At 47.9% G+C, this 277190-nt stretch overlaps 14 protein-coding genes and 3 long non-coding RNA genes across 41 annotated transcripts in view; 10 read left to right on the top strand and 7 right to left on the bottom strand.

Annotated features, from left to right (window-relative positions):
• The first annotated feature begins 1726 nt into the window (after positions 1-1726).
• Positions 1727-7740, top strand: PGAM1 (phosphoglycerate mutase 1). The gene is made up of 4 exons (XM_058697372.1): positions 1727-1985; positions 5389-5663; positions 6449-6629; positions 7104-7740. The coding sequence occupies exons 1-4, from the start codon at positions 1847-1849 to the stop codon at positions 7271-7273; spliced, it is 765 nt and encodes a 254-aa protein (XP_058553355.1). The 5' UTR covers positions 1727-1846; the 3' UTR covers positions 7274-7740.
• On the bottom strand, positions 1985-19996 carry EXOSC1 (exosome component 1). 3 transcript variants are annotated; one of them, XM_058697377.1, is made up of 8 exons: positions 19862-19996; positions 19641-19756; positions 17141-17215; positions 15839-15927; positions 14228-14261; positions 13656-13706; positions 13442-13526; positions 1985-3286 (listed from the first exon to the last, which is right to left on the bottom strand). In XM_058697377.1, exons 1-8 carry the CDS (start codon positions 19926-19928, stop codon positions 3027-3029), a joined length of 777 nt encoding a protein of 258 aa, XP_058553360.1. In that variant the 5' UTR covers positions 19929-19996; the 3' UTR covers positions 1985-3026. The 3 variants fall into 3 exon arrangements, with proteins under 3 accessions (XP_058553360.1, XP_058553361.1, XP_058553362.1); XM_058697378.1 differs by lacking the exon at positions 1985-3286 and adding an exon at positions 11192-13112 and having other exon boundaries at positions 19862-19995; XM_058697379.1 differs by lacking the exons at positions 1985-3286; positions 19862-19996 and adding an exon at positions 11192-13112 and having other exon boundaries at positions 14221-14261; positions 19641-19703.
• Positions 19997-20107: 111 nt separating this feature from the next.
• Positions 20108-29787, top strand: ZDHHC16 (zinc finger DHHC-type palmitoyltransferase 16). Of its 4 annotated transcripts, XM_058697363.1 has the most exons (11): positions 20109-20264; positions 24400-24647; positions 24826-25020; positions 25170-25258; positions 25644-25672; positions 26248-26381; positions 26516-26563; positions 27419-27504; positions 28147-28270; positions 28472-28542; positions 29336-29787. In XM_058697363.1, the coding sequence occupies exons 2-11, from the start codon at positions 24405-24407 to the stop codon at positions 29448-29450; spliced, it is 1134 nt and encodes a 377-aa protein (XP_058553346.1). In that variant the 5' UTR covers positions 20109-20264; positions 24400-24404; the 3' UTR covers positions 29451-29787. The 4 variants fall into 4 exon arrangements, with proteins under 4 accessions (XP_058553348.1, XP_058553349.1, XP_058553346.1 ...); XM_058697365.1 differs by lacking the exon at positions 25644-25672 and having other exon boundaries at positions 20108-20264; positions 26336-26381; XM_058697364.1 differs by lacking the exon at positions 26516-26563.
• A 366-nt stretch (positions 29788-30153) lies between these two features.
• On the bottom strand, positions 30154-62621 carry MMS19 (MMS19 homolog, cytosolic iron-sulfur assembly component). 5 transcript variants are annotated; one of them, XM_058697348.1, is made up of 31 exons: positions 62358-62621; positions 49790-49838; positions 47877-47977; positions 46873-46958; positions 46416-46490; positions 45945-46014; positions 45040-45168; positions 44888-44949; positions 40015-40101; positions 39497-39571; positions 39019-39096; positions 38348-38486; positions 37941-38095; positions 37611-37689; positions 37200-37325; positions 36924-37005; positions 36537-36637; positions 36283-36432; positions 35263-35403; positions 34321-34420; positions 33742-33844; positions 33536-33604; positions 32978-33104; positions 32370-32470; positions 32166-32222; positions 31837-32023; positions 31447-31529; positions 31154-31318; positions 31007-31066; positions 30619-30719; positions 30154-30539 (listed from the first exon to the last, which is right to left on the bottom strand). In XM_058697348.1, the coding sequence occupies exons 1-31, from the start codon at positions 62467-62469 to the stop codon at positions 30512-30514; spliced, it is 3078 nt and encodes a 1025-aa protein (XP_058553331.1). In that variant the 5' UTR covers positions 62470-62621; the 3' UTR covers positions 30154-30511. The 5 variants fall into 5 exon arrangements, with proteins under 5 accessions (XP_058553331.1, XP_058553330.1, XP_058553329.1 ...); XM_058697347.1 differs by having other exon boundaries at positions 35263-35418; positions 36537-36634; positions 62358-62620; XM_058697346.1 differs by having other exon boundaries at positions 35263-35418; positions 62358-62618.
• UBTD1 (ubiquitin domain containing 1) lies at positions 61938-115723 on the top strand. Of its 2 annotated transcripts, none has more exons than XM_058697380.1 (3): positions 61938-62036; positions 113043-113270; positions 114615-115723. In XM_058697380.1, exons 1-3 carry the CDS (start codon positions 61958-61960, stop codon positions 114998-115000), a joined length of 693 nt encoding a protein of 230 aa, XP_058553363.1. In that variant the 5' UTR covers positions 61938-61957; the 3' UTR covers positions 115001-115723. The 2 variants fall into 2 exon arrangements, with proteins under 2 accessions (XP_058553363.1, XP_058553364.1); XM_058697381.1 differs by lacking the exon at positions 61938-62036 and adding an exon at positions 62774-63399.
• LOC131493182 (uncharacterized) lies at positions 63899-66593 on the bottom strand. Of its 2 annotated transcripts, XR_009252497.1 has the most exons (3): positions 65064-66593; positions 64265-64572; positions 63899-64188 (listed from the first exon to the last, which is right to left on the bottom strand). It is a non-coding gene; the product is annotated as an uncharacterized LOC131493182 (long non-coding RNA). The 2 variants fall into 2 exon arrangements; XR_009252496.1 differs by lacking the exon at positions 65064-66593 and having other exon boundaries at positions 64265-64826.
• Positions 115724-117220: 1497 nt separating the features above from the next.
• On the top strand, positions 117221-127062 carry ANKRD2 (ankyrin repeat domain 2). Its single transcript, XM_058697367.1, is given in 10 exon segments — positions 117221-117313; positions 117315-117416; positions 120909-121010; positions 121836-121994; positions 122109-122216; positions 123953-124051; positions 124382-124480; positions 125670-125768; positions 125875-125973; positions 126784-127062. Coding segments are annotated over 10 exon segments (1095 nt in total). The 5' UTR covers positions 117221-117235; the 3' UTR covers positions 126934-127062.
• On the bottom strand, positions 119207-127435 carry LOC131493183 (uncharacterized). 2 transcript variants are annotated; one of them, XR_009252499.1, is made up of 2 exons: positions 127327-127435; positions 119207-120224 (listed from the first exon to the last, which is right to left on the bottom strand). It is a non-coding gene; the product is annotated as an uncharacterized LOC131493183 (long non-coding RNA). The 2 variants fall into 2 exon arrangements; XR_009252498.1 differs by having other exon boundaries at positions 119207-120082; positions 127327-127423.
• Positions 127436-127547: 112 nt separating this feature from the next.
• Positions 127548-151272, top strand: HOGA1 (4-hydroxy-2-oxoglutarate aldolase 1). 3 transcript variants are annotated; one of them, XM_058697368.1, is made up of 7 exons: positions 127556-128037; positions 139005-139133; positions 139338-139465; positions 139975-140109; positions 140361-140457; positions 142113-142246; positions 148640-149311. In XM_058697368.1, the coding sequence occupies exons 1-7, from the start codon at positions 127827-127829 to the stop codon at positions 148847-148849; spliced, it is 1044 nt and encodes a 347-aa protein (XP_058553351.1). In that variant the 5' UTR covers positions 127556-127826; the 3' UTR covers positions 148850-149311. The 3 variants fall into 3 exon arrangements, with proteins under 3 accessions (XP_058553354.1, XP_058553351.1, XP_058553352.1); XM_058697369.1 differs by lacking the exon at positions 148640-149311 and adding an exon at positions 150339-151272 and having other exon boundaries at positions 127567-128037; XM_058697371.1 differs by lacking the exon at positions 139005-139133 and having other exon boundaries at positions 127548-128037.
• C13H10orf62 (chromosome 13 C10orf62 homolog) lies at positions 131864-133033 on the top strand. Its single transcript, XM_058697373.1, has one exon. The coding sequence runs from the start codon at positions 132109-132111 to the stop codon at positions 132793-132795; it is 687 nt and encodes a 228-aa protein (XP_058553356.1). The 5' UTR covers positions 131864-132108; the 3' UTR covers positions 132796-133033.
• Positions 151273-152702: 1430 nt separating the features above from the next.
• Positions 152703-164303, bottom strand: MORN4 (MORN repeat containing 4). Of its 4 annotated transcripts, XM_058697391.1 has the most exons (6): positions 164168-164303; positions 163160-163252; positions 156650-156747; positions 155051-155165; positions 154333-154442; positions 152703-154084 (listed from the first exon to the last, which is right to left on the bottom strand). In XM_058697391.1, exons 3-6 carry the CDS (start codon positions 156714-156716, stop codon positions 153936-153938), a joined length of 441 nt encoding a protein of 146 aa, XP_058553374.1. In that variant the 5' UTR covers positions 156717-156747; positions 163160-163252; positions 164168-164303; the 3' UTR covers positions 152703-153935. The 4 variants fall into 4 exon arrangements, with proteins under 4 accessions (XP_058553374.1, XP_058553371.1, XP_058553373.1 ...); XM_058697388.1 differs by lacking the exons at positions 155051-155165; positions 156650-156747 and adding an exon at positions 160215-160553; XM_058697390.1 differs by lacking the exons at positions 155051-155165; positions 156650-156747; positions 164168-164303 and adding exons at positions 160215-160553; positions 164044-164124.
• A 4603-nt stretch (positions 164304-168906) lies between these two features.
• PI4K2A (phosphatidylinositol 4-kinase type 2 alpha) lies at positions 168907-203389 on the top strand. Its single transcript, XM_058697358.1, has 9 exons — positions 168907-169430; positions 177852-178052; positions 182276-182407; positions 182758-182911; positions 190150-190211; positions 192240-192339; positions 193068-193201; positions 193702-193761; positions 200911-203389. The coding sequence occupies exons 1-9, from the start codon at positions 168996-168998 to the stop codon at positions 201070-201072; spliced, it is 1440 nt and encodes a 479-aa protein (XP_058553341.1). The 5' UTR covers positions 168907-168995; the 3' UTR covers positions 201073-203389.
• Positions 203390-204438: 1049 nt separating this feature from the next.
• On the bottom strand, positions 204439-212497 carry AVPI1 (arginine vasopressin induced 1). 2 transcript variants are annotated; one of them, XM_058697375.1, is made up of 3 exons: positions 212389-212497; positions 206022-206318; positions 204439-205020 (listed from the first exon to the last, which is right to left on the bottom strand). In XM_058697375.1, the coding sequence occupies exons 2-3, from the start codon at positions 206306-206308 to the stop codon at positions 204861-204863; spliced, it is 447 nt and encodes a 148-aa protein (XP_058553358.1). In that variant the 5' UTR covers positions 206309-206318; positions 212389-212497; the 3' UTR covers positions 204439-204860. The 2 variants fall into 2 exon arrangements, with proteins under 2 accessions (XP_058553358.1, XP_058553359.1); XM_058697376.1 differs by lacking the exon at positions 212389-212497 and adding an exon at positions 212026-212358.
• Positions 212498-224174: 11677 nt separating this feature from the next.
• On the top strand, positions 224175-226072 carry LOC131493184 (uncharacterized). The gene is made up of 3 exons (XR_009252500.1): positions 224175-224492; positions 224898-224999; positions 225660-226072. It is a non-coding gene; the product is annotated as an uncharacterized LOC131493184 (long non-coding RNA).
• Positions 226073-229982: 3910 nt separating this feature from the next.
• MARVELD1 (MARVEL domain containing 1) lies at positions 229983-234162 on the top strand. Of its 3 annotated transcripts, XM_058697386.1 has the most exons (3): positions 229983-232195; positions 233206-233421; positions 233563-234162. In XM_058697386.1, exon 1 carries the CDS (start codon positions 230155-230157, stop codon positions 230674-230676), a length of 522 nt encoding a protein of 173 aa, XP_058553369.1. In that variant the 5' UTR covers positions 229983-230154; the 3' UTR covers positions 230677-232195; positions 233206-233421; positions 233563-234162. The 3 variants fall into 3 exon arrangements, with proteins under 3 accessions (XP_058553369.1, XP_058553368.1, XP_058553370.1); XM_058697385.1 differs by having other exon boundaries at positions 233206-234162; XM_058697387.1 differs by lacking the exon at positions 233206-233421.
• An 11034-nt stretch (positions 234163-245196) lies between these two features.
• Positions 245197-266842, top strand: ZFYVE27 (zinc finger FYVE-type containing 27). 5 transcript variants are annotated; one of them, XM_058697359.1, is made up of 13 exons: positions 245197-245382; positions 246615-246812; positions 251051-251121; positions 252712-252898; positions 255732-255827; positions 256173-256285; positions 257017-257156; positions 257741-257812; positions 259402-259422; positions 259584-259728; positions 263781-263827; positions 264135-264216; positions 264631-264925. In XM_058697359.1, the coding sequence occupies exons 2-13, from the start codon at positions 246616-246618 to the stop codon at positions 264822-264824; spliced, it is 1365 nt and encodes a 454-aa protein (XP_058553342.1). In that variant the 5' UTR covers positions 245197-245382; position 246615; the 3' UTR covers positions 264825-264925. The 5 variants fall into 5 exon arrangements, 4 of the variants coding, with proteins under 4 accessions (XP_058553342.1, XP_058553343.1, XP_058553344.1 ...); XR_009252495.1 differs by lacking the exon at positions 264631-264925 and adding an exon at positions 265217-265236 and having other exon boundaries at positions 245198-245382; positions 263633-263827; XM_058697361.1 differs by lacking the exon at positions 264631-264925 and adding an exon at positions 265217-266842 and having other exon boundaries at positions 245199-245382.
• Positions 266843-272541: 5699 nt separating this feature from the next.
• SFRP5 (secreted frizzled related protein 5) overlaps positions 272542-277190 on the bottom strand; it is a 6305-nt gene continuing 1656 nt past the window's right edge. Inside the window, exons 2-3 of the mRNA XM_058697374.1 lie at positions 276007-276084; positions 272542-274308 (exon numbers count right to left, since the gene is read on the bottom strand). Coding sequence (XP_058553357.1) covers positions 273962-274308; positions 276007-276084 — 425 coding nt within the window. The 3' untranslated portion in view covers positions 272542-273961. The remainder of the gene's footprint in view (positions 274309-276006; positions 276085-277190) is intronic.

Below are 277190 nucleotides of genomic sequence, written 5' to 3' on the forward strand. Positions count from 1 at the left end.
GTTTCTTCCCATTTATCTCCTACTCATTGCATAAATATGAGACCTCAACTACACAAAAGCACAGAAATCTTGAAGCAGAGAACAGGGGGAAGAGAAAGGGACATGGCAGGAGCCATGACTGGGAGTATGGATTAGGGCCAAGGCAGAGGGACAAAAAGTACAGTCTGAAAAGCCAAGGTTAAGGCTGGAAAAGCTCTCCCTGAGAGGGGCTGGGTGTCAGGATTGGGATGACCAAGAAGTAGGATCAGGCAGAGGGAGAACCTCCAAAGAGGGAGTCTTTCAAGGATCCCCATGTGGGCCATGCTGGGAGCTTGAACAGGAGGCCTTCAAAGGCAGTTCTCACTTTGCAGCCCTGAGATTCTGTGAACTCTGGGTGTAGCTTTTAGAGCTGGACCTCACCCCAGTCATCTCTCTGGTCACTGAATTCCATCTTCTCCCTGCTACAGAGGAGGGAGGCAAGAGCATTGTGATTAGAGTGCACCCAAGGCCATTGGACTGCTTGGGTTTGAATCCTGGTTTCTCCTCTACTTCCGAGCTGTGATTTTGGACAATTTATTTTTCTGGGTCTGAGCACACATTGATTTGGGAGCAAGCCTCAGCTTGAATCCTAACTCCTGTAACCTTGGGCAATTTACCTCATGGCTTATTTCCTCATCAGTAAATAAAAAAAATATAATAATACTTGCCTCATAGGATCATTATAAGGATAGGAGGATTAAATGTTTATGTTTGTAAAGCATTTATAACACTGGCACGTTTTTGTTTTTTTATTTTTATTTTTGACTGCATGTTAAAAACTTGTCTAGAATCCGTTAAATGTAGCACACAGCACAATTTCATTGTTAGCTGTTTACATGTGGGTCTTCTTTGCGCTCCACTTGCTGCGAAGGGCAGAAAACAGATTCAATCCATCTTTGGCCATAGCCCACTGACTGATTCCTGTTTGGTGCTCAATAAAGTGACCAGTTTGAAGTAAACCAGGAGACAGTAGCATGGGCAGCAGAGAGCTGCTCAGATAAGTAGATCTTAAACTACTGATTGAGTGTAGGGGAGGAACAAGCAGTGATTCTCCTCTTTCTGGAATATTTGAAGGGGCTCAGATACTGACTAGAGAGAGGCTATGAGACCCTCGAAGAGGTGGGACAAACAGCCCAGTGTTTATGTAAAGAGCAGGGATTTGGAACCAGTGATCAGAGCCAGTTCTCTTACGTGTAAAATAGATCAGTATCCAATAAAATGAGGTAACAATAGTAACGACTATTTACTGAGCACATTCCAAGTGGACAGGCACCAGCTAAGTATTTGTCATGTCCATTCACAAATGAGGCTGGGTGAGGTTAAGCGACCTGCCCAAAGACACAAAGCAATAAAATGGAAGAGTGAAGACTCGAACCGAGGTGTGACCTGGCGCACCTAAGCGCGATCCAAACAATAAGAGCCACTTTAAGACAATCGGCTTATGAATAGCGGCAACACAAGGAAAACAGGGCTGCTCTTCAACGCCACCACCAGCACGCACGCCCCGGCGCGAGGTGAAAGTTCCGCCGCCTTTCGGAGCTTACGTGCGCTCCGTGACCGCCGCGGCTGACGACGAGCCGGCGGACGAGACCGCATGCGCTCTGGCGCCCTCGAGCGCGCCCCTCCCCCACGGCGGCTGCAGCGCTGGCACGGGGCGCATGCGCACACCCGGCGGGCGGAGGATGGCCCAGAGCGAGTGGAAAGATTTGGAAGAGCAAGTGCGCGGGAGCTGGGCGGTGGAGTGCGAGCGCGCAGGCGCGGCTGGGGCCGGACAGCGACTCCGGAATCTCAGCGAGTCCCACTCTGCGTCGCACCCCGAGCCGCCACCATGGCCGCCTATAAGCTGGTGCTGATCAGGCACGGCGAGAGCGCTTGGAACCTGGAGAACCGCTTCAGCGGCTGGTACGACGCCGACTTGAGCCCTGCCGGGCACGAGGAGGCGAAGCGCGGCGGGCAGGCGCTGCGAGGTGAGGAACGGACCGGGGCGGGCTGTGGGTGGGGGCTGCGGAGGCTCGGGCGGGCGCCCCTGGTTGAGGGCCGCCTGGCTCGCCCCCGTACCCTCGCGGAGAGAGCGGACCTTGGGCTTCAGCTCTCCTGCAGTTTATTTTGCGGTTGGCAAAATGGTTTCAGGGTGTGTGTGCGGGGGGGGGGGGGTGGGGGCTGTCGACTTGCTCAAGGTCACCCAGTGGTGTGATGGGCCACGCCGGGAAGAGGACTGGGGGCGGTCGCCCCGCAACCCACTGCATTCTCCACGACACCGCCTTGGCGAAATTCTCCTATTTACTAATCTGAGCATTCAGTAACTCGGGGACGGGTTATTAAATTGGATGGCCGGTGTCTTCCGGGAGCTGTAACCAAGCCTTTTCAAGAGGCTGCTGCGGATCCTCGTGAAGCGTCAGACCACACGCTTGTCCCCGGCTGTGGGGGAGTAACGCGGCGCTGGGCGGACAACAGGCCTCACGAAACCCACGTGCTTACGTAGGCCTTTGCTGTTCAGCAGCATCCCACGAATCTTGTGCCCCAAATGCATCCACAAATGTAATTGAGTGAATGAATGAATAATTTGAGTTGTCCTCTGCACGATTCCATGAAGCAGATTATTATCCCCTTCCTTTCTTTCCCTCGCTGGCCCTCTTCTATAGCTGGGAAAAGTGAGGATTGCATAGATGACTTGTTCAAGGTCGTATCTCCTTATTCCTAGTCCATCCTGCTCGCTCTAATTCTGGGTTGAGTAACAGGTAGACGCTGGGCAAAGGTGGAAGTGGCAGTGAGATAAACTCGCCTACCCAGGCTTGCCCCCTGCGGCGAACAGCTCTTTGTGGTTTTGGAATGCTTTTTATAAGGAAGCATTCTCAGCTGCCAGCAACTCAGAGAATCCCTCTGTACTGAGGAGGTGCTTCCACTGATGTAATTAGGGCAGATCTTGCCCTGCGCTCTTCTAACCTCTGGACGTTGAAGCAGCCATTTGAAAGGGTCATTGATGCCTGATGTGGAACAGGTATTTGGCCTCAGGTTACTCTTTCTAGCTTCTTGCCTTCACCGTAGATCCTTTTGAATTGAAGCAAAGGTTTGGAAAGTGTAGGAAATGTAATCCTGCTGGCTGTGTGTCTGCTTTGAGATGGCTTGGTGTGACTTACATTTAGGAGAGGCTGGGAAAGGGAAAGAGCTGGGAAAGGAGGCCATTTTCTCTGTTTGGCAGGAAGAACTGTATGGGTCTGTGGTGGTTTGCTGATGACTAGCCCAGGACAAAGATAATTGCAGCCGTACCCTAAAAGAGTGGTCAAATGGTTAAACTTGTAATCTCTTTAAAGTAGCAGACCCTATTTCAAGATTTTGTTGTTGTTGACTTATTTTTAGTAATCTCTACATCCAACGTGGGGCTGCAAGTCAAGGACCCCGAGATCAAGAGTTGCATGCTCCACCGACTGATGAGCCAGGCACCCCCTATGTCACTTTCTAAGTAAATGTTGGTAGCGTTAGTTTAAAAAAAAAATCCTATTTAAAAGATTAGTATCTGTTATGGGCATCACAAATGATTATATTAAACAAGACTAAAAACAGAAATCTGAATCGTGAAGACCATTGTGAATAATATAAAAAACCTAAATATATTAAATTCTTCAGAGCTTTAAATGATAGTAGGGTTTATAAACTCTTGAATCGTTTCAGGAGGGAGCTAGTGAGAACTGAGTTTCTCCATGCAGTCTTACTCCTGGGAGAGGATGAAGTCCACACCACATATCACACCATCCATCCCACACTTGGGAATATCCTAGGCTATGCTTTTATTTAATGGGGAAATTCTCCTGAGTGGAACTGCTTTTCTTCTTGGGGACCTATTTGTGTATCCAACAGGAGGCACTCCATCACAAGGGGAAATAATAATTGCAGTGAAACAGCCAGTAGCTTTTCAGCATGGGAGATGAGGCTTGCACTTGCCAGTGACTCAGCCTTTTATTGGGGAGCCATTCCTCCCCTTATAGTTAGGGAGGAGATGGTAATGGAGTCTACTAGGACTTGTCCTGAGGTTCAGTGATGAGATTTGATGAGATTTGTCATCTTTTCCCCTGTGGGTAGTGATGGGTTTCCTGGTGATTAATCCTCCCCTCCCCCATCAGCGTAGTTCTTATTGGCCTCATTCTCAGTTGAATGACTGGCAGAATTCACTTCACATTGCATTAATTACTGTTGGCAACCTCAGTATGAGGCAATACCCAGGAAAGTTTGTGCTGAATTTCAAAGAGGGCCTTGTAGCCTCATGGAGGAAAACACCACATAAAGGGCCATCTCCCTTTTAAAGTGGGAAGGGGGGATAATCTTCCACGAACTAAGAAGATTAATTGTTGGGGTGGTTGGGGCAACATAACTTGATTATTACGCCTTAATAACTACTGTGGACGAGGAGAGATTCGTGTCTAAATGAGTCAGACTGCACAGCATTTGCTCTTTCTGCTTTCTCCAGGGAGTGGCTTCTCCTGAACTTGGTCTAACAGTTGACCTAAGTGTGTACAGGTTGGCACTTGACTATAGCAGAAAGGCAGTGTGGATTAAGAGACTGATGTGATTTCCACTACATAGTGAAAATACAATTTCATGCAATGTACTGAAGTTTTAATCAGCATCCTCTAAGAGCTCTTGCTGTGTCCTGATTGTTGGGTTTCAAATTGTTTTCCCGTAGACAAGAGGTTAGGTCTGAAATATATTTACTAGTATTGGGCAGAAGTGACTGTTTTAACTAAAATACAAACAGATCCTTAGGGTTTAGAATAATATGGAGGTAGCTAGAGATGGAGGTTATGAGTTGGATTTTGGAGTCACACAGCTTGGGTTTTAATCTCTCATTTAAAGCTGTGACCTTGGATGATTTGCTTAATCCCTCTAGTCTTTATTTTCCTCATCTGGTAAAATGGGTTGTAAGGATTATAATCTCAGGATTGTCATGAAGACTAAATAAAACGTATACAAAATAATTTGTATAGTGCTTGACAGATGGTAAGCCCTCCATAAATATTGGTGATTATTTAGTAAGAGATTCCAAGTTTTTAAGGATCCTTTTCTTGAAAGAATTGAAGCAGAAATAAATTCTTAAAATGGGTTTAACACAGCGTTCTGGGGTTTAGGATAAGCAGCACAGATGGCATAGGTTAGCTCCCTGACAATACATTTAGGTATTGGGTTAGATGAATTATTGGGGAACCACTGGAAAGTCCATTGTCAACTATAACATAAATCAACATATTTTGTCTTCTGTGAAGGTGGAATATTGTCTTTTTTTTCTAGGGTATACAAACTAGTTAAATTCAGATGTGAGAAAACTCTGGTTCCATAGTGGACCCGATTGGCTTATCACTTTGAATTTATGATTCCCAGATGCTGGCTATGAGTTTGACATCTGCTTCACCTCCGTGCAGAAGAGAGCAATTCGGACTCTCTGGACAGTGCTGGATGCCATTGACCAAATGTGGCTGCCTGTAGTGAGGACTTGGCGCCTCAATGAGCGGCACTATGGGGGTCTGACTGGTCTTAATAAAGCAGAAACTGCTGCCAAACATGGTGAGGCCCAAGTAAAGATCTGGAGGCGCTCCTATGATGTCCCGCCACCTCCGATGGAACCCGACCATCCCTTCTACAGCAACATCAGTAAGGTATGGACAAATGGGGGTTTGGCTCATTCTGCCTAGGACCAGGGTGTTAGAACCTGGGCCTCACTCTTTTTTAGCTTTTAGTAGTGTCTGCTTGGTCCTATTGAGTTTTTTAATTTATGCTAGTTAATTGTTATTCTCCTTCTCCAAGGAATGGCCTTCACTTGTTAAAAAGATTTAGTTGATACTTGTTTACCTAAAAAGAAAGTATAGCTTCTTTTTTGTATCTCCATTGTGATACCTTATAAAACCCATCCATAGTCGTAGGGCATTTAAAAAAAATTTTTTTTTAATGTTTATTTACTTTTGAGAGAGGGTAGGAGGGAGAGGGGGAGGGGCAGAGGGAGGGAGACAGAGAAATCAAGAGCATGCTCCAGGCTCTGGTCTGACAGCACAGAGCCCACATGGGGCTCGAACCCCACAAATTGTGAGATCGTGGCCTGAGCTGAAGTTGGACACTTAACTGACTGAGCCACCCAGGCGCCCCTTAGAGTTGTAGGGCCTTCTTATGCCAACTATTAAGATTAAGTGAATTGGGAAGAGCTTTATACCTACCTTTTTTCTTCTAAGTTCTGTTTCATTTGAACTGTTCATTTTCCCAATAGCGGGTAATGGTGGTAGGACGAGCAGCAAAATAATTCTTCTCCCTGTGACCAAACTCTCAGCTCCGTTCTGTGTCCTGGTGAAAGACCTTCACCTATCACTTTGATTCATACCTTAGGGGATGAGGAATGGGCAGAACAGATACAACTACTACTAATTGGTGAGCATGGATTTGTATTGTTTAGGATCGCAGGTATGCAGACCTCACTGAAGATCAGCTACCCTCCTGTGAGAGTCTGAAGGACACAATTGCCAGAGCTCTGCCCTTTTGGAATGAAGAAATAGTTCCCCAGATCAAGGAGGGGAAACGGGTCCTGATTGCAGCCCACGGCAACAGCCTTCGGGGCATTGTCAAGCATCTGGAGGGTATGTACATTTTTCAGGGGAGCCCTCCAGGAGGGACACAGCAAAACTGCCACAAATCGGATTTATTTCATGCAAAAGAGATCTTCAGGGAAAGGCTGGACACATTGATAGTCCTTCAGTTTGCATCTTAAATTGGTTCACCTGAGGGCCTAGAGGCCTAGATGTGCTGATTTTTGTCAGACTGGATGGACTACACAGGACATTTGAGATGTGTATAGTCCTGCTTCACTGTGGGTTTCCAAACCCCACTTTGGGAGAGATATCTGCAGTATACCACCTTACATACTTTTTTTCTTTTCAGTGTTTTCAGTGGAGGCATTCTTTGGGTGATTGATCTATAATACAGATTGTTACTGTTACTATAAATATCAGAAGGGGTGTCTTGTTTTAATTCCTACCAAAGTCCTTTGTCACCTGCAGGGGGGACATGGATTCGTGTCTAGCTTGGCTTATCATGCTGTGTATTTCCTTCAGGTCTTTCTGAAGAGGCTATCATGGAGCTGAACCTGCCAACAGGTATTCCCATGGTCTATGAATTGGACAAGAACTTGAAGCCCATCAAGCCCATGCAGTTCCTGGGGGATGAAGAGACCGTGCGTAAAGCCATGGAAGCTGTGGCTGCCCAGGGCAAGGCCAAAAAGTGAAGGCGAGCAGGCAGACTACTTTTCCAAGGACACCCTCCCTACCCATCCCGTTCCTCCACATTTCTTCCCTGCACATGTCACACTGACCACATCTGTAGGCATCTTAAGTTTTAGCTGCAGATGGGGACCAGTGGCTCCTAATTTTGTTTAGCCATTTGTCTCTTGCACCCACTCTCTTCATATAGTCTAGTCAGAATGGCACTTCTGGGGCATGAGTCTTCAGTCCCAAGCTGAGGGAAGACTTTTACCCAAAAGTAGAGAGTTAGTAACTCTGGTGTTTTTGCTACTGTTTATTGAGTTGGGGATAGGAAGGAACCATGCTAAGATGTGACCAATGAGAAGTAAGAGAGCCTATTTGTATTCCCAGGAGCCAGTCCTGTACTATTCTGTAGTCAGGTGACTGTCTAGGGGGGCTCCAGTCATTCCAGTGAAAGAATCATTTCCCCTCTGACCCCAGAAGAGTTGGCTCCAGAAGACTGGGATCAATTTAAATGTTTTGTGTTGCATCTACTTTTACAAAAAGAAAAAAAAAAGTATATATATATATATACATATATATATATATATATATATATATATATACATACATACATACATACATATACATATATAAAATAATACAAACCAAAAACCCTTCTGGGGTTTCTAGTTGCGGTTAAAATATTCCCACATGCAGTCATCCCAAAATAAGCCATTCCTCACACCAACGTGGGAGAAGCCCCTTGACTTCTGAGGCCTAGGAGTTTATCCTGCTGTGTGTTTTAGAATCCCTTCCCTGCCTTAATGTTTTATGGCAGTGAAATGCCTCTTGATCACGTCCAAGCGTGTCTTTTACTGTATACGTTTCTGATCATGTTCCAGTTGCTTGGTCCTGCCACCTGGGCCCAGTACTCATTTTGAGCGTAACTATACTAAATCTTTTTTCCAGATCAGTATAATAAAGGAGTGATGTGCAATATCTTCTGTGTGATGTAGTAATCTCTCATTTGAGAAGATCAGCTTGAACATTAAACTGGGTGTATCTTACTAGGGTTTTCCACCTTAGGTTGGGGAGCTGAAGTATGGGGGTGGGCAGGTCTTCCTGGCTGAGCCCTCCATTCCTGTTGCCTCTATAGCACTTGCTCAGTGTGCTGGCTGAATACTCCTTGAGTGGTCAAATTCTCAAACTCCATTATGCCTTCTTTTGAGTAAGGTAAAGGCTTGTTTACCTTAAAAAAGCTAGCCTTTTTCTATTAGAAATCTGTAAACTTGGTGCCTGGGTGGCTCAGTTAAGCATCTGACTTCAGCTCAGGTCATGATTTTGAGGTTTGTGAGTTTGAGCCCCACATCAGGCTCACTGCTGTCAGCCTGATTCAGATCCTTTGTCCTCCTCTCTTTGCCCCTCCCCCTGCTTGTGCTCTCTCTCAAAAATTAAAATCTGTAAACTTGATTCACGCTTCATCCTCAAAAACGGCACATAACTGTATAATAAAATGATGCAGAAGAAAAGGACTATTACATTGTATACGTAATTGGGAAGGGACATTGCTTACATTTTCCTTCTCTTTAAAGCTTTTCAAAAGATAATGAACATGAAAGCCTACAAGGCAAGAGAAAGCCCATAATACCTTTCTTCTAGTAGGAGCAAGTAACACCCTCTGTCTGTTAAGCTCTCATGAAGCTCCTCTATGCCAGCTACATAACCTCTAATCTTGACAACCTCTGAAACGGCTGTTATTCCGAATTTACAGAAGAAATAGACTGAAAGAGATGTAGAAACTTGCCAAATATATACTACTAAGTACTGGAACCCAGATGAAAGATGTTGAACAGAAGTCCTTATCCTAAAATGTAAATACTAATCATCTTGGTTTTCAGGTTTAGTTTTTCACTTGATCTATAACCCTAGGATGACCTTTAGTAATTTAAGTCTCCAACAGTCTGGTGGAATGTTAAGTTTACTTGGCCTATAAAGAATCTTAAACCAAAAGTTGATAATTTTCTTTGATCGAGGCTCTTCGCCCAAGTCAGACTGGAGCAGCTTAGATCAGAGTCCCTCTATATCCTGACATAGCAGTCTTCATTGACTAGAACTCTTGTGGCAGGAAAGTAACAGAAAACCAGCATTATTTATCATTACTACCAGAAGGTCAGCAACCACTGTACCTCTAAGACTGCTTGCCCAGGGTAGCACATCATAATCACCCATGGAGCTGAAAGAAAAACCCAAACATCTGTTGTGGGTTCACCTCATGAGATTCCAAAGCAGAGCTAGGGCTCTGTTGTTTTTTAAAGCTTTATAGGCAATTAAAATATTTTAATTTTTTTTTAATGTATGTCTATTTTTGAGAGCAAGAGAGCGAGCGAATGGGCAAGGGGCAGAGGGACAGGGAGACACAAAATCCAAAGCAGGCTCCAAGCTCTGAGCTGTCAGCACGGAGCCCGACGCGGGGCTCAAACTCATGAACCATGAGATCATGGCCTGACCTAACCGACAGAGCCACCCAGGTGCCTGCCCCACTTCATAGACAATTCTGAGGTTCATCTAACCCAGGCTGAGAACCACTATTCCGACACAGAGAAATTCTTGTCTCTAGAACCAATTTTAGATTAGTGAATATCACTAAACATCACTATTTGGGCATAGCTGTCAGCTATGAGAACACTCAAAAAAAATTTTTATGGTGCTTTTGCTATGTGTTAGTCACAATTACCAGGTACTGAAGACTCAAAGACAGAATCCTGCCCTAAAACCTCAGGCTAGAAGAGAAGACAGGCTCATAAACTTAGCTGTGATACAATACAGTGGTCAACAGTGAGAAAACCTAACCTGCTCTGCAGCAGGTCAGAGGAGGCTATTACCCAACTGTTTCAAATGCTCTTCTTTAGGACACTATTACAGCATTTCTTTGTTTACTTATCACCTGTCTTCCCCCATTAGAATTTTTTTTTTTTTTTTAATGTTTACTTATTTTTGAGAGGGAGAAAGAGAAAGCATAAGCAGGGGAGGGGCAGAGAGAGAATTCAAAGCAGGCTCCAGGCTTAACTGTCAGCATACTGCCCAACGCGGGGCTCATTCCACGAACCACGAGATCATAACCTGAGCTGAAGACACTTAACTGACTGAGACATCTAGGCGCCCCCTGCCCACGTCTAGAACCTAAGCTCTACAAGGAAAGGATTCTATCATGTTCACTGTTTTACCTCCTACTTCCTGAAACACTGGTGGGCAGAATAATTGCCTAACATATTTGAACGAATGATGTCCAACAAGCACTCATAATTAATGAACCAATGTCAATTTGGAGAGCCTCTAATCGCATGTGCAAGATCCTATTCAATATTTGGTAAAAGGAGGCATCAAGGTACAGGACAAAGATTAATGCTCTGCCACTTGGATGTCTGCGTGACTTAAGGCAAGTTAACTGATTTTTCTAAATCTTAGTTTACTTTTCTGTAAAGTGTGGACATAGTACATGCCCGGGCTACTGGGAAGTTCAGAGATAAGTACAATGGCTAACACTGTAGAGAGAATCAACTGGTAGCATCTACCTGCAAGGTAACGTGGGTGAATCTAACCAAGATTTAAAATGTGTACATTCTTTGACCCAGCACGCTCCACTTTTAGGAATCTCTGTTGCCACAGAATCTTAGGCATGCACAAGGATGTATGGTATAGGGATTTTCTCTGCAACACTGCAAAAAAATCTATAAAGCTTAAAATATCCATCAGTAAGGGGACTAAACTATATCAAAATGTCTAGCATAAGGCCTAGAACTTAACAGATACTTTAGAAGGCGATCAAATCTATAATAGTAATAACAACAATAGTGCCATGTACTGGAACTTCCGCATTTCTTCCTCACAATAACCCTATGAGATCATACCATTCCAGACAAGGAAACAGACTTTTAAAAGAAAGTAAACTTGCACTACTATCAATGTCAACATGCTGATTATTTTAGTATACTGTAATTTGCATAATGTCACCATTAGGGGAAAATGGTGCTAAGTGTACAAGGGATCTATCTGAATTGTTTCTTAAAACTGCATGTGGAGCTACATTGATCTCAATACTCTTTTCTAATTTAAAAAAACCGAACAGGGTCACTTGGGTAGCTCGGTTGGTTGGGTGTCTGACTCTTGGTTTTGGCTCAGGTCATGAACTCACTCACGTTCGTGAGTTCGAGCCCTGCATCAGGCTCTGGGCTGGTGGTGCAGAGCCTGCTTGGGAATTCTCTGTCTCTCCCTCTCTCAAAAACAAACATTTAAAAAAACCCAAAAACCAACGAAACAAACAACCTAACCTATTCCGGCTGGCAGCTGGAGGATACAAACCCAGTCGGGTTGATTCCAGAGTTCACCTGTAACCACTGTCACTACACACATAAGATGTGTGCAGTGACAGATGCTCCTTGAAGAACATCTCAAGAACTGACATATCTTGAGATGCCTGGGTGGCTCAGTTGAGCATCTGACTCTTGGTTTCGGCTCAGGTCACGATCTCATGGTTTGTGAGATTGAGCCTCACAGTGGGCTCTGTGCTGACAGCTCAGAGTCTGCTTGCGAATCTCATTCTCTCTCTGCCCCTCCCCTGTTCGTGCTCTCTCAAACTAAATAAACTTAAAAAATATATAGATTAAAAAAAATTGACATCTCTTCTTTCCTTCTATTCTCTCTGCAGCTTTGCCATGCTTAAACCCTCATCTCTTCCTCATCCCCAAACCTGCATGTTCATTCCTGCTTTTGCCCTCTGCTTAAGTTTTTCTGTCTGCCTTGAGTATCTTCATGTCACTACCTCAGTTCTTCAATTCCTTTTACTTCACATTACAGATCTTTCCCTGGTCACCTCACGAAACAGTGCTCTGACCCTCTTTTCAATTCAGATTTAACGTTTCCTGGAGTACCCACTAATCAGTAATACTATATTCACCTAATTACTTTCAGAACTACTCACATGCACCCTGCATCACCACGTGTTCTATCATTTTCACTAAACCATAATCTCTCTAAACGAGGGGATGTTTATAAAGTGCTTGACCCGGTGCCTGGCACATAGGAAGTACTCAATAAGCAGAAGTGCTTAAAAGGAACATAAAAAACGCAAAAATGACCGGAGGTGAGGTTTTTCCAGAGTAAGCAAGCACTTGACACGTGTCAGTTAACAGTACGAGGCAAATCTCTGCTCTAAATGTCATGATGATTTTTATTTATTTAAAACTTTTTTTTTTTTTTTTTTTTTAATTTGAGAGCAAGAATCTCAAGCAGGCTCTGAGCTGTCAGCACAGAGCTCAATGCAGGGCTCGAACTGACAAACTGGGAGACTATGACCTGAGTTGAAACCACGAGTCAGATGCTTAACCGCCTGGGCCACCCAGGTGCCCCATGTCATGATGCTTTTTAGATTCCTTTCCCTACTCAAGACAACAGAAACCATAAAATCCTTTTAGTAAAAATGTTTTGTCACAGCAATAAATATGTATTTGTAAGACTGTCAGAAGAAACAGATTACTTCCAACATTATACAGTTCATTTGCTGGCACCTCCAAAAGAGAATCACTCAAGAGAATGAAATCCATTGCAAGGTTCATAAGAAAAATATTCTGACAGTAAAAGTTGCTGGCAGATTTTTCTACAGGTGGTTGTTGGTCAACCTGAGGTGTGTGAATAAAAACAATGGCATCCTGATGTTGGGTTCATACATGTACTCTTAGAAACAGCTTACCCCTTCCGTGGGGTAAAATGTAGCTTCTTAGGTCTGCAAGAATTCAGGCTGTACTCGAGCCACTTTCCGGAATTCTTTAGTGTGAGTCTTAGGGCACTGCATCTCACACCAGCTAATGGGAACCATCTGGACACCTGGAAGGGAAGAGCTGGTGTTGGAGCTGGGACCCCTAATGTTTGCTTAAGACCCTTCCCTTTTCAGCTGGGTATGAACGGAAGTGTCACCAAGCTACCTAGTGAACCTCACCTCATACAGAATAAAGCCTGGTTTATTCCACTAAGGCAGTGAGTCCCCCCTCAGACCTTTCAATTATACAAGAATCATTCCAATCTCTGAGTAGTATCAACACTCATACTGCTGCCTAGATAATTAAAAAACAAGGGTAATGAAAGAAAACAGTGGACTGATCCCAAACCATTGCTCTTAGGGAAAGGTAAGCATGTGGAAGAATGGACCAACTCACCCGATTCACTGTGGGCCACCACTACCCCAAGCTCATTTTCAGCAGTGGTCAGGAGGTAATTGGACTGTGCGTCACCCAGGGAGATCTAGTCATGTAACACTGGTTAAGGAAAATGACAGGTTTTAAGTCTTCCCTCCCACAGCCACTTGAGCTACTTTCCACTTCTACTTCTTGTTTGACAAAGGACCACAAGACTGCTAGGAATAAAGGATACCACTTTGGCTAGGACAATGTCACCTGGGCGGAAACTCTTATAAATCTCAACCTGTAAAGAAAGAACAGGAATGTTAAATGAAAGCTCTATATCAGATCCACATGAAACTATTAATCCCTCTAGTAAAGCCAGTCTACTTTTTAACCCCACAGGGTGGAAGTCATCATTAGTCAAGTCAATCAACGACTTTTATTGCTTCTACAGCATCATCACATAAATGAAAGATTTTTAATTCAGTAACCTGAGCAGGAATCTGACTAGGACAAAAGGTACTATAGCTGGCTCTGAAAGGATCCAGATTAAGTCTGAGAGAATAACAATGAATAAACACCTGGCTTCAAAGGCAAGGAGTAAACTAGTCCCTTCTGGTCAATAGAGCAAACAAAAATCCTAGGGAGAGGAAAGGGACAGTGAATTCCACACTTTCCAGTAGGAAATAAATTCCCTGCATCTTTGGATCCACATTCCCACAGATGTTTGAAATTCACTAGAATAATTTAAGGACTGATATTCCTCAGACCATCAGAGAGGAAAAAAAAAAACCAAACAAACAAACAGAACCAACCAACAACCTTGTCTTTTTCAGTAGCTCGGACATCTTCCTTGCTGTAAAAAAGAATTAACAGAAAGATTAATTATCTATGAGAAAGATAAGAGAAAGAATTATCCTGCAAAATCCTAGTAGACAAAGAGCTACAAGAGTAGAGAACAAGTCATAACTGGAACCCAAATGCCACCAAGAGAAGCAAGGTAGAAGCATTCCCAGTCCTCACCCAGAGGAGAAAACCACATTCCCATTCTTGGGTCACACAGAGCAGCTGTAGCAATACCTCTGACTAGAGAAAAGCAGATTAGATTTGGCAGGAAAGGATAAGGAACTTTGCTGCCTTAGGGGAGCTTGGACAGAAGCACTATAGAACCACATGGAATTCTGAGGGTGGAAAGAGCCTGAGAAGTTAAATTATCTAGCTCACAAGTATTGTTTGCCCTTTCTCAAAAAACCTGTAGGAAAAAAAACTACTATTTCACCCACTAACCATTTCTTTTTAAAAAAAATTTTTTTTAAGTGGGGGCGCCTGGGTGGCTCAGTTAGTTAAGTGGCCAACTTCAGCTCAGGTCATGATCTCACAGTTCATGTGTTCGGGCCCTGCATCGGGCTCTGTGCTGACAGCTCAGAGCCTGGAGCCTGCTTCAGATTCTCTATCTCCCTCTCTGCCCCTCCCCCACTCCTGTTCTTTCTCTCTGTCTCTCTCTCTCAAAATTAAACAAACATTAAAAAAAAAGAAAAAGATTTTATTTTTAAGTAATCTCTACACCCAGCATGGGGCTGAAACTCACAATGCTGAGATGAAGACTTGCATGCTTTACTGAGCCAGCCACGTACCCCTTACCCACTAAGCTTTTTCATGTCTTACAATCCTTTAAAATGTATTAAATTTAAGAAAGGAAGGAAGAGATTTCCTAAAATGACTTCTACTTAGTTTCAATGTTTGTTTATTTTTTGAGAGACAGAGTGAGCAGGGGAGGGGCAGAGAGAGGGGGAGACACAGAATCTGAAGCAGGCTTCAGGCTCTGAGCTGTCAGCACAGAGCCTGATGTGGGGCTTGAAACCACAAACAGCAAGATCATATCCTGAGCCAAAGTTGGATGCTTAACCAATTGAGCCACCCAGGTACCCCCCTTCTACTTTGTTTCATATGAGTCATCCTGTACCACTAGTCTCTAGCTTAGCTCAATTCTTTTCATTTTAAAGCTCGATCTTGTGAGGGCACCTGGGTGGCTCAGTCGGTTAAGCATCTGACTTGTCCCAGGTCATGATCTTGTGGTTGGTGGGTTCGAGCCCTGCGTTGGGCTCTGTGCTGACAGCTCAGAGCCTGGAGCCTGCTTCAAATTCTGTGTATCCCTCTTTCTCCCTCTCTGCCCCTCTCTGCTCATGCTCTTTCTCTCTCTCTAAAATAAATAAACATTAAAAAAAAATTTAAAGCCCGATCTTGTTCGTATTTTCCTTTGTTTCCTAGTTCATACATTATAACATTTTCTTTGGACACTACCTGGAGAGAATCAAAGCACAAAGAGAGAGGCAGGTATAGAAACCATAATGGTTTCTAAAAATTCCAGTCTCCTGTTCTATCCTACTTCATTCCAGGTGCTGTGGCAAATGTGAAGACACAAATACTTCTTACCGGATAGTTCCTCGAAAAGAGTTCTTAAGTGGTGTGGACCCCACATATAGGATGTGCACTTTGGCAAAGCGCGAATTGATGCTAGAGACCTGTGGAACAGAGAAAAGATCAGCATTAGGGTCTGTGCAGTTGTCAACTCAAGGAGGCAGCATGAAAGTAGGAATTAGGGTGATTTTAATCCAAGCAACCTTACTAATTACAGAATTTAAGATAAGTTGATTCTTACTTAACTCTGCATAAATGATACATATCTAGTGGAATGAGAGTCACTCTGGCCACCTAATAGAGTTACTGAGGGTCCAGTGAAATGTGGAATAGGTCTTGAAAAACACAGAAGACTAACAAATAGACACAGGGCATTATAGCAAATCTAGACCTTTAACAGATCTAATTAAGAGTCCTGTAGAGTGGACAGAAGTTAAGTGTACATTTCAGCTACAGCACAATATTTGGATCACTGCCTCTCCAGTTATTTTCAGAATAACACACAAATTTTCTGCTGGAGAAATTTACAAGGAGTGCGACTAAGAGCTACAAGTTAACCTGCAGAAAGTGGGGATGGGCAGGGTGTATTGATGTATTTCAGTTACTGATCAGTACAGCATCAATTTTACTTCCCCTGAAATACTTTAAAAGACCTGAAATTTAACAGGAATGAGAGAGGATAAGGCCTTTTGCTTTGCTGCAGGAAAAGATCTCAGCTTCCAGATGTTAAAAAATAGGCCTCCTAGGGGCACCTGGGTGGCCAAGTCGGTTAAGCATCTGACTTCGGCTCAGGTCGTGATCTTGTGGTTTGTGAGTTTGAGCACCGCGTTGGGCTCTGGGCTGACAGCTCAGAGCCTGGAGCCTGCTTCAGATTGTGTCTCCCCCTCTCTCTTCCCCTCCCATGCTCATGCTCTGTCTCTGTTTCTCAATAATAAATACACATTAAAAAAAATTAATAAAAATAAAAGGCCTCCTTATTACCTTTTGGCACCTGTTTCCCAAACTGCATACTCAGGGAATCAGCTCAGTGAAAGAAGTATGCGTGCCTGAACTTGGCTGCCTTGATTATTATTCCAGAACTTTCTAGGCCAGTACAGTCCAGTAACACTGTGATGATAGTAGTGTTCTGTACTGGCCAATAGGGCAACTGCTAACTATATGCAGCTAGTGAGACTGAGGAAATGTATTTTTAATTTTAATTCATTTCAATTTAAGTGGCCATATATGGCTAGTGGCTACCTTATTAGATAGTGCAGTTCTACAAAGATCATGATTTTACCACAGGTTTCCTAAGCAGGGAGGTTAAGACCAACTTACCTTACAGGTTACAATAGCCCCCACATCTGGTAGTAATTGGGATTCTGTTTCTCTCATCACAGAAATGACAGGAAGCTATAGAGAGAAGAATAAAATATGAGTATCCTGACTAGGCCTTGCATAAAGGTATTTGTGGCTTAAGAGTAATGTAGCAATGCCTTGGTCCACAGCTGAGGTCACGAGGGCAGGTGGACTACAGACTTATTTGTGCCCAGAACAGAGAGCCTTAGAAATTTTAGGGAATAGGAAGGTCAAGGGACCATTCTTCAAGGGAAGAATGCTGTTAGAGTGTATAGTCTAATAATTTCAGATCAATTCTAACAAGCTTTTGGGTGATTTTCTTGGAATATAACCAATTGTCTGGAATCATGGATAACTGGATTCTTTCCTCCAAAGTTATACTACTTCCTTCTCTTTCTCATTTTATGGTACTGGCTAGAATTTCCAAATAAATGTTATATAATAATGGCCATACTTGATTAATGCTATTTTAAGGAAATACTTGTAGTTTTCTCCTTGAGCATGGTATTGGCTGTTGCTGTAAGACAGATATTTTGAGCCTTATCTTTTATTAATCTCTCCCTTGTTCACTACGCTTCAGTTCCCTGGCCTTCTTTCAGTTTCACTAACTCATTAAATACCTTCTCATGTCAGGATTTCTATTCAACCTGTTTTTTTTTTCTATCAAGACTGTGCTCTACCCACCCACCCAACTCTTTATTTATCCTTTAGATTCAGTTTAAACGTCACTTCTGCTGATTACGATGGATCTATTACATATTTTCATGATAACCTGTAATATTCTTTCATTGATTTTTTTTTTCTTAACGTTTATTTATTTTTGAAAGACTGAGAGAGAACATGAGCAGGGGAGGGGCAGAGAGAGAGGGAAACACAGAACCTCAAGCAGGCTCCAGGCTCTGAGCTGTCAGCACAGAGCCCGACGCGGGGCGCGAACCCACCAACCATGGGATCATGACTCGAGCTGAAGTCGGACGCTCAATCGACTGAGCCACCCAGGAGCTCCTGTAATATTCTTTCAAAGCAGTCATCACCTATGTAGCCATACACTCATTTGAACATTTACTTGTTTACAATTTGTGTCTGTGCCCCTTGATAGCAGGGACCATGTGTATTTGGCTCATTACCATTTCTCTAGAGGTCAACACTGTGCCTGGCACATAAAAATGCTCAATAGATATCTATTCCTATGAAATGAACAAACTTGGAAATGTTAAAGGGGTGCCTGGGTGGCTGAGCCGGTTAAGGGTCTGACCCTTGATCTTGGCTCCCTCTCTCTCTGTCCCTCTCCCACTGACCTCTCTCTCTCAGAAATAAACATTAAAAAAATGTTAAAGACATTCTCAAAATTGATTGAATAAAAAGTCTCTCATTTTACATATGAGGAAGAATCTAAAAACCAGAGAGTTCAAGTTTCTAACCTAAAGCAGAACCAAGGTCTAGATAGTCAGTACCTAAGTGTTCTAATTCTGAATCCTCTTTCTACTATGCTACTGGTCTTTTTCTTTTAATGTTTATTTATTGATTTTTTGAGAGAGAGCGTGTATGAGCCGGGGGAGGGGCAGAGAGAGAGGGAGAGAGAGAAATCCCAGCCAGGCTCTGTGCTGAGCCCGATGGGGGGCTTGAACCCAGGAAATGTGAGATCATGACCTGAGCGGAAATCAAGGATTGATGCTCAACCAACTGAACCACCCAGGCGCCCCTGCTATGCTACCTGTCTTTAAGCTGCTCCCTCAAAGACTGTTTATCTGATGCTGGGCTAATCCTGGACGAGCCTCTGGAGCTAGGCAGGAGAGTATCAGGCATTCAACAAACATTACTGAGCATTTACCTTGTGCTAGGCACTAAACGTATGGTAGTGAGGCTTGCTTTCATGCAACTTAGGGTCTAGTGGGGAACATGTAACTGGGTGTTTAATTATATGTAAAGATTAAGGCACGGAAGGACAGAAATTTAGTTCTTTGTTAAAGAGTTTAACAAAACAAAACAAAAGCTCACAAAACTCTTATCCTTGACTAGTGGGTCTAGGAGAGTTTCCCTGATAAAATGATGCTAGAGAGGCTATCTGAAGGATAGGTAGAAACAAAATAGGCTGAGATGTGCGTGTTCCAAACAGATGGCGTGCGTACAAAGGCTCTGTGGCAGGACACAGCTTAGCCCATTAGTGACAGTGAAAGAAGCCAGTGTGACTAGACTGCAGAGAGTGAGGTAGGGATAAAGCGAAACGCAGCCGGAGAGGTAGGCGACCTTCGGACAAGATTCAGCTCACTGCGGGGCTGAGCGTGCCTCTGCTCGTCCCCTAAAACTTCCTTCCGTGAGTGTCAGCACTATAACCAAGCGAGACCAAGTGCCCAGCAGTGGAGACCTCAGCTTCAAGAGACCAGCTGTTCTACTGCCGGGGCACTAAAAACGCGCCCGCAAATCAAAAGAAGCCTAAAAGAAAGGAAGAGAAGGAGGAAATGGGAAGTTGCCCCTTTACCGCTCCGTTCTCGCTGCTCTTCGTCAGGCAGCCAGCAAGCGACGAAAAGATGTAGCCGTGTCGCGTGTAAGTGCCGCTGCCTGGGCTGCCCTCCTCCAAGTTACACAGACGTTCGCCTGAAGAAAAATGCTGCATCAGTGACGGGTGCCCAGAAGGTGTTAGCCATCCAGCCTTCCAGCCTCTGTCTCATCCAGAATTCGCTCTGGGCCCCGTACACTTACCCGGAATGCAGTACCTCACGGGTGGCGCCATGACTGCCACAGGAGGGAAACGAAGTCGACTTCTCATTGGCTAAAGTACAGGAATAGTTCTGCAGTAAAAAACGCGTCAATTGGTATGATTTGTCACGTGATCATCGGAGCCTCCGGGAAACTTTATTTCCCAGGTTACCCCGGGACGAGTCCGGGGGCGGGGCTCCGGCACGCCTGCGCTTGCGCTTGCGCCTGTGGTCCAGGATGGGCTGGCGGCGGGTCCCAGTCTGCAGGCTGGTGCTGGGGTTGGCAGAGGATGGTTGGTTGGACTGAGTCGGGCCCGGCCGGGTTGCGGAGCTGGAGGGGGTGACAGTGAACGGCGGCGGAGGCTGCGGGGTTCCATTTGGTTGACTGGGGAGTCGGCAGGCGGCAGGTAAGAGCGGAGCCGCGGACTTTGCTCCCCAGTCTTGCCCTTTTTTCTAGGGTCGGGCCCTGTTCGGGGCCTTTTTGCGAGTCCGGGTTCCTGTTCTCTCCTTGCTCCGCCCAGAACGGCAGTGCCCTGCCTGGCGGAGTGCACCCTCCGGGCAGCTGTAAAGCGTGGAGCATGGAAGGAGGCCAACCCAACTTGCCCATTTCACAGATTTGGAAACTCAGATCCAGAGATAGGATTTAACTTGTTCAGGATCCTCGAAGATAGTTCAAGGTAGAGCCCAAACCGGAACCCAAGGTTTTTTTACTTCCAGTCTTTCGCACTTTGACCACGCCTCCCTCGTTCAGAAATAAAGACTTTTTGTGACTGCAGCTTCAGATCTTGCAGTCGGATCCTCGCAAACGGAGCTCAGGTCATGTGGGCCCATCCTTAACTTTTTCAAGCATATGTTAGTTCGGAACGAAAGTCTGCACATGAGTAGAATGCTACTCTTACTGATGATTGACAACTATTGCTTAAGACAGCAAACATCCTGAGAGCAGCATCTTTGTCCACTTGAGATTTGCTATGACTTTCATTTCAGTTTCCCTTGCCTTTTGGTTGCTTTGGAACCTAACCTGTGCAAACGCTCCAGCCCCCACCAATCCAGTTTCCCCTTGGAAAACAGATGGTGACTTAGAGCCTTGGAAAGAGGGGAGTGCTATGGCCTTCAATCCCCTCTAATCTGGTGCCAGAAGTCACTATGGTCTGTGGTTACTACTGAGGGATCAGAGTGCTAAGGGCTTGTGCTTGGGGTGGTAGTGAAGCTCTGCTTTGCTCTGTTTTCTCCCATGTTCACGCTCTTGCCACAACACACACAAAATCACAATTTTTTGAATTCTGCTGTGGTTCAATTTCCTGAGAAATGAGCTCTAGCTCTGTATGTTCAAGTGTGGCCCCATCACATATCTCTTCCCTGGCATCTCCATACCCCCTAAACCCCACTAGCTAAAATGAGCGGCAGGGGGTTGGCTTCAGACTCTTGACTCAAATCTGACCTGTAGCTCTACAGACTTTCAGTTCACATGTTTGGGTTCATTTCTGGTTGGATTTGTTTTATAAAATCCCTTTAAGCTCTTAAGTGCTGTGATTCTAATGGTTTCTATTGCTTTTTACTGATCATGAAGAATGATAGTAGCAGATACTTATTTACTGTTACCACATTGGCAGGAGTGCACTTGCTGCTGTTTGTAAGCACAGATAGACATCTCATCAACCTCACCATTTCTGCATCCTCCGTTCATTCAATAAGTACTTATTGAGTATTTCTGTGAGCCAGGTATTGTGCTAAGCATTTGTAACTATTTCATTTATACCTTAACCCAGTGTATATATAGAATCTTAAAGGATTAGAGCTGGACAGGACCTTAGCATTTAACTCTACCCTGTCACTGAATGGAAACACAAGGAAATTGAGTTCTAGCAGGGTTGGGTGATTTGCCCAAGGTCACAGAACTACTTAAGGGCAGAATTGAACCCTAAGTAATGATGTTATGGGATAGATGAGAGTTGGTAAGTCTAGTCCTTAAGGCAGGCATTTCCTATACAGTCAGGAATTCCAGAGGTGGTTGAGAACAATATGGGAGGTGGAGAATCTGAAAAGGAATGTTTCTTGTTTTTGGAGACAGGAGAGATGGCATATAATTCATTTTATTAAACGTGAGGAATGCATCTTATTTGCAAGTTATTGCTATAAAGAGTATTTTAGCAAATAGGAAACTTTCCATTAGCCACCATAAGGGAATGAACAATGGTGTGGACAGTCTACGTCACTTGGATTTGTTGTGAGGTGAAATTTTTGGCTCACTCTTACATTTGACTCTGGCTGTACACTATTTTGAAAAATCATGCTTCAAGGGGTGCCTGGGTGGCTTAGTTGGCTAAGTGTCCAACTCTTCTTTTTAAAAAGTTTTTATTGGGGCGCCTGGGTGGCGCAGTCGGTTAAGCGTCCGACTTCAGCCAGGTCACGATCTCGCGGTCCGTGAGTTCGAGCCCCGCGTCAGGCTCTGGGCTGATGGCTCGGAGGCTGGAGCCTGTTTCCGATTCTGTGTCTCCCTCTCTCTCTGCCCCTCCCCCGTTCATGCTCTGTCTCTCTCTGTCCCAAAAATAATAAATAAAAAACGTTGGGAAAAAAAAAAAAGTTTTTATTAACATTTATTCATTTTTGAGAGTGAGAGAGACACAGAGCGTGAGCAGGGAAGGGGCAGAGAGAGGGAGACACAGAATCTGAAGCAGGCTCCAGGCTCAGCTGTCGGCACAGAGCCCAATGCAGGGCTTGAACTCACGGGCTGTGAGATCATGACCTGAGTTGAAGTCGGACGCTTAACCGACTGAGTCACCCAGGTGCCCCGCTAAGCATCCAACTCTTGATTTCAGCTCAGGTCATAAGCTAAGCTCATGGTTCGTGAGTTTGAGCCCCATGTCAGTCTCTTTGCTGACTGTGTGGAGCCTGCTTGGGGATTCTGTCTCTCCCTCTCTCTGCCCCTCCCTCCTCAAAATAAATAAATTAAACTTAAAAGGAAAAAGAAAATTCATGCTTCAGGTCATATCATGGTGCTAAGAAACAGAACTCCAACTCGGGAAGTAGGAAGGCTGAGTTTTTACTTTCTCCCTTTCTACACTGCTCCTTAATTCTCTTAGCTCCTAGGAGGTGATGGGAATGGCCAGTTTCTTTATCCTGATGCAGAGAGTAGGTCCTTACTGAATCATCATCTCTCTTTCTCTGTTAGCCTTGTCTGCTGGATTCCTCTTTGCCTTAGGTCATTTACAGAACTTGTAGAAGGAGGTTACAAAGTGTTTTCTTTGAAAGGCCTCTTGTGATAAGCCAGTGTGCAAGGAGAGTACCTTGCTCCAGTTACTGAACGGAAACCATCCCTACAGTGGAGCAGCCTCCTCCAGTTTCTGTTGGGTTTTGAGCTGCCTTTTAAATAAGTCAGTGGAGTTGCTGAGGACACAGTAGCCCTAGGGGGAAATCAGATAATTTCTTTTCTGGTAAGGGCTTTAATCTGCAGAATTGATGACACTATCATCAACAGAATCCATGACTTCAGTTCTGGACATTACCTGGGCAGCTGACCTCCCATGGCTATTGGGTGAGGTAGAAATCACATAGAGGAGAAGAAGGCACTTGCAGAGCTCGGAAGGCTGGTTGGGTAGCTTGGGGCCAAGGGCAGCAGCTGCAGAGAAGACTTGTGAGTATCAAAGTAGAATTGGGCCAAGGAGACTCATCACTGAGAGGATAGGCTCTGCGGTCTCCATGAGCCACAGCAGGAAGGCCCCCCTCCCACTGCCAGTGTTTCTTGCCTGTGGTGTTATTCTGCCGTAAAAACTGACGTTTTCTTGGCTTTTGTATCCTTGGGGTGGGGCTGGGACTGGAATTGGAGACAGAGCATCTTATGTCATGCAGAGGGTAGCTGAGGTGTCCTGACAGAAGACAGGGACTCTCATGCTACCAGGTTGGGTCTGGTGGCCTGTAACATCAGCTCAGAAGAAGTAAGAAAGAGGAATATCTTTTGCTAAGACTCAGCACCAGGGAAGATCTAGATGTAGGATCAACATATGATGTACTCACTCCCCCATTGGCCATTCCTTGGTGAAGAGCAATTGTTAGGAGGTGGGTCATTGGTCTAGAGCAGGCGGGATACCCTGAGAATCCTCTGCTGTGGTGGCCGTGCCCACAGAGGCGTGGTGGCAGCTTTGTGCATGTCAGCTGTGCTCCACCTAATGGTCTGTCTACAAAGAGAACTCCAAAAAACCCCGCTTTGGCTTGGAGCTGCCTGCCTTTCCCTCAGCCTTTTACTGTGGGTGGCCCCTTACTCTAGGTGTGCATCATTTTGGATTTGGTGTGCGCCCAGTGGTGTAATGTAAGTAGGATTTCTGCACGCTCAGAACCTCCAGGCCCTACCCCATGTAATCTGGTTGGGGCATTGGCACCACCCATTCCCTTGAGAAGTGGAGTGACTTCCTATGTCTCACAGCTGGTGACTGGCCCAGCTGGGCCTTAGGTCTTTGCCTTTAAGCTGGTGCTCTGGACCGCCTCCCTGGTGGGGTAGGGAGGGACAGGACCAGAGTGGCTTCTCACAATGGTATGCTCTCCTAGGAGCCATGCGGGGCCAGCGGAGCCTGCTGCTGGGCCCCGCCCGCCTCTGCCTGCGCCTGCTTCTGCTCCTGGGCTACAGGCGCCGCTGCCCACCTCTGCTCCGGGGCCTGGTACAGCGCTGGCGCTATGGCAAGGTCTGCCTGCGCTCCCTGCTCTACAACTCCTTTGGTGGCAGTGACACCGCTGTCGATGCTGCCTTTGAGCCTATCTACTGGCTGGTGGACAACGTGATCCGTTGGTGTGGGGTGGTGAGTGATGCCCAGGGAGCAGGAAAAGGGACGTGTTGGGGTAGCAGAAGGACACGTGTCTGATGGACCCACACTGGGTTTGGGACCCATACCAGCCCCCTACCCCGGGGAAATTCCCGAGTCTACTCTTGGTGTTGGCAAACTCTCACTGCCTACCTGACCTCACTGGTGCTGGCAGGTGTTCGTGGTGTTGGTGATCGTGCTGACCAGCTCCATTGTGGCCATCGCCTACCTGTGTGTCCTGCCTCTCATCCTCCGAACATACTCAGTGCCACGGCTCTGCTGGCACTTCTTCTACAGCCACTGGAATCTGATCCTCATCGTCTTCCATTACTACCAGGCCATCACCACTCCACCTGGATACCCACCCCAGGTGGGTCCCCACAGGAGCATACCGGAAGGAGACAGCTGCAGGCTGCGAGAGCCAGTCCTAGGCGTGGGGGAGTGAGAGGGCCTTGGTATCTTTTAGGGTACCCAGCTTCGCTGCCACGGTTGTCACGATGCTTTTCTCCCTTTGCACAGGGTAGGAATGATATCGCAACGGTCTCCATCTGTAAGAAGTGTATTTACCCCAAGCCAGCCCGAACACACCACTGCAGCATCTGCAATAGGTGGGTCTTGGCTTTGCTTGCTGTGAACCCCAGCTTTGACCCTTTTGCTGAAGCCCTAGGGCAGAATGTAGGCCTGGAGTCCGAGAAGATGTTTATGAAGTCTTCTCACCAGGCAGTGCACCCTCATGTCATGACGCCTGGTCCTCAGAATGGTCCTGTGAGTTAGGTATTGTCATCGCTTGTGGAAACTGAGAGAGAGGAGCTAACCTTGTCCAAGCTACCAGTTCACGTAGCTAGTGAAACAGGGTTTAAAGCAAGGCCTGGCTGTCTTCAAAGTCTGTGCCCTTTCCACCTCAGCAGGATGCTGGTCCTTGTAGGAAAGGATTGGCACTGACATCTCGAGAACCTTGGCCACCGTAACAGAGCCTGTGTCCCTCCCTCACAGGTGTGTGCTGAAGATGGATCATCACTGCCGTATCCTTTTATTATCTCTTCTGCATGAGGCCTCCTTTAGCTCCAGCCACCTGCACTGGGCGAAGGGCCACAACCACGGCTTCTAGCATCCCTCAAAGAACACTGGGCTCATGAAAAGTTAGGAGAGGAGTGGTGGGGCTGGCCATCTCCGAGGGAAGCAGGAGGCTTACAGGTTCTATGGGACCATCTTGGAGCGAGGCATCTATTCTAACCACGTTAACGTTTGTGGGATGGAAAGAGATGTTTGGGCTTCAGGTTGTCCACTGGGCATGCCAGATAGAACCAACGGTCCCCTTCTGCTGTCCCAGACAGATGGCTGGTTGACACCAGCTAGGTTGAAGTGTTGGCAGATTCATTTTGCTTAAGGATTTCAGTTTTCATGATTTCCCGGTGGGCCTTGTGAGGGCTCTGAAAAGCTTTAACATCTGGAAATAGTCCCATATTTTCCTGCCTTCGGGAAATAGTTCTTGGTGACTGGAGGCCCTGTGCTTGGATGATGCCATCATGAAGCAAGAATGAACCAGAGAGACCTGAAGCTGTGTGTTTGATCTTGTCCTTAATCCTTCCCCCACCAGCCTGGCTAAACAACTGTGTAGGCCACTATAACCATCGGTACTTCTTCTCTTTCTGCTTTTTCATGACTCTGGGCTGTGTCTACTGCAGCTACGGAAGTTGGGACCTTTTCCGGGAAGCTTATGCTGCCATTGAGGTGAGCCCATAGCTAGGAGCAGGGCAGCTCAGTAGAATTTTGGGGTGCGGAATCTGTCCCTAAGGAGTGGGGCTGGTAGCACCCCTACCCTAGAGGCCTGAGTGTATAACCAGCACTGTTTTCCATCCCCTTAGAAAATGAAACAGCTCGACAAGAACAAACTACAGGCGGTTGCCAACCAGGTGGGCCGTCCCCACGCCACTGCCTCCTGCTGCTCAGGCCAGGGGGTAGAGTTGCTGAGGCAGCGGGGGCCCACCTGCTAGTGGAGTTGTAGAGGCTGGCTGAGGGGCCTCTTGAGACTGGATCCAGGGGTATTCTGGGAGGCTGTGGGCCATGGGCGGACTAAGTGGCCTGGGGACAAGCTGGAAGTCCCTGGCTTGTGATAGTTTTGGGCTCTCTATCCCATCATCACCTTCTTTGGGCTGAGCAGGGACTCTGCCTTGGAGACGGCCTGAGCAGCAAGGAGTCTGTGTTAGTCTGTGTAATGGGGTTCCAGGGGACAGGGACCAGGCTGGGCCAGTCTGATCACTCTTTGCTCCTGGTCTTTCGGCATCCATGCCAGGCCTTCCCCCAGGCCTGTGAGGACCCCTTATTTGGAGACGTCTTGGGCTCACGATTATACCACTTAACCTCTGCTGTCCTTTTAGTCCTTAGTGGAACTCAGTTTTCCTTGCTTGTTCTTGCATTCCGGGCCTGGGCCCAGCCCCCTCTTGAGGATCGCAGCCACACACTGAGGGAGTTCTAGCCGGGGAGCAGAGCGGCTTCCCCTGGAGCCCCATTTGTGTTGTCAAACCTGAAGGCCCAGGGTCAGCTCCTCCTATGCTTTGCCATCCTGTCCAGACCCGCTCTGCCCAGTGTTTGTCCACATGGTGATGCCTCCGGGCTTGGCCCACCCCTCTGGCTGCTGCCCTGACTCCTCTGTGGCTTAACTCCCTATTTTCTCATCCTGGGTTTGGGTCACTTCCCTGCCTGCAGGTGCTGGGGGCTGTGCTGGAGATCAACAGCAAATGAGCCACCTTGCTCTTCTCTTTTCCTAGACGTATCACCAGACTCCACCACCCACCTTCTCCTTCCGAGAAAGGGTGACTCACAAGAGTCTTGTCTACCTCTGGTTCCTGTGCAGGTATTTAACACTCATTTTTGATGGTTTAAATGGGGGACAGCTTCAGAAAAACCTTTTCCAGTGCCCATGTGTAGGCAGGGTCCCATGCCTGTGTCATCTGCTGCTGTTCTTAGTGTAACTTAGCTTGGCAAAGAGTCAGTGCTTCATTTTCTTCAGCCTTTTGGGGCAGGGAACACTAAGGATGCTAGCATGGAGTGTTATGTGCCAAGGTAAGTTAAACTGCTTCCAGGTAGGGCACTGCATTTTCCAGGTGAGGAAAACTGAAGAGGAGAGGTGAAGTGAGTTGCTGTGTGATACACAGTTGGGAACGGGAGAACTGTGATCTGAATTGCATGCTGCCCGTTCTAACCTGGCTGTTTTCACTACCCGCTGCAGTTTCCTAAGCACAGGTATTGTAAGGAGTATGGAACATTGTTATTAGTAACACAGACTTAATTTCCCCACCTTTCTTTCCACCTAATTTATTCTTAGCTCATGTTGATGCATTTTCATTGATGCTTTCTATAGATGTAGTGAAGTAAGAACTCACCTAGGATGTAGGCTGGGACTTCAGCAGAGAGGTCTCTAGCTGATCGTTATAGCTCAGTTCAATTTCATACCTACTTGTAACCTCCCCACCAACCTTGGCCCCTCTTTTCTTAGTTCTGTAGCACTTGCTTTGGGTGCCCTAACTGTATGGCATGCTGTTCTCATCAGTCGAGGGGAGACTAGTATCGAAAGGCACATCAACAAGAAGGAGAGACGTCGGCTGCAGGCCAAGGGCAGAGTGAGTAGGGGGCTTGGGGTGGAGGGTAACTGATCCCGCTGTCCTGAAAACAGAGGTCACAGTCTAGGGCCAACAAGGGCAGGCATCATAAAAGGTCAGAACTCACCTGGCTGAGCTTTAGCTAGCCAATTTAGGCTTGAAAATTAGGAGGGGGAGTGAATAAAAGAGGTTTGTAGAAACCTGTATTTCTCTTGGCTCTAGGTTTTCAGGAATCATTACAACTACGGCTGCTTGGATAACTGGAAGGTATTCCTGGGTGTGGACACAGGAAGGTAAAGTAGAACATCTAGACTAGTGCTGTCCAACAGAACTCTCTATGGTTAGAGAAAAAATGTTCTTTTCCTGTGCTGTGTAAGACGTTAGCCACCAGCCACATATGGTTGCTGAACACCTGAAATGTGGCTAATGCACCCGTAAATCGACATTTTATTTTTACTAGTTTAAATAGGCACGTGTGGCTAGTGGCTACCCTACAGGACAATACAAATCCAGACTCTGGGAGTAGAGATCATTGTTCATTTGAACCAAAGGGGCTAGGGGCCACAACTGCGGTATACGCGCACGAGGCTTTCAGATGACACAACAGAATCCTGAGAAAGCAATGAGTGGTCAGTAAGGGACCTCTAGGTAGGATATGGTGACCACCCATCTCCTCGCATTGGTATGGTAGTGTCTGGAGTTCAAACCAACAACGTGTGGGATTGCAGCAGTCTATTGTTAACAGAGGTCCTAAGACCAAAAAAATGAAGTTAGCTCCCTTAGCCCAAGAGATCAGGGTAAATCACTTTTCAGATTGCAACTCCAAGGCAGTAATAACTAGGTGACCAGAAGTACCTGCCTTCCCCCCTTTCCTGTCCTTATTACATTCCTGCCTGTCATTCCTTGCGGTGATCCCTTAGAGGTTTATTTTGAAACCTCTAAAGGCACCAAAGGGCACATTGGACACACTAGAACTTTGGTTACTGTTGGGGTTAATGCCAAAGTTGACTCCTTGCTGAGGAATGAGGATCAGGAAGGAAGACCAAGAACTCTTGGAACTCAGGGACATTCTATCTTCTCTTGTAGGCACTGGCTTACTCGGGTGCTGTTGCCTTCCAGTCACCTGCCCCATGGGAATGGAATGACTTGGGACCCCCCTCCCTGGGTGACTGCTCACTCAGCCTCTGTGATGGCAGTGTGAGCTGGATTGTGTCTGTCACAACCTGCGTGCCACTCTGCTTCCTGCATTGTCTCAAGGGCTTCCAAGGACAGCTTCTTGGAATCCTTGGGCAAAAAGAATCAGTGGGCCTGCCTTAGAGTACCATGCAGGGACAACCCAAGGACCAATCTGCTGGCCACTGCGGGAACCAGGCACGATGTGGAGAAATCCTAGGACCGATGTCCCTTTACTCAGCTCAGGCAAACTGAAGTTCCAGCCCCAGACTGGAGATTAGGCAGCTAGCAACCTTGCCGGGTGCTGACCCCGACCTCCTCCAGGTTCCAGCACTGGGGTTGGCCACCATCTCTTCCACGTACTGTCTGAGAAAACACCTGAATGGTAGAGTGGAGATCCTGGCTCCTCAACAGGGCAAAGACACCAGGCCTACTGCTGAGGTCACTGCCACTTCTCACATGCTGCTGAAGGTGAAAAATAAAGGTATTTGATTTTTAAAGATATATAGCTTTTCATTGCCTTTACTTTAGGGCGAGGAAGGGAAAAGTCAGGGTCAAGACCTAGTGAGTGGGTGTTCTGGTCATGCTTCCTATGCTCTACTTGGAGGGGTGGATACCCTGAAAATTCTTGGCCAGTCTCTGTCATTAGTGTTCCTACAGCTTATGCACTGGTGCTCTGGTTATGTGCCACTGAGGCATGAATGGGGAGGGGGAAACATCTGACAGCCCCATTACCAAAAGAAATCTTTATTTTCCAGCAGGTACACACACATCCATCATCTCTGGTCCTCAGGGCCACATTCGTGTGCATTCATTCACCCCTCAGCAGCATATCTCCCTTTTTCTGACAAATAAATGGAAGAGCCCTAAGACCAAGATCTTTCCTCAAACACAAGTAGTCTCACACTCAGTTACTTCACAAATCCATTAGAAGTCAGGATTCCTACGTTTCCTATACAGCCATGCAACAGAGGCCTGGGGAGAGGCAATCAGAGGCCAGTGGTCTCCCTGCCTTGGGCAACATGGCTTGATAGTTAGTAATTCCAGGTTAGATTGTCTGTCAGAACAGCGTAGGCCAGGACCGAGGGCTCAGCTGCCAGGGCTCCCCAGCAGAAACCTGTAGGCAAAAAGAAGGTTGGCGGCATCAGTGATGAGGCTCATTTCAATCCCATCTCATCCATGACTTGGAAACTCACCATTCTCCCCTGGCTGACACTGCCTCCTTGCGCACCAGTCTCTTCTTGTCATCTAGGGGCTTGGCTAAGGCTCGGATCACCTGTGGTTTATACGGCAGCAGCTGTGGAGTTAGAAGAACCACAGCCTTGTTCAGCCAAGGCAACCGAAAGGGCTGCGTCTCTGACTCAACAACCAACGTTCTTCCTATTCTCCTTTAGTGATTCCAGAGTGTGCTATGTGGCAGGATGGCCGTTCTACTATAGGTACATCCATGTCTGTGCGTACCTCGCAGTTTGCACCTCAATCACACAGCAGGGTGGTCAGTCCCATTTGACTAAGGCAAAAAAGGTGCTTGTCTGGCTCTTTTCAGAAGTGTCCAGGCCAGAAAGAGCCATCTCAGGTACTCACCACAGGGGTGGGCAGGCGAGTGAGAGCGTGCATGCACTGCAATGCGGCAATCCGGACAGCCTGGAACACAACCATAAGGGGCAGGGGTGAGGGGAGACCCGTGAAGGAGAGACGTAGGTGCCAAAGAGTTGCTGGGGCTCAACGCACCATGGAGGGACTAGAGCTGAGGTTCAGAAACTTGGTGACAAGGGTGTCAACGTGGAGACTCATGACCTGGGGTGCTTCCAGTAGAAGAGGCTGAAGGCAGCTGAGGGTGGAGAGCTGAACTACACAGTCGGAGCAAGACAGGGCCTCCAGCAGCAAGGAGAGCAGCTAAGGGGCCAGAAGAAAGGCAGTATGTGGTGAGCCTGCTACTCCTCCACCTCCCTGTCCCCCTGTTTCTAGCACCAGCTGGGGGCAGTGACTTAGTCCCCATTTGAGGCTCTGACTGCAGGGCTCACCGTAGGCAACTCTGGTAGGAGTACAGGCTTAGGCAGCCTATTAAGTACGTGAGACAGGCCCTTCAGGTAATTTGGCTTCACATCTGTAAAAACATGGAAAAGCTTAGGAAGAAACTGGTCTCAGACATATAGAGTTGAACATTCAACTCCAATCTCTGATGAAGCTGGGACATCAGCCGAGAAAGAGGTTCAAACAAACAAAAACCTCAAGCTAAGAAAAAGCAAGATTTATCAAAGGAAAAAAGTGGGACAAGATTCTGGAAGTTTAGCCTTTTAGGTACAGATCACACTGTAGCTCTAAAGAAGCACTCACGTCTTAAATTATTTTAGGGAATGTGACCTGAGTAAAGAAAAGGTGTGTATATTTAGGGCCTTTTAGACCCTTCTCACCTTGGGAAGCAGCATGGAAACCCTGGACCAAAGCAGGCACGTTATCTGTGAAGAACCGCTGGCGGAACATGATACGCACTTCAGCATGGCCAGCACGGGTCAACACGTCCGTGCAGTCAGACATGAGCAGAGAGAAGCCATCAGCTGCTGCTGGGCCTAGTTCTGGATCACCCAGGAGGCCCATGAGCTGGAGAAAAGAGGTGCATCAGGAGAGAAGAATGAATCTTCAATACCCATGAGGAGGATGGCAGTGGTTTCTGGGAGGAAAAGGATCAACAAGGAAGTTACTATTTAGGTCTTTGGCTCTCCTGGCTCCAGAAAAGACTTACCCGGTCTGTAAGGCATGAGCTGAGAGGATGATATCTAAGCACTAAGGCCTTTGTTACCTGTAATCAGAGAACAGTCTGACAGGGGCATGCATGACATTCAAACCCCAAAGCCTCAAGAAGCATGTTTAGGGTTCAAGGTCAAATGGAGAGACTTTTATTTAACCAGACAGAACTGTCTAACTAGAATCCATTCTGGGACCTTACCCAGAGAAGCAGTGTGAAGGCCTGACTACGATAGGGGCCAGGGCTCAGGCCAGCCTCCACTTTGTCCACTGCCAGCTGCAGGAATTCATCTAGCTGTTGCCCTAAAAATAAGAGAGGAAACACTGATGCAGAGGCTACAGATTTCTTCTTTACCAACAAATGATGTAAATCATTTAAATACAAAGCTCCCTGAGAGGCCATCAGAAAGGAACAGTATCATTCTGGCTGTGACTCTGCCCACTCAGCTCTAGGATGCTAGCATGAGAGGCTAGTATCTCATAACGCAGGGGTGCTGGTATTCGGAAAGAGCGGTCTGCTTCTAGTAAAAAATGATCTCTAAGAGCTCCCTGTAGGGAGTAGGGTGACAGACCTAGACAGAGCACTCTGCTTGAACCTTCTTATCTTCTTATGTCCTGTAATGCTTTGCCCAGCTCTGGTCTTGACTCTTGTCCCAAGGGCTGTCCCCTAGGAGGCCCTATTATATTATTAGCAGCTCCTTTTTTAAAGGGCAGGAGGACTGAGCTTCCAAGATTTCATCAGTAATTAATTCCAGGAGGCTCCCTACGCACCCCCCCCACCCCCTCCCCGCCCCAGCCTTATTTCAGTACCTGCAGGGAGCTTGTTGAGGAGTCCTGCAAAGCACTTGGCAGCAGCGGTGGAGGAGGAGGGGCAGCTGGGGCAGCAGCTCATCTCTACAAGCTCCCGCATGAGTTGGTTCAGTTGAGGGATTTCCACCTACATAAAACCTGACCATGTAACGCACGCAGAGAACACTTGAACTCCGAGAGATACGCAGTAGAAAGTGGCAGCAGGGGGGTGCGCCTGGGTGGCTCAGTCGGTTAAGCATCCGACTCTTGATTTCGGCTCAGGTCATGATCTCACGGTTCGTGGGATCGAGCCCCGCGTTGGGCTCTCTGCTGACAGTGTGGAGCCTGCTTGGAACTCTCTCTGCCTCTCTCTCTCTCTCAAAATAAATAAATAAACTTAAGGAGAAAAAAAAAGAAGAAGAAAAAGTGGCAGCAGGGGTCAAGATGGATGAGAGCTAAACTCTCCAGTGAGTAAAACAGAAGATCAGCTTAGCCTATGACAAATTTCTGCCCAGAAGTCACTTGGGATCTACCTCCCCTCCTCAGGGTTAAACTACGGTACTCCCCAAATGTACTCACATTTCGAGGCAAGGAGCAGACAAAGGCCATAAGCAATGCAACCAGCCGCCTCTGCCCTGAGGAGCCATCCTGTAAAGGGAGAAAAACCCTAGCAAGCCTGTCCTGCCAGCAAGAGGCTTTTCTGCCCCAAACCCATCCCAGATTAGCCCTAAAGATTTGAAGGAAAGTCCCAAGATTCTCCCCATTCTGGTCCATCAGACCCTCACCTGGAATGGCTGGAATCTGCAAGGGAAGCTGTTTTCAGGCAGAAAGGAGACGTTGCCATCCAAGAAAAGGGGCACAATGTGGGCAACACTCTGGGCAGCTAAGCTGGGGGTAGAGGACTAGGTATCACCAAGAAGCCAGGGTTCTGAAGTACCCTGGGTTCACATTAGAGTCACTGAGTCAATGGGCCCGAAGATGATCATTCATGCATCCAACAAATGCTAATTCAGCATATATTATGTGCCAAGAACCATTCCCATTTTAGGCCCTGATGATTTAGCAGTGAATCCGATTACATCCCTGTTCTGAAGCTTACAATCTGGTGAGAGAATGCAACATATATTTCAAAAATAGTCCACAGGTGATTCTTCTGCACATCTGTAGCTGAGAACCATTAGCCCGTGCCTCCCCTACCCCCTAATCCATGGTGCTAAAAAGCCACTTCCTCTTACTTTGCCAGCAAAACAACTCCCTCCACATTTGATTCTGGGTAAAAGATAGCTCAGGAGGCAGCTATCTGCTGCTTCTTCCTAAGACTGCTATCCTGCCTATGGTCAAGCCACATCAATGATTATACTCACTCAGGGCTCAAGTGGGTGGTGGCAGTGCCAATGACAGACACCATGGAGGCCAAGACCTCATCCTCCAACAGTACTTTTCTCAGAACTGAGTGCTCCTTCTCTGAAAAATACACACACACACACACACACACACACAATCACCAGGCCACGACTGTGGTTCAGATGATTAGATCCTGTCATCATCATGACTCTAGTTACAATGGCATCAGTTTTAAACCTGTCTCCTAGCGCTGCTGTGGCCCTGAGCGTGAGCACGGCACTAGAAACAGGAATGGTTAACATGGGCTACGGAGAGCTCTTGAGAACTTTGTGCAGTCCTCAGACTCGGCAACGTGGAAAATAAATCTCGTTGTTATGATCTTCTGAACTTCAGAAATAGTTATTTTAGTTTTTTCCAAAATTTAAAGATAACACCGATGTATTGTCAGGGGTCATTATTATTATAACAGCTACATACGTGGAGCTGCCATACATACATACTATGTACTCTGTTGCCAAGCACCACATGTTTTTTTTTTAATCCTTACTAACTACCCCGTGATACAGATTTTATGCTATTTCTTCCCCTTTTAAGCGAGGAAACAGGCTTACAAGGCTAAATATCTTCACTTAACAAGTGGTGGAGTTGAAGATGAAACCCAACCAGGTCAGCTTGATTCCAGAGCCCAATTCTACCTAATTACATAGCAATTATTGAGAAAAATAGGTGTGGATCCTGCTGAGTTTCGCTAACACGAGTAGATTTTGATTCTTGCCACTGGTCAGGTTGACATCCTTTGCTTGAAGTGAAATTTCACTTTGGAGACAAAGGATTCAAAAGAAGCCTCTGCTGGGACAAAATGTAATGTCAGTGGTAGCCTCCAAGTGGCAGTGCTGCTCACCAGTAGTGGAAGGCTGAAGCCCAGAGGAGGGACAGAGAAGGTGCAGGGTGGAGAAAGTTACCTGGCATGGAAGCCTGCACAGCCAGGGCGAGCAGGCAAGGTACAGCTGTCTGATGGAAATACCAGCAGCTCTCAAGGTCCCGCTGGCATTTTTCTGCCACCTGCTGGAGGCTCTGACAGACAGCAATAACTTCACTGGTTCCTGCAACCATATACCCTGTGTAGTAACAAAGTATTCTCTGTAAAGTTTTCTTGAAAGCACTTCCAGATCTTTCAGATACAGAATATGGGAAAAATAATCAAAGATGAGTGACTAAAGAGTCCAAGAGTGGCTGATAAAGAGCCAAGAAATGTCATTCTTTTGGCTGTTTCTTTTTACCTACTCAGATTTTGGAGCAGAACTGGCTGTGTCAGCTCTGCAACAGAAGCACTCATACGTATTTTCTCAGTTTTCACAACCCTAGAAGTATCATTTTCCCTATTTTATAGAGGAGGATGTGGAGGCTAAATAAAACCACCAGTGGCTTTCCAGGGTTATAGTAAGTGCAAAGTCAGGAGTCAAACTCCAGCCACACTCTGAGATGTATCAGGTGCTGGAACATCCATTGGATCTTCTGCAGGGCTGGGCACTGCAGAGCTGGGAGCTGAGGAAGTTATAGTGAGAGCCCTGGTGGGGCATGCACAGGCTCACAGTAGCAGTGACTGTTGTCACTTATGCCTTGAAACAGTGGTGTGTAGGAGTTACCTGGAAATCTTGTTTAAAGCAGATTCTAATCAGTAGGGCCTGAAATTCTGCACTTCAAACGAGTTCCCAGACAATGCCCAAGCTGCTGGTTGATGGACATTTTCAGTAACCATGGCCCTAGAGTGGTGCTTTTTCATTCTGATTTCGTATCAAATTCACTTGGGCACTCAATTACAGTTGTTCGAGTCCCATGCAGCAACATTTTTTAAAGGTTCCCATGTGATTCTACCGATGTATAGTCACCAAATGGAACCACTGCCTTAGAGACATCAACTCTGAATGTGCCTACGGTTCCCCATTCAGCCTAGCTCCTTGATGATTATTCCTGGTAGTTACCTTTATTCATCTGGCAGAGATGCTGTAGCAGCAGAGGCAGGGTCTCCTTGACAATACTGGGATGTGTTGATATAGCTGATAAGGCTTGTAGACAGCGCAGATGCCGGGAGCATTTGGCAGGCTCATCCCCTCTAGCCAAATCTAACTCCCCTGCAAGCAACCCAGGAGACAGGATTTCACTGTGTGATGGCATGCATGAAGGCCCCCAAACATCCCTGGGAAGTGGCGAGCCACTGAAGATTAGAGGCACATACCTCTGCCCAGCTCCTCAGCAAGCTTGGGCACTAGGTGGCTGCTGAAGGCTACAGGGTAGAGAGTGGCCAGGGCTCCCGATGCTTCCAGTGCTGCCACCCTGCTGGGGACACAAGGCAGATGAGCAATAGCTAAGCCCTGGCCCACTGTTCTCTTGCCTAGGCCAGCCATCGGGCAGATTCAGGGGCGTGGGCTGCCAAGCTTGCCTTGCTGAAGAGCAGGACTCAAGTATCTACACCACTAAGTTGGACAGGGCTTCGTAATGTCCCCCAAAAAAGAGAAGTCTGAAATCTCTGGCTCTGACTACCAAGCACAGGCCCACTCCCTTAGGGAGAGCCAAGGGTCAGAAGCAGAGAGCCCTGCGACAGCTTGCTGCTTTCAATTCTCACCAACTCTGGGAGTCCTCCTCCAGGAAGCTCAGTCTGTACAGGTGACCCACTGCCAGCTCCAAGTCCCCAGAAGAGAGAAGATCTGTGTTAAAAGGAAACACAAACCTCATCTTTCTTCCTCTGTAGCCACCAAAACCCTTCCAAAAGTCGTATTAGAAATCCCAAATCATCCAGACTTACAGTGAGAACCAGGGAATTAGGATTGCTCTTCTCTTAAGACAGAAAATAGCAAGGAAGGAACCAATACCCTTTCTTTTCTCTTTCTCCTAAGTGTACCTGGCTGGGCACCCAAGACTGTGAGTGTACGGATGCCAACAAGCTGAAGCTGGGCGCTGGGATCTGTCAGAGCCATGAACACCAGTGAGCACAGCTGGTCCTTGAAGCCATTCAGCGGCCTTTCATCTAGGACAGACGGAGTCCAGGTTAGAGAGAAGCCCTGACTCAGCAGTGATGCAAAGACAACTTGGGGCAAGATTCAAAGAGCTTAATCCATTGGGTGTCCAGGAAGTAGTCTAGGAAAAAATAAACAGGCCTCATCTGGTAAGTGTGCTCTGGTGTTACAACCTCAGAACAACAGGAATGCTGTTGTTCTAGAGTACCTCTCTGTAGCATTCCTTGCCTGCCATCCTTGATAGGAATACAGTGCTCAGCAGCCCCCAGAACACCACACCTGGAAGGTGACCTCACCCTTGTCTTCATAGCTCCATTTCTGGTGTAGCTTCAAGAAACCCAGGATCATTTCAAGGATTGTCCGCCGCTGGTTGCTCTGTAATGTTTTAAGGGGTACTGCGGTCAAGAATATTTTAAAAGATTTCAGTCCTGCTCCTCTGGAAGTGAGGAAAATTATCCTTTTATGTAAGAGTGTCAGAAAGAGTGAACAAGGGAACCAGAAGAAGCTGACGGGAGAAAAGCCCAAGATGTATTATGTGGGATAAGCTCAATGCTTAGCTCTCTCTCTCTGTGAAAGGGATCCTAGCAAGGGTCCCACCATTTCCTCAAAAGATTCCATTTCCTTACCTGACTGTGCTTGTGGAACTGTTCCAGCAGTAAAGGCAGTACGTTGCTGGTGATATGGTCACAGGCCCGAGCAGATGCACCTGCAGCTGCCTGCAACAGTTTGGCACTAGGCCACACCAGTTTCATGTCCGGTTCACACAGATGGTGCCTGCAGTCTAGAGGGGCAGCACATCACAGACCTGGGGAGTAGGCTGAATGCTGCCCGATTCCCCTGCAGTCCACAGGAGCTGGAGACTGAGACTTGGGACAGTTTGCTAGCAGTTACCACTCAAATTGTTTTCAAATCAAAGTACAGCTCCAGCACCCAAGTCACTGAACACGGGGGGCTACTCATGAAAGGTCACTGGCCTTAAGAAACTCCTTTCTATTGTACTCAACCCCTTTTCTGGCTGCCATGGTCCCATTACCCTGTAGAATGTTGCTAAGGAAGGAGTCAAGGAGGTCCTCGGCATCAGCCCTCAGCACAGAGCGAGACAAACACGCAGTCAGGGAGTGGAGGGCTGCCAGGCCATCTGCCTCCACCCGCTCACTTGCCGTCTGGAACACCTGTCAGGGAGGGATCCCATGGCTACTGAGGTGAGCCTGCACCAGGTGAGAGCCCACCCACCCACTGCCTATTTCCTTTGGGGAGTGGGGTTTGAGAACCTTTAGGGTACAGCCATAGAAATTAACCCTTCAAGTGAGTTTCTTCTCAATGGGTGTATTCTCACCAAGTCCTTGGTCCCACTAGAATTGATACACATACTTTTTGAGAAACAGGATACCAACTTTGAGCAGGGGCTGTTGGGATCCCCTTTCCCGAGTCTCTTCTTCTCCCATCTTATTCAGTATGGTGCCAGATGCACCATGACCTGTGCTCCTTACCATGGAAGGACAGGAAGTGGGCACTATGCAAAGGTGATCATGTGCCATCATCAAACAGCTGACCCTTTCCCTTGTCATTCAACCAGAAGTATGCCCACTTACTGGCTTGCTGAATAACCAGGCCAACAACAGGGAAAAGGACAGCCTGTGTTATTTCCCGTCACGTCCGGCAACTGGGAGTTAACAGTAGTGAGTTTATCTAATAAACACTCACCTCTCTGCGGATAGAAGCCCAAAGGCTGGGGAGGAAGTCTTTCAGTTCCTTCTGTCCGTACACAGCACAGCAAGCATTCTGCCAAGGAAAGCGCAGGCATCAGCTATCTACACAATCAGACTTCCGAGGACATGCAGGCACCTCAGTAGAATGGCACCTGAAGGAGCATGGCTCTCAGCAATAGAACCAGCAGGATTTCACAAAAGTCGTATCCAGGTCACAGAAAAATGGAAGTTCATCCCGACTGATGGAAAACAAGCATAGAGTTCAGCCTTTCCTCAGCTGCCACTCAGTTACTATGGGACCAGACAGTTATGTAGCTGGTGCGGGGGATTGCTTTAGGCCAACATATAAGCCCAGATTCTGGTTATCCCTCTCATGAAGGCCACTGGATTATGTTCCCTGGCTCTCTGCTATATTCATTAGCGCCCCTGAATTGTCTAGACAGCTGGACCCTGGGAAGAAAGAAACCACTCACCAGAGTCTGCAGAGAATCCAGCTTGGCACTCAGAATCTCAGAATCTACTTTCTCAATCAGCAGGGGCAGCAGGAACTGTGGGAGAGAAGGAAGAAGTGAAGTCTGAGATGGGTAGTGTTGTAGCAATGCCAAGGCCAACTATGTCTTTACTGCCACCAGTCCCCAGGGTAGGACCTACATCAGAGAATTACAGTTGAATCAGGAGTTGTGACTGTAAACCAACCTTCCTGCCAACCTGTGGCCAGACTCCCGATTAACCTGAAAAGTGGGCTAGTTGGCAACACTACAAGATTTCAAAAGAGAGCACCATATAGGGACTGGATTATTTTAAACAAAGAGATGGTAAAGTTTTCTACTCTGAAGGTCTGAAGATACTTGCCACACAAGCCTTAAGACATTTGCAGAAATGCCATACCCTAAAATGTATACTGGATCTTTCTTTTTCCCATACTCTTACTATTCTTTCTTCAGAGCCTTCTTTGGGCTGAGGCTACATACCTAACCTTGGCTAGACCCACCTCAGCAAATCGCGGTGTAGAAGCCAGCACAGCTCGAAGACTCAGGATGAGGTCTTCTCTCTGGATACCGTGGGGATCATTAGGTGGCTGGAAAAGGGAAAAGGGCCATGGGTTTGCATAGCTCTTCAGACCACCCTTGGACACAGGCTTCAACCTGGCAACCCTACAGAATAGGGTGGTATTTATACCCAATCCGGCAGAATAGTGTGATAGAAGGCCCCAGCAGAAAGACATGCTTACTCTCACATGTTCCTCCTTGGGAATTTCTATCTGTTGAGCATTTATGTTCTATCTGATCTGTCATCTCATCATTTGAGAGACAAACACCTCAACTTTCTGGTATGTTACTTTCTTCTTTGTATATATCCTATGACTGTATGTTAGAAGACATTGTTTTCCCTTTAAGATATATATACTTTTAAAACTGTAATTGTTTTGAAGATAGGGTTTATGTTTTTTAATTTTTTAATGTTTATTTATTTTTGACAGACAGAGCATGAGCAGGAGAGGGGTAGAGAGAGAGTAAGACACAGAATCCAAAGCAGGTTCCAGGCTCTAAGCTGTCAGCACAGAGCCCAACATGGGGCTCGAACCCTCGAACCAGGAGACCATGACCTAAACCAAAGTCAGTCACTTAACTGACTGAGCCACCCAGGGGCCCCAGATTTATGATCTTTTTTTTCCTGCTTAATAAGGTACATTTTTCTGTGGTATTATTCTTTCATAACATTAGGTTTTGTGACTGTTACTATTTCATTGTGTAGTTGAGCCACAATTTATTTAAATAATTCCCCTTTGATGGACATTTCTATTTTTTCATTCTTATAAAAAAGGTATAATTCTCTCAACATAAAAAGCATTGATGGTTTCTCTGTCAAAAAGCCAGTCTGAAGACGTGTATCAGATTTTCTTTTTCCTCTTTAGAAACAAACACCAAAAATACAGCAAAAGGATTTTAAGACATAAAGCTATAGGTGCCTGGGTAGCTCAGTCAGTTAAGCATCCGACTTTGGCTCAGGTCATGATCTTGCAGTTTGTGGGTTTGAGCCCCGTGTCAGGCTCTGCACTGACAGCTCAGAGACTGGAGCCTGCTTCAGATTCTGTGTCTCCCTCTCTTTCTGCCCCTCCTGCGCTTGTGTGTGTGCTCACGCTCTAAGATAAATACATAAACATTAAAAAAAAAAAGGGGGGGCGCCTGGGTGGCTCAGTCGGTTGGGCGACCGACTTCGGCTCAGGTCATGATCTCGTGGTCCGTGAGTTCGAGCCCCGCGTCGGGCTCTGTGCTGAGAGCTCAGAGCCTGGAGCCTGTTTCGGATTCTGTGTCTCCCTCTCTCTCTGACCTTCCTCCATTCATGCTCTGTCTCTGTGTCTAAAATGAATAAACATTAAAAAAAAAAACAAAAAAACAAAAACAAAAGACATAAAGCTAGAGGCACCTGTCTGGCTCAGTTGGTACAGCATGTGACTCTTGGATCTTAGGGTCGTAAGTTCAAGCCCCATGCTGGGTGTAGAGATTATTTAAAAATAATAATAATTAAAAATTAAAAATAATTAAAACAACAAGACATAAAGCTAAAGGTTGAGGAAAATAGGTTGAGATGTTAGCAATAAAATTTCAGAAGCTAAAAAGAAGAAGGATAAGAAAATGACTTAACAGGGCCAAGACAACAGTCTGAATCCTCAGTAGTCTTGGGAAAAGCCTACTCAAAAAGCTTTGCAACTGGCAGTACCAGGTGCCTTTGGAATTGGGAGTGGGGTTAGAGAACCACCTAGATTGCTTCCTAGCTCCTCCCTTTCTTCAGCAGAATCCGGATGTTTAATTCTCTGGAGAGGGTAAGACAGGGGTCCCTAATCTTGGAGATGTAGGTGCAGTAGTGGGCCTGGGAAAATAGGGTACCTGATCCAAGAGGAAGGATAAAGGAATCCTGAGGATGATGGTAAAGGAAGATTCAATATCTACTTTGCATAACGAGTAGGAAGCAACCAGTTGAGACTATATGGATGGCCAAGTTAAGAATGGTTTTTATGGGTGCCTGGGTGGCTCAGTCGGTTAAGCGGCCGACTTCGGCTCAGGTCACGATCTCGCGGTCCATGAGTTCGAGCCCCGCGTCGGGCTCTGTGCTGACGGCTCGGAGCATGGAGCCTGTTTCAGATTCTCTTCTCTGACCCTCCCCTGTTCATGCTCTCTCTCTGTCTCAAAAATAAATAAATGTTAAAAAAAAAAAAAGAATGGTTTTTACATTTTTTTCCTTTTAATTCCAATGTGGTTAACATACAATGTTAAATTAGTTTCAAGTGTACAATATAGTGATACAACAATTCTATATAATACTCAGTGCTCATCAAGATAAGTGTACTCTTAATCCCCTGGTTTTTACATTTTTAAATAGTTGGGGGAAAAAAAAACCCAAAAGAATAATATCTTGTGACATATGAAAACTAGATGAAATTTAAATTTCCATGTCTATAAAGTTTTATTGCTATACACTGTACCACACTCCAGTGTCTACGGCCATTTTTGTTAGAACAGCAGCACTGAACAGTTGTGACAGAAATGATAGTCTGGAAAGCCTAAAATAGTCACTATCTGGTCCTTTACAAAAAAAAAAAAGTTTGCCCAGCCCTGCTTCTAGAGTGAGTGTACATGCATAGTGAAAATCAAGGGAACCATCACTTATGCTGACGTGATCCACTATGATGATGCAAAGACCATAAAGCATATTTCTGATACAATAAACTAAAATAAACAGATTTAAAAAACAACAAAAAGAATATTTCTTAAAAAAAATTTTTTTTAATGTTTATTCATTTTTTGAAAGACAGAGGGAGACAGAGCACAAGCAGGGGTGGGGCGGAAAGAGAGGGGGACATAGAATCCAAAGCAGGCTCCAGGCTCTGAGCTGTCAGCACAGAGCCCGACACAGGGCTCGAACTCACCAATGGCGAGATCATGACCCAAGCCGAAGCCAGACGCTCAACCAACTTAGCCACCCCAGGTGCCCCCCACCCCGAAAATATTTCTGATAGAAATAGTTACCCTAAAGCCAGGTGTCTCTCATTTTAATTGACAAGAGCTTTCTGCTTCCCATACAGACCGTAGTGCAGAAGAACATACAAAATTCTGCTTGAGGAGCACCTGGCTAGCTTAGTAGGTAGAGTATGTGACTCTTAATCTTGGGGTTGTGAATTCAAGCCCCACGTTGGGTGTAAAGCTTCTTAAAAAAAAAATCTACACAAACGAGAAATTCTATCATTATAACTTTTTTTTGTGTGTAGAATATCCGAGAAAATACATAAGCAGTTGGAGCAGTTGGGGGCAATGATCATCTTTAAAAGGAAAATGGGTGGTTGGCAGCAAAGGGGCTTCACTCTCTATCTTTTAAATACTGAATCATGTTCACTCTATTACATTTTAGAAAAATGAATGACATACTCTTTCCTGCCCCCAAATTATAAATGTATATATTCCAGCAATTCCACTTTTAGGAATTTATGCTACTGTTCTACCCACATATATATGTGAAATGATACATGTACGGGATATGTAAGTTGCAGCGTTGTCTGTAACAATGTAAGATTAGCAAGAACCTTTATCCTATAGAGGACCAGTGAAATTAATTAGGTATTTCCATTGAAAGGAATACTACACACCCATAAAAAATAAAGAGCTAACTTATATACTGTTATGGAACACTCTCCAGGATATACTAAGTGAAAAAGGCCAAGTACAGGAAAAGTGCATACATACACTGCCATCGGTGGGGGGAGGGGAGCATTTGCTTACATTATGGATGAAAAAGTTCTGTAAGATACAGACCTAATTGATAAAATGGTTGACAACAAAGAAAGAAATGGTGGTTGATAGATTTTTCACCCTTTTGCACCTTTTAGGTTTTGGATAATATGAATGTATAATTTTTTCAAAACAAACACAAAATAAAGCAAAAAAAGAGAAACCTGGTGGCCTAACAAAGAGCTTTCAAGATTTCAAAGGCATAACAAGTTCTTGTGAGTTAGAAAGTGACACTGATTACAAAAGAGATGAAGAGAAATTCAGGAGAGGTGGTCCTAAGGACCATGGTGTCAACTGGAATAAGCTGGTAAGCAATTCCCCACAGCAAAGATGGCTGTGTAACTTTAAAGGCAGTAAGAGTCAGTACTCAGATGTTAGTTGGTATGCTGTCATAGAACTTTCATTTCTTCAAAACCACTAATGCTTGCAGTACACATATGCATGCATACCCATACAATGAGGAGATCCTGAATTTTTGGAAATAGAAGGGAAATCAAGATGCAGAGCAGGAGGAAGGTCCAAGGGGGTCATGGTCAGAGCATGCTGTGTATACTACACTGAACTGTGTGTCTTCTTTGTTTTGTCAATTTTGTTTCTTTTGCCTGAGATCACCCCTCAGACTCCAGGATCAGATCCTCATTCCTTAGAAACCAACTGAAATCTCATCTCATCTGTGAAGTCATTTCCTGCCTATTCTAGCTCATAATGAACTCAGTCTTCTCTGAACAATTAGAACGCCACTTGTTTTGGTCCATAATCTCATATTGTTACTTAAATGTTTTAGCCTTCAAGGGCAGGAGCCATGTTTTACAATCCTGTAGCCCTTGGCACTACGTACATTGTTAAGGAGCTTAAGGAGCCCTCAAATACCCGCTGAATTGACTCCCTCCTCTGATGGCCAATGCTTCTTCATTCCCAATTTACTAAAATGTAAGTTCACAAAGGCACAGATTGTCTCCTTTGTTCACTGCTGCGTCCTCAGTGCCTAGAACTGGACCTGACTCACAGGAGGTACTCAATGAATATTTGAATGAATCAATGAATGAACAAATGAACAAATGAATAAAAGGTGCTACTTACAGGGGTAAAATCAATAGGGAAGTAACAAGACGTCACTTCAAACAACTCCTCCACAAAGGGTCCTAAGGTAACAGAGAGACAATGAGGTCAACTTACAATTTTCACTCATCTGACAAGCCCCAACCAGCTAATTCAAGTTTACAAGGGCGTACCCAGACTATAGTCCCTAGAGATGAGGTCATGGACGATGCGGAAAGCCACCAGAAGATTTCGCGGATCCTTTTCCCCATCCATCACCTGGATGAAGCCAAAGGTGAAGTCAGCTCCTAGGCCCTTCAGCTCTGGGGAGGAGAGAACAGGTCACTATCCTCCCTCAAGACAGAAAGCTGGGCTTTCTTCTGGCTTGTGTTTTCCCTCTACTATCATTGTCCCACCTTTGCTGCTTCCCAGAGCAGACTCTTTTTGTTTTCCTATTCTGAGAGAGTGCATAGTGAAGAAGAGATACGCAATATATAACCATTAGAGGTAAGAGGTTTTTTTGGTTAAGTTTAGTTTTTTTTTTTCAACGTTTATTTATTTTTGGGACAGAGAGAGACAGACAGAGCATGAACGGGGGAGGGACAGAGAGAGAGGGAGACACAGAATCGGAAACAGGCTCCAGGCTCTGAGCCATCAGCCCAGAGCCTGACGCGGGGCTCGAACTCACGGACCGTGAGATCGCGACCTGGCTGAAGTCGGACGCTCAACCGACTGCGCCACCCAGGCGCCCCTGGTTAAGTTTATTTTGAGAGAGAGAGCATGAGTGGGGAAGGGGCAGAGAGAGAGGGAGAGAGAGAATCCCAAGCAAGTTCCTCTAACAGCGTGAAGCCTCAGCAGGCTCCATCTCAGGAAGCTAAAATCAAGAGTCCACACTTAACCTACTGAGCCACCCAGGCGCCCCCTTGAGGTAAGAATTTAAAACATCGGTCCATACCCTATCCTTCCCTCCCAGTTTTCCTTCATTCTTTTCAGAGTATGGGCTCTCCTATATGACTACCAAGCTAAACACGAGTCCTGGTAATGGGGGGAAAAGGGATGTGCTCGCTTTTCACACTTGCCAAAGAACCCTGCCTTTTACCTTCTTCCCGGGTTCGCATGAAGTTGGTGATGATACTGTAGACTGTGTGTCGGTCCACCTGAGGCAGGGACTTGGGGTGAGAGAGACCAGAAGTAAAGAAAGTACTCAAAGAATACCTAAGCTGACAAAATTACTTCCTGCTTCACAATCTCTAGGTGGACAGTGCTCTTTATACTAGCATAAGAACCTAAGAAGAAATGCAGAGAAAGGCTATGGCTATTGGACTACCAGTTATAACAGGGGAGCCAATAACCAAAACCTGTCTGCTTTACTTTCTTTAGGTTTAAGAGGATGCAGGTCAGACATAATAGCATGGCTCCTTCTCCTTATATAGTAGCAAGGACTAGCATTTAAACATGGTCAGGGATCTGAAAAAGTTCAGGACTTAGAAGGCAGTATTTTTTGCTACCTAATCCTAGTTATGTCAAGGCTGAGAGACAGCAGAATACGAAAGTGACCGTTATCACTCACCTGGACGTGGACCTCCTGGAAGATGGCTTTAAGTACAGAGACAGCCAGCCCTGGGGGCAGGGCCACACACAGACTCTGGGGGAGAAGAGGAAATGTGTGAGTACTGAGGGAATTCTAGCCTTCAAGATAGAATCCCCAAAACAGGCCTAATTAGCTACAGTGGGAATCACAACATCCAGGTTCAGGAAAAAGCGCTAAGAGTGAGAAACATGGTCCCTTTTCTCGAGTTGATTAGTTCTCTACAGCTCTTTCCACTCTGGTTCTGAATTCCAGTCCCCCCAAAATACCTGTAATCTCTAGACTAAAAACAGAAGTGAAACTGGCTGACACTAGTTTATTCCCCACTTGGGCATCTGCTCCTCATGATGTGGGAGTCTCATGCCCAAAACACAAGGACAGAATTCACTGGAAAAGGGCTCCTGCAAACACAGTATGTAATGAAAAAAGGAGAACTCACAAGTGCCCTCAAACCTTGCAGGACAGATGGGATCACAAAATGATGATCCTTCAGCCGGTTCTCATAGAATAGGATCAGGTGGACCACTGCACAAACCAGAAATGCAGCCATTATTTTACACAGGCTCCTTCCCAAACTTTGTAAAGGCTGTTCCTGTTTGGGCTTTACTACAAATTTTCTCCTCCACTAAGAGATATGTCCCATGCCCTCCCATTTGAGGGTGCCTTGATCAGTCAGGAAAATAGGTGAACACCTTTTATTATCAATTCTCACATAGGTCCGCATTTGAACCCACTTACAACCCCAGAACTTCCTTTCTATAGAACCAGAATGGGCAAACTTTCTCAAAGGGCCAGATAGTAAATATTTTAGGCTTGTAGGACATAGTATTGGTCACAACTACTCCACTCTGCTCAACTTGGCCGCTGTAACACAAAAGCAGCATAAACAAGGTAAATAAATGGTTGTGGCTATACGCTAACAAAACATTATTAATAAAAACAGGCTGTAGTTTGCCCACTACTATGCTATAAAGGATAAAAAATGTCTAAGGAGGGGCGTCTGGTAGCTCAGTCAGTTAAAAGTGTCTGATTCTTGATTTCGGTGCAGATCATGATCTCACAGTTACTGGGATCAAGACTGCCTCCGGCTCTGAGCTGACAGCATGGAGCCTGCTTGGGATTCTCTCTCTGCCTTTCTCTCTCTGCCCTTCCCCCGCTCACGCTCTCTCTTTCTCTCAAAATAGACAAACGGTAATAAATAAACTTTAAGATAAATAAATGAATAATGTCTAAGGCTACATTTTAAATCCCCGTGTCTTCAGCCTCAATACTTATCTCTCTGCCACATATACCAGTGAAGAATGAAGATACTGAATTAGTGGTTCACAGATTCCTTATGCCCTCCCTTTTCTCTTCCCTCCCTATAAAGTTGGCTTGAATAGACAAGGAAGGAAGCCTTGGCTCAGCAATCTGGGAAGATACTCCTACTAGTGATGCCAGTACCTTCCTTCTCCAGGAGCAAGGAGTGACACTGGAGTAGCACCTGTGACAGAAGCTGGATTCCTCGTGCCCGAGTTCGGGGTTCTGGATTCTCTAGAGATGACCTGGGGAAAGTAGGATATAGAGAGCTTGACATAACCCTGTTGAAACTTTTGAAGGCATAAATATTTTGAAAGTAGTCACACTCACCCCCTGGGCATGGAATCCAGCCCAGGAAAGGTGTTCTGTAGGTACTTAGCATTACAGATAACAGTAAAGCCAGAGTCTAAACAGCCAATTCCCAGATTGATTTGGCGTTCATTAGAGGCTCATCTGACACCACCACCAACAGAAGTATCCATCTCCAGGCGCTGATTAGGCATTTGGCTTATTCTTATATGATAGTGACCTTCCTCTGAAACAGAGCTTAGCAGCTACCCACAGGGCTCAACAGATCACGGGCAGCTGCAACTTCTACCCAAACAGGAGAATAAATATATTACTGCTAAGAAAAAAAATGCTGAGAGCAACCAAGATCTTAGGCCGGGGTGGGTGGGTGGCGGGAATCTTTATAACTGCAAGTTTACAAAGTAAGATGGTCAGAATAAATGTTTTAACTATTTAGGATTACTGAATTGGAAAACCTGGACTGAGGCAATAAGGTAACTTATCTTCAGATTAGGTCTTATAGAGATTACATTTAAACATACTTGAAGAAATCTAAGCAAGTTAATGGAGGAAGTAGAAGATTTCTGAAGGATAAATGACTAGGACATTTGACTGAAATCTCAAGGATAAGGGTGTCTATACCTAGGGGTAAAGGGAAAAAATAAAATCACTCTTGACAGGAATAGAATAGGATCTTGTCGAAAGGCCCTGTTAAGAAGTGGAAAACTTGGTGTTTAAAATTAGACCAAGGCACACAAGTGTTCATATCAGCATTATTTAGAATACCCCAAATTTGGAAACAACCCTGATATCCACCACCTGATGAATGGTTAAACAAAATGTGAGATATTCATGTAACAGATTATTCTTCAGCAAAAACTGAAACACTATCGAAAGCCATAACAGGGATAAACTGAAAACATATACTAATGGGCATCAGGTTTCTGAGGTAATGAAAATGTTCAAAAATTGATTGAGGGTTGTATAAATCTGTGAATACACAAAAAGTGATGAACTTTGCGACATATGAATTACATCTCAATAAAGTCATTTTTTTTTTTAAATGGACCAAGGCCACACATGAGTAGAAAGGTCAAATGGTCTCTCATGTGGGAGAGAGACATAATAGCGACCTACATTCCACCTCACCCTCCCAGTTTTCTAGTTTTCTGCTTCAGAAAACAAGCTGGCGAGACAGTTAACCTTTGCAAATAAAACGTCAATTTAGATGGTCTACCAAGTATGAAATAGGAGAAAAGCAGCAACAGACAAGCACATACTCCCTCTGGTGCCTGGATATCTGGTTTTAACACTGATCTTCCAGCTGTTTCCTCAGACCTTTTCCTATAGTGAGGATCTGGTGCAGGGTCAGCTTCCTGGCAAATCCCCAGGCAGGGCCCACGACAGGTCTGAGTCAGATCCACACTGACTAGAATCCCATGGGGCAGGTCTTTAAGAGGCACAGGAGGAATCCCAGCTCTAATTAAATAACAGTTGATGGCCTTCAACCACCCATCTCACTCCAAACTTGTGGACTGATCCAGGAACTTCCAACCCTTCCTCCCTTAGGAACTTAAGTCAGGTGGCATCAAACTTGTTTCAGGAGAAACACAGGCTTACACTGAGGCAGAGAGGAAAGGAGGGTACTGGGCTACAGCAGGAGAAATTCAGGACCAGTCAGGTCCAGGAAAGCAGCAGTGTACAACACAACCTTTTCAGAGTGCACAGGCAGGGCTGGGAGAAGGGAGCTCTATGGCACAGGCTCTTACCCAAGGGCTTCCACCACTTGTAACACTGTATAGCTCCCAGATTTCACATCTAGAGGAAACAAAAGAAAAAAATATAAACCCAGTCCCAGTATTGAAAGGATCTAATTACCAATGTTTCCTGCCTACCCTAGGGTTTGTACCTTGGGGCACCCTAGAGCCCCTTCTACGTAAGAGGTATTACTGTAACACTTCAAACATGCAGCTTCAATTATAGAAATTGAAAAGGAAATAAACATATCGTTTGTAGATAATGACTGTATACCTAGAAAATCCAGAAGAAATAACTGAAGAAATATTACAAATAAAATAATTCACAGGACTCCTGGGTGTCTCAGTCAGTTAAGTGTCTAACTTCAGCTCAGGTCACGATCTCACGGTTCATGGGTTCGAGCCCCATGGTTCATGGGTTCAAGCCCCACATTGGGCTCTGTGCTGACAGCTCAGAGCCTGGAGCCTGCTTTGGATTCTGTGTCTCCCTCTCCCTCTGCTCCTCTCCCACTCATGCTCTGTTTCTCTCTCAAAAATAAACATTAAAAAAATAATTAAAAAAAAAGACAAACTAGAAAAACATATTTGTAATTCTTACAACATAGGGCTTTTTTTAACCAACACATAAAGCTCCTACAAATCAATGAGAAAAAGATCAACAACCGATTTAAAAATGGGCAATACCTTGGGGCACTTGGGTGGCTCAGTCGATTAAGCATCCGACTTTGCCTTAGGCCATTATCTCAGTTTGAGAGTTCTAACCCCCTTGTCAGGCTTTGTGCTGACAGCTCAGAGCCTGGAGCCTGTTTCAGATTCTGTGTCTCCTTCTCTCTCTGCCCCTCCCCCACTCCTGCTCTGTCCCTCTCCCTCAACAATAAATAAATGCACATTAAACAAAATTTTTTTTAACATGGGCAAAACCAAAAGAATGAACAGGCATTCTACAGAAGATACTCATATTCACAACAGAAATACAAATTAAACTATATGAAAGTCTTATTTTTAACATACTAGATTGGTAAAAATAAAAAATAACTTTGTAACACACCTATGTTTGGTGATGGTATGCAGAAATAGGCACTCTTACACATTACAAGTGGAGTATAAATTGGTACAACCCCTTTATGGAAGGCAATTTGACAATACGTTTAATAAAAATTACAAGTGTATATATGTTTTAATTCGGTGAATCTTCTCAAAATTTATCCTATATCCTTGTAAAAGTAAAAAATAGTGCATACTACACACATACACACACACACACACGCTGATAATGGGACATGATCTAAAATCCAGACAATGTACAAAAATAATATATACAATACTAAGTGCACAGCATTGTTTTTAAGGGGAAGGAAGGTTGTTTCTATTTGCATTTATTTATTTCTCCAGAAGATAAAAGGAACTAATATTGGTTGTCTCCAAGGAAGGACACTGGATGGCTAGGGGGTTGAGAGGTAGACTTAAAAAAAAAAAAAAAAAAAAAAAAAAAAGATGTTTTATTGTGAAATAATTTTAGAGTTAGAGATTAGCATTAATGTATTACTATTAAACTCTAGACTGTATTTAGATTTTACCAGTTTTTCCACTAATGTCATTTTTCTGTTTCAGGATCCAATTAAGGATACCACATTGCAATTAGCCATCATGAATCCTTGGTCTCCTCTGGTCTGTGAAAGTTTCTCAGTCTTGTCCTTAAGGACCTCGATATCCTAAAGCACTTTATAGAATGTCCCCCAATTTGGGGTTTGATGTTTTCCTATTGTTTAGACTGGGGTCATGGGTTTTGAGAAGAATAGCACAGAGGCGAAGTATCCTTCTCATCATATCATATCAATCATACCAGGGGCACAAGGTATCAATATGACTTATTTATTATTGGTGATTTTATTTTATTTCATTATTATTCTTTTTTAATGTTTATTTATTTTTGAGGGAGACAGAGCGAGCAGGGGAGGGACAGAGAGAGAGGGAGACACAGAATCCAAAGCAGGTTCCAGGCTCCAAGCTGTCAGTGCAGAGCTTGACGTCACAAACTGTGAGATCACAACCTGAGCCGAAGTTGGATGCTCAAATTACTTGGCGAAGGTAATATCAGCCAGTTCTGTGAACTACGGAAGTACTATTTTTCCTTTCCCATACTATCTTCTTTAGAAGATTCAAGGGGGAGGCAGAGATTAACCTCCACTTCCTAGAAAGGAATATATCTATCGACCTATCTATATTATATGGAATTGTTCTGTAAGGAAGATTCATTTCTTCTTCCCCCTTTATTTATTCAGTCATTTATTTTACAGCAGCATAGACTCATGTACATTTATTTTACACTTCAGGTTATAATCCAATACTAGGTTATTTTGCTGTTCAAGTTGTTCTATCTTTGGCTGCAGGGAGCTTTTTTAGATTGGCTCCTGTCTTTTTGACTTGTCCCATCCATCCATCCATCCATCCATTTATTTTTTATTATTTTTTTAACGTTTATTTATTTTTGAGACAGAGAGAGACAGAGCATGAACGGGGGAAGGTCAGAGAGAGAGGGAGACACGGAATCCGAAACAGGCTCCAGGCTCTGAGCTGTTGGCACGGAGCCCGACGTGGGGCTCCAACTCACAGATGGTGAGATCATGACCTGAGCTGAAGTCGGACGCCCAACCGAGCCACCCAGGCGCCCCCATCCATTTATTTTTTAAAGTTTATTTAGTTATTTTGAGCCGGGGGAGGGAGGGCATGAACAGGAGAGGGGCAGAGAGGGAGAATCCCAAGCAGGCTCTGCGCTGTCAGCATAGAGCCAGATGTGGGGCTCTATCTTATCAATCGTGAGGGCATGACCTGAAGGGAGATCAAGAGTGGATACTTAACCAACTGACTGAGCCACCCAGGCACCCCATTTATTTATTTTTTATAAAGTTTTATTAGAACACAGCCAGCTCATTATTGGTTTTTAAATTTTATTTATTTATTTGTTTATTTAATATATTTATTTCTGAGAGAGAGAGAGAGAGAGAGAGAGAGAGAGAGAGAGAGAGAGCACAAGCAGGGGAGGGGCAGAGAGAGCAGGAGAGAATCCTAAGCAGGCTCTGCACCTTCAGCGCAGAGCCTTAAACTGTTAGATCATGACCTGAGCCAACACCAAGAGTCAGATGCTTAGCCAACTGACCCATGCAGGCACCCCTTAACGATTTTAAGAAATCTCTACACCCAGCGTGGGGTATGAACTCACAACTCCAAGAGCAAGAGTTTCACACCTCACCGACTAAGCCATCAGGTGCCCCTGTTTTAAGTCATCTCTATACCTAGTGTGGGGCTTGAACTCATGACCTCAAGATCAAGAGTCACATGCTCCTGGGGGTGCCTGGGTGGCTCAGTTGGTTAAGTATCCAATTCTTGATACTCAGGCCAGCTTAGGTCATGACCTCATGGTTGGTGAGTTAGAGCCCCACATCAGGCTCTGTTCTGACAGCACAGAGCCTGCTTCAGATCCTGTCTTCCTCTCCCTCTGCCCCTCCTCTGCATTCTCTCTCTCTGTCGTTCAAAAATAAATAAACATTAAAAAAAAGGGTGGGGGGCGCCTGGGTGGCTCAGTCAGTAGAGCGTCCAACTTTGTCTCAGGTCATGAACTTGCGATTTTTAAGTTTGAGCCCTGCATCGGACTCTGTGCTGACAGCTCAGAGCCTGGAGCCTGCTTCAGATTCTGTGTCTCCCTCTCTCTCTCTCTGTTCCTCCCTGATACACTCTGTCTCTCTCTCAAAAATAAATAAGGAATAAAAATAAATTAAAAAAAAAAAGTCATATGCTTTACCAACTGAGCCAGCCAGGCACCACATCGTTTCACTTTTTAAGTACTTTCTTTTTTAGCACTACAAAATACTATAGGCTCATCCTGTAATTTCTCTATCCGAGCCCTAGAATCAGCCTTTTCTCCGAGAAACCCTGATTCTTTTTACTGGAGAATGCTATCCAACCAAGATCTGGGTATAGCTGTGCTTGCTGCTGTTGGGATACCACTGCTCCTAGGCCCCACTTAGCTGGGAGACACAGATGTCCCAAGGAGAGCTGGGAAACACATATGTACGTATTAACCCATATATGTATGTACATGTATATCTTTAATTATTTTTCTATCTGTATATATCAAACTAAACATGGGGCACCTGGGTGGCTTAGTCAGTTAAGCCTCTACTGTTGGTTTTGGCTCAGATTATGATTTCATGGTTCATGAGTTCGAGCCCCACATCAGGCTCTGCACTGATGGTGTGGAGCCTGCTTGGGAGTCTCTCTCTCTCCTTCTCCCTGCCCCTCCCCCATTGTGCTGTCTCGGTCTCTCTCAAAATAAATAAACAAACTTAAAAAGAAAAACACCTAAATATAAGGTCATGTTAAAGTCTCCAGCTATAATCCAGGACCACAGGGTCCATTCTAGCCTCTCTCCTTGTTGTTTGTAATTTGTTTCTCTGACAGTGAGAAATCTGGTTCCCATTATCTACCATTTATTATTTTTTCAATCCTAGTATAGCTATAAATTACTTTCCAAATTGTCAACTTCTGTGAGAAACAGATTTATAAAAGCCAAGTGTGTTTATGTACAGTTTTGTCTTTTTTTTTTTTTTAAGTTTATTTATTTATTTTGAGAGAGAACGTGAGCAGGAGAGGGGCAGATATAAAGAATCCCAAGCAGGCTCCACACTGTCAGCCCAGAGCCTGACACAGGTCTTGAACCCACAAACCATGAGATCATGACCTGAACCAAAACCAAGAGTTGGATACTTAACCAACTGAGCCACCCAGGCACCCCTGGACAATTCTGTCTTTAGTCTCCAGACAAAATACTGTTTTACCAAATCACTTAGATCAGCTCCCTCCTCCCTTTAGTGAGGACACATCATATACTAGTAATACAGTAGATTCATTTGTCACTGTCTACATTCTTTTTTTTTTATTTAAAAAAAAATTTTTTTTTAATGTTTATTTATTATTGAGACAGAGAGAGACACAGCATGAGCAGGGAGAGAGAGGGAGACACAGAATGTGAAGCAGGCTCCAGGCTCTGAGCTGTCAACACAGAGCCCGACGCGGGGCTCGAACTCACAAACTGTGAGATCATGACCTGAGCCAAAGTCGGACGCTTAACCAACTGAGCCACCCAGGCACCCCTCACTGTCTACATTCTATCTTGAGATGGAAGGGAGGTTTTTCTCCATGTATCCTTTTGTACCTTTTAAATGTTGTACCATGTCAATATATTACTTATTTTAAAAATACATTTCTAACAGCACAATAGTAATTCACACAGATCTACCAGAAGCTTCTTAGGATATATTCTCAAGGAAGAAACAGAGAGTAAAATCTTAGCAATCTTCCTAAGGGTTTGGTTACCACAGAGGAGTTCTAGCTCCATCAGGAAATTACTTGCAGCAGCCTGTTCTGGGTCTCCAACCCACCTACCTCTAAATGTCAGACCTAATAGGTTAGCATTCACCAACACTAGACTTTAGCTAGAGTGAAAAAGCAGCTTGAGTAAACTCCTAAACTTCCAGTTCCCCTTAAATTTGTGGTCTCAGCAACAGGGGTGAGTAGAACTAGATAAAGGCTCACTCTGGTCCTAGAGTAAGAAGTCCAAAATGCCTGAGAAAAGGAGCCCTCTAGTCAGGATTCATAGCTCGTGACTGGCACCAATTTAGACATCAGGCACTCTTAGCCCTACTCGTGCCAGGATGTGGAAGGCCCAGCTGCTGCCCCTGTTCCTGAGAAAGAGCCAAGTGAAAAAATGTCCAGGCTGTAGGGTGGGGGAAGGGACAGCAGCCAGACTAACAGGACAGACCAAGGAACTGACAGTTAGGCTCTGTACCTCATTCCTTAATGGCAACACTGAAGTGAACAGAGATACTCATTTCTGGGTTATACACTATAAAAGAGTATTACACAGTTTGGGAAGGTGGAAAAGAGTACCTTTTTGGAACCTCTTGGTCAAAGACCAGGTAACTCTGCTAAAAACCCCATCTAAACACTAATTTCAGTGGTGGCCACAGAGGGAGCATTTGTGCACAGGAAGCTCTAGAGGACTGATTACTGTTACTAGTAAAGACCATCACTGAACCATCATTCTTCTTCAGCAAGAAAATCAAAGTCCCCTGGGAATGCTGGGCTATGGTCTAACGTTGGAAATACCTGAAGTGCTATAAGACAGAGACCTGCCTAATAAGCCCCATTCAGTTGCCTCTAATTTTTTTCATTTAAAAAAAGGGTTTAATTTATATACAGCAAAATGTACAGATATTAACAGTATAATTTGATGAGTTTAAGCAAAAGTATACCTTGAGTAACCAACATCCCAATCAAGATGTGGAATATTTCCAGCAATGGACAAAGTTCCCTCATGCCCCTTACCAGTCAATTCCCTCTCCTATACGTTGCCTCAAGTTTCATAAATAAAAAAGACTTCTTCACCATGAGTATACAGCATTATGAAACTGGCTGTTTTACAATTACAAATAGACACCCATTGGCATGTGATTCCTTGAATTCCAGTTATGGGTGAACTCTCCTGGCAGAGCCCTTTGGTCTTCATACTTTTCACAAGGATCTTATCTTGAATTAATGCAGCACAAACATAAAGAAACGTGAAGTATAAAACTAATACAAAATTAGAAAAAATGAAAAGATGTTACTTATATAAGCTTTACAGCTATTATACAATAAGAAATAAGAGTAAGGAAAATGGTGAGTACAGTGGCAAAAAGCTAGAATCAGTATTTTGAGGGTGTTTTCACAAACATAACTAAACCTAACATTTTATTCTAGTTTTGTCGAGTCTACCTCAGAAATGTCTTTTAAATAAGACTCTTCCTTTCCATTCCTTCAACCAGACTATATAGAGACAACCTTCAAAACAGTCCTCCACTTTTTGGTGTGCTGAAAATGTTCTAGAATTTTTAGATAGTTGCAATGATTGCAGAACATTGTGAATGTACTAAAAGTCAATTAATTGTACACTTAAAATGGTTAAAGAGGTTACCTCAATTTTCTTAAAAGCCCTTTCCTAAGGGCACCTGGGTGGCTCAGTCGGTTAAGTGTCAACTCCTGGTTTCAGCTCAGGTCATGATCTCCCGGTTCATGGGTTCAAGTGCCACACTGGGCTCTGAGCTGGCAGCCTGGAGCCTGCTTGGGATTCTCTCTCTTTCTCTCTCTGCCCCTTACCACTTGCACGCTCTCTCTCTCAGAATGAGTAAACTTTAAAAAAATAAAAAGCCTGGGGCGCCTGGGTGGCGCAGTCGGTTAAGCGTCCGACTTCAGCCAGGTCACGATCTCGCGGTCCGTGAGTTCGAGCCCCGCGTCAGGCTCTGGGCCGATGGCTCGGAGCCTGGAGCCTGTTTCCGATTCTGTGTCTCCCTCTCTCTCTGCCCCTCCCCCGTTCATGCTCTGTCTCTCTCTGTCCCAAAAATAAATAAAAAACGTTGAAAAAAAAATTTTTAAAAAAAAAAAATAAAAAAAAAATAAAAAGCCTTACAAAAATGTTTACGTACTTATTTTGAGAGAGAGAGTGCTAGCAGGGGACGGGGGCGGGGGGGGGGGGGGCAGGAGCAGAGAAAGGTAAAGAGAGAATCCCAAGCAGGCTCCATGCTGTCAGGACAGAGCCAGACATGGGCTTGATTACATGAACCCAGAGATCAGGACCTGAGCCGAAACTAGAGTCAGACACTTAACCGACTGAGCAACCCAGGTGCCCCTTAAAAAAAGCCATTTAATCCATCCACACTCTATCTAGAATTACCTCCCTAAAATGCAGAATTACTTCCCTGCCCACCAGTCTCTTTTGCTCCTTACTGCCTAAGACCTGACTCCTTGGCTTGATGTCCTTCACACTTTAGCCCTCAAAGCCCCTCTAGCCTCACCTTTAATCATGACTCCTATCATTCACTCACATGTCCCAATTTATCAAGCTCTTCCATATCCTTAATCCTGTAAATATTCCCTTGGTTTGAAATGCCTCCTTCCTGTCAAAATTCAACCCTTCAAGATCCAGCTCAAATTACTCCCTTTCATGTTTCTCCACAATTCTTTAACAAAATTGTCATGTGTGCTTGTTTTATTTATTCAATATTTATTAAGCACCTATTACAAATCAGGTACTGGGGTTAGGGCTGGAGACAGAAAAAGAGACAGGGAGCTTTTAAGGAGTCCACAGTCTTGTTGGGGCAGAAAGACCTTTAAAACAATCACAGTGAGGGGCGCCTGGGTGGCTCGGTCGGTTGGGCGTCCAACTTTGGCTCAGGTCATGATCTCACGTCCGTGGGTTCAGGCTCCGCGTCGGGCTCTGTGCTGACAGCTCGGAGCCTGGAGCCTGTTTCGGATTCTGTGTCTCCCTCTCTCTCTGACCCTCCCCCGTTCATGCTCTGTCTCTCTCTGTCTTGGAGGTAGATGAACGTTAAAAAAAAAAAAAAAAAAAAAAAGAATTAAAAAAAAAAACAATCACAGTGTAACACGCTCAGTGTTGCCATAGTGATATAAACAGAGACTGAGTTAGCATGAGAAAGGAGTAAAATTCCTGGGTTTATGAACCCATCACTAATGTTTTAACATTGTAAGTTTTCCCAAACGAACACTACCTGAATCCGGAAGTATCATTAATCATGCACTCGGACTCCTGGGATAAAAGAAAAGCTATTAAGGGGCTAATTTTCCTAAAGGTAGTCTCACTGGCATTAAGGAAAAACAAATGTTAAGTTCTTTTCCCTACATTAAGTAGGCTTAAGTTTTTCCAATGTGTCCAAGACTTACTCTCTAAAAATGGACCTACTAGCACCTCCCAACTACCCACACTTCCCTCAGCAGGGCACCAGTTCATATGGAGCACTGAGCAGTCATCAAAGGAGTATTTATATGAGACTGACAGAATGTACAATCAGACCTCTGTCTGATGGAGTTGCAGCCTCTTGAGAATCTGGAGGAGCAACCAATGGAGGAAGGGGGAAGGATGTGAAGGAGCAGTAGAGAAAAAAATCCCAATCAGGACTCAGTTTCAATCAAGCTGAGGATGCCATAGACATTTCTCAGAACTGTTTTACTGTTGTTTAACAATCTTTTGGTTTCAGGAATAGTGGTCTCCCACAAAAGTGGGAAAATACAATACAAAAAGACTGAAAAGAAAGAAAATCCAAATAACTGAAAGGAAGAAAATTTATATCCATAACACACTTCAAAATCAGCTTCCTTTCCAACCTCCAGTTTTTTTTTTTTTTTTTTTTTTTTTTTTTTTTTAAATTTTTTTTTCAACGTTTTTTATTTATTTTTGGGACAGAGAGAGACAGAGCATGAACGGGGAAGGGGCAGAGAGAGAGGGAGACACACAGAATTGGAAACAGGCTCCAGGCTCCGAGCCATCAGCCCAGAGCCTGACGCGGGGCTCGAACTCACAGACCGCGAGATCGTGACCTGGCTGAAGTCGGACGCTTAACCGACTGCGCCACCCAGGCGCCCCACCAACCTCCAGTTTTGAACAAAGGACTTCTCATTTGTTCATCCTCAGGCTCAAAAGCTTGGGGTCATCATAGAGTCCTCACTCTCCTTCAACTGTAACTAGTTAGGCCTCAAATTCCAGATTCTTCCTTCAACATCTCTCATTCCATTCACTTACACAGTTTTTTACTGCATACTTATGCTAGTCTCCAGGAGACTTGGGTGGTAGGTATAGGATAGGACGTGGAAATATATACAGAAACAGCTACTACACAAGTCTGCTAATAACTGCTAATAAATGTCTGAGAAATAAATACCACAAAGATTTTGAAATGTGAGATGATGTCTGGCTGGAGTAATCAGGAAATGCTTGGGGGGCAGGCAGTAAGCACTCAAGCCGACCTTGAATCCGAGGTCTAACTTTGATCAGATGGAGCTAGTGAAAGGAACTGGGAAGGAAAGCATTCAGGGAATAGCAAATCCAGGTGGCTGCCAGGCACCAAAGGTCCAGGAGGAGTGGTAAGAGTAAGGGCTGGGGCCAAGTAGTGCAACCTTTGAATGCTAGCATAAGAAGTCTTTAAGCCTTAACCTACCGGTTCATTTCTCTGCCACCTACTTTCATCAGGAACTTCACTGCAAAGGTGCAAAACAAAGTTGGTGGTAGCTGTCTTTGTGATCATAGGGTGTCATGGAACAGGCTGCTGCTGTGAGTGGCTGAACAGAAAGCTGGTCTCTTTAGTGCTAAGAAAACTAGACTCAGGCTGGATTAGAAAGCACATCTAATTTTGGGAAGGTTTCAAAACTCTGTCAGCCTTCAACAACATTAACCAGGGCTGTGATCTCAGATTGAGAATACCAATTTAATCCTTCTCAAATTTGCCTTCATTATATGACTCCCCTGCTCAAGGATCTACGATGAGTTGTATTACCTACAATAGGTCATTCAAATCCCTCTGCCTGGAATCCAAGGTTATGCATAATCCAACCCCACCAAACCTTTTCAAACTTATCTGTTACTATCAACCTCCTTTCCTAGTCAGTAGGGCTAAATTACAACAGGGCTAGTGTTACAGTCTTAGTAGAGCTGAGTTACATTTAAAGTACATAATAGTTAAGGCCATTTTTTTAAAGCATAAAAAATATAAATTTTAGGGGCATCTGGGTGGCTCAATCGGTTGAGCATCCAACTCTTAATTTCAGCTCAGGTCATGATCCCAGGGTAGTGGCATCAAGCCCGGTGTCAGGCCCCATGCCAAGTGTGGAGCCCGCTTAAGACTCTCGCTCCCTCTGCCTTTCTCTCTTGCTCGTGTGCTCTCTCTCTTTATACATATATATACGTATATATATATATATACATATATATATATATACGTATATATATATATACATACATATATATATATACACACATAAATACATATATACACATATAAAATATAAAAACTTGGCAGTCCTTATTCATGCTGTATTCTCAAGTGTGTTCTGAACTTGAAAAGTCCAAGTTATTGTGTTCATACGGTATAAATGTGAAAGAATAGTCACAAATGACACTGATGTAACAGTAGGGGGAGGGTGTATGCATTATCAGTGAATGTTAAACACTTAAGATTTTACAGTTCACTGGAGATAAATTGTACACCAAAATAAACTGTAAACAAACTCTAGTTAATAATATGCCTACCAAAGTATTTAGGAGGAAGTATTTAGAAGGATATCTGCAATTTAAATAGACGGAAAGATGTGTGACAAAGCAAGTTATATTAAAATGTTAATGGTAGTTGAGGTGTTGCGTGTAGGTGTGTCTGTTATGAAATTCTCTGCTGTATGTTTGAAATATTTCATACTAAAACACAGGGGGAAATGGCATTGATAACACACTATGCTTCGTGAAGCTGTAAGAAGTTAAAATTGTTGGAATGGAAGCATCAAGCATTTGCTCCTTGATGCTTCCTTGCTGGCATGTACATAACCCACTAAGCCCTTATTTTCTGGTGTGGTATACTCTCTGTTTGCATGGTTATCTCTCCTACCACAGTATAAGTTCCTGGTGGGCACAGAACCAGTCTAATCTGGATTTACATACCTTTGTATCGTGTTTGGAGAATAGTATGTGTTCAATAATGGTGGGATGACTGAATGAAAGTGTAACTGCTAAGGACCAAAGTAATATACTCTCTCACAATTCACTTTTTTCATTTCTCACATACGCTAAAAGTACGTTCCGTGTTCAAGAGAAATGTTGTCTTTTATTTTTCCCCAAGCACGCAAAATTTCTAAAAGTAAGACAAAACTCATCTGTGTTCAGATTACTTTGTATTCTATTACTTAAACAAGTCTGAAGATCTCCTGACACTCAACAACTCTTTAGGTTTTTTTTTTTTTCCTTTTTCTGAAAGTGAAGTCTCCGACTTCCAAGGACATCTGGAATTTGTTTTAAGCAAATCTTAGATATGTTGTGAGAACTAAGAGGTTCCTGAACTGGCCAAAAGCAGGAAACCGGAGATCTGGGGAAAAGATAAAAACAAACACTACATAAAAAACTCACGAAGCAAATTAATCAAGAACTTTCCCAAGAAACGGAGGGAAAGTCTTAAGGAGGCTTCGCGGAACATCTCAAACTCCCCCCAGAGCGGCTTCTCCCCTCCTCTCTCCTATCACAGCCAGTCAGAGATAGCGCCGCGCGGCCACTCCCAACATGCCACGCGACTGGAGCTGGTGCCGCGGAAGATGCTGCTTCTCACGTCAACCTCCGCGAAACAACGTGCTTTCGCGGCGGGAGCAGCAGATTCTGAACTGGAAAACCTAGGTCTGAGTCCCTGCTGCCCCACCCGCCTGATGTGCCAGTCTCTTGTCCTCTCTGTGCTTCAGTTCCCTCATCTGTGAATCGGTAATGACTCTGTAACCCCAGTTCGCGCACAGGGTGATTACTAAGATGAGGGGCGTAAAGGCGCTTTAAAGAAGACTCTCAATTTGTTACGGTTCTTAAACACGCGGTGCTTACAACCAGCCCCAGACCAATCTCTCAAAGTCACCGCTGTCCCTCACTCCCTTCCCGCCCGGCGCCTATGCTGAGGCCGCTCCCTCCTGTCGGCCCCATGCGGGAGCCGCGCGGCGCCGTCTGCCGTACCTGCAGCTACTTGGTCAGCCGGGCCCTCCTGCTGACCCATGACGAAGTCTTGCACGAGGCCCCACAGGGCGCCCGTAGGCGCCACCGCCTCCAGAGCGGCGGCGGCGGCCATGACGCGAACCAGAGACCGTGGGAGGGGAAGTGGGCGGTGGCACGGGATGGGCCTCTGAGCGCACGCGCCTCCTGAGCCAATCGCCTTTGGAAGGTTAAAGAGGCGGGGCGCTCCCTGGATCACGTGCCTGCCGGCTCCTGGCCAGGCAGTTCCAGGGAGGGATGGGACGGTTCCTCCCCGAGGGGCGGGGCTTGGAGACGGGGCGCTGGCGCGGGGAGGGAAGGCGGCTGCTGGGCACGCAGCCGGGGGCCATTGAGGGCGAATAATTCCCGGCCCGGCTCCCGGGGAGACGGGCGGCGGGGCGGGCACCTGGCTGGGTGGGGCCGAGGGGCGGTACACACCCTGGGGGAAGCCAATGAGAAAATCAGGCCCCGTCCGAGGGGGCGGTGCCGTCGGTCACATGCACACCTGGGGCGGGCGGCGGCGGAGGCGCGGGCACCGCGAGCGGGCGGCAGGGAGCGGGGCCGGGCTAGGGCGGGGTTAGGCAGGTGAGTGACAGGCTCCGGGGGGCCGGCCCCTACTGGGAGCTCCGAGCGAGCAGGGAGTAGCTGCGGCGGTGCCCGCCCCCTCTCTCCACCCCTCCATCGGAGCTGGTCTCCGGCCGGGCACCGTCGCGGGCCCCCCTGGCCCGGCCACCTGGGACTGTGCTGGGGAATCGGCCACCTCCCTCTCTCCCGTCGCCCGCAAAGTTTGTGGCGAAGCCGGCGCCCGGGCAGAGCGCGCCCCCGGGGGGAGATCGGGGAGCGCCCGATGCCGGGAGGCAGGAGCCGTTGACCCGGGACGCCGCCGTCCGGGCAGGATCGCAGAGCAGCAGACAAGTCCGCCGCCTCCGGTGCATGGGGCCCGGCTGAAGAGCCAGCATGGGCAACTGCGTGGGGAGACAGCGCCGGGAGAGGCCGGCCGCCCCGGGACACCCCCGCAAGCGAGCAGGTAACGACGAGGAAAGGAGCAGGGCCACGGGCGCCTCGCCAGTTGTCCCCCTCCTCGCTCGAGTTCTGGGCTTCCTAAACGACCTCCCACGGCTCCTGACGCCTGGGTTTCCCCGATGTCTGCTCCGGAGCCAGAGGGGAGCCCCCTCCCCAGCCCTGGTAGCCGGGGGAGCCGAGTTGGGGCAACTGCGAGTGCTGACCCGGCTGCGAGCCCAACTCGCTCCAACTGGGAAGCTCCGAGTGAGGGTGGGGGCGGGGGCAGGAAATGTTTGCAGACCGCAGCGGGGCCGCGGAGGGGAGGGGGACCCTGGACGGGGGCGCCGCTGGCCTGGCAGCTGGGTCGGGGTCGGAGGCTGGCCCGTCGGGGCACGGCGCGGGCGGCCAGTCGTCCCCAGAACTCGGAGCGAGCGAGAACTGTCGCTCTTCCAAAGACTGTCTGTGTCATTATCGGGCTGCAAATCGTGTCTGCCGGAATCCAACTGGCAAAAGCAGCGCAGGACTCTGGGAAAGAAATCTTTATTTTTCCCGCAGGGCTTTTTAGAGCTTCCCGGCTGTCTGGGAGTCTAGAAAAGGTGGGGTGTGGGGTGAGAATTGCGCTCGGGTTTGTTGGGATCCTTCCCAGCCTTGGGGATGGGATCTGCTCCCTGGTGATCCGCGAGGGCTGGGCAGCGCCTTCTCACTTTCTTGGTACACTCCTCCTATCCTGGCTCTTCGCCCTGGGAAGAGGTCTGGCGTTCGTTTCCCCGGGTCTTGTACTCACTTCCTTCTCTGAGAGTGTTGCAAGGACCTTCTGAGAATGATAAAAATCGTATACTTTAGAGTTGAAAGGGACTTTCAAAACTTGTCTGAAGTCCAGGTAGACTTACCTCCTCCTGTCTGTGTAGAAGCCCTGATCCAGAGAGGTTGAAGAACTGGTCCAAAGTCCCACAGCTAGTTAGCAGTGCAGCTGGGGCTAGAAAGCAGTCGCCTGTTCCACCCAGTTGCCACATATCCCTTTTTGTAAGAGGAGCCACAGGCATAGTATAGTCATTAATGAAGTGGAAACTCTAGTTGGAATTTCCTGTCTCCTTTGACACGGAAGGTGTGTTGCTTGGGTTGTGGGAACTGGGAAGGAAGATGAGGGGAAACGTGGGGGAAGCAGAGAAGGATGTCTGTGTGGTGGACAGGATGACTTCTGGAAGAAGAAACGTGTTTTTATGGGGGTGGGGGTCATAGGGTAAAATCTAACATTGAAATCCTGTTGGCAGCCTTGTCCATTCTGATTGAGAAAAATTGATTCTCAAACCCAAGGGCTGGCTGGCTTTCTTTCTTTCTTCCTTCCTTTCTTTCTCTCTTTCACTTATTCAGCGAATATTTATTATTTATGTGCTCAGGCCACATAATTGATTTTGTAGCATTTTTCACTGGTGACATCCCTCTCATACTTGAAACTACCCCCCCCCCTTCCCTTCTTGGCATTAGACTATCCTGGTTTTTTTCTCTGATCACTCCTGCTCACCATCACATCACCTCCTAGGTGTGGGTGCACCACGGTGCAGTTTGGCATTCTGTTCTTTCTCTCATACTCCCTCCCAGAGAAATTGTACACAGTCCCACAACTCTTTCCACTGGGAAGACCCCTACACTGTATCTTCAACTATTATCTGTCAAACTCCAGATTCATACCTGTAAATGCCCACTGGACACACTGATGTAGTTATCCTTTGGATTCAACACTTCCAAAACCAAGCTCTGCATCTCTCCCTTCAGCAAGCTTCCCTTTACTCTTCCATTCTTGCGGTTGTCCAACTTCATACTTTGGAGATGTCTCTGCTGACTTTCTCTGCCTCCTAGTCAGTCATCCGCTGGAACCTGCTGGTTCTTCCTTGGCAAGTCATTCTAACCTGTCCCTTCCACTCTGCTTCACTCTCTTCTCATCTGAAGTCCAACCCACCTCCCAGGCTGAAGTTAGTTCCCCACCAAGGGCAAGTTAATCTTCAGTCATTCATCCCATGCCTGCACACTGTGGTCCCTCCCAGAAGATGTTTGTTAAATTAACCTGTTCTGAACCCTATAATTCTATGTTTAGAAAAAATTTTTTTAACAGAAACTATTTTTTAAAATAAATCCTACGTCCAACGTGGGACTCAAACTCACAAGCCCAAGATCAAGAGTTGCATGCTCTACTGACTGAGTCAGCCAGGCACCCCTGTTTAGTAGTCTTTTTGCATCTTTCCACTTCTGTAAGAACTTTAACTTTCAAGGCTTTTCAGTTTGATCTGGTCCTTTCTTTTAAGGTGTGATTTCTTTGTCTTCCCCAGACATTAAAGCCACGCTGTTTGCTCATTGCCATTTCTCCCTTCTTATCAAGAACCTTTCTTCCTTTTGAGGTTTGCCTCAAATCCCCTATCTTTCTAGAAGCACCTTGCCTGACAATTCTAACCCCCCCTTCTGAGAACTCCTGCAGACACATTATGCCACTTAACAATTACCTACTCCATATTATTAGTCATTTCTTTGATGTTTATAGTCTTATATCAGAAACTACATTGCAAGCCTTGAAGACCTGGGTTCTGTCTTATCCTTGTGTGTCTGTCTCTCACACTCACTCATGTAGCCATATACATACACACATGCACACACACTCAGCACCCAGCACAGTGACTTGTACAGAGGAGCCACTCAAATATTTGTTGACTTTAGAATGTTAACCCGACTGTATCCTGTCATCTAGATTTTTCATGTAAACATTTTACTGAAGTATCTATCTGCATTTTTTTTTTTTACCTGCTAGTGTATCATTTTTTTCGATTCTGCAGGTCTCTCTGTGAATAAAGCTATTCATAAAGTCCAAAGCCAAGGGGAACTCTGTAGGATGACAAGTTTGGTATGAGGGAAGGAATCCTTCTTAACTTCACAGCATGCACCTGGCATTCCTGTAACATCTGCAGCTTACCCTTTGACAAAGACATAGTTTGATGTTGTAACACTAATGCCTAAAACTCCTTAACTCCCTTGGTGACTCTTACCTTTCCTTTGCCACTGGTGTAATGGGGAAAAATCATCAACAGAGAGCTACAACCTGAGTTCTAGTCCTAGGCCTGGAGCTGGGTGATACTGGGCAAGTCATCAGACCTCTCTCAGGTCACACTTTCAATGTCTCAGAAAGGAGCAAGGTTGTACAAAATCATTAGAGCTGTTTCAACATCTTCATAAAGGCACCTGTTCAAAACTGCAAAGTTATTGGGTTGAAATTTCAGGCCTTGTTATGTCATCCTTTGGCCTTAGTTCTGGCTTCCTTGTCACTTGTTAGGTAGAACAGAGACATAATGCCCATTGGTCAGGCCATCTTGCATTAGCTATTTAGTTTTTAACTGTTACTCATAATGCATCCCCCGAAAGTCTAGGTTCCCCCTCCAGGTGCTGGGTGGTCCTTGCACTCTTCAGAGAATACTTGAAGACTTACTCATGTGGGGTGCTCCCACCACCACATATATATACCCAGGGTAGATCAATATCTCTGCCCCTGAAGTGGGTAAGGCAGCCCCTCCCCCAGCCACCCCAGGGAGAAATAGAGGTGGTAGAACAGGCAAGTCTCTTGCCCAGTTCTACCCTTTGAGAATGTGGCAGGGCTGAAACCCAAATATCTGACTCTGTGATGTGCCAGGCATATCCGCTTACATTCTGGAATCTCAAGCCCGGTGTGGACAGACCCAGGGCCCTGTTTTGAGCTGGTTGGGCTTGGCACTGTGGTTGCAAGAGAGTCTGCTTCTCATTGTGTGGGCTGCTGTGGCTATTCTTGAGGGAGTAATTGGGCAACTTCTCCATTTGCTCAGTAAATATTTACTGAGTGCCAGGCACCTTGCTGGCTGTGAACAGACATGGTTTTTGGCCACATGAAGCTTACAGTTTAGGGGTGGAGGGAGAAAATAAACCTATAGTCATACAAATTCCATGTGATCATACATGGAAATCCTGTATGATAATACATACGGTTATGTATTACTATATATGCTGGTGACTCACACATTTATAATTTCAGCCCGTCCTCTTCAACTCTAGCCTTGTATATTTTGCTGGTGGTCAACACATTGGATGTCCGACAGGCTTCTCAGTTTAACACGTCGGAGACAAAATGAACCCGCACCCCCCACTCCTGCTCTTCCCAAAGTCTTCCCAGCTCAGCTCATGGTGATTTATTTCATCCTTCCGTTGCCCAGGCCCCCAAAACACTACCCCAAAAACACACCCCTGACTCCTCCCCTTTGCCTCAGCCCCACATCCATTTAATCAATAGGTCCTGTTGACTTTGCCTTAAATATACCCAGAACCTGAGTCCCATCATCCGCACACTTTGGCCCTGCTCTAAGCTCCCGTCAGTCTCTTAACTGACCTTCCTGCTTCCTCCCTTGTCTCCTGACAGACCGTTTTCATCGCAGCAGCGAGAGTGGTGCTGCAAAACCGTAAGTCAGCTTTTGTTGCTCCTGTGCTCCCCGTTTCATCCCCAGCCCTTGTGTTGGCCTACAAAACACGATACAGTTTTCACCAGCTTACCTTTCCTAAGCCATCTCTTGCTCTTCAGCCCCTGTTCCACACCCCCTGGTACCTGAACGGGGCCCTCCCTCCCTCACCTCCTCCACATTCTTCCTCAGTCAAGCCCTCTCAGGCCAGCCTTTTATAAATCGATCCCCTTCCCTGTACTACCTGCTGTCAGCATTATCCCCCCCCCCGCCGCCCCCTTCCCTGTTTTATTTTTCTCCATGGCAGTTATCATCATCTGACATTGGCTGCCTCTCCTACCACATGTGGTCAGGGATTTTTATTTGTTTGCCCCCTGATACATAGAGCAGTGCCTGGCATACAGAGGTGCCTGATAAATCTTTGTCGAATGAAACCAGTGTATCCCTAACAGTGTTGGGAAGGTCTGTAGAAAAGCAGGAATGAGCAGACCTGACTGCTCTCTCATCTCGTAGGTGTTAGGGCATGCATCTAATAAGGGGACTTAGGCTGCAGCCTCACAGTGCTATTCTGTTCCTGGGACTGGCTTCTCTGTCATCCCAGGCCTGGGTAAGGTCTCAAATACCTGGCACATAATTCCCTGTGATTTGGGAGCCTCTTGCTAGGAGATACAGGGGCTATGGCAGCAGAGCAGAGTGAAGTCCCCTATTAGGGTCCTAACCAGGCAGTGTCACTTTCTTGACATTTTATGTCATTTAATGCATCTGACTGTGGACCCCTCTCTCAGATACACATGGTATTTGTAGTCATTAACTCAAAGGGCAGGGATGGGGTGGTCTAACAGACTGGGAAGCAGGAAGGCGGGTGATGTGGATTCCAGGCCTCTCTCTGCCAAGTAACTTGCTGAGGAATTTTTAGAATCATAGAATTTTAGAGCTGAAAGGAACTTAAAGTTTTCTTTAACCTCTTTTTCTTTTCCAGCTATTAAAAAGAGAATAAAGGTATATCTGCTCCCTGCCGAGTTCACAGAAACGTGGTGCAGGCTATATAAAAACTGCATGGGCTCCTTTAAGTTTTCAGTGTGTTGGGGTCAAGGCATTGTAGGGAAGTGCTCAAGGTCAAGTGTATTCAAAAGGGAGGAAGTCTAATCTGGCCCTTTCTTAAGTGGTGATCTTGGGCAAGTCATTTGTTTTGTGCTCAGTTGATCTTCTATTTTAAAAAATGATAATTATTTGCAGTTTACTTCAGAAAGATGTTATGGGGATAAAATAAACGAACACTGTTTTGAAAATTGGTTTCATGACTGCATGGTCTACTCAAATATGAGATCCCAACCCAGATCCTCATCTGGCATTGATGGGAAATAAAGTGTTGGTTCTCTGCTTCTTCCTAATTATGTGTGCGGCTTTGATCTCTCTGAGCCTTAGTTTCCCCATTTGTACAATGGGATGACTGCTACCCTACCCACCTCCCAGAGAGGTTTTAAGAATCAAGTGAGATCCTGGATAAAAAGAGGTTTCGTGAACTCATAAAGTTTCTATTATCCTAGCCACAGGATTTTTACACACAAAAACCATGGCCAGTGATTTTCCCCACCAGATCATTGAAGCTTACTCTTTTTTCAAAGAGCAAAACTATAAAAGAAATGTTTAAAAACTATTTTTGGATGGAAATCTTTCTGAAATGGATGATAGGCTTCCAAGCAAAATACACTGAGCATGAATAACCTCCTCTTTGCGACTCAGGGGTGTTGAGTTCATACCTGTATGTACAAAGCACCTGCTTGGTGGAGGTGGGAACCACAAAAGCTTCTTTCTGTCAAAAGCCTTTATCTCTGAAAGAAGAGGGGTGAACTGGTGACAGGCAGAAGGAAATTGCTAAGGGAGAGCCTGGCCTTCCTCAGGGTCCCAAGCACCATTGGTGCAGGGAGGCTCTTGATTCCTCTTCTGGGCTCTGAGTGAGAACAATGTCCTGCCTGATCAGTGTGAGGCCTCTGGGCTTCTGAGACTAGAGGGCAGTGGGCCCCAAACTAAATGGTGTCCAGCCACTGTCCTTTTGGGGTTCATGTTTCCACCTATAATCTGTCTTCTCCCTGGCAGCAGTCACTCCTTTTTTTCATTTCCCCATATAAAATGTGCTTAAATATACGTAACATAAAATTTACCATGTTAACTACTTTCTAGTAGATGGTTCTGTACATTAAGAACATTTGCATTGTTATACATCCATCACCACCATTCAGCTCGACAACTTTTTCATCTTCCCCAGCTGAAACTCTGTACCCATTAAACACAAACGCCTCATTCTTCTCTCCCCCGTCCCCTGGCAGCTGCCACTCCGCCCTCTGTCTCTTAGGAATTTGACTACTCTAAGTACCTCGTAGAAGTAGAATGATGCAGTATTTGAATTTTTGGGTTAGGCTTATTTCACTTAGCACAATATCTTCAAGGTTCTTCTATGTTGTACCATGTGTCAGAATTCCCTTCCTTTTTAAGGCTGAATGATTTTCCAGTGTATGTCGGTACCACATTTTGTTCACTCATCTGTCAGTGACACTTGGGCTGCTTCTACCTTTTGGCTACTGTGAGTAACGCTCCTGGGAACATGGGTGTACAATTCTGTTGGGAGTCCCTGCTTTCAGTTCTTTTGTGTATATATCCAGAAGCGGAATCGCTGGATCATATATGAATTCTACGTATAATTTTTTGAGGAATTGCCGTGCTGTTTTCCTTAGTGACTGTATCATGGTACATTTCCACTAGCAGTGGACAAGGGTTCCAACTTCTCACATCCTCACCAATAAACTTGTTATCTTCTGGTTTTTATTTTGTTTGGTTTGCTTTTGATAATAGCCATCCTTATGGGTGTGAAGTGACACCTGATCATAGTGGTCACTTGAGATTCCATCTATTGGGCTCAAACATCAGCCTGTCCGATTTCCTGAGGAAACAGATGACCGGGATTGTTAGAATTGTGCCCAGAGAAAGATCAGATGGCTCACAGTGAAGCCTGAGGGACCCTCCAGAGAGGGAAGTATAGGAGGTTGGCTGGGTGGATTCTGCGACATCTTATCTGGTCAGTCAGAATTTGGCTTGCTTCTGGGTTTCTAACTAGGCGGTTGATGGCTGGGAAAGAAGGCTGGATGGATGGATGGATGGATGGATGAATGGATGGATGGATGGATGGATGGGGCTTCAAGTGAAGCAAGGCAGCTCTGTGTTGTTATAACTCATCTGGCTCCCAGAGAATGTTAACTCTGTCTTAACTTGGGGTGAGTGGGGTAGGCACCAATTTCCTTTTTAGCTTTTGCATGTGAGAGATGCAGGACTGTGGTTCAGATGGGAGCATGTAGGCTTGAGTCAAAGGCAAGTAGTGACAGTGACATGGTGAGTTTGCTGCTCAAAACCACATGCTTCTCTCTGTTGGGGACAAGGTCCTGCCCCTTGCTTTCTGAGCTCACAAGGAAGAAGGACCAAGCACAGTGTGCACCCATACCTCTGACCATGCCAGCCCCTCAACTAGTGTCCCTTATTGTCAGGAAAGGGGCTGGAGCACCTTCTGCAGGGTGTGGGGTGGGGGGGACGAGGACGGCTCCGCATTTGTACCTGTGTCCTCAGGGAGGCTGGCACCAGAGCCCAAGCCCAGGCAGCCAGCCAGTCACCCAGCAGCCTAGATCTTAGAGGACTCAGAGTTTCGTTGTTTTTAGGGCTGGAAGAGATACAGTTGGCAGTAGCTCACCTTTACTTGGTGTTCACCATGTGCCGGGAGCATCACGTGCAGGATCTTGGCTAATCCTCACGACCATCCTATGGGTGGACACTATTATCACCTTTTTACAGATGAAGAAACTGAGCCCTAGAAAGGTAATGTCTCCTGCCTAAGGCCATGTAGCTTGTAAACAACAGAGCCAGGACTGGAACCCAAGTGTCTGATCTCAGAACCTGAGCTTTTGGGCCCTTGGACAGTTTATCTTCACCAGACAGGAAGAAGAGAACCCATGGTTTTCATTTTTAAAATGAGTTTATTATTGAGCGTCTTTAGGCACCTTGCTAGACCCAGTCCTCTCATTCGATTGTCCTTGTTTTACCTATGGGAACATTTCTAGCCATTTTACATATGGGAAAGTTGACGGGGAGGAAAGTAAATTGATTGCTGGGGGTTATGAGGCTGAGGAGAGGTGGAACTAGAGCTCAGATTAAGCACTTTGACTCAAATTGCAGTGCTCAGAGCTCATTCTTCTGTGCTGCCCTCCCTCACTTCTCTGAAAAGAAGCGGGAAGTCTGATGTAAAACCTGCAAAGCTCCAAGGACTGTAGCCACTCTGTTCCCTTTTCGTTGCTGTTCCTTCCTCCTTTAATTTCCCAACCCCCAAACTACAGCCTCTACCCTAGGAGCCACGTGAATCCATGGTCTTGGATCACGTGCTTGGCACTTTGTAGATGCTCAATAAATATGTGTTGAATGTTGTTTGAGGGTTGAGTGTGCTGGAATCTCAGCCAGGATTGTGTTCCTGAAGAGAAATACAAGTAGAATGCAAACATCTTTGTTTTCTCCCTCTTCTCCCAGAGTGAACTGCCACTTTCCAACTCTCAGATGCCTGGGACTTGGAGAAAAGAGTGCCCTGGCTGCAGACTTTGAATTATTCCCAAATTCCCAGGAGAAAAGAGGCAACAAAGTCATATTAGCAAAGTGCTTGCTGGATCAGGTGTCACTGTTTGTAATTAATAAGACTAATGATTTCTTACTTTGCTCAGCATTTTGCAGTTTTTAAAGTGCTTTCACCAGTACTATACGTGATTTGTTCTCCACAGCCATCCTGTTAGGTAGGCAGGGCAGGAATCATTTTCCCCATTTTATGGGTGAGGATATTGAGATTTATTGAGGTTGCCAAGGTGCCCAACATTACTGACAAGTAAGTGGTAGAGAGGCAGAAGCCACAGGAGCAGTGGCTCTACTGCTTTCTCCCTATGGTGGGAAAGCCTCAGTTTCCATATCTGTAAAATGGGGACAAGAGTCGGGCCACTTAAGGGAGTCAAGGACTACATTACACAAGTGGTGATGTGTGTGAAGTGATCGGCACAGTGCCCAAACACAGCAAATGCTTAGTGAATAATGGCAATGGGTTGTTAATGGCAATAATCAAAGCTAAGTTCATTGTTCCTTTGGGAACTTGTATTCTACTGACTCTTGGTCAGCCCAGAGTATTGGGAAGAGCAGAATGTAGCCTCCCCTGGGTTCCCCTGGGAAATCTGCTTCTGCCCACCCTTTGGCCCTTCCCTTGAGGTCAGAGTGTATAGCGAGGGCTGACCGTGAATTTCTTTTGATTTGCAAAATCTAGAGTCTTTGAAATAGGACATTTATAAGATACCATTTTTCCTTTTGGTGGCAGATAATTATGACAGTATTACACTTATTCTGTTCATTTAGTATTCATTTGCATTTTATTCCAACTCCTTTACTTCATTAGCTATGTAGCCTTGGCAAGTTGTTTTGGATTGGGGGGCCTCACTCTGCTCACCTGTAAAATGAAAGTAACAGTACCTACTCTGTAGGATTGTCATGAGGATTAAATGAGTCAATGCACATTAAGTCTCCTTAGAATGGTGCCTGGGAAATATTAAAATACTTGGTAAATTGTACTTACTATTGTCACCGTGTTTGGCACTTATTATTTAAGCCAGCTGTCCCCAGCCTACCTCTTCCCCACCCCCCCCCCCCCCCCCCCCCCGCCCAAGTTGAGATACAAGGCCAGTGAAGTTCATACACAAGACCGAGCTTCTGCTCTATACCCTGGTTATCTACCATTCTTGTGATTCCTCTCATTTATTCAGGAAGGCCAATTGGAAGCAAATTGCACAAGAGTGATATTATTATAGACATAGCCTTGAATCTAGCCTCATTCTAAAAAATATGAACCTTTCACAAAAACTTGAGAACCCTTGTTAGTTACAAATCTCTTGCAACAGCCCCCACCCCCTCAGCTCTTGCTGATTTCAGCAACACCCAGTGGCTACTTTTCTGGGCTGTCTCAAAACAGATGTAAACATTTCTTGCTTGGTAGGTCAAGGCTGGGAAGTGCCCTCAGTTTGCTGTGGCTCATCTTCAGCTTGGCAGAACATCTCTGGGTCCTCTGGGGCTTCCTTCCTGGAGCCTGGCACATTTTCTCTAATACACTTTGTCAACTGAAGACACCTCCTTCCTGAACTTTCTTGGAAAGTGATCAATATCCGCAGCAGAGCCACTTTACCACAGTTGATACACAGCCCCTACAACTAGATTAAGAAACAGTTGTTCTATAGTTATCATATACTGCTATTAATTAAGCACCAACTCTGTGGCAGGAACTGCAGTAGGTACTTTACCCACATGTCATCTAGTCCTCCTGATAATTCACTGAGGGTAAGACTGTCCTCATTTTAGGGGAGAGGCTCAGTGATACTATTGTGTGCAGGGTCACACAGTGAGAAATGGAGGGTTTTGGATTCCAGACCACTGTTTTAGATTTCCAGACCGGCATTCCTTCCATGCAATACCTACCCCCTTGTCAATTTCAGCTGAGGGCTCACTGGGCCCTAAACAGGTATGGCTGGTTTACTGACTGACGTCATTGCCACCCATGACTAGCAAATAGTCTACTTCTGCCAGTTCTTGCACTACACATCCTAACTGTGCCGGAAAGTGCATTTTGTTGTCCCGTGAAAGGACAACAAAACCTTCATGGATTTGTTCTGCCTTCCTCCCCTCTCCCCAGCCCCATGCAGTGTCTGCAAAATAAACCATACTGTCCTCTATAATATGGGATATTGCACATGGCATTGATTTTTTTACTTAACGAATGCACTGTTTCCCCCAAAATAGACTGTCACAGGACACAGGCATTTCATTTCTCAAGACCTCACAGCTATACATACATAGCATATACCTCACTATAATACATAGTACCATGTATTATAATCATTGAAATCAGTACCCATTTATTAACCTACCATGGGTGCGTTAAATACCCTACTAGGTGTTTGACATTGGTGTCTTCAATTTTCATATCAGCCCTATAAGGTAGGCATAATTACTTGCATTTTCCAGAGGAGGAAACTGAGGCTCAAAGAGGTTAAGACCCACGAAAGTGGAGGAACTGCTATTTGAACCCTAGTAGTTGTAAATTGGGAACCGATATCTTAACCACTATGGGAAACTGCCTCTAAAAATTCCGTACATCTGCCTTGTCCCAGGCACTGCGTTAGGTGTCAGGCACAGCAGGAAGAGTTGATTCCTTTCCTCAAGGAACTCACGGTGTGATGGACTAAATGAATACTGGAGCTTCTGTGATTGGGTTTTATTTTTTCCATCTGGCCACGCCCTAGTGGGCAGATCCATGGCACACAGTGTCCGGGCTCCTCAGGGAGCTGCACAGCCAGGTTTACATCCCTGATGGCTCTGTTTGCTCTTTGCCCTTCTTCCCTCTGGGTCGCGCATCAGGTTCACAGATTCCTGTTTGTGGTCTGGCCTGGGTCTGGCCTGGGACTGGCTGCTGAGGAGAAAGGGAGCATGATTTGGCTGGGGACTTACTGCTACTATGGCTTTTATAAGGCCCCAGATGATTGTTTTGAAAACATCCACATGCTGTATGCACTGTTATCTGGGGCCTCTCCCTCAGGAACAGGACGGGCTAGTCTTTGGAGTCAAAAGGCAGAAGGAGAGCTACACTGGGCCCTTTAATCTGCAGCCGACCCCTCCTGTTTGAAGCTGAGCCCAGCTCTGTCCTGCTGTGACATGTGTCCCATGGAAGATCCAGGGGCTGGATGTCTGACTTATTGCTGACCATCATGTACTTTTACTGCAGCCTTAAGGCAGCCTTAGGCCTGCCACTTGTGACTGCACCACCCCTTGGGCACTTGTCTGTGCCCTGGCCCACAGGAAGTGTCATGGGAGAGATTTCAGCCTCCTGGCCCTGTTGTCCATGGTCCAGTGCTAGTCTAGGTATGGATGGACGGGGACCTCTTTTATAAGCTGGGTCTGGGGCCTCTCAGCTTTCGAGGGGAAATGGTCCCTTTTTCCGAAAGCTGTGGGGTTGGCAGACTTGCTCAGAGTCTTTCCTAACTTTTAGGAGAAGAGAATTGGCACCGATAAAGATTTCAGCTGGAGGAACTGGCTCATAGAGGTCAAGCCACTGCCCTGTAGTCTATCCTGCGCAGTCAGAGATAGAGCTGGTGTCAGACCCAGGAACTCTGACTCCATTTCTCATGTCTTTTTCTATCGGTCTTGCTTCAAACCTGTGTACACGTTGTACATGTATGTCTCGTCATTGATGATGGCTCATGGCTGATCTGGGGAGGGAACAAAGACAAAGATATGATACCATTTTAAGCAAGATGTTGTATAGACCAGTGCTAAATCATGCAGTGTAGACAAGCAGAGACAAAGGCAATGTATAGACACTTTAGAAAGAGTTGAGATGGGATAAGGCGGTTATTAAAGATAAGTGAGGAGAGTTGCAGAAGGGTTAGTGATTTGAGTAAGGGGTGCAGGCTGGAGAGAAGCAAGTAGTGTGATTTTCTGTGTTGCAGAAGTAGTAGATGTTTATATAAAAAGTGTGAACAACACCAGAAAGCCCAAAGAAGAAAATCTCCTGCACACTCCCACCACCCCATGAGAGTCCCTACTCCTAGTTCGTGTTTATCTTCTAGCCTTCTTTTCTTTTTTTCGGCAGCAGAATCAAATTGGCTGTGTACACCAAGGTTAAGGAAGGTCTCGAATAGTAAACGGGGAGTTTGAATCAGAGGGAGCCTCTGCTGGTCCCTGCACGTGGGGTGCAGATAAACGAAGGGCTTCGGGTGCCAACCATCTGTGAGCAGGCAGGACTGAAGCCTCTGATGAAGCAGGGGCTCCCCTACCCCAGACTTTCATCATGCACTGCACAGGAGACTCACGTTTGCTCGTGGGGGTCAAGGGAAAGAATTTCTCCTGAGTTGTCTGGAAACCTAACCTGCATTCCCACCGCCCCCCAGGCCACAGGCCCCTTTCTTTCCTCTTTCCCATCCAGTTTCTTCAACAGAGCTCTCTTCCCTGGAGTTGGGGATGCATAGCCAGTTTTGCCATGCCACAAAGCCTTGCTGCTGCGTGAGGTCATTTCAGGGGAGAGACTATATATAGCGGAGGACTCGCATCAGGACAGCTCCATATTGTTCGGGCTGTTTGCATTGCCCTTCCGCCGATGTAGCCAGGGTGACCTCACACTCCATACCAACTAGTGGGCACCACATTGTGTCTTCATTGCTCCCTCTGTGTTCTCCGGCCAGTGCTCACCCACACAGGAATGAGTTCTGACCCTGCCCAGGCCCAGGAGCCTTTAAAGAAGCAGCCTTGGGAGAGAGGCAATGGGGAGAGTCCAGGGACCAGAGTTCCCTTCCAGCTCCGCCACTTTGTGCTTAGCTTGGTATGTGTAACAAATTAGGTGCTGCCCTGATTGACGCCGGGGAGACTGGGGACCCAGAGGTTCCACTGAAGTTGTTGCTACGGGGCACACAGTTGGAAAACCACTACGGAAGACAACCCTCTGAGGTTTCTTCCAGCCTTAGGATTCATGGGTCTGGCCTTGTGATGGTCTGTGGCCTAAATGACCCCTCAGGAGGGGTGCAAACTTTGTAACGTCTTGGAGATTTTGATGGTTGTCTTGGGTAGACTGGAGATACGGTATAGGGAGAGAAATCTCAGGAGAGTTTTTGCAGTGGGACAGGTGGGGATAGCACAGAGTTGGCGGGTCCAGTATGACTTGCTAGGCTCTATAGCCATAGGCTGTTTTCTCTGGCTGACTCCCACCTGCCTTTCCTTTCAGTGCTCATTTGTCCCAGAGAAGAGATGAAAATGAGGTTATAATGCACTTCAGGCAAGGAAAGTGCATTTAATTTAAGTTGCCTGGAGCTGAATTTCCCATTTTATATGTGGAGTATTTGTAGAGCACGGAGGTGCCTTTGGCAGAAATCGAAAAGTCAGGATCTGGGGCCAGTTTCCTTCATTGAGCAAGTTTGTTTGCCGAGCACCTACTTTGTATTCCTAGAGAAGCATACGGGAGATCCCAGCTGTGTTAGGACCCCTTTACAAGTAACAGGAACCCACTAACTCCAGCTTAAACAAAAAAGGTGATTTGTTATAGGGTTTCAGGGGGTGCTCAGGACCCCACAGCAAGACTGCTGCCTGGCCTTAAGCAGGAACTGGAAAAACCTCATCAGAATCTCCCCTTTTCCCTCAACTCTGCTTCTCCTTGGGCTCCCCCGACCCCCTGTTTCCACAGCCCAAACAGTCTCAAGTATTCCTGCAAGAGCTCAGCTATCCCAGCCTCAAGTGCAGATTCCCCGGGGGAGCATATCCAGTTCGCCCAGCTTGGTCCACTCAGCTCCAGCCAGGGGATGGGTGTCACTTGCAACAAAGCCTGTATGGGAGGGGCCGTTCCTGACCGTGTGTAGACTGGGGACAGCTCCAGAGGAGGGGGACTTGTGAGCTGCATCCATAGCTCCGAAGCTGTCACCTCTTCTAGGCCTTAGTGAGAAGCTCTAGTCCTAGGGAGGGACTCGGGTGTAGGTGAAACACCTACTAGCCATCCAGGAGACAAAGAGGTGACCCTTGGGCAGAGCCTGCTTGTTCTGAGTATATGGCTCATCCAGTTGGGGCTGTCAGGAGGGGACAGGCCTCCCCAAGCTGGTATGGACAGTGTTCCACACACAGCAGAGGGCCCTCCAGTTTAGCTCAGGGGAAAAGGGTTTACCAGCAGGATCACATGGAGGCAGCCGGCCTCATAGGAGCTGGGGCTGGAGAGCAGCCAGGAATGGAGGCGGCTCTGCCTCTTGGGGGCTGGTGGCCTCTCTGCTTCCATCTGAGCGTCTGCTCTTAGCTTCCCTCTCTATGGACCCAGCCTTCTCCTCTCGGCTCATCGGCTTGTTCCAAGACGGAGCACACCAATGCTGAGTTCTGGCAACCTGTGTTTTGACTTCTCTGGGTCACGGGACCACCCAGATACAAGCTACTAGTGCAGAGCCTGATCACACAGGATTTGAGGCTGCCCCTTTCGGGGCTTTAGGTGGGACAGGCATTAAGAGACAGTCTCCTGCACTCAGAGGATGCTTTTGGACACTGGAGGGTAGAGGCTTGAAGATGGAAGAGAAGAGGGCTTGGGAAGGCAGACCAGCCTGAGCTAACGCAAAGATGCAAGGAGGTGTGTGTTTCGGGGAGGGGGCAGTAAGGCCTGAAAGACCCCTTTGAAGCTAGGCTGGGGGACAGGAGATGATGCTGGGGACTTGAGAGGGTGCTCCAGACTCAAAGGGCAAAGAGAACAGCTAGGGAGGGGCTGGGGCAGCACAGAAGACGGAAGCCACTTAGGAGGCCGGGCCGGCAGTGCTCCGGCAGCGCTCCGGCAGCGGGGGAAGGGTCTGCACTGACATGTCGGCAGTGGAAGTGCCAGGGGTACAGAAGCCCTTTTGAAGAAAGAGTTTATGGGTGACAGTTTGGCTGAAGCAGAGGGAGGGTCCAAGATGTGGCAGGCAGCGGGTGGGAGCATTGGGCAGGGCTTGGCAACACTGGGGACGGGGGAAGGGCAGCTCTTTGAAGGAGAGGTCGTTAGTCTCACGCAGCAGCATGGCCAGAGTACGTGTTGTTTAGGTTGGGAGAACTGAGGATATTTAAAGCAGAAAGGGAAGTCCCAGGGTAAAGGAGGAGACTTCTGGAGAATGGGTCCCAGGCCTACCAGCTCTGCTTCTCAGGAACTAAGGCCCTGCACACGTTGCCTTAGCTTCCTCATCTTCAGAATGGGAACAATATCTGCCCAGTCCCCTCCTAGAGTTGTAGGTCAAAGGTTATGTACATGACAATGTTTTGTGCTCAGAAAAGGCTCACACAGATGCAGGCAGCCTTGTTACTATTGCTGCTTGTGTGACAGCCTGCATGGTGACCCCCCCCCCCCCCGGGAGGTCAGGCAGCCTTCCTTCCTGGACCTGGGATGACATGACCTGATGCGAACTCCCCGCAGCCAACCCAGACTCCCTGACTTCAAATCACCTGGGGTAGTGTTGAGAGGAGCGCCTATCTGGAACCTGAGTCTGGGGGTCCCTGAGTGACTGATTAGAGCTAGGATGAGTTCACCCCCACTGACTTCCAGCATTCCCCTGATTGGTCCTGTGTGTGTGTGTGTAGAGAGCCCAGCGGGCAGGCTGGAGGCTGAACCCTCCTTTAGATAGAGAGAGGAGAGAGGGAGGGAGCGTGGAAGGAAAGAGACAGTTGGGGAAGGGGGTGGCTATGGGCAGGCTTAACCCATGCACATTTCGGAGTGGAACTGGAAGGGGGGTTCTCCCCTGTGTGAGCCTTGTGGGCCTCTTCCCCACAGGGAAATCCACAGAGCACTTGTTTCAAAGTTCCCAGGAAAGGGGGAAATGAAACATACATCCTGTTTTGCCGCCAGCCTAGGGAAGAGGACCCAGATGGCGACAGTAGATGGTGGTAGTAACCTAATATTGGTTGAAATCCTGGGACCCCTGGAGTTGGGGGAACGGAGAGAGCTTGAGGAGGGGACCCGAGGAGAGAGCCTGTGGCCTCCCTTCCTATTCTGTTCCATCCTTTCTTCATTCACGCAGTAGGGCCCAGCCGCCTGGTGCTTTGTTCCCAGCTGCCTCTCCCTCAGGATTGGCCCAGCTTTCCCTACTGCCCACAGTCCTGTCCTCCTGGCTTCCTTCTGGCTCACCTGTAGCTTCCTCTCTCCAGGAAGGGAGCTTCCTGTGCCCACCTTTCTCCCCTGCTTTCTCTGCCTTCCCCCCTCCCTCACCAGGGCCTTTGGCTATTTCCAGTCATTTCTCTCCCACAGAGCCTCTGCTGGAGTCACCTGCTCCCCCACCCCCACCCCAAGCCAGACTTTGTGTTCTCCTGCCAGCTCAGTTCCAACCCCAGCCCCTTGGAGTATTACTTTTCCTAAAGCGCAGCAGCTGTGTCTTTTGCTGGTCTACCCAGCTGTTCTTGTCCTTGACCACAGAGGTCATGTCACTTGTGACAATAAATAGGAAATGAGAATGAGAGGGTTGCCAGGTGCCTCTGGGCTGCCCTTCCAGCTGCCTGCATTCCTGCTGGGAAACAATAATTGTAATACAAAACATTTATAAACATGTTCTATGTTCACTTACCATTTCCCAGACACTGTGCTTAATATTTTACCCATATTATCTCATTTAATCTTCATAATGACCCGGTGAGGGAAGTTGAATTGTCATCCTCTTATAGTTAAGGGAAATGTGACATTACTGACAAGTAAGTGGCAGAACAAGACTGGAATTGCAGCGGGTCTGACTCCCATGCCCATTTCTTTTCTTTTTAAGTTTTTTTAAAAAAAATTTTTTTTTCAACGTTTTATTTATTTTTGGGACAGAGAGAGACAGAGCATGAACGGGGGAGGGGCAGAGAGAGGGAGACACAGAATCGGAAACAGGCTCCAGGCTCTGAGCCATCAGCCCAGAGCCTGACGCGGGGCTCGAACTCACGGACCGCGAGATCGTGACCTGGCTGAAGTCGGACGCCCAACCGACTGCGCCACCCAGGCGCCCCTCTTTTTAAGTTTTTTTTAATGTTTATTTGTCTTTGAGAGAGAGAGGGGGACAGAGAGAGAGAGAGAGAGAGAGAGAGAGAGAGAGAGAGAGAGAATGAGCGGGGGAGGGGCAGAGAAAGAGGGAGACACAGAATCTGAAGCAGGCTCCAGGCTCTGAGCTGTCAGCACAGAGCCCGATGCGGGGCTCGAACCCATGAACTGCGAGATCATGACCTGAGCCAAAGTCGGATGCCCAACTGACTGAGCCACCCAGGCAACCACCCAATGCCCATTTCTTAACTGTGGCCATGTCCTGCCTCCCATTGCCACGGGGCCAGGGACCCCCCACAGCCCACTTAAACTTCAAGTTCTTCTTTCTTCCAGTTGACTATTGCAACTAGTAACTCGTCCACATAAGGAACCCTTGTGGTGTCTTTTTCAGAGCTGTGCTTTTTTCTCTCTTCTCCATATCCCAAACAATGAAAAGACCTTCAGGTGGTAGGGGTCCTAGTATTTCTCTTTGCTGTGGACTCCCCCACACCAGTGTCCCATTTTATAGCTGTCCCAGTTTATGGCGGCAAATTCCTAGTCTTAGCATAATTTGACATTATCCTGACAAAGGAGCTTCAAAACTAGAAGTAAATAAGAGCCTGATCTCTCGATTCCATCTGATGCTCTTCCCACTTAGACCCTGATGCCATTCTATTCTGAGAGTGCTAGAAATATGCCCCAAAGGTTCCTCTTCTACACATTCTGTATTGACTGGGAACATTTCTACTGTTTGCAGTAGGCCTTTTGTGTTCTATTCTTGTCTGTGAGTGGTGATTGTCAATGAGAAAGAGAGAAAAAGAATAAAAATCTCTGGGGATTAGGGTATATATGAAGTTTGAAAAAGCATATTCCGTATCATAATCACATTTTAGGTTTGGAGAAGTATATTGTTTTTAAAACATAAGCTATTAAAAATGGAGTTTGACAAAACTCTTGCCTGATGTTCTAGTAATTCTCAAGTGGGGCATAGCACAATTTGGGTGCCACAAATTGGGTGGGGGTGTGTATGTGAAGTCTGTGTATCAAAAAGGGGAGTGTGTTTAAAAACACTGAGAGGGGCGCCTGGGTGGCTCAGTCGGTTAAGTGTCCGACTTCAGCTCAGGTCACGATCTCGCGGTCCGTGAGTTCGAGCCCCGCATCAAGCTCTGGGCTAATGGCTCAGAGCCTGGAGCCTGCTTCCGATTCTGTGTTTCCCTCTCTCTCTGCCCCTCCCCCGTTCATGCTCTGTCTCCCTCTGTCTCAAAAATAAATAAACGTTAAAAAAAAAATTAAAAAAAAAAAAAAAGGCTGAGAAACACAATCTTCCAGTAGGAGATTGTCAAATCCTGTCTTTCTGGGTCCTACAGTCCTCTAGGTATCTACTAGAGGGCTGGCAGGATGGTGTGCATGGTATGGGGGCATCCTGCCCGTCTTGTCTCAGTTGGACCAAAGCCTCTTGGGGCTCTGGGTGGCCTACCCAATGGCTTTGCCACTCACTTCCTGCAGTATGCCAGATGAAGGTAATATTAGTATAGATGCCTAGTCCTGGAGAGTTCAAGACTAATCTGAAGCACATACTGCCATAAAGCTCAGACGTGCATTGAGTTTCTACATGCCAGGACCCATGCTTGGCCCAGGGTGTGCAGCTGAACAAAACAGATACAGCCCTGTGCTCATAGAACTCTCAGAGTAGTGGGCAATTAGATTGTGCTCAAATAATAAAAATGTAACACATGCTATGAAGGAGAGAAGAGGGTGTTGGGAGAGAATTATGAGGTAGGAGGAATGGATTATTTGGCGGTACTGGATCAAAAAGATGGCCCTGAGAAAGATGGCTACGCAGCACCTGAACGCTGAGCCTGACGTAGCCATGTTGGTCTCCTATGACCTTACCTCTAGCTGGGGCTGTTTGCTGGTCCATGTGATACCTTTAGGCGAATCAGAATAAAAGGTGTCTGCTCTAGGCAGAGGCAGCCCTGCCAGGACCCGTGGCTGGTGAGTGAACATGAGCTAGGCTTCAACCTCCACTGGCCCCTGGTCCTGGCGCTGGGCACAACCCAAGGTTGGGGGCCTTATCCAGGCTGGGTAAAGGGAACCGTACATGTGAAGGCCCTGGGACAGAAAAGAGCTTGATGTCTTCCAAGAAAGAAGCCACTGAAAGAAGCAAGTGGCCACCTCAGCTTTTCTTCCCCTGGTGAGGAGGCAGCTTCCTTTCAAGGAGAAAGGAGAGGGAGGCCATGTCTGGAGCACAGTCTGGAGCTGCTGGGCTGGCCAGCAAGCACTCGTAGTCTGGCTTCGTCAGCGCCGTAGTTGGTGAGTTCTGCTCTGGCCTTCTTTCCATAACACATGTCCCTTCCACAATGCCCCAGGAAAGGAGAAGGACCATTAGGAGGGGGTTCTGGGGAAGCTGGGCCAGAGATCAAGGCCCAGGTCCTGCCAGCTTCTGTTCAGCTTTTCCAAGACAAGTCCCTACTTTGTGCCCAGTTCTGTGCTAATCTTGTAAATTTGAAACTTCACGGACTTTTAACCTTTTTCTTTGTCTTCTCACCTGAGACACACAACCTTTCATTCCACAGGTAGGGATAATGGACTCACATGCAAATGACGGTGGTAAAGAGAGGCTCTGGTGGGTGGGGAGGGGAGGGTAGCGGGGCATGCTCAAGGAAGTGGCATTCAAGTTCAGTTCTAGATGCATGTAGACTATTAATATGTAGAGTAGGCTAACCTATGAGCTCTTGGAGGGAGGGATTGTATCTCCTTTGAGCGGTAAGTCTGCAGTGCTTAGCCTAATGCCTAAGTCATCATAGATGCTCAGCCCGATTTGGAGACGGAATAGTCCCCTCCAGCATCTCTTCAGGAAGGCTGTCTGAATTCTAACCCAGGTTTTCTGCCCCATTGCCCAGGGCCTACCATTGTGTCACAGCTGCCTAGTGACAGAGCAACGAAGGGATGTTTGGGGAACTTGAAATCATGTCTTGAGGAGCTGGGACTACTTAGCAAGAAAACACAAAGCAGAGGAAGATGGGGAAGGCGGTCTTTAAATCCCCCAAGGAACTGTTGTCATGGTACTGTTACCATTCATTGAGTCTTTCCTGCATGCCAGGTATATGGTAGGGGCTTCACATGTCTGATCTCATTTAATCCTCATAATAATCCGAAGGGGAGAATATTATCGTCTCTATTTAATAAAGGAGGGCACTGGGATTTAGATCAGATGATCTACTCGAGATCACCTGCCTGGGACTTGGAATGGGTCGGTCTGGCTCCCAAACTCATAACTGCTGAGAGATTTTAACTACCACACAGTATTACCTGGAGATTTTGTCGTGTAATTGAGAAAACAGAGCGGGCACTCATGGGGAGAAGTTCCAAGAAGGTAGTTTTTCTGTTCCCCACAGGGTGATTTCTCTTCCTAAAGGAGAATAGTCTGAAATTAGAAGGGCTGCCCTCGGAGAGTCCACCTTCTACTGCAGGACCTCCTTGCTCCAGTGGGATCTGCTTGTGCTAAAGTCGAAGCAGCCTGGTAGGGCCTTTTTCTGAATGGAGCTGTGAGGTCCACCCTCACACAGGCACAAGCAGCAGCACCCAGATTTCCCGGATCATCCTGGCCCAGCTCTCTTGTTTCCTGTTCCATTGTTCTCCCTGAAGCCCCAGCGACAGGGTCCGGGTCCAAGGAGCTGGATAGCAACAGCATGTGCCTGGCCCCCTGTGGGACGGGCCACACAACACCTGGTCTCTGGACCCTGGCACGGAGGCTGGCACTCGGATGAATTTCAGGGGAGGGCAGACCGGGGTGGGTGCACTTCCTGTGGGCTCCTGGGGCTACAGAGGTTTGCAAAACTGCACTGATTGTCCTTTGATTTGATTTTTCTTTTGCCCCACTGACTTCCTGTGGCCATGCGGCTGCCTCTAGGATGCAGAGGGGTGCCATATGGTTCTAGAGCCCCTGTCATGACATCAAGTGAGTTGATGTGGGTGGGAGCCCCTTTGTAAACCACAGAAGGCTGTAAACTGCCTGACAGCTGACTGAAGTTGAGCCCTGCAAGACATTGATGAGCTGGCCTCTTTAGTGCCAGAGCGTGTGGCAGGACATTAGAGCTGGAAGAGCCCGTAAAGGTGATGTGGTCCGCTGCCTACTCAGTGTGGGGTTTGCTCCACTCAGCACCCTGCAGGCAATCAGCCAGGCTTTCCTTGAGCAAAGCTAGCTTTTGATGGCTCTCATGAGGAGACCGTCCTTCCTTGCGTTGGCCTAGCCCTCTACAGAGCGTGTCCCGGTGTGCTGCCTTTGCTGCCCCTCACTGTGGCCTTGTGAGAGGCGTCTGCACTCCGTGAGCTTGGGTGAGGCCAAGCTCCCACCTGCTGGTTCTGCAGGAGCAGGTCTGCTTTCTTTTTGTGAAGTTTTCCTGTTTCTGTTCCTGGGATTTGAGTCCATGGTGAGCATTCGTGACCCTTCTTACAGTGTGGTGAATGTCAAAGAGAGAGCATTTGCCTTGTCCACGTCGTCCCAAATGTGTGGCCGGGCAGGAAACACAACCCCGGAGATGCTCAGTCTTGTCCTTCACTGCTTAGGTACATTCTGCCTCCTTCCTGACTCTAAGCACGCATTACAAGATTCTGAAAGCCCTTTCCAAACAGCAAGGTCAAAGCTTTTGGCTTCCTTCTTTAGAATGTACCTGGCTGGTAGGGTGAGGGTGGGGATGGACACATAGGAGCCATATGGTGCCAGGAATGGGACATAGCAGCTCGGAGGAGGGATCTGGAGGGGGGCCAGGGTACGACAGCAAAGTGTCTCTGCTGCCAGGGGCTGGGGCCACCCTGGTGACTCCTTCCTAATTCTCCTTTCGAGGGCTTTCATCTCCCAGTCTCTTCTTTTTCTGCTTTTCCTGTTTTACTTCTTGTGAGGCACCCCTGAGCTGTTCCACCTTCCAGCTCTGCCCGCCTGGAGATTCCCAGCTCTTACGCTTTAGCGTCCTTAACATATCATCTTTCTCTATAACATCTTCTCCTTCAGGGCTCGGCAACCATCCCCCCCCACTTCAGAGCAGCTCCTGTCTGCACCTGGGAGCTTTAACATCAGAGCCTCCACCAGACACTCTGGATGCCTGCCTGCTAGCCTGCCCAGAACATTTAATTGGCCCTTGCAGTAGGTGACATGTTATGGCACAGGGACATTTCACGACAGTGCCTTCATCCTGAAGGACGAGTCCGGCAACAGGAATTTTATGGATCGAGGCAGGCCAACAAGGAGGAGGACGTGTGGGGGTAATGGAAGGGAATTAGCATTTGTGGAGCATCTTCTCTCCTACATATGTACTGTAGTTTATCGTTGCAGTGGCCCTGTGAGGTGGCATCATCTCTCTCTTGTAGATTTGAGAACTAAAGCTTGCTCAGAGTCACAGGGCGGGTTAATAGGCAGGGTCAGCATGCGAATCTTCTGCTTGGCTCCAGAGCCCAAGCTCCTCCCCCTGATCTGTACCTCCCCTCTGCAGGGCCTCTGTCTTCTTCACTGTTTCTTCACTAGTGATGGTTCCAGAAGCTGGGCTAGAGCTGTCAGGGGCTTGACGAGCCCAGCGGAGCTGGGATGGCTGGGCTGATGATTCAGGGACCTGGGGGCTGCGGGAAGGCAGTAGCTGTCTTCTACCTTTGTACCTTCTGGTCAGGAGAGACTTGGTGGGTGTCCAGAGCGGGATGAAGGAGAGATGGCACTAGGTGCAGCAGACCCAGAATTAGGGCAGGACTGTTGCTCTCTGGGGGCCCGCGTGACTGACAAAGACACAGCTTCCCTGGTTCCTTGGTTCCTTCGTGGGAGGTGGTGTCAGTGAGATGATGCCTCCACCTCCTGGGCCGACTCCTTCCCCATTTCTCTTATTCTCCTCTTCCACCCGGTGACAGCCAGCCGGATGAGTGTGAGGAAATCCACAGAGGGGCTAGAATAAATGTTTGTGTGCATTTGGTTCTTCTTCCCGTAAATCCTTTCTTACCCACAGGACTCAGGCTTTTAAACCTTGAGGACCAGTTTTGTCTTTCTGGTCCCTCTCGTGGGTTCTGCTGCTGCCTTCTCCTCATTCTCGTCATGGTGCTCTTCCACCCGTTTGTGCCTCTTTACGTGTTCTTCCAGAACTTTTGCTCTGACTTGTACAGCTGCTTCGTGTCGCCTCTTCTCCTGACCCTGCTGGATCTTAGTGGGTTGTCCAGAGGTCAGGACTCCCCATTCCCCCATAGGCACTGAGAAAGGTGTTTGAGGATGATGCAGACTTACATCCCATTGCTGTAACAGGAGTGCATTCACTAACGTAAGGCTGTTTTTGTTTTTGTTTTTTCTGTAAAAGGGGGGCCTAATGATGCAGTGGCTTAAGGAATGAGAAATTAAGTTTTCTGTCTCACATAATGGCCCTGACGTCCCCGACATGAGCAGACCAGGTGAGGGGGCAGCTCTGCTGTTTGTGGTCATTCTGGTATCCAGTCCCTTTGGGTTGTCGCCACATCACAGGACATCTCCTCGTGGTTGAAGCTGGGTTACCAGCCCACTTGGGTTCCAGCAGACCAGCAGAAGGGAAAAGAGAAGGTGGAGGAGGCATGCCCACTGTCCTTGGGACCAGGTCCTCTACAGCTCGTGTCCCTACGGCTCACATTCTGTTGGCAAGAATGTAGTCACATGGCCACCCTGACTGCAAGGGAGTCTGGGAAACGTAGTCCAGCTGGACCGCCTCTTTCCAAGGAGGAGGTGAGGATGTACTTGGATAGACCACTAAAAATCTTGCCTCAAAGGTGGAGAGTATTTTCATTTGTGTGTGCTGAGAGAAAAATGTCTCCCTGCCAGTAATTGCCCTCTCTCTTCGATAACTTGCACACAACACTTCCCTCTTTGGCAAACATCTGTACACCAGATTTTAGGCTGTACAAACTGGGTGCATCAGAAGCTGAGGAAGGCAGTTCCTGCCTTTTAGCAGCTCAGTGTGGTCTGGAGGGCAAGTGTGGAGACCAGACTGGGTTTAAGTGCCAACGTAGAGCTTCCTCGTTCTTGTGTGTGAGGCATGGCAGATACAGAGCTAAAAGGCCTTGCGTGGCCTTAAGATGCAGGCAGCTGTACAGACCAGGAGATGGAAGTGGAGTGCTGTGAGCAGGTTTGGCTTGTGGAGACAGGAGGGCTTCACAGAAGCGGTGACGTTCAAGCTGGGCACAGAAGTGTTTCCCCTTCAATAGGGCCAGGAGGGGAATCTTCAGGAGAGAAGGCTGAGGGCAAAGACATGGAGACTTGGAAGTCCATGCAAGGTTGGTGGCTCAGGTGTGGGCTGAGTGTAGTGGGAGAGATCTTCATGGCTCAGTCCTGTCTCCATCTTGGCCTCTGCACCTGTCTCCTGGCACCTGCCTTCCCTGGCCACCCTTTCTACAATTGTGCGTTCCTCATCACTTCATTTTCCTGCTTTATTTAGCATAACATATAAATACCTGGTGCATCTATATTGACCTGTGCATTGTCTGTCTCTCCCACTGGAGTGGAGGCTCCCTGAGAGCAAGGTCTTTTTGTATACTACCTGGTAAATAGCAAGCACTCAAATATTTGCTGAAGGAATAAGTGAGTAAATAGAAATCTGTACTGCAGATCCTATTTTGGGGAAACCTTGATTTCTACACTAGGGAGTTTGGCTTTTATTTTGTAGGCAGTGGGGAGCTTTGGAAAGTTCTTGAGCAGAGGGAACGACATGATCTCTGCTGAGAGAATTACTGGCAACATCAGGAAGATAGGTTGGAGCAGGGAGAGAGTGCCCCTCTCCTGGCCCTAGCCTATCTCCAGAGCAACATACCCTTCAGCCCAGTGTCCTGTGTGTGCATTCTTAAAGCCTATTCCTGGACATAGTCGTTTTGTTTGGGTCAAGCAGAGGATTCACTCTGTAGCGATGGGGTGGATGTGAGCTTACCTCTGCCTTTCTTTGAGGGGGGGGGATGCTGAGAGGGTCTAATAGGCACTCTTGTGCATTGCTGGAGGAAATGAAAATTGATACGGTCTTTCTGGAAAGCAATTTGGCAAAGGGCACCAAGAACCTTAAAAATATCCCTACCTTTGACCTAGAAATTCTGCCACGAGGACTGTGTCATAGGGAAATAAGCTGAAGCATGTGCAAAGCTATATGTATGCAGTGTGAAAAATTAGAAATCATCTAAATGTGCAGTTCAAGTACCTCTCAGATCCATCCCTTATCTCCATCCCCGCTAAAACTCTGCCTGCTGCATAAGAGCCACTCAACGGAATCTGAGTGCAGGCCCTCACCATGTCTCCTGTGCTAATGCAGCACCCTCCTAAGTGGTCTTCCTGCCTCCAGTCCAGGCCCCTGAAGCCCACCCTATACTTGGATTCCAGAGTGAGCTGTCACAAACATACGACCTTCTTCTGCTTCACCTTTTGACAGGTCTCCCATCTTTTAGGGAGTAATGTCCACCCTGTTTCACTGGCCTAACAGCCCTTCGTGACCTGGCCACTTGCTACCTTGCATGGTACATTCCAACAGCACTGTTTATGCTTCCCGGACCTTGATCACCTCTGCACCCTTGCTCATATTGTTTCCTCTGCCTGGCTAACCCCTGCTCGTGCCTTAGATTCAGAGCAGACTTCAGGACCTGCCACAGGCTGGGTGAGATCCCATCTCCTGTGTCCCCATGATTCTGTGTATTTCACAGCACATGCATTTGTGCATTGGTTTCTATTATCTCCTTACATGGCTCTCTCTATTAGTACCTCTGACCTTGAGAGCCCATCTCATTAAAATTGTGTCCCTGTTCCCCATATTGGAGTCTGGTACATAGGAGAAGCTCAACTCATGTTTCTTGAATGAATGAATGAATGAATGAATGATGCAAGCTTTCTGTTATGAAGAAATGTATCCTGTACAGGGCCCAGCAGATAGTGAGTGCTCAATAAATATTTATTCAGTGATTCTACAAAATCAGCAGAATTTTAAAAACCATCTTATTTACTCTGGATTTCCTTTATTTCCTGAGTTGATCTCTAGGGGTGGAACCCAAACATCTGCATTTTCATGGAATTTCTGCAGGTAAATCTGTTCAGCAGCAGGGGATGCAAATCACTGGAATGGCAGCTGGCATCAGATTAAAATAAAAATAGTATTGAGGACATACCATAAAAATAAAAACAGTATTGGATTATACACCCCATGTGGTCCCTGCAATGAGTGTATGCATTGAGAAAAACAGAAGAAAATCCCTCGACATGCTATTGCCAGTTTTTGTTAAGTGCTAGGATTTCGGTGACTTAAACCTTTTTCTTTTTATGTTTCTACTGCATACTTTTTCTCCATTTAGCTTATGCCACCTTTTAAACCACATAAGAAATAAAAAGGAGGGCAGTTGGACAGAGGAGCCCTGACTGTGTGCAGTGCTATGAGTCCTGGGGCCAGGCCCTGGGCTGCAGACTTCAGCTGGCTTCTGGGGCTGATTTCGCATCAAGTCCAGAAGTTGACCCTTAGACCCGTTCTGCACACCAGTATTCTGGTGCTCCAAGAAACTGCCCAGTGATTGGGGATCTCAGAAACTGCCGCGGGCTATTCCTAGGCACGAAGCAGGCTGCCTTGTGGTTTCCAGGACCCCAGGTTAGAAATGTGATGGGATTTTGGTAAGGATTTGCCACCACAAGGTAGTCTCCAGATGGGTCCAGAGCAGAAAAGCTGAGCTGAGGTGGGGACAAGGCCACAAGGGGCATTGTGATATTAGTGACTGGGTAGTCAGCCACCTGGCAGGCAAGAGGTGAGGCAGGGCAGCCAAGTGGGACACCAAGGGTTGGGGAGCAGGTCGTAGGGGGACTGACTGGGTCAGGGAAAGCAGCTAGCCAGAAGGAGCACCCCAAACCAACGCGCTCTAAATTTGCGGTCTCTTGGCTCTGGACCTAACCAAGCAGCTGGAGTCGTCCACAAGAGGGTACGTGTTTGCTTGTTTGTTTGATGCTGTCTTTTTCCCTTTATGTTCCCTGTCAAGGTGAGCTCTCCTTTAAAGCCATGTCAGTCCTTGTTCATGCCTCTTGTGGCCTTCATCACTTTCTGATTTTGTGTTCTTGTTTCTGGGTGTGTCTTGGGCCCTCCCGAGAGCAAGACAGAGTCCTGTGCATCTTTGCAGTCTGCATGGGCCATGGTCAGGTCCAGAGAAGGCAGTGGACTCCTTCACATCAGCTGTCCCAGCTAGAAAGGTCAAGGCCAGTGTTAGAGCCTGGAGAGCTCCGCTCCGGCCTTGTGGCTGGCTGCTGGCTGGTGCTGCCCTGGGTCACCACGGCGACGACGAGATGCTCACTTGCAAGCAAATAGCATCCCCAGCAGGGCTGCCAGCCTCAGCAGTTCTTGACCTCCAGCTGAGTTGAAACCGAGAGGCTGCCTTTTCCAGCAGCCCAGCAGCAGGAGCTGAGCCCGCGGGGCTCCCTCCCTGTCCCTTTGGTGGCCTTGCTGAAAACAGATACCTCCTGCTGCCCGGGGTTTGCCGCCTCCGCCTCCGCCTCCCCACCCTGCTGCCGGGATCCATGCCTGTCTGCGTGGACCCATGGTGGGGAGGAGGCTTGGGGCAAAACAGGTGGTCTCCTCCTAACACATTTACCAGCTGTCTCCTGTCTGCAAGGGAGCCTTCCCAGGGCCTTGCTTTCTCCTGGGTTTTGTCAACTTGGGAGCCTACCTTTCTCTCAAGCCCTGGGAGTAGAGGGGGAGGATGAGGAGGCTGCTTCTGCCCAACCTCCCTGGTGGAGCACACCTGAGAGAATGAGGCCTGACCTGTCTTCCCTGCCCTCTTCTAGTCCTTCCCCCCACCCCTCCCCTGAAGCCTGACTCAGCTCTTGCTTGACACAGATCTTAAACCCTAGTCAGACTGGTCTCGGGGAGGGCAGGTGATGTGGGCCATGGCTCAGCTGTCCCAGATGGGGCAGGCCTGCGGCCTTCTACTCTGGGAAACTCTGCAGGCAGGGCCTTTCCTGGCCACCCAGCTGTCTGCCTTTCCCTGAGACAAAGACCTAAGCACAGCTCCACCCGGAAGTCCGCCGTTTTCTGCCTTTGGCAGGTTCTTTCTGTTGCCTCCTTTCCCGTCTCACCTTCACCTCTTCCCAGGAGCCCTGTTCTCTCATCACCCCACAGGTGACCCGTTCCTGTGTAATCCATTCCCTGGTCCGTGTCTCAGCCTTTATTGAGCACCTGTTGTGTGCCAGACACTGGCTTGAGCCCTGGGGCTCTCGAGATGCCTTAGGCCAGCCCTGCCCTTATAGCTTATTTGCAGTGCAATTCATTCAAAGTGGCTTAAATAGGAGCTTTATTGGATCCAGGACAGCTAGAAAGAGTCTTTCTTTAGAGGTGCCTTGTGGGTAGAAGACACCCACGGTCCTGGCTGAGCCATTTCAGCCTTGTCATGACAAGGATCTTTTATTGCTTTTCCCCGTAAGGCTCATAAAGTTTTCTACCAAACCATGTTGAAACAAAGCTTAAGGAACACACAGAATATTCTGGTTTAAAGTTAATACACACACACACGTATTGTTCTAGATAGTTTTGACATAGACATCTTTGCTGTGAGCATTTTTGCCACACTTTCGTTACATAGCTAATTGACTGTAAGGCAGTTTTGCCATAAAAGATAAAATAACTGACAGTTTGTTTTCATTTCTCCATTGGCAAAGCTCTTAGTTTTATATTATGTAAACCTCAGCTAGCCCTCATAATGGTCTATATAAACCTCAGCTAGCCCTCATAGTGGTCTATGCCATGACAAGTAGATGGATGGTCTTAAAGTAGGGGGTGATTACAACTCCGTACACAGACTTGATAGAAAATACAGTGATAAACCTCACTGGAAGTGTGGAGTAGAATGTGAAGCCAGACTGCGCACCAGGCTGTACTAGACAACGGTAACATGTCAGTCATAATGGCCAAAGCTCAGTTACAAACGCATTACCTCCGTATTTCCCATAGAACTTTGGAACGTCTATCAGCAGACGTGGGACAATCTGCCAAGAACAAACAACAGTGTAGAAGACTTTCACAACATAATACAAAGCTCTGTAACAAATATGCATCCTAGTATGTTGACCCTTGAACATCGTGGGGGTTAGGGGCACTGACCCCCTACGTAGTCAGGAATCCGTGTATAACTCTTGACTCTCCAAAAACTTATCCACTAATACAGCCTGCTGTTGTTCACCAGAAACCTTACCGACAACATAAGCAAGTTGATTAACACATATTTTGTATATTATGTGTATTATGTATTGTGTTCTTATGATAAAATAAATTAGAGAAAAGAAAGTGTTAAGAAAATCTTAAGGAAGAGCACAGGGTGATATATGGAAGTGTTGAATCGCTATATTCTACACCTGAAACTAATGTAACACTGTATGTCAACTAACTGGAATTGAAATAAAAACTTTAAAAAAAAAAGAAAATCTTAAGAGAAAATCCATTTATAATACTGTACTGTGTTTATTGAAAAAAAATATGCATGTAAGTGTACCTGTGCAGTTTAAACCCATGTTGTTCAAGGGTGAATTGTATTTGGACCTTGATACCTCTTTAATGAAGGAAGGAACTTTAAAAAAAAAAAAAGCATAATACTGTGAACAGAGACTTTGAAGACAAGTGCTTAGGTACAATCCATAATATATATTTGCTTAGTATTGCCATGAATCTACACACATTTTAAATGTATTAAAATATTTTATATTTCGCAGTAAAGTCTTTTTAATTTTGTTATCCATTTTCCACGTCCTGTTATGTCCTTTTTAATGAATGTCCTTTTTATTTTTCATGACTTGATATTTTATGGCACAATTGCCTTATGGCAATTTTATTAATTTTTTCATGTTTAATTGTGCCCTTTTTAATGTTCCTCTTTTATTCTTCATTCTTTTATGTTATATGGCAGAATTGCCTTACAGCCAGTTAGTTATGTGGTGAAAATGTTTGCGGTGGAAACACCGCAAAGATATCTACAGCAAAGGTGCTCAGCAAGAATGCCAGACACACAGATACCTACCCTCGAAAGTAAAAGGCCCATCACCCCATCCCTCCAGTGGAAAGGCTGGTGTGTGTTACCCTGGATTTTTCTTTGCAGATGTTAATGCAGCCTGTTATAAATTTGGGCTTATTTCCAGCTGCCGGCTTTCCTGGGAAGCACACAGCCTCCAGGGGCCACCGCCTGACCCCTGGCAGTTTCTCGAGATCTAGACTGCTGCCCAAAGCAGAAGTGGTGGTAAGCTCCCAGTCCTCCTTGGCAGCTCCCCCGCCCCCACCAGGTTGTTCCACCAAGGCAACATCTAAAACACTGTACTGAAAGCCTCGATTGGCCAGGATTGCCACTGCCCCGCTCCACCCCCACCACTCGCGGGCTCCTCTTCCCTTAAGGAAGGAAGACTGTGTGCAGTGTAGGAAATCTCACCTGGATCTACAGATTGGGGGACTCTGGGTTTTCCCACTCAGTCTTCTTCCCTCTGGCCATATCTCTTACCTCTGTTCTTGCCCCATCTCCTGACCTTGAGAAACTGAGTCACAGAGAATTCATAACCTTCCAGGTTGAGCAAAAAACGCCTTTTCTGGCATTCTGTCAGCTCAGTGTGAACCTCTAGTTTTTGTATGCTGACCAGAGGCTTAAATGGACAGATACGGCTTGAGCATTTCCATTTTTAAAAAAATAATCTAAATGTAGTTAAAAATTCTTTTGAGACCTGGGATTGGGGAGTGGTAATCAATGGTCTTTGTCATCACAAGGTTAGGAGTCGCCCTTCAGTCCCCTAGCAGGGGACTGTGCCTGGTGGTGGCACAGATGTTTAGAACCAGAGCCAGTCAGCCAGGGGCAAAGGAAACCAGAAAAGAAGAAAGCAGGCAGGCCGGTGGGTGCCACAGATAACATTTGATTTAGGAATGACCCCTGCTCACCATGCTGCAGAGTTGTGCTCAGATGTTTATGTAGTCCTGGCTTTATCAGCAAAGAGTGCACACCAGTGTTTAGTAAGAGGCCAGTGGGGCAAGGAGCAGGGCACGTCTCAGGGTCCAGGCAGACTCACCGGGCCTCAGCCCACCTTGCTGGCCTGCTCTTGTTATCCCGTCCCGACTCCAGGTCTGTGCTACTTCTGTACCTTCCGCCTGGAACCCCTTCTCCTCCACCCTCCTTGCAGGCCAAGCTCCCGATATCTGTCGTACCTCCTCCACGGAGCCTCAGAGATGTGCCCATTCCCTTCTTTGCTTCCCCACAGCCCTCTGAATCGTTTTTTATGTCACTTCCTGCTTGTCCGGTGGTATAGTCACTCATATATTCATTCATTCGTTCACTCACCTAATACTGAGGACCTACTCGGTAAGCGAAGTGCTGCGTGCCACTGTGGAGGAGAGCAGGGCCCGGCCTTTGAGCAGCTGTCATACTGCTCACTGGGGAGATGGAGAAACGAGTAAGCAAACCCCAGCAGAATTGGGATGGACACTGCTTAGGAGAAAGGAGGCTGGGGTGGAGAATAGGGGAGCCATTAGTTAGATTGTCCGGGAAGGCCTCTCTGAGGAGGTGCTCTTTAAACCTTGAGACGCACTTAAGGTAATTAAAATGTCATCATTTCCTCAGGTCCCTCGGGTGCCTGGCAGGATCTTGAACACAGTGGGTGCTGAGGAATTGTGTTGAAATGAATCTGGGCCATGACCCTTTTGTCTGGGCCTTACCACCCTGCGAGCCAGTTATCACTGCCCTTCCCGCCTCGGGCTCCCTGGCCCCACCTCCAGCTGTCATTTGACCGGGAAGAATTGGGTTACCTTGGGGGTGGGGTGGCAGGGTCCCGTGTACTTGGGTGCCGGCCAGCAGGGCTGCTCCCAGGCCAGACCTATCAGCATCAGGGGCAGGAGAGAGAGAGAGAGAGAGAATGGGGGCTGGGGACTGACTCCACAGACAGCCGATAGGCTCTGCGTGTGACTAGTCCTCTTGTATCTGGACCCTCCATCAGGGATGCTTCACCTCCTCTGCCACCACCATTACCCCAGAGGGAAACTGAGGCCCAGAGCTTGGAAGCTGCCTCTTCTTCTCGCAGCAGCAGAGGCCAAAGTGGGACAGTTCACTGTATGCAGAGGGTGGAGGTGGGAAGTCAGAAATGCGGCAGTGAGGGTGAGGCTTGCCCCCGCCCTGCCCTCAGCCAGCTGGAGCCTGCTTATTTCCAGAGTCCTTGTCACACATGGTCAGAGCTGGAAGCCGTGGAGAGGATGTAGCCCAGCTCCCGCCCACCCCTTTGGCAAATGCTTAAGAGGCCCCATCGGTCAGGGTGTGGGCTCCCAATATGTTCTCCACATACCTCTGCTCTAGTGTGTAGCAGTTTGCCTGCTTGGGGGTGGGGGTGGGGGTGAGGGTGGGGGTGTTCTTTGAACAAAATTTGCATGTATCATTTATTTATTATGCATTTGTTTATTTTTTTAATGTGCCACAGAGTAACACATTACAAAGGTTTCCTAAATTACACATTCAAGTATTTTCAAAACAGTGAGCATGACACATAATGTAGCACAAAACCAAAACGGATTGTCGTGCATCATTGGTGTGATTCCATCCCTGCCCAGATGATGACAGGAGCCTGTCCGGTCAGGGACTTGTCATGCCCGTCTGCATGTCCGCAGTGCCTGGCACTGGTAGGTGACTGTGGAAGAGACTGAGCAGTTTCTACTTCAGCAGGGTCCCCTTGGGTTTTTGAGAGTCTCCCCTCTGACCCTTGCAGCATTTTTTACAAAGAATCTTGTACGTCTTTCGTGTGTGTGTGTGTGTGTGCTCACGCACACGTGCACTTGCACTTCGCATCATCACACACATGGTTTGCCTTGCAGTTTTCTGCAGGGACTGTGAGTTTTTGGAGGGCAGGCGTCGTGCCTTAGCTAGCTGTCTTTGTGTCCCTCAGGAGCCCCATGCAGGCCTTTCCTCGGGGTGGATTTGAATGGAGTCTTAGAGCTAGAAGGCGTCCTGAATCCATTAGTCCCACCTGCTCATTTAATGGGTAGGGTCCCCGGTGAGAGGGGCTGTCCCAGGTCACAGGGGCTGAGGTATGCAACCTTCATAGCTGCATGAACAGAGCTGCCCTGGAGCCACGCCTGAAGGGTTCCTGTCCCTGAGAGGCCTGGTGGACAGTGCAGTTGGGAGCCTGGGGTTTCCTGGAGGTGTCAGGGAAGTGCCGGGAGGGAAGGGCCCATGGGTGTTACCCCCAAGCCCCCACACCAGATCTACTCTATCAGCCTCACATGGTAAGTGGGCTTCTCTGAAAGCCATTCACAGTTTTCTTTGAAATAGGGGTTTTGCTGCTTAGAAAAGCGCTCCCTTGCGGCTGGCTGAGGAGACCCTCTCCTTGTGTATTTTGGGAACCTGCCCTTGGGGACTGGAGGCAGGGTGGTGCTGTGTGGGAGAACTGAGAGGCTCTGCCTCCCCCTGCCCCTCCATAGGGATGCCAGGGCCGGCTCCTAGAGGCTGATCAGCCACTGTGAGCTCCCTGCCCTCCCATCGGGGCACCTCTCAGGCGTTGCCAAAACAAACAGCTGTGGATGAGGTACCTGGGCAGCCCTGAGGGCTTTCCACACAACTACCCCTGGAAGGCCAGGCACGGCAAGCACCTTTGGCCATTTCCTCCCCCTCTACTCCTGAGGACCTGGCGCCTCCTGACTGGAACCTTCCCTGAGGAAGGGGGAGGGGCATGGAACTGACAGGGTTGGGATCACTGCCTCTCGCTCCAGCAATCTGGATCTCGTTACCCTCCTGTAGAGGGGTGAGGAGGCCTTGCTTTATAATTTTTTTTATTTGTTCCTTTTATACTTTATATTTCACAGAACTTCAGATAACTCAGGCTGTACGCAGACGAGGACTCGATAATAAATGCTTGTGGATGGAAATGAAATTAGACTGAAAGAGGTTCATTCATTGATTCATCTTAGAAATGCTTCCTAAGCATCTGCTAGACTAGCTTCTAAGTACTGAGCACTTAAGTCATACCAGGCACCTGACACTCAGGAGGGAGGTGGTGGTATGTCGTGGGGGTTTCAGAACCAGCCCGCCACCTAGCCGTATGACCTTTGGGTTGGGCGATTTGATTCATAGAAGGGGCTTAGGACAGTGTCTGGCATAAGAACTTAATACATAGTAGTCGTGATTGTTAGTACCATAGTTACAACTGGTTATTAGCACAGTTATCACCATAGTTCTCATCGTGACTTGAAGGTAGCGACTGTTATTAGCCCCATTTTCCAGACGAGGAAACTGAGGTTCTCAGAGGTAAAGAACAGGCCCAAGTCATACAAGTAAGTGGCATTGCATCTCAGGTTTGGAATCTGAGGCTTTTGGCAGCTCGGCTGTACTGCTTCTCTGGCTCTAGGCTAGGGGCCGGGCATTCGGATGCCAGCGCTAACAAGACCAGGTGCTGCCTTGAGGAGCTCACAGCCTGGGGTGGAGGCTGACACACACACAGGCATTAGCGAGTGAATTTCCGGAGGCACCACGTGGGCTTGAGTCGAGCCAGGCCGGGTGGGAGGCAGGGCAGGACTGGCATCAATGCCATACTGGATGCAGGACTGGTCAGTAGTGTTGCCAGCTAGGCCTTCCCACCTGGGCTGGAGGCAGAGCTGGTGCTGTGCCTGTCAGCCGTGTGCATGTTGACACAGCCAGGGGCTTCTTCTCGTTGCCCTGGGACGTGGCATGTGGGACAGGGTCTGAGACCAGCACTGGGCTGGGAATGGGGATATGAAACCTCTCACTGGATTCTTCACATTGCCCCAGGGTCCCCGAACCTCAGTGTCTCATCTGGAAAACGAGAGTAGTAATGTTTGCCATACAGGGTTGTTGTAAAGATTGAGTGAAATGATGTAAAAAGCAATCTCTTTATAATCCTAAATCTAGCATTTATACGCCTAGTAAAAACTACCATTTTTGAGCTCCTACTTTGTGCCTCACGCAGTACTAGGAGATTACATGTAATGTCTTATTTAATCCTCAAAAGTCCTTTAAGAATTATTGTTCCCATTTTATGGATGTGGAAACTGAGGTCAAGAGGCTCAGCTGCCTGTGATCACACCTGTGAGAGGGCGAAGTTAAGAGTCAGGCCCAGGTCTTCTCTGATTCCAGAATCACCTCTCTGTGTTCCCAGCCTCAGTTCTCTACTCTTCCCAGCCCCGCCCCTTGGTAGTAAGTTACTAAACCAACCACAAGAGGGTGTGGCTGTGGGGGGACCAAGCTGAGCCAGGCACTCCTGCCAGGCCAGCCACCCAGGCCTGGAGCTGGTGGTGAGCGGGGATGGAAGGATGGGCTTTACCTGCCCATGGCCCCCGCTTGTGGTGGGAGCAGCAGGCTCTCCTCCCTGCCAGTCTGGCAAGTAAGTTTTGTCTGCCTGTGAGTCACACAGCACTGATGAGTCAGATTTTTCCTTTCTTCTTGCCTAGAGCAGCTGGGGAGGGGGTGGGAGATTTTCTTAGGAAATAGGACCTCCCTCCCTCTGCTCTCCTACCGTCCCCCTTGCCTTGGAGCTGCACATTTTCTCTCCAGAAGTTTGTGGCTCAGCTCTGGAAGAAGAATCTTGTGTCTACAGAAGAGGGTGTCTGGGTGCTGGCCACACGTGGGAGGCATGAGAGATGAGGCTCCGGGCTGAGTAGAGTCAGGAGGGGAAGGACCCTCCTTGCTAGTAAGGAGAGTAGGTAGCTAGTCCAAGCTGTCTGACTCCAAAGCCTCTTGTTTTGGCTTACTCTGTCCCTTCTGCAAGCAGAGGCTTAGGCCATATCCTCTGGACAGTGCAGCTGGGTTTCCCCAGGCACAGGGTCCCCAGAGCTATCCACTTTTTTACCTGATGACCAGTCTGACTTCAAGCCTTGAAAAGACTGTCCAGATGGTCAGCCTCAGGCAGGCCTGGGGTTCTCCCTGAGCACCCTCCCTGCCAGGCCCCCTCAGAGGCCTAATTAAACAGTCGGAGCGGCCAGCCAGGGTGGGCAGCCTGGTTCCAGATCAGTGCTTTTCAGCCCCGGCCATATATCAGAATCACTGGGAGAGCTTTTAAACCCTTCTGATGCTCAGGCCATATCCCATAGCAGTGAAATCAGAGTCCCTGGGGGTGAGTCCCAGGCAACCATGTTTTTGATACACCACGCTGTATTGCCTCTCGAGAGCCTGCCCTCCAGGAGCTGACAGTCAAGTTTCAGGGGCAGCACTGTGCGCAGGGAACATGCCTGTGAGGCAGTGTGTGATTCAGGGCTGGTGTGGAATGCTCACGCGCCACGGGGTCAGGGGAGGGGAGCCTGTGGGTCCGGTGGGAAGAGGGCTTGCATCCTGCATCCTGAGGGACGGAGGTCGCGACCAGGCAACACATGGGAAGGAAACAGGGAGGACACTGGCCTGACAGGGCTGGTGATTCACAGGCTGTAGATGAAGAAGGGGAAAGAATGAGTCAGGCACAGCTGCATGCAAGGCCTGAGCCTGGCTTGGGAGAGCGAACGTGCTCAAACGAGTTCTCTGTTGGTCCACAAACAGAAGGTTGTGGGTCTTGAGCTGAGCCACATGAGGAAGCGAATGAGCCTTAAAAAGACGGGGTTCCAGATCTCAGGGATGTCAGGCATCTGTTGTGTGCATGTCGCTCTCGACCACATCACTTCGCACAGAAACTCTGGAGCATTTCAGTGTTTCTGTAAGGCGCAAAGGAGAGAGGCATTCGCGTTTGGCAGATGTCCCTGGAGAGGTTAAGTGCCTTGCCCTGGGTCACACAGCATGGATCACAGTAGAAAAGGACCCAGGTCTGCTGACTCCAGGTTCACCCCACTCAAGACACAGACCTAAAAGACAGACGGTAACTTGGGGCTGGCTCCCAGGAGGAGCCAGGCTGTGAGCGAGCCCTGGGATTGAGAGAATGTAGAGCCACAGCCGGTGGGGTGGGGTTGGGGATTATGGGGTCTTTTCCAGCTCCAGCTTCAGCAGTTCTGGACAGACTTGTTGTGTTCGTTGTGGAGGCAGAGGGGTCAGTGCTCAGATCGAGGAAGGTACGAGCCCAGAGCGCCGTGGTACTGGGCAGCCCTCACCTGGGCCGGTCGGTGAGTTAGCTTAGTGCAGGGGAGGGTGAACAGGATGGCAAAGAACCCGGAGAAACCGTAGAGGAGGAAAAAGTGGGCTTCCGTCTGGAGAGGAGGAAAATGTCAACCCCGTCAGAGAGGTTGTGACTTGTTCTGTGTTGTTCCAGAGAACGGAGCCAATGGATGTTAGGTCAAAATAATAATGTTAATAATAACAATGGCAAAAACAATTTCAGTGGCCGCAATAAGAGCCTAATCTGTAGCAAGTATGGTGCGGGTGTGTGTTTGCCTTCAGTTGAGGAAGCAAGAGCCTGGCCTGGCTGGGTGTTAGGGAGACCACCCCGGAAGTGTTAGGTTAGTTGATTTATTATATATAATTTTCTTGACTGTATTAGTTAATTTTTTTTTAATGTAATATATATGTATATATCTTTCCTCTTCCCAACCTCCCTAAGAAGTGGGCTGTTACTACCTTCTACTTCCTAGAAGACTAGAAAGCTGAAGTCATTTACTCAAAGTCACGTAGCTAATTTACGATGGCGTCGATGTTCAAACCCAGGTCCCTCTGACTCCAAACTATGGACCTTCAGCCCCTGTGTTTCTCTGTTGTGTTGCCTGCTGCATAGCAGGTGCTCAGTGAAGGGTGACGGTGAGACTGTTGACTTTCTCACCTCTTGGCCCATCCAACGTGATAGGCTTCCTCTTGGTGCAGTCACTGCCTCATCTCTAGAAGTGCCTCCGGCAGGAGCGTTGTGTGGGGTAGGAACTCTGTCTCCATCACCAGGCCCCAAACCAGCCACGCGGAATTAGTCTGTTTCTGTCAGGCTCACAGAGGCCTGGGCGCATAGTTAGGCCGCAGTGTGCTGGGAGGGCCCAGCTCTCAGATTCCATTCGTCTCTAGTGAGTACAGGAGGGTCAGGCAGACTCGAAACTCCTCCACGCTGATGCTCACTCTGATGCGCGTTCTGCTTGCTGCTTTCCCATTGGTGCATCTGTCACCTCTCACACTCCTGACATTTTAGTAAGCTAGCTATAATTCAGCTTCCACTGGCAGCAGAGCGGTTTGATAGGAAGAATTTACCTCCCATCCCCACTTCACACACACACACACACACACACACACACACACACACACGGGCAAAAGCTGTGGATTTGGGACAGTTCACATCACCTCTCAGAGCCTCGGTTTCCTTGTCTATAAAATGAAGGGGTTAGGCTAACAGACTTTAAGGTCACTTCTGGCTTCAGGATTCTGCCATGCTCTGGGGCACCTGCCTGGGGGAGTGGCGCATGTCCGAGTAAAGCCCTTGAGGCTGTGCCTTTCGGCCTCCATGCACCTGGCCACCAGGCCCCCAAGCCCATAGGGACCCTCCTTGACAGCGGGGCTGTAGAAAGCACAGTGGCAGAGATGACCTCTCTTCCCTGGAGTCCTGAGGTAGCAAGGGGAGCTGGCCAGATACCAGAGACCTTTCTAGCAACCTCTGGGGAGTTCCTGTTTTATTTATTAGCCGCCATCCTCCCTCTTCTGCCCCAGGAAAAGTGCTGACCCCCTGCTGTGCAGCCGCACAGGGAAGCAGGCATACATCAAGCCCACTCTTTGTCCCTGTCAAACTTAACCTCATTTAACCCCTACATCCTCCTGCACTGTGATCTGGAGACTAAGAGTTCACTACAGCAGGAGTTTTTCAAAGTTTTCAAAATCACAGCAACTTTTTGGGGGAAAAAAGGATAGGAACCTTTCATTCTCTTAATTGCATAGTGATAATAAGCACTATTGACTTGGCATGATTGCTAATTACAATAGTACTGCCTTTTAAGCATTGGGTAGAGTGGTCTCTATGATCCTTACAGCAGTCCCATGAGATGGAGGTTATGTCCGCTTTACAGATGGGAACACCGAGGTTAGAACGGTGAAGTTGTCTGCCCGTGCTTACACGGGTGGTCAGTAGCCGAAGCAACACCCCCCCCTTCCATGTCTGAAGCCATATGTAAGTGGGTAGCCACATTGGAGAGAGAAGGTTTGCTAGTGTCTCTTAACTCATAATTACCTATAATCTAAGTTGCCAGAAAACATGTAATCAAGGTTCCTTCTAGAGCTGGTACCACTTTCACACTCCGGCCAGGACTTTGGTGCACCTGGAACAAACATCAGTATGTGATGAAGATAGGAAGGAAGATACTGGGGCACTGGGGTGGCTCAGTCAGTTAAGTGTCCAGCTTCAGCTCAGGTCCTGGTCTCACAGTTCATGAGTTCCAGCCCTACATCGGACTCTGTGCTGACAGCTCAGAGCCTAGAGCCTGCTTCAGATTCTGTGTCTCTCCCTCTCTCTCTGTTCCTCCTCTGCTTATGTTCTTTCTCTCTCTCAAAAATAAATAAACATTTTTTTTAAAAAAAGGATAGGAATATATTCACTACAAGAAAGGAACTGGCTGGGGTGTTTTGTTGTTGTTGTCATTGTTGTTTTGGTGGTTGTTATTTTAAATTTATATGAACCTGAGACAAGGAGAAGTGCAGTGATTTCCCAAATACACAATGTTTTAACTCAGGAAGTACAGTATTTGGTAGCCTCAGAAAAGGAGCTGTTGGTTGTATGTCAGGTTAGATCCCAGAATCGTCCCTGAGGATTTGGGTGTTCTGTTTGTAGTTGAGATCAGACAGCCCAGTTTTCCACCAGGGAATGGGACAGAGGGATGGCTGGGGGAAGTCAGCTCCGGGCAGGGGAAGAGTTCAGTCAGTGCCTGGCCCAGGAATGCCACCTTTTGTCCTGTCTGGCCACTTACAGCCTCCTGGCCGGGGGGCCAGGGAGCCCTGGGCTGGAAGGATAAGGCAGAGAGTAGATGAAGGCCCTGCTCCCCCTAAACTCACCCCAGTAAATGTGTCCGTTGTGCGCTAGTGCAGTGAAAGCGTGTACTGTCTCTGCAGTTATGTGTGCCCCCTTGTCCACACCCACTGCCCAAGCAGGGGGCCTCTGAGCAGGTTTATTTTTCTTGGCTGCACTCTCTCCAGTTGCCAAGAAGATTCCAGGCCCTCACTGGGCATGGTTTCTGACATCCAGCCCTTCTTCCTCCAGTGGGTTTCCTCCCTGTATACCTCAGGAACTGGTTTGTTCCCTTCTGGACTCCCTCCTCTACCGCCCCCTTTCTTCCTAACTAACTCTCTTGCTTACAGGGATTCCTTCCAGACAGCTCCATCTGCTCGCCCAACTTTGATCTTGCCTCTCCCCTCTCCAGCTCTCCCCACTTTTCCTAAAGTGCCTGTTCACTTCATTCACTCACTCACTGAGTAAACAGTTACTGAGACCTGCTGCATGCCAGACCCTGGGCCTGCCCTGTGACCCCAAAGATGAACTGGAGATGGGCCCAGCCCCAGGGGGGACAACCAGCCTCATCACAGAGAACTGCAATTGCCTTGGGCTGCGAGCATTGCCACTGAGCCTGGTACAGGGCTCCCAGAGGAGCCTTGGTTCCTTCAGCCCTGCCCAGGACCACCTGGGACCTGCAGGGCCCGGGTGGTGATACAGTTTAGGAAGCCTGGCTTGTCGCTTAGCAACTGGCTCCACCCCTTTCCCTCCCTGAACCCTGGAGCTGGGCCCAGGGGGAATGAATGGGGAAGAAGGGCCCGTGCTGAGGAGGCCCCAGCTAGCAGAGCTGCTGGCAGCACTTTCCCTTTGAAGGTTACCCCAGCTCTGAGGGTCATCCTGGGCTAAGTCTAACTATAAATACCGCGCTTCCTGAGGGGATTACCTGGGCTCCCCTTCCCCTGTCTGCACCCTTCCCTGGCTGGGGCTGATCCTTCTTCTGGGGCCTGCTGTCCTTTCTGACCTATTAACCCCTCCGCCAGGTGCCATACTTGAGCCCCATCTTACCAGTCCCCAGCTTCCCAGCTGTGACTACCAGGATGGGAGAGGAAAAGGAGAGATTCAAGTCTGCATCCTGGCCAAAGGGCCTTTGCAGCCCAAGATGTTGGGACAGGGAGATCCTTGTCCCTGCCTTCTCCTTCTGCCTGGAGCCTCATCTCTCACACCAGCCAGAGCAAGCCCAGACTTGTCACGTAATCAGTACTCCTGGGGAGGACACTGTTGGCCTCATCCCTGGAGTTCGGGGCCTGGGGATGGAGCTTGGTAACCGAGTGTGGAAATAGAGCTTGGGGATTGTCGAAGGTATAAATAGGGCCGTCTCCTGGCTTGGGCGGACTGACTGTCCTGGGAAATCTCTGGTTCCCTTGGCTGGCCTCAGACTTGGTGTCACATCCCAGTGGCTCTGTTGTACCAATCCCCAAGGCCACAATAAGGACCTCTTGAGGTATGATATCAAGAAGCAAAGGGCCTAGCTTCTCCTGAAAGCAGACCTTTCCCCTGCTTCCCCTGCCTGCCCACAGCTGCTCTCAGCCGTGATTCCTCCGTCAGGCTCCCCACCCTGTTCACTGGGTGTTCATCAGCTCCCATTTTCAACTCGGCAGACACTTGCTGAGACCCTGCACCAGGCCAGGCATGCTGTGAGGCCCTGGGGTGTTCAGAGGGAAGCAGCCGGGGCCTGTCCTCCTTCTGTAGGTTCTTGAGAATCCCCTCTTTGGCGTCGTCCTTCTGAATTCAGCAGGGCAAAGCAGGTGGTGGGCGTGCACAAACGCTCATGAGCTCAGAGACACAGCAGCTCCAGGCAAACTGGAAAGGACCTTTAGTGTTCTCTCCCACTCTTTTCAGTGCCCTCTCTTGGGGGTGGTATCGCCAGACACCATTCATTATCCAGGCCAGACCACAGCGTCCACCGTCATTATCCTCCTCCGACCCAGACATTGTGCCCTGCTGCTCTCCTCCCTCTTTGCTCCAAACCGGCCCTCAGCAGCAGCTTCGGGGGTGATCCGCTGAACTAACTTATGTGATGGTGCCATTCCCACTCCTGTTTTGCTGTGTTTACAAGTGGAATCAAGTAGGTGCTTGATACCCAACCGCTCTGATTGTGATTCAGTGGGTCTGAGGTTGGGCCTTGGAGTCTGCCTTTCTAACCAGCACCTGAGAAGATCCTAACACAGGTGGTACGTTGGACAGTCCTTTGAGATTCCAGCTTTGCCTCTGTACGCAGCAACCCACGCTCTCTGCTCAGTCACAGATACGTTCTGCTGTTGCTGTGCACGGTAATCACAGAAACCCACAGCTTTCACGGGCGTTTGGACCTCCCCGTGCAGGTGTGCACCTATACTACAGAATGGTCTTTTGTTGTTTCTTAAATCTCCCTTCTGTCCACTTCATTAAGGATAAGGACCGTTTCTTTGACTCCGTCTTTGATCTGGAGCTTATTTAGGACAGGTAGAGACAGAAGTACAAGCCACCAGATGGTCCCATTGCGGAAACCAGCAGCTCCCGCCCGGCCCCTAGACAGAATTGCCCAGAGTCACCAATAACGGAAATCCTAGAGGCTGTGGCCCTTGGGCTTTCCAGCTTCTCACCCACCACCCCCCCCCCCCGCCCCCGCCAAAACCCCTCACTCAACTTCCCAGACTCTTCCTACTTTTCTGTGGCTGCTCCCTGGAACTTTACATACCCTTTTTCTTTGTTAACACCTTCCACTGTATTATTATTACCAAACTCATAAATGCCTGTTGTGGAAAACTTGGAAGATAGAAGCAAAAAAAATTTCTTTTTCACTATGCCAATCAGCTAGAACTACTGTTAACATTTTGGTGTAAATCCTTCCATTCTTTTTAATATACATAATTTCTCATACTCTTTTTTAGAAGCAAAAGCTGGAGCATAGAGCACTTGCTGTTCTGTAAACTTTTTTTGATGTTTTATGGACACTTCTCCACATTACTCAGCATCACAGAGTGGCTGCTTACAGAATGCGCAGGTTTTCTTTAGTCTTTCTCCTGCTGGTGTGCATTGAGCTTGTTTTGAACTTTCCCTGTTTAAAACTGTGTCGAGTGAAACGGCTCCGTGGATAAACCTTCGCCACACACTTGTAATTATTTTCTTAGCATACATTCTTAGAAACCAAATATCTGAGCCAAAAGGATGCACATTTTTGAGTTTTTTGGTACCATACCAAATGCCCTCCAGAAAGTTGATACCAATTTGTGTAGCATATGAGAGTGTTCACACCCTGTCTACTGCCCAATGTTTTTGACTCAACTGTAAAACATCGTGTTTTTTTTTAAGTAACTGAAATTAAAAATATTCATCATCAATTTGCTTTTATGTTTGGGTTAAAAGCTTCCTTTTAGGTTTTTGTCTGTATCTTTGCCTAAATTTATAAGCATCAGATTGTAGGGATCCAGACATTTTGGCATGTCTCTTACCCATGCTTGCCTTGGGCCTGGAGAATTTTGCTGGGTATTTTTATGCTGTATTTGACTCACTGTTGAAGGGAGCCAGCACCTGGCCCAGAGGTGCTGTGGCTGCCCCCTACTGGCTCCAAAGTGCCATGACAGATGCAAAGGCAACTATTGGCTCCTGCTGTCCTTTCCTTACATCAACGCTCCCTGTTCCCACCATCACCCCCTACCCCATTCTCATATTTTCTAGTGTTTTCAGCCTGAAAGAACCAACGTACAAGGTGAGGAATTTTTAAATCGTTGCAGCCCAGATGACTGCAGGTGCTATTAACAGTTGCAGATGCGCACTTGCGTCGTGTCCATCTGCGGGTGGGTCTGTGATAGTTGGAAAGCATTCTGCTGCCTGTGTGCAGGGAAGGGGACTCTGAAAGCCAAGTATGTGAGCAAAGCATCCCTCAGGTGACGACTTTGAAAGGGGACGCCACGGGGCGCCTGGGTGGCTCAGTCGGTTGGGCGGCCGACTTCAGCTCAGGTCATGATCTCGCGGTCCGTGAGTTCGAGCCCCACGTCGGGCTCTGTGCTGACAGCTCAGAGCCTGGAGCCTGTTTCAGATTCTGTGTCTCCCTCTCTCTGACCCTCCCCCATTCATGCTCTGTCTCTCTCTGTCTCAAAAATAAATAAACGTTAAAAAAAATTTTTTTTAATAAATAAAAAATAAATAAAAAATAAAAATAAAAATTAAAAAAAAAAGAAAGGGGACGCCACGGGACTATTTTTATTTTAAGGAGACAGTGAGAGGCATGTGTACACGGTAATACTTCAGGTGCCCTGGTATCACCAGTCCAGCAAACTCAGTTGTCGGGAAAAGAGCAAAACCTGACCATTTGGTGGGGGGGGGGGGGGGGGGGGGGGGGGGGGGCGGGGAGGGGGGAAGGGCATCTGAGCAGGAACAACAGATGTCCTGGAGCCTAGTCACTTTCTTCTTTAGGAAGCCTCTTTCTTAGAACCAGATGCTCTCGATTTTGAAAGTACTGAAAAGCTTTTTCAACCCTTGGCAGATTAGGAGCTCATTAGCTGGACCTGACCTGGACCCATAGGAGCCACAGGTAGATGGAGACCAGTAAGGAGTGACATCTGGCAAAGAGGAAGGAGATAGGAAAATTGTAAAAATTGGCTCAAGAAGTTTAAAAGACAATCATGTCACCAAGTAGAGGGTCAGAAGTCCCACACCCCAGAGGTCCCACACCCCAGGGTGTCACTGCATGACTGTGAATCCTGGTTGATCAAAGTTCTTGCTAAAGGACTAGAGAGAGAAAGGGTCAGAAATCATGAAGCAGAGCTATTTCTTTGATCCAGGTTAAAACAATTCTGGGCCAAACTTCCACAAATAATGTTTGGACAAAACTGTAACCTGTCTCTCCAGTGCCTCCTTTCTCTTTCACACTTAAGGCTCTGATTGATCCGGTTTTGATGTCTGTGGCTGGTGTGAGGTAGGGATTCTGTCTCATGGTTTCCTGTATGGAGAACCTGTAGTCCTAACACCGTCTATCAGTAGTTCATTGTAAAGAAAAATCACCTGCGTTTCTCCTCTACTCACGTAGAGTACTTCTGATGCCAGTTTTGTGGGTGTTTTTCCCACACCAAGAAATTCTCCAGTTCTCTGTGGACACCAACTCACATCCTACTGTTCTATTCAATTGTGACACTACCCAGAGTTGGTGCAGACCTCACAGGATGAGGGATCAATCCACAAGACTGCCCCCAGCTTCAGTAAGTAGTGGGTCCCCAGGTTACTTATGCCCAACTTGACTGCAAATCAGAGGTTCCCATGACCCTCTCCCTGTGTTCAAGAATTTGCTAGAGCGGCTCACAGAACCCAGGAAAACAGTTTACTTAGTACTGCTGATTTATTACAAAGGACATTTTAAAGGATACAACTGAATAAACAGATAGAGATACATGAGGGGAGGTCAGGAAATGCCCTGAGCATAGGAACTTTTGTTCCAGACTTGGGGTCTACCATGCCTCCAGCACATGGGTGTGTTTACCAGTCTGGAAGCTCTCTAAACCCCATACTTTTGGGGGTTTTGTGGAGGCTTCATCACAGGTGTGGCCAATTATTAACTCAATTTATAGCCCCTCTCCCCTCACCAGAGAATGTGGAAGCAGGGCTTCAAGTTCCAAGCTTTTCATGAAGCTTACCAAGAGCTGCCTCATTAGAACAAAAGACACTTGTATTACCCAGGAAATTCTAAGGGATTTAGGAGCTCTATATCAGACATTCCTATCACTCAGGACATTATAAAGGTTTTGGAGCTGTATATTAGGAGCCAGGTGAAAGACCAAATATTATCAGAAACCAGGAGCAGAAAGCAATATATAGATTTATTTCACATCCATCTTACACACACACCCCATCTGCAATGTTCCTTCTCATTTTAATCATGTTTCTGTATATGCCTGGGTCTATTTCTGGGCGCTCTGTTCTATCCTGTTGGCCCATTTGTCTGTCCCTGTTCCAGTCCTGCACCCACTATAGTTTTATAATTAGTGTTGGTAATGGTAGTGCAGGTTCTCACCTCAGTCTACTCTAGCGGTGGCTTTGTTTTTCTATATAAACTTTAGAATCAGCTTGCCAAGTTCCTTTGGGGCGGGGAGGGGGGGGTGGTGGGGGAACCCCTCCCAGTTAGGAATTCCCAGTTAGGAATTTCCTCCAGTTTAGAGGAAAATGGACATTTTTATGATCTCTTTGAATATTGTTTCATCCCCATTCTTCCTGTTGTATCCTTCTGGAAATTCTGATTTAAAGTATTAGACCATGGGGGCGTGTGTGTGGCTCAGTCAGTTAAGTATCTGACTTTGGCTCAGGTCATGATCTCACAGTCCATGAGTTCAAGCCCAGCATCCAGCCCTGTGCTGACAGTTCGGAGCCTGGAGCCTGCATTGGATTCTGTGTCTCCCTCTCTCTCTGCCCTTCCCTCACTCATGCTCTATTTCTCTCTCAAAAATAAGTGGACCTTAAAAAAATTTTTTTTTATATTTAAAAATAAATGTTAGACCATGTAAATTTCAAGTATTATGTTTTTCAGTTCTAGAAGTCCTGTATGGTTCTTTTAATTTCCTCTTGGTCATTCTTTATAATCTCTTTTTCCCTGTTCATATTTTTAAGACTCACTTATTTTTTTTTATTTATTTTGAGAGAGACGGGGAGCATGAGTTGGGGGACAGGGTCGGGGGAGGGGGGAGCAGGCAGAGAGAGAGGCAGAATCCCAAGCAGTTTTCCCACGGTCAGTGCAGAGCTGAAGCAGGGCTCGAACTCTTGGAACTGTGAGATCATGACCTGAGCCGAAATCAAGAGTCAGACGCTTAACCAACTGAGTCACCCATGCGCCTCAAGACTCACTTATTTCTTAAACTTGGTATTTCATAGTCTGTGTCTGATAAATCCCATATCTGAAATCTTTGTCCGTCTGATTCTTCCATCTACTGTTTGTGCTAACAAGGCTAATATTGCCTTGTTGTCTTGTATGTTGTGAGTTTTAAAAATGACACAACAAAAACAACTATGACCTTGTCATTTATTTTCCTTGGACCTTTATCCTGGGAATTCTTTGAGGCCTGGCTTAAAGTTGTTTTCCCACAAAGGATTTGCGTTTCCTTCTGCTAACCCAGGAGCACTTTAAAGTAAATGTCTGGCTTTCAGAGTTTTCTGTCTGTGCTGGTAGCTGGTAGCCGGCAAACCCGCAGGAGGGCCGTTTGTGGATTCAGTCTGACCTGAGGTGGAATCCTCACTCTGTCACTTACTGTGTGACCTCAGGCAAGTCATTTGATCTCTCTGCCTGTCCCATCATCTGTAAAATAGCTATGAACACCTAGCGCCTAAGGCTATTGTGAAGCTGAACCAGGATAATATATATAAATACAGTGCTCGCATGGGGTTCTTTCACACAATTGGTAGGGAGTGGATTGCATGGTCTTCCCCCTGAGGAGCCCTCTCTTGCCCCAGCCCGAGGGGGTGGCCTGGGGGCAGACCCCACCTCTGGTTCTGTGCCTCGCCTGTAGGATCTGAGTTTTATCGAGGGAGCTGAGTGATTGAGACCTTCTTCCTGTGGATTATTCTGCCTTCAGCTTTGAGATGACTGAGCCTCCCAAAGCCTCTGAGAGATGGTTCTGCCCACAGTCTTGACTTGTCTTGGAAGTCACTTGGGGCTAGGTAACAAGAAAAATGACACTTAACAGAATTGTTTTCTTCTTCAGATGCTGCAGGGGGATTTTTGGTTGGTTGGTTATGGTTTTTAAAAAAAAAAAAAAAACGCTTTTTGTAACTGTATGCTAGAACATTAATAACAAGACATTGAAGTTTATCATTTTTAATCATGGGAGTATATGTTGACAGTATTTAAGTGTAATGTAAAGTATATTGGCATAAACAACTGTTAGGTCCTTTGCGTAACAACAAATATAAAAACGAAATTTAATAATATGCACGCAACTGTGTTGAGAAAAATGGGGAAAAGGAAATACGTTTAGGTGTCCACAGTGGTTATTTCTGAATAGTGGAAGTCTTGAGTAATTTTTTTCCCCAGCGGCAGCAGGGTACAGACGGCAGTGAGAGGGTGGCCTCGGCAATCAGAAAGCCTTGTGTTGGCCGCCTGGGTGACTCAGTTGGTTAAGTGTCCGACTCTTAATTTCAGCTCAGGTCCTGATCTCACGGTTGTGGGATAGAGCCCCACGTAAGGCTCCATGGAGCCTGTGTGGGATTCTCTCTCTCTCTCCCTCTCCCCTCCCCCTCCCTATTTGTGTGCACACACACGTGTGCTCTCTCTCTCCAAAAAATTAAAAAAATAAATTTTAAAAAAAACGAAAGTTTTGTGTTAAATCGGTATTTGTGTGGCCTCAGGCAGACGATAGCCTCTCTGGGTCTTTTCCCCCTCTGCTGGGTTTTGAGGATCAGATGAACAGTGGGACTAAAGGGCCTGCCCTGTGATCTGGCACAAACTGGCTCCATAAATGAGAGCAGTTTTTATTATCACACATCAACATTCTTTACAGATTTTTTAAAATTCCAAACATGTACTCCTTTGTAATCAAAGGGTACAGTTACTGAAAACAACAATAGCAGGCACTATATGTTCTGCTGACAAAAATAGTTTACATCCCCAGGTTGGGCGTGTGCAGTTTCGAGAGTCTTCCCTGATGGTGGGAAACGGCCCTGGTACTCAGGAGCCACTGCTGGGGAGGGTTGGGAGATTGCTGACGGGTGAGGGGTGGGCGAGAGGGCTGGCCGCAGCCTGGCTTTGGAGGTGCTCAGCCTGTCCCTTCTGTCCTGCCCAGGGCGCAACGAGCCCCTGAAGAAAGAGCGGCTGAAGTGGAAGAGTGACTACCCCATGACCGACGGGCAGCTGCGGAGCAAACGGGACGAGTTCTGGGACACAGCACCTGCCTTCGAGGGCCGCAAGGAGATCTGGGACGCCCTCAAGGCCGCCGCCTATGCAGCCGAGGCCAATGACCATGAGCTGGCTCAGGCCATCCTGGACGGAGCCAGCATCACCCTGCCTCATGGTGAGCGAGCAGGGCCGGGCTTTATCCCCGCTGGAGTGGGGGCCACCAGGCTGCTCAGGGTGGAGGAGAGCCGGTGGCCAGCCACACATCGGGAGTTTTTCTCCGAGCTTCCAGGTGGCCGGGGTGGCTATTTGCTTGTCCATTCAGGCACCCCTTACTGAGCATGGGCCAGGAGTGGGGACGCAAGGAAAAATGAGACACGGTCCCTGTTTGTCTAATGAAGAGGTAGAAAGGCACCAACAAACCTCAAAGCAGTGTGATGGGAGCAAGCTAGAGTTGCTCAGGTACTTCGGGATTGCAGAACATCTGAGGTACTAACCTTCTGCGTTGGGCATTATTATGTGCTCGGTACTGAGCGAGAAGCTTCTACTGTATTATCTCATTTAAGTTCCTAACAGTCTTATGGAGCCGTGTAAAGTAGAGGGTACCAGTGGAACTCTAGAGTCACAGACGTGGGTTTTAACAAATGTCTCTGTTTCTAGTAGTGTGCTCCTGAGAAGGGAGCTTCTCAAATTTAAAGTCTCAGGAACTTATAACTATGAAGGGGGATACCCACCTAATAGAATGGTTGTTAGGACTCAGAGAGATACACGGAACATCCTTAGTCCAGTCCCAGCACTCATTAGGTGCTCAAGGCACGGTAAATATATTACTACGTGCAATACATAGTCCAGGAAGGAAACTGGGGCCCACCAAGGTATAAGCCATGAAGAGCAGACCTGTGCTTTTTCATTCCCCCTTGTAACCCCGGCACCCAGCACATACTCAGGGGAGAGTTGTTGAATGAGAACATGGAAAGTGATGCAGTTGGCCAGAATTGAACAAGCTAGCACCTGGTAGAGCCCGAAGGCCAGCCCACATCTTCCCGAGTGTACCTTGAACTCCTCCCATCTGTATGTCCAAGGGACACTTGGCTGTAGGGGAGGGTTCGGGGACTGTGGGGTGGCCATGACAGGTGTACTAGTTTGCTCGGGCTGCTACCGCAGAATACCACAGGTTGGATAGCTTATTAAGCAGCAGAAATTTATGTCTCACCGTTCTGGAGGCCAGGAAGCCCAAGATCTAGGTGCCAGCTGATGTGAGTTTTGGTGAGGGCCTTCTTCTTGGCTTGTAGATGGCCATCTGCTTGCTATGTCCTCACGTGGTGGGGAGAGAGCATGCCTGAGTGTCTCTTATAAAGCTACTAATCCTGTTGGATCAGTGCGCCACTGTATGACTTCGTTCAACCTTAATTACTCCCAGATAGGCTCCCATCCTCAAATACAGTAGCATTGGGGGTTAGGGCTTCGACATAGGAATTTTGGGGTTCCCCAGCAGACTCTGATTGCCCTGCTTTTCCCACAGGCACCCTCTGTGAATGCTACGACGAGCTGGGCAATCGCTACCAGCTGCCCATCTACTGCCTGTCACCACCTGTGAACCTGCTGCTGGAGCACACTGAGGAGGAGAGCCTGGAGCCCCCCGAGCCCACGCCCAGCGTGCGCCGCGAGTTCCCATTAAAGGTGCGCCTCTCCACAGGCAAGGACGTGAGGCTCAGCGCCAGCCTGCCCGACACGGTGGGGCAGCTCAAGAGGCAACTGCACACCCAGGAGGGCATCGAGCCGTCCTGGCAGCGGTGGTTCTTCTCGGGGAAGCTGCTCACAGACCGCACGCGACTCCAGGAAACCAAGATCCAGAAAGATTTTGTCATCCAGGTCATCATCAACCAGCCCCCACCACCCCAGGACTGATGAGCCCACGGACCCTGGGAGGAGAGGCCGAGGAGGCCTCCGCGGGGCTGAGAGGCCTCCCGGCTGGGCACCAGGTCCCCCCACCCTGCTGCTGCCTCCAAGTGCTGTTACTTTCCTCAAGGGCGCCTCCCGCCGGATGGCTGCTGGGCAAGCCGTGAAGGGACCCTGCCTCCCAGGGGCACCGTGGGCCACCAGCGCCCCACACCCAGGAAGCAGTGCTGCCTCACACAGGCTTTGCCAACCTTGTCAGAGGAAGGGCAAACTGGGGTGTTCCACCCTGCCTCTCTCCCGCAGCAGGTTCGAGCCACAAGGGCCGGCCCGGAGGCGCCTGGAGCCCAGATCTGTCGTCTGGTGCTGCCGGCTGTGCTCACTCCGGTTTTCTGCTCAGGGTCTGAAGCAGCTGCTGTCCCCTTCCCCTGCCCCCACTCCCTGACTCTGCCCTGGGCCCGGTGCCAATCCCCTGGAGGGGAGGGGATGGCTTGTGAGCCCCAGGGGCAGGGAGCCCGAGGCCGGCCTCTGCCTCTCCCTGCCCCCCCAGCACAATTGGCAGAGATGGGGCAGGCTGGTGGCCGGAAGGCTGTGCTGTCGTGGCAGGGGTCTGCACAGGGCCATCTCCCGGCTGTAACCCAAGCGGTGGGGGGTCTGCAGCCTGGTCATGGCCCATAACAGGTCCCTGTGTACAGACATATCTGCATATTTATCAATAAAGCCTTTTGCTCCTTCCTTCTCTCTTGCCTAGCTTTGACTCCGGCTGTCTGGCAGCTCCGTGGAGCCCCGGAGCCAGTTCTGGTGTGGGAGCAGCTGGGTGTAAGAACCCCGGCTGCTCTGTCCACAGCAGAGACTGCAGGAGCCTCGAATCACTAGTGTTCCAGGCCCTGTGTTCACACAGGTCCTTGGGAAAAACCACTTCACTGCCGAGCCCACTCTGCTTATCTTTAAAGTAGAGACGATGCCGCCTGCCTCGCCTCTTCTTCAGTTGCTGGGAGGATTAAAGGGGATAATGGATGTGAAAGTGCTTTGGAAGCAGAGGCAGCATCTCAGGAAGGTGGCGTTAGTAATCCTCGGGTCTGCTCCCGTGACACACGGGAGGGTGCTGGCTGCCCGCCCCAGCGCCTCGGCCAGCCCCCCAGGACTGAGGTGTGTGCGAAAATCCTAGGGCTGCTGCACTGCGCCCTCGGCAATGGAAAAGAAAAATCTCTGACCAATTTAGGTTATGAGCATGTGTCAGCTTGCCAGCAAGGGAACCAGAGAGGAAAAGCAGCCAGTGCCTGTCCTTCCTTCAGGAAAAGTGTGCGTCTAGTCAGAGGGGGACCTTTGATCAGGTGGCTTAGCTAAGGGCAGGCCGCTTGAGCGTTACAGAACCTGTGGCGTCTGTGGCTCACTGGCAGGTTAATCCTGGGTCAGGACGACCCGGGGCTCACTCCCACAGTTCTAGGTATGGAGCTGAGCAAGTTCAGGTTCTGCTTTTTCTCCACTGACAGTTTTCCTTTTCAGCGAGCATGGCTGGACCTCGGTCAGGGTGGCCTGATGAAACCGGGAGGAAATGGTGTCCTCGTCAACTGGGCTTGGCACTGTACTCTGGCCCTTTTCGGGTGGCTTCCTGAAACCCCTCTTGAAGCAAGACTTTTTCAGTTTTACAGAGGCCTCCTGAGACAGATGGGTCAAGGTTTGTCCGAAGCTAATGGACATGCAGCCACGTACAGATGTCTCGCTAGGGGGCGCTGTGGGGCCCCAAAGAGGCAAAGGCCTGCTTGAGCGGCAGGCGAAGCGGGAGGCATCTGCTCTCACTCCTGCCCATCGCCTTGACACTCCAGCCCAGACATAACAGAGTTTGCCTCACCCCAGGGCAAGCAGGGCCTGTTCCCGGGACAGCTGGGGACACAGCCCTGTATTGGGTCCGCACCTTTGGCTTTCAGTTGCCCTCACTGGTACTGGCTGGGCAGTTTCCAGGCATCCAGCAGGTGGCACTGCCATCAAGGTTAGGGGCAAGCCAGCGGGTTCTTTTTGCCTCCCAGCTGTCCTGGCTAAGGCTCAGCTCTACCCAAGCACTTAGGACAGAGGCTGGGCAGGCTCCTTCCTGCAGCCCCGCTCTTGGGGTGCTGGGCCCTTCAGCTCTAATAGGCAAGGGGGTGGGGGGGGTGGGCAAACTGTCCCTGCCTCCCCCAGCTCCCTGGGGCTGCCCGGGGTGAAGGTGACAGGTGGGGGAGGCAGGTGGAGAATTGGGCCGGTGAGCTCATGGCAAAGGCGCCCAGCGGGGTGGGGGTGGGTACCCTGGCTTATAAAGCCCCTGAGGCCCTGTGGCTTGCAGAGGCTGGTTATGGACGGCACCATGGAGGGCTCTGAGGAGGGCTCTGAGGCGGTGAAGAGGGCCACAGCGCTTATCGAGGAGCGGCTGGCACAGGAGGAGGAGAATGAGGTACGGGCACAGGTGTGGGGACCCAAGGGGTTCTAAGGAGATCCAGCTGTACTGTCAAGGGCCACCACATCTGTAGTGGGAAGGAGGGCAGGTGTCCCCAGCAACCCAATGGCTCCACTCCAGCCACAGTGGGCTCCTGGTGGAGGAGGTTGCTAGCCGTGGGTGACTGAGGCTTCAACCCCAAGAACTGAGAGACCGCAGGGTGGGCGAGCCATGCGGGGTTCCCGAGACCCTGCCACACACCTAGGCCTCGAGGAGGTGGTCCGGGCTGCACAGAGCGGGACAGCTGAGATGCTGTCTGGGAATGTGGGAGTGTGGGGCCCGGAGATCTCCCACAGCTGCTGGGTGGGAGGCTGGGATGGGAGAGACTCCAGCGTTTGGTCCCTACAGAATAGAGACTGGGAGCAGAGCGAGGAAGGGTGCTGGGAAAGGAAGCACGGGTTTTCCCAGGAGTACCAGCCCCACCTGGGGAGGCCTGTGGAGCATGTGGCTCTGGGCAATTCCATTTTCTCTGGGATAAAGAAGTTGGGGGGGGGGGGCAGGGAGGAGGGTGCAGGCTTGTCTCCTCTTCATTCTATTTAAACTAATTCTCGACTTAAGAGTGCTCTGCCAAGTGCCAGGTGCTGGGAGGAATAAGAGAATCAGTGAGGCCAGCCTCTGCCTCCTTACCAAGCCCACATTCATTTTAGCCAACATCCATCAGGCGCACAGTCCACTAAGAAACAGGCAGTTAGGGCGCCTGAGTGGGTCATGTTGCTTAGGTGTCCGACTTGATCCCAGCTCGGGTCTTGATTTCAGGGGTGTGAGTTCAAGCCCCATGTTGAGCTCCATGCTAGGCAGGGAGCCTACTTAAAAAAAAAAAAAAAAGAAACAGGCAGAGTGTAGACACGGCGAAATAGGGGTGTTCAGTCAGAAGTGAAAGAGCACAAAGGGTGGGTGAGTCGTTCTGACCATGGGTGCTCAAGAACTCTTAGGGGCAGGATGGCATTTGAGTGGGGCCTTCAAGGCTCATGAGCAGAGATCAGGAGGGGAGGAAATTCAGGCTTAAGAAAAGACAGGCACTGAAGCTCAGGTGAGTGACAGTGGGACTGTCCTGAGAAAGTCTGGTAGTAGGAAGGGGTTAAGGCTGGGCACAAACCAGAGGGGGCCCTGGGAAAGATATTTATTCTTTGGGCAGTGGGGAGCCACTAAGTGTTGCTGAGGGAGGGCAAGTGGCACCATCTGACCTATTTTAGGAAGCTCTGACAGCCTGAGAAGGACATGTTGGAGGGGAAAGACTGGCCCTAACAGGAATGGGAGGGAGGAGACCAATCAGTTCGGAGGTAGGCTTGGTTCAAAACAGGAGCGACCGAAGGGGGGTGAGGAAGAGGGAAGGACCAGGACTCTGCTGGAAGAAGAGATGAGATGAGGGGCAAGGGTGGCAAGTTTGTGGGGGAAGGGCTTGGGCTAAACCCGCTGCCAAGTCCTGGCTGGGGCACCCCTGGATCTCCAGGAATGCCGCTTCTCCCCCGGCGCCAGTCAGGTGAGTCATGCCATTTCTGGAGGGCTGCCGCTGGACACAGAGACCTTCAGCAAGGGGACACAGAGCAGCCTTCGTCCATTCATTCACCTAACAAATATAGCAGCAGGCTGTCAGGACATTGGGCACCCACAGAGCCCACCTTCCCACCAAGTGCCTCCTACGTGCCAGGCACCATGCTGAGCGCTGTCCAGGCTTTCTTTCATTTGATCTGTAAAACCCTCTATGAAGTAAGGTAGGACTTTGTTCTGTTGTATTTCACCAACCAGCATCTAATTCAATAAACATTTATTGAGCACTTACTGTATGTCAGCCCACAAAGACATCTGAAGCAAGGGACTGTAGAGTCTGGGTAAGGCAAGGGTGAGCATGGGAGTCCGTTGTTGTTCCTGCCAGGCCCCAGCCCAGCAAGGTCCTCAGAGGGGAGCCTCTGTGCAGTCTGCACCCCTTTTTTGGTGTGGGAGGGGAAGGAGAGCCCGGGAGGCCGCGGCTGGGGCTCTGTTGTGGGGAGCATATCAGGTCAGGTCATCACTGAGGACTTCGGGGTGGACAGAGTTGCTGAGCCCACCTGTCATCATCCATTCGCTTATTCATTCATTTATCCTCCAAACATTCACCGACTACCTGCTCTATGCTAGGCCCTGTCACAGGGGCTAGGGTTACCAAGATGATTCAGACCCAAGCCCACCCTCTTGACGGTGGGACCCGGCCAGACCCCACCAGTAGTAGCCGCAGCCCGAGGTCATTCCTCGTTCCTGGAAGAAGACGCAGTGTTTCAGGTGAGGCCGGCACCGGGACACCTCAAACTATGTAAAGCCAATGCGGAAAGGAGAAGCCAGGGGGCACCAGGACCTCCCCAGTGAAGACCTGGGAAATCGGCGCCCAAAACCGCTCTTGAGGAGTACAATACCAGAGCTCAGTGGCAAATGCAAAAGGCAGCTGAGAGCTCTGTGAGGGTGGCCATTCCTCCCCATCTGGACTCAGCATTCTCCAACCTGGGCGAATGTTCCCGGCACACAGGCCTTCAGAGATAGCGTACAGCACTTCACAAAAAGTGGTTTCCTTGAAAACAGGAGGAGGCCATGAGGACGTGGTCCAGGCAAGTCAAAGATACAAATGGTGAGGAGACTTGGCAGGAGTTTCCCCCCTATAATTACAATGAGAATAAGGTTAATGCTAAGAGTCCCTTTAAAGTGAAAGCTAGTGAAAAGTGAAGGTGCAACTCCCATCCCTCAGACTCCCTGAGAACAGCAGGTTTCCAGCTCCAGGATATCATGAAGTGGTAAAATCTGAGGAAAAAAAAAAAAAAAGTTGGTATCTAACAGAGAGTTGCCAAAATTTTTTATTGGTATGTGAATCTATTTAAAAAATAACTATCAACTCTTACCACAATTATTTCATCAATGTGAAAATTTTAATTTTTTAATGTTTATTTTTAAGAGAGAGAGCGAGCGTCTGTGGGGGAGGGGCAGACGGAGCCGGGTACAGAGGATCCGAAGCGGGCTCTGTGCTGGCAGCAGAGAGCCCCAGGTGGGGCTCAAACTAAAAAACCATGAGATCACCACCTGAGCTAAAGTCAGATGCTCAATCAACTGAGCCACCCAGGCACCCCCAAAGTGAATTTTTAATGCCAGCAAAGTAAAATCACCATCATCTCAGTGCTTTAAAAAGTGAATATATTTAATTTCATGAAAACTCATTCCAGTAATCCTTAAACTTGTTTTGCTGAGGACCCACAACCATCAGTAGACAGGTGTTTGAGCTGAGGTTGGGGTCAGGGTTGGGTTGGGGAATTATGGGGAGCCCTGCTCTGGCCTGCGGCTCTCCAGTCAGGAGTGGGGCATGGAAGGGATCTGGGGTCACACAGGAGGAGGTCCGTAGGGCGCCCTTGGAGTGGGTTGGGAGAGAGGCTCCCTGCCTCCCTGGCCTGCTGAGGGCAGGTCCTGGAGCATGTCCTCTCTTTGGCTCACCAGAAACTCCTAGGAACGGCCCAGCAGAAGCTGCCCATGGACATGCTGGTGTTGGAGGATGAGAAGCACCACGGGGCTCCGAGTCTGGCCTTACAAAAGGTTAAGGTAAGTGTCAGGAGAACCCAACCTCTGTGCTTAGGGGACCAGACAGGCAGTTAGGGCTTTGTTGCTCCTAGTGTGGATGAGAACCAGCATCTCAGCACCCCTGGGAGCGTGTTAGCAATGAAGAATCTTAGCCCCACCCCAGACCTGGTGAGTCAGAATCTGCATGTGTACAAGATCCCAGGGAATTTATTTTGGAAGCCCCAAGTTATTGAGTGGCCCTACCGCAGGCACCATGCAGGTGTTAAGGGGCTCAGGGAGACTGTGTGTGCGGATTGGAGAGATCTCCATGCTCGTAAGAGAAAAACAGTTTCCCAAGCACTATTGTGGAGGATGATCCCATAGGATGCTTGTCTGAAGGACATCAACCAAGCCATACTAGAATTTACCTCTGGGAGAGAAGGGCTTTCTCTTCATACCTCTTATGTTTCTGTATTTATTCTTAATATTAATCATGTATTACTTTTATCATCACACACACACACACACACACACACACACACACACACACACACACACAAATGAAACTGCAGGGAAGGAAAGCTGAGGATTCATACTCCGCTCGGAAGGCCTGGGCTAAGGATTGCCTCTGAGATTCCCTCATCCTACCCTTCACCTACGTGAAGCCTTGAAGCTGGTAGCTCTTACGCAGTCCCCTCAAGTCTCCCCTTGTCCCCTGATCTGAGCCATCTGTGTCCCTGTCTCATCTGCTTCTTCTAGTCCTGGATTCTTTCTCCCTTGAGAAGCTCTCCCTTATCCTCCTCCCTCAGCTTAGCTCAGGGTCCCCAAGCCCCCAGCATGGGGGTTGATGAACCCCCCTCTATGCAGGGTCAAGAGCGTGTGCGCAAGACATCACTAGACCTTCGGCGGGAGATCATCGATGTGGGTGGGATCCAGAACCTCATCGAGCTGCGGAAAAAACGCAAGCAGAAAAAGCGGGAAGCACTGACTGCCCCCCAGGAGCCACCTCCAGAGCCTGAGGAGATCGTAAGGGTCCTGGGACGGGGGAAACACCTGTGTTGTCAGGGGCGGGGTGGGGGTAGGCAGGGGGCCTCTGATCACTACAGAGCAGCCCTCCATGACTAGATTCATGCCTTCCAGACAGGACCTGTGGACGAGGAGACATTCCTGAAAGCAGCAGTGGAGGGGAAAATGAAGGTCATTGAGAAATTCCTGGCCGATGGGGGTTCCCCGGACACCTGTGATCAGGTGATATTCCTACCTGCGCCTGTGCCTGCCTCCCTTTCAGAGTTGCCACCCCCACCCCTCCCACTTGTGGACCTGTTTGAGAACAGGCATTGGGTGTCCTTTAGGAAGGGGTCTTTAGAAGATTTGGGATGTCCTCTTGCCCGTGCGGGAACTTATCTAAATCTTTAGGCCCTTTTCAAGTTGAACCACCTCCAAGGAAACAAATGTCAGGTGGTCCTTTAGGGAAGGAAGAGGAATAGAGTTAAATTTAAAAAGACAAAACGAAGAATTTGAGGCTCAAATCCCATCTGTACGGGACCTTAGCTATGAGACCATTGCTAGGTTCATTACCTCTCCATGCCTAAGTTTCCTTCTCTGTAAAATGGCCTATTTCCCTCAGAACATGTCATGGGGATCAAACAGAATATTAATGCCTTAATAAGTCATTATTGAATGAAGGAAAAAACTATAAAGCACATACTAGGAAATGATATTATTTTTGTGTTGCATTATGTAATATGCTTCCCTTTAAAAATTATTTTTATTTTATTGTGGTGGAATACATATAGCATGAAATGGCCATTTTAATTTTTTTTAATGTTTATTTTTGAGAGAGAGAGAGACAGAGCATGCACGGGGGAAGGGCAGAGAGAGAGAGAGGGAGACACAGAATCTGAAGTAGGCTACAGACTCGGAGCTGTCAGCACAGAGCCCGACACAGGGCTCGAACTCACAAGACGTGAGATCATGACCTGAGCCAAAGTCAGACGCTTAACTGACTGAGTCACCCAAGCGCCCCCATTTTAGCCATTTTAAGTGCACAATTCAGTGGCATTAATTACATCCACCATGTCGTGCAATCATCACAACAATTTTCAAAACATTTCCATCATCCATCACACTTCGTTTTGTTTTCCCTGAAAACTGCCTCTTTCACACTTGGTACGGTGTTCTTTCACACTCATATCCCAGGATTAAGCAAATTTATGGTCACTCCCTTCAGCCTGTATCATTGTGGGCTTAGAGTGCATGGCCTTTCCATTCTTTAGACTCTGGAATCTGAATCCTCTCGGTCTATCCAAGCACCTCCTGTCCCTGAGCACTGTACCAGGCGCTGGGGCGGGGGGAGGGGGGTGTGCAAAAAAGGGAAGACCAGGGTTGAGGGTGGAGGGAGACTGGTGTATAGCCAGATCTTTAGACTATGGAAAGATATGCCCCATGGCTTGAGTGTTTCAAAAGATCAAAGCAAAATGCTGAAACTCGTTCCTTCTTCGGATCAGTCATTTGTGTGCACCTGCTCATTCTGGCCCTGGGCTAGGCACTGAGGAGAAGCAGAGTCTAGTAAGGCTTGGCTTGCCTTTCAACACCCTCTCACCATGGAAGGTTCTCTGGGTTACCCAAGGCACAGCTCTGGCCCAGAGGTTTCAAGATGATGGCACTTGAGTTGCCTTGCCTCTTGAAGGAGTAGCAAGAATTCATCAAGCACTCACAGGAAGTGAGGGCAAAATAGGCATTCCTGGCAGAGGGAACAGCCTGTGCCAAGGCCCAGCGTGACATGCTTGGGAGAGGGCACATGGAGAAGGTCAGAGTTCCCAGGGCATTAGAGGGCTCCACAGCTGGTCTAGATAGAACATAAAAGAGCTGGCAGAGCATGGAAGATAGGGGGACCGAGCATAGGGGTCAGAATCAAACTGGGTTAAGTCCTGGGTCTTAGCCTGGGGCCAGAGATCAGGCCCTGACAGTCTCTCTGGGGACAGTTCCGCCGGACAGCATTGCATCGAGCTTCCCTGGAAGGCCACATGGAGATCCTGGAGAAGCTTCTGGAGAGTGGGGCTACTGTGGACTTCCAGGATCGGGTGAGCTATAGAGCAGGTATTGGGCGGGAGGTAGGAGGTAGGCCCAGCACCAACAGACCCCCTCTTCCTGTAAACCTGTGCCAACCTGGAAGACACTCATGTTTCCTCAGGGGCCAGGCCTCATCTCTAGCAGATTGTATGAGCTGGGGCCACCCTTCGTTAATTTGGCATGGACCTGAGGGTTCTCCTGCTCTGCTTGGTCCATAGCCCAGGCATAGGCATGCCCCAGCCCCTTCCCTGCCCTCTTTCCCTCGATTCCTCCCACCCTCTTGGCTGGGGTCCTTTCCCCTAGGCTCCTTTCTTCCCTAAAGCCCCATCTTTCCCTTCTAGCTGGACTGCACGGCCATGCATTGGGCCTGCCGTGGGGGCCACTTGGAGGTGGTAAAACTCCTGCAAAGCCGAGGAGGAAACACCAACATAAGAGATAAGGTGGGGCAATAATGCTCACAGATATTAGGGTAGCTGGAGGGGGAGGGCAAGAAGCAGAGAACAGAAAAGCCCAGTAGGGCAGGAGGGTAGTGAGCTAGTCTGGTTTCTAGAGTGGCTGCAGAGCCCAGGGAGGGGTCCTTGCCATCAACTGTAGGTCCTTGGGGACCACCATCTGGGGATGGGAGCAGAAGGGCAGGAGAGAAGAGAAGAAATCCACTATCGGGGGGCTTTGGGATCACTCAAAAGATGCAGGATGTGTTCATCCATGCAATTCTTTATCATCCTTTATTTATCTGTCCATCCATCCATTCATTTATTCATCTGTTCACCCACCATTTTTCTGTTTATTCATTCCTTTGTGTATATCCTTGAACAAGTGACAGATAGGTTCAAGACAGCCTCTGAGCCTATGTTATTATCTGTCAAATGTTTTACAGAATTATTATATAATTAGACGTGAAAGTGTATGTAAATTATTTATTCAGCATAAGGCTGATGTTTTGTAAGCTTCTGCCATGCCTAATACATGGTCATCCTTCAGTAAATGGCATCTAGTATAATTATTTATTTTTTTTAACAATTTGGAGCATCTTTTTTTTTTTTTTTTTAAGTTTATTTATTTTGAGAGAGAGAGCCAGGAAGGGGCAGAGAGAGAGAGGGAGAGAGAGAGATTCCCAAGCAGACTCCACACCATCAGGACAGAGCCCAACACAGGGCTCCATCCCACAAACCACGAGATCATGACCTGAGCTGAAATCAAGAGTCAGATGCTCAACCCGCTGAGCCACCCAGGTGACCCTAAGATTTTTTTAAAGTAATCTCTGTACTCAACATTGGGCTCAAACCTACAACCCCAAGATTAGGAGTTGCATGCTCTACCGACTGAGCCACCCAGGTACCCCACATCTATTACAATTATTAAAAGAAGGGCAGAGGAGTAAGAAGTTGCTCACAGCTGGATTAGAGAGGAACCATAGAAGGCTTCCCAGAGAAGGCGGCATGAAATACTTCAGAGTTAAACCACTGGATAAGATGGTGGAAACTGTAGCATTCCCAGCCCCTCCAGGGCTCAGGCCTTGACACTACTACTCAGGGAAGGGACGAGGCTGGAATTAGGACAGCCTCCCTTCCCGGAGGCACCACAGTCCAGGCTCCTTCAGCTAGCAGTTCCTGTTTCCTCCCCACCCAGCTGCTGAGTACCCCCCTGCATGTGGCAGTCCGGACGGGGCAGGTGGAGATTGTGCAGCACTTTCTGTCCCTGGGCATGGACATCAATGCCAAAGACAGAGTGAGTGTCCAGCTTCCCTTCTGCTCAGCCACCCCAAGGGGGTGCAGGCAGCCTGAGGGCTCCCACACGCCCCCATGGGCCATACTGAGTATCACACTGGCTCTAGGAAGGGGACAGTGCCCTGCACGATGCTGTGAGGCTCAACCGCTACAAAATCATCAAATTGCTGCTTCTGCATGGGGCTGACATGATGACCAAGAACCTGGTAAGTTCATTCCTTCCCAGATTCAGTAATCAGTGTGCATGACTCCCCCAGGCTCTGTGCCAAGAACCTGGAGGAAATACAGAGCCAAGCAAGACTCAGCCTGCCCTTGGAGCACCCTCACAATGGAAGGTCTCTTTGGGCCCCTGGAGATTTGGGGACCACCCACCTTCCCAACTCGCTCTTATGCTTGTCTCTGTCTAGAGTGCAAGTGCAGAGAAACGGCCAGGAGGGGCAGTAAGAGGACTTCCCAAAGCCCCCTCCCAAAAGATGCAAGGAAGTCCTAATGTCCAGGCCCAGGGAGGCCAGAATCATGGAGAGACAGCTAGAAGGAACCTAACTAAGCACTTGGTTGGCACAACCACTGCTAGCACATTGTGTTGGCCTGGCGGGCCTGGAGTTCTCCGAGGGTCCTATATCCCCTAGCCCAAGCTCTTCTTTGGGGCCCAGTGCAATAGCAAAAGAGGGGGTAATGGGAAGGTCCCCCTGCCTCAAGAAAGGCTAAGGGGATAATGGGAAAGTCAGGACGATGTGGGGAGGAAGTAGATGAGGGCTTCTCAACCACAACATTATTGGTAAGTGGGGCTGGATAATTCCTTGTTGTGGGGACTGTCCTGTGTACTGGAGCCTTTTAAAGCAGCATCCCTGACCTCTGTGCACCATATGCCAGTAGTTTCCGCTTCCCTGATGGTGACAACCAAAGGCACCTCTAGACACGGCCAAGTGCGTCCAGTTGGAAGCCCTGGTTCAGATGAAGGCGCCTTCTGGTACAAACTTCTGAACAGTGACGGCATCTCCTCTTGGTTCCCCCAGGCAGGAAAGACCCCCACGGACCTGGTGCAACTGTGGCAGGCTGACACCCGGCAGGCTCTGGAGCACCCAGAGCCAGGGGCAGAGCAGAACGGGTTGGAGGGTCCTGCTGAGAGTGTGCAGGAGACCCCCCAGCCTGTGCCAGCCCAGTAAACACCTGCCCCTGGCACCCAGGCTGTCCCTTGGGTACAGCCAGAGGATCACAGTAATGGCCCCCAGAGCTGACAACCCTGCCATTCTTCTGCATATGACCCGGGCATCCACAAGCTACCGCAATTAAAAAAAAAAAAAAAAAAAAAAAAAAAGTGTCGTTTTTGCTATTTGTGACGTTTGTTTCTATTTGTGTCTGAAATGTTTAGGAATGAAGGAAAACTTTGGAGCAAGGGCAGGCTCGGGGAAGAGGGGAACTTAGAGCCTTTCGGCCCCGGCCCTGTTGCTTTTCCTACAGGGGTGTCTTCTTGCTTCTTTCCTGCCAGCCCTCCTCCCACATCCCCAGCGCGGACCAGCTTCCCCGCGCACCCATCCCGCCCCTCCCCCGTTCCGTACCGGTGACCGCCGTCCTATGGGGCTATGTGGCCAGCACAGCCTTGTCACGTGGCAGCCCGCACAGGAGGAGCCTGGCGGGGGTTCAGGGGCTCGGAGAGCAGCGCCGCGCTGCTGCCTGCAGTTTTTCCCCAGCCGCGCCTCCCGCAGGGCCGGGCCTGCTCAGCCAATCAGCTGGCTTTGGGGCTGGGGATTGTGGGAGGAGGGCCCAAGCCCCGCTGGAGAAGCCGTTTAGGGTCGGTACTCCAGGAACCCGCCCTCTGGCCAGAGGGACGCTGGGTTGTGGCATTTCTCCAGCTGCTCCCTACAGAGAGAGAACCCATGGGGCCTAAAGTCTTGACCTCTGACCCTGGGGACGCCCAGCCCAGGCCTGCCCCAACACCAACAGTCAGAGGGCAGCAAATTTTTAACTAGACACACTGATCATTAACAGGGTAGGAAGGAGTCCAAACTCAGCCTCGCGCAGGGGCAGAGACCAGCTGGGCTTCAGGCCTCTTGCAGAGATGCTGGGCCGTGGAGTCTGGTCTTCCCTGAGGCAGGGGCTGAGCAGGGGCTTGTCCAGGAAGGTGGGGGGCTGGGCCTCAGGAGAGGGAAGGAAGATGGACATTGCAGGCATCTACCCCCCTGTGACCACCCCCTTCACTGCCACCGCGGAGGTAGACTATGGGAAACTGGAGGAGAATCTGCACAAATTGGGTGCCTTCCCCTTTCGAGGTAAGTGGGGCCTGTCCTCTGGGGGACTTGGGGGGAGATGTGGATGACCCCAATCTCCTCAGCCAGTGAGCTACTCAGAGACAGTTGGGTACCCCGGTGGTCCTTTATGGGAAAGGAGCAGGGGGCACTGGTCTGGAGTCAAGAGACAGGCCAGAAGCTCCTTGCTGCTTGGCAACCTTGACTGAATCTCACTGCCAAAGTGCCTTCTTAGCGCAGCATGATTGTGGGGATCAAACTAGATAATGGGTATAAAAGTCCTTGTCAACCAAACACTGTGCAGTTGGGAAGGCAACTGGGGGTGTCACGTGGCAACTCAGCCAGTGGGTTCGTCCCCCTAAAAGCCGTGTTAGCCCACTCTCTTCTGGGCCAAGCCTCCCTTGGCAGAATTCCTGTTCTGGATCCTCTGACTCATGTCTCTCTTTACACGTGGATCTCCCCTCTCTGAGGCCTGGGACCAGACGTCTGTGACAGTCAACACACGACACAGCCACAGGCACAATAAATGAAGGAAAGAAGTGGTCAGTTCCTCCCATCCTGCCCTGCTCACCCTCATCTATCACCCATGACGAGTCCCTGAGACAGTCATCTCATTAGCCCCATTTCACAGATGGGAAGCTGGGGCTCAGAATGACACAATCACTTGCCCAAGTTCCCCAGGTCTGACTGCAGGACCATACTTGGTTTCACTCCACTGCACTAACCACTGAATCACTAGACCAGATTGTTTCAACAAATAAAGTATGGTTGGCACCAGCTTTGGGAATGGAGAGGTTCTGACTGAGGCAGGGCAGGGGGGAAGGGAGTCTAGATTTAAATCACAGCTCCGCCGCTGACTTAGCTTTGAGATAATCTTTCTAAACCCCACTCTCCCCATCTGACACGGGAGTAATAAGGTGTACATCATAGGATGGCGGGGAGAAAAATCCAAGAGAGTGCAAATGAAAGCATGCTATAAATAGTTAAAGGGTGATATACATTAGAAGGTATTGATCCAGTGATAACAATTGCTAGAATGACAGCACCATTGGCATTGTGGGAAAAGCTGCTTTATGACAGTGACTGCTGGCCTGACTGAAACCCCATCCCAGTGCTGAGGTGATGCGATGCTTCCCTAGGGCACAATGAATGCCCTGTGGATGCCCACATTGAGCAGTGACACAAACTCTAAGTAAATTTCTACTTGGGCTCAGTTCACTGGGGCCTGAAAGTCTGGACCGAGGCCTGGGTCTTTTGAAGCAAACTGAGAATTTTGAATCTTTTATTCATTAAAAAAATTTTTTTAAGTAATCTGTACACCCAATATGGAGTTTAAACTCAGGACCCCAAGATCAAGAGTTGTATGCTCCACTGACTGAGCCAGCCAGGCACCCCTAGCTCCTTGAATCTTAAGAGGAGGGAAGACAAGACTCTTCTTCACCTTCCAGGTTCAAGGACACCCGAGTGCAAGGGGTGGGGAGGGTGAACTTTGCATCCAGTGTCTGCCTGCTACCCAGAGAATCCACGGATACCCACAGGCTCTTCTCTGGACCCTTCCCTTCCTTCTGCCCACTCACCCACTCCTGCAGAGGGCATGGAGGTGCCCAGGAGCACAGGCTGCAGTGGATTTGGCAGGCCGCGGGCCACAGGTGCCCACTAACCTGTCTCCCGTGCAACCCATACAGGCTCCTGTTTCCGCCTCATCTCTCTCTTACCCACACGCCAGGGAGGCAGTGGGCTGTGTAGAAGGAGCTCAGCATCGAGAGTGAGAAGGCCTGGATAAAAGTCCTGGTGTTGCTGGTTATGACGACCTTGGAGAAATCACTGAACCTCTCTAGTCTGATTTCCTCATTTTAGAATGGAAACTGAGCCACCGGGTTAATGCATTCCTCTCAAGGAGCTCAAAGTGGGAGGCCCTGGCACAAGGAATAGAGCCATAGGGTCCTGTCACTGCTCCCAGGACACAGCCAGAATGCCCAGGGAAGGAGCTGTGAGCAACTTTAGCTGTACAAACAATGTTTCTCTGGCCCTATCCGGGCCCCCAGGGCTGGCTCTGCAGCCCAACACTCAGGGGCAGAGGAAGAAGCCATCGCATACCACATTGCCAGGGCCTCCTGTGATAAGTTAAAGGTCCTCCAAAGAGGAGGTGGGAACCTACTCTTGATGAATCAGTGAACAGTTAAGAGATTCTTCTGGAAGGTATTGCCAAAACTGTGTAGCTCTCTATTTCTACTTGTTTTTGCATTGTTAAATGTTCCTGATTATATGAATAAAGAGTATCATTCTTAAATGAAAGTTATAACTAGAGACTGGAAGGTAAGATTGTTGCAGAGCGGCCATTTGGCTCTGAACTCACTCTCGCAAACAACCTCAGAGATGAACTTTGAATTGTTATTTCCACATGAGGTTAGTGGATGACCACAGAGCTACTTCAGCAGGACTAGAGAGATGTTACCCATAAAACTATGAGCTTGTATCTTATTCCCTTAGTATGTAGACTGGGGATATTATGGTATATATTGAAGCCGTTACTTTGTTAAATAAAATATTTTGCTTAAAAAAAAAAAAAAACCCACAGGGTAGGGGAACCTGGCTGGCTTAGTCAGAGGAGCACGTGACTCTTGATCTTGGGGTCATCAGTACACTCATGTGTACACTCCACATTGAGTGTAGAGATAACTATATAAACAAACTTTTAAAAAAAATCACAATTTCTACAACCCTGTTTTGGTATTTCTTCACTTTAAAAAAGTGAAATATACTGAGGCACCCGGATGGCTCAGTTGGCAGAGCATCTGACTTTGGCTCAGGTCATGATCTCACGGTTCGCAGGTTCGAGCCCCGTGTCGGGCTCTGTGCTGACAGCTCAGAGCCTGGAGCCTGCTTCAGATTCTCTCTCTCTCTCTCTCTCTCTCTCTCTCTCTGCCCCTCTCCCTCTCATGCTCTGCCCCTCTTTCTCAAAAAAATGAATATTCAACAAAATTTTTAAGTGAAAATTATTTTTAAGGAAAAAAAAATTTTTTTAGTAAAAAATATATTTTTTTAAATGTGTTATGTGCCTCTGGAAGAAAAATAGAGTGGCCCAGGCCTGTTTCTCCCCCCGAGACGCTCTGATATAATTTCGGATTGTGGGCCAGGCTTTCCATTGTCTGTACCCACAGAGAGCCTGGCCAGGTGGTCCACCTGGTCACAGTCTAAACTGTGCCCTTTAACCAGGGCACATGGGGGAGGGGGGCACATTCTGGGTTTGCAGATGCCTCACTAAGACAAGAGGTAGCAGCCCCCATCCTGGAATGGCCTCTGAGATCTGGGATCTGGTGAATCCCTCTGTCCTGTCTGCTCTGCCTTCTCAACCCACTGCTTGTCTCCCCCCAGTTATGACCTCATGTTATTCTAGAATGAGCTCTTTCCTGGACCCCTTTCCTTCTGGACTCTGCTTAGTTAAGGCGGTTGGGGCTGCAAATGGGGATGGGATGTGCTAAGCTGCCAGCAGGGGTGGACCTTGAATGGAAGGAGACACCTGTGTCAGGCAGCCAGGGATGGATGCCAGCCTGGCCAAGGGGGTCCTTCAGCCATGGTCAGTGGCTCCTGCCTCCCCCCACCCCCGGGGAGGGGGCACAGGAATAGAGAGGGAGAGAAACCAGAGATTGGAAAATAAGAAGGCTTGAGTTGCAGAATGCGTCTTAAGCAGAAGGTGGAAGAAACTCAGAATTGGGGAAGCTGCTTTTCCACTCACCTTGGGACTAGCTGTCAGGTGGGAGACAGGACTTGGGCCTCAGGAAATGCCTACCAGGTTGGACATGAGGGATGCTGTGGCCTCTGCCCCCCCCCCAACCACCTTCCTCACAATGGGGTTCATTGCTGAGGTGGGAGGGGCATCCTAGGAAGGGTACAGCTGGGGCCCTACCTGCCAGACAGCCTCTGGGAACCTACCCTTTCAAGCATGAACCATACCATCCGGGCTCCTCCACTCCCAGTGTGCTCTTAGCTCTGCCCGCCCAGCCTAGGGTCCTGGAGGCCTTCTTGGAGCTCATCCAGCAACCATCATGCAAGGTGGTGCTGGGGACTGCCCTCTTACTCGGAGGGGGAGGCCTCATGCTGTGGATTCAGAGGAAGAGGAGAAGGAAGGCATCCGCCGCGTCAGCACAAAATGTGCAGGAGCCACCGGAATGTCACAAAGCAAAGAATGAGAACTGGATTAAATCTCACTTCAGTCGCCTCTCTGAAGAGAAGCTGGCCGCCTGCAGCAACACGGCCGCCCCACCACCCGAGAGCGGCAGCAGAGAAGCCAGCACCACCATTCACATGGAGACTCTCACCACAAGGCAAAGAGAGGCGGGCACAACTCTGCACCGGGAGTCCTTCACCAGCAAGCAGAGGACGTCTGGGGCCTCAGTGACCAAAGAGACCCACAAGGAGTCTGCAAAATCCTCGTCCACGGACGAGCCCACATGGGCCACTGTGGCTGCCTGTACCAAGGAGATTGACACCCTAGGACAGCAGCTGGCTAATTCCATGTTGCAGCGTGCCATAGCTTACCAGAACTCAGGCCACCTGGAGTCCAGAGACGTCAACCAGGAGGAGCTGAAGGCCCTCGAGGAGGTGGAGTTGAAGCTGAAAGGGAATTTCCTCACCCAGCAGGAAACCACCGTAGCTGGCGCGAACCACACACACGCCATCCATGGCCACGGTCACTATGGACACCAGGGTCATCTGAACCACCAGAGCCATAGCCTGCCCAACCGCAGCCACCAGACCTACCACCCCTTTGAAGCCACCTAACCACGGATGGAGACACCCCTTTCCCCCAACAGGGCTGGCACACAATTGCAGGCCTGTTTTCTCTCCTGTGGCGAGATGGTGCCACCCAAATCCCTTCTTCCTGAAGGGCAGGCCCTGGGCCCCTTTGGCTCTGTGAGTACGGTCTGCCACAGAGGATGGCCCCCGATGGAGGGGGCGGGGGTGGAAGGAAGAGAAGCAGCTGAGACAGACTCGCAGGCCCCTGAAGACCCACCAGGAGCAGCTGAGAGCCCCACACTGATGCCGAATGCCTGGAACTGAGCCAATAAAGCCTTGTATACGCTCACTCTGGGTCTGGGGGCTCTGTGGCCAGCCTCAGCACTGGGAAGGGATATGGGGAGAGGCTTCCTGCCCCCAAAGTCCTCTTTGTGTAGGCCTTTATGCTAGGCTGATTCAAGACTCCGTAAATCAGAAAAAAAAAAAAAAAAGTCCATAAATCTTCTCCGGGTCTCAGGTTCTGGGGGTTGGGCTGTCTCCAGGGAGCTCAGCACCCACCAACCTGCTATTGCCAGGGAAGGAGGAAGCAGCCAGGTGTGGGTGGTGGGGGGATAGACAGGCTTTCAGAAGCTCGTAAGCAAACTGGGATGTGGGTCTCCTGTCCTTTTTGGGGTCCTCTTCACCCTGCCTGCTGCTTTTCAAGTCGTGTGGCATCCTGCACTGCAGTGCCCTCCCCCGGCCCCCCCTGCTTCCCCCAGCCCACTGAGACCTGCGTTAGTGCCTCCCACCACCTGCCTACAGAGCCCCTGTGCCCCATACTCTCCCTTCTTGTTTATGTTCTTAATGCCGGGGCTGCCGCTGATGCTAGTGCTACTAATTAGTAGTATTACTAGTAATTTTTTTTTCTTTTCCTGTTCAGACTTTAGTCTACGCCATGCTGTGTGTTGTTACAGCAAGGCCCCATAAGGAAGGATTTGCAGTGTCCCCGTTTTGCAGATGAGACATCTGAAGCTCAGAGGTGTCATTCGCCTGATAGGGCATAGACACTATGCGATGTTGTTGGAGGTGGAGCCCAGCTCTGCCCGACTCCAAAGCTCAGACCCCAAATCCCTTCCCTGTGCTGCCCCTTAGGCCAGTGCCCCGCCATCCCCACACGGGTCTCCCTCACTCATGCTTATCCCTGCCCTCTTCCCCCGTGTCCTGACACTCTCTGTGCCCTCCCACAAGCCTGGGACTCTCCCTGCCTCCTCTTCCTGGGTCTAAAGAAGCCGTTTCTGGGGCAAGGGATGATCTCCAGTGAGGCAGCTATCTCTCCGGTGAAACTTGAGAGAGGTCAGCTCTACAGCACTGTCTAACCCCCCAATGACTCCTTTACATAGAAGTGTCCCATTTGCATTGATTGTGAACTTACCAGTGTTTCCCAGCCTGTTGGCCTCAACCTGTGGGAAGAAGGTCCCCCGAATCCTTGCAAAGGATGGAAAAATCTACAAACACCCTAAGTGTGGTCAATTGATTTTATGGGACATAATTGGAAGCATTTGAATATTTTTATTTTTATTTATTTTTAAGATTTTATTTAAAATTTTATTTTATTTTATTTTATTTTAGAGAGAAAGCACAAGAAGGAGAGAGGGGCAGAGAGAGAGGGAGAGAAACTCTTAGGCAGGCTCCACGGTGAACCGACATGGGGCTCTATCCCGTGACCATGGGATCAAGACATGAGCCAAAATCAAGTGTCGGGACATTCAACCGAGTGAGTTACCCAAGCACCTCTGAAGATTTTATTTTAAGTAATCTCCATACCCAGCGTGGGGCTCGAACTCACAACCTGAGATCAAGCGTCACACGCTCCAGGTGTGTCTGGGTGGCTCCATCAGTTAAGTGTCTGACTTTGGCCCAGGTAATGATCTCATGGTCTGTGAGCTCGAGCCCTGAATGGAGCCCCACGCCGGGCTCCACTCAGAGGAGCAGAGCCTGCTTGGAATTCTCTCACTCTCCCTGTCTCTGCCCCTTCCCCTCACTGTCTCTCAAAATAACAACAACAACAAAAAAGAGTCACGTGCTCCAGTGACTGAGCCAGCCAGGTGCCCCAGTATTTGAATATTTTTAACATTATTAATAGTGACTTTATATAAATACTAATATACATATGCTTTAAAAAATTTTTTTTAACGTTTATTTATTTTTGAGACAGAGACAGAGCATGAACGGGGGAGGGTCAAAGAGAGAGAGGGAGACACAGAATCTGAAACAGGCTCCAGGTTCTGAGCTGTCAGCACAGAGCCCAACGTGGGGCTTGAACTCACAAACCCCGAGATCATGACCTGAGCCAAAGTCGGACGCTTAACCGACTGAGCCACCCAGGCGCCCCTATAATATGCTTTAAATTTAAAATACTTCATAACTTCATAACAGGGGTGCCTGGCTGGCTCAGTTGGTAGAGTGCACAACTCTTGATCTCAGGGTTGTGAGTTTAAGCCCCATGTTGGATGTAGAGATTACTTTAAAAAAATAAATAAGGGGAGCCTGGTGGCCTCAGTCCGTAGAGCATATGACTCTTAATCTCAGATCACGGTCATGAGTTCAAGCCCCAACATTGGGTGTGGAGCCTACTTTAAAAATACAGTAATTAGATAAAAAATAAAAAGGTAAAATACTTTATGACAAAAATATTAATGGGAAAAAATGGGGTCTGTCATACTAGAAAATGTTGGAGGCTGCTAAATTAGACAAAAAGCAAGGGTGGTGAGGTGTGACTTCTGAAAGTGATTGTAAAAATGCATAAAATGCATGTGTTTATTTGGAAGATCTTAAATCCCTTATTAAAAGTTTATTGCATACAATTTCAGATTGGCTAATTAGGAATTTGGAATCTTTAAAGAAGTTTAAAACTGGCAAAATTCAACTAAAGTCTGCAAGTTAGTACCTTACCAGCGCTATTCTCTGGTTCTGATCATTGTACTAAATAAATAGTAAGATCTTATCATTGGTGGAGGTTGGGTGAGGGAGGTGTGGAAATCCCCTGCACTATTTCTGCAACTTTTCTATTAATTTAAAAGTAGTTCAAAATGTCAAGGTTTTATTACAGTTGTGCCATAGGGAAAATGGCCACTAAGCCACCAACTCAAGTATATTCTCTTGGTAAGGAGATATGCATCCCCAGCCCCAAACACTCACTCCTCTTCCCAGGCCGCTCTGGCTCCCTGGAGTGGCCAGCCTGACCATGGGGCCAAGAGAGAGTAGCGTCTGTGATGAGCCCCTTTCTCTTGCAGCTGGAGGGGACGGGAGAGGTTCCTGAGTGCGGCCTCCCCTCCACACCAGCCATCCTCCTCCACCTCAGATGGAAAGCTGCCACCCTTCTCATTTAAGGCTTGTGCACTTTCTCCTGACTCCATAGTAATCACAGCTAACACGGCCGGCAGGCCGGGTTCTCATCCAAGCACTTTATACATAGTATCTCATTTGAGCCTCACAACAATGCTTTAAGGAGAGCACTGATACTCTCCCCATGTTTCATGTGAGGAAGCTGAGGTTTGGTTAAGCCGCGTACCCAAGATCTCATAGCTGATCAGGGGCTGCACTGAGAGCTACACCCAGGTTCCTCTGAGTTCAGAACCGCTCCCTGTCTTCACTCCCCGACCCATCCGGGACCCTGGCCCTTCCACTCCTCCAGTCCCCTTGCTGCACCAGCAGAGAGAGGCACATCGGGCCCGAAACTGGGCATCCCTCCAAGGAGAAGGAGGGGGCTCTTGGCAGCATCAGTTCACAGATTTCAGGGTGCTTTCTCTTACCTTTTCTTGTTTGGGCCTTTAACATAGCCTTATAAGGTAGGATCAAAATGATTTTATTACCATCCCAGAGAAAAGGAAACAGGGACTCAGAGACCTGATATAACTAACTTCCTCAAAAGCCAGAGGGGAGGGGCGCCTGGGTGGCGCAGTCGGTTAAGCGTCCGACTTCAACCAGGTCACGATCTCGCGGTCCGTGAGTTCGAGCCCCGCGTCGGGCTCTGGGCTGATGGCTCGGAGCCTGGAGCCTGTTTCCGGTTCTGTGTCTCCCTCTCTCTGCCCCTCCCCCGTTCATGCTCTGTCTCTCTCTGTCCCAAAAATAAATGAAAAACGTTGAAAAAAAATTAAAAAAAAAAAAAGCCAGAGGGGAGTTGGGTCCAGTGCGTCCCCGACTCTGTGATACTCCCTCTTCCCTAGTCTGGCCTGGCCTCCTCCTCGGGAGTCAGGCCTGGGTCAGATGCTCCTTTACAGGAGACAAGGGAAAGGCCACCGGGAGTCTTGACCACAGGGGCCTGCTTCCTCTCTGAGAGCGCAAGACCCAGCGGTCTTAACTGCTCAGGGGCCCGTGGCACTGGCCGCCAGAATGAAGCAGGACTTGGGAGTGAGTGGACATGGCTGAAGAAGCAGCTGGAGTAAGAACTGGCCTGGGCGGTGGGGGCAAGGTGGGGGCAAGCAGGCAGGGTTGGGGAGGGAGGGAGATGTCTTTGGCATTTGCACAGAGGGACTGGTGAAAGCCTGACCTCAGAATCCTAGTCAGAGGGTGCTGGTCCAGTCCTCTCCAGGGTTGGCAACTCAAGAGTGGGGGTGACCCACTGGGAAAGCACTAACACCATTTGTACCGAGACAGAAGGAGGCTCCCGGCCTGACACGGAGAAATGGATCCTGAGGAGGCAGCACAACAGAAGCCAAAAACTATTTGCCTCAAGATGCTCCCTACAATATCACCAAGACAAAAAAGCTGGCAGGGGGTGGGATTGCTAAGTATCCAGTGAGCCATTCTGGCAGTCCACTGAGTGGAATCTAATGGTGTAGCGAACAGCATGGAAAAAGGTTTGTGGTGAAAAGTTGACTCTACATCACATTGTGTCCCTTAAGGATGACTCACGGGAACAGTCTCTCTTGGTCCCGATGCCAGGAAACTGTGTGTTTCCCCCGGGCAGCTGCTTTGCTTTTATCTGGAGTTCTGCATATCTGTCAGCTGATCACATTTCCCTTTTAGCTTGGACTGTCAGGAAGCTCCAAATCAAAATGATGGCCCATCTTCCTCAACGGTGCAGCGGGGATTTTGTATTGTAGATCAGTATTGCCTCCAGCTTTCTTTTCATTCCTTTCTCCCAAGCAGTCTCCTGTTTATTAATAGTCTCGCCGTGCCGTATGCTGTATTTGTCACCTATTTAAGAACAGTGTTTTGAGGATGGACTGGAGTAGAGAGGAGGAAGAAGAGGGTAGAGAGAGTTAAATGAAAAAGCGGAGAGGAGGACGGTTTTACTAACCTTCCCTTCAGATTCAGTCAAACAGCATCAAATCTCCTGGTCTCTCATGGATTTATATAAAAGAGTTGACACCTTACCTGGTGATGTTAGAAACTTCTCACATGATCAATAAAACAGGAAAATGTGAAGTAAAATAATGAGGTATCACTTTTCACCCAGAAAACTGGCAAATATTAATTCTGACAATACCCGGTGTTGACACGGATGAACACTAACGGACTCTTCTATGTGCTGATGGGGTATGAACTGGCTATTGAGAGAGATGTTTGGCACGTGAAAATGCACATACGTGTGACGCAGCAATTACAAACCTAAAGAAACCGTGGAGAAGCTCAGACATGGGCACAGAAGACTGTAGAACATGGTTGTTTCGGCATTGTTTGTAATAGCAAAACTAAGGAAACATTCTGAGTGTCCTCGAAGGGAAAATGAAAAGTAAATTGTAGTCTGACTTCAAATAGAATATTCTGTAGCCGTTAAAATGAATGAATCAGACCTGTGCGCTGCTAGGGACAAAGCTCACAGCATAATCTTGAGCAAAAATAGCAGACTGCAGAAGGTTGTATGATCTTGATTCCATTTCTATACAGTTTAAAATGGCCACACTGTTATATGTCGTTTATGGGTCCATATGTATGTCTTAGGGTATAAGACTTGAGTGGGAACAATAGCACCTGAGTCAGGACGGTTAGAGGAGGAAGAAAAACGTGATAGGGGAGGGTTGCCATGACTGTTGGGTACACACCTGTGGGTTACATTATCATCGATTCTTTGGGGTATAGCTGAACCCCAAAGAATGTTAATGAACATTTCATTAACACAAAGAAAAACGGTGTGGACACTGTGACCGCAACTGGGTGAAACATTCTGCCTGCCTCAGGACAAAGATGAGAAGGAGATATGCGCAAAGCTATGGTGTTGGGGAGGTAGGAACCTGTGTGAGTGTAACACCAATATCCTGGTTGTTCATCAGGCTTCGTGGTGCAGGGCTCCAATGGCGAGTTCCCCTTCCTGACCAGCAGCGAGAGGCTGGAGGTGGTGAGCCGAGTCCGCCAGGCCGTGCCCAAGGACAAACTGCTGCTAGCTGGCTCTGGCTGCGAGTGTGAGGCCACAATGCTCTGGGCCCTAGGGGTACTTGGGGGTGCCTGGGGTGGGAAGCCAGGCTCCTTGGCCCTGGGGTTGGTTCAGCCTGCTGGTTCCTTCCCTTCTGCCCCCCTTGCTTGCCCCAGGGTCCTAGCCCTGCCCTTCTGCCTCCTGCTCTCACCCTCCATGGCCTACAGGGAAGACTCCCTCTTTCCTCCTGCAGCCACTCAAGCCACAGTGGAGATGACTGTGAGCATGGCCCAGGTTGGGGCTGACGCTGCCATCGTGGTGACCCCTTGCTTCTATCGTGGCCGCATGAGCAGCGCTGCCCTCATTCACCACTACACCAAGGTAGGGTGTGAGGGTTGGGCATGGGTTTGGGGCCTGGGACCAAGGGAAAGCTGGACGAGGAGAGGAGACTGCCTGGGGAGAGGAGACAGAGAGGCCAGGGGCCAAGGGGCGAGCCTACTTCCATGAATGACACCTGTGGGACAGGAGGGATGCCCCCAGGCGCTAGCCGCCACCTGGTGCCGGGCCACTGGCCCGGCCACACTGTGTTGCTGTTTCCTCCCCTCTCAGATGGTCAGAATGATGGTGTCTTCCTCACAGGGTTGTTGTGAGGACTAAGCTCCATCAGAAAATAGAGGACTTAGAACTGAGCTTGGCACACAGAAAGCACTCATGAAATATTACTCATCAATTGCTTACAAGCAGGGCACGTGGCACTGTGACTTCTAGTCCAGGAGGTAGGCCTGTCCAGGGGCCCCGTAGCGCCCCAGGCCCGGAGCTGGTGGTGGTGGGCTCGTGGCGGGCCTGGGGCAGCTGCCCTCTGCCTCTCTCCTCTTCTCTGCCTCTCACAGGTCGCTGACCTCTCTCCGATTCCTGTGGTGCTCTACAGTGTCCCAGCCAACACGGGGCTGGACCTGCCGGTGGATGCGGTGGTCACGCTTTCCCAGCACCCAAACATCGTGGGCATCAAGGACAGTGGTGGCGATGTGAGTGGCAGCAGCTCCTGGCTGGGGCTCCTTTCTCTTCTCCTGTGCTAGCGACTTCAGGGCAGCTCTGGAACCCACTCCAGTCCTGGGCTCCTGTTTGGGTTCTTTCCATCGTGTGGGCTCTCTGGGGCTTTGTCTGAGTTCTGGGGCGGCTCTCTGGGGCCTGGGCTCTCCTCCCACCCTCGCTCGGCCCCCTTCTCCGTTGGTGTTGAGGCTCTGGGTGCAGCTCTCACCTGGGTTTGCTGTTGCAGGTGACCAGGATGGGGCTGATTGTTCACAAGACCGGGAGGCAGGATTTCCAGGTGTTGGCTGGATCGGCTGGCTTCCTGCTGGCCAGCTATGCCGTGGGTAGGCCTCCCGCCGCTCTCACACCGTCATGGGTGGTATACCCAGGACCCCTGCCCACCCGCCCCCACCGCCCTGGGTGTGCTGGGAGAAACCATGCAGGCTGCGTCTGGGTCTGCAGGGGGCCCTTTGCCAGCCTGTCTGCTTGGAAACCTCAGAAGTCTCAATATTGGGTGCTTACGAGTGACCTTGGGCAGAAGAGGGTGGCTCTGTACCATCCTTGGTCTGTAGCAGGGATGCCTGCTGTTCTAAGTCCTGAGCTCGGTGCTTCGGTAACAGACTTAGCTCCTCTGATGTCACCTTGTAAATCATTCTCTGAGGACACAGGCCTTAGGGCCTCTCCTCTCATCCAGGAGTCTGGCTTCCTCTCACCTGGGTGCTAGGCCGGAAGGAATTGTCAGACCTGTAGGAATGGGCCAGGGACCTTCAGCTGCCTGATTCTGTTCCAGTTCAAGGTCCTGGGAATGTCACCATTGGACCAAATGAGCTTGTCTGTTGTGGGTCAAGGTGCTTGGGTTCGGGTTGGTTTTAAGCCCTCAAGGGGGAGGAGAAGAAGCATTTTCTCCCTTTGGCTGAAGCCCCAGCAAGCGCAGATCTGAGTTACTTTTCTGGTGCTGCAGAGGGCAATGCCCATTCCTTTTTCCTGGTCTCCACAGACTTTGGCTTATTGTCTAGGACCTTGCACGTCTCTCCTCTGCCACGTCACAGTCTCTAAAGAGCCATGGCAGAAGAGGGGACCAATTGAAGCCTCGTTCCTGAGGGGGGCAGCTGGAAAGAGCACAGGCTCTGGAGGCTCGGGGATGTGAGCTGGAATCTCAGCTCTGCCATGTACTGAGTACCGCCCGGCAAGGTGTTCAACCTCTCTGGGCCTGAACTTCTACCCTCTAAAGCAGGGGGGTGTTACGAGAATTTGAGAGCATTGGCCCCGTGTCTGCATAGTGCCTGGCACAGAGTGGGGATCAGTAAATGGCAGCTATATAAGCTCATTCCAAATTTCTCACTCTCCAGCCTTGAGGCCACTCCTAACTAGACGTAGAATCACATCCCGGGCTGGCAGAGTGGCAGGGCCTCCTGAGATCACAGCCAGCCCGTTTTCACTGCCCAGATAAGAACAAAGAGGACCCGGAGGTCTATGACTTGTGCAAGTTCATGCAACCAATGGGAGGAAATGCCTGGTCTCCTGACTGTGTCCCGAGCTCTTTCCACTGACCCCCACCCCCAGCACTGTCCCAGGCTGAATTCACTGGGGGGAATAAGATTTCAGAAGAGCAAAGGCTTCCTGTCCACTCCACCCCCTTCCCGCACGGATGAGTCAGGGGGCTATTAGAGGATCATGGAGGTGTCAAGTGGCAGGTGGGACTTTACTCTGGGAGGTGTATTGGGTGGGGGGAGGTGCACGGAAGGAACTGTTCTCAGGTTAGCCTCAGGCTCTGTTCCCTGACCTTCAGCCTGTGGGATTCTACTTCAAATATGCTGGCAGCTTTTCTCTCTGGAAATCTGTTCTCTGTGGACTCACAGAGCATGCCTTTGACATGGCCGGCCAGTGGCACAGAAATCCACATCCTCTCTCCCCAGAATAAGGGGTGCTGGGGACCAGGGTCTGACATTGTCTGTGAGAAGAGGCCCTGACTGATGTTCTGCATCTTACTCTGGGGCAGGAGCTGTGGGGGGCGTGTGTGCCTTGGCCAATGTCCTGGGGGCTCAGGTGTGCCAGCTGGAGCGACTCTGCCTCACAGGGCAATGGGAAGATGCCCAGAAGCTGCAGCACCGCCTCATTGAGCCAAACACTGCGGTGAGTTCCCAGCCAGTGGCCCCAAGGCACGGGGTGGGGTGGGGGTGGGGGGGGGGTGTCTGTGTCCTCACTGGAGCAGGAGCCAAGGCAGGCACAGTGGTCCCCACTTAGCCTCTTCCCTTTCAGAAAGTCCTTTTAGAGAATATCCCAGTGTGGGAACTCCTTGTGCCTCTCCAGAAAATCATGACTTCAGACAAAGTTGAGCCCTATTGGTTGCATTGGAATTCATCTAGGGTGCTAGTTAAAATTCTAATCCTGTAGGCCCAGGAATAAGCCTTGAAACAAACATCTTGGCTGATTGTGGTGACATAAGTAATCCCGGGACCTTGCTTAGAGATGCACTGCCTAGAAAGAGTGAGCCGTGGGCCTTTTCATCAGCTTTATAAAGGGCCAAATCCTGGAAAACAGAATGATTGGGAATAAAGGAATTGGAAGGCTGGAGGCATTCAGAGCCCAGATTTCCCAGGAGAGTTTTGTCTTCAAATAGTCTATTTCTGAGGCATCTGGGTGGCTTAGTCAGTTAAGCATCCGACTCTTGATTTCAGCTCAGGTCATGATCTCATGGTTCGTGAGTTTGAGCCCTGCATCAGGCCTTACCCTGAAAGCATGGAGCCTGCTTGGGATTCTCTCTCTCTCCCTCTCTCTCTGTGGCCCTCCGCTGCTCACACTTGCTCATGCTCTCACTCTCTTTCTCTCTCTCTCTCCAAATAAATACATAAACATTTAAAAAAATCTATTCTGCAGTCAGACGGTGTACTTGCCAGACGGCAAGTCAAGGAGAAGAGCCAAGGTGGAATGCCTGTCAAGAGCCAGGCAGTGCTGTTCAGAGCCACACTGGAGTCTGAGGCAGGAAGGAAAATGTGTGTTCCTATAGACACGTTTATATATATTTTTTATTTTATTTATTTTCTTTTTTTATTTTTTAAATGTTTTATTTTATTTTTGACAGAGAGAGAGTGAGACAGAGACAGAGACAGAGACAGAGCATGAGTGGGGGAGGGGCACAGAGAGAGGGAGACACAGCATCTGAAGCAGGCTCCAGGCCCTGAGCTGTCAGCACAGAGCCCAACACGGGCCTCAAACTCACAGACCGAGAGATCATGACCTGAGCTGAAGTCGGACGCTCAACCGACTGAGCCACCCAGGCGCCCCTCTATATTTTAAATTAAACTTTTAATTATGAAATAACTGTAGATTCAGATGAAGTTGTAAGAAATAATACAAGAGAGTCCATGTGCCTGGCCTCTAGTTTCCCTCAATGGAACATCTCACACAATTAAAGTACAATATCACAACCAGGATTTTGACATTGATATAGTCAAGATACAGAGTATTTTTTTTTTTTTAATTTTTTTTTCAACGTTTTTTATTTATTTTTGGGACAGAGAGAGACAGAGCATGAACGGGGGAGGGGCAGAGAGAGAGGGAGACACAGAATCGGAAACAGGCTCCAGGCTCCGAGCCATCAGCCCAGAGCCCAACGTGGGGCTCGAACTCACGGACCGCGAGATCGTGACCTGGCTGAAGTCGGACGCTTAACCGACTGCGCCACCCAGGCGCCCCAAGATACAGAGTATTTTTATCACCAGAAGGATCTCTCATGTTATGTTTTGATGGTTACATCTACTCCTACCTCCATCCTGTCCTTAACTCCTGGCAACCACAAATACGTTCACTGTTTTTATTGTTTTGTCAGCTCAAGACTGCTACGTGAATGGAATCAGAGTATATAACCTTTTTTTTAAAAAAAATATTTATTTATTTTTGAGAAAGAGAGAGCATAACGGAGGAGGGGCAGAGAGAGGGAGACAGAATACCAAGCAGGCTCTGAGCGGTCAGCACAGAGCCCTACGTGGGGCTCAAACCCATAAACCGCGAGATCATGAGCTGAACTGAAGTTGGATGCTTAACCAGCCACCCAGGCGCCCCAGAGTATATAACCTTTTGCAATTGGCTTTCCTCACTCAGCATAATTCCGTGCAGATTCAAAGTTGTTGCCTGGGGCAATAGCCCATTCCTTTTTATTGATGAATAGTGTTTCATGGTACAGCCATACCATAGCTTGTGTAACCATTCACTTGTTGAAGGACAACTAGATTGTTTCCAGTTTGGGACTGTTTTTTTCTATTTTATTTTTTTTTATGTTTGTTTATTTTTGAGAGATACAGAGTGCAAATGGGGGAGGGGCAGAGAGAAACACAGAATCTGAAGCAGGCCCCAGGCTCTGAGTTGTCAGCACAGGGCCAGACTCAGAGGTCGAATCACAACTGTGAGATCATGACCTGAGCCGAAGTCAGACACTTAACTGACTGAGCCACCCAGGTGCCCCAGTTAGGGCCTATTAAAAGTTGCTATGAACATTCATGTACAAGCTTTTGCGCGACCATAAAATTTCATTTTTCTGGGATAAATACACAATTGGTAGGTCATATGATGATTGCATGTTTAGTTTTTTAAGAAACTACCAAAATGTTTTTCGGAGTGTTTTACATTTACATCAGTGTAAATGTATGACTGACTCATTTTCTCTGCGTCTTTACCAGCTTTAGGCACTGTGACTACTGTTTATTTTAGCCATTCTGATAGGTGTGTTGTAACACTTCATTGTGCTTTCAATTTGCATTTCTCTGATAGCTAATGCTATTGAACATCTTTTCATGTATTTATTTGCCACCTCTATATCTTCTTTTTGTCCTGTCCCACCATCTGTATATCTTCTTTAAAAAACTTTTTTTTCAATATTTATTTTTTGAGAGAGAGAGAGAGAGAGAGCGAGCAGGGTGGGGCAGAGAGAGAGGGAGACACAGAATCTGAAGCAGGCTCCAGGCTCTGAGCTGTCAGCACAGAGCCCAACATGGGGCTCAAACTTACAAACCACGAGATTATGACCTGAGCCGAAATCAGACACTTAACCGACTGAGCCCCGCCTGAGCCCCAGGCACCCCTATATCTTCTTAAATTAAATGTCTGTTTATGTCTCTTGCCTATTTTATGATTGGATTTTTTTTTTTTTTACTGTTGAATTTTGGAAGTTCTTTCTTTATATCTTTTAGATACCAGTCCTCTGCGAGGTATGTGGTTTGCAAATATTTTCTCTGAGTCAGTAGCTTGTCTTGTCATTCCTTTTTTTTTTTTTTTAAGTTTATTTGTTTATTTTGAGAGAGAGAGAGAGAGAGAGAGGATCCCAAGCAGGCCCTGCACTGTCAGCAAAGAGCCTAACATGGAGCTCAAACTCACGAACCATGAGATCATGACCTAAACCAAAACGAAGAGTCAGACACTTAACCTCCTGAGCCACCCATATGTCCCTTGTCATTCTCTTAACAGGTTTTTTGCGGGACAAAAGTTTTTAATTTTGATGAAGTCCAATTTATCAATATTTTTATTTGTATTTATGCTTTTAGTGTCAACCCTAAGAAGACTTTTCCTAGCACTAGATGGTGAAGATTTTCTCCTGTTTTTCCTAAAAGTTTTATAGTTTTACAAGTCCATGACCCATTTTGAGTTAATTTTTGTATGATGTGTGAGACTTAGATGGAGGGTTTTGTTTTGTTTTGTTTTGTTTTGTTTTTCTTTTCGCTTCTGGATATTCACTTGCTCCAATACCATTTATTGAAAAGATGATCTTTCTTCCATTGAATTACTTTTGCACCTTTGTCAGAACTCAGTTGGGCATATTTGTGTGGTTCCATTTCTGGGTTCTCTGTTGCTTCCATTATCTATGTCTATCTATTCCTCTGTAAAACCATACAAAATTATTCTAAAGTTTATATGCAAAGGCCAAGGAATTAAAAACTAGCTAAAACAATTTTGGGAAAAAATAACAAAGTGGGAAGAATTAGTCTACTGATTTTAAGATTAAAAAAAAATTATTTTATGTTTATTTTTGAGAAAGAGTGTGTCAGAGTGTGAGCAGGGGAAGGGCAGAGAGAGGGTGACCCAGAATCTGAAGCAGGGTCCGAGCTGTCAGCACAGAACCCGACGTGGAGCTCGAACCCACGAACCATGAGATCATGACCTGAGCTGGAGTCAGACGCTTAACCGACTGAGCCACCCAGGCGCCCTTGATTTTAAGATTTATTATATACCTACAGTAATCAAGTCTGTGTGGTTTTGCAGAAGGTATTGAATTTTGTCAGATGCTTTTTCTTCATTGATTGATATGATCATGTGATTGTTTTTCCTCTTTAGCCTGCTGATACGGTGAGTTACATGGATAATTTTCTAATATTGAACCAGACTTGCATTCCTAGAATAAACCCCACATAGTCATGGTGTGTAACTTGTTCATATGTTGCTGAGTTACATTTGCTAATTCTTAGTTTAAGATTTTTCTGTCTATGCATAGGAGATATTGGTATGTAGTTTTCCCCCTTTTTTGGCACTGTCTTTGTCTGATTTTGGTATCAGGGTAATAATAGCTTCATCAGTTGACTGGGAAGTATTCCCTGCTCTTCTGTTTTCTGGAAGGGACTGTGTAGAATTGGTGTTAAATCTTCTTTAAACATTTTTTAGAATTCTCCAGTGAGGCCATCTGGACCTGGAAATTTCTTTTGAGGGGAGGTTTTTAAAAGTACAGCTCTGCCCTTGGCCTCCACTGACACCTCCCTGACCTGAAGGGGTAGGAATGCTTCCTTACTGCTTCCCACCTGGCCTCCACTGACTTTGCAAATATGTCTGGGGGGAGTAGCTTCCTTAAGTGTGGGCGGTGGTGTGAAAAGTTCTGACTTTCCTCTCTGGGCCTCTGCTGAAAACATCTGTTGTGGAGGGGGTAAAGTGGGGGGTAGAAGTTCTGGCTCCCAATTCAACCTTTGCTGGCCTGGGTGGGGGTAGGGCTATAGTTTTTTTCTGGGGTGCTTGGCTGGAGCAGAGTGGTGATGGCCTAAAAGTTTTCCATCTTGCTGGGCTGCAACTTCTTGGTCCTTGGCTTGAGTGAACAGGCTTTTTTGGGAGCTTTTATTATCTGTACCCATTGAATGCATTTCAGCATCGCCGGCTGCTTCAGCTTCAAGTGGAGGCCGGGGAACTTACTGCTGTGTTCCTTGGGTCCTGAAGTCCCTAGTCATTCTTCTTTCCCTCTGCCTTTTGGAGTCTCATGTTTGTTTCTATGTAATGTCCAAGGTTTTTTAGTTATATTTGTTGGGAGGAATAGGGCAAAGTACATTTATTCCCTCTTCCTGAAAGTGGAAACTCTAAGTTTCTTTCTCTTTCTTTCTTTCTTTCTTTCTCCCTTCCTTTCCTTCCTTCCTTCCTTCCTTCCTTCCTTCCTTCCTTCCTTCCTTCCTTCCTTCCTTCTTTCCTTTCCTTCCTTCCTTCCTTCCTTCTTCCCCTTCCTTCCTTCCTTCCTTCCTTCCTTCCTTCCTTCCCTTCCCTTCCCTTCTCCTTCCTTCCTTCCTTCCTTCCTTCCTTCCTTCCTTCCTTCCTTCCTTCCTTCCTTCCTTCCTTTTCTCCAGCCCTGAGATCAAGAGTTGTAGGCTCTGAGCCAGCCCTCTAAGTATTTTTCTAAATGGTAATCCCTCCCCGTAGAACATTAAACTATTTGGAAAAAAATTTGAAAAATTAAAAAGTAAGTATATTAAAACATCCTTCTTCTAGTTTTAAGTATTATATATATTAAAAACATAATTTATTATAATTTTGCTTTCCCAGCTTGAATAGAAACAACGTCATCAAAAATTTGTTTTTCTGCATCTACTCCTAGAAAAAAAAAATGAACCAATGAAAAATGCATAACACATGTATAGAAGGGCCCGCGTTTGCTTTTGCCTCAGGTTACATGTGGCAGGGCATGGGTCTGTTGGATCTGGTCTTTGTTTAAAACATTGACACTTTGTTCATTTATGGATTTTTTTTCTTGCATCGGTTTTGATTTTTTTAAAAATATGGCACTAAATATTACTTACCTTGATGACTGATTTCTTTGGCATTCCCTTAAGTTTTGCATCTGAGCTGGTAGTCCCAGGCTAAGCGGGTAATGTTTTGTTTGGGTAAAGTGGGGGGTGGGCTCTAGATCTCCCTCACAGCTTATAGGTTTACCTCCAAGGGGCAGATTCACTCAGAGTTAGAGAAGGGACAGCTGGGGAGGCAAGCACGAGTCTCCTGGATGTGACGGTCCTCCTGGGATAGGATAGTCTATTCAGAGGGTGGAAGAACTGCAGAAGTGAGGCCCATCAGGGAACACACTGTCCTTTGTGTACTGGACATGCCACTGGGGTGGGACCTCTGCTCTCCACTCCCACCCACCTGCAGGAGAGTCGGTCCCAGAAGCTGCATTCCCCCAGTACAGGAAAAGGGGTAACTTTTAGGTCTCCTGGGATCGGGTCTCACAGTGGCATTTTTCTCGTATGACTCTTGTGACGTGGGGTCGGTGTTGTCCTCTCCCTCGTTCTACAGATGAAGCAGCGGGCGGCCCCTTGGGAAGAGAGGATGTGTGCTGCCGTCCTAGCTCTCTGCATGCCATCCTGCCTTACTCTCCACTCTGTGCCTCCTCCTGTGCCAACTCTGGGCACACACTCAGGAATGCCTGGAACACCTTTCTGCTGCCTGGGCTGTGGGCTCAGCCACCCCAGGAGCGGCTTGATGTCACCCTATTGCCCTGCTTGAACACAATGTCCTTCCTCCGCCTTCCCACCCAGCCGGCCTCCTGCCCTGGCTATATTTAGGACTTTCCATGCTCTTTACACACCAAAGCATTCAATTCTTTCTGGGTCTGAGGAGGGGGCAACTCTGAGATCTTATACAACTATGGTGGACGAAGACTTTTCTCTAGGTACTTCTTGTTTCTATCCTCTCTCCTAGGTCTTTCCCACCCCGCTCAGGTTTTGGGTGAAAAGCCCAGGTTATTAGAACATCATGGCTGAGGCCAGGCTTAGGAGGAGGGTGGCTTGTCACTCATTCCAAGAAAAAACTCCCTGGCGTCGAGTGGTAAATAGTTACTAGTCAGTCATTCATCAGTGGCTCTCAACTTTTTTACCCCAAGAAACCCCTTTTATTATTTTACCCTTCGTGAAGCCCACCCTTCTAAGGTTTTAACTTCCCTTCAAATAAAACTTTATTAAGTAATGATTACATTCTTAGTTTTTGGGTAGTCAAAGAGTCTTCTAACACTTCTGATCAGCATGAAATAACCAGTTGCTATGCCAAAAGCCAAGAAGCTCGATAATTCATTTTCTGTAAGACCCCATGCATGATTTTAAGTTATGACAATAGCTTTAGGTCCCTCATGACAATGGGTAACACTTTAGAGATCATGTCGTCCAGCCCCCTCATTTTTTTAGACAGAATTTGCTCAGATACAGTAAGTTCGTGATATAAGGTTACACAGTGAAACTTGTCAGGGCAACTGATGCGTTGTTTTTCAGAGTTGGGGTCAGCGAGGGACTATGGGTGGGTGGGGGTCCCTGCTGCAGGGCCAAAGTCTGGACTATGCCTAAAGTTCTCACACACCCTTCCCCTTCCTGACTCCCAGGGCACACCAGGCCTGGGAACTGGTTCCTGGAACCTGGGCTGCAGACCTGTGATGATCTAGTGCCCAGGCCCAAAGTATTGCTATCTTCTTGCATCCCAGCTTGATGACCAAATGCCACTGTTCTCCCCAGTGGGGTGGTTTTACCCCTAAAACCAGAGGAGGTGACTTCCTTCCTTAATCTGAATTTTTGGCATCGTGTTCTCTACTGCTGACCTGCCTTCTGGTCTCTCAATCCGGATTTCCAATCTACCCTGGTGTCACAGATTTGATAAAGTTACTTTACAAAGGCGGGGCGCCTGAGTGGCTCAGTTGGTTAAGCGACAGACTTCGGCTCAGGTCATGATCTCTCAGTTTGTGAGTTCGAGCCCTGCATTGGGTTCTGTGCTGACAGCTCAGAGCCTGGAGCCTACTTCAGATTCTAAGTCTCCCCCTCTCTCTACCCCTCCCCTGCTCACCCTCTGCGTCTCTCTGTCTCTCAATAATAAATAAACGTTAAAAAAAAAAAGTTACTTTACGAGGGGAGGAGGGTGGGAACCTTAACTTTCTGAGAGTGACACGTGTCTGGATCCCAGACATGTGTGGGCAGGGATTCCCCAGTTTCTTCTAACAGGCCCTGCTTCACAGGTGACCCGGCGCTTTGGGATCCCCGGGCTGAAGAAAACCATGGACTGGTTTGGCTACTACGGAGGCCCCTGCCGCGCCCCCTTACAGGAGCTAAGCCCCACGGATGAGGAGGCGCTGCGTATGGATTTCACCAGTAATGGCTGGCTCTGAGAGCAAGGAGAGGACATGCCTGGCTTGAGCCCATCTCGTCTTCCTGCCTTGTACCTGGAGCTGAAGAGGCACATGGGCCTGTTTCCCTAGTTCAGCCTTGCAGGTGGCCTCTGACCAGGCTCTGCTGTGCACACCCACTTCCTATTTTCATAGTCCTATGACTGCTGGCATTTGTATCCTGAACTCTGGCTCTCTAGAGACCTTCAGTCTGGGAAGGAGCAAGTGCTTTCCTGTGCCCCAGGACATGTGACTAGGAGCCAGAGGGGAAGAACAGGGCGGGCAACCAGGTGCAAGGAAGGTCATGTATCTTACTGATGGGAAGACCGCTGAGACTTGGGGTATACACCTGAGCCCAGCACATGCAGCACAGAGCCCGGGCTATTCTTAAGAACCCAAGTTCTTACTCCTTCCAGGGAAAGTGGTCAGTTAGGAAACCTGATCAGAAAAGCATCACTAGCCTTTGAAATCCAACCCCACCCCCACCCCTTCTGCATTCCAGACACAGCGCTCTTTCCTAAATCCATTTTGATCATCTCATATTCTTATCTCTAGCCTTGATCTTAACTAGAGAGCACAGACCCGGCCCAGTGACTTACCAGAATTGGTAAATAATGACACCTGGTGGATAAATGTTACATTCTAGGAGACTTCTAGCTAACCTAGGTCTGAAACATTAGGGAAGAAGACTTGGCCTGAGACCTGGCCATCCTCTTGCCTGTAGGCACTGTGCTTTTATTGTTAAAAATAATATTTTGTTCTTGCAATAAAGTTGAGTAAGTTAAAACAGTGTGGCTATGTAAAAATTGACACTTCACTGCTAAGCAAGCCTTAGGTTTCCTGCCTAGATGTCAAGAACCTTCCTAGAGGCAATTTAACTTTTTTTAAGTTTATTTATTTTTGAGAGGAGAGGAAGCGTGTGGTGGGGAGGGACAGAGAGGGGGGAGGGACACAGAGGGGGGAGGGACAGAGGATCTGAAGCAGGCTCTGCACTGACAGCAGAGAGCCCAGATGTGGGGCTTGAACTCAGGAACCATGAGCCAAACTCAGGAACCTGAGATGAACTCTGACACTTAACTGACTGAGCCACCCAGACGCCCTGAGGCAATTAAACTTGTCAAGGCCTTCTCAGCTTTGAGAGAGGCCTTAACAATACTCAGCAAACATAGGTATTAGATTAGCAGTGGCCTAGAGGAAAGGCTTAGTTGAAGTTTTGAGTGGGAGGCAGGAGGCAAAAAAGTTCAACTAAGATATTTAGAAACATGTAGCCCATTAATCAGAAAGGTTGCTTTCTCCAAAAATGTTTAACTTTTAGTGATACTTGACTAGTGGCAGTAAACCAGGGATGAATTTTTTAAAAATTACTCTGGCTGAAAAGAAAGGTAAACAGATTCTTGTTTAGGACAGAGGCTAGAGGGAAGGTGTGAATCTTCAACAGAAATCCACCATCTGGATGGTACTGAGGCTTGGGGCTTAGCACTTGGGTTCTTCTCACAGGCAAAGTCTGGCAGATCTGGGCTCGGCGGAGAATCTAGCTTAAGGAATGGGGCAAAAAATTAGGGCTCGGGAGGCTGGCTAGTACACTGGGAAAGCACTCAACCTCTGGGCTTAAATTAAGCAGGCCTGCTTATAAGTTCTTAGACCTGCCACTTATGGTCTGGGGACCTTGGACAGCTACTTCGCTGCCCAATCTGATCTGTAATTTGGGGATAGTAACAGTCCCTTTCTCTCCGGGCTATGTAAGATCGTGTGTGTAAAAGGGGTTAGCATGGCAGGTGAATGTTGCACATTAGCTCAGCTGGGGAAGGATTACTCTACTTGTTGCAGGAAAAGGGAAACCCCAGCAGGAGTGGAGGTCAGTTACCAGTTAAGGTCAGTTACCAGTTGACCTGGTAACCCAGCAGGTGTGACAATAACTGGTCTCAGGACGTGGGTACTCTTGATGCTCCGGGCAAGAGATACAGTAGAAAGTGATTTGGAAATCAGAAAGACTGAGAGACAAATCCCACTCAGTGCTGCCACTTCCTAGTTTGGGCAACCTGAGTCTGTCTGATTAAAAAAAAAAAATGCCCCTACCCTGCAGAGGTCTTGAGAATTAGGTACTCTGTAGTAAAGCGTGCAATGTCGGTACTAAGCCCCCATCTGTGATTAACTTTTAGAAACAGCAAATGGGTTGATTCATGAGGATGCAGAGCAAGAGTAAAGTGATGAAGTATAGGCAGTTCTGGTGATTTGTTTATTCCTCATAAACACTCGTTTCTACAGTACAACTCAGAGAATACACGGAGGCACACGGCTATAATTTCCACCACAGTCTGCTGTTGAAGAGACATTCAGTGTGAGGATAAGGGGCTGGGAGTGGGCTGGGCGTGTCTGGGTCACAGGATAATTGGGGGGCCTCCATGATGAACTACATAGGGATCCTATCGGTCAAGATCTGACCTCCCAGGCCTGATGGCCAAGCTCATGGTGGAAGAGTAAACAGTGGACCAAATGCAGGGAGCCAAATTCTCTTTTGGTTCACTGCAGTCCTAGAATGGGTCCAATTCTACCAAAACCCCAAGGGGTTGAGGTGGGTCTGACCTCCTAGTCCACTGGGAAGGGGCTGTGTCAGCCCAAGCCATCCCTAAGGATTCAATTACTCTGTGATAGGGCCTGAAATGGGCCAGGGATGTCTGCCCTTCACCCTGGAGTAACTAACAAGTACAAGTCCTAAAGTGACTCTTTACATCAGTGTCTTGACTATCCCCAAAAGGGATCCTGTCCCGTCTAAGAAAGGAGAGGCACAAATAGGGCACAGATTAGCTGCTGGAACTCAGGTAAGGAAGACAGCCTATAAAGTCAAGGGACAGGGAAACAGCACTCTTACCAAACCCTTCACAGGGGGAATAACCAGACACAAATAGCAGTCTGGAAAGACAAAAGGGGAGGCCTGGAGCCATGAAGTTGACCAGCAGCAAATGGGGAGGCGGCGGGGGGACACGCAGAAAAGCTCTGGCTGTGGCTTTCACAGGACTGCTGAACTGCCTAAGCCACCCCTGCCTCTCTCCCTGTTTCTCCGGGGGGGGGGGGGGGGGCCACAAAGCACTAGCCCTAATTTGGGGCTGGGATCAACTGCCCCAAATACAGGCGGAACGAAGAGGCTCTGCCCCACTTGGCAGGAAATCAAGGAGAGGCAGGTCTGCACTGGGCAACCCAAGGTGTTAGGGACATAGAATACCAACAAGTGAGAGAAGGAAAGAGAACTGGTCACCCTGCTGTGGGCAGCGGGGCTCGAGTCCTCAGAATTCTGTGATGGAATCCCTGCCTGGCGGGTGTGGGGGCGTCCCAAGGCTTCTGCTCTCTGCGGGCATCCTCATGTCCTCTCACAGCCGGTACATCTGTTCACCTTGAGTGAGTAACGGGGCCTTTGCTTTACCCAGTACTTGTCAGCTGGCGCACGACGCCCCGTCAGGCAGTGAGATTTCTGGCAGACTTGGAGGCGCTCTGGGCCCGCTGCACGACTGCGGAACACTTCTCACGCCGTAGCAGCTTGTTGTTCTCAAACAGGCCTTCATTGCGAGGTATTCCATGCGAACCATCGGGGAAAGTCAGCAGGCCTTGGAGGGGGACAGAGAAAATTCGGGATGGACGAGGGCGTTAGTGACTCAGGGAGCGGCCTGATGCCAAGCCGTGAGGAGGACTCACAGGTCTGCTCTGGAGCGCAGTCCGCGGGCTCGATGAATAGGAGTGAGGGCCCGGTCACTCTGGATCGCTGGACACCCATAAAAGCATTACAGCTGACAAGGTGTACCTCTGCCCGTATGATGCTCCCCCCAGTCACCCATCCTGGTGGGCTATGACTTACCAAAACCATCCACTCTGCCATTTTTAAATTCCCCTTCAAATGTCATGTTGTCATGTCGAATGAAGACTCCAACGCCGTTAAACTTGCCCTGGGCGAACTCCCCCTCGTACCTGCAGAAACACGACACGTTAGCCTTTAGAGGGGTAGTGGGCAGTCCAGGTTAACTGCATGAAGCAGCTACCAATAAGTGTTGTTTATTTATTTATTTTGAGAGAGAGAGAGAGAGAGAGAGAGAGAGAGAGAATGAGCAAGGGTGGGACAGAGAGAGGGAGAAAGACAATTCTCAAGCAGGCTCCATGCTGTCAGTGTGGAGCCCGCTGTGGGACCCAATCTCATGAACCATGAGATCATGACCTGAGCCAAAACCAAGAGTCAGACACTCAACCAGCTGAGCCACCCAGGCGCCCAGTAAGTGTTCCTTATTAATGCCAAGGAGCAAGCTCCACCCTGCCCCCACTCGCCCCACTCCCAACCGGCAGAGACGGGCCAGAGAGCGAGTGTGATGCGAGGCTCTAATTTCAAGGAGATAACAGAAGAGAATGGCAGTGGGGTGGAAGGTCGCTCAGCGACGCGCCATTTCAAATTTTAGATCTATTTATAAAGTAACTAATAAAAGAACTGCTTCCTCCTTGCCTGTTTTCAGAGGACCTGGGACATCTCAGGTCTGACCAGCTATTTATCACTATCAAAGCTGAGAAAGGAATGACCCAGTACTCGCCTTGAGCCGTCTGAGAAGGTCAGTACCCCGAAGCCATTGAAGAGCCCATTCTCGAAATGACCCAGGTAGGTGCCGCCATCTGCAAACATCAGTTGACCAAAACCATGTCTGCGGCCTGAGCAAAGAGAAAGACAGTCGTCAGGCTGGGATGGGGCAGCTTCAGGGACCCCCCTCGCTGCCTAACATCTCTTGCCTTTTGTCACCCCACCCACAAAGGAAAGAAGAGAAGCAGTGACGCTGGCAGGGCAGAGAGCTACTACCCAGAGTCAGGCAGGAAAATCTGGCTCCCGGGACCTTCCCATCTTGTCACAAATATCAGATTGGCAGCAGGTCTCTGTAGGTATGAATGATAAGAGGCCCTCTACTGTGTGTCACACACTCTTCTGAGCTCTTTGTGCTTATCATCTTATTTAATCCTCACGGCGTTAGGAGATGGGCACAGTACTATTATTGTTCCCATTTCACAGATGCAGAAACCAAGGCTAGGGAGAAGCCAAATCGCTTACTCGAGATCACAGAGCGGGTAAGTAGCAGAGCAAGAGAGCAAATGCGGCAGGCATCCTGGCCGGAGAGCCCTCAACACCTACTTATGCTGCCCTCTGAGGAAAACAAGTGCCCCTCTGCACCTCGAAGCCAGGGGGCCAACCTACCAGCCAGACTGGCGACGCTGGTTTGGGCTTGGTCAGGTCAGCGGGGCTGTGCTTACCCACTGACCTGACCAGAAAACAGCAAGATGCTGGAGGAGTAATCCTGTCCTCTAACAGAGTACGACGGAGCCCTTCTGGGGGACAGAGGGTGGCCGCTCTAAATGGCTGGAGCCGAGGGGACAGCAGGTGCTGGGGAGGCAGGGGAGAGGCACGGGGGTGTACTGAGACAAGGTCACACCCAGTTGCACAGTTTCTCCTCTCGAGGCTCAAGGATTCATCAGCTGCAGGGATTTAGCGTGAAAAGACGTGGGTGCGTGTCTGGAAACAGCCTGAATGTCTCTTCACTGACTGTGGGAAGTGAAGGCTCCTCTCCTCGGGGTGGTTCCTGGCTTGATGGGACTGGACCCATGAGGCTTTTAAGTGGCCAGACTGTGTTTCTCAGGCTCTGAAGAATTTCACCATTCCTATGAATAGTTACTTCCGAATGTAATGAGCTGTCACAGGAAATTCAAGGCAATGGATGTCATTTGCTCTCAAGCGTCTGTGCTAATTTCTAGATCTTCCTTAACTTTTTAAGATGCACTAGAACCAAGTCATTACAATCAATTCTGCACTTTCTAATTTATGGGCACTTAAAATAATTCATTGTACTCTGCCTGGTACATAAGCATTTATAAAAACAATTCCCACATAATAACATTAAAGGGTAAAAGGATACTAAAACACTTTATATTCAGAACTGGAAAGATTTAACTCGTTGCTGGAGGCTGGGCAAACAGCAGCATTTTATAATTCCTTTACTTAAGCCTAAAATCAAATAAAGGAAAGGCGCTCTTCAGATTAAATCCTGGACTTAGACATGAAGACTCATCCAGCTGGCTTCTATAGCTTTATGTATTTGTCCTTTAGTCATATGAAGTATTCATCACTTGACCCCTAGGGGCCCTCTCACCTTCCTTCCACTCGCCACGATATTCCTCCCCACTAGAGTAGGTGAAGGAACCTTTTGTGAGGGTCATGATGCCAGCTTATGGAAGAAAAGTATGAAAACTGCAGGGAACAAGCAGAGGAGAATCGGAGTCACAGGATGGCTGGAGGAAAGGCCAGCAAAGCAATTTTACAGATATATTCTATATACTTACCACCCTGGTAAGTATATAGATATTACTGTAGATACATTTAACAAATATACCCACCTTTCCAAACCCCCCCCCCCCCCCCACAACCATCTCCTCTGTTCAAGCAGTCTTATCCTCCTACTGATCTTAAAAGTTATCAGCCAGGGGGCACCTGGGTGGCTCAGTCAGTTAAGCCTCCGACTTCGGCTCGGGTCATGATCTTGCAGTTCATGAGTTCGAGCTTCACGTCGGGCTCTGTGCTGACAGCTCAGAGCCTGGAGCCTGCTTCGGATTCTGTGTCTCCCTCTCCCTCTCTGACCCTCCCGTGCTCTCTCTGTCAGGAACTGAATAAATATAAAAAAAAAAAAAAAATTAAAAAAAAAAGTTATCAGCCAGTTCCAATTTTCTATGACCTGGGATAGAAACTGAGGATTAATCTACAAATATTGGCTTGATACCTACTATGTGTTTAGTTGATGTATAAAATATAGTCTCTTCCCTCAATGAGTTTGCAATCTAGTTGCTAAGGCTAATAACCGAACCACTGAACAAGACGAGAGATCATGTAATTAAGCATCAGACTGGATGGCAGAGATGAACAAAGACAAGATGGCATGGACCACAAACAAGCAGCGAAGAGGGCAAAGGGCAGCTGCAGATAGAGAAAAGCTGGGCAATGAACGCACAAGGAGCAATGATGCCTGTATGTTCGGTGGAAAAATATTAATGTGGGTTTTACTGCAGTTGAAGGTTTATTTAAGGAGTAACAGGAAACAAGTTTGTCTTAGGTACTCAGCCGAAATCTGAAATCTGAAAAAAACCTTTCAGATTTCATCCAAACGCCCTCATTTTATAGATGGAGACACAGAAGCCCAGAGAAGTTATAAGCCAGTCTGTGCTCTGGAACAAGTGCCCTGGCTTCCCCTGACTGCTGCTGGTTCTTTCTCTCTTGTATTGCAGGCTCTGCTTTCAGGGCCAGGCTACCTTAAGGAGACCTTTGAAAGCTAGGCAGAAGAGTCCACAGCTAATAAGACAGGGGAAAGGGGAAGGTTCTGGGGGTTTGTGAACAGGGATGTTAATATGAAAGCGGTGCTCATGGAAAATGAATGTGGCAGCAGGAAGCAGGATGCTTTGGAGCAGCAAAAGCCTACAGCCAGAAAAGCTTGCAAGGCGGGAGATGTGCTAATTCAGTAGACTGTGAACATGAGCACAAATTACTCCCCCTCTGCTCATGCCCTTGTGATGTGACATGGCAGCACCTCCATTAACAGGCAGTTTGTTCCTCCACGCACTGGGTCTGGGTGGGTTCTATGACTTGCTCTGGCTAATGGAACGCGGACAAACGTGATACAGAAGAGGTCTGCAAAGCGCCTATACACTGGGCTTGCCTTCTCACTGCACTTGGAACTGTTCTGCCCCCATGTGGACAAGCCCGGGCTAGCCGGCCGGTGACAAGGGATCACGTGGAGCTGTTGTACCAATTGACCACAGATGCAGGGTGAGCTCGGGCATGACCAGTGGAGCTGCTCTTGAGCCCAGCTCCAAATTAATGACCCACAGAATCATGGACAAAATACATGGCTGTTATTTTAAGCCATGGTGTGTTATTACCCAGAAAAAGCTAACTGATACACCCAGGTACAAGATCATAAGACCTGAACTAAGGGGATAACAGCATAATGGGAGCAGAAGGAAGGAATAACTAGGACAGAGAGGCTGGCTAGGTATGGCTTCACAGGTGTAGTAAAAGAATGCTTGTATTCGATTCAAAGATATCCAATAAGAAGGGGGTTAAGGCAAACCATAAGAGACTCTTAAATACAGAGAACAAACCGAGGGTTGCTGGAGGAGTACTAGGTGGGGGATGGGCTAAATGGGTGATGGGCATTAAAGAGAGCACTTGTTGGGATGAGCACTGGGTGTTATATGTAAGTGATGAATCACTAAATTCTACTCCTGAAATCATTATTACACTCTGTGTTAACTAACTTGGATTTAAACAAAATTTAAAAATTAAAAAAAAAAAAAGAAGGGGGTTAAGATAACCCAAAATATCATTAAATGCATAGACAAACAGAATCATCTGACATATTTTTTAAAAATGCAATCCCTAGTCCTTTTATAATTTCCTAGGTCTTTTTACTCACCTCATCTTTTCCAGATCTAAGCAATAAAACATTTTTGCAAGTGACTGTGACAATGCAGAGTCCTAGGCCCACTACCAGATCTACTGAATCAGATTTTGTAAGTGAGAGCCTGGGAATCTGCAGTTTCAACAAGCACATCGTTAGACTGTTAAACATTTGAAAGCATGGGAACTACTACTCTAATAAACAGCTATACTATGTGCGAAAGTTCCCTGACCTAGAAATCATCATTGAAAGGTCCCCTGTTATTAACAGTGAAGCTAGAGTCTGACCCTCAAGCATCTGATTGAGTTACGACAGGACAAGTGCACCCCTTCTTCACAACATGGGGGCCAGACCTGGAGGACCAAACAGGAGTGAGATTTTAAATCCCTACAGGCCTGGCGCCAATGGCTAGCTTCTTTCAAGTCCCAGAAAAGCTCAAATCACACACAACATTAAGGGTTGTATTGCTGTCTCCATTATGGAACATCAAGATGGGGTCGCCAAAAGTAGGTTCCACAGTACAAGAGGGATCTGGCATGTTTGATACTAAAATGCTTTAAATGTTCAACTTGGAGGGGCACCTGAGTAGCTCAGTTGGTTAAGCGTCTGACTTTGGCTCAGGTCATGATCTCGCGGTTTGTGACTTTGAGCCTTGCATTGGGCTCTGTGCTGACAGCTCAGAGTCTGGAGCCTGCTTCGGATTCTGTGTCTCCCTCTCTCTCTCTGCCCCTCCCCTGCTCAGGCTCTGTCTCTCTCTCTCTCTCTCTCTCTCTCTCTCTCTCCCTCAAAAAATAAATAAACATTAAAGAAATTTTTTTGAAGATAAAAAATAAAAAAACAAACCAGACACCTAAACTCACACATTCACATCGACTGTAATGGAAATTTCTTTAAAGTCTCATTATAAAAATGCTACCAACGTGATTCAAATAACATTTTGGAAAAAAAAAATCAGCCAATGTTGACTAATGAGGTGAAAACTCTAAGGTGAGGAAAAGTAAACTACAATTGCCACTCGTGTATTCTTTATCACCACCCTATGGGATATTTTAATTTTGGCCTCTGTCATGGTGCTTTTTGATACAGATGCCGCAAGCCCAGAAATGGTGTGATGTGCAAACAGCTGGGCCTGAACAGAGTGGGGCTCAGTGACATCTTCTGGGCCCTGGCCCTGTCTCAAAGCTCGCGTTTCTTCCCAGCTATGAGGACAGATGAGTTTTGAGAATCCCTTGCTCTCACCCAAACATGGAGCCGCATTTGTTTCTACCTCCTTAATGAGGCCAGCTTCGGAAGCTCTTCCAGTGATGTCTGGGAGCCCCTTCCACAGCGTCCCCAGGGATTTTCTCGCTGTTGCGGCGACTTGGGAGCTCCATGTCCAGGGTCTCTCACACAGCAGAAGATATCCCGAGACAGGGGCCATTTTCTTCGTGTGTTAAAGCCCCTCAAAACCTCTGGGGCTATCTTCTCTGAGAGATGACGCTGGTTCCTGGTGTGCCATCTCTGTCCCATCAACGTTCCACAAGGTCAGCATCCAATTTCAGGTCCACAAGCCTCTTGTTGTCAGCCCGGCATCAGTGTGCCTGGGGTAGAGGCCAGCATGACTGTGCTGCAAATACAACATTAATGAGAGGAAGAGAAGCAGTTTCCCACTGAAACTGCCAGAGGAAAACTTTCCAGTCCAGACAGGCTTTGATAACTACAGGCCGTCTTCAGCTCTTCCCAGAACTAGTGAGGTCAGCACGTTGAAAACGTAGCTTATGGCACAAAGCTGAAATATTTCATTCCTTCAAAACAAGTCAGAATCTTAAGGGCCACATCTTATAATAAATCTTATAACTAAACCACCGTTCCAAAACATAAAACACAAAATCATTATTCAGGCAGTAAGATGATAAGATAAAGGCATGTCCTTTTGATGTTTGGCAGCTGTTAACTTGTCTTCACTCAGAGGTCTGGAAGGAGTTCTTGTGGTGTCATGTGAGGAGTCAGTTTGACTGCCCAATGGCTCATGGGGAGAGAGAATCCCAAGCCAGCTCTGCGCTGACAGCACACAGCCCGGCGCGGAGCTCAAACCCACGAACTGGGAGATCATGACCCGAGCCAAAGTCAGATGCCTAACTGACTGAGCCATCCAGATGCCCCTATTTTTTTTTTTTTTTTTTTTAAGTAGGCTCCATGCCCAACGTGGGGCTTGAACTCAAGACCCTGAGATTAAGAGTTGCATGCTCTACCAACCGAGCCAGCCAGGCACCCCTGTTTGCTTTTTCTCAAGGCTACATGAAATTTCCACATAGTGGCATCCCACTCCTTTCAGATGGACCAGTAGAAGGTCCCTGAAAGAAAGTGAACAGTGTTTCTCCAGTTTGAAGAGTATCTTTGGACAAAGTATTAGCCGGCCACTCAAACTGTAAACTTTGCCACTCTTTTGGTATGCTGTTAGCTCTTAGGGAATAAAATTTTCCAGTGAAACTTGAGATCATCCTCTACCCAATGGGACAGGTTGTATTTTCCAAAGACGTTTGCAATCATATCTCCTGTATTACACGTTCTACAATTTGACCTTGCCACTGTTCCATGATAAAGATGGAGTGTAACTCTTCTTCTCTGAATCTGGGCAGGCTTATGAATGCTTCAACTGACAGAACACGATGGAAGCAATGGTGTGTTCTAAGGTCAGATCAGAAAAGGTGATGCATCGGGCGCCTGGGTGGCTCAATGGGTTAAGCGTCTGACTCTTGTTCGTAGCTCACGTCAAGATCTCATGGTTTGTGGGATCAAGCCCTGAGTTGGGCTCTGCACAGACAGTTTGGAGCCTGCTTGGGATTCTCTCTCTCCCTCTCCCCCAATTTGTGCACGCTCACTCTCTCTCTCAAAATAAAGAAAGAAAAGGTGATACATCTACCCTCTTCCTCAATGGGACACTTATGCTTAGAGACCCGAGCCACCACATGAGAAGTCTGACTACCTGGAGGCTAATGTGCTGTGAGGAAGCTAAGCCACAAAGAGCCACGTGTTGGTGCTCTAGTTGGCTGTTCTCAACTTTGAATCAGCCCAGCCCAGGCGCCAGCTGTGAGCAAAGGAGCCTTCAGATGATTCTAGCTCCAGGCCATTAAGTCAGCGTCCCATCTAAGGCATCATGGAGAGAAGGAGGTCATCCCCATGATGCCCTGTACAAATTCCTGACTCACAGAACCTGTGAACATCATATGGTTGTTTTAAGCAGCTAGATTTGGGGTAATATATTATATGGCTATATAGTAAGTGGAACATCATCTCTCCACGTAACCCTGCCACCATCATCTGTCATTTGTTTTTCAAAAATACATTTCCATTCCTTTTTTTACCTAGGGAGACAGAGCAAACTCCCTTCAACAGCTGGTCAAAATGATGCCCATCCCCAAGAACATAATCAGAAGTGCTAATTAAGGAAACACATGTAGACTCTATGGCCTCAGGCCATGGTTGAACACATTTGACTAGAAACTTCTACCTAGTCCAAATAATTGATACTGTCACCACCTGGGACAGTGTCGGGATCATTTATAACTTCTGTAACTAGCCATGCTAAGTAATAGTCACTTTGCACATCCAACGACCCAAAAAGAAATCATGGTCATTGAGACAAATCTAGTTCAATACAGTATAGCCAGTGCTAATGAAGACTGAAAACCCAACACTTTAATAAGCATGTAAACCAGTATTTGTGTCAGTTACCATAAAAAAGTCTTTTTAAAGAGAACAGGTGGCCTAGGAGTTTAGGCTTCAGCTATGCATATGGAATCTAGTCACAAAAGCAAGAAGATTCATGCCTCTAAACAGATACCCACCCTTTCTGCTCTTTTGATAGATGGGTTGCAAAGGATCAATCCAAACATTTATCTAAAAGAAAAGAACTATTTTGTCCCTGAAATGAATACACGATTGGTCTGCACAACAGACTACCTCCCTGCTATCTTTACTTTCTCTTGACCCTGACATTTCCAAATAGAACTTGGAGACAGGAATGTAACTTTTATTTGTATTCCATTTGTCTTTTTTCAGATTTTAGAAATCAAACTTGTTAAAAAAATACTTATGCATTCACAATAACTTGTGTCCAAATTCAGAGGATTAAAAACTAACTAACTAACTAACTAACTAACTAACATAAAAAGGAACAGATTTTCAGTTTAAGAATACTGTTTTGAGGCAGCCAGCTTTTCCCACATATACCTTTACATGGTTCCTCCAAAGCCTCCCCAGAATATGAACGTCTTGTCAAAGTTTTCTTAATTATAAAGGAAGCAGTCTTAGGCTTTCAGAATCCTAAAGAAAAGAAGAGGAAGAGCTTGATGAACAAAACTTAGGCTGGTAAGAAACCTAGAACAAAAAGTCAAACATTCTTTTTTAAATGTTTTAAATGAGCTTGAAAAAACTGTTTTTTTCTTATAAGTCTGCAAGTCTTTTTACTATAAATCTCCCTTGAACTCGAGAAGTAAAAAAAAAAAAAAAAAAAAAAAAAAATTAATAAAAATGTGTTGCTACTAGATAAAGGTCTTATTTCGGAAGACCGGTGTGGCGATTAGTTGGAGAAGAAAGTGGGAAGAACTGAAGATAGTAAAAAACGAAACAAAACAAAACAAAACAACCTGGGGGTGATAGGGACGGCCACGATACTATTCTGTTTTATGGAAAAGAAAATGCCTGGACCGGGTTTTAATAAAGCCGAGTTACGCCCGCGGATATCTAAGCAGTTTGGAGGTGCCACCCAGCAGGGGTGCCACCATGAATTGAGGCATCTCATTCCCCAAGCCTCGTTGTGTGGGACGTCTCTCCACCAGAATGTGAGAGGCGGACCCAGGGCAAACAAAGCCCTAGACCCAACTAACAACACTTCCTAGTCGATTTCCCACCCCGTTCTTGCATCCCAGCACCGATCCTTCCCTCTACCCGAGCTCTGCTCTCCCGCCTGGGCCAGGTCTCTGCTCACACTGGTCTGCCACCCACTCCGGACGCAGCCCCCACCCACCCGCTAAGCCGGGTACCGTGGGCTCTCTCGGACCTCGGCCCCAGCGGTAGAGACTGGAGGTCTGGGTTTGGCACCCTATGGACCCCACCCTCTGGTCAGCGCGTCCTGGGTGGAGTCACGATCCCCAGCCGGTTATCTCGGGATGGTCTTCTCAGTCCCTTCCTCACCGACCACATTCTCCTGGCCCCCTCCCTCCTGCGCTGCCAGCCAACCTGAGCTCCGCCTTTCGGGATGACAGTCACGCCCTGACGCGGGGATCCAGCTGCCGGGACCGCCGCTCCGCCGGGATCGCCTCTGCCACCTGCCTCTCCACCACCTCCACCAGCGCCTGCCCCACTTGACGCCGCCATCCCCGGCGGCCGCACTGGGCGCAATTCCCGCTGCCCATTGGCTGTTACCTAGGCAACCGGGAGCAACGCCACTCTCCATTGGCCCGGCTCGAACTCTGCGCCATCTTTGTGCGGGGCGAAGTGTCTCTGGATCTCTGGACAAACATCCGAGAGAGGGGTGGGGCTGAACCCATGATCCCACCTTGGCCACCCTGGTGAAGACCTCAGGTCTTACCTACCCAGAGACAGCCTAGCCGAAATGTCACACACACAACAAAACAAAACAAAACCTGAGTCAGAAGCAACAGTGACCACCCTCTCAAGGGGCTCCGATCCTGTGCGGACCTTCAGAGTTGTAAATGGCCCCTCCCTGGAGTTTAAGGGCAGAACCCAAATCTGGCTTTTGAGGTTCAGTTTTGTAAATGGTAACATGCTAGACTAGGCAACTGCAGTTGAATGAGCTTCAACCCTGTGCCAGCATTGTAATATCGGGACACTTCTGCATTCATTCGTTGTTAGGATTTGTGTTGTCATTACTCAGATCCTTTGTATTTAAAATATAGTGTTGGGGTGTCTGGGTGGCTCAGTCCTTAAGCTCAGACTCTTGATTTCGGCTTCAGGTCAGGATCTCAGACGATGAGATGGAGTCCCGCCTGTGACTCTGCACTGAGAGCACGGATCCTGCTTGGAATTCTCCCCCCACCCCCCGGCTCTCTCTCTGTGCCCCACCCTCAAAAAATAAACATTAAAAAAAAAATAAGTATAGTGTCAATATTGGAGCAAATCCTCCAAATACCGTGCACACCAATCCGTTTATCCGTATACAGTATTTATTTACTGAACAAAGTGAATGCAGCTAGAAAAGACACAGATCGTTGCCCTCCTGGAACTTACTGCCTCCATGTGGAGAAGAAAAGATTCATGTACATGTAAAATTCAAGATTATATTTAATTATTAAAAGAAGGCAAACGCATGAAGAGAATAAGCAAACTGCTTCTCTGAATTGGGGTTTTCCTCATCTGTGGAATAGAAAATGAAAATGATAATAATAATGATAAAGACTCCCCAGGACTTATATGACAGTACAGTGTATAAGTGCTCAATAAACAACATTTTTACATTATTTTAAAAGACTTGGATTCTGTGTTCAAATCCCATGCCTGCCACCAAATGTGTGGGGCTTCAAACAAGTTATTAAGCTCTCCAGCCTGTAAAATGAGATTGGACTAGCAGGCCTATAAGATTCAACCAGCTCTAACATTCAATGGTTAAACATGCTAAACTGTGTGGTAATGAATATAGATATAATTAGTTGTTGAGAGAATGGAGTGTCAGGAAAATAGATCTTATTACATTGAAGTATATATATCAAAATTTGATGAAATAAGGATGGATTGTGGTTAAACTATGGAGAAAAATTAGGGGGAAGATATGTTTTGCAAAATGTAGTGTTTTGAATAGGAAAATTCATAGATACACAAAGTAGAATAGAGGTTACCAGGAACTAGAGGAGGAGGGAGTTACTGTTCAATGGATATGGAGTTTTTGTTGGGATGATGAAAAAGTTTTGGGTATAGGCAGTGGTGATGGTTACACAACATTGTGAATGTATTTAATGTTAACGAACTGTACACTTGTGAAATGGTTAAAATGATAAATATTATGCATATTTTACTGCAATGAAAATGTTTCCTTTTCAAGAGACCTCATGATCAGGGGAGAGGAGCAAAGGGAGAGAGAGAGAGACGGAGAAAGAGAGAGAGAGAGAGAGAGAGAGAGAGAGAGAGAATCCTAAGTAGGTTCCAAGCTCATCTCAGAGCTTGATTTGGGGCTTGATTCCATGACCTTGGGATCATGGCCTGAGCAGAAATCAAGAATCCGATGCTCAACTGACCGAGCCACCCAGATGTCCCAAAAATGTAGTTTCTTTTTTCCCCCCAAAAAATGTAGTTTCTTGATCAGAGCAGTGACACAAGGAAACCAGTGTTGTTGTTATTTTTAATCTTTTAGCTCAGTCTCCTCATTTTTCCTGTTTATTTATTTTTGAGAGAGAGAGAATGGGGGAGGGGCAGAAAGAGAGGGAGACAGAGGATCCGAAGTGTGCTCTGTGCTGACAGCAGAGAGCCCTATGCAGGGCTTGAACTCATAAATCGTGAGACCCTGACCTGGGCTGAAGTTGGATGCTTAACCAACTGAGCCACCCGGGAGCCCAAAGGAAACCAGTGTTTTAAGAAAATTAATCTGGTAGTGATACTCAGAGATAATCAGAGAGATTGGAAGCAGAGAAACAAATTCATAAGCTATTTTAATAATATAGCTAAGACATCTTGAGAGTCTCAAAAGTAATGTGGCATCCATGAAAATGGACAGAAAGGGGGTTCATATGAGACACATCCCATAGAGATATTTAATAAGAAGCAATATAGTGTTAAAAGCATTGAGTTGGTGTGCCTGGGTTTGGATCCAGCTCTGCCACAGACCAGCTGCATACATTACTCAGTTTCTAACATCATAGGAGCTGTAATGCCAGTTACATGTAGTCCATTTACATCCATGGAATATACAAAAAATAATGCCTGGCACGTGCGTAGCATTTGGTGAGTGCTAGCTCTTCATAGGTAATAGGGAATGTATTGATCCCCCCTCCTTTTTTTTCAGTAAAAGGAAAATCAAGTTCTAAGGGGTAGATTCAGAAATAAATTCTGAGAGTTTTCCATAGAGAAGACCCAGAATTCAAAGGAGAACTCTAAATCTTGCAGCTTTCCTTGACAATTTGAAGCTTAGGGGCTAAATGAGATCAATACCAAGAGATCATCTCTGTGACTATGATCCCTCGGCAAGTACAAGGGCAAGTACTACTGAATCATTTGATAATCTGTATCGGGAAGGGAAATATATGTCTTGTAACTGAAAGGGGAAACTGTATGGACCTTTGCCTAAAATGGGTTACATGCCAAAAAAACATTAAGACACTGTCATACATGTAATTAAATAATAAGTTGTTTTGGGGTGGCCGTGTGGCTTACTTGGTTGAGCATTTGACTCTTGGTTTTGGCTCAGGTCACAATCTCAAGGTTTGTGGCTCATCAGGGGCTGAGCTGGCAGTGTGGAGCCTGCTTGGGATTCTCTCACTCCTCTCTCTGCCCCTTCCCCACCTCAAAATAAATAAATAAACTTAATAAAACAAAAAACAAAAACAAAATAAACAATAAGTTGTTTTGATTCAGTACTTTTACTAGCTGTGGCAATAATTTGATTCAAGAAAGAATGATTATGAAATATTGGTTACTATTTGGCTGGTCATCTCTTGTGAAAACCCATAGTCTAGTCTGCTGGTTATTTTAAGCACAAAACAAAAACAGCATCAACAATAAAAAAGCTACCATTTGTTGAGTGTACTAACCACTATGCTAAGTGTTTTACATACCTTCTCTTAATTTTTATTTAATTGAGGAAGGGATAATTCCCATTTTACAGATGAGAAAACACATTCTTAAGTGTTCAGATGGGGTTCAAACTCAAATGACTCTCATTCTCTTTTTTCTTTTTTCCTCCAGTAATATAATTACATTATTCCTTCATAGCACACACCCCCTTTAAGGCGTTTGCTGAAGGCCTACCCCCAAATCGTTGAACTTCTATTATGGAGTTTTCAGTTTTCATTGTTGGCTCCTTTTCTGCTGCCTCAGAGGGCTGTGTGTCTTCAGCTTGATCTTCCTTCTCTTTTCCACTACTAAAAATATACTGAGTCCCTATTGTGTCTAGACACTGAGGTTTTACAGCGGTGAATAAAACGGTCATGGACTTTTGCCTCATGGAACTTTTTAGTCTAAGACCATATCTTCCATCAATTAATAAATAAGCATTAAGCATCCGGGCCAGACACTGTGTAAATTGCATTAGGGCTGTGATTTTTTTTTTTTTTAACGTTTATTTATTTTTGAGACAGAGAGAGACAGAGCATGAACGGGGGAGGGTCACAGAGAGAGGGAGACACAGAATCTGAAACAGGCTCCAGGCTCTGAGCTGTCAGCACAGAGCCTGACGCGGGGCTCGAACCCACGGACCGTGAGATCATGATCTGAGCCGAAGTCGGACGCTTAACCTACCGAGCCACCCAGGCGCCCCAGGGCTGTGATTTTTAAAAACCTTTTTATTTAGGCAGATTAGGTATTTTTCTTTGCTTCATTTTTGTCTCGCTAGCACTTTAGAACATAGTAGGTACTCAATAAATATTTTATGAATGAGTGCATGATTGAATGAATGCATATACAAAGACTAGATCTCTCCAGTTTCACAGCTGGTTGGTTCATAGCAGGCACTCAACAAATGACTGATTAGGTAGGCTACTTTATTGAAAGCTCCCAGAGACAGGTCAGCAACAGGAAGCTAGGGGCGGGGCGGGGCTAGTAAGAGCAAGGGGCGTGTCTGACCTGGGTCTGGCTCCTGGAGCATGCGCGGTCTTCATCGACGGTGACGGGCGAAAAATGCGGAGGGCGCGATTACGTAGACAGTGGTTCTGATTGGCTACCGTTCGCGCGCGAGGGGTCGTGCCTACGCGTCGCCAAGTAAACAGGCTAGGTAGGGGCGGGGCCAGCAAGGCGCCGCGACCTGGTTGGTCAGGCGGGGGTTGGGGGTGTCTCCGATTGGTCCCCGCCCGGGGCTCAGCTGTGTGGAGCGCACCGGGACCCGGAGCCGGCGGCCTGAGGGATGGACGAAACGAGCCCACTGGTGTCCCCCGAGCGGGCCCAACCTCCAGACTACACCTTCCCGTCCGGCTCGGGCGCTCACTTTCCGCAGGTGCCGGGGGGCGCGGTCCGAGTGGCGGCGGCGGCCGGCCCGGCCCCCTCTCCGCCGGGCTCGCCAGGCCACGACCGGGAGCGGCAGCCACTGCTGGATCGGGCTCGGGGCGCGGCGGCCCAGGGCCAGACCCAAACCGTGGCGGCGCAGGCCCAAGCCCTAGCCGCTCAGGCGGCGGCGGCGGCGCACGCCGCGCAGGCCCACCGCGAGCGGAATGAGTTTCCGGAGGACCCCGAGTTCGAGACGGTGGTGCGGCAGGCGGAGCTGGCCATCGAACGCGGCATCTTCCCCGAGCGCATCTACCAGGGCTCCAGCGGAAGCTACTTCGTCAAGGACCCTCAGGGGGTGAGAGCGGGGTGGGGGCTGCCGCCGCTGCCTTCGGGGAGGGTGGGCCTGTCCGGGGGAATTAGCAGCTTCGCACAGCCACGGGGAAAAGGGGGGTTGAAAGGCTGCAAAAGGGAGAAACTTCACAGTGCAGAGCCCCTTGGCAAGATTTTGGAATGCCCCTGAGGACTGGAGATGGAGAAGCTCTGCGGAATGAAGAAATAAATCAGAACCTATTTGGTGGGGGAGGAGTGAGCGGAGAATGAAAAGAGAAATTGACCAGATACAGGCGAGGGGCCCAGCGGTGTGGTGGGACAATCGGCTTCTCGACAGAGACGCGCGGGGAGATGCTGCTTTCTAGTAGGTTCCTTAGCTTTAAACTACAGAGACTGCTATTCGGCCATTGTCCTACAGATTTGAGCTTTGGTCTATTTTCTCTTTTTGGACTGAACCAGCGTTGTCCATTGTACTACAGATTTGAGATTTGGGCCCATTTCCTTTTTTTGGACCGAACCAGCGTTGTCGCTGTTTATTGAGAAGGACGGGTGACCCATCAGGGCCGCTGAGGGTTCAGTTCCAGCCTTCTGTGTCGTGGGGATGTCTACCACTGCCCCAGGCCTCTTACTGGCAAACGTCGGTGATGAAGTGGGTGGACTTACCAGTTTCATCTGCCTTGATTATTGCTCACTTCTGGGAAATTGTTCAAATTCTTTTTCATGTCTTCTCAGTAAAGAATGTGGAGTTTTAGAAACACAGGACTACCTTCTACATTTTACTTTCATTTCTCTCCTAGGACTATCAGCAGTTCGCTTTTTAGCTAAGGCAAAGTGTTTGCTGGCCTTTATTTTGTCCCCTGCATGTGTATAAATAGGGGGATGGGGATGAGATGGGTTGGGATGGGACATGGGGTGACCAGGGCAGCTGAGCGGTGACCTTTATTCTTTTTTTTTTTTTAATTTTTTTAATTTTTTTAACGTTTTATTTATTTTTGAGACAGGGAGAGACAGAGCATGAACAGGGGAGGGTCAGAGAGAGGGAGACACAGAATCGGAAACAGGCTCCAGGCTCTGAGCAGTCAGCACAGAGCCCGACGCGGGGCTCGAACTCACGAACTGCAAGATCATGACCTGAGCCGAAGTCGGCTGCTTAATCGACTGAGCCACCCAGGCGCCCCTGACCTTTATTCTTTTGATAGCTGCAGAAGAATTTAAGGCATTTATATAAGACCAGAGGGATCAGTGGAATATCAGTGGGTCAAAAAGTATTAACTTTTCCCTGTCAAGAGTTCTTGGATAGATCAGAATGGTTTCTTGGAAAAATGTATTATTGTTATACTTATTAAAATGATGATTGTCAAATCTCCCACAGATTTTCCCTGCATCTCTCCTGTGTGAACTCTTTACATGGCTGGCGTGCTGTTCTGATAGGAGTGCCGAGTGGCCAGGATGGACTGACTTGTAGCTCTTGGTTAGGTTCATTTAATGATCTGGTCATTCTTCCAGATGTTGTCCCTGAATTATCAAGAACCAGAAAGCAATATACCATCAACTCAGTTACCATAAACTGAGCTGGGGAAAAGGTGGGGAAAACTTTGAGAATAGTAAGTCTTTGCAAGTCCCTCAAGTAAGGGGAGGAGTGAGTTAAACTGAAAGCTCAAAGGGGAACCATTACTTCTAGAAAAAAAGTGGGTCTCCTGAGGTCTAAATGCTAGCAAGATGCTTTCATCTTTTATATAAGTGGTTTTTATTTTTTGTTTATTTTACTTTTCTTTTTTTTAGCTTGTTGGCTGATGTAAGGAGGAGCTGAGTATCTTTGATAGGTATAGGAGCAGTAGGAAGGTTTTTATTTTTCTTTCATGACATTGTTACAGTTTTTTTGGAAGTGTGTCAGGTCAGCTGAGAAGTGACCTGGTGCTCTGACAGATGGGAGTAATAAGATCTTTCACTTCTCCCTGGCAGGTAAAGTATTACCGCCTCTGTGCATGGGCCACAGAGAATAACAGACTGTGGGTATGTTTTTTGGTGATTTGCAGGATCCCAAGGTCTAAAATTTCCTGGCCACTGTCCTTTCGTAGAGAGGAAGTCAAAACACATATGCCCTGGCAAAACTTATTAATATAACCATCTTAGTCCCACTGAGTAAAATATGGTTCAGAGCAGAGGATCACTTCCTCAACGCTGTGGTGGGTCAGGTTAGGGACCACAGACTCACTGTAGTTGTTCGTGTGGTCTTTGGCCCTGTTCCAAATTAGTTTATTTTATTGAACAAATACATAGGTAGCACTTACTATACGCTAGATACTGTTTTAAATGATTTACAAATAATAATTCACTTAGTACTTATAACACCTTTGAAGGTAGGTACTATTATTATTATTCCAACAGGTGACACTGAGACACACAGTATAACTAATTTTCTTCGGGTCCTAACAGCTAGTGAGTGGGAGGCAGGATTCAGGCCTACTGAGTCCAGAATTCATGCTCCTAACCTCTATGCTCTGCTGCCTCGAAGTCAGTCATCTGAATTTTTGGTTTCTTTTTGTTTACCATATTGGTTAGGATTAAATTGGGCTATGTGTGACAAAATTTAAAACAACAATGCCTTGAATAAAAGTACGCCTAACTCTCATAGAAGGAGTCTATAGGCTGCTTAGGGCTGGCATGGCAATATGAACAATGTGCCTCCTTCCATCCAGCTGATGGGCCATCCCTAGAATGTGGCTTCCACTACATAATCCAAGATGGCTACTCAGACTGCACACAACTGGTCTGTTTTTCAGCCAGTTGGAAGGAAAGGACGAGGGAGAGTATGCCCTCTTCCTTCAAGACGTTTCATAGAAGTTGCACCAGACTCTTTTTACATCCCATTGTCCAGAACTTAACCGCAGTAGTGGCTGGGAAGTATAGTCTTTATTTTGCCCCACTAAAAATCAGGAGTCCTATGTCCAAGGAAGAAGGGGGAACAGAGTTTGGGGAAACCCGCTGTTTCTGCCAGAGCTGCTTTTGGAGCTAGAGAGACTAGAAGGTTCTTGGAGATAATAACCCTGATTCCCTTTCCCAATTTAGGATGGTTTCTCCCTCAGGGCGAGCAAATGGGGACCTAGAACAGTAAGATGGAAACGGCTAGATCAGAAGGCCTGATAGAGAACGCTCATATTACCCTCCTCACTTGTATTATTGTGCTTCTGGTCTTAAGCTCAATCACCTATGAAAATATTTTTAAAGCTTTTTTTATTTTGCGAGGCTAGTAATATTAGATGTTCATATTCCACGAATCATAGAATAGCATGTGATTCACGAGTTTACTAAGAAGATTAAATGCGATATCCCACATGAAAGCCCCTGGCGTGGTTCCTGTTGCTTAGCAGGGGTTCAGAGTGTTTTGGTTTTTATTAAGTTGTATGCCCACTGACCCCTGGATTAGGCTTTGTTGGACACATGGCATGGAATAAAGCAAAAGTAGCATAATTTTGAGAAGATTTTATGACCACTGAGAATAGTAATTTATTAGCTAACGCTAATTTGTATTTGCTTCAGAATTTTACAGATACTGATCACATGTGCTAGGACCTAGGCCTTGTATCAGTAATATTCAATCTTTTAAACAAACTTATCGACCAAGAGTTTGTCATAAAATGATACAGGTTTTTCTTTTTTCATTTTTCAAATATAAAATTATGTTATAATATTGAATGTGCTTCTTCCAACTACCTGTGCCGTCCCAAGAAATTCTGATGTCCTTACACGTGGTTGAGAGTAACACTGATAGCCTGATAAAGAATAAAGATCTCAAACAGAATAATTAATGCTTTTTACCTAAATGTTAAGAGGCAGTCAAGTTTGTATGTCATCTTTAGATGTAGTTCCTGAGATTTTTTTTTTAATGTTTATTTTTGAGAGAGACAGACAGAGCACGAGTTGGGGAGGGGTGGAGAGGGAGGGAGACACTGAATCCGAAGCAGGCTCCAGGCTCTGAGCTGCCGGACGTGAGGCTAGAACTCGTGAACCGGGAAATCATGACCTGAGCTGAAGTCAGATGCTCAACTGACTGAGCCACCCAGGCGCCCCTGAGATTTTGAAGCATCATTACTGTCTGTTCTAGGGACCTGTCCCAGACCACAAGTTGTAATGGATGAGGAAGGTTGGGTCAATGGCAGTGGATAGGAAAATAAATACAGGCTAAATCTCTTCTATTGCCTTCTATTTGGATCCCATCTTCTTTTAGGGTCTCATACATTTAGAGTAGCCCATCCCTCTCTTTTCTGAGAGTTAGCATGTAAATAAGGCTTCTTTGCCTAAATAGCCAAGTCAGGCAGTGCTATTTCTATCCAACTGCTAATACAGAATGCAGCAGTTCTCAGAGTGGGGCCAAAGGACCTATAGGAATCCTATTAGATGTCCACAGGTCAAAATTATTTTTAATACAATTTTAAGACTATTTGCCATTTTCATTCTCACTTCTGTATAAGTGTACAGTGGAGATTTCCAGAGGCTACATGATGTGTGATATTGAAACAGACTGAATATTAAGGAAGATGTAAGAATACAGTGGCCTTTTATTAAGCCAGACACTAGAGAGATTTGCAAAAATGTAAAACAGTGCCTGCCTTCTCACTAAAAATTGTTTCTGAAAATAGTTATTTTTCATAAAAACATATCACTTAGGTTAACATGTAACAGGTCTATTTTTATTATTAAGTTGAATTAACAGTCATAACATTTCAGTTTTAATTTCTAATACAGCAAATGTAGATTTTACATTACCCCCAAAAGTTTTGGGAGTCTTTACTAATTTTTAAGAGTTTAGAGGGATCTTGAGACCAAAATTGTTTGAGAACCATCAGCTTCATGTTTAACAAATTAAACAAAAACTTTTAAAAGTTGTGTTTGTATATTTCACGGTGCAACAGTGAGTGATATGCTTAAACTATCTTTTCTTTTTTTTTAATGTTTATTTATTTTTGAGACAGAGACAACATGAACAGGGGAGGGGCAGAGAGAGAGGGAGACACAGAATCCGAAGCAGGCTCCAGGCTCTGAGCTGTTAGCACAGAGCTTGACGCAGGGCTGGAACTCATCAACCATAAGATCATGACCTGAGCCAAAGTCAGATGCTCAACTGACTGAGCCACGCAGGCGCCCCAAAACTATCTTAAATGTTAGCACAGTATAATACCCTCCTTTTTAGGGCTGCTGGACAGATAGGAGAAACCTGTGAGTTCCAGGTCTCTTAGTATTTGTTGTGGGTTCTGACACTAGCCGGTGAGTGGTCTCTTCCTGTGCAGTTCTGTTTTTATCCCTAGCCTCACTGACTGCTATTGCTTAAACTACCTGTACCTCACCTTCTTTATTAAAGAGGGTTAGTAAGGGGATGTTAAGGAAAGCCTTTTTAAAAATAATGGCATCGGGGTGCCTGGGTGGCTCAGTCAGTTAAGTATCTGACTTTGGCTCAGGTCATGATCTCAGTTCGTGAGTTCGAGCCCCGCGTCGGGCTCTGTGCTGACAGCTCAGAGCCTGGAGCCTGCTCCGGATTCTGTGTCTCCCTTTCTCTCTCTCTCTCTGCCCCTCCCCTGCTAGTACTCTGTCTGTCTCTCTCTCAAAAATAAATAAAACATCAAAAAAATATATATTGGCATCAGGAGCTCCTGGGTGGCTGAGTTGGTTGAGCATCCCCGACTCTTGATTTTGGCTCAGGTCATGATCCCAAGGTTGTGGAATCGAGCCCTGTGTCAGGCTCTGTGCTGAGCGTGTATCCTGCTTAAGATTCTCTCTCTCCCCCCACCTCTGCCCCTCTCCTGCTCGCTCTCTCTCTCTCTCTCTCTCTCTCTCTCTGTCTTTCTAAAGATAAGATAAAATTACAATAAAATAAAATGAAATAAAATAAAATAAAATAAAAATAGCATCAAACCAAAGCTTACTACTAAATGTAATAAAGAAATTGAAGTTATAGTAGGGAAGAGAGAAGACAGAAAAATTAGGCAGTAGTCATTTTCTTTCTCAACCAAATAATGGTGGGTATCTTTCTAATTTGAATGGTTCTAGAGTTTGTTTTCTGTGAATAGGAGAGTATCCTTGAGTATTCAGGAACACAGTTGAAAATGTGAAGTTCGGGGCGCCTGGGTGGCTCAGTCGGTTGAGTGTCCGACTTCAGCTCAGGTCACGATCTCGCGGTCCGCGAGTTCGAGCCCCGCGTCGGGCTCTGGGCTGATGGCTCAGAGCCTGGAGCTTGCTTCCGATTCTGTGTCTCCCTCTCTCTCTGCCCCTCCCCCGTTCATGCTGTGTCTCTCTCTGTCTCAAAAATAAATAAACGTTAAAAAAAAAAAATTTAAAAAAAAAAAAAAGAAAATGTGAAGTTCACATTAGCTTTGGAAATTGGGCCCAATGTTGTTATGTATCATTTGGCAAGCCTGTAGTGCTCACACAAATGAGGTACTGAGCAAATGTTAACAGAATTGAATTGAACTGAGGCCACACTTAGTCCTGAAAGGCACTTGTCTTCCTTTCTGCCTAATGTCCTTTGGTTCCTCCATCCTTCCCACCCACCATTCCCCTTTATCCAGTCCACACAGCTTTATTTAATGAAACCTGTGTGATTCCTGATGATAACTGATGCTTTTAGAGTTGTTGAAATGCTTTCTGATTCTCTTTATGTTGGAAGGAAATTGAGAAGTTTGAGAGGTCAGTCTGTAAATGATGCTTTGGCTGCAATCTTGGCCTTTGAGTTCTGCTTTGTTTTTTGTTTTTTTAATTTACATTATTTCCTTTATTTTTTTATTTTTGAGAGAGAGAGAGAGAGAGAGAGAGCGAGAGAGGGGAACAGAGGATCTGAATCAGGCTCTGCACTGACAGCAGTGAGCCTGACACAGGGCTCAAACTCACGAACCTTGAGATGATGACCTGAAGTCATGACACTCAACTGACTGAGCCATCCAGGCACCCCAGAGTTCTGTTTTATTTAATGGAAGTATTTAAGCCTCAGTCTGGGTAGCTGAAAAATACTACTAGAAAGAATGTCTCAGTCTTCCTTCCACTGGAGACCAGGTTGCTGAACTCCACATTGTACCTCAGTCGAACTGACTGTTGAGTTGTAGGGCATGCCTCAAGTTGTCCTATGGTTTTACTGCCCAGTTCCAGAGAGTTACAATGGACTCATGAGTCATTCTGTGAGTGACAGGAGCCCCTTGCTATTGCTGCTGTCTGGTTCCGAGCCCAGGGTTCCAGGGGGTACAGAGACAAGAAGATTGCTGTCCCTTAGGCCTTTTGCTAGCCATTTTGGATAAGAATGTAATCCTGAAGACTTAGGATATGAATATATGCACTTGACTTTTCCCACTGAATATGTAAGGTTGTTTGTGTTTAAGAATAAATTGATTTCCTTTGAAGGGAGGAGACTTCTGTGTTTTTCTTGCTCTCAAATTCTTGCAAGGCTTCTTGAAAGAACTAGCCTCCAGATGGACCAATTATTGTTGGAGACACGCACCCAGCCAATTCCTAATATGAGTACATACTTAATGCAGGCAGATGGGTGTATGTTTTTTGCTGTGACCTGCCTGTCAGGAAGTGACACCCACAGGAAAATGTCTTATGACCCACACTAGCTTGAGTTGGCTGTGGGGTGAGGGGAGAGGGAGAGTCATATGATATGAAGATGAATCACTGAGATGGCATATTTACTTTTCTTCCTCTTCTTCATATTTACCAGGTTGGGGACTGGGGGGAATGAGGTAAATGTGAAATAACCTTGGAGGGCTCCCTGGCCTGGGGAAGAAAACCTCAGGAGGGAGGTCCATAGTGTATAGATTGCTTCACTGTCCCATATTCCAAGGACCTCTGAGGATTAAGTTACCACCTGCAAGAGAAGGTGGATTTTAATCTTTGGGGACTCTCATGTCCTGATCTCTTGCTTACCAGAGTTACTTAAAAGAACCCCATTCTAACCAGGTAGCAGATTCTTTTTCCTGTTGTGATTTTTCCCTTCCATTGCTCTCTTGGTTTGTCTTTCCTAAGCTTTTTAAGGTTTTGTTAATACCCTGCGAGTGGAATAGTAAGGCTGCTAGAGGAAATCAGCCATTGATGGAGTTTCCTTAATCTCATTCCATAATACTTTACTAATTTCCTCTCAACTGATACTTTTTTGAGTCTTTACCTGATTGATGCAGAACAACAGTTTGTATGAATGTACCTTGGAAGTTGGGCTTTGAGTCCGTTTTACCATGTATACTAGACTTGGCATCTTCTTTGGCCACAGCCCTTTCTGGCACTGGGTCTCTTAGCTGCACACATGAGCTGTATCTTCCCCTTACAAGCTGGGGAGAAGCTAGTGTCTGTCTATAGCTATTGTCTGCCTGTGCCTTCTCATTTCTTTCTAGAGTCTTGCTGACCTGGTCTATGAGCTACTTGAATCAATTGCCTTTAACATCCTATTTTTCTTTTCTTTGTGTAGAAGATCATTGCTGTCTTCAAACCCAAGAATGAAGAGCCATATGGGCACCTTAATCCTAAGTGGACCAAGTGGCTGCAGAAGCTATGCTGTCCCTGCTGCTTTGGCCGTGACTGCCTTGTCCTCAACCAGGGCTATCTGTCAGAGGCAGGGGCCAGTCTGGTGGACCAAAAACTGGAACTCAACATTGTACCCCGTACAAAGGTCAGTAACCTTACTGCCTATCCAGAGTTTTCCTGGGCCTAAGTCCTGCTACATGTTAATGGGGCTTAGGTCCAGGGAGGGCTGTTTATGTCCTGAGTCTAGGGTTCTCAGCCTTTTTGGGGGGGCAGGTAGTAGATTTAGGCTCATGAGTTGATCATCTGATGGAAGCCATCCTGAGAAGGATATGCATTAAATTTTTGCACACAATTTCAGGAAATTCACCGACCCTCTGATGCACACTTATGGGTTCCCTGTGTTTTTCAATTCCTGGTAACTGTAAACTGGTTAGAAACCTAGCTACTTTTATAGCTCATTCTTTTAGATTTCTGAGCTATTCCATGATTTAGAGATAATCTAGAATGGACTAGCTTATGTCAGCTAATCACTTATACAAGGTCTGGCAAGGAGGAATCTAGGATGGGATGAGAGTCTGGCTTGAGCCTGTGCAGGGAACTGACCTGGAATTCTCATCCATCTTTTTGCTGTGAAATTCTTGTACTTATCTGAACATAGTAAAATCAGGGTCCCAGATCCAGGCAAATCCACACTTAGAATGGATTTGCACATCCCCTATGTTTGTTATAGACTTAGCTGAGGTTCTAAGGGAATAATGATTCCCTCCCCCTCCCCCAATATGCTGAAATACAGAATTGTTTGCTTGCATTTTCAGGACATTTACTGATGCCAGGCTAAGAATCCCTGTACTGCGGGGTGTTACATGAAACTTTCCAAGAGTTATGAGGGGAAGGAATCTGCTGGTCAGCATATGAACATTCAAGGACACATCATCACCCATTTAGTATGTGGCTACCTCAGGTTTAGTAACAAGCTGGAGCTCTGATCTGATATGCCCTGAGGCTGCAGGAGCATCTTTGTAGCTATGGGCTTTAATCCTCTGAGAATCTGATGAAAGCTATACATCTTGTTCCCAGAAAAAAAATCATATATTTGCAGTTGTTGTTTGCATAGAATTTCAGGGGGATGGTTCATGGACCAGTTGCAATCTACTCATTTACCTTGTAAGGACCATGCCTCTAGCTTAAAAACCCCTGCTTAAGATTTTCTTTGAAGGTTTAGATAGTAGACTGTGGGCAGAGACTGATCAGCAGATAGAAGCTTTCCTTCAAACCTGTTTTTTTTCTGTTTCCCAGGGTGTTTTAGAAGAAATTGTGATTGTTGTGGTTGTTTAACTGTCTGCTCCTTTGCCACCGAACTCCAAACCATAAGCCAGCTGGTTTGTAAGTTTGTAGAGGTCAGGGACCATTTCTTGAAATTTCTTCTTATATTCAGCACCTAAGCAAAGTGCTGTTTTTATAGGAAGTATTCCATAAGTGCCAGTTGAATCAGTAGCGAGTATCAAACCAGGAGGGACAATTCTAGAGATCCCCCCGACTCAGGTCCGTGGGGAGAGCGTATGCTTGTAGATCCCATGGACATCTGATTCATTGCCTGGTCTTGTACAGTTCATTCCTTCCCTCTATGCTTTAGTTCTCTCTGTACACAGAGTTAAATAGCACACTTTGAACATCTTGTATGATAATTAATGCTTTAAAGATCTCCTGCCTAACCAGAATTCCTCCTACTAGGCCCCTCCTAGATTCTAGAAATTGTTTTAAATACTCCTTGCTCAGCACTGTCATTCCCTTTCTTCACTAGGTAAATAGTCAGCGCCTAGCCATGTGCCTGCTCTGCGTGTGCTTCTGGAGTGCAGTGCCTGAGAATCAGAGGTTGAGGCCACATTCTGACTCTGCAGCTTTTTATTGGGTGACCCTTGGCAAGTCACTTAAAACACCCCCATATCCCCTGCTTGCTCAGTTTCCTTACTATAAAAATAGGGATATAAATAGTTCCTACTTTATGGGGCAGCTATTAAGATTACACAGGATAATCCATGTAAAACACGTAGCCTAGTGCCTTTGCACAATATAAACACTCCACACGTCCTAGCCTGTAGTATTTTTATGTCAATGCTAATCATAATAGAATGTCACCCCCCAAAATCCCATTCTTCCCCATCTCTGGTCTTCCTCTGTCCCTATGGAGAATTTTAATGTGGCCTGATGATCTTTTGCATGAGAAAGTCAGCAACAATAAAAAAAAATACTTGTCTTCCATGAGACTGAGATGAGCTAGAACGTTGCAAGTTTAACAAAGAGTTGCTAAAGAATAATGAGAGGATGTCTCTCCCCTCCCAGCCTACCCACCCTTGTGACAAGATTCTATCCAGTTGATTAGAGCATCTGTCACTATGGAAACGGGGCTCATGTTGTGATGGAGCTTCAAATAGTAAGGCTCTAGTTCTCATTCAGTAGCTGTCTCTGCTCTGTGTTCCTGTGGGGTTTCAGGTTATGATAGCTTCGTTAATCATACGGAAAAAATGGGTTGTTACAGAGAACGATAGAAAATAAATCTGACTGGGTGGGGGGGAAGGGTAGTTTATCACTTGAGAAAAGCAAGGGTTGTCACTGTGGAAACTGGCAAGGTAGTCCCTAGGAAAGACTTTTTTCCCCTTGATTCCTGTGCATGTGTTTCCTCAGCAGAGAATGCCAACTTATAGGAACTTGCACATCCATTTTAGATACTCTGTTAACATTGGATGGACAGATGGATGGGTAAGGAGGGAGGGAATGATTTCGTCCCTAAGATTCATAGGCACAATATTTAGTTATTTGTAATGAGTTCTGCAAGGCTTAGGAAAAGAAAGAATTTTCTTTTAAATTTAATTTTATTTAATTTAGGTATTTATATGCTGAAACTCACTTGTTGCTATCTCCGAAAGAATATGCATTTACTTAATAAATATTACATTCACTTAATAAATATTTAATGAGCATGTACCAAGCACTTTGTTAGGTACCGAGGATGCTAATGTGAATAATATGATCTCTTTTTCCCCAAATCTCTTTAATCTTAAGAGAGAGGTTAGATAAATGAATGGATAATCACAAGACAGTGTGATAAAGGGTGATAATGGACACACATACGGATTGTAGTGATATTACTATAATTTGACAATCAATCATGGTTATCTTTTTTTTGTTGTTTCATGTTTATTTATTTTTGAGGGAGGTGGGGGGGAGGGGCAGAGGGAGATTCAGAATCTGAAGCAGGCTCTGCACTGTCAGCTCAGAGCTTGACGTGGGGCTCGAACTCAAGAACTGTGAGATCATGACGTGAGCCGAAGTCAGGTGCTTAACCGACTGAGCCACCCAGGCACCCCAACAACCAAGTGTAATATTGGTGGCCCATTAAAAAATGTTTTTTTGAATAGGCAATGCATACATCTAGTGTAGAGATCAGAAAGCACAGTAGGGTAAACAGAGTAGTTCAGCCTCTCTCCCACCTCTTGTCTTCCAGCCACTCTGTTCCTTCCTTGGAGGCAGCTATTAGTACTAGTTTCTTGTATAATATTCCAGATACAGTCTGCATAAATATGCCTATATATAGTAATCTACTAAAAATTAAAACAAGTTTTAATGTTTATATTTATTTATTTATTTGTATTATTATTATTTTTTTTTAAAGTAGGCTCCATGCCCAGTATAGAGCCTAACACGGGACCTGAACTCATGACCCTGAGATCAAGACCTGAGCTGAGATCTAGAGGCAGACGCTTAACCTACTGAGCCACCCAGGCGCCCCTAGTGTTTATTTTTTAAATGTGAATAATTGTACATAGTACAAAATTCAAAATTAAATATAAGGGTATGGAGTAAATTACAATTTGTTTTTATGTGGAGAGAAATTAGGTGTTGGGCCCTCTTCTCCTAACCCAGGTGGTGGCCGTATTAGAGGAATTCATGCTAGCTGCTGTAACAAATCCTGGATCTCAGTGGTTTAATGGATCTTGCTCACATAATAGATCCATGCCAGTTAGTCAGCTCTCCTAGATCCCTTGTCACTCCATGTAGTAACGAGAGATCTAAAATCCTTCCATGATGTGTTTTTGCCATCTCAGAGCCCTTCGTTTCCAGCTGCACAGATGGGAGAGTATGAACTAAGGATCATGGGAGATTTTAGGGGCCAGCCCTGCAGGTGATGTACATATATCACTTTGTCAACATTCCATTGGCCTGAACTAGTCCTTAGAAAGGCTGAGAAGTGCATTCTTTCTGCATGCCCTGGGAGAGGAGCAGCACTGGTGAGCGTCCAGCTGTTCCCTTCCAATGGTATAGTTCTTATACTCGACTGTAACCTAGATATCTCTTCTCTTTCCACTATAGGTAGTGTATCTGGCCAGCGATACCTTCAACTATAGTGCCATTGACCGAGTGAAGTCCAGGGGCAAGCGGCTTGCACTAGAGAAAGTGCCAAAAGTTGGGCAGCGGTTTAATCGCATCGGGCTACCGCCAAAGGTATAAACTGCACATGTAAAGGTGATGATTTATGGTGGCATAACCATCCAAGCGGTGAAACAAGGCACCTAGAGACTTGCATGTGGACATGCGAATAGCCTGCCTCGAGGCTCCTGTCTTCCTCCTTTTTAAGGTTTGGGGAATAATTTTCCAGAGAACAGAACTCCTAACTTCTCACTTTACTCCTCTGGCCCATTTAGATAGGCTTCTTGAATTTGGATTGGGCAAGCACTCCCATGACCTTTTTCTGACATAAACTCCACAGTGCCTTATGGGCGACCTGGCTTACTCCTGGGCTCTTTGGACTTGAGCTACAGGGAAGTCTCTTTATTCCTCCTCTTTGGCTGCAGGTTGGTTCGTTCCAGCTCTTTGTTGAAGGCTACAAAGACGCAGACTACTGGCTACGGCGTTTCGAAGCAGAACCTCTCCCTGAGAACACTAACCGGCAACTACTGCTGCAGTTCGAGCGGTTGGTGGTGCTGGACTACATCATCCGCAACACTGGTGAGCAGCTGTGGGCGGTCCCGGTGTGCTAGACGGTTGGGAGGCGCGGGGAGGCCTGGAGGCCTGCCGAGCTCCATGCCCGAGTGCCTTCTCGGGATGAAGTTTGTCTGTGAGTCAGAAGGGCCTCGAAAATAGGTTGCCAAGACACGCTTTGTCCAGTTGTGCAGTTACCAGAGGTAATGAGTCCTGGAGCCAGTAGTGCATTTTATCTTAGCCTGTTTCCCAGTCCCAGACAGAAGACACATTGGCCCTTCCGAAGCAACATCGAGAGTACTTTTGTCCTTGATCCCTAGTCACTCAGAGTAGCAAGACCCATCGTAGGACAGTTTTGTCTTTAAGTACCTCATGTGCGTCGACTCATACAGTAGTTGTCATTTGGTGACTGACTTATTTCACTTAGCATATGCCCCTAAGGCTCATTCATGTTGCGGCATGCATCAGAATTTCTTTCCTTTTTAAGGCTGAATAATATTCCATTGTGTGCATATACCATATTTTACTTACCTATCCATCGATGGACACTGGGGTTGCTTCCATGTTTTAGCTATTGTGAATGATGCTGCTATGAACGTGGGTGAACAGATATCTTTGAGACACTACTTTCAGTTATTTTATATATATACCCAGAGGTGGAATTACTGGATCATATGGCAGTCCTGTTGAATTGTTTCGTTTTCCTCCTTTTTTTTCTTTTGAGAGAGTGTACACGTGTAAGAGGGGGAGGCGCAGAGGGAGAGGGAGAGAGAGAATCTTAAGCAGGCTCCATGCCCAGCTCAGAGCCTGACACAGGGCTCAATCTCATGACTGTGACATCATGACCTGAGCTGAAATCCAGAGTCAGATGCTCAACCAGCTGAGTCACCCTGGTGCCCCTGTTTAACTTTTTTTAAATTGAAGTATAGTGACCTATGCTTAGTCTTTGGAGGAACTGCCATACTGCTTTCCATTCCAGTGCACCATTTTACATTACCTCCAGTGTTGGACAGCATTCCAGTTTCTCCACCTCTTCATCACTGTGTCATTTTCCGGGTTTTGTTTCCTTTTGTTTTTATCTTTATTTATTTATTTATTTATTTAATTTTTAATTAAATTAATTAATTAATTAATTTTTATTTTATTTATTTATTTTTTTTATTTTTTTAATTTTTTTTTTGAGAGACAGGGCATGAGCCGGGGAAGGGCAGAGAGAGAGGGAGACACAGAACCCAAAGCGGGCTCCAGGTTCTGAGCTGTCAGCACAGAGTCCGATCCAGCACTCAAACCCACGAACCGTGAGACCATGACCTGAGCCGAAGTCAGACTCTTAACCGACTAAGCCACCCAGACACCACTCCTTTTGCTTTTAGATCACAGTCATCCTAATAGGTATAAGGTGGCATGTCATTGTAGTTTTGATTTGCGTTTCCTAATGATTAGTGATGTTGTGAACATCTTTTCACGTACTTTTTGGCCATTTGCATATCTTTGGAGAAATAACTATTCAAGTCCTTTACCCATCTTTGAGTCAGGTTGTTTTGTTGTTGAGTTGTAGGAATTCTTTATATATTCTGGACATTAATTCCATCTCAAATACATGACTTGCAAATATTTCCTCACATTCTGTGGGTTGCCTTTTTATTCTGTTGGTAGAATCTTTTTTTTTTTTTAATTTTTTTTTTCAACGTTTTTTATTTATTTTTGGGACAGAGAGAGACAGAGCATGAACGGGGGAGGGGCAGAGAGAGAGGGAGACACAGAATCGGAAACAGGCTCCAGGCTCCGAGCCATCAGCCCAGAGCCTGACGCGGGGCTCGAACTCACGGACCGCGAGATCGTGACCTGGCTGAAGTCGGACGCTTAACCGACTGCGCCACCCAGGCGCCCCACTGTTGGTAGAATCTTTTGATGCAACTAATTTTTATTTTTTTAATTATTTTTTTAAGTTTGTTTATTTTGAGAGAGAGGGACAGAGCACAAGTGGAGAAGGGGCAGAGAGAGAGGGAGGGAGAGAATCCCAAGTAGGCTCTGTGCTATCAGTGCAGAGCCCATCTCAGGGCTGAGTCTCACGAACCATGAGATCATGACCTGAGCCAAGATCAAGAGTCACACACTTAACCAACTGAGCCACCTCAGTGAAATTAATTTTAAAGTTTTCATGAAGTCTAGTTTGTCCATTTCTTAATTTTTGTCTGTGCCTTTGGTGTCATATGTAGGAAATTACTGCCAGATCTAATGCCATGAAGCTTTTGTCTTACGTTTTTATCTTAAGAATTTTATAGTTTTTGGCCTTAGATTTAGGTCATGGATGAATTTTGAGTTAATTTTTTGTGTATGATGTGAGGTAAGGGTCCAACTTCATTTTCGGTGTGTGGATATCCAGTTTCCCCAGCACCATTTGTTTATAAGACTGATTTTCCCTGCTGAAGGGTCCTGTCACCCTTGTTGAAAACCATTTGATCACATATGCAAAGGTTTATGTCTAGAATCTATTGGTTTACATTTATCTATTTAATTTACCTATATGTTTGTCTTTATGCTAGTATTACACTATTTTGATTACTATAGCTTTGTAGTAAGTTTTGTAATAAATATAGTTTATTTATTTATTTATTTATTTTTAATTTTTTTTTTTTCAATGTTTTTAATTTATTTTTGGGACAGAGAGACACAGAGCATGAACGGGGGAGGGGCAGAGAGAGAGGGAGACACAGAATTGGAAACAGGCTCCAGGCTCCGAGCTGTCAGCACAGAGCCCGACGCGGGGCTCGAACTCACAGACGCGAGATCGTGACCTGGCTGAAGTCGGCCGCTTAACCGACTGCGCCACCCAGGCGCCCCTAAATATAGTTTATAGTAAGCTTGAAAGTTTTGGAGGACGTATGAGTCCCCCAGCTTTGTTCTTCTCTTTCTGGATTGCTTTGTCTATTTGGGGTCCCTTGAAATTCCATATGAATTTTAGGATGAGTTTTTCTGTTTCTGCAAAAAACATCATTGGGATTTTGATAGTAATTGCATTAGATCTCTAGATTGCTTTGAGTAATATTGACATCTTAACAATATTGAGTCTTCCAGTGTATAAACATGGGGTGTCTTTCCATTTATTTATGTCTTCTTTAATTTCTTTCAGCAATGTTTGTAGTTTTGTTTTTTATTTTTTGTTTTTTGTTTTTGAGAGACAGCAAGTGGGGGAAGTGGCAAAGAGAGGGAGACAGAATCCCAAGGCAGGCCCCGAGCTGCCAGTGCAGAGCCTGTCACAGGGCTCGTACCCATGAACCATGAGATCATGACCTGAGCCAGAAGTCAAGAGTGGGCACCCTGGCGCCCCTTGTAGTTTTTATTATACAAGTCTTTCACCTCCTTGGTTAAATTAATTCTTAAGTATTTTATTCTTTTTGATGCTAAGTGGAATTGTTTTCTTAATTTGCTTTTTTGGATTGCTCATTGTTGGTAAATAGAAATGCAAATGATTTTTGTGTGTTGACTTTGTATTCTGATACTTTGCTGAGTTTACTTATTAGTTCTGGTGTTTTTCTGGTATGTCATCTTTAGACTTTTCTATATATAACATCATATCACCTGCAAACAGATAATTTTACCTCTTTCTTTCAAATGTGGATGCCTTTTATTTCTTTTTCTTGCATAATTACTGTGGTCTTCCAGTATTGTGTTGGACAGAAATGTTGAAAGTGGGCATCCTTGCCTTGTCTAGATCTTAGAGAAAAAGCTTTTAGTCTCTTACCATTGAGTATGATGTTTGCTGTGAGCTTTTCATTTATGACTTATATTGAGGTAGTTTTCTTCTATCCCATTTTAAGTGTTTTTATTATGAAAAGATATTGAATTTTGTCAAAGGCTTTTTCTGCATCAGTTGAGATGATCATGTGTGATTTTTATCCTTCATACTGTTAATGTGGTGTATCACACTGATCAATTTTCATATGTTGAACCATATTTACTTTCCAGCAATAAAACCCACTTGGTCATGGTATAAAATCTTTCTAATAATGTTGCTGATTTCAGTTTGCTAGTATTCTGTTGAGGATTTTTGCATCAATATTTGTAAGAGATATTGGTCTGCAGTTTTCTTGTAGTATCTTTGTTGGGTGTTGGTATCAAGGTAAGGCTGGTCTCATAGAATGCGTTTAGAATGTTGCCTCCTCTTCAAATTTTTGAAAATTTTGAGGAGAATTGGTGTTAGTTCTTCTTTAAGTGTTTGGTAGACTTTACCAATGAAGCCATCGGGTCCAGGGCTATTGTTTGTCAGGAGACTTTTGGTTACAGATTCAGTCTCCTTACTGGTTATAGTCTATTCTGATATTCTATTTCTGCATGATGTAGTCTTGGTAGATTTTGTTTCTAGGAATTTGTCCATTTCATCTAGGTTTTCCAGTTTGTTGGCATATAGTTTCCTATAGTTCTCTCTCTCTGTTTTTAATTTAGAAAGAGCGTAATGGGGAGGGGTAGAGGGAGAGGTAGAGAATCTTAAGCAGGCTCCATACCTAATGCAGAGTCCCATGTGGGGCTCTATCTCATGACCTTGAGATCATGACCTGAGCCAAAATCAAGAGTCTGACATTTAACTGACTAAGCCATCCAGGCTCCCCTATTATAGTACTCACTTAAAATCCTTCTTATTTTGGTAGAATTGGTAGTAATGTCCCTACTTTTGTTTCTGATTTTAGCAATTTCAGTCTTGTATATTTTTTTCTTAATCTAAATAGCTAAAAGTTTTTATCAGTTTTATTCATTCAGTGAAACAATTGTTATATTTTAGTTTTAGACCATTTAGTTTATGTATAATGTACATGTAGATGAAAATCTACCATCTTATGTGCTTTCTATGTTTGTGCCTATCTTTTTTTTCTTCCCCTTCTTCCACTGATCTTTTTTCCCCTCTTTCTTGCTTTCTTTTAAATTACTTTGTACTTATTTCATTTCTCCCCTCTTTTAGCTCAGAAGCTGTACACTCTTCTTTTTTTTCTTTTCTTTTTTTTTTGGTGTTACTCTAAAGATTACCATGTGAATCCTTGATTTCCCAAAATCTAATAGTAATTGGTAGAAACCCTTAGCTTCATTTACCTTTCTCCAGACTTTCATACTATAAATGTCATATGTTTTAATCATATATGCATATATATGTATATGTGTCTGCATGTATGTGCATATGTAAAACCACATTTCTATAAAACTATTAAGATGGTATTGTCATTATTATTACTGTTATTAATATAATTATGGAGACTTTTGAGCATATACAAATAAGCAGAATAGTGAACCTGCATGAACTGGTTATTCCGGCCTTAACAATCATTGGTCCATGACTAATCCTGTCCCACTCACACTTCCATTTAGTTACCTTCTTTTATTATTTTAAGGTAATTTCAGGTATAAATTTATTCCTAATTATTTCAGTATGTGTCTAAAAGACAACTCTTTTAAAAAAATACTATTACACTCCAACAAAACTAATTAATATTTATCTGGATTTACTAATATATTTACCCATTATATTGCTCTTTAAATCTTCCTGTATCTCCAAGGTTCTATTTGGAATAATTTTCTTTTGACTTAGAGAATATTTTAGCACTAGTCTGCTGGTGATGAATTTTGGTTTTGTTTGTCTGAAAATGTCATTATTTCACCTTCATTTTTTGAAGGCTATTTTTGCTGGGTATAGAATTTGGGATTGGCAGCTATTTTCTTTCAGTAGTTAAAAAAACAAATATTCCATTGTCGTCTTACTCCCATGATTTCTGTGGAGAAGTCACTTGTCCTTGTATTATTGCCGTTTATTTGAAGGTAATCTCTCTTTTTCTCTAGCTCTTTGTGAGATGTCCCCTGTAGTTGGTTTTCAAAATTTTTACTACAATATGCTTGGTATAGTTTTATTTGTATTTATCCTATTAGGGATTCAGTTTTCCTTGAATCAACAGTTTGACCTTTTGTCACTTTTGGAAGATTCTCAGCTATTCTCTCTTTAAATAATTATTTCTGCCCATTTTTTCCTCCACTCCTTCTCAGAATCCAGTCACATTTTTCCTGGGTGCTTTGTTTTGCTCTTTTCTTATGACCTGTCTTTCAGATCATTACTTCTGTCTTTGGCACAGTCTAATGGTAAACTCATCTATTGAGTTCTCAATTTGGTAACCATATTTTTCAGTTCTTGAATTTCTATTTGATTCTTTTTTATGGTCTTGTTTTCTACTAATATTATTAATCTTGCCTTTTATCTTCTTAAATAGTAAGGATTTTATGTTGAATATTTAAGAGTCTGTATCTTCATTGTTTGGAGCCCCTCTAGGTTTGTTTTAATTTTCTGTTTCCTTTGTTTTGTCATCCTGTCTCTTTACCTAGTTATTTTGATTGTCAGATATTATATATCAAAAATGGTAAAAATATTTGGAGGCCTAGGATGCAGAAAGTAGTAGAAGATGTGTAGTGCATCTGTGTAGAAGATGATGTTTGTTTTGGCAAGCAGCTAAGGGTACCAGCAATCCAGATTCACTTTAATTTCAGGTATTAAAGGGAAACTCTGCTTAGTTCCAAGGTGTAGTCCTTCAGGTTTCAACCCAAAGCATGGGTGATTTACGAGGGTCTCCTCCCTGTATCAGTCACTGGACTATGATTTTTTCTCCCTAGCTTCACAAGACTATTAGAACACTGTTCTTCTACCTCTCAACCTCTTAGCTACCTCTTCCCAAATCAGCAGGTGCTCTAGGAGAAAAGAAGCCACAAATGCTAGACTCTTCTGTCTGAATTTCCTTTCTCTCCCAGATCTTGACATTTTAACTCTAAATGGACTTATTCAAACCTCTGATATCTTAAAGAGATCTAAAAATATTTTATTGGGACGCCTGGGTATCTTAGTTGGTTGAGCGTCTAACTCTTGATTTCAGCTCGGGTCATGGTCCCAAGCTTGTGGGATTGAGCCCTGTGTCCACACCTAGCATGGTACCTGCTTAAAATTCTTTCCTTCTTTCTTTCTTTCTTTCTTTCTTTCTTTCTTTCTTTCTTTCTTTCTTTCTTTCTTTCTCCCTCCCTCCCTCCCTCCCTCCCTCCCTCCCTCCCTCCCCCCTCCCCCCTCCTTCCCCTGCTCACACACTCTACAAAATAAAAATTAAAAAAATAAAAATACTTTATCAATGTTTTCTAGTTGTTCTCAGTGGAATGATTGGTCCAAGTGTCCAAAATATGTAGTCCATTATTACTGAAAGTGAAAATCACCCCGGTTTTTTCTAACATCATGTTTCTGTTCACAGATCGAGGCAATGACAACTGGCTGATTAAATATGACTGTCCAATGGATAGTTCTAGCTCTCGGGTAAGAGGTTGATCTATGTCTTGAGGAAGAGGTTGAGGTAGTGTATATGCATAATGTAGAAGCATATAATAATCAGAAATTAGGTCATATAAGTTGAGAAGAATCAGGACAGCACATGTGTTTAAAATTGATAGGTTAATATTTGATAGAGGTTTTCTCAATCTGTTTTTTTTTATTTAAATTTTTTTTAATGTTTATTCATTTTTGAGAGACAGAGTGTGAGGGGGGAGGGGCAGAGAGAGAGAAAGACAGACAGAATCTGAAGCAGGCTCCAGGCTCTGAGCTGTCAGTACAGAGTCCGATGTGCGGCTCAAACCCACGAATTGTGAGATCATGACCTGAGCCAAAGTCAGATGCTTAACTGACTGAGCCACCCAGGCACCCCTCTCAATCTGTTTTTTAAGGAATATCCTATTGAATAATGTTAATAGAGGTAGAAGAAAATTCGAAATAAGTTTGGAATATATTACATACTTTATGCTTTTCTTGGAGATTCACATTGCATAGTAGTGTAGTAAAGGTCTGAGAAGTAGTCCATTAAATGAACCTATTTAATTTTGTTTGGCCCATGATTTCTAAACTTTTTAGAATACTTTTCTCACAATAGACCATAATTCCACAGAGCCATCAGTTTAGAAAAAGCTGCTTCCTGCAATTTCCCTTACTGTCTCATTGCTTTCATATTCTACCATGCTTTTCTAGTCCTGCTCAGGCTGCACATTAAAAAAAAAAAAAAAATTTAGTGGAATAGGAGAATGAGGTTGACTTCTATCCTTATAGTAGTTTTTTTGTCTAGCGTTTATTTTTATTTAAAAAAAAATTTTTTTTTAGATGTTTATTTATTTTCTTTTTTTTTTTTTTTTTTTTATTTTTTTTTAAATTTTTTTTTTTTCAACGTTTTTTATTTATTTTTGGGACAGAGAGAGACAGAGCATGAACGGGGGAGGGGCAGAGAGAGAGAGGGAGACACAGAATCGGAAACAGGCTCCAGGCTCTGAGCCATCAGCTCAGAGCCTGACGCGGGGCTCGAACTCACGGACCGCGAGATCGTGACCTGGCTGAAGTCGGACGCTTAACCGACTGCGCCACCCAGGCGCCCCTAGATGTTTATTTATTTTCGAGACAGAGAGAGACACAGCATGAACGGGGGAGGGGCAGAGAGAGAGGGAGACACAGAATCAGAAGCAGGCTCCAGGCTCTGAGCCATCAGCCCAGAGCCCGACGCGGGGCTCGAACTCGCAGGCCGCGAGATCGTGACCTGAGCTGAAGTCAGACGCTTAACCGACTGAGCCACCCAGGCGCCCCTGTCTAGCTTTTAATATAATTGACATATAACATTGTACAGGTTTAAGATATACAACGTAGTGATTTGATGAATGTATATTTTGCAAAATGTTTATTTACCACAGCAAGGTTAGTTAACACATCCTCATAGTGTTTTTACTTTCTTCTCTAATAGTGGTTTTCGTATTTTGTACATATCAGAATTACCTGGAAGCCTTATTAAAAATAGCACAGATTCTCCAAGGCTTTCCTTTTCACCTGTCCCTGAAATGGCAAGAAACTCTCTTGTGCAAGAGTAACCAACTGTTATCTTCCATGGTCCTCTTATCTCATGGCAAAATGTGGTCACCAGTAAAGTAGCATCTGGTCCAGGTCTACAGAAAAGGATCTTGGCTGGCTGAATTTGATTTTTCTTTTTCCTTTTCATACTCTCAGGACTCTCACTGCCTTTTCCTAGGAAGAAAGGCTTAGAGTTACCTTTTGTTATTGTCAGTTTCCTTCTTAAGGAGGGCTGTGGCAACTCCTGGGGAAGTGTGCCTTTTCTTAGATAAGGAACTCTGAGAACCTTAAATAAGCCAAGTCAGAGGTGCCATAAATGTACTAAGCTCAGGTAACTATGGAAACCAGTTCAGAGGTTGAATAAGGATTGGTGCCTGAGGGGGTTGGGTTGGGCTATTTTGCTACTACTTTAAAGGGCCTGAGACAGGTGGGACCCTAAGTATTTTGTCTTTCCTTGTTCTTCAGGACACAGACTGGGTGGTAGTGAAGGAGCCTGTTATCAAGGTGGCTGCTATCGACAATGGGCTGGCTTTCCCTCTGAAACACCCTGACTCCTGGAGGGCATGTAAGTCTCAAGACCATTGCGATCTGGCTTTTTCTTGCTCTTCTCAATTTTTTCATCTATGGGGTGAAGATAATAATACCTCTACCACAGGATTGTTCTAAGAAGTTGTAGAATGACGCAGCTCATGCATTTAGCACAGTAGCTGACACGTGGGGCAAGTACTGCCAAACGCAAGCTACTCTTGTCATTTTTGCCTGACATTAGTCCTGTTAGAAGCACAGAGTTGAATTTTCTCATCTGTGCTTTGCATTTTTCTCATTTTTTCTGAGGACTATCTTATTATAATTTATTCTATTTGTGTTTCTAAATATAAGCTATCGTCAATGTTTTCTGTCTTCCTTGGTGACATCTTCGAAGCCAGCCCCTGCCCTGGTAATAACTGAGAAACTCTTAGAAAAAGAAAGGGAGATACAAGTAGAGGGTCACTAGCCCCTTTGCAGTACCAGTGTGTCTTTTCAGAAGGCGCATCTCAGTGTCTCGTTGGTAGATAACTAGAAGTAACTAGAAGGTCATGTGATGTCCGGGAAAGAGTACAAGCTCTGGGATTTGGCAGTCCTGGGTTTGAATCCTAATTCCTTCGCTTACTCTTTAGGCTTTAGGATTAACAGCCCTGGTGACATTTCTTTTCTGTCCTATGTCAAGTAAGAGGGCTGTTCTACCTTTGGCAGTGCTCTGATAGGTGGAGGACAGAGATGGGCAGCTTTGTTTTTTGCTTTTCTTCTTTTCAGATCCCTTTTACTGGGCCTGGTTGCCCCAGGCAAAAGTCCCGTTCTCTCAGGAGATCAAAGATCTGATTCTTCCAAAGATATCGGACCCTAACTTCGTCAAGGACTTGGAGGAGGACCTATATGAACTCTTCAAGGTTAGCCCTGGGAACCTCAACCTTGTAACTATATGGAAGAAGGAATTTCTAATGGCTTTTCTAACGGGTCCTGATACAAGCCAAGAGAGAATGGCTAACACTCTTCTGACTTGTGTCAGCCAATGAAGAGCAAACAAAATTCCCACATGTGGGCATCAAGACCTAGTTCGGGTTGGTTTGAAAAAAATTGACAGCCGTGATGAATCAACGTGGGTTTGTCTTGCGTGTCACGGGGCTGCAGTGTATCTGTAGAGCTCGCCTTTTCCAATGGAGCACTAGAGGCTGGAGTTCTACACAGTTCATAATGAGACTCGGGACAAGATATTCACTTGTTCTTTCTTTCCTCACCCGTGAAACAGAGAGTTTTTAGGGTGGTAGCTAACTTCACTAAGCCTCATAAACCTCATGTAAGTTTTCTTCACTAGAAAGTTTTTAATCGGGGGAAGAAAGTGGGTTCTTCTGAGAGATTCACGCAGGTTCCGTCTCCTGCCCTTTTGCAGAAAGATCCTGGTTTCGACAGGGGCCAGTTCCATAAGCAGATTGCTGTCATGCGAGGACAGGTAAGCCTGGGACTTCCTCCTGTTGTCATCCCCGGACTCTCTCCGGGAGGGTTATATGCTCATGCTGAGTAAATGTAAAGCTTGTGTTTTACACCCTTTTAGTCTATGCCGTACATATTTGTGACTCTGACTTAGCACATGGGTGAGGAAAGGTAGCCCTTTCAAATCTCCCACTTCTTCCACGGTGTCCAGTGCTTGGTGAGGCATTTATTATGAGCTCAGCTCTGTGCCTGTTGCTGGCTAGTTCATTGGTAAATTTACCCAGCGGCCCCTGTCTTCAAGTTGCTCAAGGCAGGCCATAGGCCTTGGTGGTTAAGAGCCAGCCTCTGGGGGCGCCTGGGTGGCGCAGTCGGTTAAGCGTCCGACTTCAGCCAGGTCACGATCTCACGGTCCGTGAGTTCGAGCCCCGCGTCAGGCTCTGGGCTGATGGCTCGGAGCCTGGAGCCTGTTTCCGATTCTGTGTTTCCCTCTCTCTCTGCCCCTCCCCCGTTCATGCTCTGTCTCTCTCTGTCCCAAAAATAAATAAAAAACGTTGAAAAAAAAAAATTAAAAAAAAAAAAAAAAAAAAAAGAGCCAGCCTCTGGAGTCCTTCTTCACTACTTACAACCCCTGTGGCCTTGGGCCAGAGCCTCGGTTTCCTTGTTTATAAAATGTGACAATAATAATTCTTTGCAGAGTTGGCCAAAGGATTACATAAGATAAATGCATATCAAGTGTTCAGTAAAAATAATTACCTAGCATGTGGTTAGCACTCATATATTGACCGTGGTTATAATTTTTGTTGTTATCGTTATAAGTTGTATTATTTCTTCTTTCTCCACTTTACCTTCAAAGAGAGCTAAGGAATCCCCTAGGGCATTCATTGTTGATCTTCAAAAGTAAAGACTGTGCCTGAAAATTGTTTTAAAGCTCTGTAGAGCACTGACATTCTGCTTATCACTTTGATATTTTCTTTCTTTCTTTTTAATGTTTATTTATTTTGGGGGGGACAGAGAGAGAGAGTGTAAGTGGGGCAGAGAGGCAGAGGGAGAGAGAGGATCCCAAGTAGTCTCCGTGCCCAGGGCAGAACCCAACATGGGACTCAAACCCACGAACCATGACCTGAGCGAATATCAAGAGTCAGATGCTCAACCAACCAAGCTGCCCAGGTGCCCCAACTTTAAAGTCTTAAAGACATCTGGGATGGCATAGTGGGATGACTTAGTGGACACAGTGCCTGTGTTTGAATCCTGGCTCTGTCATTTATTGGCTCTGTCATTTATTGGTGAGGTCTTGGAGAAGTTGTTTAATCTCTCCTCCTTTTAGTGTGTCCATATGTAACATGGGGTTAATAATAGCTCCTATCTCATAGGGTTATTATGAGATCAATGGTTTAGAGTAGTACGTGGTGTATTGAAGTAATCAATATGTATTAGCGGTTTTGATTATGATTTTGTGTGCAGAAAAGGTAGGTTCTCACATCTTTAAAGGTCAAGAAGGTCTTTCCAGTCATAATTATGCATTTACCTCTACCTACCATTTAGGTAAAGGCTTCTTGTGAGAGCAACTCTTGGGCTTACTGAGTTCATGTTTCCTTGGAAGTGGGATGTACAGAGGTTTTAAGAGCTGCAGTTATTATAGCTGCCTGAATACCAGTGACGTGGTCTTCCTCCATTTCCCAAATAATGTAAGGGCCCAGTTAAGCTGGCAGAATTTTTGGAGACCTTAAAAGCCACATGATGTACTGTGGTATTATGGAACTCAGCATAAAGGAATGAACTTCTCAACCTCATGTAGGCTATGCCTCTGTCCCTATTATACTATCTTCTCTAATCCCTTTCCAGCTCAGTCCCTTGCCAAAACCATAGCAACCCTCCTCTCATCATATCGGTCAGGGCTGTTATCTAGAGTGGCAAAAGGGGGGGTGGGGTGGGAGAGTACAATTTTATCTTTCTCTCTGTCTTGTGCCCTTAATGTCCTTTGAGGGCCTTTTGGCCTCTCACGACTTAGAGTGCCTCCCTCTCAACACCGTAAGTTTCCATGAGCATCCAGCTCATTTCAGCAGGTAGGTGGCCAATATATCGGTCACATCCTTACTTGCCTACCAGTCACACACAACGAGGCAAGACGACCCGCCGCCTTGCAGAAATCTGACATACCACAGGGAAAGGAGGTCACAGCCCTTTCCGTACCTGAGCTGTAATCACAGAGTGCCTATATGAGGGCCCTCAGCCAAAGGGGAAGAGTAAAGACCTTCCAGAGAGCTGGAGTTGGATGCCAGTTGTTACTCAAAGACTTTGCACCAGATGTTAGATCTACTGCGGGGTCTGAGGGAAAGCCTCTTTAAATGGCACTTTCAAAGATTTTATCCTTTAGCTTTATGTGCTACAGAATATGTGCTATCGATTTCTTGTCAGCTTTTTAATTTGAAGAATTTCAAACCTTAGTAAAGTAGGATCTTCTCCTAGATTCACCGGTTATTATAGTTAGCCATGCTTGCTTTATCTCTGTATCTATTTGCTTGTATCTCTATAGGTTATCTATCTGAGGAATATCTATCTCTACAAATGTATCTAATTTCTCTCTTTAATATAACTGTATAATTTGTCTCTCTCTAGATAGATAGATTGATACATTTTATTTTTGGCCAAATCTTTTGAAAGTAAGCTGTAGATAATTTGACATTTTACCCCAAATAACTTCAGCATGCATAAAAGGCAGCTTGTAACCCAAAGAATAATAGGGGAAGCACAGGAAGAACCAGCCAGGGCAGGTTTAAAATTCTCTGTCTCTTGGGGCGCCTGGGTGGCTCTGTGAGTTAAGTGTCCAACTCTTGGTTTCGGTTCAGGTCATGATCTCATGGTTCATGGGTTCAAGCCCCTCATTGGGCTCTGTGCTGACAGCATGGAGCCTGCTTGGGATTCTCTCTCCCTCTCTCTCTGCCCCTCCCTCCCCAAATAAAGTAAAGAAACTTAAAAAAAAAATCCTGCCTCTTAAGTTGGGTGGTTTCCTACATAATTCACTCCAATTCCATTTGAAACTCCTTTTCGTTCTCTACCCAGAGTTTGTGCTCAAGGCTCTTTGAAGCAGTGGAGGATGCTGGCAGATACTAAAACAATGAAGTAAAACAGAATTAATTACAGATAGGATCCACTTCTGACTTCTCACCTCTGTTGCAGGTGTATCTCTGCCTCTTCATGGGCAGCGTTTGCAGGCCAGGGATATTTGTGGCTTAAAGGCCGTGTGTCTCTGTGATTTGAGGGTCCAGCCTTTCTTACCCTCCCCTCTGTCTGTGGCCTGACCATGAAAATCTTCAATATCTGGCGGTTTAAAGAAGGCTATCATAGGGGTGCCTGGCTGGCTCAGTTAGTAAAATGTGTGACTCTTGATCTCGGGGTTGTGAGTTCAAGCCCCATATTGGTTACAGAGATTATTTAAAATAAAATCTTTTTGGGGTGCCTGGGTGGCTCGGTCGGTTGGGTGACCGACTTCAGCCCAGGTCATGATCTCACGGTCCGTGAGTTCGAGCCCCGCGTCGGGCTCTGTGCTGACAGCTCAGAGCCTGGAGCCTGCTTCAGATTCTGTGTCTCCCTCTCTCTCTGCCCCTCCCCTGCTCGTGCTCTGTCTCTCTCTGTCTCAAAAATAAATAAAAACATTTAAAATAAAATCTTTTTATTTGTTTAACTTTTTTTTTTTCTTTTTTTTTTTTCAACATTTTTTATTTATTTTTGGGACAGAGAGAGACAGAGCATGAACGGGGGAGGGGCAGAGAGAGAGGGAGACACAGAATCGGAAACAGGCTCCAGGCTCCGAGCCGTCAGCCCAGAGCCCGACGCGGGGCTCGAACTCACGGACCGCGAGGACCGCGAGATCGTGACCTGGCTGAAGTCGGACGCTTAACCGACTGCGCCACCCAGGCGCCCCTGTTTAACTTTTTAAAGAGACAGTGTGTGAGCAGGGGAGATTGGCAGAGGGAGAGAGAGGGAATCTCAAGCAGGCTCCGTGCTCAGCATAGAGCCCAATGCGGGGCTTCATCGCACTACCCTGGGATGGTGACCTGAGTTGAAATCAAGAGTTGGGCCGTCAACTGACTGAGCCACCCAGATGCCCCATACTTAAAAATAAAAGCTTTTTTTTTTTAAATTTATTTTTAATGTTTATTCATTTTTGAGAGACAGAGAGAGACAGAGTGTGAGCAGGGAGGGGGAGAAAGGGAGACACAGAATCCAAAGTAGGCTCCAGGCTCTGAGCTGTTAGCACAGAGCCTGACGCGGGACTCAAACTCACAAACCGTGAGATCATGACCTGAGCTGAAGTCGGATGCTTAACCGACTGGGCCACCCAGGTGCCTCTTAAAAATAAAATCTTGGGGCGCCTGGGTGGCGCAGTCGGTTAAGCGTCCGACTTCAGCCAGGTCACGATCTCGTGGTCCGTGAGTTCGAGCCCCGCGTCAGGCTCTGGGCTGATGGCTCGGAGCCTGGAGCCTGTTTCCGATTCTGTGTCTCCCTCTCTCTCTGCCCCTCCCCCGTTCATGCTCTGTCTCTCTCTGTCCCAAAAATAAATTAAAAATGTTGAAAAAAAAAATTAAAAAAAAAAATAAATAAATAAAATAAAATCTTAAGGGGCTTCTGGGTGGCTCGGTCGGTTGAGTGTCTGATTTTTTTTTTTTTTTTTTTGCGTCTGAGTCTTGCTCTGAGCTCAGGTCATGATCTCATAGTTTGTGAGTTCAAGCCCCACACTGGGCTCTGTGCTGGCAAGGTGGAGCCTGCTTGGGATATTCTCTCTCTCTCTCTCTCTCTCTCTCTCTCTCTCTCTTCTCTCTCTTTCTCTCTTTCTTTCTCTTTCTCTCTCTCTGCCCCACCCTCTCCCACCCCCTCTCTCTTCTCAGAATAAATAAACTTAAATAAAATCTTAAAAATAAATTGAAAAAATCTTAAAAAAAATTTTTTTTAAGATTTACTTATCTTGAGAGAGAGTGTGTGAGCAGGGGAGGGACTGAGAGAAAGAGAATCCTAAGCTGTCTCTGCGCTGTCAGTGCAGAGCCTGATGCAGGGCTCAAACTCATGCACTGTAAGATCACGACCTGAGCGGAAATCAAGAGTCAGTCACTTAACCAACTGAGCCACCCAGGTGCCCCACAAATAAAATCTTAAAAAAAAAAAAAAAAAGAAAAGAAAAGAAAAGAAACTGGGGAGCTTGAGTGGCTCAGTTGGTTAAGCGACTTCGGCTCAAGTCATGATCTCACTGCTCGCGAGTTCGAGCCCCGCATCGGGCTCTGTGCTGACAGCTCACAGCCTGGAGCCTGCTTCCGATTCCCTCTCCATCTCTCTGCCTCTCCCCTGCTCACACTCTGTCTCTCTCTCTTTCTCTCAAATATTAAACAAACAAATAAATAAAAACCTAAAAAAAAAGAAACTGTTTTAGAAAGCAAGCAAGTAAGCAAGCAGGCTATTATCAGACTACTTCCACTTTTGTACTCTCCTGTCAGAGAAGATAGATGGTGGTGATTCTAATTTTGGCAAACGTGTCCCCATGGACACATTTCTGAAATGTCTGTAAAAAACAGACTAAAGTTGGTAAAGAGCTATGTTGTATCCTGAATGGGATCCTGAAATCAAAACAGAACTGTACTGGAAAAGCTAATGAAATCCAAATTAAGTCTGGCGTTTGGTTAATAGTAATGTTCCACTGTTAATTTCTAACTTTTGGTAAATGTGCCATAGTTCTATAAAAATTTAACATTAGGAAAAACTGGTAAATGGTGTACAGGAACTCTGTACTATCTTTGTAACTTTTCTGTAAGTCTAAAGTTATTCCAAAGTAAAAATTTTACTCAAAAAGACTCACAAAAACGATGATAAAGAGACAGCATTAGGGGTGCCTGGGTGGCTCAGTCAGTTAAGCACCTGACTCTTTTTTTTTTTTTTTAAATTTTTTTTTTAAGTTTATTTATTTTTGAGACAGAGAGAGACAGAGCATGAACGGGGGAGGGTCAGAGAGAGAGGGAGACACAGAATCGGAAGCAGGCTCCAGGCTCTGAGCCATCAGCCCAGAGCCCGACGCGGGGCTCGAACTCACGGACCGCAAGATCGTGACCTGAGCCGAAGTCGGACGCTTAACCGACTGAGCCACCCGGGCGCCCCAAGCACCTGACTCTTGATCTTGGCTCAGGTCATGATCTCATGGTTTGTGAGATCGAGCCTCATGTTGGGCTCTGCGCTGACAGTGCGGAGCCTACTGGGGATTCTCTCTCTCTCTCCCTCTGCCCCTCTCCTGCTTGTGCTCTGTCTCCCTCAAAATAATAAATAACCTTAAAAAAAAAAAAAAAGATAGCAGTAGAGGGAGAAGCCAACTGAAATGTTGGCTTTTTCCCAAATATATGGTCTTTGTAGGAAAATCAGAAAATAAGTATAAACAACCATGAACAAATAAAAATCACCTATAATTCCTTGACCCAGAGATAATCAGTGCCAAGTTCCAGAATTTTTTTCTCTGCAGATAGGTAGATAGAATTTTAGAAAATGAAGGTAGAGTCTTTACATCATAATACTGGCTCCTGTCTCTGTCCTTTGCTATCTAATGACATTGTGATCAGCTTTCCATGCCAATAAAATCTATCTTTTAATTGCTGTTTCTTAGCCCTTACATTATTAACTGTTCCCATACTCTGAGGCATTTATACCATTTTTACCGCTAAAAACAATACTGCACTGTATTAGTTGAAACTAAGTGTTTTGTGCCTATCCATGATTGTTTCTTTAGTTCCTAAAAGTGGAATTGCTGAGTCAGAGGGCCTGTTCACTTTTAAGCCTTTATCGTCTGCTTGCCTTTCTGAAAAACTGGCCCAGGGTCCAGCCCCACAGCTTGGCTCTGAACTGTCCCCACCTCTGAGGCATCTTCTTCTTCTGTATCCTTACTAATGGGAAGGGGAAAAAATGGGAGGTTTTTGTTTTAATTTGTATTTTTTAAATGACTGGAGAGGTTTCCATTTTTCGTATTTTGCCCGTTTATATTCCTACTTCTGGAAATACCCTAGGTGTATAGTTTTTCATTTGTGTGTTGTTTATTTTTGTATTGATTTATGGGAGCACTCTGTCAGCAGGTCTCCCTTCAGAGGCAGACCAGGATGCCTTGGTCTTTTCCTCACTGATCTTATTTTTCCTACTGCAGATCCTAAATCTGACCCAGGCCCTGAAAGACAACAAGAGTCCCCTGCACCTTGTCCAGATGCCACCCGTGATTGTCGAGACGGCCCGTTCCCACCAGCGGTCTTCTAGCGAGTCCTACACACAGAGCTTTCAGAGTCGGAAGCCCTTCTTTTCATGGTGGTAGCCCGAGAGTCAGACAGAGACCTACCGTTCGAGACTCGGGCTGGGAGGAAGCCTGGGGGTGGGTTGCAGGAAAAGCCCGAGAAGCTGGTGGAGAGCAGTGCCCTTGAGAGCCCTTCTTCTCTGCTCGTCACCCCCCTCAGGGCTTTCCCAAGCACAGGGAGAAGCACAATCAGAGGGACAGTGTGTGCCTGTGGGCCCTTCTGAGTGCTAGGGAGGGCTGGAGCCTCCGCGCAGGTAGTCCAGATGCCCAGGAAGGAGCAGCTCCCTTCCAGCATCCCCTGGGGCAGGCTGGGAAATTCCCTTCCCTCCCTGACACCCTGCTCTGTGGCAATTCCTCATTATATTCTGCATCAGAAAACAGACAGACAAATACACATTTAAATATTAGTAGCAAAACCGAGGCAGATTCCCAGATCCTCTCAGGTCAGAAACCTCTGATCCAGACCTAAATTTGCATGGACCCAGATGCTCAGGTGCCTCACAGTTCCTTACTCCCGTGGACCAAGGCAGCTGGGTGATTCAGAGGGCAACTGGGTGACTCACCAGTTGGGACAGACAGAAGCCACACCTTTCCTTTGGGTTTTTGCCAAGTTTTCTTCCCCTTCTCCCACCAGTGCAATAGGGTGACTGAAAGCCTCCCGATCCAGTTCTCGCAGCGGGGACACTTTTGATCCAGAACTCTTAGTGGTTGTGCATATGATTGTAGAGATTGGCTCTGCTCTCTGCCCTTCTAGGGACACAGTGTCTCTAGTCCAGGCTTGCAGTTTGCCCGTCATTCAGGCAAAGGCAAGAGGGCAGAAGCGGCTCCCCCAGTATGCACAAGCCATCCATTTGGCCTGAGTACATGCCGGGGGACGTAACTGGTCTGTGGGCAAACATCCCAGCCTTGCTTCCCCAGTCTTGGTGACAGACACCCCGGTCCTCTTATTTGTTTCAGATATTTTTTTTTCTCGACACTTTTCCCTCAGGGGGTTCAGTTTTGGGTTCTGGAGTGGGTCTCTGAGGATTCTGGGATGCATCTCAGCTCATAGGAGGACAGAATATTAGGTCCCTGGACTTCTTTTTATGCTACCACTGCTGCTGCTTGGCGGAGGTAGTGGGACTCATATTCTCTTCCTAGTCGGCAGCTTCCCTTTGCTCCCTGACTTCTTGTTCTAGGCCAATTTTTCCATGGCTTCTTGAGAAAGGCAGGGCCCAAAGGAGAAGGGCCTTCAAACTGTCCCCTAGAGCCTGCCCAGTTCAATGTGCATCTTCCTGCTTCCATGTGTCTTTTCCCTCAGCTGTCCCCCTTGCCAAGTGTCCGAGCCCTTTCTACACCAAAGCAAAGAATGGCCTCAGGAGAGAGTAGAGAGGGTGCCATCTGTGGCTAAGGGGCAGTTCTGTGCTACTGGACACTTCAAGATTCTGGCACCCTGCGATTGGTCAATCAGTCTTGGAAAGAAACGATCTTGAAGGTTTGAAAAACAACCAAAGAAAGGGAGCGAGGACTATGGCTGCGTGCCCTCTGCTTGCCCAGCTCCCACTGCCCAGGAGGCAGAGCAGAGATGTGCAGCCCTCTCATCAGCTGGGCCAAGCTGGTCCCTTTGCATCCTAGCCCCCAGGGGCCAGCTTGTGCCGGCGTGGGGGGGGGGCCGCAGCTGACAGGAGGAGTCTCTGGGAGCTGGGTACGCATGCCCTGTGGACAAAGGCACAGCTCCTAACCCTGACAATCTCATTCAGCTGGCCTGGAATCTAACCTTGGGGACCATGTTTGTGGCAGTGCCTGCCCCCAGACTGTAGGAGCAGCAGGGCTCCCAGAGGCCAGAAGGGACCCAGGTGTGCTTGGCTCTCCAAAGATCTCTCTCCACAAACCTGTCGGTAAAGCTTCCCACCTGGGCGTCAAGAGAGCCTAAGCTGTCTTAGAGGAGGCTGGGGGAAGCCAGCCTGTGCAAGTAGGTCTGCACATCGCCCTCATCTAGACCAGCTCTGTGATGAGAAGGAAATCGAGTCCAATGTACGAGGGGGCTGGCCCCAGTCCTGGCAGGCGGGAGCGTGGGCCATCCTTTCCTGGCATGTTTCCATTCTCCTTGAAGCCTGGACTCAGGTTGCCTTGAATGTGGACTAGGGAGAGCCAGGAGCCTCAAAGTGCCAGGGCAGGCTTCTGGGTGGCACTTACAGAACAGCTGGGCCCTCTGTCAGCCGCAGGCCCTGTCCCCGTGTCAGGGAGGAGAGGCCGGGCTGGGAGAGTACTGCTGCCTGTGTTCTTCCAACGCACTGTAGAACTTGTATGTAATGTATTTAAATCAATGCAAATGTATGAATAACAAGTCCAATTCTGACCTTTTTTGTCTAGTTTTCTTGGGTGAAAGGAAGACAAGGTAGAATGCAGTTTTAAGGACAAAGAACCATGTGTTTCCATGGAATTGCTGAGATACAGCTCCTAAGTTATACAGGTCCTCATTTCCAAGGTCCCAGTGCTCTAAAAACCAGAAATATTTTCATTGACTCCTTTGACACCAAAACCTGACCTGACCCTACACTGGTGTGAATTGAAGCTATTTGTAACCATGATGTTTTCCTCTTAGTGTATTTGTTGCAGAAATACTCATGTTTTTTGATGAGATATTTCCCTACTAGGGATTATACAGTATTTGCACTGAGTACTTCTACAAGCTGAAAAAATTCTGAGTAACAAAATCCTGTAGCCCTATGGGTTTGGGATGAGGAATGGGCTCTGCTTCTCTTCTTGGCCACAAGAGGGCAGCCTGTCCTTTGTGTGCATCACTGCCTGCTTGAAGCACTTTGAACCTTGGGGTCCTTTAAAGGGTGGGTAATGGGACAGACAGGATGCCTGGGGAACAGAGGTGAAGGCTAATGAGCACATAATATGCTATTGAGGTGAAGCCAGTAGAAGTAGTCAAAAATCCTCCCCTTAAAGGTTATCAGGCTACAGGGAATCTCAGATAATGCTGGAGGCTCAAGAACGATTGGTCCAACTGTTGACCCACCTCAGGATGTTTGGCCCATGGGGATAAAGATGCCATCTGAGGAGCTGGCAGCCACTCCTTTGCAGGCTCACTGCCCACTGTGCAAGGCGGACTGGAATAGTCTTTCCCCTTCTAGAACTGGCCAGAGGCCAAGAACCCTCTCCTATGGATCAGGACTGCCTACGGAAATGCTTCCATCTCCCGATCTCTGGAAACGGAGGCTTTAGCACAGAGGATCTAGGGGATGGGGGGTGGTGGGTGTTGCTCTCAGGGGAAAAGGAGGCTTGGCCTATTTTCTCCTTCCCGGGAACACCCCTTCCCTGCAATAAGTGCAAGCCCTCACCCCCTGGCTCCAGAATGTCCATTGAAGAAGCCTCCCTTTCTGTGACAGACTCACACAGTTCTTGATGCAAATGTTTTTATTTTGCCACTTAAACCACGGTTTCCTCGCGCTAGCCTGACAGGCAGGGGTGTGGGCAGGTGGCTGGACCATGGGTTACAGTAGTAGCAGGAGGGTTAGAGCAGGAGTGGTGAGATGCTCAGTCTCCGTGCCCATCGCTGGACTCCCAGGGGGATATCATGCAGCCCGAGTATACTGTCGGGTGGGAAGAGCTGAGGCAGGAATGGGTCCCACATGGTGTAGAGCTCAGGGGACACCTCCAGTCCTGTTCTGAACGGAGCAGGCCAGTGGTAGTGGCCTTCCATTTACCACTGTGGGGCTGTCTGCCTCCAGTCTGTCTTCCTTCTTCACTTCCTGGGCCCTTTGGCAAAAGTCCCTATGATTCCTGGGGAAGTTACTGCCGTTCCCAGCCCCTTCCCTGGATCAGTGTCTGATCTGATGGAGGTAGCTTGTGGGTCCTGGCTTCTTCCAGTTCCGGCGGATCCTGGCACTTGTCCTCCTGGAGTTCAGATACTGATCGCCAGAGGCCATCTCTGTGGCACCACTCTGTGGGTCGGCCAGTGGAGCACGGGGCTCGGGGATTCTGCAGGGAACAAGTGTGTGATAGGCCCAAATCAATAGGAAGAACAGAATACAGGCTAAAGAGATTTTGGTCAGGATGAACTAAACACACCGTTTGGGGCAAAATGAGACCGGGGCTCTGGACTCGTCCGCCCCCCTGATTGCTAAAGACTAGGCAAAGCTTTCAGATTTCTTTTCTGTAAAGAGAGCTGGACTAGATCGGGGTGTGTGACAACTCAGCCTTTCTCCAGCTTCATGCTGTACTTGTGGCAGCCATCATTAGTCAGCCGTGATATGAGACTGGAGGAACCAAGAATCCTCCTTAGCAAGATGTTTTAAATTGGGATTGCAAGTCAGCTAAAGTTCATATGAGCAAGAGGCTGATTTGCTCCCCCTGGACCTGATGACTCGGAAGACCTATCCAGGGCTAATATTCTGACTCTGGGGCCTGAGAGGGCAGCGGGAAGAATGGAGGGCAGAGTGTAACCCACAGTGATTGGCTAGGCTGTGTGGCTCCGCTCAACCCTGTGGGGCTCACTGTTCCTAGGCTGTCAGTGACCTAGGCAAAGAGGGGGATGACTAGGGGAAGTTGGAAGTTCCTCAACAATTTTTAACCCTCAGTGCCTCTACCGAACCTTCCTACGCTATATTCTCTGTAATTCCACAGGCAAGATCTTAACCAGGTTTACTCTTGATTTGTTACCTCTTCTGCAACAGGGAAACACGTTTTTTTCCTCCCAAACAGTAGTCCCTCCCACTTGGCTGAGAATCACTGCAAAATGAGGTGGCACTGATAGGACCCAGGCATTCCCTTCTGTGGAAGTTCACAAGATCCTACAGGACTCCAACAGTAACAGCAATCGTAGGCACTGTGTACCTCCCCCCGCCCCCCCCCCCGCCCCCCCATGGCAGATACTTTACGGTGAGGCCAAGTCAGTAGCTCCAGGTCATACAGCCAGAAAATGGTGGAAGGAGCATCAGTAGTGCCCCCCTTCCCTCAGGCCTCCAGTTCCAGGAACCCACCTGAGCCGGCTGCAGTGGTGCAGTGAGTGGCCCAGGGGTTTTGGCCGGGGGGGCCTCTTCCTACGCAGCCTCCTCAAGGCCTCTGCCACACGGTGGTCTCCCGCACACTCCCAGATGATCTGTGCCCGCTCTTCGGCCAGCTGGTCCCCACTGCGCTGAAACAGGCCCTGGATCTGCAACAGCTCGGCGTCCTGGAAGATGTTGGCTGTGGCCTGCTTGCGGCCCCGGGCCTCAGCCGGGGCCTGCCAGGGGGGCGGCTCGCTCACCACAGAGGCGGGCGTTCCCATCCTGGGTGCTCTGGGGAAGGAAAGCACGGAGAGGCATCAGCTCAGCAGGCCCTTCCCAAACCTGGGGTCCTGACGGATACAAGGGCTTCTGGTGTTTCTGTTCTCCAGGAGCCAACGTGCAGTAAGTCTTGACTTAAAATCACTCCAATTGCCAGGGCACCTGGGGGAAATTACACGCATAAGGATAGCCAGACTTTATTATAAAGTGCTTATGAGTGCGACACATGTACTACCTCCCTGAAGAGGCCCGGCAACCAGTGAAGTAAGACTTGTTTATCCCCACCGTGCAGATGAAGTACAGCTCAGTTGAAACGATCCTTCCACAGACACGAAGCCTTGGTTAAGTGCAGAGCCAGGAGTAGCACCCAGGTCTGTGGTTCTAAAGCCCAGGCAGACCCCAGGACATCCAGGTCGTAAGGACGACGCAGCAGCAGCCACGGAAATGTGTCGAGCATTTCACATGTATTGGGCACCGCTGTAAGAGTCGTAGTCACGTAATGTCATTGAAATGTGAGCACGACAGCCATATGCGGTAGGGGCTGTGCCCTCGTTTCACAAATGAAGAAACTGAAGGACAGATCCAGATACTGCTGATGCCAAGGCCCAGGCTCTTAGCACAGAAGTGAGAAAGGGGTATGATGTTGGGCTACCCAGGCTGGAATCCCACTTCTAGCCACCTCCGCCACTTACTGGCTCAGCTGCTTCCTGTGTAAACTTCTCAAACTATACCAATTTCGGCCTGAGTTGCAGTGAGGACTGAGTGAAGGCAGCGTTAAGAACAGTGTTCAGTGTTCTATTCTGCTTTTCCATCTGTAAAATTGAGAACAGTCATCCCACCTATTTTCAAGACCCTCAGAGACAAACCAAGTCCGTACAGTTTGTTAAAACAAACACAGTATGAAACAGACCAGTCAGATCTAACTGTAGTCCAAAAGGCCATGGAGAGGAACGTAGGGACGAAGACACAGCTACAGGGTTAGAATATACAACCATGGGGAGAGGCTGAAATCTTGGAAGTTTAATTAAAAGGAAGACTTATGTCCAAGTCCTCCCCCACCTTGCCGAAAATGAAAATTAAATGGTCTTCCTCAGTTCGAGAGAGTTCCACCTTGAATAATAAAGGCATAAGAGGCTCACTCACCCTATCCTTGTCTAGTACAGCATGAAAAAGTTATGAGATTGGAAGGCAGACTAGAGACAAGGAAGACCAAGGACTCTGGCACAACACAGAACTGGGCTTGAATCCCAGCCCTGCCACCTTCTTAGCTATGACCCTAGGCAAGTTACCCAACCTCTCTGAGCCTCTTTGCTCAGCTGTAAAATGGGGCTCATAACCGCTTCCCAGGATTGTCGTAAGGATTGAATGAGTCTAGTGTGGTATCCGGTACCCGATAAGAGCCAAATAAACGAAATGCCCACCCGCTGCCCTTTTGACATTAGCTTAAAAGGGGGCGGGGGGAGCAAAAATTAAAGCATTTAAACACAAAACGTCCATGCTCACCGTGACAAACCCACACAGAATGGAAATCATAAAAAACGCGTTCCCAGCTTCCAGTGCTCAGCCTGCTTGCAGAATGGCCCTGGCTCGCACCTGCCTTTACTCTTCTGAGAGTTTGAACCATCTCTCCATCCCGTTTAGACTCCTCAAATGTAACTGGCCCTCCCTTTCCCTCCTCACCTCAACAGCCACCCTCCTCATTCCAGTAATTTCCACACTCCCCCTGTCCCAATGTCTAGGCCTATTAGAACCTCACTCTCTTCAAAAGATTTAATAACTAAAACCTGTAGAAGATTTTCAGGTAAATTAACTTCATAAAAATTGTGCTTTTTATCTGGAAATGGGAATTTTATTTTTTTTTTCAACGTTTTTTTTTTATTTATTTTTGGGACAGAGAGAGACAGAGCATGAACGGGGGAGGGGCAGAGAGAGAGGGAGACACAGAATCGGAAACAGGCTCCAGGCTCCGAGCCATCAGCCCAGAGCCTGACGCGGGGCTCGAACTCACGGACCGCGAGATCGTGACCTGGCTGAAGTCGGACGCTTAACCGACTGCGCCACCCAGGCGCCCCTGGAAATGGGAATTTTAAAATCTACCTCTTCTTGGGCACTATTATGGAATCCAGTTAACAACCTTGTATGTGTGGTAATTAAATCCCCTGAGCTGGATAATAAAAATACACTGTGACCAGAAAACAGTCACCAAGTAACACTGTCAAGCTGATAAAGGAAAAAAGCTAACTATGGGGCATTTACTCTGCACCAGGCAACGTGGCAATATGCATGATATCATCTGATCCTCAAAAGCATTCTAGGAGTGGACGCTGTTACCCTCACCCCAGCGCACAGTGGGGCAAAGGAAGGCAAGATACAGATGAAATGCCGGTGGCTCAGCCAAGGTCAGGACCCGGTGTAAGGGGACTGCAACTGTGTATGAAAACCACAGCTGCCTTCACAGCCAAGCAGCTCAGAGCGTATTTCTTCCCATCGCTCCTGTGGGGGTGTCTCACTGTTTTTACCTGATTCACAAAGGAGGAAACCTCCAGTGGGAAAGGAAGAACAATGAACACATGCACACGAGGCAGGGGCGGGGTGGTAGAATTTATTTTAATCTTTTTGTTAACGTCAGAGCTGTTTACTGTTTGACCAGCTGTTCTAGCCTTAACCTGAGGCACTCTGAAGAGGAAGATCCCCAGCTCCCACAAAAGAAATCTGGAACTGCAACCCAGCCCAGTGCACAGAGTACTGGCTCATGAGTCAGAGGACTACGTCCGGGCCCTAGTTCTGCCACTCAGCGGCCAAGGGGCCTCAGGCACTTCACGTCACCTCCATGGGCCTCGGTTTCCCTCTACATCTGTAAGAAGAACAGGATGATTATGCTCTCAGAGGGCGTGTGCAGAGTCCATGATTCTGGGGAGACTAGGTCTGTATAGAAGCAGCAGTTGGATTTGCTTGTCTGCCAAGGCCTAGAGGCAACGTGTGGACAGGTCTGGCTAATATCAGGTGCCAGGAAATTCCCCAACCAATAGTTCCCCTTTTCTGCCCTCCTCAATCTTCCATGGAGACAACACACTGTTTTGCTGCTGTGGGATGTGGGGTTAGGGCGTGGGAGAAGGCAGAGAGATCACTGCTGTAAAGCACTCCAGTGACCCAGGCTGGCTGTGGCCTAGCCCGGGGCAGACTCCTCCTCTGGTCTGGGTGGTGGGACAAGGGGTGATCCTGCTTCTCTCAGACTCAGGCCCTCTTACCCTCCCTTCAGGGAAAATGGCAACAGGATGAAGCAGCAGCGGCCTCAGGGATGGCTTGGAGCCTGACTTCCCAGATGGCCCCGGCCACCTCTGCCAGGCTGCAAGGGCCTACAAGGCCCTGCCTCCAGCCTCTAGCCTCCAAGTTACACACACCAACAAACCATCTGGGGGAGTCTGGGCCAGTTTCCACTGTACCCTCCATGCACCGTGGGGTGGGGAGCCTTGGCACCCTCAGATTTTGAGATCCTCTCTCTTGGCTCTGCCTCCCACCCTGGGATTCAGCCAGCAGTGAGACTGGGAATAAAAATCCATGTATTTCACATAGGATTAGATGTAAACTTGGGGAAAACTGAGTCAGAACACTTTTATTATCAAAAGAAACTTGTAAAAAAGATTTTATTTTTACTTATACACTTAACTGACTGAGCCACCCAGGCGCCCCTACTTTTATTATTTTTTAAAGATTTTATTTTATTTTTTTAAAGGAATCCTAACCTCTCTCTTTTTTTAAGTTTATTTTTATTTATTTTGAGAGAGAGAAAGAGAGCATGAGAGAGGGAGGGGCAGACAGAGAGGGAGAGAGAGAGAATCCCAAGAAGGCTCCACACCGTTAGTGCAGAGCCCGACGTGGGGCTTGATCCCAGGAACCGTGACATCATGACCTGAGCTGAAATCAAGAGCTCGACACTTAACCAAATAAGCCACCCAGGCACCCCAAAGATTTTATATTTAAGTAATCTCTACACCCAATGTGGGGCTCGAACTTTCAACCCTGAGATCAAGAGTGGCTTGCTCTACTGAGCCAGCCAGCCTCCCCAGAAAAAACATTTCCTATCTTATTCAATGTGTGATTCCCCCCCCTCCCCCAATTTCTTAGATAAGACCTGAATCCAGGAAAGTCAGTGCATGCTTGAACAATGGTACTTTTCTACACTGGAAAATGACACCACAGGGCTATTAAAAGATTACAAATGGATCTTTCATTCCAGAGTTGACATGAAAGAATATAAACATGGGTCCATAAGCAAATGAGTAAAAACTCATTTGCAAATTGCAATTTGACACAAGCTAGCTTAAAAAATGAACCCCCAAAGTAAATACCAAATGTTGAAAATGACAAAGTTCAACTTGCTTTGAAATAGGCAATAAATGAACTATAGAGCTTTAACAAAGGCATATATTTAAAAAGTGACTCACCACGCAATGAATTTGCAACATATGTAGTGCGCAATTGAGCATCTTTTGTGGTATATGAAGCTCAGTTCAGACAGCTATTCTGACTGGTCTCAGGGAGGCACAGGTATCCACAAGAGGCAGAGCACACTTTGTGTGAGCCGGGGGGCAGCTGCTTCCACACTCAGCTCACCTCCTTCAGATAACTCTGGTGATGGTAATAATCTGTAATCGGAGGCAAAGGGCCTCTTGGAAGAAGAACTGGAGGCTCTGGCCCAAGGCCCAAATCAACACTTGTGGCCCTGGACTGCTTCCCTGACCCTGGACAGCTGCCAAAATCTGTGGCTCTTCCAGTGGGAGGTCCAGTCCACATGGCAGTGTGAGCCCCCGCCCTTTAGGGCCTAGCCCCGGCCAGGAGCGCCTGAGAGAACTGCACACGTTGGTCTCCAAACCTAACGTGGACGTGGAAAAGGGAACGGGGACCTACCCCCAGACCAGTTCTCAGATATGACCGGAAGAGAAACTCTAGATCTAGCAGTAACTCTTTTCAATGGTTCAGGAACCCTGAATTCTGGCTGTGCCACTGATAACCGAGTGACGTTGGCAAGCCCGTTTCCCCTGCCTCATTTTGCTCATCATTAAAATAGTGAGAGGAGTGAGAACAAATAACCCTCAAGGGAATAAGGGAGATAAAAGTACGTGAAAGCGTCCATCTCGGTACATTATACCATGAATGAGTGATGTTAAGGGAAAGGCTGTTTAACAACCAGACAGTATAGAACCATTTTCATTTTCATGAAACTCCCTCAAAAGGGGGACTACACTCTTGGGGAAAGAGGGTAAAGGGAGATGGATTCATCTGTGGACTTTTAAGTCACGGCTGCCATTGAGGCAGCTTGCTTTGTGTCAAGTACAGAACATCATTTTCAAATAGGTAATCTCTTTAATCCTCACTCCTACGAGGGGCACTCTGGTTATACCCATTTTACAGATGAGAAACCTGAGCTCAGAAAGGTTAAGTAACTTGCCCAAAGTCAAACAGGAGGTAACTGATGATATACTCAGGTAGTATATGATCCCAGCGCCCAGGCTCTCAAACACTCTTATTTTTGTTCCTGCCAGATGGCTGACGAGGTCTTCGGGGAAAGGAATGACCCAGGAGGCTCTGAAACCTCTCGAGCCTGCTATCTGCTTCTGCGGGTTTCGGAAGGCGCAGGGATTGAAAGTCAGATCTCCCAAGGCAGCCTCGGCGCCCTCAGCACTCCGCGGCCCCGCGGGGAGTCGGAGCGATTACTCACCACGCTGAAGGGCAGCGTCGACAGACCTCAAATCGGGATGGGGCAAGCTAAGATGTGCCCACCCCAAACCCTTCACGGCCTTTCGAAAGGGCGGGCGTAGCTCTGCGCTTCCTGCCGTGAAGGTGCTCACAAGGACCGGGCGGCGTTCGCCCACAGGACGAGAGCTTGGGAGGGGATATCCTGGCCCAGATCGCTGGGCGAAACCCCCGGCACAGATCGGCCCCCGGGGCTCAGACGTGGCCGCTTCGCACAACGCCGTGCCCTAAAGTGGCCCTGCGGGTTCGGGTCCCAGCGGCACCCGGGCTCTGACGGCCGGCCCGCCCGCTCCTACCGCAGCGCGAGCCGGGCCGCCGACCTACGTACCTGGCTGCCCAAGGCGGGCCACCTAGGTCACAGCCGCGACTCCCGGGAGAAAACGCTCCCCAGCCGGGGAAGAGCCAATCCTCGGCCAAGCCCTGGTGAGAGCTCCGGAGAGAGCCTTCCAAAATCGAACGCGGAGACTCTGTGGGCCAATCATCAGCAACAGAGCAGCGAGGGGCGTGTTCAGGCTCCGCCTCCTTCCCTTCGCCGGCCCGAAACCCGAGTGCGAAGATTCCCCGGGTCCAATCAGCAGCGGAGTGGCGGCGAGGGGCGTGTCCGCCGGGGCCCCTTCCCTCCTCCCTCGGCCGCCCTAGCGCGACGCCCGGAGGCTCCCCCTTCATTGACGTCAGTCCCCTGGGAGAGCGCGGTTTTGCTGGCGCGGGAGCGGGCGGGGCCGCATTCCAGCCTCCGGGTGCGGCGGCTGCGAGCCCAGCCGGGTACACGTGACGGGTGCCCCCTCTCCTGGGCCCGAGGCCAGCGCTCAAGGCGCCGCGCTCCTTGCCGCGTGTGGCCCTCTGCAAATAGACCTGCAGTTCCTTAAATTCACTTCCCAGACAGACCACTTGCCTTCAGGCTCCTGCTTTGAGGGAAAGGAAGGGATAGTCAGACCTTGAGCTTCAAAGCTGGAATGTCGTGGGTTCGAGTATTACAGCAGCTGTGTCACCTTGGGCCAGTTACCTAAATGACAGTATTAAGAAGGTTTTATACATTCATGGGGCAATGGTCAGTCCATTAGGGACCCACCCTGTCCAAGTTCCTTAACAGGCAGTGCCTAGGAGACCCCTATAAGCCCCTGCCCTGGGGGAATTTACAGCCCAGTAAGGGAGGCAGATACTAAAAAGCTTAAAACATTTTAGCAGTGATTACAATTGTAATAAACATTATAGCTAGAAAAGAGTCAAATGGAGGAATCTCAGCTCCTTGTAGGAGGTCCTGGGAGATAGAAGCAGCAACATCTAAGCTAAGATGTGAAGGAGGAGTTGAAGTTGGTCAGATGAAAAAGAGTGGGTCTGGGAAGAGTGTTTAAGGAAGAGAGTATGGCATGTGCTAAGTCTAGGAGGTAGCTGGACTCCTGGAGTAAGGCTAGCAAGGGAGAGATCGGTGAGGAAGCAGGAGGCAGAGGGGGGCCGTGAAAAAGTTTCCATTTGATTCTGTGCGGGGAATACCATTACATATATTTGTTTAATAGGCATTTTATTTTATTTTTAAGTTTATTTTTGAGAAAGAGAGAGAGAGCACACGACTGCACACAAGTCGGGGAGGGGCCGAGTGGGGAGAGACAGAGAATCTGTCTGAGCGGAGCCAATTTGGGCTCCAACCGTGAGATCAGGACATGAGCATGAGCAAAGTCAGACGCTTAACAGACTGAGCCACCCAGGTGCCCCTTAATAGATATTTTATAGCACTCACCATGTGCTAGTAATGCCAGTCAGCACTTTACAAATGTTAGCTCGTTTCATCCTCCTGACTAATTTGTGTTTTTAGAAGGTCACTTCGGCCATAGGTTGGAACTTGGATTAGAGGGGGCGGGTGTGGATGCAGAGTGCCCAGTAGGTTCTCGATGAATGCTTGTTTACTTGTTTGGAAGATGAGGAGTTGTTTGCTCACTGGTTCAAAAATGGTCAGGAAGGTGCCTGGCAATAGGCAGCTAGGTCTCCCTGACTTCTTCTGAAGACCTGGGGAAATGGCAAAAAGAACAAAGAAATCAGCAATGTTCATCTCCAATAGAAGGCACTGATTGCTGCAACGCCTTTCAGCCAACTGCTTGGCTAAAGAGAGGACTGTGTGGGCTCCTAAACAGGATGGCTGGGCTTCTGAACCAGGGACTGCCTGTACCCTGTATGCTGATGCCAGGAGCTCAGATGAGCCTACCAGGATAGGAACTGGGAACTTGTGGCTTCTGGGTCAGATGTGACTAAGGCTGGGTGGAGAATATCTGGTCTCTCCAAACACTTTTGCAGGCATGTGACCGTATGCTTACCACACAATGGAACCATTTCTGTTGTTACAGCTTTATGATTCAGTGTTTCTGATGAGAAGATAGGGCACTAACATCATGCCAGAGTGCAGGGTCTGGGATCCACACCCCAACAGAGCCCTGTTTAGAAGGGAAGGTCAGCTCTGAGGAGTAGAGTCCTGGTGTAATTCAGGCCAAGAGTCGGTTTTACGAGGTATCAGATTAAGGTGAGGTGAGTGAGGAATACTCCTTGGGTGCAATATTTAAGGGGGCACTAAATAATCCAGATAAATATTTTAATGTAGTATTTTTAAAAAGCAAAATGTAAAACATCCACGGTGAACAAAACATCAGCACTTAAAATAAAGACAGACCGTTGTTTGTTTTATGACCTGGCGTCATTTTGCAACAGGAATAGTCATTTCCAATCAGCCCACAGTTCCATGCAGGTCACTATTACGTTCCCTGCCAATTAGCTTTAGGAGGGTTGAAAATAGCGTGTGAACAGATTGGGCAACACAAGGCTTTATGTGTGGTCCTGTTTTTTGATGGTAGGGCTTTCATCAGCTTTTTCCATTTGACTCAAAACGTGGAAGGATATTTCGGTACGTGCATATAGGAGTGCATATGTTTCCTTTTGCTCCGGGCGCCAGTATGGCTCAGCAAGGTGCTAGTTTCTAGGGGAGTAGAGTCTAGGAAAGGGGCTCCAGCTGTTCAGCCTTAAGCAAATACCTAACCTCTCCACTTTTCTTTTTCTTTTTTTTTTTTTTTTTTAATTTTTTTTTTCAACGTTTATTTATTTTTGGGACAGAGAGAGACAGAGCATGAACGGGGGAGGGGCAGAGAGAGAGGGAGACACAGAATCGGAAACAGGCTCCAGGCTTCGAGCCGTCAGCCCAGAGCCTGACGCGGGGCTCGAACTCACGGACCGCGAGATCGTGACCTGGCTGAAGTCGGACGCTCAACCGACTGCGCCACCCAGGCGCCCCACCTCTCCACTTTTCTATTTTCTCATCTATAGAGTGGGAATAATCATGCCCATCTCTCTGTGTTGCTGTGACGATGAAGTGAGGTGTCACAGCACTCAATATAAACCTTGCTACAGACACTAAACCAGCATTTGACTCCTTCCCTCTCCGTCCTGCAGGAGTTGTTCAAGCAACTCTTACCAATGCTTCCCCACTGGGGTTGAGATTTGCTCCAGTGGGTTTGTTCTGGGGAGAGCAGAGAGAACGTTCACCCTCAGCTGACAAGCAGTAGTGTGACTCTTGAGTCAGCTCCGTTTTTCCTTTCCCTTTTTTTTAAGATTTTTTTTTTTAATTGTAGAGGGGGGTGGAGAGTGTGAACGGGAAAGAGGGGCAGAGGGAGGGAGAGAGAGAAAGAATGCCAAGAATGCCATGTTTAGCCCAGTGCAGAGCCTGATGGGGGCTCGATCCCACGACCCTGAGATACGACCTGAGCCGAAATCAAGAGTCAGACACTCAACCCCCTGGGCCACCCGGGCACCCCGACTCTGTTTTTCTTGATAAATGATCCTGGTACTTCTAAACTTTTTTATTTTTTTTTATTTTTTTTTTTATTTTTTTTTCAACATTTTTTATTTATTTTTGGGACAGAGAGAGACAGAGCATGAACGGGGGAGGGGCAGAGAGAGAGGGAGACACAGAATCGGAAACAGGCTCCAGGCTCCGAGCCATCCGCCCAGAGCCCGACGCGGGGCTCGAACTCACGGACCGCGAGATCGTGACCTGGCTGAAGTCGGACGCTTAACCGACTGCGCCACCCAGGCGCCCCACTTCTAAACTTTTTTAAAAAGCACCCTTCTTCTTAGGACATTATACAAGGCAACTTACTACAGCCCTCTTCTCTGAACTTAACCAAAAACAGCAAAGTCCTACAGGCAAATAGTACAATATAGAAGCAGTAAAAAACAAAACACAGCGAACAAAAAACCCACACCTAATCTAACCCATGTAGATTATAATTAAAGGCCAGTTTTATATTAGTCTGCTCGGATTGCCATAACAACATACCACAGGCTGGGGGGCGGTTAACAACAGAAATTTGCTTTCTCACCGTTGTGTGGACGGCAAGTCAAGGTGCCAGGCCATTCAGTTTCTGATCAGAGCTCTCTTCCCGGGTTGCAGACAACAGCCTGCTCACCGTGTTCTCATATGGTGAGGAGAGAGAGCTCTCTGGTGTCTCTTCTTATAAGGGCACTAATCCTATCAGATCAGGGCTCCACTCCTCATTTAACCTTAATTACTTCCTTACTCCAAACACACTTATATCGGAGGCTGGAGCTTCAACATGTGAATTTGTGGGGGGGCACAATTCAGTCCATAGCAAGTATGGACTCACAGTTTTTTGTTTGTATTTTTTTAATGTTTATTTTTGAGAGAGAGAGAGAGAGAGCGAGCGAGCAGAGAGAGGCAGAGAGGAAGACACAGAATCTGAAGCAGGCTCCAGGCTCTGAGCTGTCAGCACACAGCCCGATGCAGGGCTCAAACTCACAAACCTGAGTACGTGACCTGAGCCGAAGTCAGACACTTAACCGATTGAGCCACCCAGGCGCCCCTGAACTCATGGTTTTTAACAGATAAGTAGGTATAGAAGTAAGTGAGTCGTAAATGTATGCATATGTTTAAATGTGTATGTGCACATGTGTACATGTGTATGTATACACACGAACACACACAAACACACACATTCCCCAGCTGGGTCTGCTGAGAGGGCCTAGAAGCAATGATACCGCAGTAGGAACAAGCACATTTACAGCCCACATACTGAGTTCCCAGTACCATGCTCCACAAAAGGAACCACGGTTCCTTGGAGAAATGAATCAACCACTGGGGTTGAGAAATTTCAAGATGATTCTAGAACATCTTGTGCTGGAAAGTAAGGAAGTACTCAAAGAATGATGGAGACATCAAAAGGACTAGGAGTCAGTTGATGAGGGCTCCCATCAGCAAATGCAGAGCATCAAAACAAAGCAAGACAGTAACAGATTATAACCCAATGAGTGAAGTAATACCTAAGTCCATAGCAATATATAAATGAATAAATGAGTACACGGAGGAGAAGAAATAGGCCTCCCTTATAGTAGAATGCCAACCAATAAGTGTAGAAGCAATGAGGCAGCCAGAAAATCCTTAATGGTTCTTACAACAGCCTGTGGCCAATCATAAAAATAAGGATTGCGGTAGTTTTGCATATTTTCTTTCTGTTGTATATACGTGGTGGTTTGGTACATATTAACCTGTTTCTTTTTCTCTCTCTTCACATTTTCATTTCATTTGTAAGTTTTGTAAGTCATCGGAAGTTAACGTTACCAGTTTAGTCTTTAGTTCACAGTACATTCTGAGGGACTCTGGCAAACTCAGAAGTATTGAATACAGACTGTTGGGACTGTGTATCTCCCTATTTTGGAGAGAGGATGTGAGAACTTCCAAGAAAGAGAGCTGTATCTCATTCGGTGGAAATAAGGAGTGGTTTCATTGTAGTATGGAAGTCCGAATGTGTGTAAAAGTTTGCGTACAGAAGATGCGTCTCCAAAGAGGTAGACTGTGCCAGTTATCTCTGGGATAACGGAGCAAAGGCCTGCAAATATTTCTTTTTCCAGCTGGCACAATGCTCAGCTTTGTCAGTAGAGGGAGCTGGCAAGACACCGTAGGAGGAAGAGTTTCTCTCCTTGGTTCTGGTGTGTCCCTGAGCTCCTGCAGCCTTCGAGGCTTCTCCAGGGCCCGCTCCTGGAGTGCACGTGATTTTTCAGGCACCAGGTCCTGCCGTGTGGGCTCCCGCAGTGTGGGCTCCCTCAATGTGTGCGCCTCGTTCAGTGCCTGCAACACACAGTGGCTAGTAGCTTCCCTGAGCCACCTGAGTGGCTTTGCAATAACTTTTGAGGTCGCTCCCTGTGAATGATTGCTCCCAGCACCCCACATTGCTAATTTCTGGCAAGTTCTACAAGTGCGGCACCTCAGTGAGACTTCTTTGCCAGCCACTGAGCCACAGCTACTACGTCCTTTCTAAGCAGATCTGAATCTTGGCCTCAGTGGGAGGGAGGGGGAAGAAACCTCTTAAGGGTCCATCTCAGCTCTAGGGGTAGGGGCTCTTCCTTATATCATCTTTTCCTGTGTTCTTTAGAGTTATCTTTAACTTCTTGTGAGCCAATGCCTCAGCACTCCATTATAGTAAATAATTCCTTGTATTGAGGTTTCCCTATTCAAATGACGTGTGGTTTCCGTCTCATGATTGGACTTCGGCTGATCCAGTGGACAATGGCGAGACTGGTAGGTTGGCGAGGATAAAGAACCTCAAGTGGAAAAAAAAAAAACAAAAAAACCCTCAAGTGACAGCAGGCTTCTGTCTTACAATCTAGTGATGCACTGGGAACCAGTGAGCTGGGTGTCCAAGTTCGTTCAGAAAACAATATTGAAAATAAAACTAACACATGTGAGCGCTAAGCTCTTTACATCTCATGGAATCCACACAACAGCCCAGTGAAATCACACTGTTAATCTCATTAAACCCGTGAAGAAGCTGAGGTTGAGAGATTTGCAGGATGTCAACGTGCCCTCCAGGTACCTCTACTGCTTAACAAATCATCCCAACACTGAGGGGTATAAAATGACTATTTTATTATGCTCATGGATTCTGTGGGTCAGGATGTTTTGAAATGTACTCCAGCTCAGGGCTCCTGGGTGGCTCAGTCGGTTAACTCTTCGTCAACTCTCGGTTGACTCTTGATTTTGGCTCAGGTCGTGATCTCGCGGTTCATGAATTGGAGCCCCGCGTCAGGCTCTGTGTTGACAGTGTGGAGCCTGCTTGGGATTCTCTCTCTCTCCCTCTCTCTCTGCCCCTTACCTACTCTCACCTTCTCTCTCAAAATAAATAAGTAAACTTAAAAAAAAAAATGTACTCGGGATTTTGGTTTTGTTTAGGAATAGTGAGGCCAACAGATCAGGAGATGGCTGCCAGTGAAAAGACAGTTTGTTACTCACAGTTCCCCAGAGGAAGGGACAGGCCATGCCATGTGGTGCCACATGGCGAAGCACCAGGGTCATTCAGGAGGCAGAAGGAGCAAGAGAAAAGCATGGACATGAACTCTTACTGTAGTTTTTATGGGAAGAAATGGTTGCAGCAAAGTAAGCAGGCTAGGCAGGTTTAGGATAGTTTGAATAATTCCAGCAGGCACGGGGCTTAGGGACTGTCTCCAATTGTCTGATACCTTCCCCTGGGATGATTAGGGCAGAGGAGTGTTGCCTCCTGGAGTGTAAGAACCAAAATAGAGGAGGTGGTTTGGAGTATGGGCTCAGGATTGGTTGGTTTGCATGTCAGAGGCATGCTCAGCATCACATGATCTGCTATCTTTAGGAATTAGCAAAATCTGGGAGGGAGAGTCCCTCCCTGGCTCTGCAAGGTCCCAAGATGTCAAAACATCATAACACACAGAAAATAAAAAGCACGAATGATACACAGGAATTCAGAGAGTGCACGGAGGAAGCGGCTTGTCTCTACTCTACAATGTCAGGACATCCGCTGGAAGTCTTGAATGCAGATGTTGCCTTGACAGCCGGGGGTTGGAATCATTTGAAAGCTCATTTCTCATGTCTGGTGCCCAGGCTGGGGGAACTTGAAGGCCAGAACTTCTGACTGGAGTGCTTCAGTGGCTTGTCAATGTGACCTAGAACATGGGCTTCTTCCATGGCGGCTCAGGGCTACAAATATGAGTTCTCGTGAATCAGGCAGGAGAGGCTTTGTCTTTTGAACAGAACTTAAAAGTCATACAGTGTGGTTTCTATCATCCTCTTAGTTATAACCGAGTCACAAGCTTACCCAGATTCAGAGGAAACATAGACCCAACCTCTTGATGGAAGAGGAATCAAAGAATTTGGAGCCATTTTGTTTTTAAACCTCTGCGGAGTAGAACTAGGAGTCAGACCCGAACAGTTAGGACCCGAACCCTCCTTGCTTCATTAAGGTGCCATCATAAGAAACAGAAATCTGTTTGTTATCTCAGGTAAAGAAGTGGGGAAGGAGGTTACTGTAAAGCAACAGTGAGCGCACAGAAATGAAGTCTCGCTGAACAACCTGGAGTAAGTCATAGGCAGCTGTTCTTCCTCATCATCGTTCATCTCTGCAGAGCTGCCTGTGATGGTTACTTTTTTTTTTAATGTTTATTCATTTATTATTTATCTTTGAGAGAGAGTGTGTGCCAGCTGGGCAGTGACAAAGAGAGAGGGAGACAGATAATCTAAAGCAGGCTCTGCGTTATCAGCTCATGAGGCTTAACCTACAGAACCACCCAGGCACCCCGCTGTACTGGTTAATTCTATGTGTCAATTTGACTGGGCCACAGGGTACCCAGATATCTGGTCAAACATTATTCTGGGTGTGTCTGTGAGGGTGTTTTTGGATGATGTTTTTGGATGAGATTAACATCTGAATTGGTAGACTGAGTAAAGCAGATTGCCCTCTCTAACGTGGGTGGGCCTTGTCCAATCAGTTGAAGGCCTGAATAGAATAAAAAGGCTGACCCTCTCACAAGTAAGGACGACTTTCTCCTGGGGCATTTGGCTGGCTCAGTCGGAAGACTGTGCAACTCTTGATCTCAAGATTGTGAGTTCGAGCCCCATGTTGGCTGTAGAAATTACTTAAATAAACGTAACACTTAAAAAAACAAAAGAGGGGCACCTGGGTGGCTCAGCTGGTTGAGTGTCCAACTTCAGCTCGGGTCATGATCTCATGGTTCGTGGGTTCAGGCCCCGCGTCCAGCTCTGTGCTGACAGCTCGGAGTCTGGAGCCTGCTTTAGAGTCTGTGTCTCCCTCTTTCTCCACCCCTCCTCCGCTCATGCTGTCTCTGTCTGTCTCAAAAATGAATAAACACTAAAAAAATTAAAAAAAAAAAAACAAAAAAACAAAAGAACCGGGTGCCTGGGTGGCACAGTTGGTTAAGCTCGGCTCAGGTCATGATCTCACAGTTTGTGAGTTTGATCCCCGTGTTGGGCTCAACGCTGATGGCACAGAACCTGCTTGGGATTCTGTCTCTCCCTCTCTCTGCCCTTCCCCAGCTTGTGCTCTCTATCTCTCTCTCAAAATAAACTTAAAAACTTAAAAAAAAAAAAAAAAAAAGAAAGAAAGAAAGAAAGACTTTCTCCTGCCTGACTGTCTGAGCTGAGACGTTGTTTGCTTGTTTTTCCCACCTTTGGACTCTAACTGAAACACTGACTCTTCCTATATCTTGAGCCTGCAGCCTTTAGACTAAACTACACCATGGCTCTCCTGAGTCTCCACATTGCCAACTGCAGATCTTGGAACTTATCAGCCTCCATAACTACACCAACCAATTTCTTATAATAAATCTGTATGTGTATGCATATCTATATCCATCCATCCATTCTGTTTCTGTAGACAACCCTAATACACTGCCCTTTTCTCTGCAGATCAGCTTCCTCTGCCAGCTCAGAATTTCTGTTCCCCCTAAATTTGCCTCATGCACCGACTTTGGTTACTGCAGCACTAGCTCCATTTAGAAATGACCATGTGGCCAAATTCCAAAAGAAGGAATCTGATAGGTCCAGCTTGGGTCAGACGTGGAGGTGGGGAAGTAGAGGCAGAGCTTCATAGCAGAAATATACCATCTATATCTAGAGCCACCACTCCGACAGGGGCTGTGGGTACAGGCAGAAGACTGCCATGGGAGAGATAGGCAGGCCTCCTAAAGCATTTCGATGCCACTGAAGACTCTCGCTCTTCTCTTGATTCCTGAATGCCATGACATTAGCTATTTTGGCATCTTCCTGGCGGGTCAGGACAAGGTCCCCTTGGTCTCTAGTGGCTTCTAGTGGGTTTGATCTCTTTCAGCCACGGCAGCCGTGTCCCACTCTGCCTGTCTAGGTTAAGGGGGGGTGGGCTCTCTTGGCAGTAGAGCGAAAACCGGAGTTGGAGAAAATCTCCATGATGCTCCCCATCCGTAAGAAGCCCCAGTGGTAATGGGAGTTGGAGACCAAGGGGTAGTGGAGGAGAGACCACATTTGCTTTTGCTCTGTGGTTTCAGTGAATAATGTCTTATAAAGGGTCTTATGAGACTGGACCTAAGGGGCAAGTTCATGGTTAAAGTAGGTTCAGGGAATCTCAGACAGATGTAGTGTTTCCAGTGGTCTAAAAATCTAAATTTAGTTCCTACCTTAATCTTTCTGCCTCTCATTTTCCTCAACTGTCAAGTGGAAATAACGAATTACCTATCCCCCATGGCTGTTGCCAGGGCCAAGGAGGAGACGCAGGTGAAACACTCAGCACAAAGCGTCATCTGATGGCAACCCTGGGCTCTAACTCAGCCTTTGGGCCTCATTCCTCTGGCTTTAAAGCTCCAGCTGTGGGTGAGGTAGAGAGTTAGGGGGACAAATCACCCCTTCCTGGAGACCCTTCACATGGTAGGCTAGGGTATGGAAACAGCATACACAGGCTCCCCAGGTGCAGATCTTGGGACCTGTGACAGCCACACCCACTCTCGTGGCCCCCTGCCTGGCCCCCTGCCTGCTGACCATTCTACAACAGGGATCGGTCTCTTTGTCGCCGTTCAGGGGCAGTCCTCTGATGTGTCCTCCAAGACCAAGGCTGAAGTCCGAGATATACGCACTGATTAAAAGCCCTGATTTAGTGGGGCGCCTGGGTGGCTCGGCCGGTTAAACCTCTGACTTCAGCTCAGGTTATGATCTCACGGTTCGTGGGTTCGAGATCCACATCAGGCTCTATGCTGACAGCTCAGAGCCTGGAGCTGCCTCAGATTCTGTGTCTCCCTCTCTCTCTCTGCCCCTCCCCCAACTCCCTCTCTTTCTCAAAAATAAATAGACATTTTTCAAAAATTAAAAAAAAAAAACACCTGGACTTGGGGATCACATATTTGAATTCCATTCTCCATTGGATGTGTGCCATTAGATAAGTCACATAAGCTCCCTGTGCCTCGGTTTCCTCATTTTAAAAGTGGAAGTGGTTTTAATGACCCTCCGTCACAGAGCTATTGTGAGAAGTAAGCGAGACAAGTGTGGACAGCACCTGGCATGGTGCCTGGCACATGGAAGGCACTTTTCAAATGTTGGTTCTTACTATTGAGCCACTGCCGCTTTTATCCAAGGCTGACTGGCAGGGTGGTGGTGATTGATTCAATCCATCCCGGCTCCAGGTGTCCATCCTCATAGGTGAGGCCCTTCCTTTCCTCAGAATTGCGGTCTGCTGAGGTCTGCACATCCCCATGACGGGTTCCAGTAGGAGGTGATCTTCAGCACCTCATGAGTGGCGGATTCATGGCGAAGTCTCAGGGGCATCTACCTTGGTCACTCACGGTTACTTAGTCTTACGGACCCAGCCTTGCCAGCCAATGTTCTGGGCGGCTTCACGCAAAGATAAGCCGCAGAGGGTACTTGCGGCTCCTAGTCTGGTCCTGGCCAGCTTCTCCTGGAGCGTGAGGGCTGAGCTTTGCCAGAGTCGAATGCCCTTATCACATCCACGCCCCCGGGGCCCCTTGCTTCCATCTGCCCAAAGGTGCCCAGAATCCAGGCTGCCTCGCAGCTCCAGCAAAGGCCAGGTACTCTGTGGGGGCTGGGATAACAAATACAAGAGCCACCCAGATTCCTACCCAACTCCACCCAGAGGGGGCCCCATCCACCATTCCAGAGGCCCCTGTTCCTACAGCCTGGTGGGAGTTCCCTCGGGAACAGGACTGGAGGTATGAGCCACTTGACTGACAAATGAGAGTTCACGTCCTGGGCTGGCATACAGGGCCCCTGCCCCAAGTAAACAGTGGATTGTGAGTCAGAAGACCTAAGTTCTAAATCTGGCATTCATGTCATCAATCAGCTGTGTGACCTGGGCCAGGTCACTTACCTTCCCCAGGCCTTAGTTACCCCTCCATAAAATGAGAAGCCTGGAGTAAATGATCTTTAAGGCCTCTTCCAACCCAGGTATACGACTGTAGCCTAATGCCAGGTATAGACGTGGTAGGTGTTCAGGAAATGTTTATTTAGTAATTTAACGATAAGATTCAAGGCAAGATTCTGCAGGTCCCAGCACCCATATACTTCCTCACTATGAGTTTTGCCTCTGCTGTTAGTTAATTTGTGTCAAGTGCCAGCTCAACAGGTATTAAACCAAGGTGAGTTGAGTCTATATATGCGGTACATTGCCCGTAGCCCAGAGACTGAAGACAGAACTGACTGAACATTAAGAGCTGGTCATGGGATCTCCAGGTGGCCACGCATTCCTTCTTGTTCTGGGCGTACTGAAAGTCCTTTGCTTTGGGGCTTTGAGTATTCAGCCTCAGTACTTCCTGTTCCCCGAACAGCCTAGTCCCTGCTTTCGCTCACACCGTGCCCTCTGCCTACAGCACCTGTCAGGGTCTGGGATTTATCCCGCTTACAAGCCAATAAGCTAGCCTGCTGTTGTTTCATCAATGCTGGCAGAAGGCGTGGCTTCCTGAGTCGGACACAAAGAATTTGCCACTCCTGGCACAGGAAGCAGGGTGAGCATCATCAGTATGTCTCTTTCCCTTGTTCCTTAGTTTCACAGGGATGTTACACATGCGAGAGCTTTGTGTCACAGCTGCGGAGCGCTGAGCTTGGGAAACCCACCGCTGTCCCCTCCTACCGCCGCTACTTTTATCGTAAGCAATAAGCAAGCCTGCTGTCTTGGAGGAGATGTTCCCTCCTCCCTCAAAGTTGCCGGCTGCAGAACACAACACTGAGAAACGGTTGGCAAACGAATAGGCGGCCGTGGCTTTGCATCCTTTGCCGCTTAGGACCTGTGGTAGACTGCCTTGCCCAACAATGCCTAGCCCCCATCTCTGCTTGTCAAAATTCTATCCACCCTCTAAAGGCACTTCATTCTGAAAGCTTTCCCCAGCCTTCTCCCTTTTGTATTTCCTTGCATCTTCCTCCCTCTTTTCTGTCCACAGCTGTCCCTCCACTACCAGAAGAGTGCAAACACTGTGAGGGCATGAGCGGGTGCTCCTTATTCCTACACTCCACACCCAGATCGTTTGCATCCAGCAGGTGCTTAGACCATATTTGTTTTGGAGGAATCACGATCTGGCGTGCTTATGCTTTTGCAGAGTCTCCCGGACTGCCCCTTGGAATGTCTTCAGGATTCCAGAGGCTAAAAATATCTTCCCAAAGCCACCACTGGCTTCCTTGTAAGGAGCTGGACTTAGCTGTGAGGCTGAAGGTTTGTGCCCACCAGGTGGCGCTCCACCCTCAAATCTCCAGATGCCTTTTTTAGAAGAGGAAGGACTCTTTTCTCTCACTCTAAATGTTTATTTGGTTAGGTCCCCTGCTCACAGAGATAGTTTGTGCGGCACAACTTCGTCATCAGCCCTGCACCCAGATTCGGCCGCCAGCTGCCCGTCCTCACTCCAGCCCTTCTCAAGACTGGTACCCTGAGAACATTGAGAATGTCCCTCCAGGAGCTGCTGAGGGATGCTGAGAGGAAAGCCCCAGAATTGGCACCAGAAGACCTAGTTTTGAGTCTTCACATTGATACTCGCTAGTTCTGTTTCTCTGAGCAAGTTACATAACTTTTCTGGATCCCTGTAATAACAGCTGAGAATAAAATACGGGAAAGTATATATAAGCACTTTGAATATGGACCTGGAGCCAGCCACGCCTGGGCTGCTCCGTCAGCTCCTTGAACATGTTCACCTCCCTTAACCCTCTGAATCCTGGGTTCCCCACCAGCAAATCAGAGTATATAGGAGCACCTGGCTGGCTCAGTTGGTATCGCATGTGACTCTTGATCTTGGGGTCAGTGAGCTCAAGCCCCACACTGGGTGTAGAGCTTACTTAAAAAAAAAAAAAAGTGCCTAGAGGGGTTCCTTGGTGGCTCAGTCGGTTAAGTGTCCGACTTTGGCTCAGGCCACCATCTCGTGATTCGTGATTCCAGCCCCGCGTCGGGCTCTGTGCTGAGAGCTCGGAGCCTGGAGCCTGCTTCAGATTCTGTGTCTCCCTCTCTCACTGCCCCTCCCCTGCTTGCACTCTGTCTGTCTCTCTCAAAAATAAATAAATGTTAAAATAAAATTTAAAAAAACTGTGCCTACAGTATAGTAGGCATTCAATTAACAATGATTGCATATATATTATGTATCCCTAGACCCTAAAATGGTGCCCAGTGTCTAACAGGCGTTTGGCGTCCATGGCTGAAAGGATTTCACAGATGAGGAAACTGAGGCACAAAGCAGTTAAGTACCCCCCCATCCCCCCACCCCTGGCCCAGCACGAGGGAGTGGTGGAGCAGTGATGCATAGCCAGGCAGTCTGCCTCCAGGGTTTGCACCTAAGCCTCTATACTATGTCATCTCACACAGATACGATGTTTACTTCCCCTTTTATTCACTTAAGATGTGCATTCGGAGCTTTCTCAAGTCCCTGGAGGCGGGGCTGTGTTGGCAGGGAGGGGCATTAGCCCCTGAGAAGCCACATAAACTTTCTCCCACCAAGAGTGACAGTCTGCTGGGAGACAGACCAGCTCACCAAGCCAGGGGGCCAGTGGACACGTCCCATGACCAGGAGATGAGGGACTAGTTCTGGAGGTAGGGTCAGCTGGGGGACTAAAGTGTGCGTTGTCCCCAAGGTAAGAGGGCCCTCTCAGTTTCTTTGCGGTTCCCACAACTGAAGAGATGTGGAGGGGATCACATTAGACCAATGAGGAGGAAACTTCACACGGGAGTCTTAAGATCAGCAGCCACGCTAATCACTTAGGTGGCGGTCCCATGCCCAAGACAGACAACTTTATATGAGGACAGGAATTAAGAGAGGGCATCAAGTTTCTGGGTCTTATTACCATTCTGGCCGGAGTACTAACTTCCAGCCAGATGGCAGGCTTTCTCCTCCCTGTAGAGTTGCCACGGGGGACCGGATTGCAGCCTGAGCAATCCACATAGAAGTGTCCCAATAAGGCCATACTTCTCAAAAAGCCCCTGAAATGAGAAGAAAGGAAGAAAGGAGAAAGTACTCACCAGGTTTGCACTGGTTCAGAGTCCAGATGAAAAGACTCGAAGCCCCCTGTTAAGGGCACCAAATGATGGGTTTTGGGGGTGATGATGGGGGTCTGTAGCCTATGGCCAAGAAAGAGTTATTTTGTTTAAAAATTTTTTTAATGTTTATTATTTTTGAGAGAGAGAGAGAGACAGAGAGAGAGACAGAGAGGAGAGAGAGAATGAGCAAGGGAGGGGCAGAGAGAAAGAGAGACACAGAATCTGAAGCAGGCTCCAGGCTCTGAGCTGTCAGCACAGAGCCCAACATGGAGCCCAAAGTCACAAACCCTGATATCACGACCTGAGCCCCAGTCGGATGCTTAGCCAACCCAGCCACCCAGGCGCCCCAAGAAAGAATTCTTGAAGACATCTTTGGTGCAAAAAGGTGATTTCATTAAAGCACAGGGACAGGACTTGTGGGCAGGAAGAGCTGCACTGGGGTTGTGATGGGTAAGTGATTACACACTCTCAGGTTGGGAGGGGGGCAGGGACAGCGTAAATCTCTAAGGAATTTTGGAAGCAGGATTTCCAGGACCTTGAGGGGCTAGCTGTTGTTAGGGAAACACCATTTATTACTGTTTAGTAAAACCTCAGTCATGACAGCCTTCAGACATATATCAAGGGGTCATAATCATAATACTATGATTGCCAGCACATACCTTGGCAGAGTTGAGATAAAGGAAGTTTCCAAAGGAATTTTTATATGTTAAAGAAGACTTACAGGATCCTGGAGGTTGGGGTAATGTTAGGCCAAGATGGCCTTTTGCCCCTAGCAAAGTGTCACCATCAAGGCAGCTGAGCTCCTACAGGAGGGTCACTCTGCCTGTTTCAAGGACTTACCAATGGGCTGTCGACAGTAAGGGAATTTTTCATTTGCCTTTGTTTCCCACATCACTTAAGTGGGAAGCACTTCAACCCCCTTACATCTTGATGAGGGTGATATTAGGGTTCCAGGAAACGGACTCTACAGGTCTGGAGATAAGGCTACGGATAAGATTAGCTTTTTCTTGCAGTTTACTAAGTTTTCCGTACACTGAAGGAGACTCCTGTCCTGCGTGACCGTGACCTCTGTCCGTCAGCCATTTGCTCTCTTTCCTTTCCCCTGTTCTTGGGCAGCCAGGAGTGTCCGAGGAATACCACGCACATCCCACCTGGCGGGGGGTGGGGGCTGCTGTTAGCCTGTACTTTGCCCTCAGCTTGCCCCACACTCCCTCATCGCTACCACTCAGTCATCCACTCTGCTGACGTTTACTGAGCCTCCTACATGCCAGGCAAAGGCAGATAGAGGTGACAGCCAACAGTTGCAACGTACCAGACTCGAAGTACTGGAGAACTAATGGATGCACCAAACGAGGGCCTGACGAGCCGGGAATCAACAGTGTGGGAGGCTGGACCAAAGGGAGGAGCATCTAAACCGGGCGTTGAAGGATAAGTAGGAGTTTGCCAGCCAAGTGCGGGCCTGGGGATGAAGGGCATTCTGAGCTTATTCGGGTGAACTTAAGAGGTTTGGTGGGGTTGGCATGCTGGGTGGGAGCGTGGGTAAGGGAAGAAAGTGGAAAACAAGGAAAGTGAAAGTCAGTTGGAGCCGTTTTGTGAAATCTGCCCCCCAGAAGAGATAGAACTCTATCCCGTGGTCAGTGGAGGAAGCAGGGCAACAACGGGACTGTGCTTTAGAAAGATGTCACACAGTGCACAAAGGCTGGATGGGATGGAGAGAGAAGAGAGACCAGCTGCGATTACCAGCTTCTTGTCTTAGCCCCTCTAGCCCTCATTTCTCCTCCTCGATAAAACCAGGAAAATAATCGTGTGTATCTCTGAGGCTGTCTTGACGCTTAAATGGGCGTACAGGTAAAGGACGGTGTGAAGCATCATCAGCTTCCACCACCGGCCATTTTGCCTAGCAGTTAAGCACACGGGCCTTGCTGTCTCTTACCCCAGGGTCCGTGTCCCGGCCATGTTGGGTAGCACATTTTTAATCTGGGCAACCCTGGACGGCAAGGAGGTTTGGAAAAAGTCGGATGGACCGACAGGACTTGGTTTTGTGGTGTGTGGGAGGGGCAGTGGGGCCTCTGGCGGGTGCCGGTCCCTTTCTCTGATGTCTGAGAGCCCAGGAGAAGTCCGAGGTGGACCCTGGTAGCATATTCCAGACGTCCACGTGAGAATGGATGTAAGCTCAATACCAGCACTGCTCTCCTCCAGCGCCAGGAAAAGACCAGGGGGCCCGGGTGGGCGCTAGGGCAAGAGAAAGTAGAAAGAAAGGGGCCCAGCGAGAGGCTGAGAGAACGCTCCAGAAGACAGCTTTCCCCTCCGAAGCTGGACGGGAGCAGAGGAGGCCGGGCGGGCAGGGCGGCCCCAGATGTGCCAAACTGGGCCGGGGCTGCCAGAGCGGAAGGCCCGCGGTCGGCTGGGGGGTGCGAGTGCCCTCCGCCGCGCCCCGGGGAGGAAGGAATCCGAGCTGGGAGTCTGGCGCCGGCAGAAAAGGGGGGCCAGGGTGGTGAGCGAGGCCCAAAAAGAGGTGGCTGGAAGCCTCGAGGAGCGAGCGGGGGTGGAGACGGGGAGGAGAAGGGGAAGGGCGGGTAGGAGGGGTGGAGAGAGGGAGACAGAAAGAGAGGAGGGCTGTGGGGAGGAGAGAGGGGAGGAAGGGTGGGGAGAAGGGGAGAGGAAGCGCCGGGAGGTCTCGGAAGGACGCGCGGAGGCCGCCGCGGGCACGTCGGCCGGGCCGCCCCCGCGAGCCGGGCGCCGCCATTCCGCTGCTCGGGGCGCCGCCGCCGCCGCCACCGCGCCCGGGGGCCATGCTCCCGCCGCCCCCGCGCCAGCCGCCGCCCCAGGCGCGCGCGGTCCGCGGGGCGGTGCGCCTGCAGCGGGCCTTCCTGCGCGGCCCGCTGGGCGTGCTGCGGCTGCTCCAGCTGCTGGCCGGCGCCGCCTTCTGGATCACCATCGCCACGAGCCGGTACCAGGGCCCCGTGCACTTCGCGCTCTTCGTGTCGGTGCTCTTCTGGCTGCTGACCCTGGGCCTCTACTTCCTCACGCTGCTGGGCAAGCACGAGCTGGTGCCCGTGCTGGGCTCGCGCTGGCTCGTGGTCAACGTGGCGCACGACCTGCTGGCGGCCGCGCTCTACGGCGCCGCGACGGGCATCATGATCTCCCAGACGCAGAGCCACAGCTACTGCAACCTCAAGGATTACCAGATGGCCTGCGCCTACCACGCCTTCCTGGCGGCCGCCGTCTGCGGCGGCCTCTGCCTCGGCCTCTACCTGCTCTCGGCGCTCTACGGCTGCTGCCGCCGCTACCAGGGGGAGCAGGAGGTGGCGTGAGCCGCCGCGCCGCGGGGCGGGGACCCTCCCGACACCGACGCCCCCGTCCTTCCTGCCGCCGCCGCCCCGCGCCCGTGCGCCCCGGCGCCCACCCGTTGCCCCGCGCTCCCGCCGCCGCCCGCGCCCAGGCCCTCAGTTCCCGCCCGACGGCAGCGCCGCCGCCCACGCCGTTCGTTTCCAGGGACCCGGGCAAGGCCACGTCCGAGGAGGTGGCCCCCACGCTCAGCCTGGCCGCCCGAAGCGAAACCTCGCGGTTCCTCGTTCCCTTCCCTGCCGAGAGCGAGACGTGTACAGGCGCCGCGTAGATCCGGGGGAGGCTCCCAATTGGAACGAGCGTTTGGCTGCGCCACTGCCCCCTCCTTCCCCACCCCGCGGTCGGAAGAGCACCCCCGTTCCCTGGCCCCTCTTCCAGCCGAGAGTGCCGTGAAGGGCAGGCTCGCAGCCGCGGGCGGAGCTGGGGACAGGCCTCCACGGGTCCTGGGATGAGCGAAGAGTTTTCGTTTTAGTTTGGGATTGTGTGAGCATCCAGCGCAGTCTGTGCTGTGACGTTGGGGTGGGGCCTGTCTGCAGAGGTGAGGATGGATTGGAAAGGCCCGCGGGCTGCACCTTTGCACCTTTGGAGTCTTCTCTCCCTCTGCCTGTTCAGCCTTTGTCCTCGCGGTTCTTGGAGGCCAGGCCCAAATGCACACGACTTTCCCAGGCCTCACCTTACCAGCCTTCCTCTCACGGGCTTCTACTCCACCACCCCCCACCTCCCAGTTTCTTTTTGCCTTAGGGATCCCACAGGACCGTAAGGAATGTCAGGGTGAGCCTCACCCCTTGCTCTTGGGAAAGCCAGAATAAGATTGGAACCCCGTTTGCGGACTCCCATTAGAACCCTGTTTCCAGACTCCCAGTCCAGCAGTTTACATTAGAGCAGTGGGTGTTCCCAGGAGCTCTGACTCAGGAGCTATCCTCTAAAAGGGGGCTTCACTGCCAAAAGGGTTTCTCAAAGGTGCTATCTCCTCTTGGAGATTCACGAGGCTCGTTAGCATATCAAAGGTTCTGAGAAGTCCCGCTGTAAAAGAAGCCCAAGTAATTTAGTTTACAGTGTTAACTGCCTCTGGACCTGGACCAATTAGTTTTTGCCACCTAAGGCTTCCAAGCATCCCTGTGCGGGCCTGGCTGTCATTCATTCCTAAGGGATACAACCCACTGGCTACAGTATGATTGAAGATCTGGGGTGCTCCTTTTATTTACCAGGGAATTTCTGTCGCCGAGGGAGGGCCTGACCCAGTGAGGGAGAAGATGGCTGTCCCTGCCAGGCCCCTGAGAGACCTGGGAACTGGTGGATCTGAACATTCCTCTACGTTGTTTGCAAAATGAAGCCAAAGTCATCCAGGTGGTTTCCAAGTCAATTGGAACATTACCTGTAAGAGATGCTGGCATTGACTGTGACCAACTGGCAGGAGTGGGGCACAGTCACCAAAGAGAAGAAAACTCCGAAGCTGGGGTGAACAGCTGGCCCAGCCTCCGTAAGGTAAGGTGCTTCTTGATTTTTCTGGAGGGGTGATAGGCCTCGGAATGAAACGCACAGAGCTCCCTTTTCTGAAAGTTAAGAGGTTTTTATTCGGAGCAAGTTGGACAGGTGACCACAGTGTCCCAAGAGTTGTGCTAATTCAGCCTTTATGCTAAATCCTTCAAAGATCTGCTCTTTGAAAAAGTTCAGCCACGTCTGGATTAGAAACTAGAATAGGGAAGGCCAGAGTGTGTTTGCGAGAGTGTGTTTTTAAAGCCTAGGCAGAGAGGTGTGAGGCTTTGCTGTTGCATTTGTGAAGATCTGGATGGGAGTGTGGAGGGTCACAGCATCTATCCAGGGCTCCTTTGTGCCTGGCACTGCCTGAGGCACGTGCCATTGTGTTTCGTTCTCTGAACAACCATACTGAGGTGAGTTCTGGTGCTCCCATGTTGCCTAGGAGGGAGGTGAGGCACAGAGAGGTTAAGTATCTTGCCCAGAGTCTCGGGGCTCTGACTGGGGAGCTCGGATCTGGACTCTGGCAGTTTGGTCTCTTCAGGACCGGGCTGGACTGTGCACAGTAGGGAGTCAATACATGTTAGATGCTGTTAATGTGGTTACTTTAAAAAAAAGTTGGGGTGAAGTATAAATATACCTAGCATAAAATTGACCATTCAACCATTTTAAAGGGTACAATTGGGTGGCATTAAGCATTTTCACATTGTTGTGCAGCTGTCACCCACCATCCATCTTCAGAACGGTTTTCATCTTGCAAAACTAAAACTCTGTCCCCGTGAAAATTGTGGTTATTTTTGTGGTTGTTGTTGTTACTGTTATCTTCTGCCCTTCGGGAAATCCTGGAACACCGAGCCCTTCGCTGTCTCATTTAGGCTGGAGTCCTGCTGCCTTACTCCGGGAGGGGCACCAGTTCCTTCAGCTCTCACCACTGGTGCCAGCCAGAGCCTGGGGCTGGGCTTTGCCGGGGTACTTGGAGGTGCGTGGGACGCCCAGTGACTTTGGTTCTTCTGTTGCAGGTTTCCACGTTGCTGAGGCCGTGGAGGTTCCCATAGCCGGTCATGCGGTCATGCGACCTCTCCCCCCGGGCTTGCTTCCCTGGGCAGGGGACGCCTTTCTGGCCTGGGCCAGCAGAGGGCTGCGGAGTGGGGAGAGCCAACGACGACCTCTGCCCAGCAGCTTTCCTCCAACACTATCCAGTGGGAGATCCGAGATGAGTGAAGATTCGTTTTACTGTAACACAAGAGAAATCCTGATTCTCCTTGTGCTGACTTACTTGGGCACGAGATTCCAGACACCTGGAACTGAGCCATGCACCTCTGTGCTCTAAACAGTGGGTTTTGGCTCCAGCTTTTTTCTTTTTCTCTTTTTTTCAGATCACCATTTAAGCTGAGTATTCAGCTCAGAACCAGCCCCCCGAGGATCTCTTCTTAGTCCCCCTGCTCACGGTGCTCTGTCTGTGGCCCGGCGACCTTACTCAGGAGTAGACATCTCCTTGGCCTTCCTTCATGCTACCTTATCCATCCAGATGTTCCTGAAACATTCCAGAGCTCACTGGCTCTTCTAGATGTGCCTTTCTGCTTGGCCTCCAGCTGCCTCTCGAGATGTGAGAAGGACCTGTAAAACGGCCCCCTCCCCCACCCCCACCCCCTCCTTCCCCTTGAGACCCTGTACCGTGGAAAGGGCTTCCTGACCTGGCCCAGAATTTTTGAATACTGGAGACAGTCTCATTGGCCTCCCTCATTAGACTCCAGGATTCAGTCCAGCCCGAGACCACTGTGGGCTCCTACCAGTCCAAAAGTCTAGGACCGCTTGCGGACCCAGGAAAGGAATTTTCTAGTGTTCTACAAAGGCCAATAGAGAGGGTGGGAGTGGGTGGGGTGAGGGCCGGTGGCGAGAGGGGACCAATGTGCCTCATTTAATAGTTTAGTTGTGATGACTAATTTGCTTTTCTGAATAAAGTTTGGTTTGTCTGATCTTGGTGTACATGTCTTCCCTCCTGGCCTCCTGCAGTAACTCCGTGTACTGGGTGCTCCCGGACTCCCTCCATCTTCTCATTATGCCGCACTGTCCTTTTGTCTGCCTCCCCAGCTTCCGATTTCCTTCTGGGAGGAAAAGAAACATCAGTTCATGGCTTTTCAGCGCACTTAGGGCAGGACACAGGGACCAAAGGGAAGAAAACTGCCTGTGTCTGCCCCTGACAAAAGCTGGTGGGAATTCCAGAGGCTCCTATCCTGGCTCTCAATGGTCCCTCTGTTGTCGGAAGCTCCACTGCCCAACTGGCAGGCACAGAATGACTGTGGTTATGGAGCCACAGAGTCCTGTTCTTATCCGACTCCGGTATTTTGTAGAAAGGGGGATGAACCCCAGGGTGGAGTGGCAGCTTGCCTCATGTCACAGAGCTGAGCGGGGTCTCTCGGGGCTCAGGCTCCGGTGCTCTGGCATTGCCTCCTGGACACACCCTACCTGCTTTCCTCTGGGTTCCAGCCATGCCTCGGTGAAGAGATGTTTTGGAAAGGGCAGGAAAGAGGAGTTAGCAGGCTTCCTTACCAGCTGCTCCTTCCTGTGCCCTGAACCTGAAGTCTGCAGCCAGAACATAATATAATACTGGCAGATTGCAAAACTCACTTAGAACAGCTCCAGGCAGGGATCTGACGCTGGGTGTGTTCACACACCCTTCATGGTTTGGATTTCCAGGGTTGAGCTGAGCATCCGACATTGGCTCAGGTCATACGGTTCATGGGTTCGAGCCACGCGTTGGGCTCTGTGCCGACAGCTCAGAGCCTGGAGCCTGCTTCAGATTCTGTGTCTTGCTCTCTAGGCTCCTCCCCTGCTCATGCCCTGTCTCTCTCTCAAAAATAAATAAACTGTAAAAAAAGAAAAAAAAATATGCTTCTCCTTGCATGACCTTGTTTGATCTAGTCAACAATCTTAATGGTTGGCATTGTCACCCACTGTTAATGGGGAAATAGAGCCTCAGAAGAAGGGCCTTATCCACGGTCACACAGCTGACAGCGGTAGGACTGGGACTGGGAGGTAGATGTTCTCTCACTATCCTTGGCAGCTGGTAAGTCCTTGTTGTCCTCTGGCATCTCTGAAGTTTAGATGGAGTTTGGTTTTCACTCTTGGAGACGAGGTGTTCAGGCATGGTCTAACCTGACATTTCCTGCTTATGGGGGGGAGGGCACTTTGAAATAAGACACTGCTCTTCAGGGACATAATTGAGCCCATTTGAGTCTGGGGAACGCGAGGGATTTGCTCTTTTATGTCTATTACTTTTCCTGTTTTTCTAAGGATGGGGGTGTGGGGTGGTCAGTGGTGAAAAAGGAAAGCTAATAAACCTACATTTTCAGGGATAAAAGGGAAGAGCAGGGGTGTGAGAGAGAAAGGTCTGGTTAGCACCATTGATTTACATTTTTATTGTTTTATTTGTTACAGTAGTTACTTGTAAAATAAAGTACCAATATATACCCATTAAAAAAATTAAACTATACAGAAGGATACAAAGTAAAAAGAGAAGCCATTTAATCATCCTAATCTCAAACCCTAGAGATAAACCATTGCTAACTATTAATTTCCCTTCTTTAATTTTTATAACTAATGAAACTTCTATGGATATGTGTGCACACACGTGTATACATATATACATTAGACTCTTCTACAACTTGCTCTTTAAAATTAATGATAATATAATTCTAACCCTTTGTAAATGTCCATGTAAATAGGGACTGCCAAGAATTTTTTTGTACTTTCTGGAATCTTTGTAAATTTCTCACATTGGTTAACTTTGTCACTCCCTTGGCTGCTTCCTGTAGAGATCTTAGTAAAACCCTTAAAAGGGGGTGGGTCCTCTTTTACAGATGAGTGAATGGAGGCTTAGGAGGGGATGGGACTCTCCATGTCTGTGCTCTCTGTACCTCAACACGGCCAAGAGTAGCAAGGAGCGGAAGGACCACCGGGGTGGCTGCATTCCACTTTATAGCCAGTCTTGGGGGAGAGGAACACCAGGGACCAGGGTGAGGGGACAGCTGAAAAGAAGTGGGGAGGGCCTGAGGCTCTCTGGGCCCTGTAAGGCAAGGGAGAGGTATGTTGGGGAGGTGGCCAGAACCCAGAGGAGGGCACCTGGCAGAGCCAGCAGGAAGGTGTGGAACACCCACACGAAATCCCGGTTAGGTTCCTCATCTAGGTTCCATTTTGCTGCCCCGTCCCACAACCCCATTCCTTTTGAACTGGATGGCTATTTGGGATGCCACAGGCACCCAGGCTGTGATGGCCCTTCCTCAGCACTGAGATTAGGGCAAGCTTCCAGAGTCAGTTCCTCTGCAGGCTCTTATCTGTATCTCCCCCAGGCTGAATGCAGGGTCTCCTTGCTGCCGTCTCCAGGAGTCCTGATGGGGCGCTCTGATGCCCCACTTTGTAAAGTGCTTCTTCTTCCTCTTCTTCTCCTTTTCCTTTTCCTCCTCCTCCGTCTTCTTTTAAGTTTATTAATTTATTTATTTGGAGAAACGGAGAGAGCTCAAACGGGGAAAGGGCAGAGAGAGAAAAGGAGAGAATCCAAAGCAGAGCCCAGTTCGGGGCTTGAACTCACAAACTATGAGATCAAGAGTCAGATGCTTAACGACTGAGACTCCCAGGCACTGCATAAAGTACTTCTGAGTCAAGGTTGGCAAGAGGGGAGAAAGGGAGCTAACTTGCCAAAGTGGCTGCAATGAACCAAGAACAAGAAGAATGAATAACTCATATAACATCTCTTAGCAACCTCACAAGCCCAAGAAGTATTAAATACCTCCATTTGCTAGACGTGGAGATAGGCTCAGAAGGGTAAGCTGATTTCCCCAGGTCACTTGACTTAAGTGACAGTAACAAGATTCAAACTCAAGTCTGTGCTACCATGCCATGCTGTTTCAGAGGATTTCCCAGCAGAAAAACTGTTTCTTCCTGCCATCCAAAGACCCTATCTAGAGCTACGCTGGAGTTTGTATAGTTGTATTTTGAGCTAAAGCAGGAAGGAAAGCCTGTGAAGAAAGTTATATCGTTACAAATCCAAATTATGTCAGTTACTCTCTTCTCAGTGGACGATGAAGTTAGGTTTAATCAGCTCCCTATACTGAAACCACGCTCCGGATTCCTGGAGACAGTCTCTCTGTCTGCCTGATGTAAGAAGGACTAAGACTGCCCCTGCACTCAGCCCCCCTTCCTCTTGAGGCCTCATGCGGTACGTATGGCCACCTGACCTGATCCCAAACGTGGATACAGAACCCTTTGCCTTTCGAAATCTTGTTCTGTGCTCTGTGCTGTCTCCTGTGTTCCCCTGGGCAGTTAATATGACTGGCTCTGATTTTTAGGTGAGCTCATCCTGTGATGTCAGAAGTGAGGCCAATCTCTTATTGTCTGCTCCTAGGCCTTTTACTAAAACTCTTCATGTCAGTTTCATCACTTACTACATGGAGTTAACGCGGGTGGCTACCTCACTGGTCTGTGGGAAGGGCTCACTGAGACGATGCACCCAGATCAGAGCTCCTGGTGACTGATCACTGCAGGTCAGCTCTCAGCTATGTCATGTTGACCTGGAGAGGGGAGGAGGGGTTCGGATATAATGCTTATAAAATGCTGAGCCTGAGCCACAGTAAGTGCTCACAAATGTTAGTTCCCTTCTCCCCCACTCCACCCTGGCTCTTTCCCCACCTGAGAAATGACAATCTCACCAGCCATGGATTGATCCCTCTACTGTTCTTTCTTGCGTTCAGATTTGAATTTTCTTGAAAGACAGCACAGAAGTGTTAAAAATTAGTTATCTGTGTGAAGGTCGGGACCTTCGTCTTTTCCCGAGGATCCAAGGGCCTTCTTTGCTTTCCTTTTTATTTATTGCTTTTTCCAGTCCTGGGAGCCTGCTTTGTGCTCCAAGCTGTATCCCCTTCTGCCTCCTTTCGGCCTGGAAGGAGGACTCCCTATTCTCATCTAGTTTCTTTAAGTTCTAGTCTATCTAGAGAGAGATGAGCTGACCATGGATTCTCAGTGCCAGCAGTGAGATGTTCACAGACTCCCCTCATTATGTTTGCAGGCTCCTTCATGTGTTTGCAGTCAAATCAAACTTTGTCCAGGCGCGGGGGGCGGTGGGTGTTTCTAAGTGGTTGGCTTCCCTAGCTATTTCGTATCTGGGCATTTCACAACATGTCTTTCCTCACTTCCCTGGTAAACTGTAAACTTTGCTGTATTTATTGGCTTGTCACCTTCTCCTCCCAGCCATCCCTAGGAACCTGCAGGGTTTGTTTTTTCTTTTCAGTTAAAATGATGAACTCCTGGGGCACTGGCTCAGTTGGTAGAGCATGTGACTCTTGATTTTGGGGTTAAGTTCAAGCTCCTTGTTGGATGTAGAGATTACTTAAAAATAAGGTGCCAGAAGATCTAGGTGATGGAGTGTTTTTGTAGTGACCATGACAGTAATGACAATACTATTGTCGATAATGGCATTAGTAGTAATAAAGATTATACAATGTCCCTGTATTCTCGTATTCACAGTTTGTAAAATATTTTTACATCATTATTTCATCCCATCCTTATATGAACAGATAAACAGTTCAGATAATAACTGCATTTTGTAGGGGCGCCTGGGTGGCTCCATCAGTTAAGCATCTGACTTTGGCTCAGGTCATGATCTGACAGTTGAAGAGTTCCAGCCCCACATCGAGTGAGCTTGAGCCCCGCTTCACGTGAGCCCCGCCTCACGTGAGCCCCACTTCTCTCTCTCTTACTCCTGTCTGCCTCTCACTCACTTGCCCTCCTTTCTCTAAAAAAAAAACAAAAACAAAACTGCATTATGTAGATGATGCTCAGAAGGGTGAAGTGTTTGCCTAGATATTTCTTTTTTTAAACAGGTTTATTAGGATATACTTGATGCACATTAAACTGCCCATAGTTTAAATGTACACTTTGATAATTTTTGACATACGTATACACTCATGAAATCATCACCACAATTAAGACATTAAATATATCCACTGTTTTGTGTGTGTGTGTGTGTGTGTGTGTGTTTTATTAAAGTAATCTCTACACCCATCATGGGGCTAAAACTCACAACCCTGAGACCAAGAGTCCCATGTTCCACCCACTGAGCCAGCCAGGCGCCCTGACATTAAACATATCCATAATGCCCAAAAGCTCCCTTGTGCCCCTTGATAATTCCGTCCCATCTCCCCTACCCCCAAGCAACCACTGATCTACTTTATGTGACTATAGATTAGTTTATATAAACATAATATATATGTATGGTATATGCTTTTTTTTTTTTTTTCCCGGGCGGAAGGCGAGGTGTTTGGCTCCTTTTAACGCAATAATTTTGAGATTCATTCATGGTACTATGGTAATAATAGTTCATTCATTCCTATTGCTGAGTATCATTCCATTGTATGAATATATTATAATTTGTTTATCCATCCTCCTGTTGATGGACATTTGTGTTGCTTCAAATTTTGGTTATTGCAAGTAAAGCTGCTGTGAACGTTCAGGTACCAAGCTTTGTGTGGACATAGGACTTCATTTCTCTTGTATAAATAGCTAGCGGTGGAAGGGTCAGTCACATGGTAAGTGTACTTTTATTGTTTTTAAATTGGCTATGTTCAGGTGATACTGTTTGTGTGTGTGCACTATTATCTGGCTCTTGTAACAGTGATGGTAATTCTGGACTCACAAATAAATTGAGAAGGTTTCCATCTTGTTCTGTTTGGAATAGTTTAACTATATCATTTTATTGATGGGCTTGATAAAAATTGTCTACAAAATAATCTGGGCCTGATGCCATTGAGGAAGTTTATTTGTTAATTTTTTTCTTTTTTTAAAAAAATGTTTTAATGTTTATTTTTGAGATAGAGAGAGAGAAAGAGAGAGAGAGAGAGAGAGAGAGAGCAGTGGAGGGGCAGAGAGAGAGGAAGACACAGAATCCAAAGCAGGCTCCAGGCTCTGAACTGTCAGCACAGAGCCCGATGTGGGGCTCGAACCCACAAACCGTGAGATCAGGACCTGAGCCCAAGTTGGGCGCTGAACCAACTGAGCCACCCAGGTGCCCCTGTTAATTCTTTCAATTTCTGTAATGGTTAATGGTCTATTAAGGTTTTTTGGTGGGTTACCTACTGCAGTCCATTGGTAGCATATTTACTCAAGTAGTCTCCCATCTAATTCTCCAATTTGTAATTAGAACTTTTTTTCTTTAAAGTAATGTCTACGCCTAATATGGGGCTTGAACTTACAACCTTGAGATCAAGAGTTGTGTGCTCTACGAATTGAGCCAGCCAGGTGACTGTAGAATTAGAACTTTTTGAGGGAAGAATTCCAGGCTATTCATTTCTATATTCCCCATGAAAGGCACATAATAAATAGCCATTCAGTGGAATAAATGAATATTGATGTTTAACTGCTGTAATAAATATCTCCCAACAATTCAGTAGCTTAATTTAATAAAAATCTCTTTGTTATTCATGTACAAATCTATTCCTCACCTAACTGTCCATTGTGGGTATCCCAGGTCAGTGGGAGCCTTCCCACTGTGATGATTCAGGACTCAGGCTCCTTCCACTATGTGGCCTGGCCATTCCCTCTGCGTTGAGCTGGCATTTGGGAGAAGAGAGGAAGGAGTAGGTTTCTGACTTTTAAATGCCTTGGTCTAGAAGTGACACTCAATGCTTCCATTCACGTCCTTTGGTGAGTCACGTGACCCAATCTATATGCAGCAGGGGGGCTGGGAAATGTAGTTCCTGGCTGGGCCTCGGCTGCCCAGCTGCAACTCTATACCATGAAGTGGCGAAAGAGACTTTTTAGTGGACAGTTAACTGTCTCCTTCACAGGAGGCCACAAAGTTTTATTGCTGAGGTTTTTCACTGCTTTGCCCTGTGAAGCTTTTTTTTGCTTGTGTTTGATGAATGGCTGTTTTCATGGCTGCCAAGAGCTATTGAGTAAGAATGTAACTGCAGACATTCATTTCCTTGCTGTGTTTGTCTGACAACTCACTGTCTCACAGCTGGAAAACTCATTACTCATGGGTACTTCTTTCCCAGGTACAAGAACATAAAGATGTATTTATTGAACTCTTTTCAGAGCAATGGCGATGAGCTATTAATCAAAAACTATACTCAAATATTAAGTGTAAATACTAGAGAAAATGCAAATATTAAAGACAACCAAAAAATACATACCAGTCAAGTATTTCATTTCACTCACTTTTTAATTGAAATATAATTCATATAACACAAGATTTCACACAACATAACATAAGAAGTCTCATTTTTAAAGTGTACAATTCAGGGGTTTTAGTATACTCACAATGTTGTGCAACCATCACCACTATCCAATTCCAGAACATTTCCATCATTCCAAGAAGAAACCCTGTAACTGTTAGAAGTCACTCCCAGTTCCTGCCCCTCCCTCTCGCCCCCAGTGCCTGGCAGCCGCTAATATACTTTCTGTCTCCATAGGTTTGTCTGTTGTGAACATTTCATGTAAATAGATTCATACAACACGTGGCCTTTGTGTCAGTTTCTTTCATGCAGCATACCGTTTTCAAAGTTCATCCTTGTTGTAGCTCATACGAATACTTCATTTCTTTTTGCAGCTGATTTAATATTTCATTGAATGGATATATTCCACTTTGTTTACACATCAATCTTTCATTTAAAGATTTTGAATTGTGGGGGCCTGGCTGGCTCAGTCCGTCAAGTGTCCGACTTTTGATTTTGGCTCAGGTCATGATCTCAACGGGCGTGGGATCAAGCCTCATGTCAGGCTGAGCGTGTGGGCCCTGCCTGGGATTCTCTATCTCCTTCTCTCTGTCCCTACCCTGCTTGCACACTGTCTCTCTCAAAATAAATAAATAAATAAATAAATATTAAGGAATTTTAATTGTGGCCAGATACATATAACATAAAATGTACCATCTTAACCGTATTTTAAGTGTACAGTTCAGCAGTATTAAAGTATGTTCACATTGTGCAGCCATCTCCAAACACTTCTCGTCTTGCAAAATTGACAATCGATTTCCATTAAACAATAACACCCCGCTCTCCCCTCCCTCCAGCCCCTGGCATTTGTATTCTACTTTCTGTCTCTATGAATTTGACTGCTTTAGGGACCTTGTGTAAGTGGAATTGTACAAACTTGTTTTGTGGCTGGCTTATTTCACTTAGCATTCATGTCCTCAAGGTTCATTCATGTTGTAGCATGTGTCAGAATTTCCCTACTTTTTCAAGGCTGAATAATTGTGTATATATATACATATATGTGCATATATATATATATATATTTTTTTTTGTTTATCCTTGCATATTTTGTTTATCTGTGCATTCATTAACGGACACTTGGGTGACTTCTACATTCCTGGTTATTGTGAATAATGCTGCTATAAACATGGGTGCATAAATATCTCTTCGAGATCCTACTTTCAGTTCTCCTGGGTATATACTCAGAAGTGGCATTGCTGGATCATTTAATTTTTTGAGGATATGACATGTCGTTTCCCATAGAGGCTGCACTGTTTACATTCCCAACAATGGTGCACAAAGGGTCCAGTTTCTCCACATCCTCACCAACACTTGTTATTTTCTCTGTTTTATTCATTTATTTAAAAATAAGCATTCATTGAATACTTACTGTGCCAAAGCTCTATACTTGGCAGAAACTGGGGCTGCCAGGATTTTAAGTTTCAGTTTCTCTGCTCTCCCGAACAGAGGTTGGGGGGGGGTGGATTATAGACACAGGTTGAAATGCAAAGTGATAGGTGCTTAATAGGGATGGATCAGAGTTCTGTGTAAACACAGAGGAGGAAATGAGAAATTATTTGGGGAAAGCTTCACAAAGGACTTGACATTCAAGCTGGATGTTCAAAGGTCTGCAGGAGGAGGTCAGGTGGAGGAGGAAGGATATTCTAAGCCCACAGAGCAGCACATAGCAGCAGTTAGCCTCCAATATGGCCTCCAGGATGGCCCCAATGATTCCTCCTGGCAGTCATGCTCTTGTATAAGCCTCCCATTATACATTGGGACATTGAATAGTTCTGACCTGTAAAACCAGTAGGATATTGTGAAAATGACGGTGTGTCCTTCTGAGGATATATCATAGATCTTGTGGCTCCCTCTTGGATCTCTTGCTCTGGAGGAAGTCAGCCACCATGCCAAGAGGACGCTGAAGAGGCCTTCTGGAGAGTGCCAAGCCGTGGGGAACTGAAACCTCTTCCCAGCCTATCAGCATAAGAATGCCAGCATCAGGGCGCCTGGGTGGCTCAGTCAGTTGGGCAGCCCACTTCGGCTTGGGTCATGATCTCTCGGTCCATGAGTTGGAGCCCCGCGTCGGGCTCTGTGCTGACAGCTCAGAGCCTGGAGCCTGTTTCGGATTCTGTGTCTCCCTCTCTCTGACCCTCCCCCGTTCATACTCTGTCTCTCTCTGTCTCAGAAATAAACATTAAAAAAAAAAAAAAAGAATGCCAGCATCAACTTGTCAGCAGTGCAAAGAAGCCACTGTGGAAGCCAATCCTCCAGCCTCATCAAGCCTTCAGATGATAGCAGCCCTGTCCAACATCTGCAGTCTCACGAAAGCTGGAGCCAAAACCGCCCACGAAGCCACTCTCCATTTCCTGACCAAAATCACCCAAAAGCCAAACACCGGAGTGAGAAAATATATATTTATTATTGTTTTAAACCAGTAAGTTTTGAAATAATTTGTTACACAGAATGAAATAACGAGTACCGCTCGAAGCATGACAAAATCTGGCGTGTGGTGGAAATGGTGGCAGGAAAGGCCACAGACAGAAACTCCCAAATTCAAAGGCAGCTCTGAAACCCCAAGGTTTATGTAAGAGTGGGTGAGGGAGCCATCTGGTGGAGGTAAGCTGCTTAGACATTCTCTTCTCTCCCCACTCCTATTTTCCAGCTTGTTCTACCCAGCATTTCCCACTAGTATTTCTCCAAGGGCCACAGTGAGGTTTATGAGTCAATCATGTGGGTCATACACACTGTCGCTTAGAGATGCAAAGACTAACATCTGGAAAATGTCAAGTTATTACCTATCTTCTTTTACTAGTTTGTTCTCCTTCGGGCTCTTTCACTTATCAGTGGCACTAGGATTTGGAGCAAAGAATGAAGACTCGGAATGTTGGAGAAGGGAAACAAGGAACTGGGAGAACTTCATTATACTAAATTCAGAGGTAGATTCCCAAAAGCAGAATCCAGCTGACCAGTCTCTAATTACCAAGGGAAGTCTTTGTTCATCGATATTGGCCATGACTGTTGTCCCTTTCTGGCCTTTAGAGCCTTCTTGTATCCTCCAGTGTTCCCCCCGAATAATGTCTAGTTCTTAAATAATATCTCTCAATTGCACAGCTGCAAGAAGAGAGAACCAATTATACTACTAGCCACAGCCAGTGTGAGACCAGTGATCCAGGCCCACTCAAGGAGGAGCTGCAAAGACACTAAAATTTACCTTTGGAGTAAATTACTGATGGTGAAATTTCAGGTAGTTAAGATATTAAAGAAAAAAAAAATCTTTCTATATTTCCTCTGGACTCATCCTAAAGGAGCAGAGGCAGAGTGCAGCCGACAAGCCTGACCTAGACACAAAGCCTCCTCTGAGAAGGGAGAGGATTTCTGAATACAGCTTGGTCCGGGCGGTGATTTCGAATCTGTTCACATTCTAGCTGTTTGGAAGGGAAAGTGATAGTTTCCAGTTGGGGCAATCAAGGAAGGGGTACAGACATTTGACTCCTGCTTATACGAATCGGTTCGATTTGTACCAGAGTGGCGCGATGCGTGACCCTGAAGCACGTGCTCCCACCGATCTGCGGTATTTTGCGAATCCTGATCACTCAGGGACCCAGATGAGTGTGGGCGAGGCTGAGGGAGGAAAGACCGCGGAGGCACAGGGCTGAGGTGGGCGCTCACCTGTGCTAGAGTGGGCGGAGCTAAACGCAGCAGCAGGGGCCGGAGGCGGGGCGGGCGCGATGACGTCACGGGCACGCCGCCGCTGAGCAATTCGCGTCCCGGAAGTGGCGGCGGCGGGGGTAGGTGGAGGAGGCTCTCCGATTTGCGACTTCTGAGGCCCTTGGAAGAGGCTTGTCGTCGGGGTGGGGCGGGCCTGAGGAAACGCTCCTGGGCCCAGTGGCCCTTCCAGTGCTCCCTGGCCGTCCCCGCCCCTCCTCTACCAACCCAGCGACCGGGCAGGTGAGGTGCCACCCCCTCCCCATCCCCTTGTCTCTGCCAAGGGCACGGAGTTGGGCTCCTGGACGCCGCAGGGGCCGTCACCTGCGGCCCAGCGGCTTTGGGCGTGGCCTTCCCTGGTCTGGGCCGAAAGGCCCCATCAGATTCCCTGGGCTGCGGTGGTGGTAGTCCAGGCCTCTGCCTGCGCTGACCGGCTCCCCGCCCACACGGGCTCTTACCGCGCCCACCCCGGGTCCTTTTCTTCCGCGGGTATCTCGGGCTCCCAGCGTCCTCTTTGTCACATCCCCACCCCCTTCAGGTCGCAGTCCCCTGCGTGGGACTGGCTTATGTTGCTGTGCTCCGAGGTTTTGATCACTTGTTTTCTGCTTAGCATTTGGGGTAGGACTTTGAAATTAGGAAAGAGGGTGAGGGTTCCTGCGGTTCTCCCCATCGGAGAGGGGAGATGGGAACGGGGCCTTATGGAAGGAGGTGACTGCCTCTCCGGGTTCAAGGGAAAAGGGAGGGTAATGGGCAGGAATGGTACAGGAAGTGGTTGGGAACAGAAGGGAGAAGAAAGGGTTAGAAGATGTGACAGGGCAGGAGAAAGCACTGGAGTCCTGGAGGATGGGCAGTTCATTCACTCATTCAGTTCATTCACTAATTCACTGATCATAAATTAACCGTCCACTATGTGCAGAAGTAGTGGTAAATGGAAGACATATTTTTTTAACTTGGTGGAACTCCTACTAAAGTTAAGAAGTGTAGACCGGCCAGAAAGCAAGGAGTTTTACTTTGGTGTGATAAATACTGTTAGGGCAAGTTCATGATCCTTTAGGATCATTGGGGATGGGCGCCCATTCCAGACTGACGGTGTTGCAATGTTTCAGCCAATACCTGAAGGATGAGTAGGAATTAACCAGGTAAAGAGTGGGTGAAAAATATTCCAGGTCATCATTTCTTTTTAGACAACAGATTGCCTCTTCCCAGCAACCATGTGTTCTTGGTCTTTATGGTTTATACTCTTGATGGATCTGTGGGGAAAAGACATTAGATGGAGAGTCAGATGAGCCGGGTTTTATATCTGGGTAATTCGGTTCACCCTGCTGAATGGTGTTTCCTCTCTGTGAAACGGGTATTCCATCTGTAACCCTTGCTACTTTGACAGGTTTATTCTGTAATAAACCTCATGCACCACATGAGATAGTGTGTTGGGATTGGAAGTGCAATGCAAATGTCAGGAATTATTATGGTTACAGGATGCAGACATCAGAGCGTGAGGGGAGTGGGCCAGAGGTAAGCCCCAGCGTGATGCCTGAGGCTCCCCTGGAGTCTCCACCTGCCCCTACCAAGTCCCCGGCGTTTGATCTTTTCAACTTGGTTCTGTCCTACAAGAGGCTGGAGATCTACCTGGAACCCCTAAAGGATGCAGGTGACGGTGTCCGATACTTGCTCAGGTAATAGACTTTGTAGAGTTGCTCTGATTGCTCTGACCATCTGGGCCTTCTGCTTTCCTGCTCCATAGTTGGGCTAGCCATTTAGGCAGTGGCCGGGCTGTCCTTTCTGCCCTAGTGAAGAGCAGTTCTGGGAGGTCATTGGTTCCCCGGGCTTATTCCAGGCCCACCCCTGGAGAGGCAGGCCCTGGAAACCATATGGCCTTTCACCAGAGTTTCTTTGTGGTTCAGGAAGATCATACCTCAGGACTGCTAACTAGCCTTGAACATCGGGCCTTCTAAATCTTTAAAGCAGGTTTTTTTTCCTTTCTCAGTATCAGCATAATTAATATTAGAATTAGAATATAATTTTTAACAGAAGTTAAATGTAAATACCTATGAATTAGCAGGTACCGTTTCCACTAACCTTTTTTTTCAATAATCTTTTGAGATTATGGATCTCAAAATTTTTTGTTCTTATTTTGCTTTGATTTTCATTCTCTATAGTTTTATTTTTTCCCTTTTCAACTCACTTTCTTAAAGAATTTTAATTACAGATATGTACTATTTCACTCCATAAATATGTCAATTTATTTCCAAGTAATAAGGACATTTAAAAAAATGTTTTATTTGTTTTTCAGAGCGAGAGTGCAAGCGAGGGAGGGGCCCAGAGGGAGGGAGACAGAGGATCAGGGGTGCTTACCGCAGTGAGCCTGACATGGGGACTCCCAACACAAACCACAAGATCATGTCCTGAGCCGATGTCAGATGCTCATCTGACTGAGCCACCCCGGTGCCCCCTGGACATTAAAAAAAAATTTTTTTTAATGTTTATGTATTTTTGAGAGAGAGAGAGTGTGAACTGGAAAGAGGCAGAGAGAGGGAGACACAGAATCTGAAGCAGGCTCCAGGCTCTGAGCTGTCAGCATAGAGCCCAATATGGGGCTCGAACTCATGAGCTGTGAGATCATGACCTGAGCCGAAGTTGGATGCTCAACCCACTGAGCCACCCAGGTGCCTTCGGACATTTTTTTTTTTAATAAGAAAAAGCAACATCACACCTAACAAAGTTAACAATAATTCCCTGATATCATTTTATATTCAGTTCATGTTCAGATTTCCTCAGTTGTTGCAGGAATGTCATGTTTTGGCCAAATCAGATTCCAATCCAGGACTGTGCATTCTATGTGGTTATTGTGTCCCTTAAGTCTCTTTCAATCTAAAATGGTTTCTTTTTCATGATACTGACTTGCTGGAGACTGAGCTGACTGTCCTGGAGAATTTCCTACTTGGATTTGTCTGGTTGCTTCCTCATGGTGCAAATTGGAAGTTAGATTTAAAGGCTAGATCAGATTCAAGTGAAACCCCAAAGGTTATGTATTGCTAATATTGGGAGCCACATAAAATCTGGTTGTCCTACACAGCAGACGTTCATAACCTGGGGCCTGAATGGGACTTTATGGGGTCAGTGAATCTCTTGAAACTATATATATATATCTTTGTGCACACATGTGTATTTCTAAGGAAGAAGCTTCTAATTTTCACCAGATTCTCATACAGATCTCCAACCCTCTGAGATGCCTGAGAGAGACAGGTAGGAGGCAGGGTTAGTACAGTTGGGTTGATCTCTAAGAGTGCCGTTGAGTATTCATTCTTACCTCAATCTGGAAGTAGTGGGGGAGGTTTGTTTTTTAATTTTAGAGAGAGAGCGAGAGAACATACTTGTTGGGGGAGGGGGCAGAGGGAGAGAGAGAGAGAGAGAGAGAGAGAGAGAGAGAGAGAGAAAGAGAGAGAGAGAATCCCAAGCAGGCTCCACGCTCAGCACAGAGCCTGATGTGGGGCTCACTCTCACAACCCTGCAGTCATGACCTGTGCCAGAACCAAGTGTCAGATAGTTAACTGTGCCACCCAGGCACCCTGCAAGGTTTGTTTTTAACTCTCTGAACAAGGCCCCCTAAATTTTTCTTGTTCACCCCAGAACCCCCTTCATTTATGGCATTAACCCTAGAGATGAGCTAGTTTGTGTTCCAGAGGAATGTTCTCTATTAGATCACTGTACTCTTGTCACGAGAGAGAGGGGAGAATGGACTAGGGGCTTGTTTTATAATCCCACCACGATTGTCCAGCTGAAATGAATTTTAGTCTTCCTTAGGGCAGGGGGTGGGCCCTGGTGTTTTCTGTGCACACATGCAAGCATGCGTGTGTATGTGTATGTGTTTTACCCTTTTGTGGCAAAGTGCAAAAGTAAATATATCCTGTCCTTCTCCTTTTCTACCACTGGTCTTTTAGTGCTTCTTGGAACTCGTGTTAGGGTTTTTCCATTTTATGAAATTAGAAATCTGAAGATGTGATGGGATTGATTAAAGCCGGATGGGGGGAGCAGCATTTGGTCTAAAAAGCCCCCAGGAGCTTGTCTTCTGTGCCAGGGGAAGACAGAGCACTGGTCTGTGAAAATGGCTGTCAGATTAATTTGTGCTTTTGATTGTTCTTTTCTTAGTAAAGAGGATTTGACTTTCAGGTGGGACCTAATCTTGAGCTTTGTCTGTTACGTCTGAAGCCTAGAGCTGCGTTAGATTTTTAAAAGACTCCTCTTCTGGGATCAGCTACTCTAGTGGGTGGGTCTCCATGACCAAAGTGTCAGTGAAGATATGAGACAGAATGGGAGAGGCTTTACAATGAAAGTGACTTTAGTGACTGATGTTTTTATTTCTGAAATGAGATCGGCCTTAGACCTGATTTTTAATTTGCTTTTACGCTGGTACCTGCCACTGGATGGTTCTGAGGCCTCATTAGGATGGTATAGAGGGAGTATGCTGAATTTTTAGAGAAAGGTAGAGAAAGGTCATTTTATTCCCTTACTCAGAGTAAAAACAGCACATAAGTTAATGAATCTCATTTAGCAACTGAAATACCTCAATCACAGCGAAAGAAAATACATTGGAGTTCTGAATATGTTGCTTACCAGCAACTTACCTGTTTATTTTTCTTTGACTCTTCCTCTGATGGCTGACCTTAGAAATGCTATACTGGCTCTTTCGAATGTGGGTGTCGGGCTTCACTGCCACATCTCTGCTCCTTTTTCCCTGTTAAATGTCCTTTATGAGGGGCGGAGCCAGCAGCCTTTGCTGGTCTCTGTCAGCTCGAGCCTCTGGTCTTCTTTCTTTCCTCTTTGGGGGCTTGTGCACTGCTCTTTGGTGGCGGTGGTGGGCTGGGCCTGCGTGGGCCCCCAGCGCTGCCGGTTCACTTAGGGCGTGGCTGCTGAAAGGATGCTGTGTGCTGGTTTCAAGTTCGGTTTTGATAGAGTAAAACAAAACATTCTTTCTCCTTATTTATTTAGTTTTTATTTTTATGTCTCGAGAGAGGGAGAGCATGCGATCTCACTCAAGTCGGGGAGGCGCAGAGGGGGAGAGGGAATCTTAAGCAGGTGCCATGCCCAGCAGGGAGCTCATGACCTCGAGATCATGACCTGAGCTGAAACCAAGAGTCAGACACTTCACCGACTGAGCCACCCGGGCGCCCTGACTTATTTTTATTTTTTGAGAGAGGGCAAGCACGCACTCTCGTGCAAGCCAGAGAGAGGCACAGGGAGAGAGAGAATCTTAAGCAGGCTCAGTGTCCAGCGTGGAGCCTGACCCAGCGCTCCGTCTCATGGCCGTGAGATCATGACTTGGGTCGAAATCAAGAGTTGGACCCTTAGCTAACTGAGCCACCCAGGCACACCCCTATTTTTTTCTCCTTTTGAATTAACGTATGTTAAAATAAATTCACAAAATTTGAGAAATAAGAAAGTCACAACTGGGGTCACAGAAATCCTTCATGTTTTGGTCCTCTTGATTTCTGTATTAGATGAATTTTGCACAGTGAATATATGGTTCATGTATTTTTCTAAGGGAAAATTTTAAAGAAGAAAGTTTGTCATTGTCACCTCTTAAAGAGACCAGAACCTTATAAAACAGAGGTTAAACAGTATAAACCGGGTTTCTCAACGGATATTTTATAAATTCTTCTTCTGGGAGAAAGTTCCATAGGTATTCTAGTTCTGACAGGATACCTTTTCTCATCGCAGGGCCTAATGTGTGACCTTAACTCCTCCCCCAGGCACCTGTCCACACGAGGGGCCCACTTTTCATTTCTCCTTGACACTGTGAGCTCCAGGCCCCCTCCTCTTGCTCCTGGTTTTGATGACCCACCCATGGTAGCCATCTCCCCTTCCCACTGGAGGAGTGGCCGTCTTTGGTGACCAGGCCTTTCTTGTGTTGTAGGTGGCAGACACCTTTGTGTTCCTTGCTGACCTGCCTGGGCCTCAACATCTTGTTCCTCACTTTGAATGAAGGTAAGAACTGCTTCCAGGGGCCAGGGGGTTTTTGTGAATGAATGTGGGAAAGAATTTCAAGAAGTGGCTGCCTGTCTTGTCCTGGAGGTGGCTTCCTTCCATGTCTGCTTGATGTCAGAAAACTGGCTCTGGAGAGACACTCTGGGCTAGAATCCTGGCTGGGTGGTTTGGATGACTTTGGGCAAGTTCTTGAATCTGTTTATTAAGGCCTAATTTTCCTCATCTCTAAAAGGAGGGTGCTTTCCTCCGAGGGTGGTTGTGCGGAGTGAGACAGTCTATGTATAACATTTAGCACAGTGTCTGACAGAGTAAGCAGCCGATGTATGATAGCTATTATTATTATTTTTGTTTCCTTCTTGACTGAATGCTGGCGATTGACCTTTTTCCATTTTGACTTTCAAGCTGATTCTGGGGTCATTGGGGCATGACATGGGGTCAGCGTACCAGGAAGGTGAATAGATTTTTGTAGAGATTTTTGCCATATCTCTGGATTTTCTCTGGCTCAGCAAGTGAGCCTGGAGGGGGGCTGCTGGGAAGTCACCAGCAATGAGGGGTCTGTGGTGTGGAGCCTTTGAGGGAGACGGGTGGACAGGTGGGTGGCTCTAGGGGTCTTGGGTAGTGATGTCTCCTGGGGACCTTTTGTGATGAGATATACCAGGACCCAGCCGTTTTCCTGTTTGGAACTGGCAGATGGCTGCAGAAAAAGCTGAATCCCTAGGGTGAATGTGTGAAGGGCCTGGGACAGAATGTTCTGAGGAGCTGGGACCTTTATTCACATTTTCACTCCTCTTTCGAACTTGCATTTCTCAAGTTTCTCCTTTGTTTCCTATGGAGATATGGATTTGATGGGTTAAAAATAAACCCAGTTCACAGAAGACCTCGTTTTTTGTTTCTTAGTAGGACTCTTTGTCTGTTCTAAACTCAGATATCCTTCTCAGGCTAAGATTTTTCTTAACATGTTTTCAAAGTAAATCATATGACAGATACTTAACAAGCATTTACTCTGTGCTCAGTGCTCTGTTAGCTTGCTTTAGGGGCACCGTACTGCATGGACCAAGTTTCTTCTTTGGATTTTCTTTCAGCATTCCCTTTTCTTAGTCCACAGTGGTCTGGTCTGTGGTATTCCAAAAGCCAAAAGAAAGACTTCTAATCTGTCCCAGGGGCCCAAAGGTCAGCACGTCAGTCACGGGGTGCTCCAGCGGCCAGACTCCAGGCACGAGCCACCTACTGTGTGCTAGCATGAGTTTTTTAATATTAAAAAAAAAAAAATGGGTCTGGGGCTATAGTGACCAAGCAAATGAAGTCCCAGCCCTCAAGAGCCTATATTGTGAAGGAGACAACTATACATATCGTCAGTTGTGTGGCTATAGGAATCCTATTGGAGGGCGATAGGAATTCTATGAGGAAGACTAAAGCTGAGTTAAAGGGCTGGAGAGGGAGCAGGGCAGATACTGTGTCATGCGAGGTGATCAGGGAAGGCCTTCTGGACGGGGCCCTGGAGGAGGTGAGGGAGCTAACACGTGGGCATCTGGTGGGCAGAGGCTGCCGGTCCTCGCTACCCGTTCACCTGCAGTATCGTCGATCCCACAGGTGCGTGGTACTCGGTGGGTGCCCTGATGATTTCAGTGCCCGCCCTTCTGGGCTACCTTCAGGAGGTCTGCCGGGCACGGCTGCCTGAGTCTGAGTTGATGCGGAGGAAGTATCACAGCGTGAGGCAGGAGGACCTCCAGAGAGTTCGCCTGTCTCGCCCCGAGGCTGTGGCTGAGGTGAAGAGCTTGTGAGTATGAAAGGGGCTGGGGAGGTGGGAGGCAGTCACGACCGCCGCACTGAGTACTTGCTCTGTGCCGGGCATTGTGTTAGGCAAACCACAGATGTTATTTCCTTTCGTCTTTCCACCAGTTCTGGGAGGTAGCTGCTATTATTGTCTTCCATTTATGGTTAGGAAAGAGGCGCACACAGCTAAAAGGGGACCATGGTGGGACGAGAATCCAGATCTAGCTGATTTCACAACAGTTTGTGTTCTTTCCACCAGAGACCCAATTTAGGGTCTTGACTAAGCATGTGCGCACAGGAGCCAGGGTTCAAATGCCAGCTCTTCCCTTTACTTGCTGCGTGACGTCGGGCAAGCTGCTCAGCCTCCCTGTGCCTCGGGTTCTTCATCCGTTAAATGGGATAGTAATAGACTTACCTCATAGGTGGGTGTGAAGAGTAAATGAGTGTCTGGTACCCAGGAAGTGTTCAGTAAATACCGGTCACCATCACTGTGCTGTTGAGAGGCTTCCTAAATGTGACAGAGCTGGTACTTCTGAAGAAGCACCTTACGACTGGTGAATAACAGTAACCATAGCATCTGCAAAGCTGCAGACAAGAGTTACAAACAGACGGAGCCTGGGCCTGGTCTGAGTCAGTTATCTGGAGTGGGTCTGGGTATCTGTGTTTTTTAAAAAAAAAAAACAAAACACAACAACAACAACAAAAAACCTTTTTATTTTGAAATGACTTTAAACTTAAATGGGAGTTGCAAGAATAATACAAAGAACTCCCCTATGCCCTTTACCCAGATAAAACAATTATTAACAGTTTGCGACATTGGCTTCATCTGTTGCTGTATCCTTGCACATTATTTTTTTTCTTCCTGAACCATTTGAAAGTAAGTTGCAAACATCATGCCTTGTTTACCCCAAATGCTTCTTTCCTAAGAGCACAGAGATTCTCTTAGATGTCCATAATCCTATAATCAAAATTAGGAAATTTTACATGGCTAACAGCATTAGTGCAATTATCTAATACACAGTTCATAATCAGATTTTACCAGTTGTGCTAATAAGATCTTTTATATGAATTTACCCTGATCCAGGATCCAGTCCTGAGTCATACATTACATTTAGTTTTTATGTCGTCTTAGTCTCCTGTATCCTGGAGTAGTTCCTTAGTCTTTGTTTCTCATGACCTTGACTTTTTTTTTTTTAATTTTTAAGTTTGTTTATTTTTGAGAGAGAGAGAGAGCAGGAGAGAGAGAGAGAATCCCAGGCAGGCTGCACATTGAGTGCAGAGCCCAATGCAGGGCTCGTACTCACAAACTGTGAGATCATGACCTGAGCTGAAATCAAGAGTCAGACGCTTAGCCGGTTGAGCCACCCAGGTGCCCTATGACCGTGACATTTTTAAATGAAAAGAAAACTTTTTTTGACATTTATTCCTTTTTGAGAGATAGAGCTCAAGTGGGGGAGGGGCAAAGACGGAGGGAGACACAGAATCCGAAGCAGGCTCCAGGCTCCGAGCTGTCAGCACGAACCCTGATGCGGGGTTTGAACCCATGAACCGTGAGATCATGACCTGAGCTGAAGTCAGATGCTTACCTGACTGAGCCACCCAGGCACCCTGGTATATTTTTTTTATGTTTGTTTATTTTCGAGAGAGAGAGACAGAGTGTGAGTGGGGGAGGAGCAGAGAGAGAGGGAGACACAGAATCGGAAGCAGGCTTCAGGCTCTGAGCTGTCAGCACAGAGCCTGAGCCCATGAACGGTGAGATCATGACCTGAGCTGAATGAAGTTGGATGCTCAACCGACTGAGCCACCCAGGCACCCCACACCTTGACGTTTTTAAGTAAAAACAAGATTATTATTTTGTAGAATATCCCTTAATTGGGGTTTGTTTGTTTCTTTGTAATTAGATTAAGGTTATACATTTTCGGCGGGAATGCCACAAACAGTGTGTGTGTTGTTGTCAGTGTATCCTGTCAGGAGGTACGTGATGTCAGTCTGTCTTGTTATGGGCGATACTAACTTTGATCAGTTAGTTAAGGTTTCTCTATCAGACGGCGGCCATTGCTGGGTCTTGCCTTGATCAGTTTATTACTGTGATAGTTACAAAGGTGATTTTCTAATTGTCATTGTTAGCTGGTATTCCACTGTAAGAAAGAGCTCTTCCTTTTACCAATACGAACTCAAGATTCTTAGTTTTATTTAATGGGTTATAATCCATTACTGTCACTATTTTGATCTCAGACTGTCCTAGGTTTGGCACTAGGAGCTCTTTTGAAATGGCTCTTGTGTCCTTTCAATATGTCCCCATTATTTTTGAGTACATGTGATGTTCAGATTTATCTCACGCTTGTGCTGCCCCCACTCTAGAATCAGCCATTTCTCCCCAGAGCCCTTCAGAAACCAAGATCTGGGTGCAGCGTGCGTTCATTGCTTCTGGGGGTGCAGCCATTAAAAAAACCCTCCCAAGTGAGTCTGCCTCACAGCCCGGGTGGAGACACACATATCCATCCTGCCATTTATCCCGTAGCTGCAGTGTGTTGGAAGGTGGGTACCCTGCTCCTCATTTTATGAATGAGGAAACTTCAGCCCTGGGAACGTCAAGTAGCCCAACATCAACAGCCTGGAAGAGACCCAGGAACCTGTGTCCTGTTCACACCTCAGGAGGGGTCCTGAAAAGGGGACTGAAATGTATGCAGTTTCTCCTGAGCTCTCTGGCCCCTCTCGTGGGTTTGAAGAGACCAGCTGTGCCTAGCTAGCCGTCGCGGTGAAGTCCTGGGCTCTGTGGCCCTGAGCTCCGGCCGGCCTCGGGGCGCGCGGCTCACAGAAGCCCTGTGTGCCTGCAGCCTGATCCAGCTGGAGGCCTTCCTGAGCCGCCTGTGCCGTACCTGCGAAGCTGCCTACCGCGTGCTGCACTGGGAGAACCCTGCCGCGTCCTCGCAGTGAGTGGCCCTCGTTCCCCCCACTGCTGTTCTGCTGGGGTTTGCCGCTGGGGTCCCTGCTCGCCTAGCTCAGGGGCAGAGAGCCTCTGAGACTCTTGTGTGTAAACCTGCACATAAACCTATGAGGTGGAATGTACTGCTTTTGTTTAGACACTTTCGGGGGTGGTACAAATAATCATAGTAGCAGAAACATATCCCTCCGTGTAATCTCTCACCCACTTGTTTGACGAGCAGATCTCGTTGGTTTATTATTAAGCATGCCTGTTGCCATGTGGGTGTGCTCCAAATTGGTTTCCTTCTGATCTTAAGAATTTCTGACCCTGTGGTTCCTCTCTGTCCATGCAGGTTCTATGGGGCTCTTCTGGGCACAGTGTGCATGCTGTACCTGCTGCCCCTGTGCTGGGTCCTTGCCCTTTTAAACAGCACGCTCTTTCTGGGGAATGTGGAGTTCTTCCGAGGTAAGCCCTGGACAGCTTGACAGAGTTGGGGCCCAGGCTCTGAGGGCTAGGTTAGGCTTCCCCCGTTTACCAAGTCTCTACAGCTAATCGTCTGTTTGCTGTGCCATCCACAAGGGGGCAGCACCACGCCAGAGTAGTTTCTCAGAGGGTCCCCGGGATGTGCATCTCTCAGATGTCAGGTGGGATACAGGGAAACAGGCGAAGCTGCTGCTGTAGGGTCCCTCTCCCTTCCCAAAGCAGGTGAATCCCTGTTTACATGATGTGGTGGCTTCTAGGAAGTGAGGGAGGGATGTTTTCCCTGTGCTGCCATCCGCCTCCTGAGATGCTGCCAGTACTCTGTGGTCCCAGTGTTCTTGTCGGCTGTCTTGCTTCTAAAGCAGTCAGGCAGTCTGGAGAGGCCCTCAGTCACAGAAGTCTGGGCCTATGCATATGTTTGGGTGATTGCTGTATTTTTCCTCCTCCCTGTGGTTGAGTAATTAATTACAGAAGCTGTAATTCGTCAAGCACTTAACATTTAATCTCTGTATTGCAATCACATGGGGTGGGTGGTAGTATCTCTGTTTTGTTTACGAAGCTTAGGTTGGGTGACTTGTTCAGAGTTAGGAAGGGGACTTTCTTGCTGTGGAGAGTGGGCCGCTGGTGGAACAGGCCAGCCACCTGCAGAAGGGGGTCCCCCAGGGCACCGCTCATTCCATCCTGTTTCTGCCTCCCCCGGTTCTTGCCCTGAGTAGTGGTATCTGAGTACAGGGCATGTCTGCAGCGGCGGATGAACCCCAAGCAGGAAGACGGTGTCTTTGAGAGCCTCCCGCTGCCAGATGCTGGGGGAAAGTGCGCCCTGCCGGACTGCACGCCTGCGCCCACACCCACGGAGGTGAGCGCCCCCCACTGTCAGGGCAGAGCCTGCTGTGGGCAGGTTGTGGGGCCTTCCCGTTCCCAGCTTATTTATACCGCACAGCTCCTAGCCTTGTTCTGGTTCCCGCTGCTTCCCCGGCCTCATTTCCTCTGAAGTGTTTAATAATAATAATAGTAACCGTAGTAGCAACTGGGCGCTTTGTTGACTGCTTATCCTGCTGTAGGTGTCAACCCTTGGAGGTGTAGGTTGTCTCTGAGAATGAGAGGATCCTTTTCGGCAGAGGAGGCGGCCGGGGCCCAGAGTAGTTGCCTGCACATGGTGCGGCCAGGACTCAGACCAGGCCCTGTGGTTCTAGAACCCATGCTGTCGGTCACTGTGCTCTGCAGCCACCGTAGGGCCACCTGTGGTGTTGGGCCCATCCCCCTGTCCTTGGAGGTCAGAGGGCACCCTCCTTCTCATGACTTCTTTCTTGCAGGTGTGCCACCTCTTCTGGGCAGGGACAGATGTTCTGGGGAACCTGGGTGCTGGCTCTGCTGCTGGTGGCCTCTGCCTAAGTGGGCAGGGCCGTGTCCCTCCCCTTCTGTAATCTTCTCTTTTCCCAGGACCTCACGCCCGGAAGTGTGGAGGAGGCCGAGGAGGCTGAGCCTGATGAGGAGTTTAAAGATGCGATTGAGGTGGGTGGTCCTTCCCTACGCCCCCTACCCACCAGACAGATGGTCCGGGAGCCAGCTGGCTTTTTGTGTCCCAAATGTAGGTTTTTTCAGTTCTCTTCTATCCAGATCAGCAGCCAGAACTGGTTCTGAGCTAGAACTCACTGCACGAAAGGGTACCTGTGAACTTCCACTCATACTGTAGCTGACCTACATCTCTCAGGGTGCCCAGGGCAGGGAAGCCTCTGGGAAACACTCTGCAGTTGGGGGGGGGGGGGTGTCACTTCCCACCTAGACTGGGGACTCTGGGCTTGGTGCCTTTGATGTGGGGAAGGCAGATTCGAGGGAGGGCATTGCCCTGGGCCTCTGACTGCCCTTACGCAGAATGAGATTAGAAAGATATCTCTTGGAGGCAGGAAGGGGAAGCTGGAGAAAGTGGTTGCAGGTCAAGTAATAGGTCAAAGAGTCTTCCTGATTTTAATTTTTTTAAATGTTTTATTTTTGAGAGAGACAGAGACAGAGTGTGAGCAGGCAAGGGGCAGAGAAAGAGGGAGACACAGAATCCGAAGCAGGCTCCAGGCTCCAAGCTGTCAGGCCTGATGTGGGGCTTGAACCCACGAACCGTGAGATCATGACCTGAGCCAAAGCTGGACACCAAACCGACTGAGCCACCCAGGCACCCCGAGTCTTCCTCATTTTAAGACAGTGGTTCAAACTGGTAGTTCACAGAAGTGTTTTATTTGGCATGCAAGACTTAAAAAATTTACAAATGGGGAGATCTTAAGGAAAAGTCTGGATTTTCAGTGTCTCTGAAAAATCAGAAGCTCTGGTAGCCCTGAGTTTTCAGTGGTCAGTGTAGCTGAGGAGTGACTGTCCCCTTTAGAAAAATCACCTAGTCCCCACCACTGCCCCCACTCCCCTTGTCCCCAGTCACTGAGTCCTTATGGTGGTTACTGTTTATTGTCACAGCTGTCCTATTGTATTTCTGTATACCAGAAAGTCATTTCTATGTTCCTTTGTAAGTGGGAAATTGAGGTATAAGAAATGGGGTTTTGTGAGTTGCCCCTGGGCCTGTGAGTTGCCCTAGCTCACCTCTCTCGTTTTAGTCCCATCCACGTAGGCAGTTAAATTTTCAGCTACGGAAAGATTTCTCCAAGACGTTAATATGTGATTGCAGACTGTGCATCTTGGTGGGGGTGGTGGTGGTGGTGGTGGTGGAGGATATATACAGCCAGGACTTTCAAGTGTTTTTGTTCATAACCCACAGTAGTGAACACATTTTATATCTTAGTCTAATTCACACTTATGTCTGTAAAATATGTAAAACTTAAATGAAGCAAGTTTTCTGAAAATACATTATAAATTTCTGCTCTGTTAAAATAACAATCCACTTAATTTCACCCAATTTGAAAAACAGTAGTATACTGCTGCTCCCAGTCCTGGGATCCTTCTCTGGGGGCCCCTGTGAATGGGTCACCCTTTGGGATGTGCTCAGACAGAACTCAGAGTGGCACTTCTGTGTTTCCTTTTGCCTGGGGGCCCCCTCCCAGCAGCTTCCTTCTTCTTGCTATCTCTCTGTTTTCTCTCCTTCTCCCCTGCACCTCGGGAGGCAGGAGACCCACTTGGTGGTGCTGGTAAGTAGGAGCCTCGGTGAGCCGGGCAGGGGCTGGGCAGGGGAGAGGGCGACTGAGCCAGCCATCACCATGCCTCCTGGGGTCTGTGCTGGGTGCCTCAGCACGTGGGTCCCGGAGCCCTGCCGCGAGGTGGATAGGACTGGAAGGAGCTGTTCCCGCAGGAGGATGACGAGGGTGCCCCGTGCCCAGCAGAGGATGAGCTGGTTCTGCAGGACAACGGGTTCCTGAGCAAGAACGAGGTGCTGCGCAGCAAGGTGTCCCGGCTCACGGAGCGGCTCCGCAAACGCTACCCTACCAACAACTTTGGTATGGCCGGGGCTGAGGGACGGGGGCACCGTGGGCACCGTGGCCACAGGGCCAGAGTCTTGGAATTGTGGGTTCTGGTTTGTGACCAGAGCAAGGAGTGAAGCTATGTCCCCAGGCCCCTGGGAAGGTAGCAGACACACAGTAGGACTGCCAAGGGAGCAAGTGTAGGTTCCTTCGTGTTCCTCTGTCCTTACTGAGTAATAGCTTGTGGGCAGTTGAGGCACTCAGTTCGAGAAATGCCGCTCCAGGACTGTAGAGAGAGATGTAACCCTGAGACAGAGCCTCAGAAGGCAGTGGAGCCTAATGATTGAGAATAGAATGTGGAGTCTGATTGCCTGGTATAAATTCCAGCTCTGCTGGGTGTCTTTGAGCAAATTACTTAATCTCTCCGTGCCTCGGTTTCCCCTTCTGTAAAAGGGCAGTAAGAATAGTTCTTAGCTCACAGGACTCTTATAGGTCTCTAACGAGATGATGCTTATTAAGTGTTAGCACAATGCTGGCTGGGTCATGGTAAATGCTTAATAAGGGGTGCTGTTACTATGAGAGGGCTTGGTCCATTCTGCAGGTGCCGAGGAGCTTGTCTGGATCTTTCCTATCCAAGTTGAAACAAGTTGAAGCAAAGATAACTTTTGTATCTTCCTCTGCCTGTGATAGAACCTTGAGGTCCCTTCTCCTCAGCCAAGTGCTTACTTTACTGGGAGGTGGGTGTGGGTCAAGGATGCCAGCTTTGGAGAAGGGTGGACTTGACTGTGAGCTCTGTGGGAAACCTGACTCAGGCCAGAACAGCGATTAATGAGCCACATAGAGTTCTGGCTGAAGAGCGCGGGTGACTTGGGTGCTATGATTGAGGAAGAGCCTTACTTGTACCTAGTGTCAGCTGACAGGGAAGAGGGTGGGGTGGCTATACTGTGTGTTCTGGTGGGAGTGACTTCTACGGCCTGCACCCTGGGAGAAGCCCCTGGGATTTGTTTTGAGGAATTTGACCCAGAGCATCCGGGGACCTCCCTTCCTGCCCTTGTAGCACCCAGCGCAGTTGTTTTTCAGGATTAGAGGTCCTCCACATGCTGTGTCTTTCAGCTGTGTGAGTGTCCCCCAGTCATTTCAAGTTCCGTTTTATTCGTGATGATCACCGGCTTCTCTGGAGCTCTGTGTTCAGCGCACTTGCATGTACATGGTCTCATTTAGTTCCGATGGGAGATGTGATAGGGACAGGCAGTTCTTAGGGCTTAGAAGCAGCCTGGGTTCCAGAAGTCCCAAGTGACGTTACAGAAGAATTAGTACTCTTGCTGTAGCATGTGATTCATTTGTATCTGAGTTTTAAGTAAAGGGCCTTAGGTGTTCTCATTCGCAGGTGAGTAACCTCGGGTGAGAAGAGTGATTCGGCCCATGTTCTCAGCCAGTAAATGGTCGAGCTGTGACTCAAATCCAAGCCATCTGCTCTGGCTCCTGTGTTCTTGTTTTTCTTTCTTTTTAAAAAAATTTTTTTTTCTTAATGTTTATTTATTTTTGAGACAGAGGGAGACGCAGCGCAAGTCGGGGAGGGGCAGAGAGAGAGGGAGACACAGAATCTGAAACAGGCTCCAGGCTCTGAGCTGTCAGCACAGAGCCCGATGCGGGGCTCGAACCCACGAACTGTGAGATCATGACCGGAGCCGAAGTCGGACGCTTAACCGACTGAGCCACCCTGGCGCCCCTGTGTTCTTGTTTTTCTAACTCATCTTCCTCCTTTTGCCGTAGTGTCCGAAGTCCTCTCGTTTTACGTCTGTCCCATTTCAATATTTGATTTTCAGTTCAGATAATCCCTGCTGGGATGGGTGAAGGCCTTTTAGGTTCACATGAAGATGGCAAGGGCAGAAAATGCTTCTTTTTCCCCCTCTTAATTTTACATTTTTCGAAACTGCTCTCTGTCGCTTCCTTGAGATGCTCTCAGGGTCTTTGCCATGAGGTCAGCCGTAGCAGCTCCGCTTCTGGGTCGGGCTCCTGCAGGCCAGCATGGGGTGAGCCACTTTCAGGGCCACTCCGTTCCGGATGCCAGTGGATGATGGGGGTGCCTGGGAAAAATGAGGACAGGCTGCTCAGGAGCTTCTCTGTGGCCCCCCTGTGTCCCAGAGGCTCTGTGACCATTACCGTTGCAGGGCCCATGCAGTCCTGGGCTCCTCCCTGCTCTGCCTGCTCCCATGGCATCATCACATGGTGAGTCAGGCCCTTTGCTGAGAATGAGGGCAGGGAAAGTTGGTAGATGCTGGAAGAGAACAGGGGTGCTTCCTCCATACACCTGTCTTGAGCCGGTGTCAGCACCCTAAGCCCTCCTTGGCCCAGGCTTGTGCACGGCTACGTGGGGGACCACATGGCAGCCCTGGGTGGCTTGGCCTTGGCACTCCATCCTGGACGTGGGCGTGAGTGTCAGTCTTTGAGTGGCTCCGGTCCCCTGCCCCATGCCCATGCCCCTGCTCCCCTTGCTGAGGAGGAGCACGGATGGGTTGCTTTGCCCACATTCTTAGTGTGGGGGCCAAAGTCTTAGCGTGGCCTGATTCTTTGTTTGGCATCAAGGCAGCGGCGCCTGCTATGCCTTTCCCTATCCTGTCCTCTGCTGGGCCATGAGCCGACTGGCAGCAGTGGCATTCACCTCATACACCTTGGCCTCAGGTTTCTCCTTGCTCTAGCTTGGGCCCTCCTTTCCTTGAACACAGGGAGTGTCCTTTAGCAAGAGCTGCGCGGGGTTCTGGCAGAACAGAGGAAGGGACCACAGGTAGCTGTCAATACAGCTTTGGGCCTTTGCATGAAGATGAGGCCTGGGTTCCTGTACCTGGTCACACAGGTGGTTCGAGAGGCTCAGCAGTGCTTCCTGAAGCTGCCAATTGCTCTGGCCAGATCACAGGAGGCCTCTGGGCCCCAAGTTGTAGACACTTACTCCAGTAGCCTTATTATCTGCTTCCAAGTTTTTCCAGGACTCAACTCAGCCTCCTGCTGGGCTCTGTAGCCCCTTCCGGGAGCACCCTTGTGCCTTTCTCCCCTGGGTCAGTGCCCCGGGCCTGCACGGAGATTTCTGCCTCAAACCACAGTCTGTGATCTTGGGGGCAGCCCTTCGAATCTTCTTTGTTCTCTTCAGGGTTTGCTTTTGTTTCTGGAGCTTGGAGAAGCCAGTGTGGCTTTTCCTCCTCCTCAGGTCGCCTCCCTTTTGGTTCTCATCATTCACTTGCAGGCCCCCTCTTCAGCAGACTGCCTTTGCCTTGGTCCACCTTTTCCATCCTCAACTTTCCTGGAAGCATGAGTGGGTGGTGAGCGCAGCGGCCTCTGAAAAAACTTTCGGTTCCCTCCTCCCTGTCTCTCATCTCTTCTTACACCCCCTCCCCTCCTCCTGTGCGTTTGCTAAGCTGCTGTTGCTCCTCTGCCACCGTGGTCGTGGTCGCAAATTGTCATCCTGTGTGGTGGTTTAGGTGGGTCTGTCTCGCAGCTCTGTCGTGCTCCCTCCTGCCCACCTCTCACAGTGTCTGTGCCTCTGCCCTGCGTGACTTCTTGGAAGATGCCTGGTTCTGAGGTCCTCTCCTAGAATCTTTAGATGGCAGGAAGCAGGAGTTGGGTTTTAGGAGATGTTTCTGAATTTACCTGTGGGCAGAGTATTTGCAAGGAGTATTTGTAAGGAGACACTTGAGAAGGGGTTGTGTCAGGCAGGTTTGGTTTGCGCTCTTTGGAGCTGCCTTCTCTGAAGGATGCCTGTTGTCAGGTCCTCCCCGGCTTGGTGTGATTTCCAGGGAGCAGATTCTGCTGGATGTTCTTCGGTTTTGGCTGGACCTACAGGTGGAGTCTTTAAGTCCTGGGAAGGCCTGTGGACCGGCAGCTGTGTATGGTCTGGAGACATGGACTCCCAGAGACTGTCAGCTTGAGTCCTCCCTTCTGTCTGCAGATCTGGACTTTGCTCCCTTGCGCACCGCTCCTAGCACGGTGTCTGGGCTGGGCTGGTGTCCTGAGTGGGCCTGTTTAGAAGAGCTAGGGGCAGGTGAGAGTTGAGGCCTGGGTTGGGTCAGGGCTGAGCTGCTACCTCTGTTTGTCAGGGAACTGTACGGGCTGCTCGGCCACCTTCTCAGTGCTGAAGAAGAGGGTAAGTCTCGTTGACGGTGTGTTTTCAGGGGCTTGGGATGAGATGCAGGGGAGTAGTGGGGAGTCGCTGGGCCACATTGGTCCTGGGGTCCGAGGTTTGCTCAAATGAGCAGGGCTTCCCTGCCCCCATGCCCACGCCTTCACCAGCCCTCCCGTTGGATGTTGTGTTTGCTTTGTCCTGCCCCACTTCGGCACCTCCCTAGTCCCACGGTAGTCTCTGGTTCCTTGGGTGGGATCACCTGGTGGAAAGGAGGTGGGCTCTGGGTGTGGGGGACGCATCTGATACTGACCTTGGCTCTTCTCTGCAGCGAAGCTGCAGTAACTGTGGAAACAGCTTCTGCTCCCGGTGCTGCTCCTTCAAGGTGCCTAAGTCCTCCATGGGGGCCACAGGTGAGTGATGCAAGTGGCCGGGGGTCAGGCTGTTGGTAGGGCTTGGCGGGTTCCCGCTTCCTCCAAGGGGTGCTGCAGTGTGGGAAGGGAGTAGGGGCTCAGTGAGAAGGCAGGGGAACTCGGGATCCTGTCTGGCCCGTAGAAACATTTTCCATTCTTTAACACACAAAACACTGAAGTATTTGATGCGTGCAAAGGAACCTATTTAACATATCTGAATTATAAGGTGTAAGCTAAATACCTGTGGCTGCTTCACTGAAGTTAAAAAAAGAGAGCATTAGCAACACTACCAAGCCTCCCTGGTACCACCCTGCCTTCCCCAGAGGAAGCCACCGTCCTAATTTTTATTCTTGTTCTCATTACCTTGGTAATACTTAACAACAACAACAAAAATAATTTCTTTTCCTTCTATAGAAGCTGTACATACTCATTGTAAACAAAAGATACAGATAAAGGGAGAGCACCAGTGTGCACGTAGGATAAATGCATATGCATCTTCTAAAAAAATTGGGAGCATATTTTTCATACTGCCTGAAATATGTTATAATCACAAATCGAGGTTTTTTGGTTTTCTTTCTGGTCATGCAAGTAACATATGGTTATTCTAGAAGATTTGGGGATTATAATACAGAAGAAGAAGGAAGAAAAAAATAATCCTGTAATTTTATTACCTAGAGATAACCACTGTTAAAAGATTTTGGAAAATGAACTTCTGGTGTTGTATTTAAAAAATATTTTCAATGGGGTTTTGTTGGTGCCAAAATAATTTCTAATGTAGAGCACCTGGGAGAGGCCTGCTGTTGGTATGGTCACTCCTACAGTCCCCTGTCCCCATGGAAAGAGAAGTCTGAGGGCAGGGTAGTGAGCTGGGTTAGTGAAGATGTGGGCTGGCTGGTGGGCAGCTCTTGTGGGGCTTTGGGGGTTGGGGAGGTGGTTGTAGTATTGGGCCGTAACCAAGGGGCATGAGGAAGTGTCTCACCAAGTTCTTCCTCCTTTTCAGCCCCCGAAGCCCAGAGAGAGACTGTGTTTGTGTGTGCCTCGTGTAACCAGACCTTGAGCAAGTGAGAAGAGGGGCTGGGGTCCAAAGTGGGCGTCGGTCCCTGGGGCCAGCAGCAGGCCTCACCCTCCCTAGCCGCATGTGGTGTGTGCTGGGCAAATGTGGCCTGAACGCTAGGTAGGCGTCCCCTTCCTGTCCTCGCTGTCTCCAGCTGGATTCTGGAGCTGTTCCCCACTCCTGCGGAGGGCTAGTAAGCGGCAGTTCTTGAAACCCAGAGGGAAGAGGAGCCCCTGGAGGGCCTGGCATGTGTGCCCTCCTCCGCCCTGGACTGATCAGTGGACTCAGAGCTGGGCAGGGAATATAAACTAGAGGGCAGGAGTGAGCTAGGCCTGGTCTCTATAGGGTCTCTGAGCATCAGGGCATCTCTCCACACCTGACAGTTCTAGGAGACCAGAGATCAGAGACTGGGAAAAGAGATTCTTCCTCTGCTGGTTGCTGGTCCAAGCCCTTGGCCTCTGAGAGCCTGCAGAAGGGCCTGGACGTGCCGTGACCCCACTCTGCTATGCGAACGTTCCTTCAGGCATCAGCATCTCCTTGTTTCTCCACCAGAGGGTATGGCCAGGGCTAACCAGCCCGAAAGTCCTTCTAGAAACAGGGTTGAAATTTCCATGTTCTCCCAGAGGAGGATGTGTCTAGGAGGGCCTGTCAGAGTTCTTTAGTATTAAGTGGGAAAAAACATAGGGATCCCCGGCAGCTCAAAGGGCCTCAGCCTTACCTTGCAGAAACCTTCACTAGCAGAATCTCAGGCCACATATTACCCTGGTGACAGCTCCATTGGGTAGATGCCAGGCATTCAGATCACTCTTGTTTCTTTTGCTCGGAGCCTTGGGCATCCCTCCTCTGGCACAGAGCTGCATTTCTCTCCCTGGCCCCTTGTCCCATGGAGTGTGAGATAGGCAAGCAGAGCAGAGGTCCTGAAGCCCTTGACCCTTGGGGGCCTGGGAAGTGTAGGATCTCTCTGGGCTGGGTCCTAGACTCTGGCACTGTTCCCCAGCAGGACAGTCTCACTTACGGGTTAAGGCCACTTGAGGTCCCCATCCTCTCCAACAGTTTTATGTTCACTCTGGACTTTTAGGCCGTCAGTGTCTCTCCCTAAGCCTTGAGCGGGCTCAGGCACCATTTCCCTCCCTTGGAGCTGCCCTGCCTTTTTGAAGTATTTATTTATTTATTGCATGGTTCCTGGGAGCAGGTGGCACAAGGAATGGAATGAAGAAGAGCGGGGTGCTTCTGTTCTAGGATGCTTCCCCGGAGCCACGGGCTGCCGGGGACCCAGGACCCATGGGAGGCTGAGCAGGGATCCAAGGAGACGGGCTGGGGAGACAGAGGCCATCTGAGGCCAGCTTTCTCGCCAGGCCAACCAGTGTAACTAGGGCCGGCAGTCGGGCCTGCTCCAGGCCAGGGAGGTGCAAGTCCCTGGGGAAGTGGGCAGGCCTTGGTATACCCCCTTCCTCGGGCTCCTTTGTTAACAGATGAGAGTGAAGTACCCTGTGCTTCATTTACACTGGAGAGGAACGGAAAGGATCTCTGTGTGTATGGAGAATTGTCAATAAAAAGGCCTCAAGCTTCTTATGTTTTTGTCCTGGTCCTTGCACTAACCCTCCTCCTGAGGCTGGAGAGCCAGACTCCCCCTGCAGTGGCAGAGTCTGCAGGCTTGAGCTGTGCCTGCAGGACAGGGCTGGAGGGGGTGTGGACGCTGAAGTCTGGGTGTTTGCCGGGGCGGGGGAGGAAAGCCGTGCCTTGTGCAGGTGGGGCTCAGCACATGTGTGTCGGATTGACTTGAGGCTCCGTCTTGTGACCACATTGTGAGGGGTTGGGGTTAGGACCAGGGCTTGGCCAGCACTAAGCAATGCAGGCTTTAGAATGGAAAGATTTCAGCTAATCCCTCTTAGAAAGCAGAAAAGGATTGGCCCTCAGTCTGGGGGCGGCCGAAAGAGGATTGGCTGTGAGATGGAACGGATTAGCAGTTCTCTGAAAGCAGGGTTTGTGGGGTGTTTACTGGGTGCCAGTCTCAGTGGTAAGTGCTTTACACACATTATTCTCTTTATCCTTAGGATGGCCCTGTGAGGTAGGCACTGTTCTCCCCATTTTATAGGTAAGGACATTGAGGCCCAGGGAAGTTAGGTAGTGGTAGTGAAAGGTTTCACCTGGCACTTTGCAGACCAGAGCTGAGTTTGAGCTGGGTCTTCCAGACGGAGGCCTGGGGCAGAGAACAGGGGAGGAGAGACCCTGCCTCAGAGTTGAGGTTAGGTTGCAGCCACATTGTCACGGCCCCCTGCATATGCAGCTCACAGAGGCCTTGGTCTGTGGCGATTCTTCCTAACTCAGGAACTTCTGCATGGGAGAGCCCTGGCAGCTCTGAGGGGCCTTGAGAGGCAGGGAAGCAGCCAGGACCCCTTCCTGGCAGTTTTTACAGAAGACCGTGTTCACTTTTAAAAGCATCAGAGTGGCCTCAGCAGCCTGGTGGTCCATAGGAACAGTAAAGATGTTGGAGGAGCAGAAAATAGGGCCTTGGAACCAAAGGGGACAGCAGTGATCGTGCAGGCCCAGGGGAGAGACTGCTGGTGCTGTGCCTATGCTCTCGTGGATGGCGTGTGTCGCGGGTAGTAGCTCAGTTGGCAGCCTGTTCAGAGATCATCCAGACCAGCCCGTCTGGGAGCGACACCCCATCCATTTGAAGATACGTGTTCCCCACAGCATTAGAGGATGGAACCAGAAGGGCCTTTCTCAGAGCAAGAGCAGCCTGTGTTACCCAGGGACAGTCTGGTGGCAGTAAGGAGCAGGCGCTGCTATGGCCGGCCCCACACGTGGCCCTGCTCTCCCATCGGCGGCGGCCATGCTGGAGTGAGTTGCCACAGGGGCATTGCCTCTAGGCCTTTCTTTCTGTGCTGCTTTCCTTTGTAAAATGGTCATGATAGTGACCTCTACCTTTTAGGGCAGCTGTGAGGAGTCAGTGAGCATGGAGCAAGGCATGGAGCACGGTGCCTGGCGCAGGCTGAATGCTCCATAAACACCAGTCTGTTACTACCATCCTGGCAATCTTACAGTGAAGATAACTCTGTTCTCGATGGCCTGGGTGGCTTAGAACGGTGGTGTTTTATTTTATTTTATTTTTTTAATCAGAGAATAATCTTAGATTATTATTCAGGAAAGAATCAGGCCAGCGTGTAGTTTGAAAAAGCAGAGTCAATATTTTGGGAAAAGGAAAACAATGCCTAACGTTGATGAAATAGTCTGTAGCATGAGTAGCGTCTGGGACATGGGATACTGGGGCTTGGGAAACGTGGGTTTCACCATCCGGGGTCTGGATCTTCACAGAAGGGAAGCCAGGGATAGACAACTTTCAAGTACAGGTACTGCTGGGAAGATGGAGCCATGGAGGGATTTACCAAGATTGGACTGTGTCTTCCAGCTGGCGGGGGTCCACAGCATGGAGAGGACCGAATGTGAGGTGGCTTGGAGGACGGACTGGCCATCAGAGAATTGGATGCCTGGTTTATTATTATTTTTATTTATTTATTTTTAATGTTTATTTATTTTTGAGAGAGTGTGAGCAGGGGAGGAACAGAGGGGTGGGGGGGGACAGAGGATCCATAGCGGGCTCCACGCTGACAGCCCGATGTGGGACTCAGACTCATGAACCACAAGATTGTGACCTGAGCCAAAGTCGGATGCACAACTGACCGAGCCACCCAGGTGCTCCTGGATGCCTGGTTTAAAAGATGTCCCCAATTTGTTCTCAGGCACCCATCGGGAGGGACAGTAGCCAGGTTCTACTCCGGCTCTGGTGCCCGTTGGGACAGACCTGGGACAGACAGATACCTCCCACAGCCTGGCTTGAGTTGAGGGTTCTGTCATCTTTTTGTGGTTTGGTGGGGGTGGGGAGCAGTCTCCCGTGAGCCCTGGCAGACTTTGAACTGGCCCTGGTTTCTGGGGTCTTCAGAATTTGTAGTCATTTATCACCTGGCCCTCAGAGCTGAAGCCAAACGAAGTTCCATTTTCATGCCCTTATCTCCATGGAACCTTCAAGGCACCCCTTTTGAGAGGCCGTGGTTCTAGCATCTCCCCTACAGCTGGCTCTGAGATCATGAGAACACCTACGTTTGTAGAGCACCGTACCAGGCAATGTGCTGAACACGACTGTTACTTAAACCTCATGACAACCCTAGAAGCTAGGCTCGATTATGAACTCCATTTAACTGGTGAGTAAAACGGAGGCCTGGAGCGGTCAAGTAACCTGCACAAGGTCACATAGCTAGTAAGCCATGGAGCCAGGGTGTGGATCGTGCCACAGGTGCTTGCAGATGCCTCATCAGAGAAACTTTGGGTGAACGTAACAGTCCTGGCTCTCACCCTCCCCTCTGTTCTGCCTTGCCCCCACCAGCTCCAGGATCTTCTGAGCCACCCCTGAGCTAACTGGAGGGGCCTGCCCATCCCTAGCCCTAGCAAAGTGGGCTCAGCCTCCAGGGGAACAGAGGCAGCCTTGTGGTGGGAGCTCCCCGCAACTGCCAGCACCACTCCCCCTTGGTTGGGTCTGTTTCAACACCCCAGAGCAGCACATTCCATTCTGTAGCACAGCTGGGGGCTGGGGATTCCGGATTCCCCTGGCCGCCTGCTTTCTTCAGGGCCCCAGCAGAGCCTGCTGTCTGGGCTGGGACACTGGGTCCCAGCCACACACATTCCAGCAGCAACCACCCCCCACGTTGGATTTGCCAGGGAGTGAACTTTAGCCAGGATTACAGCCGACTAAACAGTTGTGGGATGTGAGCTTCCTTTGTGGGGCTCAAGAGGCTGGATGCTGATGGGGCTGAGAGGGGAGGAGGGGTTGGGGGTGGGCTGCTTTAGGAGTCAGGAGAAAAGCCGCCGTCTGAGGCAGGCTTCTCTGCTGCTGTCATGGCCCCTGGAGGGGGATCTGAGCAGGGCTCCCAGAAATCTTCCTGTAAGGCAGGGCAGCAGAGGCATTGTACCCCACCCCCGCTGGGCTTCGCCCCCAGTAGTATAGTGGTTAAGAGCAGGGAGTCAAATCCTAGTGCCACCACTATGTACCAGCTGTGTGTCCTTCAGTAAGTTAATTAACTTCTTTGAACCTCAGCCTTTGAACCTCATCATTAAAATGGGGATAATAATAGTACCTACTTCCAAAGGCTGTTGGCAGGATTAAATTATAATACCAAAGTGCCTGGGGTAGTGCCTGCCACCCAGCATGGACTTGACATTTTTTGATTGCTAGTATTATGTCTTCTCCCCTCCATTGGCTTACATCGCACCTGGGTGTGTATTTTCTGAAGCAAACTCCCAAGTGTAGGTTCTGTCCTCCTGAAAGTAACAACTCCAGGTAGGTAAGATGTTCCTGTCTTTTCCCTGGCTTTCTGCCAGTAGCGTTTCTTAGTTAACCAATCAGGAATGTACTGAGCACCTATGATGTGTAGGCACTGTGCTAGCTAGGTCAAGGCCTTTGGTTAATAACAAATATTAATTATCATTTAATGAACATTTTCCAAATGCCGGGCACTGGCTCCAGGAGCTTTTCATATATTTCCCTATTTTTTCAGCCACCCTGTGAAGTAGACATTATTACTCCATTTTACGGTGTTCCCAATGTCACATGGTATCTAAGTCACAGGATTGGAACCCAGAACTGGGCTCTCCTACCTCTTTTCACCTGATCCTGAGCGTTTAGCAGCCTGCCCCAAATCCTTCCTGTTCTTTATTGGAACTCTGAGTTCGCACCCGACTGAAACACTTGACTTCCTCTGCTCCCTTGCAACTAGGGATGGCCACGTGACTCCGTTCTGGCCGAGGAGCTACGTAGTGGAAATCTACCAGGTGGGACTTGGGAAATTACTGTTTTCCTGATCAAAAGGGCCAGGGGCAGCTGACGGGCTGCTTTTGCTTGAAGCCCTTCCCTGCCCTGCTGCCTGGAATGTGGTGGAGAAGTGGGGAGGAGGAGGCAACCACGAGAACAGAAGCCACCCCTGGCAGGGCAGGAAGACAGAATGAGCCAGGGACTGGACCTCCCACCAGCCCATCTCCAGACCTCTCGTGTGGAGCAGCCCCACTGTTTCTTGGGGTTTCTGTCAGAGGCAGCCGTTCACCGACACACAGCCCAGATGCTCGCCGGGCAGCACCAGCTGTCCGTCTCCAGGCCGGCCAGGAGGGAGCATGTTGTGACTGAAGGAAATGAAGGGTGGGCTCAGGCCGCGTGGGGCTTTGCCCGGTCTTTGGAAGGATTCTTCTTGGTCCCAGGGGAGAGACTGCCGGGAGGGTCCCACAGCAGATGTCGGGAGCAGAGCAGAGAGCAGGGCTTGACCCCTGTGTGGGGGGCGGGGGAAGAGTGCTTTACCGGGGCTTCCCAGGATGGGCTAAGGGAGCCTCTCCCTGCCCGCCGCCTCTCACTGGCTGCCAGCACCTGACAGAGGTCGCTATTGTGCTCTAGCCAGAAGTTGCTTTGAGTCCTGTGTGTTCAGTGGAAAAATAATCCCTGGTCCTGGTTGACCATAGAAGTGTCCGTAAATATTTGGTCGGGGTAGGAGTTTGGGAGACAAGGGGCAGATTCAGGGAGCTGGAGGGCTCTGGGTGAGGGTGGGCGGCAGCGGCTTCCTCAGAGCTGAGGACAAACAAGCAGGCCTCTGCTGCTCCTGACCTGTGGTGAGGCCACCTGACTGCCCAGGGAGGTGATTTACGGGCAGGCTGTCAGACCACCTGTTAGCTTCCCCTGGCCCTACAGCAGAATGTGGGCCCTTTGGCCTGCCTCACTTCTCTGTGGCAGCCTGCTTCTCTGAGAGCCCTGGAAGCCAAGGTTCTCCTCACAGGACGCACCCCATTGTCTTGGAGGAGCGGGGAGCCTGGACTGGACTTGGCAGCTGTACGCACTGTCGCTGGTGAGGAAAACTGCTCTGGGGTGTCCCCAGCCCCCTGCCCTGGGTACCTCTGCCTCGTCGCTCGGCTTTTCTGACAAACCCCCGGGATTTCCTCACACCACCCCTTCCCTGAGTAGCAGGAGCCCGTTGCCTCCATTTTAAGCCTTCTCCCCTCCCTGCCCCATTCAGTTCACGGTAGCGGCCCGCGTGTGCTCTGAAGTCACTGAAGAAGCCCCTCGGTTGTTATAGCCACTTCCTTCCCGCACGCAGGACCAAGAAGCTCCAAGCCTGAGGTAACCTCAGCCCCTCACCCTCCTGCCTCAGCGGCTGGCTTATCTAGATCAAGGTTTTCAACACAGGCGGCATCCCACCCCGGAGAGCATCTAGAAATTCAGATTTCCGAGCACCCTCCAGAGATCCAGATTTAATTGCATAGAGTGGGGCCCAGTGTTTTGCAAAAGCTCTCTAGATTTGAAGGTTTATGTGTCAAAATGCAGATTCTGATACAGCAGGCCTGGGGTACCCCCCCCCCCCCCCCCGCCCCAGCTTGTATTTCTAACCAGCTCCCAGGGGATACAGATTCTCTGGTCCCTGTAGCACAAGTCTATACCATTATCCCTACAGTTCAGGATCAGTGCCCAGTGTGTGTGTGTGGGGGCGGGGGGGGGGTGGCGGGGAGCAGGGGGTCTGAGTGCTGAAGGGGTAGGAGAGACATGTTTAGACCCCTGGCTCTTCAGAGTAGTTTCCTGTGCTCCAACCTTCTTGGGATCTGAGGGCAGACATTGTCAGGGAGATGTGGCAGGATTGTGAGAGCCTTTTGACCATGGGAGAAGGCTGGGGATCTTGGCATCTCCCTCTTCAGGAACAAAAGGAGGGCCATCTCCATCCCTCACTTAGTGATGCGGATGAGAAGGATGCTCTCAAGGGATCTTACAAGAACATGGGCATTGCTCTTAGGCGTTCCAAGTATGCCTGTGTGGACAGGCCATGGGTTATGACAAGGGCCTCTTCCTAAAAGTCCCTTCTGACCCTCCCTCTCTCCACCTCTGGGGACCAGCTGACAAAGAAATAACCTAGTCAAAACCAACTTATTTTTCTTTGATTTAATTAAAAACTTAAAAAAAAAATTAAAAACCAAACCTTGCCTGCAACTAATCTAGTACCTATGGCCTTGCTGCGTAGCAATAATTTACTCATCATCAGGGTAAAAGGGACATGCGGAGGCTGAGGGGTGAATCCCAAAAAGCAGCCTGTGGGAGGGGGTCTGGGCTGGGCTTCTCCAGTCTAGCGGGAAGGGAGAGGGGAAGAGATGGGGAAGGTGGGGGAACTGTAGCTGGAAGGTGCTATGACCCTAATGCCCCTCCTTTGGGGGGGCTATGATGACACGAGGGAGCAGTGGGGGTGGGGGACTGGCCCCCAAGTAGCTCAGCCTAATAGACTTTCTGAGGCGAGGCCTCCCCACCAACAGAGTGGAGCTGACAGCATGGTCTGTTCTGGAAGCCACCTCGTGAGGCTGCTCAGAGCTTCCCTTGCTCTCTCTTCCCACCACCTACTTTCTGAAACCCTGAGCTTTCAAATGAGAAAGCTCTGCTCCTAAGAGAAGTCCCCAGGGACTCCAGAACCCCTCAGTCAAGGACAGCTTGGGTTCCATGCCCATTCCTTAGGGCCTGTGCTGGCAAGAGCTCTGCTCTGCATGGAACCGCTCTCTGTCAGGGCTGGGTCAGCCTGGGAATAGAGGTGAGGCCAGATGGGCAGGAAGAGAGAGAATGCCCCAGGGGTGGGGACAGAGAGCAAGGCACAGCTGGCTGGATGGGGCAGGGAGGAGTGTCCTTCAGTGGGGTTCAGCAGCCCCATAGAAGAAGGGGTAGTAGAGGGAGCAGGGGTAGGAGAACATAAACTTGACTGCGAATTTCATCTCCTTATTCTTCTTGTCCCAGCGGTAGACGGCCATCAGCAGCAGCTGTCCGTCCACCTTGCGGCCCATGACCAGGAAGCTGCCGGCCAGGCTGTCCAGCTGTGGACAGGGGCAGCTGGCACCATTCTTCATGTGCAGCACCAGCCTCTTGGTGTCCTTGCGCTTCAGTGGGCCTGGCTTGAGCAGCTTCTTTTTTTTCTGGGCTCCAATCAGCTTCCGGTCCCCATTCTCTATCTTGATCTCCTTGATGCGCATTTTAACCACTGTGTGTGGGGTGGGTAGACAGAGGGACCGTGTGAGAATGGGCAGGTTTGCTCCGGCTGCTGGTGGCCCCACAGTTGGTGCTCAAGCCTGAAGTTCCAAGCCTGGGTCTTGGGAAGGTGGGCTTATATGGGTATATTTTTGAAGCTCCTATCATGTGCTAGACTTTCACCGGCACTATCATGTTTCAGCCTTGAGGTATGGTGGGGGGGAATGAGGTTAACCCCAGAGCCCCTGCCTTTCCATGACACCAAGTGCAGGGTGGACAGCTCCTGGTGGGGAGTGGAGTAGGGTGTTGGGGTCCCCAGGAAATACCGCAGGTGGAGCTGCCCAACTGGAAGGGGAGGTTTGGTGGGGGGTGGGGTCCTTGTGACGGAGGGAGGCTGGACTTCATGATCTCTGGGGGTGCTTTGAAATGTGATTTCTGGCTCTGTGTGTGTGTGTGTGTGTGTGTGTGTGTGTGTGTGTGTGTGTGTGGAGCAATGATGGGCTGATAAATGTTTGACAGCTGGCCCTAGGGAGGGGGCCCGCTCTGTAGCATGTGCTGGTTCCCATGGGGTAAATCCCCCCACCATGGTCAACCGAATCACAGAGCACTAGGTCGGGAAGCGTGCACAACCAGCTCTTGCTGGTGCAAACACACCACTGTAATCTGTGTGACTGTAGAATGGGTTCGGAGTGTGATGTGTGGTGCTGTGTATTTTATGTATGAGAGTATTTCTGTGGTGTGTCTGGAGTGTGAATGTAGGGGTGAGCGTGGGGGAGGTGGTTGAAGGCCTGAGTGGTCGGGGTGATCAGGACATTCAGGGTGGCTGCAGAGAGCTTCATACAGTTGGGGACTGGGAGTCTGGAACATGGGGGTCGCTTGGGCTAGTCTCCCCCTTCTACAGGCATCTGGATCCCCCATCTCTGTGAGCAGCCAGGAAGATGCCAGAGAATGATTCTGTCCACCCAGGGAAGGAAACTTATAAAATCTTTCTATCTCTCTCTTTCTCCCCTTACCCCCTCTCTTTCCCTCTCTCGGATACGCACATACCTTGCAATAGTAGTAATCTCTTTACAGACTAACAACATAAAAGACTTGCTGAAGTAAGGATTTCATTGCTATCTCTTTTTTACAGACAGGGAGGCTAAGACACAAAACAGGAGTCAACTTGGCAAAGGCCACATGCTGGGTCGTGTGGGCCTGACTAGACTTGGCTCACTGTCCCAGGAGTGGAGAGGCCCCAGGACGAAGCCGTGGGACAAGTGACTGCAGCTCGCCTGGCCAGCGGTGCATCGGGTACCAGGCCGAGGTGCCCCAGGGACGAGGGTGCTGTACTTCCACCCTGGGGCCCATCTCTCCCCCGGGTGCCCCCATCCATCTCTGGGCTTAGCCTGCTTCTCCTAAAGGGAATCTAGCCCTGGAGGCCCCTCTGTGGGCCAGTGCCAAGGGAGGACTGGAGGAGCCCTGGCCAGGGATGGTTTCTGGGCCCATGGACCATGGCCTTGAGGGGCTTCTGAAGCCCCTGAGATAACCTGCAAAAAGAGCTGCATTTCTCTGGGGAGAGGGTTCATGGCCCTGATCAGATTCTAAGAGGAATCCATGATGCAGAAACTGTTAGTATTCAGTGTGATGGTTGTGGACGTGTGTGTGTGTGTGTGTGTGTGTGTGTCAAGGAGAGGCAATGGGGCAGTGGCCATGTGGGCTCCACACTCACCGAAGTCGCTGGAACACATCTGTTCCATGAGGCCATCGGCACTGTGCTCCATTTCACACTGGGCACAGATCTTGGTCACTGTGAAGAGAGAAGCAGGGGTGGAGACGAGGGAGGCTCATGAGGGGATCAGAGTTCAATAAACCACTTAGAGCCCAGGCTAATGACTGAAGAGCCACCTCCCCCTGCCAAGCCTCCACTCTGTCATCAGGAACTGGGATGACGGTACCGATGGTCACTGAGGGGTTGTGAGGTTCAAAAGAGATAAGGTTGCATGGGGACAAAACTGTCCCAGTGGGCACCACTGCTCCACGGCCCTGGCAACTGCAACCATGACGTGGGCTGTCTTCTAAACTTTGTTTCATTTAATCCTCAGACTATGAAGTATTACTATTCAAGAAAAGAAAACTGAGGTCCAGAGTGGCTACCCACTCTGCAAAACTATTGAGAAGTGAGTGTAGGACTCAGGATTTGAGGCTCCCAGGCTAGTGCTGCAGTAGGGGTAATCTGCAGGGGCTTTCTAGGAACACAGGTCCAGGAAGGTGGGGGACAAGTGACACTGCCAGGACAGGGACTGTGGTAAACTGAGGGGACCACCCTCTAAGGTGGGTGGCTTAGCGTGGCCAGAACTTCTGATTTTTCCAGGGAAGCCACAACTCTTAATTTTTATATGAAATATTTTGTTTTATTGGCCACACACACGCTTTGGGCTGCCTCTGGTTCTCAGGCCACCACACAGCACCTGACCTCTGTCCCATGTCTCTGCCTCCAGGTAGGTGCCCCATCACAGGGGAAGGTGGGCTTCAAAGAGGGCGGGACTGTGCGGGCGGGGCCAGGTGGGGTTCCGAGCCTGGGATTTCCCTGCCTTACAGGCTGTTAATATTGGGGTTCCAAGGAAACCAGAAAAAGGAATCATGCCAGGATCCCTGTTAGGGACTGCACTGTCTCTGCTTGAGCTGGCTGTCTCTCCCCTGCTTCCTGACCCCAGCACAGGGTATTTCCCTTCTCTCCACACTCTCCACACCCAGTCTCAGGACCCCTACCTGACTCTCAGGAGGGGACGTGGGGGTGCAGGACCAAGGGCTGTGTGGGTGAGGCGAGCCCTGAGGGGGTGGGTAGGGTGGTCAGACAAGAAAAGGGGAAAGCAGTGCTGCCTCCTGGGGAAGTTGCAGCATCAGGGGCTCCTT

The sequence above is a fragment of the Neofelis nebulosa genome, chromosome 13 (assembly GCF_028018385.1).
Source record: "Neofelis nebulosa isolate mNeoNeb1 chromosome 13, mNeoNeb1.pri, whole genome shotgun sequence".
In the NCBI taxonomy this organism is placed as follows: Eukaryota; Metazoa; Chordata; class Mammalia; order Carnivora; family Felidae; genus Neofelis; species Neofelis nebulosa.

Excerpts from the sequence above, each read along its gene's own strand:
- PI4K2A (XM_058697358.1), top strand. The coding sequence starts at position 168,996 with ATGGACGAAACGAGCCCACTGGTGTCCCCCGAGCGGGCCCAACCTCCA. Across the intron at positions 182,408-182,757 it reads GCATCGGGCTACCGCCAAAG|GTTGGTTCGTTCCAGCTCTT; the intron begins GTATAAACTGCA and ends CTTTGGCTGCAG. Across the intron at positions 193,762-200,910 it reads TTGCTGTCATGCGAGGACAG|ATCCTAAATCTGACCCAGGC; the intron begins GTAAGCCTGGGA and ends TTCCTACTGCAG.
- UBTD1 (XM_058697380.1), top strand. The coding sequence starts at position 61,958 with ATGCTGCTTCTCACGTCAACCTCCGCGAAACAACGTGCTTTCGCGGCG. Across the intron at positions 62,037-113,042 it reads TTCTGAACTGGAAAACCTAG|GGCGCAACGAGCCCCTGAAG; the intron begins GTCTGAGTCCCT and ends TGTCCTGCCCAG. Across the intron at positions 113,271-114,614 it reads CAGCATCACCCTGCCTCATG|GCACCCTCTGTGAATGCTAC; the intron begins GTGAGCGAGCAG and ends CTTTTCCCACAG.
- EXOSC1 (XM_058697377.1), bottom strand. The coding sequence starts at position 19,928 with ATGAGAAGTCGACTTCGTTTCCCTCCTGTGGCAGTCATGGCGCCACCC. Across the intron at positions 15,928-17,140 it reads GGGCTATTGTAACCTGTAAG|GTCTCTAGCATCAATTCGCG; the intron begins GTAAGTTGGTCT and ends TCTGTTCCACAG. Across the intron at positions 13,707-14,227 it reads GAGCTACTGAAAAAGACAAG|GTTGAGATTTATAAGAGTTT; the intron begins GTTGTTGGTTGG and ends CTTTCTTTACAG.
- MORN4 (XM_058697388.1), bottom strand. The coding sequence starts at position 160,456 with ATGGGACAGAGATGGCACACCAGGAACCAGCGTCATCTCTCAGAGAAG. Across the intron at positions 154,443-160,214 it reads AAGCTGGCCTCATTAAGGAG|GTACGAGGGGGAGTTCGCCC; the intron begins GTAGAAACAAAT and ends GTGTTTCTGCAG. Across the intron at positions 154,085-154,332 it reads TGGCAGAGTGGATGGTTTTG|GCCTGCTGACTTTCCCCGAT; the intron begins GTAAGTCATAGC and ends TCCCCCTCCAAG.
- AVPI1 (XM_058697375.1), bottom strand. The coding sequence starts at position 206,308 with ATGGGAACGCCCGCCTCTGTGGTGAGCGAGCCGCCCCCCTGGCAGGCC. Across the intron at positions 205,021-206,021 it reads CACCACTGCAGCCGGCTCAG|AATCCCCGAGCCCCGTGCTC; the intron begins GTGGGTTCCTGG and ends TGTTCCCTGCAG.
- C13H10orf62 (XM_058697373.1), top strand. The coding sequence starts at position 132,109 with ATGCTGTGGATTCAGAGGAAGAGGAGAAGGAAGGCATCCGCCGCGTCA.
- ZFYVE27 (XM_058697359.1), top strand. The coding sequence starts at position 246,616 with ATGCAGACATCAGAGCGTGAGGGGAGTGGGCCAGAGGTAAGCCCCAGC. Across the intron at positions 246,813-251,050 it reads GGTGTCCGATACTTGCTCAG|GTGGCAGACACCTTTGTGTT; the intron begins GTAATAGACTTT and ends CTTGTGTTGTAG. Across the intron at positions 251,122-252,711 it reads GTTCCTCACTTTGAATGAAG|GTGCGTGGTACTCGGTGGGT; the intron begins GTAAGAACTGCT and ends TCGATCCCACAG.
- MARVELD1 (XM_058697385.1), top strand. The coding sequence starts at position 230,155 with ATGCTCCCGCCGCCCCCGCGCCAGCCGCCGCCCCAGGCGCGCGCGGTC.
- ZDHHC16 (XM_058697363.1), top strand. The coding sequence starts at position 24,405 with ATGCGGGGCCAGCGGAGCCTGCTGCTGGGCCCCGCCCGCCTCTGCCTG. Across the intron at positions 25,259-25,643 it reads CACTGCAGCATCTGCAATAG|GTGTGTGCTGAAGATGGATC; the intron begins GTGGGTCTTGGC and ends CCTCCCTCACAG. Across the intron at positions 28,543-29,335 it reads CTGGGTGTGGACACAGGAAG|GCACTGGCTTACTCGGGTGC; the intron begins GTAAAGTAGAAC and ends CTTCTCTTGTAG.
- HOGA1 (XM_058697368.1), top strand. The coding sequence starts at position 127,827 with ATGCTGGGCCGTGGAGTCTGGTCTTCCCTGAGGCAGGGGCTGAGCAGG. Across the intron at positions 139,466-139,974 it reads TCATTCACCACTACACCAAG|GTCGCTGACCTCTCTCCGAT; the intron begins GTAGGGTGTGAG and ends TGCCTCTCACAG. Across the intron at positions 142,247-148,639 it reads TCATTGAGCCAAACACTGCG|ATGAAGCAGCGGGCGGCCCC; the intron begins GTGAGTTCCCAG and ends CTCGTTCTACAG.
- MMS19 (XM_058697346.1), bottom strand. The coding sequence starts at position 62,469 with ATGGCCGCCGCCGCCGCTCTGGAGGCGGTGGCGCCTACGGGCGCCCTG. Across the intron at positions 49,839-62,357 it reads GGCTGACCAAGTAGCTGCAG|ATGTGAAATCTGGGAGCTAT; the intron begins GTACGGCAGACG and ends TGTTTCCTCTAG. Across the intron at positions 35,419-36,282 it reads TCTCTGCCAGATGAATAAAG|GGTATATGGTTGCAGGAACC; the intron begins GTAACTACCAGG and ends GTTACTACACAG.
- PGAM1 (XM_058697372.1), top strand. The coding sequence starts at position 1,847 with ATGGCCGCCTATAAGCTGGTGCTGATCAGGCACGGCGAGAGCGCTTGG. Across the intron at positions 1,986-5,388 it reads CGGCGGGCAGGCGCTGCGAG|ATGCTGGCTATGAGTTTGAC; the intron begins GTGAGGAACGGA and ends TATGATTCCCAG. Across the intron at positions 5,664-6,448 it reads TCTACAGCAACATCAGTAAG|GATCGCAGGTATGCAGACCT; the intron begins GTATGGACAAAT and ends TGTATTGTTTAG.